This window comes from Myxine glutinosa, chromosome 1, assembly GCF_964187855.1.
Source record: "Myxine glutinosa chromosome 1, kmMyxGlut1.1, whole genome shotgun sequence".
Taxonomy (NCBI): Eukaryota; Metazoa; Chordata; class Myxini; order Myxiniformes; family Myxinidae; genus Myxine; species Myxine glutinosa.
In genome coordinates, this window is record NC_136261.1 from 424,284,201 (window position 1) to 424,496,250 (window position 212,050).

Here is a 212,050-nt window from a genome sequence, read left to right on the forward strand (position 1 = left end):
TATTACTCCCCCGACAGACCCAGTAGCAATCACTTCAGACTCGATGATAATGTCCTGTAAGCCAGCATAAGAATATCGCTTTCCAATACTCATTTGGCACAACGTCATCTTCAATGACTAATTAGGCACAACACTGGCAGCAGCATCCATGTTGATGTCTGCTGCTGGTGGTGGCCAGATCAGCTGAGGATTGGCACAAGTTCCATAGGATATTTTGAGCCTTTGAATAAATGGCCTGGTCCATGACTACAACAATCTTACTGAGTCCCAACCCATCTGCGATGGCAAGGCTGCGGCATAGGATCATGTACCCTGTGTTTAACTGAGTCGGACTGGCATCTATGACAGGTAAGTAGCTAATATTTGTTTGTGTTGGAATAGCTCCTCTTTTAAACAATGTGTTGAAACCAGTCCATCCAGGTAAGACACTTTCATTCGGGTTTGCCGTCTTTGTGAGAAAGTATGCGCTGTCGATTTTCCATGCAGTTTATTGGACATGGATATGGTTCTCCAAGTCCAGTTGGACATTCTCTGCATATTTCCGGGGCGCTTTCCTTTGCCCTCCACGATATAATTCCATGTTGGTTGATGGTGGATGCAGGTATCGTTTCGTCATTCTCTGCGCAGATATTGCTTCATAAAGTGAGTCATCAGTGGATACCTGCCATTGAATTATTATACCATTGGTATTGTGGGTGGTTCCTCTGCCAGATATTTATTCACCGTAGTCATTGTTATCCCGTGCAATCATTGTATGGATATTTGGCTGGATATTTGGAGGTATGAAATGCTCTCCTCGCTGAATCTGAAGTTGGGAGAGAGCTGTATTGTGTTCAAGGACCTGGGAAATGGAAGTACAATGTCCCAGGCCATTCAACAGTCCGATAAGCTGAGCAGATCAAGTTATGTGTCCAACCGCTATAGCCAACGCAGAGTGCTTCGGCATGAGCCTCCTTCCATTGAATGCAATGTTCATTATATCCTGGCAAGTTGAAATAATCTTCTTGCTTCTATCTTCACCAACGTTTACACGTGCAATTTATTGAGGAAGTTCACCGGACGCTCCTGTTGACCATGCCATGAAGTTCAATGACTCATTAGGCACAACAATAGCAGCAGCATCCATGTTGATGTCTGCTGCTGTTGGTGGCCAGATGAGCTGAGGATTGGCACAAGTTGCAATGATAATCCTCTTCAGTGATTGTGAAACATGGTAAATAACTCTATATTTATGCCCTGCATTCATATGAAATGTGGTTTCATCTTGGTTTGTGTCCGAGTCATCTGTCTTATCTGTGCTCACATCAGAGGAGAGTGGGAGAGCAACCTCCTCTAACACCTTGCCTGTGGACAAATCTTCCACAATCACGAAATCACTCTTGTTGTTGGGAGATTACCTCAAAAACTTCAGAAATGGGTATGTCTTCTGAAGTCTCTTCTTTAGATAAAAGGATTTGTTTCCAATATCTACCCCCTCTACTTCACATACCCATTTCTTAAATGAAGATGGTAATTTCTTCAAGTGCAGCACTTCACGTTTCTTTGTTATTCTTTCTTCTATGACTGATACACAGAAGTATTTGTATTCTGCCTCATCGAGGTTTTTTTCAAGACCCTCTTCATTCTCTTTCCTATTCAGAAATCTTGTGCAGCTCTGGTAACAAGTTAAATGGTACCTAACTTCTAACGCTACAAGATCCTGTCCAAGTATATGCAATAAAATGCTCTCATCTTTGCGCAATTCTTCAGCATTCCCCAGCTTACCCACTGTTAGTTTCACACCGGCTAAGTTTTTCTTTCTTTCCTTTTTTGCTGAAGTGTTCGATGATGTACCTTTCTTTGCTGCAACTGATGCATTGGACTGGCAAAAGGTGAGAAGCCCTAGATGGTACAGCATGTCAGTCAGGTCCTTTCTGTCGGAGAAGTTGAAACTTGGGTGCTACTTCCTCACTCTGCTTAGCTTTTTGCTTCTGGGTTTCACTGGTTGTAGCAGCTGCATTTGAAAAATAATTAAAGCAACAAAGTGAAAATGGAGGAAATAGCATTGAGATCTAATCAATGAATAGATTTATGTTACAATATTTTAATTTCATAGATTCTATATGTATATTATAGAGGCCAAAACAGTGTTATTAATTTTGTGTTTCATTACGCATGATGATACAAATGAAAAGCTTAACCAAGACGTACAACATGTAAGTATCTCCACATCGACAAGTTAGTGCAATGGTCATACGTACGTCTGTTTATCAACACACAAGTGCTAAAACGTGGTGAAGTTTTCATCCGATGGGCAGTGAGTGGGCCTGTGCAATTTGTAGTGTGCAGGACTGTAGACGAATTGGTTCCAATCTTGGTCATGTCAGTGAAACGCATAAAACATGCACAGTGATGTCCAACGGAGTTAGGAACAACATCAAGAAGATCTGGTGCCAAAACAAGCTCCAAATGTAATCGTTTGATTTTGTTTTGGTGGCAATTGTACTTTCTCTAGTTCCCAAGCTTTTCCACTCATGAACAGTTACACGAAAGTTTTGCAAACTTATGTCCGAAATAGAAATTAGATTTATCTGCACATTGGTCCACAACGTGCAGGCAGCACGCCATGTTGCGATGTCCCAACAACGTGTTCATGCACACACTGTACGATGACTGTGATTGGTTAATTTTGTGGAGCCTGTTACAACCGTCATAATTGGTCGAGTAAGTCTTAGAATGACGTCATTATTTCAGAAGAATTGCCTGCTGCAAGGGTAATTGTATCGTCCTTATTACCTCCACAGTACATTGAAAAAATGTGCTGGTTTTTAAAATGGAACATTCATAAATGTTCTTAGAAATCTTCCAGCTGATTAAAATATTTTAAGTAAAGTAATTCTCTGACGCAGACCGTGGAAAATAAGAATTTGAGGACTCGGCCCATGGCCTAAAATGTTATATTTGTGACGAGGATTTTATTTCGAAACAGAGCTTGACCTTCCATGGTGCAACCCACGCTGGAGCAATCACATAAAAGGTGCAACACTGGGTTGTTTGTGCCACCCTTGTAAGCGATCCTCGGCAGTCGGCAAGGTATTCAGTGAACCAGGAAGGAGAAAGCTATCGTGAAAGCGTACATCCCTTTGGGCATCTACCTTGAAAGCACAACTCCTCAGAGTACCATCAGTAACCCCTGACAACCAGCCGGCATCCCAAACCCCTTGATGAAAGCCATACAGCTTGCTGTCACCAAAATGTCCACAGCAATGACTGCAAACTGGAGTCAGAGGCAACAAGAATCTCAAAAATTGTAACCCCATCTGCATCCTCAAACTAAGTTTAAATAAAATGACAGCTTTAAAAAAAATGTAAAACTTGTTAATTTGGTTCTTCATATTCTCATAATATAGAATTGTTGAAAAATTGATGTGAAAAACTTAAATGGAAAATTGTTGTGAAAAAATTGATGTGAAAAACTTAAATTGAAAATTGTACTTGTGAAGGGTTTCACAATAAAGAGAGGTCCTCAAAGCACAAATACAGTGTCTGTGTGATTGTGAATATGTAATTGCACATTATCATAATTTATTAGTCATTTGAGAGTTTGGAGTTGTCCACATCCCGAAAAGTAATCTTGATTAAACTGAGAGTTGTTCACCAAACCACATGAAAGCCTTGCAGAGCACTTACCATCATGACATGACTGCACTTCATCCCATCGATGATTGCTGCTAAGCAGCGCAGTTACACAGGTCTCAATGTGAAAGCCACACAGCTGGTTGCTCCCACATTTTTCTCAACATCAATGGTAATGCAATGTTAATGGAGGGAATAGCTTTTAACACAGATGTGAAGAGTTGAAACGAACCCCTCCCCCCCCCCCCCCAACACAAAAAAGGTTGAGATTCAAGTCGATGTGGCCAGGATATAACGAACAGTCTAATATATACATATATATATATATATATATATATATATATATATATATATATATATATATATAAATAAATATATATACAGTGATCCCTCGTTTATCGCGGGGGTTACGTTCCAGAACCCCCCGCGATAGACGAAAATCCGCGAAGTAGCGACCATATTTTTATTTTATTATTTATATATATTTTAAAGCTTTATGACCCTCCCCACACTCTTATTAACCTTTCCCATACTCTTATAAACACTTCCTATACTCTTAAACACTTTTTACACTCTTAAACATACGTCATTTTAACAACATATAAAATTCTAATGGGTACTCACCATTGAAGATACTGTAGCTACCCATGGGTTCCCCAAGCAAGACCAGCATCAGAATCTCCTTGCTCCAGCCGGTGACGTCACCGGCGGGGATCCCCTGCGCGAGAGTGGCTGGTCACGTGACCACTAAAGCGTGCCGCGCTTTGCGGGTATAATCAGCTACACCTGTTGATCACGTGACCACCGAAGCACGCCACGCTTGAGAGGCGTGGCTTTCGGTTTCTGGTTGTGCTTTATAATGCAGCCCGATAAACGGGCTTTTCAGTGTTCCCGAGTTGGTTTTGAGAATAAATATCTTCTCGGACGAGTTTGTGTCTTGCCCGTCATTTCGTCCGTATCAAGCAAGAGCCCCGGCTCTTCAATACTACAACTTGCGTGATGAAGATGATGATGAATTAGCTGTGCAGTACTGATGACGATGAAGGTGATGACGATGATGAATGTACTGCACAGCCAGAAAGAGCATTACAATTACCCATTACGTGGGTAACTAGCGCAAGTGGAAGCTGCCGCATCTGCGTTTTCCATACGCACGACTCTTTGTCTACCCTTCTACTGTACACTATGTACAGTATTTTATTTCTTGTAATATGTTTTAAATACTGTATTTTTCTTATTTCTTTACGTTTTTTAATTTTGTAGGCTAGAAAATGCTTATTTTACCACAAAAATATTTAAAATAATAGTATATAAAAATACATTTATACCGCAAAATCCCGCGATATAGCGAAAAATCGGCGATATAATTTTACATATACTAGCGAGAAAAACCCGCGATGTACCGAAGCCGCGAAAAGTGAACCGCGATATAGCGAGGGATGACTGTATATATATATATATATATATATATATATATTTTATATATATATATATATATACATACATATATATATATATAAATATATATATATATATATATATATATATATATATATATATATACACACAGACTTGGCATTTAATATGGAATATTTTTTTGTGGGGGTGAACTTACTTTTCAAGTTGACTTAGAACCAAAAGTTCATTGGAATTATGTTGAAATTATTCCAGATTTTGTTATTGTGACCTTTAAAAGAAACAAAAACCACATTTGACATTTCGAAACAAATAAATTGATCCTTGAAAGTGATGTAAACTGATATCGAACTCAATTCACGGACAGTACTGTGTTAAACTTCTGTAGGTTTTCCAGAAGTATCTCTTTATTTTGCACATTAGCCAAAATTTTTTTTAACAAAAACAAAAGTTAAATTACGACTGGGATTACGGACAGTAAAATTACAGTTCAGTACTTCGTGTAACCCCCACGAGCATTCAGGAGAGCACGTACAAATTGAGGCATGCTGTTCACGAGATTTGCCAAGGTTTGGACAGTAATCGCTTGCCATGCAGTTGCAATAGCCTGCTGCAATTCACGCACAGATGTGCGCTGCTTGTCCAAGTTGTCGATTTGATGCGTTAATTCTGCACACAAGTTCTCTATCGGATTCATATCCGGGGACATGGCAGGCCACTCCATATGCTCTCCACCACGGTCAGCAAGAAAGTGTTGGATCATGCGAGCACGATGAGGCCGTGCATTGTCATCTTGGAAGACAAGGTTTGCTCGAAAGGCTGCATGAGCAAATGGAAGCAATGTTTCTTCCAGAATGGCCCTGTACTTGAACTGGTTCAGGTTTCCATTCAGAACAACCAGGTCAGTTTTGCCACCTGCATGAAAAGCAGCCCAAACTGTCACCCCACTACCTCCAGCTTGGACTCTTGGCACTATACAATCTTTGTTGTAGGCTTCATGCACTTGTCTGCGCACTCGGACGTGGCCATCTTGACGATAGACCAGAAATCTAGACTCGTCACTGAAGATCACGTGATTCCAGTGTCCTGGCTGCCATTGACGGTGCTCTCTGGCCCACTGCAATCGGCGCTGGAGGTGTTGTCTGGTCAGGCGTGGCTTTCTCAGGGGACGCCTGGCACGATAGCCTGCTTGAACCAGTCGTTGGTTGACTAGCCTTCTGGATACAGGCACATTTGTCAGTTGCTGCCACTCAGCCCTAAGCCGATTAGTTGACTTGGTACGGCCATTGCGGACTAACCAGTGCAGCTGGCGATCATCCCTCCTTGTGGTTTTGCGGGGACGTCCTGGCCTCGGTATTGGAGTAGGGACACCCCTCTGAGCATTTCGTTTCAGGATCTTTGACATCTGACCTTGAGTGGTGCCATACTGCCGAGCAATAGCACGCTGTTTCTTGCCAGAATTCCATAAAGCCACCACTCCATGACAAACAGCATTGTCAAGTTGACGGACCATCTCCAGAGGAAGCGGCAATAACTTTTGGAGACGTGCAGCAGTTGTTTTCCACTAATACAGAACGCAACAACCCTTGTATACCTGACTGTGAAGCCAATCATCAAATGCACCTGTCCATACATTTTGCCATGCCACCTGTGATATAATCCTGTTGTTGACTTCTTGCTGCGACAGACAATCAGTGACATTGTTCTTTTAACAAATAAATCACCAAAGTGTAAAAGAAACTCACCAGATTGATATACTGAGTTAAGAAAGTAGACCCAAGTCAAGAAAAAAAAAAATATTCCATATTAAATGCCAAGTCTGTATACATATATATATATATACATATATATATATATATATATATATATACATATATATATATATATATATATATATATATATATATATACATATATATATATATATATATGTATATATATATATATGTATATATATATATATATATATATATATATATATATATATATATATATATATATATATATATATATATATATATATATATATATACATATATATATATATATACATATATATATATATATATATGTATATATATATATATATATATATATATATATATATATGTATATATATATATATATATATATATATATATATATATATATATATATATATATATATATATATATTCCAAAAACAGATCCTTGAAATTACAGACCAATGAGCCTCTCCCAATCATCAGCAAGGTCATGGAATCCATCATCACTTCTGACATTAAATCCTTCTTCTTCTTCATTGGCTTAATCTTAGATCATCAATGTGGATTCAGACCAGGCCACTCTACTCTGGACATGCTGCTTCGGCTGTCTCAACAATGGACGGATGTCGTCAACGTCAGACCAGAAATCAGAGCTGCCTCCCTTGACATCTCTCATGCCTTCGATAAGGTCGGGCACCCCACTCTGCTCACCAATCTCTCCTCTTGTGGAATCCATGGAAATCTCCATGCATGGCTCATGGATTTTCTCCTGTCGTCGTCAGAGTGTGGTTCTAAATGGAATTCTCTCCTCTTCCTGATCAGGCTGGAGTTCTTCAAGGCAGTGTTCTTGGCCCTGTGCTTTTTCTAATCTTCAGCAGTGATCTTTCTGACTCTGTAAAATCTTTACCTTTTTGCTGATGATTCCACCCTCTGACGTTCCATCTCTCATCCCTTAGATCGACAGTTCTGGCCAAAAAGTAGCCTCTTGCCTCTTTGCAGACTTGGATAAAATTACAAGCTGGTCAAACACATGGAACATGTCTTTCAATCCTGAGAAATCTCACACTGTCACCTTGTCTCTCACATCCACTTTCTCAACAATCCTCTAGAAGAAGTTCTGTCACTCAAGCTTTTGGTTCTCATTATCTGCCATGATCTTTCCTGGGAAAGCCCCAGGTCTAAACTGGCCTCCAAAGCCAGTCGCCAACTGGGCATCCTCCATCCTATGAAGTCCTTCCTTGGCACTGCTGAGCTGCTCACCACCTACAAAGCTTTCATCCGCATTTTGATGGAGTATTGCTCTCCTCTCTGGGCTGGTGCACCTGCTTCATACCCAGTGTGGCTTCATGTTGTGGAAACCAAGGCTTTTAGGATTGTTGGTACAATCGAATCAGCTAAATAGGTTAACGAATAATGTTCTAATTCGATACAACAACACAACAAGCATTTTAAGACCATTTTCCCTGCAAGAGCGGGGGTTAGCCTTGCGGTCCCCATGACAAACTTCTCCATTTTGCCCTATTTTCTGCATCTCCCCTTGTTAACCCCCTTGCCCGCATTTCTTCTTGCACCATCTTTCGCCAAGTCTTTCTCTGTCTTCCCCGTCCTCCACTTCCTTCTACATTCATTTCCATCACTCTTCTCAACCAGTCACTTTCATCCTTCCTCAACACATTACCAAACCATCTCAACCTGTTTCTCTTCACAGCATCCATCACAGGCTCTATTCCCATCATCTTTCGCAATTCATCATTTGTCTTCCCCCCTCTCAACGATACTCCACACATCCACCGAACCATTCGCATTTCCACCCTTTCCAGCCTTCGTTGCTGCTCTACGTTCAATGGTCTAATTCGCTAATGTCTAACAAATTAAAACAAAAATAATTTTTAAATTATAGAATTTTTCAGAAAATCAATTATGTTTTAGATTTTTCACTGGGTAATGAATTGTTTTCAGAAAATATCAGTCGACTTATCTCACCCATGAGCTTCAACTTGAAACTTTTACTGCCAGAGTATAATAAGAATTTGCTGAATATGGCATCTGCAAATTCTATTGTCCGTTTTATTTTTCTACTAGAATTTTACAGTTGCTTGCAGGTGTTTAACAGTTCTGATGCAACCAAATCATGCAAATATGTACATGTGCGAGTAAAAATAAAAATAACCAGATGTGATATTATTTGGATAGCCCCCACAACATGGTTTTGAAGGTGTCGAGGGAGGATGAAGTGCAGGGGTCCTCCTGCAGGTGGTTCAAATGCCTGCAGATGTGGGAGAGGAAGGATGAGGCAGATACCTGAATCATAAAGTGGAAGGATGTTCATAAGGATATCATAGAGTGGATAAGGATACATAAGAATATCATATATCATAGAAGATATATCATATCATATCATATCATATAAGGATATCATAGATATCATAGAAGGATATCATAAAGTGGAATCCATGTCCTCTGATGTGTGAGGATGCTCCACTGCTCCAGTGAGGTGTGCACTTCCCCTGATGTCCACAAAGTGGTAGCGAATGCGGTACATGAAGGCAAGATGGCTTTGGGGTCGTCTACTCTCCAAGGTGGGCCATTGTAGTTCTTCAAGCATGGCGGTGACACTGCTGGTGCAATCATAATTACCGGTGGCATACCGAACACCTCAGCACTGAACCATCTCAAGCTTGTTGATTTTCCAAGATTGTGAGGAACTCATGCTGTTACAGCATATTCCATGATTGGTCAGACGGAAGTTGTCAATGTAGTGAATTCTACAGTTGCATCGGCAGAAGTTTTGATTCAGGGAGACATTGGTGGTTTGATTTTTTTTTGGGGGGGATACAAAATCGAGGCTCGTGTAAGAGGTAGCATTAATCACAAAAAGACAAACTGACACATAAAACATAAGATAAAGGGAGCGGGAGACTATGGGGAGAGAGGGGGTAGGACACAAGTACAACAGTTGAGAACAGGTACATCGGGAGATCTGTGGATGGGGGAAGGTGATAACTTTGGGGGAGGACGCACGGGAAAGGGGGGAGGGGGCATCTTTCTTTCTTTCTTCTTTTTTTTCTTCTTTTTTTTTCCAATCTTTCTTGACAGTTGCATCCACATGGATGTCGAAATTTCGCTTTGAACCTAGATTTGTTCACAGATCTGAAGAGGGAAGTCAGTGGTCTTATTCCTCAAAGAACACCGGCTCCAAGGTTCATTGAATCGTTTTATTAAAAATATCCACCGAATAATAATTATTTGGCTTATAATTCTCCCAAGGAACACTTTAAGAATCTTAACAAAACTGACTATTTAGACAAACTGGAGAGTGACCAGATATTACAAATTTGACAGGGAAAATCTTTATTTCTTCAAAATCATTTGTCACGCACACATCTGAAATTTGGCGACATTGTTCGAAATAAGAAAAAACAAAAAACGATGTCTTAGATTTTTATTTGAAGTCGAGAGATATGACTTGTCGAATATATAACTCTCCCTCTCAAATAATTAGAACATTGACTTAGGAGCATTGAAGTGGTGCCCGGAACCATCTTGCACTCTCCTTGTCAGGATTGCTGGTCTTACTTTCTGTCTCACTCAAACTATATCTACCGGGCTAGCATTAATCTCTCTTTCTTACAAACGAACACCATACACTTTTCATCATACACTTTTCGACTCTTTTATTTAAGGCCTGGCATTGATGAGGGCTATACAGTCCATGCATGCAGCCTCCAACATAAGAAATAAATAAATAATAAAAACCTTTCAAACTGACACTGAAAAAGCTCTGAAATTGGTTTTAAAAAAACATCGTGAGCTATTTTAGTTCATGTCATTATCCAACGATACAGTGAAAAATAGACAAAAACTTGTATTTTTTTCATACTGTCAGTCAAAATCTGACGAACACGATGTTCTCTAAAATACAATGTTGTGTCTATTTTCAAAGAGTTGGAGTTTCCCAATAAGTCCATCATAAAATAGGCAGCCCTGTTCCCTGGAGTTGACGGCACTCACGAAATGACCCGGGCAATGAAAAGAAGCTCCTGCCAGGCGATACTGCACTGATCCAATCGTTACCTTTGTACTATATGTTCGAATAGCTGAACAGGGTTTTCCAATTCTAACCAAGTCGGTAATTACTCCCGCCAGGGAGTAATGCATTCGCTCGTGTCCGTGTGTGTGTGTGTGTGTGTGTGTTCGTGTGTTTGTGAACAAGATATCTGGAAAAGTTCTGAACGGATTTGGATGAAAGTTGGTGGGATGATTGCACTTGGGATAAGGAAGAATTGGTTAGTTTTTGGTGAAGCTCAGGAAATTATTCCGGATGCAGGAAGTTTTTTGGGGAATTATATTTTCTGTTTTCCTTTAAAAAACATTTTCTCTGCAATAATTGGACCGATTGAGAGCAATTTTTTTACCAAAGGAGGGACTCGGTCTGCAGAATATTTTAATGGTAATTATGACGTCACAGGTCACGTAGTTCGGCCGCCATATTGTTTTGAGTGAAAACACTAAAAGCCTATTTTCTCCAAAATGCCTGAACAGATCGAGGCCAAACTTTGCAGGCAGAATCGCATACCCATGGCGAACAAAAAAGTCAACGAGCATGACGTCATGCATCATATGGTTTCAGAGTTATTACGTTTTTAAGCACAAACATTTAAAACCTAGCTCCTCCCTCATTTGTGATCCAATCGAGGGGAAACTTCACAAATCTGTTCAGCATATCAGTCTAATAAAATGCCTCTTTGGAATTTGCGATAGGTCATGTGGTATGGCAGATATCGTTAATTAAACACAAATAATAAAAACATATATATCTCTTGAACCACTTCATTGATCGACGTGAAACTTCATACTGTAGTAGAAGTCACGCAGAATAACAAGTGTGCAAAATTTGAAGATGATTGGATGTACGGTCTGGAAGCTGGAAGTTGTTATTGCATGAAGAAGAAGTCTTCGACCGTGGACGATTAATTATTTAAGACATGTACAGACTGGCAGGCATCGTTTGACACAATGTCCCGGGTTAATTTGAACCTCCAATAAAATTATAATTCCAGATTTGTCAATGACTGAGGTATATTAACAAACAAATAAAACAGATTTGGCAAAATTCGAACTTTTTTAAAAAAAAAATCGCAAATTCACCCAGGGTTGTGAGAGGCTGAAGAAGAAGAAACCTCGCATGGGCTTCCCAGACCAAAAAATAATTCTGGCTCTGCGATTTTCAGGTTTATTTATCTATATATCTACATATCTGGGCAATGTCTGTTGTCACTGAACGACTCCCTGAAACTTTTATTTGTGAAGTGTTTAATAATGTGTTGGGGGTCTTGAATCACGTGGTGGTGAGGTATTTTGATCATGTGGTGGTGAGGTGTAAAATGACGTGGTGGTGAGGTGTTTTTAAATCACGAGGCTGTGAGGTGTTTTTAATTTCGTGTTTCGTGGCTGTGAGGTGTTTTTAATTTCGCGTTTTGTGGCTGTGAGGTGTTTTTAATTTTGTGTTTCGTGGCTGTGAAGTGTTTTTAATTTCGTGTTTTGTGGCTGTGAGGTGTTTTTAATTTTGTGTTTCGTGGCTGTGAAGTGTTTTTAATTTCGTGTTTTGTGGCTGTGAAGTGTTTTTAATTTCGTGTTTTGTGGCTGTGAGGTGTTTTTAATTTCGCGTTTTGTGGCTGTGAGGTGTTTTTAATTTTGTGTTTCGTGGCTGTGAAGTGTTTTTAATTTCGCGTTTTGTGGCTGTGAGGTGTTTTTAATTTTGTGTTTCGTGGCTGTGAAGTGTTTTTAATTTTGTGTTTCGTGGCTGAGGTGTTTTTAATTTCGTGTTTTGTGGCTGTGAAGTGTTTTTAATTACGTGGCTGAGGTGTTTTTAATTTAGTGTTTCGTGGCTGTGAGGTGTTTTTAATTTCGCGTTTTGTGGCTGTGAGGTGTTTTTAATTTTGTGTTTCGTGGCTGAGGTGTTTTTAATTTTGTGTTTTGCAGCTGTGAGGTGTTTTTAATTTTGTGTTTCGTGGCTGTGAAGTGTTTTTAATTTTGTGTTTCGTGGCTGAGGTGTTTTTAATTTCGTGTTTTGTGGCTGTGAAGTGTTTTTAATTACGTGGCTGAGGTGTTTTTAATTTAGTGTTTCGTGGCTGTGAGGTGTTTTTAATTTCGCGTTTTGTGGCTGTGAGGTGTTTTTAATTTTGTGTTTCGTGGCTGAGGTGTTTTTAATTTTGTGTTTTGCAGCTGTGAGGTGTTTTTAATTTCGCGTTTTGTGGCTGTGAGGTGTTTTTAATTTTGTGTTTCGTGGCTGAGGTGTTTTTAATTTAGTGTTTCGTGGCTGTGAGGTGTTTTTAATTTCGCGTTTTGTGGCTGTGAGGTGTTTTTAATTTCGCGTTTTGTGGCTGTGAGGTGTTTTTAATTTCGTGTTTCGTGGCTGTGAGGTGTTTTTAATTTCGCGTTTTGTGGCTGTGAGGTGTTTTTAATTTTGTGTTTCGTGGCTGAGGTGTTTTTAATTTCGTGTTTTGCAGCTGTGAGGTGTTTTTAATTTCGTGTTTCTTGGCTGTGAAGTGTTTTTAATTACGTGGCTGAGGTGTTTTTAATTTAGTGTTTCGTGGCTGTGAGGTGTTTTTAATTTCGTGGCTGAGGTGTTTATAATTTCGTGTTTTGTGGATGTGAGGTGTTTTTAATTTCGTGTTTTGTGGCTGTGAGGTGTTTTTAATTTCGTGGCTGAGGTGTTTATAATTTCGTGTTTTGTGGATGTGAGGTGTTTTTAATTTCGTGTTTTGTGGATGTGAGGTGTTTTTAATTTCGTGTTTTGTGGATGTGAGGTGTTTTTAATTACGTGTTTTGTGGCTGTGAAGTTTTTTTTAATTTAGTGTTTCGTGGCTGAGGTGTTTTTTTTTTTTTTTTTTTTTTTTTTTTTTGTATACTGAATCGAGGCTCGTGAAAGAGCTAACATTTACTTCACAAACAAATCAACCAGACAAACAAAATACACAAAAAGAGGGAGCGGAAGACAAGATGGGGAGAGAAGGAGAAGCACACAAACACAACATCCGATAGCAGGGAGATGTGTGGAAGGGAGAGGGCCCGGGGGGAGGAGGCATGGGGAGGGGGGTGTGGGAGGGGGGGAGGGAGAAGTATAAAACACAAGGACACCAAGGACTTCCAGGACAGAAGTTGGCATTTCAAAAAAGTGGAATTGGGGTGAAATTAGCAGGGGTAGAAAAGATCAAGGTTTTGGATGGGGGAAGATAAGAGATGGTGGTGAACAGCTGTTTAAAAGACTTGGAGGGTGGAGTGGGATTGAAGAGAGTGAGGGAGTTTGTTCCAGAGGTGGGAGAAAAGAGGAATGAAGGAGAGAAGGTGAGCAGAGAGTCTTGATTTTGCCAGTTTAACCATAAGAGGGTTGCAGGCAGATCTTGTGCGACCTGTAGGAATATTTGCGGGACAGAGCCCAGAGAGAGCTGGGGGGGCAAGGCCAGAGAGGAGTCGGTAGAAGACAGAAAGACCACCAACCTGCCTGCAGTGAGTGAGTGAAAGGCCCTTGGAGTTAGCTTCACCGCGGGAGATTCCAATGATTCTGAATGCTTTGGTTTCAACAGCGTGAAGACGAGCTAGGTGTGAGGCAGGAGCACCAGCCCAGAGGGGAGAGCAGTATTCCATTGAGCTGTGGATGAAAGCCTTGTATGTTGTGAGGAGCTCAGGTGTGCCAAGGAAGGACTTCGCACGACGGAGGATGCCCAGTCGGCGACTGGCTTTGGAGGCCAGATTTGAAATGTGGTTTTCCCAGGAAAGATCATGGCAGATAGTGAGACCCAAAAGCTTGAGTGACAGAACTTCTTGGAGAGGATTATTCAGAAAGTGGATGGGAGGGTTGTCCAGTCGGTCTTTACGGAGAGACATCGTAAGAGTGTGAGATTTGTCAGGATTGAAAGACATGTTCCACTTGTTTGACCAGTCTGTGATTTTGTCCAGGTCTTCAGAGAGCGAGGAGGCTGCAGACTGCCGATCTGAGGGAAGAGGAATGGAGCAGCAGAGAGTGGAGTCATCAGCAAAGAGATAGAGAGGATTTTCCAGAGAGTCGGAGAGATCATTGGTAAAGACCAGAAAAAGCACAGGGCCCAGCCCACTGCCTTGGGGAACTCCAGCCTGAACAGGAAGAGGAGATGGGAGAAACCCATTCAGGGCCAAACGTTGACTACGACTAGTGAGGACGTCCGCCAGCCATGCGTGGAGATTTCCATGGAATTTTTTTTTTTTTTTGGATACAAGATCGAGGCTCGTGAAAGAGCGAACATTAATCACACAGAAAGACAAACAGACACATAAAACAAATAACATCGGGAGCAGAAGACAAGATGGGGAGAGAGGGGGAAGGACACAAACACAACATTTGAGAGCAGGGACCGAGAGACATGGGGACATCGAGAGATCTGTGGGAGGGAGAGGGCTTTGGGGGGGAGGCATGGGAAGGGGGGGGGTGGGAGAGGTATAAAACATATGGACGCTGCCAGGACTTCCAGGAAAGAAGTTGGAATTTCAAACAAGGTGGATCTGTGATGACTGAGTGTGGGTAGAAAAGATCAAGGTTTTGGATGGGGGAAGATGAGAGATGGTGGTGAACAGCTGTTTTAAAGACCTGGAGGGAGGAGTGGGATTGAAGGGAGTGTGGGAGTTTGTTCCAGAGGCGGGAGAAAAGAGGAATGAACGAGTGAAGGTGAGCAGAGAGCTGAGATTTCGGCAGTTTAACCATCAGAGGGTTGCTGGCAGATCTTGTGCGACCTGTAGGAATATTTGGGGGACAGAGCACAGAGAGAGCTGGGGGAGCAAGGCCGGAGAGGAGTCGGTAGAAGACAGAAAGACCACCTACCTGCCTGCGGTGAGTGAGTGAAAGGCCCTCAGAGATAGCTTCATCGCGGGAGATTCCAATGATTCTGAAAGCTTTGGATTCAACAGCGTGAAGCCGAGCCAGGTGTGAGGCAGGAGCACCAGCCCATAGGGGAGAACAGTTTTCCATTGAGCTGCAGATGAAAGCCTTGTATGTGGTGAGGAGCTCAGGTGTGCCTAGGAAGGACTTCGCACAACAGAGGATGCCCAGTCGGCGACTGGCTTTGGAGGCCAGCTTGGAAATGTGGTTTTCCCAAGAAAGATCATGGCAGATAGTGAGACCCAAAAGCTTGAGCGACAGAACTTCTTGGAGAGGATTGTTGAGAAAGTAGATGGGAGGGTTGTCCAGTCGATCTTTTCGGAGAGACATAGTAAGAGTGTGAGATTTGTCAGGATTGAAAGACATGGTCCACTTGTTTGACCAGTCTGTGATTTTGTCCAGGTCTTCAGAGAGCGAGGAGGCTGCAGACTGCCGATCTGAGGGAAGAGGAATGGAGCAGCAGAGAGTGGAGTCATCAGCAAAGAGATAGAGAGGATTTTCCAGAGAGTCGGAGAGATCATTGGTAAAGACCAGAAAAAGCACAGGGCCCAGCCCACTGCCTTGGGGAACTCCAGCCTGAACAGGAAGGGGAGATGAGAGAAATCCATTTAGGGCCACATGTTGACTACGACCAGAGAGGAATTCCGCAAGCCATGCATGGAGATTTCCATGGATACCATAGGAGGAGAGTTTGGTGAGCAGAGCTGGGTGCCAGACCATATCGAAGGCACGTGATATGTCAAGGGAGACAGCTCTGATTTCCTGTTTGGCATTGAGGACCTCCATCCATTGTTGAGACAGCAGAAGCAGCATGTCCAGAGTAGAGTGACCTGGTCTGAAACCAAATTGATGATCAGAGATCAAGCCATTGGAGAAGCGGAAAGATTTCATATCCGAAGCAATGATGGATTCCATGACTTTGCTGATAATTGGGAGCAGGCTGATTGGTCTGTAGTTGCAAGGATCTGTTTTTGCACCTTTTTGTGTAAAGCGGTAATGTTTGCTGATTTCCAGGATGCTGGCAGACGACCTTGAGCAAAAGATAGGGTGAAAAGAACAGATAGAGGGTGAGATAGAGCGGCAGAGCAGGATTTTAGGACCCGTGGGCTGATGCCACCTGGTCCAGTTGCAGAATCAGAGTCGAGGATTGACAACAATCTCACCAGTCGAGGTGAGATTTGGAGGAAGGAGACAGGTTTGAGAGTTCATTCTTGAGTGAGGAGAGATAGTGCTTCCTGGCACTCCTGAGGGTAGACACACACTTGTTCTGAGCTTGGTGGAAGGAACTGAGATTGCCTTCAGTTGGATTAGCCTTCCAAGAGGCAAAGGCAAGTTGTTTCAGGGCAACTGCCTCACCACAAGATTCAGTGTACCATGGATGGGAAGAAGGGTAAGACAACTGAAGGCGAGATGGGATAAATCTGTGCATGAGAGAGATCAGTTTGCTTTGGAAGAATTCCCAGGAAGAATTGATGTCAGAGGCAGTGGAGATGGGAGACCAATCCAGACGATTGATGGCTGCTTGAAGACCGTCCCAGTCGGCCTGAGTGAAATGCCAGACTCGTCGACGCTGAGGAGGCTCTCTGAGAATGGCCAGAGAGATGTCCACTTTGACAAGCGCATGATCAGAAGAACCGATTGGAGCAGAAGAAGAGCAGCAGACATTAGCAGGGAAGTTTGTCATAACCAAGTCTAGAAGAGAAGATACTCCACTGGCTGAGATCCGGGTCGGGAAATTGACAGATTGTGTCAATCCCAGTGAGTCACAGAAGTCCTTTGCTGAGGTGCCATGACTGGTGAGAGAGGAACCCACACCCAACCAGGTGGCATGATGACAGTTGAAGTCACCACATATGAGGAAGAGAGAGTTGGGATGAGTGGATAGAAGTTGGTCCATGTTGTCAGACAGTGAAATATAAATGGAGTCATCGCTGTTTGGGGGACGGTACCGAACACATATGAACAAAAGGTGGGAGCGGAGAGGAAGCCATAGCCAGAGGTACTCCTGGGGGTGAGGAGGAGAGGGGGCAGCGCAAGGAGAGTGAGGAAGAGTGTTTTTGTTAAAGATAGCCACCCCACCAACAGGACGAGGCTCAGGTCTATCATACCGGAGGAGGGAGTAACCAGGAAGAGATATTAAGGAATCAGAGACATCTTGAAGGAGGAAAGTCTCTGTTAAGCAGATCAAGTCTGGATTGTCAGAAGCAACCTGTATGGAGAGATCAGTCAGGTTTGAGCGAAGGCCCCGGATGTTTGAGGTCCATACCGTTAATGAAGAGAGAGGGGGAGCATCGGGTACAGGACAGGGGAGGGGAGGAGTAGGGTAAGATGAAGGATGAGAGGGGGAGGTAGGGAGAGCAGTTGATAGTGTGTCAGAGATTGCAGAAGAGTTCCAAGAAAGGGAAGGATGAGGAGGATGAAAGGTTTGATGGTGAAGGGATGAGGCACAGTGAGGGGTTGTTTGAGGGGGGGCAGAGGAAAGTAGAAGGTTGGGGGGGGGTGGAGGTATGAGATAGAAGGGAGACGAAGTGGGGAGGAGGCAGCTTTGAGGAGGAGGAGGGAGGGGGGGAGAAATGGAGAGGAATGGTATGGGGGGAGATTTTGAATGGTATGGGGGGGATTTGAATGGGAGGGGTTGGGGGGGAGTTTTGAAGGGGAGGAGTGAGGGGGGAGTTTAGGAGGGGAGGGGCAAGGGGGGAGTTTAGGAGGGAAGGGCAAGGGGGGAATTTAGAAGTGGAGGGGCAAGGGGGGAGTTTAGGAGTGTAGGGGAAAGGGGGGGATTTGGAGGGGAGGGGCAAGGGGGGAGTTTAGGAGGGGAGGGGCAAGGGGGGAGTTCAGGAGTGGAGGGGCAAGGGGGGATTTGGAGGGGAGGGGCAAGGGGGGAGTTTAGGAGGGGAAGGTCAAGGGGGGAGTTCAGGAGTGGAGGGGCAAGGGGGGAGTTTAAGAGTGGAGGGGCAAGGGGGGAGTTTAGGAGTGTAGGCGCAAGGGGGGGGGATTTGGATGGGAGGGGCAAGAGGGGAGTTTAGAAAGTGGATGATTCATGAAAGACGAACATTGATAACAAATTGGGTTTGTTGTGATTTTCAAGTTAGCAATCCGATTCAGAACGATTGAGGAGGGATGGAATTAATGTGAATTTAGACCATGTAGTGAGGGAGACGTATAAGAGACTGAATTTCTTTTTTTTGAAGTGGAATGAGTTGGAGAGGAAATTGAGAAAAGCCTTTTAAATAGGAAGAAAAACAGCGTGTTGTAATATACCACTGAATAAAACACTGAAGGGGAAAGGTTAAATATATTTAAATAATATTTAAACAGAACCGTGAACAATCTTATATGCACAAAATACCAATGGGGGGAGAGCCGAGAGGGACCACCATGAGTCACATGAACAGGGCAAACGGTGGATGGCAAGGAGATAATGGGGGTGGGGCGAACAGCACACCTGGACAGAAAATACAGGATGAGACAACAGTACACGTGGAGAAAGGAAAATAAATGTTTTTGGTTTTTTTGGGGGGGGGGAGAGGGGGGAGGGGGGGTGGGGATTTAGAACGTTAGACAGAGTATTATGTTCGGGGTAGAAGGGAAAAAAACTAAGAGCCAAGCAAAACACGCTTAAGTTAACAAACACCGACGGGGTTACAACTACAAGGCCGCACACGAGGAGCAGAACACGATTAATTAATTACGAGTTACAGGAAATTCAAACCAAAAATAACTATAATCAAACAATAACGCATGGACGATAAAATAACGAGTTGAAATTTGACAATCTATCTGGGGAAATGGGGGAGAAACACGTGGTCAAAGAATGAACGAACGAATAAGAATGAATAAACGAATGAGAACAGAGAAGGAAATGTTTTTTTTTTTTTTTTTTTTTGAGTTGAGATTTACATAAGGAAGTAGGCGATGGGGTGAAAAGACTGGGAAAACAGAGAGCGAAAGTTATTGGATCACAAAACGACGGACCGCTGAGAGAAAAACAAAGCCTCAAGGTTGTACAGTGTACACTGTACAAGGCCTCAAGACACGACATGAATTAACACGATTTTCAATACAGGTATGAAAGATTTGCACCGAAAGTCTTCGTCGGGACACCATATACGTACAATACACCATAAAATAAATACAGTTATAACGAAAATACAAATGGGAACAATTACTTAACTTCGATTTTGATGGAGAGCATGGAGAGCTGCGAATAAACGAACCCTCGCCAGCAAGACCGGAAACGGAAGCCAAAAGGATAGCAAAAGAGGAGAGTTTGGTGAGCAGAGCAGGGTGCCAGACCGTATCGAAGGCACGTGATATGTCAAGGGAGACTGCTCTAATTTCCTGGTTCGAATTGAGGACCTCCATCCATTGTTGAGAAAGCAGAAGCAGCATGTCCAGAGTGGAGTGTCCAGGTCTGAAACCAAATTGATGATCAGAGATCAAGCCATTGGAGAAGAGGAAAGATTTCATATCTGAAGCAATGATGGATTCCATGACTTTGCTGATAATTGGGAGAAGGCTGATTGGTCTGTATTTGCTGGGATCTGTTTTTGCACCTTTTTTGTGCAAAGCGGTGATGTTGGCAGATTTCCAAGCAGATGGAAGATGACCTTGAGCAAAAGAGAGGGTGAAGAGAACAGAGAGAGGGAGTGAAAGAGCGGAAGAACATGATTTTAGGACCCGTGGGCTGATGCCGTCAGGTCCAGTTGCAGAATCAGAGTCGAGGGTTGAGAGAAACTTTTCCACCTTGTCAGGAGGAAAGGACACAGAGTCCAGGAGCAGCTGGGTACGACTGGGTACGGTGGGTACAGATAGGGATGGGTTTGGGACACAAGATTTAGAGGCAAACACAGAGTTGAGGCATTCAGCTTTTCCATGTGCGGAGTCAGCCGTGTGGCCATTTGAGGTGAGGGAGGGGATGGAGGGGGAACAAACACCAGAAACATATTTGACCAGACGCCACCAGGATTTGGAAGAGGGAGACTGTGGTGGCTGAGGTGGTGAGGACAGTGGTGGGAGATAGTGGTGGAGGAGAGAGGGAGAGGACAGTGGTGGCTGAGGATTTCGTGGCTGAGGTGTTTTTAATTTTGTGTTTTGTGGCTGTGAGGTGTTTTTAATTTTGTGTTTCGTGGCTGTGAAGTTTTTTTTAATTTCGTGTTTTGTGGCTGTGAGGTGTTTTTAATTTCGTGTTTCGTGGCTGTGAGGTTTTTTTAATTTCGTGTTTTGTGGCTGTGAGGTGTTTTTAATTTCGTGTTTCGTGGCTGTGAGGTTTTGTGGCTGTGAAGTTTTTTTAATTTCGTGTTTCGTGGCTGTGAGGTGTTTTTAATTTCGTGTTTTGTGCCTGTGAGGTGTTTTTAATTTCATGTTTTGTGGCTGTGAAGTTTTTTTTAATTTTGTGTTTGTGGCTGTGAGGTGTTTTTAATTTCGTGTTTCGTGGCTGTGAAGTTTTTTTAATTTCGTGTTTTGTGGCTGTGATGTGTTATTAATTTCGTGTTTCGTGGCTGTGAAGTTTTTTTAATTTCGTGTTTTGTGGCTGTGATGTGTTATTAATTTCGTGTTTCTTGGCTGTGAGGTGTTTTTAATTTAGTGTTTCGTGGCTGTGAAGTGTTTTTAATTTAGTGTTTCGTGGCTGTGATGTGTTATTAATTTCGTGTTTCGTGGCTGTGAGGTGTTTTTAATTTAGTGTTTCGTGGCTGTGAAGTGTTTTTAATTTCGTGTTTCGTGGCTGTGAGGTGTTTTTAATTTCGTGTTTCGTGGCTGTGAGGTGTTTTTAATTTCGTGTTTTGTGGCTGTGAGGTGTTTTTAATTTCGTGTTTCGTGGCTGTGAAGTGTTTTTAATTTCGTGTTTTGTGGCTGTGAGGTGTTTTTAATTTCGTGTTTTGTGGCTGTGAAGTGTTTTTAATTTCGTGTTTCGTGGCTGTGAAGTTTTTTTAATTTCGTGTTTTGTGGCTGTGATGTGTTATTAATTTCGTGTTTCTTGGCTGTGAGGTGTTTTTAATTTAGTGTTTCGTGGCTGTAAGGTGTTTTCAATTTCCTGTTTCGTGGCTGTGAAGTTTTTTTTAATTTCGTGTTTTGTGGCTGTGAAGTGTTTCTAATTTTCGTGTTTCGTGGCTGTGAAGTGTTTTTAATTTCGTGTTTTGTGGCTGTGAAGTGTTTTTAATCTTCTATATATTCTAAATATATATATATGTGCAGTGTCTGTCTTGTGTTGTCTTGTCTTGTGTTGTCACTGAACTACTCCCTCAAACTTTTGTGAAATCGTACTATTCCAACTTGACCCACGGCGGGAGTATGCGCTCTACTGAGTGGCATTCTAGCTGGAGCTACAACAACTGGAGGATTCTCGTGGAAAGATCTGTTGAACTTCCGGATCCCAGAACAGTTACAATACACTCCGGAAACAAAAAATACATCATTGCATGATCGACCTCTGATATGTGAAAGCGTCATAATTACATAAGCACAAAATATGAAAATTACGAAGACTATTATATAGAAAGGAAATACATGTGCTCAGGTGGATTCATTTTTTGTTGTCAATCACAAATTTAAAGATTTAAATGATTTCCAAAACATAAGATTGTGCCTTAATTGTTCGTTATCAGAAGAACTTACCGAGACGTGACGTTTCCATCTTCATCATTCTCATTTACTTCTTCCAGAAAGTCGTTGGATGGGTTGGCATCTGATGAAAACTTTGCTCCACATCAGCATTGGGGACATGTTCTCCACCCATTCAGCAGCTCTTGCAGATCTATTTTCGCTGATGCGCCCTTCTCTGGAATGGTGAAAATCACATGAAACTTCATGAAGGTCGTAAATGTGGTGGCAAACTCGAGACACTTCGTTGGAACAGATGTATGACATTTGTGCATTATGTGATGCCAGCAGATCTACCCATGCTACACACGGTAAAAATCCGTGCATTACGAAACGACGTGCATCACTGGTGTTGTAATACACTACACCACCAGGAGTGGCGCTCCACCATACACATTCACATAAATAACTCCACCTCCCCAGACACTACCAGCAAAGAAAACAACACCTTTATGCACTAATTGGAGTGATGCTGATCCGATGTAGCAAGTCTGGATGTAATGGGCCCAGAACTGAAGGTGGACTTGCGAGACAAACACACACCATCTGTGATTTACAGTAAGGATGACTCCATTTTCTAATGCTGCTTGCAGACACAACCATTGGTTATTTTCATTATTCATTCCCAGAAGTTTGTCATAGCAACTTACAGCTGATGGCACTGAACAAAAGTGTCGCCAACCAAGCCACTCAGTAGCTGTTACTTCTCCCTATATTGGGTCAAAATATGCAAAAGTCCTTCCGAAAGTGCGAGTCTTCTGCATTTGAGCTTCATCCATGTGGGCTTTGGACAGTCCTCTCTGTCACAGGTGCTACTCAGCATTGAAAGCAACTGATCACTGATGACCGATGCAAAGAGGTTCTATTCTGAGTTCCACACATTCACTACGGATGCGAGACTTGGACCCTTACCAAGGGCCAGGGATTGATCCTTAACTACTTCGGAACCAAATCTCTTCGGAGAATCCTTGGCTATCGCTGGTGAGACTTTGTGTCCAATGAGTAGTTGCTGAGAGAGACTCAGATGAAATTTGTTTACTCCATGGTCCGTGAGTGTCAACTGCGGCTGTATGGACATGTGGCTCGTTTTCCGGATGCTGATCCAGCTCACCAGATACCCTCAGGCTTCATGAGTGAAGGGGGCCAACGGGCTGACAGCATGCCTCGTTGTTTCAGCAGGTTGATCGGCATCTCAAGGAGATAGGGATGGACCAGTTGTCGGCCTGGGGTGTGGCCAGACGGAGGCCCCTAGAGTACAATCAGAGAGTGGATGCGGCGAAGCGCTGCTCCGATGCATGCTCCCATACCTAACCGGCCTGTGGGGTGGGGTCCAGCCCGATCGGAAATGTTCGGGTCCTGTCGGCGGTTACGTCGATTAATTATTGTTGTTGTTTTTGGAGGGAGTTGCATGGCGGTCCTTGTCGATGTAAAAAAACATCGGGGAAAAATCACTGGAGAAAAACCTCGCTCCTAACTCCTGGGATGGGTAGAAAATGTCAGAAATCACACAAAAAATCTACCTTGACGACAAGCCTTAAATGTACCTTGATAAAAAAAAATCGACATTGATCAACAAACCTTAACCAAAATTCAATAACGTTTATACAGCCCCCTTATAAAAACTGCGTTTCCCGGTGGATGCCACAATACCCAATGTTACCTGCGGAGCCATCCCAATTTACCTAATCCAAATTCCCATGGGCATTGTCCTTCTGGTAGAGTTTTGTGACATGGATCAGGGGACATTCACCCAAACACTCACACATAAACCCCAATAATCAAAAGCATTAATTCCAACCTTGCAAATCCATGGCTTAAATGTTATTACACATGTGTGAGCCTCAATTAGGCAGCGGGGAGGTACCAAACAACCAAGATGGTGGGGACGCTTCAGGCTGTGGTGCCCGCAGTCCAAAAACAAGTCACCCGACTCAAGACTTTTTCATCCAGCCCCCTTCCCCCCCCCCCTTCAACTATTCGGTCCCTGACAAACAAACGGCACCCTCTCTGTCGAGGAGGGTATCCGCACCATCTCGGCTATCTTAGCCTCTCCTGGGTCGCCAAGGGTCTCCCTGCCATTGGTCGCCAAAACAGACCCCCTCCATTGGGTCCCCATTTCCAGACACCACTGGCTGCCAGCGACAAATGACCTCGGGGTGGGGGGGGGGGGCACAGTCACTGCTCCTCCAGAGCTTGATTTATTCCTGCTGACACACACACACACCTTCCCCACCCACAAAATCCAACACGTCATTCCCTCCCCCGCTGCCATTCAATTCTCAAACACTGTTAGTGCAAAAATGGTGGTTGTGTCCTAACTACCATGGCCTGCATACATCTTGTAATCCACATACACTCTCCAAACACAACTCAACCCTTGACACATAACAAACATCAACTCAACAAGACAATTCTGGTTTCCAAACCGATCCATTTACCAACGATTGGGTCACTCTCGCCCGCTCCCATTCTAATTACCCATGTCCCAATTTCTGAGAAAGAACCGAACACTTGGGACAGTAAACATCAAGGACAGTAAACCTTACCTTAAGTGCAGGTCATCGCAGGTTGGTCGGGTCCAAGAGTATCATCCACCACTCCTAATTTCCCTTTTTCCCATTGGGCCATTGGGCCAATCAAGTATCCCCAAATTTCTCTCTTTGTCTGGCTGTACTTGCAAGCATGTGGATCCGTCTTCTCCGGTGACCTCTACTACACTACTAGACTTGGCTACGACAGCTCGGACCCTTACCGTGCGAGGGCTATCAGATAAGTTGAACAGCCGAACCGCCAACATAGGCCCACAAGTGTCAACGGGGATGCGATCCACCATTAATCATTTGGCCCCCTGTGAGGACAACATCTCCACTGGTGTCTCCACTGTGAGGACAACGTCCAACCTGGCCAATGTGGTGAGCATCTGTTGCCAACTACGCCATTACTGCGGCATCGGACTTGGGAAGCACGATCACAGTGTGTGGCACCTCCAGCCAAGCCCCCTGCACCTCCTCATCATCCCACATTCTGACCAATTGCAGCCTCTCAGTACCCAACCACATGTGACTTTGCCCGAGGTCTAGTTGACAGTCGTGTTCCACCAGGAAACTCAATCCCAGAAGACATTGGTCGCACACTTCGGCCACCCAAACCACCACATTGACCTCCAGACTGCCCAACTTCATTGCCACAACCCCGCAACCCAATAATGGAGCCGTCGCCCCTTAGCCAGTTGGAGACTGGGTCCTGCTACCCGATATATTTTGTCCCAGCCTCCAACACTTTGGTCTAACACACCTGGATCAATAATGGTGCCCCTGTGCAGTGTCCAACATGGCCTCACAAAGATAAGAGATGGTGGTGCTCAGCTGTTTTAAAAACCTGGGGGGGGGGGGGGAGAGGGGTTGAAGAGAGTGTGGGAGGTTGTGGGATATTTTGGGGACAGAGCACAGATAGAACAGGGGTGCGAGGCCAGAGAAGAGTCAATAGAAGACAAAAAGACCACCAACCTGTCTGGGATGAGAGAGAGAGAGAAAGGCCCTCAGAATCAGCTTCATCGTGGGTGATGATTCTGAATGATTCTGAATGCTTTGGTTTCAACCGCGTGAAGCCGAGCAAGGTTTGAAGACCCAAAAGTAACTGGAGCGTGCCCAGACCCAAAACACCCCAAAGACCCAAAAAAACCCAAAGACCCAGAAAACCCCAAAGACCCAAAACACCCCAAAGACCCAAAAAACACCCCAAAGACCCAAAACACCCCAAAGACCCAAAACACCCCAAAGACCCAAAACACCCCAAATATCCAAAACACCCTGAAGACCCCAAAGACCCTTAAATACCCAGAAGAACCAAAATACCCCAAAGACTCTTAAAGACTCAGAGTAAACAAAAGCCCCTGAAGACACTGAAGACCCCCCAAAAAAACAAAGACCCAAAAACAACCCAAATACCCAAAATACCCTTAAAGGCCCAGAGGATCCAAAAGACCCTGAAGACCCAAAACACCATGAAGACCCAAAAGACACTGAAATGGTCAAAGATGCCTATCCCTCTGAAACAATGCGTGATGAGGGGCGCGGAGTGTGCCGAGTCATGCTAGTCTTGCTAATAGGCAACAATATACAGTTGTAAAAATCTCTAATTCTTCATTGAGACCTATCAACGACGGAGTTCTTCAATGATATATACTTGGGACTCTTCTTTACCTTCGCCACGAAAGGTGGATAGATGTTATGTTTTCACCCATGTCTGTCTGTCTGTTTGTCTGTCTGTTTGTCTGTCTGTTTGTCTGTCTGTTTGTCTGTCCGTTTGTCTGTCTGTTTTTCTGTCCGTTTGTGAACAATATATCTCAAAAAGTTGTGGACGGATTCGGAAAAATTTTGGCAGAGATGTAGTGTATGTGAGAAAGACGAAATGATTTCATGTTGGTGAAGATCAGGATTCGGATCCGTCTACTCTATTTTTTTAAGTGAATCTTCACCATTGCGAGATAAGGCCAAAAGCGATACATAGCAGGATATCTCAAAAAGTTGTGGACGAATTTGGACAAGACTTGGTGGACTGGTTGGGTGTCTGACAAGGACGATTCGATTTGATTTCGGTGAAGATCTGAATATGAATTCGGATATGAGAATTTTTTATTTTTAAGTGAATCTTCACCATTGGGAGAGAGGGCCCAAAATGATACATTGTGGGATATCTCAAAAGGTTATGGATGGATTTGGACGAAACTTGTTGGACATGTTGTGTGTGTGTGTGACAATGAAGAATCGATTCAATTTTGATGAAGATCCAGATCCGGATCCGGCTCATATAAATTTTTAAGTGATTCTTCACCATTGGGAGATTGGGACAATAACGATACAAAGCAGGATATCTCAAAAAGTTGTGGATGGAAGATTTTGATGAAATGTGATTCCATATTGTGATTTTCTGGTCTACTCTGGGATACAAAACGTAAACTGTTCACCTGGCGAAGGAATGCTCTCCACTGAGTGCCGTTCTAGTTTCTTATTATATTGTTGCGGATATGGGATTTGGATCCATCCATATCCGCTTGTAAATATTCCCCTATTTCCCCAATACTTCCCAACTATCCCCAATCCCCCATTCCCTAGTCCCATTTTCTGTAAACAACACTCTGTAGGCCCGACCTTCCCCTATTTCCCCCATTAAATGTCGCATCCAGGTCCACCGCATCTCACGTAGACAACTATAGGACATCTTGCTAGTTATTCTTAGTCTATGTCAGTTAAGGACTCGTTTCCATTAATTCTGACTCTTCGTTGCACCAGAATGTGATTGTATGGCACCGTTAGAAAGTTTAGGACCTCCCAATACCTCCCCGCAGCTCTTCCTCATGGTACAACAACAACAACAACAACAACAACAGCGGCGGCGGCGCGGGGAGTGTGCGTCCTCACTCCAGCTTGGTTAGCCGCCATTGAACATGTGCTCCGACGGGGTTACCACGCAGGGGCTCGCTGCCAGCTCCTCATCAAGGGCGGCGCCCGGTAACCCCCCGCACCCAATAGAAGCGGCGGACCGATTCCATCTGGGGCGGAGCCAACGAGCCGAGGGCGTGTCACTCCCCGCTGAACATGCGCAGGAAGAGGGAGGTGGCGTCAGATGCGCCTCAGCTTGGAGAGAGAAGGACGCCACCTCCGAGCGCTGAAATACCTCCCCGCATCTCTGGACCGGACCGTGTTGATTCTGCCCCTGAGCCAAGGTGCACCTTGTGCTATCGACTGCCTGTCCTTCCCTGCCCTCCATCCCCGTGTAAGTCAGTCTTGTTCCGTTTGTCTGTGGTCTGTCGGGGATAAGATAAGACTGTGTCTAAGTGCCCATCTTTTCTGTGCTTTACCTCTTACCGTGTAATCTACCCTTTTCTGCATCACCAATTATATCCTCCTCCGGAGGTCTTGAGAACTGTACCCCCTTGTGTCGTTTCATTAATCCCAGCCATTGTGTCCTTTCCATCATTGATTTAGCGTAGCGCGATTCGGCCAACGTTCGAGTGGAATCGGGCGGGATAGGGTTCTAAACGGGGAGTAACTGTTCGGACGCGGTAATACCAAACCGCTCGGTAAACTAACATCTAAAACCGCGTCTGTAACAATTGGTGTCGAGGAGTGAGATCGGACCCGAAGCGCGCTTCACGCGCTCGAAATTGTTAACGGCGAAATTTGATTTTGTTTTACAAAAATAAAAACCCGAATTTTGAAAGTCGCGCTATGGCGGATCAAGGCGGCTGGGTTCCGGTAGAGGAGAGTGAGGCAGGGTCGATCCAGGACCAAATTGAGGGACATGAGGAGAGCGAAGCAGTGAGGGTGGCAGGGTCGCAAAATCGCGTCCTCGCGCACGAGGTTACGGGCGCGCAAAATGGCGCCTCGCACATGGCCACGGCGACCGCGCCCGCGACCGTAGTAGCGCCGCTGGTAGATTTGGACCTTTTTTTAATACAAATGAAGGCCCTTATGGCCCAGAATAGCGAGAAAATGAGGGAGGACATGGGGGCCAATAGCCAATGGTTAGAACAAAGGATGGGGTCCAATAGCGAGAAATTGAGGGAGGACATGGGGTCCAATAGCGAGAAATTGAGGGAGGACATGGGGTCCAATAGCGAGAAATTGAGGGAGGACATGGGGGCCCAGATCGGAGGGTTAGGGAGTAGAATAGAGGGATTAGACAATAGATTAGGGGAAATACAGGAGGGGTTAATGGGGGTAGAAAACAGAATGGCCGCTCAAGAGAATCAAATGGAAGGGATGCAAAAGGGGTTAGAGGGGTTAGAAAACAGTATGGAAGGCAAATTGAGGGACATGAGGGACCAAGCGGAAAGGGAAGTTTAAAAAATGGGGCAGCAGATAGAGGGGGTCAGAATGGGGGTAGAAACTAACTTGGATGCTCACAGGGAGGAAATGGAGCAGATGAGGGTGGCATCTGGGCAGGAGATGCAAGTGATGGGAGAGGAGATCAGAAGAGGTGTGAGTGAGGAGGTCGGAGGAGTGCGTGAGGAGGTGAGGCACTGTAAGGAGCACATGGAGAAGGAGGTGAGAAAGGGGACTGTAAAGTTACAAGGGGGCATAGAGGACCTGACGCAGGAGGTGGAACAGCTGACGGTGGGACAGACTGAGTTAGTGGAGCAGGTACAAAGGAACACTGCGGTACTAGGAGGGTTAAAAGCGACACAGAAAGAACTAAAAGACGACTTGATAGCGACGAAGAGGGAATGTCAGATGGTACGTGAGGGACTGACAACGAGGTTGGACGAGGTGACAGAGGTAATGGAGACGAAGGACCGGCAGGTGAGGACGCACATAGAAGCGGTCAAGGTAGCTTTGGAGGACGAGCTTGAGGAGACGTACCGGGAAATAAAAGAGGTGAAGCAGAAATTAGAAGAAGTGGAAGAAGGGGTGAGCGAAATTAAGAAGCGACGGAGAGGGGATAAGAAAGAGATAAAGGAGGAAGTAAAAGAATTGGTCCAAAGTCTGTGTTCGGATCGTGATGATGTGCTCATTAACCGGATGAGGGATTCACAGGTGATGGAGGAGAAGCGAAGAGGAAGAGGACCCGGTGTAAGTGGTGACCAATATGGTCGTGCGTATGATGCGCCAGGTGATTTAATGAGCTTGGGGGTCGAGATGGACCCGGGTGTTCGTGAGAGGCCGTTGGTGAAGTGTGCGACAGGACTGGTGTGCGAAAAAGGAGGTGTGCGAGAAAGTCCGACTCTGGGGTGTGTGAGGAAAAAGTGCATGCCAAGGAGTGAGGGTGCTGTCGAGAGTGAGTCGGTCGTAGCGCGTGTGCGAGGGAGCACATGGAAGCGCGTAGTGAGGAGTGTTACGGAGGGTGTAAAGGGAGAATGCACGCCTGTGGTGAGTGTTACAGAGGATGTAACGGGAGAGGGTGTGCGAGAAAGATGTGTGACGGACAGGTGCATGGGGAAAGAGTGCGCTGTCAAGAGTGAAGGAGAATGCACGCCTGTGGTGAGTGTTACAGAGGGTGTAACGGGAGAGTGTGCGCAAGAGTGTGCGCGAGAAAGGTGTGTAACGGACAGGTGCATGAGGAAAGAGTGCGCTGTCGGGAGTAAGGGTGAGTGCATTGTCAAGAGTGGTGGTGAGAGTAGTGAGAGTGACAAGGGGCATGAGTTGGTTGTGACAGGTGAGCGAGGATGTACACCTGGAATGGAAGGATGCACACCTGGAATGGTAGAGCGTGAGTGGGAATGCACGCTGGAATTGGTAGTGAGGCACGTGGTTGGGTGTGCGAGTGAGAGCACACCTGTGATTGTCACAGAGGAGGTGACCGAGGAGGGGGCGCAAAGAGGTGTGTTGGTGAGGTGTGCGAGCGACGAATGTGTGCCAAGGTGTTCGCTGGTCAGGTGTGTGACCAAGTCAGTGAGTGGAATGAGTGTACCTGGGTGTGTAAGGAAAGGTACGAGGAGCATGGGAATGGCTGGAGGTATGAGCAAGAAAGGGGTAGCGTATGCATGTAAGCATCCAGGTGAAGCATCGACGGTAACCGGGTTAGAGGTTAGAACGACTTATAGCCGAATCGGGCCCTCAGTGCGCGTCGGGCAGCTTCGCGTGCCGCGAGGACCAGCGGGGATCCGAACCATGGCGGTTTCGAAAGAACCGCCATACGCGATCCACGCCGGGCCGCGCTTTGAACGGCCGCGTCCGTGCTCCACTAGGCGGAGCTGGCAGCCCGACAGGAAGGGTCGTCATGGCGACCACTTTCTATTGAGACGTGCCGGCAGGTCGAGATGGGGACATGGGATGGCTCCGTGCCGAGATGGTGCGTGGGATCTCGGCCCGGGTAAGCCCCCGTCCCTGCACCGAGTGCCGGACGCATCCAGCCGCCGGCACCAAAGAACCCGCATTCATTGCTCGGCTTTACGAAGCCGGGCTTTGGACAGGAATTGGCGCACCGAGAGGCATTAGTGAGTAGACTGTGTGATGAGGTTAGTGTTTTGGACCCAAAATTAGAAAAAAAAACAAAATTTGATGATTGGCAAAGGATTGGCAGTAATGATTGGCAGATGATGAGTAGTGATTGGCAAATTTTTGATTTGTTGAAATTTGATGTGCAAAATTGGTAGTGGGAGATGCCCGATGTGGTGGGATGGCAACTCTGTCATCCCTCACAAAGTGGGGCAAATGCGCTATAGATTATGGGGTGTATGGCAGTGAAAACTAGCCCAGGTGGGTTAGGATATATTGTGTGAAGGGATCTAGCGAAGATGACATTAGGTGACGTTAAGTTTAGTTAGGGACGGATACCTGTAGTGGGGACGCAGGTAGATTAGTGTGGATTATAATGACGAGGGAGCGCAATAGTTTAAAGGGGCGACTGGGAAGCGCAAGTTTCAGAGGGGAGTAGTTATATGAGATGATGCCGTGTGGTTGAGAATTGAACAGGTGTGATTGCACAGGTGTGCAACTGAACAGGTGTGTGGAGCAGTGTGGAGCAGTGAGTGTTGTGGATCAGCGTGAATGCGCTTGGGGGAGGGAAGGGTGCAGGCAGCACCAAGTATGAGAGCACAGGTGTGCAAGTACAGGTGTGTGGAATACATGGAGTATTGGAATGAGTGGTGTGGAGAGAGTTGGAGTAAGTGGTACGGAGTGTTGTGCATGGTGCGAAGGTGTGGATGGGGGAAGAGTGGACCCCTTTCACGAGTACCCGGGGCGGGTAGTGTAAGTGTTAGGTAGAGGGTATAGGTAAATTGTGGTTGGATATTGGCATTTGTGGTGCGGTTGCAGAATGGTATTGTGGATGGGTGCATTAGTGTTGTGCAAATGGCTGGGCGTGTAGCCTGTTAGTGTGTGTAGTTGGTTGGGCGCTCCACCACTGTGAGGATGTCGGCCAGGTGAGGCCGCAGGTGGGCTCTGGGGGCCGTTAGTGTCAGTGGGTGCCTGAGGATCCCGGGTGTGGATCGGGCAGCCCGTGCCAGAGAGGGCACTGAGGGGGTGAGAGGGCGAGAGGGCCTTCCCCAGTTAGTTAGGTTAGGGTGAGGAGCAGGTAATCTCGGGTGGCAACTACAGTGGTGGAGGTGTGCAGGTGGGTAGACCTGCTGGGAGAGCTACACGTCACAGCCCAGAAATTGTGCGAAGGCACCGGGAGATGAATCGGGGGAGTGAGACCCCAAATTGAGAAGCGCCACAGTTTGGTCAATGGGAATTGGTTTTTAGAACCCATAGAGTAAGTTGGCCAATGGATTGGCAGGGAAAGACCCCGGGTAATGTAAAGTTGTTAAAGTCATTTAGGAAATAGTTAGGATTGATGAACCTGTCGCACCATACGCAGCCACTTACCTGAGGTGATGATGATGACTCCACACCTGTGTTTCTTTGTTTTGTGTTGCAGGAAATGAGAATTGCTGTTGGATTTGTGAGACGCATCACGACGTGGATAAGACATTGGGGTGATTCCATCTCTCCCTCCTTAGGAGGGACTGATGATGAATTGGTGATGGCAAATTTTGATGTTGAGTTGGAGATGGCAAATTTTGATGAGAGTTGGAAATGGCAAATTTGATTGGTTAGGAGGGAGAGAAGACGAATTTGGTTTATGGGAGGAACTGGGAAGACAGTAGGGACGGTTGTTTGATGTGTAAAGTAGATGTTTATGGGTAGTGTTGTGTTTTGTGGATACAGTAAGGGGTAAGGGAGGGGCAATGTAGGTTACCTGGTGGGGGGGGGGGCGTACGGTAGGAACGTACCTGTCTCACCTGGTTCCCATGTGCCCCTAGTGTGCATTACCTAATATTGCGTGCACTTTTGCGCCCTTACCACCTTACTCACTTGTCTTTTCTTTTGTCTCCCACCTCCGAGGATCTGGCTTTGGGGCAGAGAGAGAGGAGAGAGAGGTGCTGGCTCCGCAGTTGTGGGCCTGCACTTTCGCTGCTTGCTGCCTGGATCGATACACCATATGGACCGCAATTTTTGTGGCCGCCCACAATGGACCGCAGTTCTTTTGCGGGCAAGCACCACCCGTTGATGGACCTCTGGGTCAACGTGGCACCTATGCCATACAGGTGAACCACTTATAGTTGGCCCCCCTGACGGCCACAATTCAGAAATGGACGCGGTTGGCGCCTTTCTTTATTTTTAAAGAAGCAAGAAGGCCAAGTACACCACATGAAGGCAAGACCAGCGGCAGAACATCGGCCGGCTGCGACACCACCGGTGACTATGAACACTTTATTGGTGCACCGGATGGTGCTGACTGTGTTATGGGGTGGTGCTTTTGGTGCTTGGATGGGGTGCTCTGCACATTATTAAAGGCCGTAGGGCCACAGGGCACTCGTGGGTTGGTGTATCGATGCTGGCATGCGTGCTTTCTCTATGCATAACATCTGCATGTGCTCCTCAAAGAACAGATCCTGGATCGTAGTGTAAATATCAGTCTTGTGTAAATAATGCTCCCCACCGGCTGTATGTTTAGTTTGAGGATTCTTTCCGCGATTCGGTTATCCTGTGGGTGTGTTTCTGTGAGGAGAAGGGTGCAACGTTGCAGGGGGACATATTTACTCATTTGTGAACATCTGTAAAACTGTCGCACTCAGGGTTGAGTTAATAGTAGAGGGAACTACATCTGAGTGCCACACTAACGTAGGTAAAAATTTATCGGGTCGGGAAGCCCCGAGGTAGAGAAGGGTGCAATGTTGCGGATATGGGATTTGGATCCATCCATATCCGCTTGTAAATATTCCCCTATTTCCCCAATACTCCCCAACTATCCCCAATCCCCCATTCCCTAGTCCCATTTTCTGTAAACAACACTCTGTAGGCCCGACCTTCCCCTATTTCCCCCATTAAATGTCGCATCCAGGTCCACCGCATCTCACGTAGACAACTATAGGACATCTTGCTAGTTATTCTTAGTCTATGTCAGTTAAGGACTCGTTTCCATTAATTCTGACTCTTCGTTGCACCAGAATGTGATTGTATGGCACCGTTAGAAAGTTTAGGACCTCCCAATACCTCCCCGCAGCTCTTCCTCATGGTACAACAACAACAACAACAACAACAGCGGCGGCGGCGCGGGGAGTGTGCGTCCTCACTCCGGCTTGGTTAGCCGCCATTGAACATGTGCTCCGATGGGGTTACCACGCAGGGGCTCGCTGTCAGCTCCTCGTCAAGGGCGGAGCCTGGTAACCCCCCGCACCCAATAGAAGCGGCGGACCGATTCCATCTGGGGCGGAGACAACGAGCCGAGGGCGTGTCACTCCCCGCTGAACATGCGCAGGAAGAGGGAGGTGGCGTCAGATGCGCCTCAGCTTGGAGAGAGAAGGACACCACCTCCGAGCGCTGAAATATGTCCCCGCATCTCTGGACCGGACCGTGTTGATTCTGCCCCTGAGCCAAGGTGCACCTTGAGCTATCGACTGCCTGTCCTTCCCTGCCCTCCATCCCCGTGTAAGTCAGTCTTGTCCCGTTTGTCTGTGGTCTGTCGGGGATAAGATAAGACTGTGTCTAAGTGCCCATCTTTTCTGTGCTTTACCTCTTACCGTGTAATCTACCCTTTTCTGCATCACCAATTATATCCTCCTCCGGAGGTCTTGAGAACTGTACCCCCTTGTGTCGTTTCATTAATCCCAGCCGTTGTGTCCTTTCCATCATTAATAATAATAATAATAATTCATTTATTTTGTATAGCGCTTTTCCAGAAGCCCAAAGGCGCTTTGACAGAGTGGCAAACATAATGCATAACAATACATGAAAACAACAATTGCAAAAAAGACAAGAATCAATAGGGAAATATTTAAAGCAAAAGGAGGGAGAAGGAGAAGAGATAGTCAGGGGTTAAATGCTGTGGGTTGAATGTTGAATGCAGTGTTGAACAGGTGGGTCTTTAGTGATGTTTTGAATGTGGTGAGTGAGGAGGAGTCTCTGATGGTGTGAGGTAGTGAGTTCCAGAGGGTGGGCGCAGCGATGGAGAAGGCCCTGTCCCCCCAGGATCTGAATTTGGTCCGGATGGAGGGGGTCAGGAGGTTTGTACCAGCAGAGCGGAGGTTGCGGGTGGGAGTGTGTCTGGAGAGGAGGTCAGCCAGGTAGGATGGGGCCAGGTTATGGAGGGCTTTGTATGTCAAGAGGAGGATTTTGTACTGGATTCTCTGGGGGATGGGGAGCCAGTGAAGCTTGTAAAGGACGGGGGTGATGTGGTCACGGGTCCGGGAATGGGTGAGTAGACGGGCAGCGGAGTTCTGAATGTATTGGAGTTTATTGGTGATTTTTGAGGGTGAACCATAGAGGAGGCTATTGCAGTAGTCCAGACGGGAGGTGATGAAGGCGTGGATGAGGGTTTCTGCAGCCGTGGAGGAGAGGGATGAGCGGAGACGGGCAATGTTTTTCAGGTGAAAGCAGGCTGACTTTGTGATCTGTTTAGTGTATTTGTCGAAGGAAAGGGTTTGGTCAAAGATGACGCCAAGATTCCGGATGTGAGGGGAGGTGGATACTGGGATACCGTCGATGTTGAGGGCAAAGTTATGGGTGGATTTTGTGAGCGTTTTTGGGCCAATGATGATTATTTCAGATTTATCACAGTTAAGCTTGAGGAAGTTGATTTGAAGCCAGGATTTTATTTCAGTGATGCAGTTTGTCAGGATAGAGTGGGTGTCGGTGGAGACGAACTTGGTAGAGATGAAAAGCTGGATGTCATCGGCGAAGCAGTGGAATTGGAGACCATGACGGCGGATTAAGTGACCGAGCGGGGACAGGTAAAGGATGAAGAGGAGGGGGCCAAGAACTGAACCTTGGGGGACACCTTGGGGGAGGGGAGCAGTGGGGGATTTGCAGTTATTGATGGAGATGAACTGGCATCTGTCATAGAGGTATGATTTAATCCAAGAGAGGGCAGTGCCGGTAACGTTAAAGGTGGATTCAAGTCGGGTGAGGAGGATAGTGTGATCGATGGTGTCAAAGGCAGCGCTGAGGTCGAGGAGGACGAGAATGTTGAGGTTGCCAGCGTCAGAGGAGAGGAGAAGGTCGTTGGTGATTTTGAGGAGAGCAGTTTCAGTACTGTGGTTGGACCGGAATCCGGATTGGATTGTTTCATACAGGTTATTGGCAGAGAGATGATGTTTGAGTTGAGTGGCTACAGCGCGTTCCAAAACTTTTGACAGAAAGGGTAGGTTGGAGATGGGTCTGAAGTTGTTTGGGGTGTCAGGGTTTAGACCAGGTTTTTTTAGAATGGGGGTAACAGCAGCAATTTTGAGGGAAGGTGGGACGATGCCTGTAGACAGGGAGGAGTTTATTGTTGCAATGATAAGTGGAGAGAGAGCAGGGAGGGAAACTTTGACAAAGCTGGAGGGGATGGGGTCAAGAGTGCAGGTGGCAGTTTTCATTCCTATGAGGAGTTCAGAGAGGTCAGTAGGGGAGATTGGGGAGAACCGAGACAGGGGATGGCAGGACAAGGGGGGGCAGGTGGTTGGAGGGGGAGCGGGTGCGGCGGTGGTCAAGCTGTTGTAGATGTTGTCAATTTTGCGTTGGAAGAAAGAGAGGAAGGAGATGCAGTTGTCTACTCTGAATGACTGGGTGGTGGTGTTCAGGGGGCGGAGGAGTTTGTTTATTGTCGAGAAGAGTGCTTTTGGGTTTCCGGAGCCAGAGTGGATAATTTGAGAGTAGTAGGCAGAGCGGGCGCGGGAGAGGGCATCTTTGTAGTGTTGTAGGTGGTCCTTGTAGGCTTGGGAGTGAACTGTGAGACCCGTTTTATTGCGGAGTCTTTCAAGTTGGCGAGCACGAGTTTTCATCAGGTGGAGTTCAGGGGTAAACCAGGGAGCAGAATGGGTGAAAGAAACTGTTTTGGTTTTTACAGGTGCAAGCTGGTCAAGGCAGGAGGAGAGAGTGTGGTTGTAGTAGTCAGTGAGGTCAGAAGGGGTGTGGAGGTCAATGAAGGGAGAAGTGGACATTTTTTCAGAGAGGGTGGATGAGAATGAGGTAGGTGAAAGAGCGTTTAGCTTACGGAAGTTGATTGTGCGATAATGCCTTGGTGTTGGGGCGGGGATGTTGATGGTCAGAGTGATGGCTAAGTGGTCAGAGAGGGTGAGGTCAGAGCCATAGAGATGGTGCAAATTTAATCCAGTGGAGAAGACAAGGTCCAAAATGTGACCACGGATATGGGTAGGAAAGTCGACATGTTGAGTGAGGTTAAAGCAGGTGAGTAAATCAGTGAAGTCAGTGGTTATTGTGGAGTCAGTGGAGTCCATGTGGATATTGAAATCACCAAGGAGGAGGATTGAGGGGGAGAGGGAACATAGCTGGGTCAGAAAGTAGGAGAAGTCAGACAGGAATGATGGGTGTGGTTTGGGAGGGCGGTAGACGACAGCCATGACTGACTGCGTGCGACCAGAGAGTTTTAAAGCCAGGTGTTCATTGATTTAGCGTAGCGCGATTCGGCCAACGTTCGAGTGGAATCGGGCGGGATAGGGTTCTAATCGGGGAGTAACTGTTCGGACGCGGTAATACCAAACCGCTCGGTAAACTAACATCTAAAACCGCGTCTGTAACAATATGTTAATGCCCTACATCCTTGTTTTTATTCATTATGTTTTTTTCTTTTTTGCTGATGATACAACGATCATCTATTGCAATCCTTCTCATGACTCTTTGATCGACATTCTCAATAATGAACTCATTAAGGTTTCTTTCTGGTTTAAATCAAACAAACTCTCTATAAATCCCAATAAATCCAAGTGTATGTTTTTAGGAAATCCACCAAACCCCTGTCTGATACTATTTCCTCTTTCTATATGGACAATGAACCCATTACTTTTGTTCATTCGTCGAAATTTCTCAGTGTTATCTTGGATGACAAACTTTGCTGGTCGAATCATATTTTATCGATTGCTAAGATTATTTATCGAAACACGAACTTTCTGTGCAAAGTTCGTACCTTCCTTCCTCCTTATATTTTATTGTCCGTCTATAACACCTGAATCCTCCCTTACCTGAACTATTGTAACATTGTCTGGGCACGCTCCAGTTACAATCAGCTGCACTCACTATCAGTTATTCAAAATCGCGCAATATCGATCTGCACCTTCTCTCACCCACGTGTCCAAACTGCACCTCTTTTTGCCAAACTCAACACATTCACACTTTGTCACATTCATAAATTACATACAGGGATAAATATGTACAAACAAATTAACAAACTTCTTCCACAAGTTTTTTCATCTTACTTTACAGTTGTCCATGATATCCACTCTCATTTCACGAGAGATCACAACATAACTTATTCCCACCTTTTACCCGCACATCTTACTCCATGAATTATCTACGTTATTTTGTGCCACGTGTTTGGAATATGATTGATGGAGCAGTGAAGGCCCCAGTCGTCTGTGGGTCGGTGTAACTCTTCCAATGAACAAAGTTTGATCCTGTATTATTATTTGTTTCCTTTCCACTCGTTCATTTCTTATTCACTTTTGCAAGTCTCGCCTTATTGTTATTTCATTCTTTTTATTTGTTTATTCTTGTTATTGTTAATCATTGTATTTTTCACGATTCTCCCTTCATTTTTCCCATTCGGTATCTTCATCTAATTTATCGTTTATCATTTATATTGTTAGTCCATCGTCATATCGACACAAGCCTTGGTTTCTGAATGAGCCTCCATATTTGCTTCCCTTATACATTATGTTGATGATATCCCAACTGAGTTTTTTAAATTCCGAAGTATTGCTTCTGAGAACGAGCTTCAAAATGTGTTTCAGGTTCAACCCTGGACGGCTGGGTTCGAATCCCGACCCAGGTATAAACTGCCATGCAGGTGTTCGCAGACAGGTGAATCATTAATGTTTTCATCTTCGTTCCACATATTGTCGTAAAGCCGGACGTCCTCTGTGCTAGCATTAATTGGTGAACGTTAAATATCCCACGGTTTCCTTCACGAAGAGCAGGTAACCCACCTGGAGTGTCATTGATAGATCTCGCCTTGACGGCACCACCTGTTTGTTCACGGTTTTGTCTCCCGATAGGTACCAGGTAAGTATGATTTGTTCATCACAGGACATGATGCGACACCTTCTCAGGATTCCGTCCACGCGTGATGACGCGACCTTTAACTTTGTGACGTCACCAAGCTTGTTGTTGAATCGTTATTTTATCTCTCGATTGTTACGTCATCACAATAATCTTTTGTATGCGATTCGTTCGCACAGGTGACATGAAAATACCACCAGGTGTACATCCTGACGTGTACAGAGAATTCTCCTCCAGTAAGTTTGTTGTCAATCGGACAGTTTTGTTTTATTTACTATTTTAATTTATTTCAGCGAACAGTTTCCTATCTTGTCGAACAGTTTGTTATCTTGTCGAACAGTTTGTTATCTTCTCGAACAGTTTGTTATCTTCTCGAACAGTAAGGTATCATTCTAATATAAGTTTAATGAATCACTGGTATGAATGTCTAATGTTTGTCCATTTCATATATTTTCAGGTAACCTGTTGAGGAGGTGACATGTTGGATGATGTACGAACGAGGAAACGTTACATCACATGTCAAAGTGACCCCTGAGACGTTACAAAAAGTTACCCTTAAAGGGATCCCAGCACTCTACTGTGCAGTGGAGAACAGAACTGATGATGTTGCATTTAGTGTGAGGGAAGAATTGAATGAAGAAGAAGAGCAATCTCTTGAGAAGCTACCTGTATGTCATGTCACATGTGGAAATTGTGAAAGAGTGAAATCATCACGTGTCCAACACATGTGACAAAAATGCAGCAACGAACTCTGGGATCATCAGGTGTAGATCCACCTTGGGTCATCCGTTACTAAATCCATAGACCATAGATATCAGTGCTTCGTTTGTGTGAAGGAATGAGATCGCACAGGTGTACATCAACTACTACCTGTGAGTACAAAGGATCGACACAATGTCATATGGGAGCAAGAAAAGGTACTCAGTGATGATGATATGGTACACCGTGTCCAGGTATATGGTGACAATTGTGCTGACGTGATTGATAATGAGTTCAGGTTCCAAAGTCCTGTTTGTGTACAAATATGACAGTCTCACCTGCAGATGAAACACACCTGTGATCCAGTACATGATGATGCTCTGCAATGGTTCACCTCTTACAAAGATGGTAACTTATCTGAAGATCCGAACAGTATCATCTTTCTGAGTTCACTTCACCACAAATACAGGTGCTGGTTGTCCGTACCTGGTATAGTGAATACCACTTTATACAGGTGCTCCATTCTCAAAAAGGAATGAAGAATACAATGCAGACCGTGGATCAAAGATCATGATAGTCCCACAAAAAGGTAAATCTTCTATAATTTGTTAATCAGGTATGTCAACAGGTTATCTTCTATCAAAGGTTACCTGCCTGAAGAAACGTGCAGAGGAGAGTGGTGACGAATCCACAAGCACAGTTGCTGATCCTGAAAAGAACGTTATCTTCCACCATTCTGCAAAATCATTCCGGAATGATGTGAAGGACACCTCTGAGAAACTGAGAAGAAGAAGAATCGAGAAAGTGATCCATCGCTGTTTGTTCATCGCTGTGATTCTGCACCTGAATGTGTACCTGTGTCCCTCTACAATCACGTGACCTGGATGGTGACTGATGCAACTCCAGAGATGAATGTCAGACTTAAAATTGGAACCGAATGAGAGAAATCGGGAAAAGGTGCTGAATATGGATCAAGGTATTTGTGCACATGTAGCAGGTATCCCCACTGGCATTTTACATCTTGAAACAAACCAGGAGTAAAGAAGAAGTTAAAATATTGAACTGTTTTATCAACATCGTCAGGTATCAACGAGCCAGAGATGTATCGCTTCCATGTCCCAGACAAGTGAAGAGGACCAGGAACAAGGTGAGCTCTTGATTCCCACAAACCTTAGAGGTGGAAAATTCACTCAAAGTGCCATTGATAACCTGGACTTCCATGAACACACACTGGAAGGTCCAACAACGCGTGGCACTGCCCACAACATCTACAACATTCAGGTAACGATGATGTGGTGTTGAAGCTGTTACATCAAGACCATGAACCAAAACACCTGGTGAGCTCCATGGGCAGCAATTCAGCACTTCCAGACTAAGGTGAGTGGTCTAACCTTGAGCGATCGACAGCAAAGTCGTTACTTGTGCGGCCGGAAACTTGTACAAGAACCAAGAGATACCAATGTGTCTTGTGTCCATCAAAATGGTCCTCGTTCGAAAAAGGTGTGTGGAAGCTGAAAGAGCTGGCAGGTGGGAACAGCATCTTGAGGTATAAACATGCTGCCATACCTGATATCTACTGGACACAGTAAACACGTGGCAGGTATCCCACAATACCTGATGGGGATGAAGAAGCATCCACCACCAGATATAGGTGCAGAATTCCAACAGGGACATTTCACTGTGAGTGAAACCAGCGGTAAGTTCAATGGTGTTTGGACTGACGAGGCTTCAGAACAGAACCAGGTATGGTGTTTAATCATGGATTCTTCTTCTTCTTTTGAATGCGGCACAAGGTGTCGGGCAGCGTCATTGACTGAGTGCAGGGGCCTCTGCAGGTTACGGTGGATTTGTTCTGTAATTTGTTAAGGATGCCGGCGATAGCTCACCTGCTCTTCACGAAGGATACCTTCGGATCTTTAACGTTCAACAACTATTGTCGGGAGACGGGATTCCCGTTTGACGTTCATCCGAGAGACGGTACTCGCATTGATGGATCATCCCACCTGTGAAACACCGGGATGAGCCCCTACCGCACATTGATGGATCCTCCTACCTGTGAAACACCGGGATGAGCCCCATACCACGCATTGATGGATCATCTTACCTTTCAAACACCATGATGAGCCCATACCACGCATTGAAGGATCATCCTACCTGTGAAACACCGTGATGAGCCCCCTACCACGCATTGATGGATCATCCTACCTGTGAAACACCATGATGAGCCCCATATCGCGCATTGATGGATCATCCTACCTGTGAAACACCATGATGAGCCCCTATCGCGCATTGATGGATCATCCTACCTGTGAAACACCGGGATGAGCCCCCTAGGGGATCAATGGATCATCCTACCTGAGAAACACCATGATGAGCCCCATATCGCGCATTGATGGATCATCCCACCCGTGAAACACCAAGATGAGACCCATACTGCGCATTGATGGATCATCCCACCAGTGAAACACCGTGGTGAGCCCCCTACTGCGCATTGATGGATCATCCTACCTGTGAAACACCGTAATGAACCCCCGACCGTGCATTGATGGATCATCCCACCTGTGAAACACCGGGATGAGCCCCATACCCCGCATTGATGGATCATCCTACCTGTGAAACACCATGATGAGCCCCATACCGCACATTGATGGATCATCCTAAATGTGAAACACCAGAATGATACCCATATCGCGCATTGATGGATCATCCTACCTGTGAAACACCATGATGGGCCCCATATCGCGCATTGATGGATCATCCTCCCTGTGAAACACCATGATGAGCCCCTATCGCGCATTGATGAATCATCCTACCTGTGAAACACCAGGATGAGCCCCCTAGGGGATCAATGGATCATACTCCCTGTGAAACACCATGATGAGCCCCATATCGCACATTGATGGATCATCCCCCCCATGAAACACCAAGATGAGCCCCATACTGCGCATTGATGGATCATCCCACCAGTGAAACACTGTGGTGAGCCCCCTACCGCGCATTGATGGATCATCCTACCTGTGAAACACCGTAATGAACCCCCTACCGTGCATCGATGGATCATCCCACCTGTGAAACACCGGGATGAGCCCCATACCACGCATTGATGGATCATCCCACCTGTGAAACACCAGGATGAGCCCCATATCGCGCATTGATGGATCATCCTACCTGTGAAACACCATGATGAGCCCCATATCACACATTGATGGATCATCCTACCTGTGAAACACCGTGATGAGCCCCATACCGCTCATTGATGGATCATCCTACCTGTGAAACAACATTATGAGTCCCCTATCACCCATTGATGGATCATCCTACCTGTGAAACACCAGGATGAGACCCCTACCGCTCAATGACGGATCATCCTACCTGGGAAACATTGATGGACTATCCTACCTGTGAAACACCGTGATGAGTCCCCTATCACGCATTGATGGATCATCCTATCTGTGAAACACCATGATGAGTCTCCTCACGCACATTGATGGATCATCCTACCTGTGAAACACCGGGATGAGCCCCCATCCACACATTGATGGATCATCCTCCCTGTGAAAAATACATCGCATTGATGGATCATGTTACTTGCTCCTCCCCAAACCCCGGCCACGGTGTACCTCCGAGCCCCAAGAGCAGTCACGGCAGAAAGATGTGTTATTCTGTATGTCAAAGATCAATGGTGAAACCACACCAATTGTTACCAACAAACAAGTATTGTATTAAGGTCACACAAGAATAACAGTACAATAACAATAGTAATCAATTGTACAACCAATATATCATGCCTATGATGGTACCATCAGTTTCGTATATTGTAACTCTGTGCTCCAAGTGAGCAGAAAAAGATCATTCCCAATGTCTCTATCCCGATCAAGCCAAAGTCGATCCATGCTCCCGTGATCGTGAGAATGATGTCTTATCGAGACCAGAATCCCGTTGGGTTGACAGTCACGTTGCCAAAGATGGGCGAAGGTACCCTCAAGAGGCGACTGGGAAATCACACCTTCTGGTGTGGACGTTCAACGACTCCCAATCGGTGAACCGCAGATTTCCCACTCAAAAGCCATGTTTCACACACACACCAAGTTAACGTCTGGATGCGGTGAAAATGGTTGAAGCGAGGTGAAAAACCTGGAGCGATGCAAAAATCGGGCATGAGTCAAAATGGCCAACGGCCCGCTCTCGAGACGTAATGGCACTCCAACGATTCTCTTCGGAATCGACCGCAAAACCTGTCACGCAGGTTTATCTGTCACAGCGATAACAACTCTGTCGCAGGAATCCCTTTCCCAGGAAACCCAAAGTACACTCGTGACCCCCATTCGTCAGCGTTTGCTCAAGACCTCCAAGCAGCTCGGCTCCTTCTTGTCCGACTCACTCGCTCCGCCTCATTTATTCCTCTTCCGCATCTTATTCCGGTTCGGGTTTCTTTTAAAACATTAACTTTTTTTACCTTTTGAAAATAATTATCTCTATTTCACTGAAACGATAACAATAATAGTACATGGAACCAAAAATGTTTACAGTGGATGAAAACCACAACAACGGAAGTGACGAATCCGTAACAATCACCTTACCTGTGAAACACCGTGATGAGCCCCCTACCGCACATTGATGGATCATCCTACATAGGAAACACCCTTATTTTCAATTCCACTGCATTGCTCCCTATTGTGACATCACGAAGCACGTTTCGTACATGTTTTATAACAGGTTTTTCACTCACGATACAAACGTAACACCTGCGAAGATTCGTCATACAGTTTGTACTGTCAACATTCAATGGCGTCGATGTGTAAAATAAAAAAGAGAAGTGAATTGGTGAATGTTTAACATGAAGGTGTTTTTACCTGTTCTTTGTTTAAATATCCGGGGATAGCGAGATCTAAGTCACCACTTCCAAAAATTGTACGGTCGAGATTCCACCAATTGTGCAAATTCGAGAGTGAACCTCAACCTGCCCCTCCCGAGTGCAATGTCGCCCTGAGGGCAGCCCCTGTATGACCACGGTATACCTCCCGCTAGGTGAATATTAATTGTTAATCACAGCACATGATGCGACGCCTTCTCTGGAATTTGCATTCACCTGATGACGCTAAATTAACTTAGTGACGTCACTATACTGGTTATTAAATGATTTTATCTCTGTGTTTTGATTGGATGGAAGAGATTTCCACAAAGATTGAGATTAAAACCTCCGTGGGAAACAATGAGAACCTGAAGTTTCGGGTGTGAACCCTTCATCGGATCAAAAGAGATATTAACACCGGAAAGGTCACCTGGCCATGTTTCCAACGGTATGATTCGCGATACCTGATGAACGTTCTGTTAATTCTATCCATGGATCCACATTCTACCTGTGATCCGATCCAAACCCACTCTCACCTTCACGACTTAACGCCCGTGCTCCATTCCAGGTAAACACAAAGGGTTTCATCTACCTGGAGGGACTTTCTTCACTCAAACATTCCATTCAATCACACCTTTGAAGAAGAAGAATCCGTATTGTCTCGTGAGGAGTGAAGAGTTCGGGTTAAAGTTAATTTCGCATTAAATCAGACAAACAATGAGCTTATTAAATTATATAAACTTTATTATAATATAAACATTAATCAGTAATCACTTCGTCATGAACAGGTAAATCACATCGTCATGAACAGGTGAATCACATCGTCATGAACAGGTAAATGACTTTATTGATTTGAACTCAAAATAACCGGATCAGTTCGTGATGAAAGTTTATTTCACTAAATGCACAAAATGAACGGAACCATCAACATAAACCCCAATAGCGGGTTTAACGGGGTCCGTGAAGTTCCCCCTGAACACGTGCAGGACCCGCGAGTCCCCGAAACACGTCAACTCTCCCGCCTCGCAATCCAAGAAGAACCCAAACCGTTCATGATCCCCCGGGACGGACAGGGAGGTTCGTTGTTTGTTGTGAAATGCGGAGAATTTGTTATTACATTTAGATAAACACCAAGACTCGGGATTCATTCCCAACCCGCTCTTTCCCCCTTTTCTCCCCATGGAGTTTAAACAGATTCCGATTCCCCACCAACAACTCGACCCCACATCGACCTCCCAGTAATGACGACCTGAGGAGAAACAATCACGGGAAACAACTTGATCCAAACAATCAAACCGATCAGGATGTTCCGGGTAATGATTCCTGGTCCCGGTTCCAGTCACCGTCCTGAGATCCCGGGAGATCTTGATCCGTCGATGTGCAGAGTTTGGGTCCAGACTCAGGCTCCGTCCATCTGCGGACACGACACGGGGTCATGGACATTGTTAGACAAACGGACAAAAACACAAACCATTAATCTCTATCACAAAAAAACTTTTATTACAACAATTGTTTTATTTATTTATGCATATTGCCGATGTTACCCTCTCCCCCCCCCCCCGCCCCCCATCCCCCCGCGTAATGCTGTGGGAACATTGCCGATGTTACCCTCTCCCCCATCCGCCCATGCCCCCACGTGATGCTGTGGGAACATTGCCGATGTTACCCTCTCCCCCCTCCCCCATGCCCCCACGTGATGCTGTGGGAACATTGCCGATGTTACCCTCTCCCCCCTCCGCCCATGCCCCCACGTGATGCTGTGGGAACATTGCCGATGTTACCCTCTCCCCCCTCCCCCCATGCCCCCACGTGATGCTGTGGGAACATTGCCGATGTTACCCTCTCCCCCCTCCGCCCATGCCCCCACGTGATGCTGTGGGAACATTGCCGATGTTACCCTCTCCCCCCTCCCCCCATGCCCCCACGTGATGCTGTGGGAACATTGCCGATGTTACCCTCTCCCCCATCCCGCCATGCCCCCACGTGATGCTGTTGGCACATTGCCGATGTTACCCTCTCCTCCCCTCCCCCCACGTGATGCTGTTGGCACATTGCCGATGTTACCCTCTCACCCCCTCCCCCACGCCCCCACGTCATGCCGTGCGCACATTACCGATGTTACCCTCTCCCCTTCATAAAGGTGTGTTTTCACCCTGAGTCTGGAGTTTGTAACTTAAAAGATGTCGCCGTGGATAAGGAACAATGGCGGACAGACAATGATGTTTATATATACTAGGGCATGCCCGTACTATATCTATATCTAAAATTATATCCCCCCCTCTATTTACATGAAATGGTTTGGTTCATGAAATGTTTTGGTTCATTCGCAACGCCAAAGCGAACGGCGAACGCTTTACATGAAATGGTTTGGTTCATTAAATGTTTTGGTCCATTCGCAACGCCAAAGCGAACGGCGAACGGCTTGCGAGTACAGTGACAATCCCCCCGGGGTTTTAATTAGTTTTAAAACATCGTTTAACGCCAACATAGCGCCAACATAGTTTGCCGACGGGAAATAAATGAATACGCTCTCAAATGTGCCATCCGAGGCAGAGTGTGTTCGCCACGTTCGGCACACGCGATAGCTCGCTGCTCTCTGATTGGTTGAATCGTTTTTTGGACATAGCTCGGTAAGTAATTGTCCGATTAATATGAAACCTTGAAAAGGCACATCCTTGGGTCCCCAGCAATATACCTGGCAAGTTTAAAGTATATCGGACCCGTGGTTGTCGAGAAACAGCGGTCACAGACAAACAAACGTACAAACAAACAAACGTACAAACAAACAAACGTACAAACAAACAAACACACAGAGATTACTGGAATTATAGATAGATATATCGATGTGTCTATTGATGTGGAAGTGACGCGTCGTATAATGAAAGCAGATCGGACAAAAGGGGGAAAACAAAATAGGACAACAAAGGCGAGGCACGGGGGGTAGGGGGGGGGGGCTGCTTCGTTCATTGATGTACATACTTTTGATCTCACCTGGAACAAAGTTCAGGTGAGCTTATGCGATGGCGCGTCGTCCGCCCGTAAACACTTGCAACTTATTTTGCGAAACCGCTGATGAGATTTTGACCAAGTTTGGCACAAATTGTATTTGTTGTGTTCTGTCTAAAGTTTGTTCGGGGCAATAAAAAAAAGTCGGGGCCTCAGGGGGTCAAAGTGGATCCACGTTTGACCCCAAAATAGGTATTTGCTTTTTCCCTGAAACGACAAACACTATTTCGATGAAACTTCCCCACAACCTTCACCACCCGTGATGTACAAATGTTTGTTCAAGGAATTACAAAAGAAGGTAAACTGGGTGGGGGGGAGTGGACACCAAACTAGGTTTGTTTTAGTTCGTTTGATTCTACCTGCTGCCCTGTCTTCGAGCAACCATTGTAATTGGTTTAAAATACCTTTAGTCAATGCAGTATACTGGTTATTCTACCAGGTGAGCGCCAGAGGTGTTGCCCATATTTTTACTCTTTAAATGAAGGAACTAAATAAAATACTCAATCTGAGGGAGCAGGGGTGTTCTATCCATTACCAAGCTGCTTGGAGACCGCTCGCGAAGCAGCTCAAGCACTCAAGCAAGCTTTATTGTACAGAAACCGACCTGTTCTGACACAGGGCATACTTGAGTTGAGTTGACAAAATAGGGGGAATTAAGACCCCAAGCTAAGTGATCTGAACGCAGGCTGACCAAAGATAAGCCTGTTAGTGTAAATTATCTTAAACACACACACACAAACACCCAGTTGTCATTCATGTAATCCCTTGGAGGTGAAGTATGTATGCAAAGTTTGGGTGTGCTACGTTTTATAGTTTTGGAGTTATGGAGGAGACGGACGGACGGATGGGCGCACGCACACGCGCGCACACACACACACACACACACACACACACACACACACACACACACACACACACACACACACACACACACACACACACACACACACACACACACACACACACACACACACACCTTTTTATTATTATAGATATGTGATTCCACAATGTTTGTCGATGTAAGATGTTTACGTGAGAGATTGGGAAATATCTTACAAATTCCTTCAGGTTTGTAAATTTTATCTGGGATGAACGAGCAATTTATACCGGATTATGTTACAGAACGAACCAGGATTTGTCAAGAAATATCTTGTTCTGATTACATCGTTGGTGAGAGGGGGAGGGAGAGAGAAAGAGGGGAATGGGGTGGTGGGGAAGAGAGAGAAGGGGGATGGGGTAGTGGGGAAGAGAGAGAGAGGGGGATGGGGTAGTGGGGAAGAGAGAGATGGGGGGATGGGGTTGTGGGAAAGAGAGAGAGGAGGATGGGGTAGTGGGGAAGAGAGAGAGAGGGGGATGGGGTAGTGGGGAAGAGAGAGATGGGGGGATGTGGTTGTGGGAAAGAGAGAGAGGAGGATGGGGTAGTGGGGAAGAGAGAGAGGGGGGATGGGGTAGTGGGGAAGAGAAAGGTGTAGAGAGGGGCAGAGAGAGAGGGGATGGGGTAGTGTAGAAGAGAGAGAGGGATGGGGTTGTGGGGAAGAGAGAGGGGATGGGGCTGTGGGGAAGAGAGAGGGGATGGGGCTGTGGGGAAGAGAGAGGGGATGGGGTTGTGGGAAAGAGAGAGAGGGGATGGGGTAGTGGGAAAGAGAGAGAGGTGGATGGGGTAGTGGGAAAGAGAGAGAGGAGGATGGGGTAGTGGGGGAGAGAGAGAGGGGGGTGGGGTACTGGGGAAGAGAGAGAGGAGGATGGGGTAGTGGGGGAGAGCGAGAAGGGGGTGGGGTAGTGGGGGAGAGAGAGAGGGGGATGGGGTCGTGGGGAAGAGAGAGGGGGGATGGGGTAGTGGGGACGAGAGAGAGGGGGATGGGGGTAGTGGGAAAGAGAGAGGTGTAGAGAGGGGCAGAGAGAGAGGGGATGGGGTAGTGGGGAAGAGAGAGGGGATGGGCTGTGGGGAAGAGAGAGGGGATGGGGTTGTGGGAAAGAGAGAGAGGGGATGGGGTAGTGGGAAAGAGAGAGAGGAGGATGGGGTAGTGGGGGAGAGAGAGAGGGGGGTGGGGTAGTGGGGGAGAGAGAGAGGGGGGTGGGGTAGTGGGGAAGAGAGAGAGGAGGATGGGGTAGTGGGGGAGAGAGAGAGGAGGGTGGGGTAGTTGGGGAGAGAGAGAGGGGGGTGGAGTAGTGGGGAAGAGAGAGAGGGGATGGGGTAGTGGGGGAGAGAGAGAGGGGGATGGGGTAGTGGGGAAGAGAGAGAGAGGGGATGGGGTTGTGGGGAAGAGAGAGGGGGATGGAGTAGTGCGGGAGAAAGAGGTGGAGAGAGAGCGAGGGGAAGAGAGAGGGAGGGGCATGAGAGAGGAGGGAGGACAGGATGGGGATTAAGAAAGGCCTTTTATCAGCAAACACAAGTTTGGACTATCCCCTCCTCCTGGTTGGACATCGTTCAATTAAACAAACTTTGGATCTTGTGACATTTGACAAGAGGGAAAATCGAGTTGGAAAATAACTAAGTGGAATAGATTGAAGGAAAATATAAATAGGGAAATAAAACCGAAGAAAAAGGAAAGAATGAAAAGAAGAAAATATGGAATTTTAAATTATCTGTAAATGGAAGGAAGAAGAAGAACCCCCTCCCCATTTCCCTTCACTTGCAAAGTCTTCTCAAGTTGTTCTGATCCAGCTCAACCTTCTCCGGATGCTCCACCGGTGCTTCCTCAACCTTCTCCGGATGCTCCACCGGTCCTTCTGTGGAAATGATTGAAGATTTAAAAAAATTACATGATGTGAAATTCACTTGTTTTTATGTTTATGAAGATTTTTTTTCATCTTTTAACCAACAATCTAAATATAACAAACATGGGGGAAGAGACATGGAACCTCCATTTTGTATTAAATAAAATATAATATTCATTGATTCATGAAGGAAATTTCACAACATTGTTCCTACATTTCCCTCTAATGGAGGAAAATCGAGTGATCGCTAATTCGTTTTCTCCACAAGATGGAATGAATCTTTCCTTCTTCACTGGAATTGAACATCACATCATTCCAGGAACATGTGAATTCTTCAAGGAACATGTGAATTATTCAAGGTGCATGTAATTGATTCAAGGTACATGTGAATAATTCAAGATACATGTGAATGATTCAAGGAACATGTGAATTATTCAAGGAACATGTGAATTATTCAATGTGCATGTAATTGATTCAAGGTACATGTGAATGATTCAAGGTACATGTGAATGATTTAAGTTACATGTGAATGATTCAAAATGCATGTGAATGATTTTAGGAACATGTGAATGATTTAAGTTGATGTGAGATCGTTCTTGGTAAAATTAATCTGTTGATCGCTCCGTGATAAAATTATAGATTTAAAAATTCCCTTTACCAACTTAGAATTTTTATCTCACCTGGACTTTAGTACGGTGAGCTTACGCGATCGGGGATTGTCCATAAGTGAGTGAGGGAGGGAGTGAGTGAGGGATTGGGTGAGGGATTGGGTGCGGGATTGGGTGAGAGATTGGGTCTGTAAACACTTCAGTCATTATCGCTTGAACCAAACACATGATTTTGATGAAATTTGAACATAAGCTTCATATCTGATGCCGAATGAAGGTGAATTCATCACATCAAAATCTGCGCTCAATAAGGGGAACTACGGGGGTTTTCTGACCCCACAAAATAGGTATTTGATCTCTTCTCTGAAACTATACACACAATTTAGAATTTTTTTTTTTTTTTTTTTTTTTTTTTTTTTGTATACAAGATCGAGGCTCGTGAAAGAGTTAACATTAATCACAATCACTTGATCACACCTTCATCACCCATGATGTACCAAAGTTTGTTCACAGTATTTAAAATATCAGAGTCTGAGAGGGTCCGTGGGAGGTTGAGCGACTGTTGCTCCTGATCCAGGTGAGCTTCAGGACCAGCGGGCCTATTTTTTTTTTTTACGTTTCCCTGGATTCACCCAATGGTTGATCGATCCAAAATGGAAATGACAGAATTATTTTGTCCAGCCTTTCATAATGTTCATTGATCAGTTGTTTTTATCATAACAATGAATAAATTATTTGAAGATGAAAGTGAGAACAACTCATTCACCTGACATGTTCCACGTGACGCATCACTGTGTAATCAGTGTGGATGTTTTATGTACAACAACAACAGGCATTTTAAGGCCATTTTCCCTGCTAGAGTGGGGGTTAGCCTTGCGGCCCCCATGACAATCTTCTCCATTTTGCCCTATTTTCTGCATCTCTCCTTGTTAACCCCCTTGCCCGCATTTCTTCTTCCACCATCTTCAGCCAAGTCTTTCTCGGTCTTCCCCATCCTCTATTTCCTTCTACATTCATTTCCATCACTCTTCTCAACCAGTCACTTTCATCCTTCCTCAACACATGACCAAACCATCTCAACCTGTTTCTCTTCACAGCATCCATCACATGTGTTTCATGTACAACACCTGGAAATATTAACCAAAAGTTTCTGCTTCGTTTGTGATGTTCCGTGAACACTTCACTGCACAGAATTCATTTTGACAACTTTTACACAAAGATTCTCCACTTTTACAAACCTTCACAATTACAGTTCATGAGGAGAATAAAACAATGAATGAATGATCAGTAACATCGACTTGGATGTTAAGTTTTGCAGAAACACCAAGTTCATGTCCTGATTCTTCACAATCTCAACTAATGACCTCATTCACCTGTAAAATGTTTGTTTTCTGCACAAAATAAGATTTCTCTCCCTCACTGGCCGATCCTCCGACAATCCCGGATCACAACTTTGTGGATTTCATGTTATGAATTTTATAATTCATGAAAAAGGATTTAAATTCTGTTAGTCTTGTATTTCTGGTCCATAATGTTTCTTTATCATAACAAAATTAACTAGAACGGCACCTGGTAGAGCACATACCTCCACCAGGCCGAACAGTTTATGTTTTGTATCCACTGAAAGACCGGATCTGGATCCAGACCTGAACCAAAGTCGAATCGGCTTGTTATTGTCACCCAACCAACTCATTCACCAAGTTTTGCCAGAACTCATTCACAACTTTTTTAAATATCGTGTGACGCAGTGTATCGTTTTTGGCCCCAACTCTCAATGATGTGGAATCCGTTAAAAATTCTCTGTTCCAGATCTGGATTCGGATCTTCACGAAATCGTATGAATTCGGCCTCGTCACACACCCAACCTATCTACAAAATTCCGTCCGAATCCATCCACAACTTTTTGAGATATCCTGCTCACAGACAAACAAACAAGACAGACAGACACATAGACAAGGGTGAAAATATAACCTCCATCCACCTTCCGAGGCAGAGGGAATACGTGGAATGTAAGAAAGTTATTTCCTGGAAATTTTATATTTCCGGAGTAGAACATATTGTTCGGGTTTTGAGAACCCTGCACTTCGTAAATTGTCGTAAATGTACCCTTTGTAAATAATTCTTTTTGTAAATACCTCCATTCATTGTAAAGGTCAAAGATCGTCCCCTAGTTAGTGCACATTGCAACACGTAGCGAATCATCGGCCCTTTTCATAGTTATTTCGTTATTATGTGCTCCAGGTAAGGCTGTGTTTCCAATAGTTCACTATACGTTGCATCAATCAAATAAGATAGGCCCCATTCGGTCCATTTGCTCTCCCTCTTAGTGTAGGCTGGTATGTCATTTCGTGTTTTTTTTTTTGTTAAAAGCAAAATTCCACTTGATTCCATGTCTTTGGGGTGTCACATGTTCGAGAAAATAGGTTGTTAATTTTTTTAAACGGATGAAGGGTGTCAAATCCAAGATGGCCGCCAAAATATATAAATTCCATTAAAACTGGTATTCTGAACACAGTATGAGGTCCAAATTAATGATAATACCCATAATTTCAATACCAAGGAGTTCAAAATCAAAATCAAAATCCAAGATGGCCGCCACTTCTTAAATAACCACAGTGCAAAAACGTAATGTTCTTGATAACACAAATTGTGAATGATGAAATAGGTCCATTTTGGTGGTAATGCCCACATAAGTAATGCTAGGCCATTGGGGAAACATGTTACTGATTCGTTGAAATCGGTGGATGCCAGCCATAGTGAGAAATAGTGAGAAAATCCAATATGGCTACCACTGTTTTACACAAAGGTCGACATTGCTATAACAATGATAGCATAATGTAATTTCCTGTTTGACCATATTTAAATATTCCTGTCTCACAATCATCCGTTTTACCTGACAAGTCCTTGTGTTCATCTCCCACAATGTTCTGAGCTGATTGTTCATTGTTGCTACAGCCGTAGTTCAAACAGCTACAGACCTCTGTGCATGGGAGTTTATTGCTGCGGCAACTACAGTAGTTTCCTTTGCATCCTGATTTGCAGCCACATTTTACCAGCTTAGTCACAGTGGTTATTTATTGGCCTTGTGGTTATTTATTTGCCTCTGTGCAAAAATGGCCTCTAAAGGTGGTTATTTATTTTTATATAGTCACGGCCTCTGGTGCTGGAGGGTTCAAACACATCACCGGAAGAAATCTATTTTCCTCTGACTTCCATCCGTAGTCAGTGGGAGAAGGAAGAGACGGTTGACTTTCGCATGCCTGCATCCATATCATTGCAATATAATTTGCTCGCAGAATGTGTGGTGTCAATGATCCAGAGGTTGGAGGCAGACTCTCTCCCTCGGCCTGTCGATTTGAGTACAAGAACCATCGTAGTGCATTTACTTTGGTGTGTGTTTTGGATCTGTACAACAAGCAAACGAACCTTTCCAGTTGGTCAATTGCGTTTGGAGAGGGTGTAGCAGCAGATTTGCCAAGTGAAGCAAGTGAATCCAGTATCATGTCATCGCAGGACATGAACACCTTCATACACCAGTCCTTTGCCCTGCCGGCGAACCTGCCACACATATCTGATCCTGTGAAAGAATGAAACCCGAGAATAGCTGAGGCGCGGTTAACTCCTAACTTTTCAAAGATAGGTTTGACTGCAATTTTCCTATTCAGTTTTCCTTTTCCGGTAAGGAAATATGTCTCAGCAGGTAGCTGTGGATACATGTGGATCATCAGCAAGAAGACATCGGTATCTGGAGAGTCTGTGACATCGGTATCTGTGACAAGTTCTACATCGTCGTTAACTGTTAGGGCATGGAGCAAGAGTAACGTATCCGCTTCTTCATGACCGTGTTTTACCAATTCATCAGGCACACTTACATTGCCTTTTGTCTCAGTGCCGAAGGTTACCATGAACTTCTTCAATTTGTTGGCAGAGCTGTTGCTGTGATCCAGAGTCTTTGCAGCTAAATATTCTACAAGTTCTGCCTTGGTTTTGACACTTGAAAGGAAGTCCTTCAAGGAAATATTCTGGATCAGTGTACTATCTTGGATGTGATAGTAGGTCGAGTTTCCCTTTGTTCTCTTTTTTCTCATTTGCTCTTTCAGAGAACTTTCGACGTATCTGTCAAATACCAGTCTTACTTCGTCGTAGTTAGCTGCAATCCTGATAAGCTTTTCAAGAAATGACATGGCAAAATCACTGCATGTTTTCATTTTGTCTGTCTTGGAGATGGAGTTAACGAGGGCCATGCCATCTATGACTACAACTTTAAATTTCTCAGACATGTCGGACATGTCAGTTGAAACTTCTTGCTCAGGCTGCGCTTCTTGTACTTCAGGCGCCTCGGCTTGGGGTGGTACTTCAGTTTGGGAGTTTTCACTCAATACTTGGTCGCCAGAAACACTCGGTATGGCATTAGCTGGATCGCTTGTGGCTTCTGTTGGGCTAGGTTGCTCCTTGGTAACTAGCGCTTCAAGATGATGAAGGACCTTAGCCTTGTCATATGCTAGGAGAAGTGACCCATCCGAAGCGAAAAGGGCACGTGGAACAATTCCAAATTCATACTTCCCAATACAGTCCTTTAGATCAAGGTCTGGACGGCTTCTTGATTCTACTATAAACCTCTGTCGGAGTCCTCGTTCTTCTTTGACTTTAATGAGTTTGTCACCTGCTTTCACTTTCTTCACTGTGTTGGCACTTTTGAAAGTGCCTATGTTCTTTCTCTTCATTGGATCCCACACTGAAAGTTTTCCTTCTGTAAGGCGTTCTTTGACAAATGTCTGGAACAACTGTTGTCTGATGGCATCGCGGTCTACTATGTCCTTTGTTACCTTTTCATCAATTACTTTCTTGGTAAGAAGGTTACACAGGTCACTCTCATCGGTTACGAATGGGTCTCCATGAACAACAAATACCTCTGTCAATCTAGCGGAATTTCTCATTACTCGGGTGGACTTTCCCCCTGTGATCTCGTGGTGTTGATCTCTGGTATCAGCACCTTCCATGCCATATTCTCTTTGAAACTCCTCTACTAGATTAGACAAGTCAGGTGCAATCAGGAAGAAACGGTCCAGAGCTCTCTCAATTTGGGTTATTCCAGTAATGCCTCCAATGACCTTGAGTTTGCGGTTCTCCTGCTCAATTCCGTGATCTGGACTTATTGAAGTGAATGCAGCAATCCCCTTCGTCACACAGAAATTTCCATTCAGGAGTTCTGCCCAGACATCTGGAAAAAACTTGTTCTGTTTGCTGCATTGTTGACAGGTACAAAAGGAGCAAACGTGCGTTGTTCAGGTGGTCGTGAGCAAAGAAGTACTTGATAAGAGCTTCAGTGCTTTCCATATGCAGCAGCAGGCCCCGTTGTCTGGTAGCTCTAATATACTGAAGGATAGTTTCAAACTGCCTCAAGTAGTTATGGATGTAGTGTTGAATTGGTGCTGGATTGCTTTCAAACTGTCCCAACTTTGTGAGGATATCTCTAGATTCGAACATGGTCATGGTTTCTCTGACGGCATCTCTGAGGTTTTGACGGTTGCCTGTGTTCATACTGATATCTTTCTGATATGCTTTTTCCAAATCAATGGACGCTTCACTTAGGAACACTTTATCTTCTGGTGCTTTTGTTAGGAACCTGTCAAAGTAGAGATGGCATAGAGCAAGCAATGTTACAGTATGTGCTTCTAGGGACCTGTAGAGATGTTTTCCATTTAGGATTTGCGTTACGGTTGTTGGAGAATATAGTCCAGCTTCGACCCAAGCCTGGTCAATGCCGCTTCCTTCTGCCATATTGAAATTGAATTTGAATTTTACTGCCATATTGAAATTAATTGTTTTTGAACTCCTTGGTATTGAAATTATGGGTATTATCATTAATTTGGACCTCATACTGTGTTCAGAATACCAGTTTTAATGGAATTTATATATTTTGGCGGCCATCTTGGATTTGACACCCTTAATCCGTTTAAAAAAATTAACAACCTATTTTTTCGAACATGTGACACCCCAAAGACAAGGAATCAAGTGGAATTTTGCTTTTAACAAAAAAAAAAAACACAACAGCCATTTTTAAGACATAGCAGCCTACACTATTTGTGTAGAATTAATAAATACCTGTTCCTCATTAATCGTTTGGTTTCATTCTCGTCCGATCGTCTTTGTCTTTTCCCAATTGAGTACCTGTGGCGCGATTTTGGCCAAACCGCTTTTAATCGGGTTTAGTATTTGGTTAGCGGCCCGCGTCGCAGCTTGCTTCGCTCGGCGCAATCCATCCATTACGCTGCGGCCCGGGCAGGAGTATTTCCTCGCTTACCGGAAGGCGTGGGTACTTAGGTCATAGGAAGAATTGGCCTACTACCCTATTCAGCGCTGACCGGGAGTGGCGAGATACCCCCAGGACCGGTCGGACGGCCAGCTTAATAGGACAAGGGGATTAACCCCCCCCCCTTGCTAACGGGAGTGCCGTCCCCCGGATCCATAACAATTGGTGTCAGGGAGTGGGATTTGAGGCCGGAACCAAATTTTTAAGAACATCGAAAAAAAATTTGGTCTAAATTACGAGCGGCCGAAATTTTTGTTAACACCACCAAATTTAAATCGTGCCATGGATGGTCAAGGTGGTAGGATACCGGTAGGGGAGGTAGAAGAGGGTTTAGAGGCAGCACAGGACCCCAGGGAGGAATTGGGAGAGAGAGAGGAGGAAAGCAATGAAAATGTGGTGGAGGGGGTTTCAGGCCCACGAGATGGCGGCGCCTCACACAAGGATGCAAGAGCACAAAATGGCGCCTCACACATGGTTGTGACGCCCGAGCCTGCGATACCAGGGGACTTGCAATCATGTATGGCCGAAATTTTGGCATGGATGGTATGGAGGGATCAAAAACTTAATACAATGAGGGACGAAAGGAGGGCTCAGAGAGAAGAATTGGGAAATCTAATTGAAGGGTGTTGTAAGAGAATGGGTGACCAAATCGGGGAGGTAAATGAGGGGTTGGCGAGGGACAAGGCCACATATGAGGTAAGGGAAGCCGAGAGGGAGGGTAACTGCAGGTTGAGCGAAGAGGTCGCGGGGGTACGCGACAGGGTAACGCAGGTTGAGAAGCGCGGGTTGAGCGAGGTGGAGTAGAGCGTGGCCAAAATAACGGGTATAGAGATCGCGACCCGGGGTATGGGGCAGCCGGCGACCGCTGAAGTAGAGAAAATTTTTATTAGAGCCAGCGGCCGTCGAGGAAAAAGAAAAAGAAATAATTCAAAAAGCGGATTTCAATAGTGGAAATTGGATTTGAGCAGACAGCAGATGTAGAAAAGCACTCACAGCAGAGAGAAAAAATGGATTGTGCACAAAGTCTAAGCTCACACCTTGATGCCGTGCTTAACCCCAATAAAGATTTGCAGGTGTTGGAGCAGGGAGGAAGAAGAACCCCAAGGTGAGATGGGCTGTGTATGGTGCAAAAAGGTTTTTCGGAAAAGTGTTTGGCACGAGAGGGTTTGTCGCGTGATTGGGGTCGACATGGCACCCGGGCATTTGTGGGAGGTCCGTGGTGCATGGTGTGAGAAAGAATGGCGCGCGTGTAAGAAAAAGTGTGCGTAGGAGAGTGAGTGTGTGACAGAGTATGGGAGTGATACCGGGTGCGAGAGAGAATGCACGTCAGAGGGTATGTGTGAAACAGAGAGTACGGAGTAGGGTGGAGTAAAAATATCATTTAAAATTTTTTTATAAGCTAGTATATGGGAAATGTGCCAAATGACCATAGAAACAATCCTGCAAAATTATAATTATTTCTGACCACTCCTTCATCGCCTTCAATCTGATTGAAATTTTGCCATATTATCGCATTTCGACATATATCGCATTTCGTGATACATGCTTTGATCCACCATTGACCACGAGGTGACTTGGAGAAGAAAGGGGGCACCAGAACAGGGTGTGGCCCACCCCCGCAACATCAAAGGCATGGCCACAAAGCCCTCAGCCAGCCAACCAGGGCTGAGGAGCGTCACCGACGGGGGTGGTTTGGTGAGCTGCGTAGTGATACGCACCCCGTTTATATTAGCACTGGCTGGGACTATTTATGCCAGATGAGACGATTTGCTGCACTTGGGCGATTGCTGCACTCCTGCCACCCCTCTTCAATTCATGTGAGTGAGTTCGTGTTGTTTGTGCTGTCTGTCTGTCTGTCTGGGCAACCCTAAGTTAAGCCTGTAATAAGTTGTTTTTGTTTGTTTTTAGAACGATGGCGGTCACAAGAGATCAGGTTACATACATGCGTGATATTTGGAGCTCCATGAGACATCCAAACTAACGTTCTCCCAACGTACGCTGATGTCATGAAAGGATACCTTCAATCTCGGCAACAGCTTAGGACGGAGAATGGCAAATACCGTTCATTTGGTGACATATCTCACAAACTGTGCTATGAAATTCAAGAGGTATGGGAAACGGCCTCTCTTCCAACGGTATCGCATGCGCAAGTGATTGAAAAACTCAGATCTTTCCATGACAAGTACAATTCAATCCTAAAAGTCTACAAGGGAAGAAAGGATCAACCCACCTACAAACAACGACTCACAGACTTTCTCGACAAATCTAACAATCTGTTTGATCTTAGCAAATGTAAATGTTCTGACATGGTGTCTAACTGTAACTGCTTGAAAGAACATAAAGTGCCGCAAAAAGAGCGAGAGTTCCTTCAAGACCAGAGAGGACCGAGGAACATGGTAATTGGCGGAATAGATCAAGAAGAGACATCAAGATTGAAGAGGAAAGCGGAAAGAGAAGAGACCAATCTCAAACGAATGAAAACTCACTACAAAGATGCCAAAAGTCAGATTGCTTCTACGTATGACGAAAGCGAAGAAGACTACACGGATAGCGTGACTGACGATGAGTATATTTCTGAATCAGTTAATCTCCAGAGCACACCAAAACCGGTTCGACAACAGCAACAAATGATGATCTCACTACCTTCGCTCGCTAAAGCCTGCGACCGAACTGGCGTCTCTGACAGATCAGCTGTTATATTAGCTACATCAGTTCTACACGATCTCGGCGTAGTTTCACCAAAAGACCGTTCTAAAATAATTGATCGCAGCAAGATCCGCAGAGAACGTAGCAAAACTCGAGAAGAACTTCAAAGTGATGTCTGCACCGTCATAGAGGGACTATACTTTGATGGCAGGAAGGATAACTCCATGACTCAGGTTCACGGCACTGACAACAAGAATCACCGAACAACAGTCAAAGAAGAACACGTCAGCATCATCGCAGAACCCGGTTCATCATACTTCAGTCACACAACTCCATCATCAGGATCCAGCAAAAGCATTGCAGAGTCTTTAGTCGCTAGTCTGAAGGAACAGAATGTGAAGACAGAGGACATCAATGTAGTCGGGTGTGACGGCACTAACGTGAATACGGGACATACAGGAGGTGTTATACGACAACTGGAAGAAACCTTCAATCGTCCACTGCAGTGGCTGGTATGTCTTCTTCATGCCAATGAACTTCCGCTGCGGCATCTGTTCGAGGAACTCGATGGCACAACTACAGGCCCGCGTGGATTCTCAGGACCCATCGGAAAACGTCTATCAACGTGTAACGAACAGCCTGTAACATCGTTTACGCCAGTGAAACTGAGTCAGGCATTGCCGAATGTGGACCCGAGAGACTGGAGTACAGACCAGCAATATCTCTTGGAAATGTGCAATGGCATTAGCGAAGGTGAATGCAGCGTCGATCTGGCCCTACGAAACCCTGGATGCCTGAATCACTCTCGGTGGCTTACAACAGCTAATAGAATACTCCGACTGTACGTCAGCATCAAGACACCACCCGAGAAGTTGAAAACCATGGTGACATATATCATTCGAGTGTATGCTCCAATGTGGTTTTCCATCAAAGTCCACTCGTCATGCAAAGATGGAGCCAGGCACATCCACCAGATGATCGTCAAGTCACGATACCTTAGCGCTAAACACAAGAAGATCGTTGACCCTGTTATGCACCGCAACGCGTACTTTGCACATCCGGAAAATATACTCCTGGCCATGATAACTGACCATCGACCTCAAATACGAGAATGGGGCTTGCGGCGAGTGATGAAAGCCAGAGCAACAGACAGACAGCCAGCCTACTGGACAGATACGACGGTTCAAGGTCCCCGCTAAACTCAACTTTGACGCAGTGGAGTACTTCGACCTAATTGACTGGGGAGCGTGCGCCATCTCAGAGCCTCCCGTGATCCGAGGCATGTCAGACCCTGGGCTGAAGGAACTTATCACGATGGATGTCACCCCAACTGTCCTCTTCCCTAAATTCCCTTGCCACACACAGGCTGCGGAAAGGACTGTGAAACTCGTGACCGAGGCCGCTCAAGCTGTGTGTGGCAAAAAAAGCGAGACGGCTTCATCCGTGCCCGTGTCACCTCGCGACAGATGATGCCATCGTTTGAATCGAAGCGCGAGTTCACACACTTCACATTGTAACTGTGTGACTGTAACATTCTGAGACAAACTATAATAGACCTATGATTTGAATGCATCTATGAGCTGTTTTACTATGTTGCATAGTATCGTAAAATAAAAAGTTACTGAGGGAGATCAAAATATTGTTCAATTTTAATACAATTTTAACACAGTGCTCTATAGATGTAATGGCACCTTTTGGCATATATAGCGAGTTAAAATTCAAAAAGAAATGTTTTTGGGCTATTTTCACTCCACCCTAGTACGGAGTGTGACACGGAGAGTGAGTTGGTGGTGGCGCGGGTGCGGGAGAGCACATCGGAGCACATGATGGGGAGTGTTGCAGAGGATGTAACCGGAGAGTGTGTGCAAGAGTTGGCACAAGAGTGTGCGGTGATGATTGGGTGTGCAGAAGAGTGCACACCCGTGGTGAGTGTTACGGAGGACGTAACAGGGGAAGAAAGGTGTGGAACGAAGTGTTCGAATGACGTGTGCGCAAGAAGGTGCGTGAGAGGAGTGGTGTGTAACAGGTTGTGCGAATGGTGGAATGGGTGCGCAAGAATGTGCGTGCAAATGTGTGGTGAGCGTTTAGAGTAGACCGGAGTATGGAGCGAAAGAGAACGCACGAGCGAGTACAGTGGTAGAATGTGTGGGATGTATGAGCAACGAACGGAACGAGTGGTGTGAGCATGTCCAGGGAGCATCGACGTTAAACGGGATAGCGATTAGACCGACATTTAACCGACGCGAGCTTCTCTTCGGAGCGTCGTGTACGATCCGCGCCGGGCCTCGCCCTGCACGGTCGCGTTAGCAGAGCGCGCGGCCCGGTGCGAGGGAAGGTAGGAAGGGTCGGGACGGCGCCCCCTTGTGGTTGCGGCGTTCCAGCCGGCGAGATTGAGCCATCGGGCCGGAGACCGAAAACCTCCGCGCTGAGATGGTGCGTGGAATCTCGGCCTGAGTATGCCTCCTCCCTCAGAATCGGATGCCGGACGGACCCAACCATCAGTAGACCAAACCACCCGAATTCATTGCTCGGCTTTGCAAAGCCGAGCTGTGTAAATGTAACGACGCACCGAGAGGCTCAAGTGAGTGGACATGTGATGGTGATAGCAGCAGTTAAATTTGATTGGCAAATTTGATGGGTAAAAATGATTGGCAGTAATGATTGTCAAATTTGATTGGCAAACATTTGGATGGGCAAAAATTGATAGTGAGAGATGCCCGATGTAGAGGGATGGTAAATCCACCACCCCTCACATCCACCCGGGCACATGAGCTATATATTATGGGGTTTGCCAGTGTAAGCTCGCCGATGGCGGGTTAGGATAAATGGATTAGGGATCTAGAAAGATGACCATAGGTAACTGTAGAATCAAGTAGTGACATTGTACAAGTAGTGGGGACGTAGAATAGATTAGGTGGATTATAACGACATGGTATGTGCAATCGTGTAAGGGATGACTGGAGATGCACTAAGTTCGAAGGGCACCAGGTAGTTAGATGATGCCGTGTGTGTGAGAATCTTGGTGTTGAGCAAATAGTCCTTGTGCCCACCGTCGAATTTTGACTAGCAAAAAAGAGGGCAAGTCGCCACTATATTTTTCAGTTAGAATTATATATTGCCTGTATGAAAAAATGTGATGGACATTTGAATTCGGTAGCTAGACCCATTTTGGTGGCCATTTTCCAAAATGGCCACCAATTTCATATTTCATCAATTTTCATATTTCATATCTCATAAATTTGGCCGTAACTTTTAATTGGCTGGTCTGAGGCACATGCTCCACGACATAAGATATGTTCAGTATGTCATTTGGCACATTTTAAAGTAAGCTAAAAGGAAATTGGTTAACTAGCTGTCGAGATAATTGAGAAAATATGTCACAAATGTGCAATTTCAATGCAAAAATGCCCAACAAAACCTGATATCATTGCAATATATATTACATTTTTTCATATACAAGCAACATGTAAGACTAGCTGAAAAATATAGTGGCGACGTGCAAATATCAACAGCAAACTCTTCATAAGGCGTGGAAACAAATCATCAGTCAGGCTTGTCGACATCACCAAACTGGCTGCAGCACTGGGATGAGATGTTTGTACTGCCTTATTGGGACTTCATCCATGGACTGGATGTGATACTGTGAGCTCACTTGCTGGGCAAGGAAAGTTGAAAGCGTTGAAAATTCTCCTACGCGATGAGAAGTTCAGAGAAGCCTTTGCGTCACTTGTCAAGAACTGGGACATCTCAAACGAGTTATTCAATGTCATTCAAGATTTCGCATGCCAACTTTACTGCCGCAACACTAAAATAAGGGAAGTAAACGAGCTACGATACCAAATGTTCCGTAGCAGAAGCGGGGAAATCGAGTCCGGACAGCTTCCCCCATGTGAGAACACACTTCGACAACACACACTTCGAGCAAACTACCAGGCTGCTATCTGGAGACGTAGTTTGATTAACTCCCCAGACATTCCCAATCCTATCGCAGGTCATGGATGGACATCAAGTGGAAACGGCATTCCAGTTATAAAGTGGATGACATGTTCCCCAGCTCCAGAGGTCGTGATAAGTCTCCTGTCTTGCAAGTGTGCTCGATCTTGCCGGCCATCTGACTGCACATGTATTAATCAATGCACTCAAATGTACAGAAGCCTGCAAGCTGTTGACATGCTCCAACATGATGAATGACGAAGAAGAATTTCTACAGGTTGAAAACGTTTCGTCGGATAACGATGATGAATAAACACATTGTTTACATATAAAGTCTGCAAGAACATCAGAGGCCTACACATATTCATCAATCAAAGGCGTGCCTTCTAGATGGATCTACGTGGGAGATGCAGGTGGACTTGCACCAGAAGCTAGCCTTTCCAGATATTGTGCATACAACCCTTCGGCCAGATGTTGTTATCAGGTCAACTCAGCAAAAGATCATCATCATGATAGTTAGCAGTGCCATGGGAAGAAGGCTGCGAGGAGGCCTATGAGAGGAACAGTGCCAAGTACGCCGAGCTGATGGAGATGTGTCAACAGAGGAGCTGGAAGATATGACTATTCCCTGTGGAGGTGGACTGTCACAGATTCCCTGCGCAGTCATTTTAGAGGATGTGCCAAATGCTAGGTATTCGAGGAAGGCAGAGGAGGACAGTTATATGCAGACTAGGAGAGCAAGCAGGAAGGGCAAGCAGGGAGGGCGTCATGCTGGTTATGGTATCGTCGCGAAGATCCCCATTGGAAGCCGCATAAAGACAAATGGGTCGAAACGTCCAGTGACAGTTGGCAACCATCTGATGATGTCAGCGGTGAAACAACAAGGGTAGTACGATGAGCAACCGGGGGCATACAACTCCCAGAAGTCAGACGATACAAGCCTGACCAGAGTACGAACAGACACCATCATCGGTAAGTGGATTATTATATCATGTATATGAAATGACTGCAATCAAACGTATATCATTCTTCACCTGAAGTAACATAAAATGGCACTACGTTAAAATTTCTGTTTGCAAATGTCCCTATATATAACACACAACCTATATATTTTATTCTTCATTCCGTTTTTACGGATTTGAAGAATGTTTTTTGGGTGTAAATTACCCTCAAAATGCACTGGCACAGGGAAACTCTCCACAAGCGCACAGCCTATTAATTAAATAATTAATGACAGCCAGCAATGAAAAATATTCAACCTTCCCCAAGCTGGGCAAGTTGAGCATTTTTGCGTGAAAATTACACATTCTTTACATATTTTCCCAATTATCTCGACAGGTAGTGAACAAATTTCCTTTTAGTCTACTTTGAAATATGCCAAATGACATACTGAACATATCTTATGTAGGGTGCATGTGCCTCAGACCAGCCGATTAAAAGTTACGGCCAAATTTATGATATGAAAATTGATGAAATATGAAAATGGCGGCCATTTTGGAAAATGGCCGCCAAAATGGGTTTAGCTACCGAATTCAAATGTCCATCACATTTTTTCATACAGGCAATATGTAAGGCTAACTGAAAAATATAGTGGCGATTTGCCCTCTTTTTTGGTAGTCAAATTTTATCTGGCTCATGAACTAAAATGAGGAATTGCTCGTGAGAGATGAGTAGTGTAATAATGTTGGTTCTGGGACACCCCAAATCCCCATTCACTTACATGTTAATTTTTCCCCTCCCTCATTGCCCCTAAACACCTCTATTTCTCTCACCCTGTTCTTTACGAACATTCGAACCTTTTGACATGTTATCCTTATTCATTAGACCACTTAAACAATGGTCCTTCTGTGTGAACCTGTGATTCTTCTGACCTTATGGACCTTTTAACCTTTCACTCTTAATATCATCTGGTGAATCATCTTTGACCCACTCAAACAACGACCCTACAAATATTTGTTTATGTGTGGGAAATAATTTAATTTTTTTCATTAACTTTTTAAAACTTAAAACATTATCATTACCTTTTTTAATATTCCCATACTCATACCTTTTTCATTAATCCCCCACTTTTGAGAAATGACGTTGTTTCAATGACTTGAATAACTTCCCAGAAAGTTTTCATTGTTCATGTTTCCTGTTTTTGAAACACACCCTGGATTTCCTCGAAATGACGACTCTTTCCGAAAATACATTTTGTTTTATTATAAAAAGCCGTGTTCAATTCAATTTTGATCATTGGGAATCGACATGTCTTACTACTACAGCTTTTACTCTGTTGAAGATGATACCAACTCACCAGGGTAAGTTTCATTTAAAATTAAATTTGTATGTTGTATTTGTATTTGTATTTGTATTAATTAAAATTTGTATGTGTTTAATTGTACATCTTGTGATTTAATACCTCTTTCTCTTTACAGCAATGTGAATATCCTGGCAGAATCCAACTCCTCCCTCCTCCCTCCATCTCAAGAGTTTCACAACGAACTGAATACGGGTTGGAATGAAGGCATACAAAACCACCATCAAACCCTGGTAATTCATTATTCTCGCTCTGATTGTCAATGAATAAATGTCCGTTCCCGTTTGATAATAACAAATTAATTGATAATAATGTGGTGCATGTTTTTCTTTCTTTTTTCAAACAGAATACAACACCTGTTGAGATCGATGATCACGATTTTGAGTGGGACGGTTTTGATCTCCAAAGGAGTGGTTATTTCCTGCCAACCTGTGATATTCTTAATTTTTAACTCGACTGCATTGACAGAAGGCTTGATCTTTTAGAGGTATGTGTGTGTATGTGTTTGTGTACGTGTGTATATGTGTGTGTGTGTAAGTGTGTATGTAAGTGTGTATGTGTGTATGTGTGTATGTAAGTGTGTATGTGTGTATGTGTGTATGTAAGTGTGTGTGTATGTATGTGTGTTTGTAAGTGTGTGTATGTGTTTATGTATGTATGTGTGTATGATTATATTTTCTCTACCCTCTTGTTTTCAACAGAAAGAGAAAGAAAGTCTGGAGACAACTGATGAAATGATTGAAACTGCCTTCAACTTATGTTGGGAAGATATTGATGATTTGTTTTGGGAAGAAGAAGAAAAATGTTTTAATAATATAAAGAATCTAATGCTTCCAATATTATTTATATATAATTGCTTTGTATACAATTATTTAATAATTAATTACGAAACGAGAATAAAGGAAAAGGGAGGGGGGATGTGCGTTCCCCACCCTTGATTCCCCCCATCCCACCCCTCCCCTCCCCTTGTGTGTGTGGGGAAGGTGGGGGTGGGATGAGGAGGGATCAAGGGTGGGGAATGCACTGGGGGTGGGGGATGATGGGTGTGGTCTGTGTGGGTGGGGTCTGTGTGGGCGGGGTCTGTGTGGGCGTGGTCTGTGTGGGTGTGGCTTATGATTTTTATTTATTTAATTTTTTTTTATTACTACTAATTAAATTAGCTAATCTGGGTGGGGTGAATATAAATGTTGTTTAATGAATTATTAGCTTTGTTTTTTGTAATTCTTGTGAATAAAATGTCCCTAATATTTCTTCCCCATTCATATCATTTAATTTGTCAGTCCAAGGGACTGAATCCATTACATCAACAATTTTAAATAATTCATTAGTCCATTTTTGTGTATAACCTTTTTCAAAATGGCTTTTCCATTTGTATATTCTTACAATATCACCAACTTTGAACTTGGGCTTTCTAAAATTAATCTGCTTTTCATATTCTAATTTTGTGAATGTTTCTGATGGTTTTGATTTTGTTGATGAATGAACTGTATTATTGTAATTATCAACAATATTCTGGATTAAATACACCCATTGTTGAGAACCGAGTTGTGTGAATTTTTTATATAATTTTTCTTTTAAAGTACGATTAAAACGCTCAATAACAACTGCCTTTCCTTCATTAAAGGTGCTGTATAATTTAATATCCTCCCCCTTAAGAAATTTCATAAATATTTTGTTATAGAACTCTGTTCGCTCATCACTCCATAACTTCTTTGGTTTTCTATGACTTTTATTAAATATTTGTTGGAAGGCTAACATTAAAGTATCACCCTTTTTATTTTTTAAGGGAATAACCCAAGCAAATCCACTCCTCAAATCAATAACGGTTAAAGCACACCTGTATCCCTTATCATTATTTAGTTCGATTAAATCAACAGACCATATGTGGTCAGTGTCTTTGGAATAAACCTTCCTTCTTTTAAACTTGGTGATTATAGGTTTGTGTAATTCATCAGCCAAAAGCTCCTCAGTCTTGATGACATCATTAGAGCCTAATAGTTTTTTGAGGAATAACCAAGACCAAGTTTCAATTTAGCATTTATCAAATTTCTCACAATAAACCTATCAACTTTCTCTCTCAACGTTGGATTTTGTATCAAAGACAAATTATACAACATTTCGCTGTCGGCTTTATGTTTTTCAGTCAACGTAGTGGTTTCCCCATAAGCAATATCATGCTTCATACACACTTCGTCAACCCTATTTGTAGGTTTAGACCAAGGTTTAGGATTGTCAGCCTCATCTAATCTTTTATCCAGGTTTGTTCCTGGACCACAGAAAGAATACCCTGGAAGGTGTAATTCCCCTGGAATTCCAGTTGTTGTAAATTTACTTCCTGACAGAAACTTTTGTATGTCTCCTCCTCTTTTAGGAGAGATGAATTGGCACTTTTTAGAGCCACACACTTGACATATTCCTTTTTGATAAACTCTATTATTTTTAGCTTTAACATAAGAGATATTTTTAGATTTAGTTTTCTTTTTACATTTGAGACAATAACTCATATTTATTTATCAGAAAAATTCCGACAGAGTATCAAAACCTTTTTGGTTTTTAACATATACATTTCAATCTTTATTTTTAAAACATAAAGAATCCTAAGGAATGCCTTCACTCTCTCCTCCATTTATTTACAAATAAAACTAACGAAAGTCAATTACACTGACATCATCAACCACATAATCTTTTCCTTCTTCTTCTTCTTTATCCCCACTTTCTCGTTTAAATCTCCTCCCTGAAACTGAAGACATTGACGTCGTTATTCTTGAAAATAATATTTTCATTAGACTTCTCATTTCTTTATTTTCCTCCTCAGTGCGTTGAGTTTGATTTATTTGCTGTAATACCTTCAATCTTTTATTAATCTCATTGATTTCCATCTTTTTATATTTTTCCTCCCTCTCTCTTTGCTCCCTCTCCTCCTTCTCTCTTTTCTCCCTTTCCTCCCTCTCCTTTTTCTCCCTTTCCTCCTTCTCCTTTTTCTCCCTTTCCTCCTTTTTCTTTTTCTCCCTTTCCTCCTCCTTTTTCGCCCTTTCCTCCTCCTCCTTTTTCTCCCTTTCCTCCTTCTCCTTTTTCTCTCTTTCCTCCTTCTCTTCTTCAACTCCTTCCTCATCCCTTGCTGCCCTTGAGTTTGAACCCCAAATAATATTATACATATCCTCATCTGGATTTTGAGATATTCTTGTATCTATAATTATTTTTCTCATAATTTTATACCAATAAGAATTGTTGACGATTTCTAAAAGAGTTTTATATTTCATAACTTTGAGAAGTTCATTTTTATTTAATACTTTAAACAAGTCTCTATTTGTGGGTTTAACAATATCAGTATAAGGCCAGTTTTTTATGACAAAATTCCCATGTATGTATATGCTCCAAATCATAAGGTATGTAATACCGAGCACCCTTTTCTTGTAGGTATCCTTGAAAACAAAAATTATCATTCTCTTGTAGTCTTCTTCCTGCCATTTATGTATCAGAAATATATGTGAGATTAATATTATGACAGGTAATCCCACCCCATCTTCCCACTACCAAATCGGTTTGTATTCCTCGGCTTTCTATCCTTATGTCATTACCTTCCTTCTTTGTCATGCTAACCATCCCTATACTATCATATATTTTTCTTTTCTTAAAACCATGTATTTGTTGTTTATTAATTGTACTTTCACATAAATCCTTATCCTCGCCAAGCGGATAATATTCTTCTTTACGAGACTGATTCAAATCATGTAGGTCTTCAATGTTTATTGAAAAAGACCAATTATACCCTAAATCAGGCATATCATACCCCCATTGATTAATTCTCATATTAACTATATGTCCTTCTTTATAAAATTCAATTGTAAGCAGGTAGTTAAATTCAATGAGGAAAGGTGTATGGTCAGTATAACCAGGTGTTGTCGTTGTAAATTTTACTTGTTTATCAAAACGTGCTGTTTTCTTTAAAAATATATATTGTGATAAATCACTAAATCTAATTAAGTCATTTGCATCTGTAGGGTTTGGATAATTGATTAATTTATAAGTATTCTTCATATTAATATTTTTACTTACACTATATTTTTGTCATTCAGCCTGTGCCTTTGTATAATAATTTGATAAATCAATATCCTGAGAGGATTTTCCAAAGATAGAACCATCTTTTCCAACATAAGTCATTTATATTAGATTTAAAATGATATCATAAAAATTTTCATTATTGTCGATTTGAAATAATACATATAAACATAATTGACCACAACATTTAGAATTAATTTCTTGAACTTGAAATGTTTGATAAACACCATTCTGTAAGAATTGTATTACTTCAACAGGTGGTGGCATACCATAACTATCAAAATAATATTTATCCTGACTATTATGAATACAAACCCAATGAGAACCATTCTGTGTGTCTAAATTCATAATAATATTCTTTGTATTCTTATTGATATGTATTAATTCATCTCTCATACAAATAACCACGTTATCAATTTTTAGTGTTTTACAATACTTAGCTAGTTCTATATTTGACGTTGTTTTCTTTCCAAATTGTTTAAACCATTTATCCATTTATTTATGAGAAAGATACAATCCATTACCCCGTTTAGTTAGTTTAACACCCGCTTGAGCGATAGAGGAAAGCCTATCTCCAACCAACAATCTAGCATTATCAGGTAGACTTTCAAGTTTTTGAGCAAAATCTACAATTACACCACTTCCACAAATTTGTTTCTCCAACTCCTTGTTATGTCTTTCCAATTCTTTTTGAGCTTTTAGTTGTGCCTTCCTTTCGTGAGCAGTTTTTACCGCTGCTGAAATACCACCAGTTAATGCTCCCGCCACACTTAAACCAGCAAATAAAGGAATTAGAAACGGGAGAAATCCTCCTCTTGACTCGTCTATTGAATATTTCTTTAACATAGGTTTCGTCATTTTAATTTTAAGTGAGCCACTATCATTTAGTGTTTTTACTTGTGTGTGTGTGAGTAAAATATCAATTCTTACAGCTCCTTTTCTTTGAATTGTATTAACATTAATAATACAAGGCTTTTGATTTTGAATACAAGATGTTAATTTATTAAGATTGATTTGATTAACATATACCCCAACCATTTATTTATGAGAAAAAAACCTATGTGATATTAATCATAACACCATTATCTGTATTAATCTGTAATTCTGTTTCCTCCAAAAGCAAACAATATGCATTAACCTCTTCACTCTCCCCTCTTTCAATGTATAGAGAAGTATCCACTCGATTAGACTTTATAGTTTCCTTTTGAGAACTCAGGTCAATTGCGTAGATTGTATAAAGTTTTTGAAACGCAACCATATCCAAAATAGGATCATTATTACCATTACTTTCACACTCCTTTTGGTAGGACTTGTAGGCTTCCGCATAATCATTTTTTTCCCAATCAATTTCCAATCTATCTCGCGGATAAAATGTGCCATCAAGAGAAACCCGAAGTTGTTTCACCTTAGCATTATCACTCAGCGCATTATTCTTATCAGTGCCTTCATCTCCATCTGGTTTCTTAAAAATGAGCCATAGGTATCGTGGCTTTCCTTGAAGAACACCTAAATTCCAAGTGTAGGTAGTGTGTTCCAGTTTAACGTGTTGACATCTTCTTTTAAGGTATGATACATTTAGTGGTTTCTTTGAGTTAAGTCTTCTATTTAACATCTCTTCCGTTTTAAGATTAGGAGTATATTCACTAATATACCAACACAAATCATGAATAACAAATTTATTATTATCACCAAAAGCATTTTGAGCCCCAAAAAGCAATCTATTTACATTATCATTCCTTTGTAGTTGAAATCTAATTTTAAGCCCATACAAAACTTTATCATTATCACAAAATCCAAATATACCTTTAAGAGGTACTGCTACGGTAAAACTATTCTCTGCTTTTGTTTCATCATTATACATTGACTTCCTTTGACTATAACCGGGGTCAGCATTTGTTCCCGTTGACATATCAGGAATAAAACCTTCAACAGCTCCCTTACCCATTCTATCACGAAACGAATATAGTGTAAATTTCATCATTTCAGATGTAGCACAGACATAATCCACCGCTTCAACCTCTTGTGTTCCAATATACAGGCGGACACTGTCAAACATTTTCCAGAAGAAATCATTTACGAGTGTAGCATTAGTATTATTTGCAGCCTTAGTGAATTTAAATTTACACAGCAAGAAACTATCAGCTATATTCAAGTAAGTTTGTTGATTATTTATTTCAAAACTTTTTGTTCCGTTTGAATTCCAGTCTGTTCCTGTTATAGCATTTACCTTGAAATAATCTTCCTTTTTAGTGGAGTTTGAAATGATAATCGTATCATCCAAATCATAGATACTATCAATCACTTCCATACTTGTATTTATATAGCATTAAAATTGTTGAAACCCTGACCCAAGTATTTTAATGATTTTTTGTCGTTCTTGTGAAGATAGTTGAGTTTTACCTTTTTTAATTTCTTTGATTGCTTGTAATTTATGAGACTCCTTTTGAGCATCTTTTATACTCTTTATAGCACCCGCAACTGAACCCACGGCAGAAGCAGTTGAACCAATTAGGTCTTTATGTTTAAGGATGGTTGAACCAATACCCATTAGAGTATCAATTATCCCATCTCCTTTATTTCGAAATTGATGACCTGCACCTCGCTGTCTCTTAGGTTTATAGTATCCTCTCCCAAGAAACATACCTTCACCCTTATAGTATGGTGAAAGGTACATGCCCTCCCCTGTAATTATTTTATATTTTCCCAACTCGTGTTTTCTCACAATAACCATTATTTATTTATTGAAAACCTTCACGTAGGTGAATTCTGATGGATATAATTTCATCATTAAAGGATATCATATGATTATCTTGGTCGGTTGTCCTAAAATTTACTCTGTATATGGTTTTTCCTGACACAGGTAAATAGACAAGATTTTTTGGTTCCATATTAAATTTATAACCAATCGGGGTTGAGTATGCACTGAATGAAAATATTGTATTTGTTCTTATTCCATCGTTATAAGCACCATCAATCAAATCACAATGAATTAATACTGAATTTATACCGGAGGATATTTGGATAACATTATCACTGTAAAACGTCCCGTTAGTTTCAATCTTTTTTGAAGAGAAACCCAATAGCTCTCTGAACGAATTTTCAATCGTGAAATCAACTTTATAATTATTTTTAAGCTTAATCGTTGATTTTGAAGTGTGTTTTTGAATATCTATTACCATATTTTTTGGTTCATCACCTTTTTCTTTCATAAGGCGAGAGACTTATGAAGATATTTGAGAAATCTCGTAAGCTCCGGGTGAAACGGTTATAGTTTTATATCCACTTCCTGGATTATAACTAAACTTGTTATTTTTCTCTGTGATATTAAAAAGGGTATTGTAAGTTTCCATCGACAACAAAGAAGCCTCATATTCTTTTGTGGGGTCAAGTTGTAGTGGGGAAGGGAATGAAGCTGTGTAATCGCTCGTTGTGAAATTAAAACCAAGAATTGTGCTTCTCATCTTATTTAATATCTAATAAAATATCTTTGTATTGACATTTATTAATTATTTTCATATTCATCAACTGATCTAAAATGGCTGAGGATTAATTAAAACAATTGATGTTTCCAGCCTTCTTACTACCTAAAAACAATAATAGCCTATTAACTAATTGTGATGGGTCATTTGGAAGAAAACTAACACCTGAACCAAGCTTACTTAAAGCATCAATAATATGTTTCTCATTCTCATTCTTCTTACTTTTACCAGCAACAGAAACTCCATAATCAAGTGCATTTAGCAACTCAATATATACCCTATCTTCCTCTCTTTCCATATCAAGTGGTTCCTCAAAATATTTTGAACCGCTGAATCCGGGGTTTGTTAGAAGAAACATTAATCTTGGAGTTAATTTAACATTTGGTTGAGTAGAACTCAAGAACATCAATTCATCATTAAATATCAATACCTTTTCTTCCACAAGATGAAACACTGCTGGTTCTTCTGTTGGAATGAGACCTGCTCTGGTTTTTGATTCTGCCAAATATTCATTGTTTTGAACAGCTTCCACTACATAATTAGGGGGTTGATTTACCTCCTCAAGTTTCTGAAATAATTCTTCATCATTATATTCTAATTTTCCAAGTTCTTGTTTTGTTATCTGACTAAAATCTTTGAGCATTTGAAGTTTTTTCGGAGTAAATTCTACCGTGGGAACTGTAGGGTGTTGAGTTTTAAAAAGCGGTTTAAAAAATTTCTCTTGTTTTCTTTCAAAGGCTTCTTCACCAGTTAGTTTCTGTCTCCGTTTCGTCTTTATCTCTTCCTGTTGTTTTACAACTTTTGAAACCAACTCTTGATGTTCTTTAAACTTTCTTGCTCTTTCTTCGGTATTCATTTTCTGTATTTATTTATTGAAAAATATCATTTTATGAATTGTAAAGGTCAATGGGAAAATTTTCCTTTTCTTCATCATTATAGTAAATGTGTTGAAATAAATCCTTTTCTTTAAATATTTCATCAAATTCTTTATTGGTATTAATACGAGTTGTTATTTCTTCTTCACTAATACTTGTATCTCTGCTTTTCATACGTTTGCGTTGAGTCTCCTCATCGATATCAAAACCGAATGATAAAATCTTAACTCCATCACCACACAAATGTTTAATAATTTGTCTCATTCCTTCAGGATTAGTTTCTAAAATCCCAAGACCATTAGGTTTCACTTTATTTAACTCACTCTTACAATGTGAATATTTTGTAGAACCAAGAGAGACCTCCTCAAATATTTGACCTTCGTTCCTCAATCGCATATGTTCCTCCATTGAAATGTAGAAATAATCTTTCCCTTCTACTTCTCCTGGTCGCTTTGCTCTGGTTGTAGTACTCACAAAACGAATCATAGGGTGTTTTTAAAAAAAAACTTACAATCTTTTCATTTTTACTATTCAAGAGTTTAGATTTATGAAAGTTCTTTCCTGAAGCAGATTTACCCACAAGATTAATAATAATAGTTATCATTTATATTAATTATGTTTAAAATAAAAATACATCCTTTAATATCTCATCTTGTTTCACAACAATATATTAATATTTTCCAATCGTGCGTTTCATATAATTTTCAAATTCTTTTTTATTACCTTAGGGTGGAGATCTTAGTAAAATGAATGATGTTAATATTTCTGGTGAAATGTCAATTCGTTCTATGATAGTTAGAGATTATTTAAAGTTAACTTTTGATATTAAAAATGTAGAGATTGAATCTGTTAATGAAAGAAAGTATATAGATATTGATGGGAATATTTTTCCTGCTAATTAAATATGAGTCATTACAGCAGTGAAGATTTTACTATTTTATTGAACTCGGACGATAGTGATGATAGTATTTCATTGAACTCGGACGATGGTGATGATAGTATTTCATTGAACTCAGATGATAGTTATGATGCTAACAGTTTGTGCTCAAATGATAGTTATGAGAGTAGCTTTATTGATGACTCTGAGTGTGATTCTGAGTATTCATGTGATAGTTATGACTCAGATGATTCTGAGTGAAAAAGTGTTTTAGTTTAAGTATAGTTTCATATATAAAAAGCCTGTAAAAAGGCACTTTCTTCTATAAGTGTTTTACTTTAAGCACAGTTTCATCTTTAAAAAAGCCTCTAAAAAGGTGTTTTACTTAAAGTATAATTTTGCTATATAAATATGATCAAAGCAACGTATTGCGACGTTTGTGAACAAGAATATAAACAATACAAAAGACACCTTAAAACTAACAAACACACATTTAATCTACTTCACCTACTATCTTCACCTACTTCACCGACAATCAAAGATTCATGAAATCTTTCCTCTTCTCCAATGGCTTGATCTCTGATCATCAATTTGGATTCAGACCAGGTCACTCTACTCTGGACATGCTGCTTCTCCTGTCTCAACAATGGATGGAGGTCCTCAATGCCAAACAGGAAATCAGAGCTGTCTCCCTTGACATATCACGTGCCTTCGATACGGTCTGGCACCCAGCTCTGCTCACCAACCTCTACTCCTATGGTATCCATGGAAATCTCCATGCATGGCTTGCGGATTTCCTCTCTGGTCGTAGTAAACGTGTGGCCCTGAATGGATTTCTCTCATCTCCCCTTCCTGTTCAGGCGGGAGTTCCCCAAGGCAGTGTGCTGGGCCCTGTGCTTTTTCTGCTCTTCATCAATGATCTCTCCGACTCTCTGGAAAATCCTCTCTATCTCTTTGCTGATGACTCCACTCTCTGCCGCTCCATTCCTCTTCCCTCAGATCGGCAGTCTGCAGCCTCCTCACTCTCTGAAGACCTGGACAAAATCACAGACTGGTCAAACAAGTGGAACATGTCTTTCAATCCTGACAAATCTCACACTCTTACTATGTCTCTCCGAAAAGATCGACTGGACAAACCTCCCATCTACTTTCTCAACAATCCTCTCCAAGAAGTTCTGTCGCTCAAGCTTTTGGGTCTCACTATCTGCCATGATCTTTCTTGGGAAAACCACATTTCCAAGCTGGCCTGCAAAGCCAGTCGCCGACTGGGCATCCTCCGTCGTGCGAAGTCCTTCCTAGGCACACCTGAGCTCCTCACCACAAGCAAGGCTTTCATTCGCAGCTCAATGGAATACTGTTCTCCCCTATGGGCTGGTGCTCCTGCCTCACACCTAGCTCGGCTTCACGCTGTTGAAACCAAAGCTTTCAGAATCATTGGAATCTCCCGCGATGAAGCTATCTCTGAGGGCCTTTCACTCACTCACCGCAGGCAGGTAGGTGGTCTTTCTGTCTTCTACCGACTCCTCTCCGGCCTTGCTCCCCCAGCTCTCTCTGTGCTCTGTCCCCCAAATATTCCTACAGGTCGCACAAGATCTGCCAGCAAGCCTCTGATGGTTAAACTGCCGAAATCTTGGCTCTCTGCTCACCTTCACTCCTTCATTCCTCTTTTCTCCCGCCTCTGGAACAAACTCCCACACTCCCTTCAATCCCACTCCTCCCTCCAGGTCTTTAAAACAGCTGTTCACCACCATCTCTTATCTTCCCCCATCCAAAACCTTGATCTTTTCTACCCCCACTAATTCACCCCAGATCCACCTTGTTTGTAATTCCAACTTCTTTCCTGGTAGTCCTGGCAGTGTCCATATGTTTTATGCCTCTCCCACACCCTTTCCCATGCCTCCCCCCAAAGCCCTCTCCCTCCCACAGATCTCTCCATGTCTCCATGTCTCTCGGTTCCTGCTCTCAAATGTTGTGTTTGTGTCCTTCCCCCTCTCTCCCCATCTTGTCTACCGCTCCCGATGTTATTTGTTTTATGTGTCGGTTTGTCGGTTATGTGTCGGTTTGTCGGTTTGTCTTTCTGTGTGATAAATGTTCGCTCTTTCACGAGCCTCGATCTTGTACACAAAAAAAATAAAAATAAAAATCTCCTATTCAGAAGGAAACAAAACACTGTTCTGCCTGTAATAAAAATATCCTCAAGAAAGGCTTCAAAATACATATTAAAACAAATCAATATTTATCAAATTTTATCACAACTAAAAACTCTGATGGTGAATTCAAAGGACATATTAAAATAAGAGTCTTTAACTTCAAACCTCCTGAACCAGAGTCTATAGATGATGCTGTAGAAATAGTTAAACCTGCTGTTCAAGCGTTGATTGAAAAAACACTAAAAGAAATGAAACCACTTAAATTTTATATGGGAGTAAAATTACAAATGACAAAGGACGAAGGAGTTATACCATATATGAGAACTGAGCCACACTTTATATCTTCATATCAAGATTTTAAAACATCAGGAGTCTATGATGAACTTATTAAACAAGAGCAAGATGTGGATAATTCAATCGTAGGAAGTGGATTCAATATAGGAAAAATTATTTACATAGACATTCATATTCTTAAATCAGATCCTCTAAAAGCTTCTTCTTACATTGATTTACCCAGTGTTATCAAAAATAGAAAAGCAGTTATCAATATCAAAAATAAAGACAATAAATGTTTTCTCTGGTCTATTCTAGCACACTTACATCCTCCACATTTTCATGATGAAAGAGTATCTCATTATAAAAAAATATGAGAATACATTAAATACGAAAGATCTAAAGTTTACAATAACTTTAAATGATATTCCTAAATTTGAAAAGTTCAATAATTTATCAGTTAATGTTTATGGTCTAACAGAAACAAACAACATTCAGGTTTTAAAGCTTTCTGACAATTGTAAACAAACTCATATTAATCTTCTCTATTTTAATTCAGACGAAAATTCACATTATACATACATCAAAGATATTACAAAATTAATAAAACCACAAGTATGTAAAAGAACAAATAAAATATATATTTGTATGTGTTGTCTTAACTTCTTCCATACACAAGAAAGATTAGATAAACATTCAAATTATTGTGGTGAACATAAATCAACGGTATTCAACGTGCCTAAAAAAGGCTCAAAGATCACATTCAAAGATGAAAAGAAAACAATAGAACATCCATTTGTTATATATGCTGATTTTGAAAGTATTTTAGAAAAAATTGATACTGCTTCTCCAGATCCAAAAGAATCATACACAAATAAATATCAAAAACATACTCCTTGTGGTTTTTGTTATTATATCAAATCATCCGTTGGTGGTGAATATAACAAGTTAGAGGTGCATAGAGGCTCAAATACCCCAGAGGAGTTTGTGAAACGACTAGAAAAAGACTGTGTCCGATTAACCAAGATAATGAGAGAAACCAATAAACCAATGTCCTTAACAAGTAAAGAAAAAAGAGAATTTAGACAGCCAAAGGTTGACTGTCATATTTGTGAGAAGAAAATTGGTAAAGGTCTAAAGGTTAGAGACCATTGTCATCCCACTGGTAAATATAGAGGTCCGGCTCATCAAAGTTGTAATATTAATTATCAACTCCCCTCTTTCATTCCTGTCTTTCTTCATAACAACGCTCATTATGATACACATCTATTTATCAAGGAACTCTCAAAGACTTCTGGAAGTATCTCAGCAATTCCAAACATGGATCAGAAATACATTTCATTCACAAAAACAATTCACACATCTCCTATTACTCATATCAGATTTCTTGATACATTTAAATTCATGGCAAGTCCATTGGCTAACTTGGTTCAAAATCTAAAAGAGTTTCCATGTCTTTCAGAGTATTTTTTAGATAAAGATTTTCTAACACAAAAGGGAATTTACCCCTATGACTATATGGACTCATTTGAGAGATTCAATGAAACACAACTTCCTTCAAAAGAAAATTTCTATAACAAATTAAACAACAGTAATATATCTGATAAAGATTATGTACACGCACAAAATGTTTGGGAAAAATATAACATCAACAATCTTGGCGAGTATCATGATTTGTATCTCAAAACTGATGTGCTTTTATTGGCCGATGTATTTGAAGCCTTTAGATCTGTTTGTCGCACTGGATATGGATTGGATCCTGCTCACTACTACACAGCACCTGGATTGGCCTGGAGTGCGATGTTGAAAATGACAAAACAAGTTTGGATTTGATAACCGATGTTGATATGCTTTTGATGATTGAAAAGGCAAAAAGAGGTGGAATTTCACAAGTCTGCTCGAGTAGATACGCAAAAGCAAATAACAAATATCTTCCAAATTATGATCCAACGAAAGAGAGTTCTTACTTGATGTACTATGACGCGAACAACCTGTATGGCTGGGCAATATCTCAGGCTCTTCCTTATGGAAAACTTAGATGGGTAAAGGAAAAAGACTACAAAAACGTTTTACAAGATGTATGTATCTCTACACAAAAATAATTGGATGAAGAAAAAGTTGGTTATTATTTTGAAGCTGATTTGAAATATCCAGAGGAACTCCATAACCTACACAAGGATCTCCCATTTGCTTGTGAGAAAGAAAGTCCAAAGAAAGAATGGTTGGGTGATTATCAACAATCGATCGATCGTTTGATATAGGTGAATCAACAGAAAAATTACTTACTACATTATATAACAAGAAAAATTATGTTCTACACCAAAGAAATTTGCGACAATATTTATCAAAAGGTCTAAGAGTAGAGAAGATCCATAGGGTTCTAAAGTTCAATCAAAGTCATTGGTTAAAGGGGTACATTGATTTTAATACACAAAGAAGAACAGAGTCAAAAACAGATTTTGAGAAAGACTTTTATAAATTGATGAATAATGCGGTCTTTGGTAAGGCTATGGAGAATGTAAGGAAAAGACAAAATATCAGACTATCAACATCTTGGGAACAAGCATCAAAATTAATTAATAGACCGAGTTTTAATAATAATAATAATAATTCATTTATTTTGTATAGCGCTTTTCCAGAAGCCCAAAGGCGCTTTGACAGAGTGGCAAACATAATGCATAACAAAACATGAAAACAACAATTGCAAAAAGACAAGAATCAATAGGGAAATATTTAAAGCAAAAGGAGGGAGAAGGAGAAGAGATAGTCAGGGGTTAGATGCTGTGGGTTGAATGTTGAATGCAGTGTTGAACAGGTGGGTCTTTAGTGATGTTTTGAATGTGGTGAGTGAGGAGGAGTCTCTGATGGTGTGAGGTAGTGAGTTCCAGAGGGTGGGCGCAGCGATGGAGAAGGCCCTGTCCCCCCAGGATCTGAATTTGGTCCGGATGGAGGGGGTCAGGAGGTTTGTACCAGCAGAGCGGAGGTTGCGGGTGGGAGTGTGTCTGGAGAGGAGGTCAGCCAGGTAGTATGGGGCCAGGTTATGGAGGGCTTTGTATGTCAAGAGGAGGATTTTGTACTGGATTCTCTGGGGGATGGGGAGCCAGTGAAGCTTGTAAAGGACGGGGGTGATGTGGTCACGGGTCCGTGAATGGGTGAGTAGACGGGCAGCGGAGTTCTGAATGTATTGGAGTTTATTGGTGATTTTTGAGGGTGAACCATAGAGGAGGCTATTGCAGTAGTCCAGACGGGAGGTGATGAAGGCGTGGATGAGGGTTTCTGCAGCCGTGGAGGAGAGGGATGAGCGGAGACGGGCAATGTTTTTCAGGTGAAAGAAGGCTGACTTTGTGATCTGTTTAGTGTATTTGTCGAAGGAAAGGGTTTGGTCAAAGATGACGCCAAGATTCCGGATGTGAGGGGAGGTGGATACTGGGATACCGTCGATGTTGAGGGCAAAGTTATGGGTGGATTTTGTGAGCGTTTTTGGGCCAATGATGATTATTTCAGATTTATCACAGTTAAGCTTGAGGAAGTTGATTTGAAGCCAGGATTTTATTTCAGTGATGCAGTTTGTCAGGATAGAGTGGGTTAGGTGGAGACGAACTTGGTGGAGATGAAAAGCTGGATGTCATCGGCGAAGCAGTGGAATTGGAGACCATGACGGCGGATTAAGTGACCGAGCGGGGACAGGTAAAGGATGAAGAGGAGGGGGCCAAGAACTGAACCTTGGGGGACACCTTGGGGGAGGGGAGCAGTGGGGGATTTGCAGTTATTGATGGAGATGAACTGGCATCTGTCATAGAGGTATGATTTAATCCAAGAGAGGGCAGTGCCGGTAACGTTAAAGGTGGATTCAAGTCGGGTGAGGAGGATAGTGTGATCGATGGTGTCAAAGGCAGCGCTGAGGTCGAGGAGGACGAGAATGTTGAGGTTGCCAGCGTCAGAGGAGAGGAGAAGGTCGTTGGTGATTTTGAGGAGAGCAGTTTCAGTACTGTGGTTGGAGCGGAATCCGGATTGGAATGTTTCATACAGGTTATTGGCAGAGAGATGATGTTTGAGTTGAGTGGCTACAGCGCATTCCAAAACTTTTGACAGAAAGGGTAGGTTGGAGATGGGTCTGAAGTTGTTTAGGGTGTCAGGGTTTAGACCAGGTTTTTTTAGAATGGGGGTAACAGCAGCAATTTTGAGGGAAGGTGGGACGATGCCTGTAGACAGGGAGGAGTTTATTGTTGCAATGATAAGTGGAGAGAGAGCAGGGAGGGAGGCTTTGACAAAGCTGGAGGGGATTGGGTCAAGAGTGCAGGTGGCAGTTTTCATTCCTATGAGGAGTTCAGAGAGGTCAGTAGGGGAGATTGGGGAGAACCGAGACAGGGGATGGCAGGACAAGGGGGGGCAGGTGGTTGGAGGGGGAGCGGGTGCGGCGGTGGTCAAGCTGTTGTAGATGTTGTCAATTTTGCGTTGGAAGAAAGAGAGGAAGGAGATGCAGTTGTCTACTGTGAATGACTGGGTGGTGGTGTTCAGGGGGCGGAGGAGTTTGTTTATTGTCGAGAAGAGTGCTTTTGGGTTTCCGGAGCCAGAGTGGATACTTTGAGAGTAGTAGGCAGAGCGGGCGCGGGAGAGGGCATCTTTGTAGTGTTGTAGGTGGTCCTTGTAGGCTTGGGAGTGAACTGTGAGACCCGTTTTATTGCGGAGTCTTTCAAGTTGGCGAGCACGAGTTTTCATCAGGTGGAGTTCAGGGGTAAACCAGGGAGCAGAATGGGTGAAAGAAACTGTTTTGGTTTTTACAGGCGCAAGCTGGTCAAGGCAGGAGGAGAGAGTGTGGTTGTAGTAGTCAGTGAGGTCAGAAGGGGTGTGGAGGTCAATGAAGGGAGAAGTGGACATTTTTTCAGAGAGGGTGGATGAGAATGAGGTAGGTGAAAGAGCGTTTAGCTTACGGAAGTTGATTGTGCGATAATGCCTTGGTGTTGGGGTGGGGATGTTGATGGTCAGAGTGATGGCTAAGTGGTCAGAGAGGGTGAGGTCAGAGCCATAGAGATGGTGCAAATTTAATCCAGTGGAGCAGACAAGGTCCAAAATGTGACCACGGATATGGGTAGGAAAGTCGACATGTTGAGTGAGGTTAAAGCAGGTGAGTAAATCAGTGAAGTCAGTGGTTATTGTGGAGTCAGTGGAGTCCATGTGGATATTGAAATCACCAAGGAGGAGGATTGAGGGGGAGAGGGAACATAGCTGGGTCAGAAAGTAGGAGAAGTCAGACAGGAATGATGGTTGTGGTTTGGGAGGGTGGTAGACGACAGCCATGACTGACTGCGTGCGACCAGAGAGTTTTAAAGCCAGGTGTTCAAATGATGGAGCAGATGAGATGGAGATGAGGTTGGTCTTGATGTCTTGACGGTGGATAACGGCAATTCCACCACCTCGGCCCTCCGAGCGTGGTTTATTGACGTAGGAATATCCATTGGGTGTGGTGAGGTTAAGTGTGTAGTAGTCCAGAGGTTGTTGCCAGGTTTCGGTGAGACAGAGAAAGTCCAGTTTGTTATCCAGGATGTATTCGTTCAGGATGAGGCATTTGTTGTTGAGGGACCGGGTGTTGAACAGGGTGAGCTTGATGTTGTTTTGAACAGCAGGGATGAATTCAGGTGATTTAGCCAGGGTTCGTAGGCAGGAGGTGCGATCGTGTGCGTTGCTGTGACCAGGTGCGCTGGGATGAAGAGTGAGAGTGCGCTGAGCCGACCAGAGGACGGGGATGGAGTGACCTGATTGCAAATAAACAAACTTATGACCGGAGCCACGGTGAATGTACCTGGGTCGTCGGAGGAGTCCATTTGATTTGATGGCAGAGATGCATGATGGGGTGGAGCGGGTATTGAGCAGAAGAAGCCTTGCGGCGGAGTACCTCAGAGCCATGCCAGGCAGGAGCGAAGGGACGAGTACGAGGCCAAGGTCGAGGAGGCAAAGCGGCAAACGCAGCGGCAAACGACTGCAGCCGCTAATCAAGACCACAGCGGCAAACAGCCACCGCCGCAAACAACGGGAGCGGGCCTGAGGAAACAGTGGAGGAGCCGGGCAGGCGAAGCCAGGAGCAGAGCCGGGACCGAGCAGAGGGCAGACCCAACGGTCAAAAATCCACCACGACCACCAGAAAAGCAAACTATGTACAATGGCCCAGTCGGAGAAGCGGCGAACAAGTAACGCCAGCGTCCTCTCCAGACCGGACCGGAAGCGGAGTTTTACTCGAGCTGAGGTCTTTACTGAGAACTTTTGTGCGATCCATTTGATTAAAGAGAGTATTGAAATGGACAAACCTATTTATATTGGAACATCAATTCTTGATTTATCAAAGTCATTTATGTATGATTACTTTTATAATAACTTGAGGAAGAAATATCAAAATGATGTTAATCTATTTTATATGGATACAGATGGTTTTATTTTGAAAATTAATACCAACGATGTTTATTCAGACATGAAAAGAGACATTAATATCTATGACACGAGTAATTACAGTCCAGAGAGTGAGTTGTTCTCTTCTAAAAATAAAAAGGTGATTGGAAAGTTCAAGGATGAATTAGGAGGAAATGTTATGAGTGAATTTGTGGGAATGAGGTCAAAGGCTTATGCTTATAAATACATTGTGAATAACGTTGAAAAGACTGATAAGAAGTTAAAAGGTGTAAAGAAAAATGTTATTAAAGAAACAATAAACTTTAAGGATTATTATAACTGTTTAACAACAAAGAAAGAAGAGTTTAGAAAGATTAATGGAATAAGAAGTTATAAACATCAATTATATTCAGAAGAGATAAATAAGAAAGCATTAGGAACTTTTGATGATGAGGTTTATTTTAGAAAATGGAATTGATAGTCTCCCTTATGGTTATATAAGTATATAAGTGATAAGATATATATAAGTGATAAGATATACATAAGTGATGAGATATATATAATTGATAAGATATATAAGTGATAAAATATATAAGTGATAAGTTAAAAAGAGGGATTTGGGGATTTTAACGGGCTACAGCCACCTTTTTTACTATTATATAAATGATAGAACCAAGTATCAACCAGACTAAAGAGTGGAGGTGTAATCAACCTTGGTATATAAATGGAAAACATAATGAATGTGAAAAATATCAAATAGGTATAATTGAAAAGGCAACTGGTAAAAAAGTTCACAAAACAAATAAGATAATTAATTTAAATACCGGTGAGTTGGGTAAAAAAGATTAAAATATTTTTGAGTGGACAGAAAACTTTGATGGTTGTCAGGAAAATATATACTTTAATTTTAAAATGGTATGTGGGAGAGGAGGTGCTCAGACAAGAACATTGAGGGAGGTTTATCATTTTATTTTAGCTCAGTTAAAATATCTTGATAAAGAACCAAAATCAAACATTTTTTTTTTTAATGTATTAGACGGTGAGGAGAGTTGTAGGAGAATTAAATTATTTCCCACACATAAACAAATATTTGTAGGGTCGTTGTTTGAGTGGGTCAAAGATGATTCACCAGATGATATTAAGAGTAAAAGGTTAAAAGGTCCATAAGGTCAGAAGAATCACAGGTTCACACAGAAGGACCATTGGTTAAGTGGTCTAATGAATAAGGATAACATGTCAAAAGGTTAGAAGGTTCGTAAAGAACAGGGTGAGAGAAATAGAGGTGTTTAGGGGCAATGAGGGAGGGGAAAAATTAACATGTAAGTGAATGGGGATTTGGGGTGTCCCAGAACCAACATTATTACACTACTGAGATGTGTGTGGGTGAAGGAGGTGATGGAGCAGCGTATGGTGAAAAGTGCGATTGTGAGTTGTATTGAGCGAATGGTCCTGGAGGAAGGAGGGTGCAGGGAGCACCAGGTGTGCAAGTGAACAAGTGTACCAGTGAACAGGTGTATGGAGAATGGTTGAATGGAATAACTGGTCTGGAGTAAATAGAGTATGGAATGGATGGTGTGGAGTGAGCATGGTGGAAAACGTGGAATGGAGTGGTTGGTGCGAAGGGAGTGGATGGGAAAGATGGACCCCTGTCATGAATACCCAGGGAGGGTAGTTTAAGAGTAAGTAGAGGGTGTAGGTAAATTGTGGTGGATATTGGCATCTGTGGTGCGTGTGGTAGAATGGTGTTTGGATGGGTGCATTAGTGACGTGAAAATGGCTGGGCGTGTGGCCTGTTAGTGTGTATGGTTAAATGGGCACTCTGCCACTGTGAGGATGTCGGCCAGGTGAGGCCACAGGTGGGCTCTGGGAGCTGGTAGAGTTGTGAATGGGGCCCGAGGATCCGGTGGATGGACCCGGGTAGCCCAGTGCCAGAGAGGGCACCGAGGGGGTAAGTGCCAGGGAGGGCCTTCCCCAGGCAGATAGGTTCGGGTAAGGAGCAGGTAATCTCGGAGGCAACTGCAGTGGCGGAGGTGTGCAGGTGAGTAGACATGCTAGGGGAGTCACATGACTCAGCCCCGAAATTGTGCAAAGGCACAGGGAGTTGAATCGGGGGAGTGAGACCCCAAATTGACGAGCACTGCAGTTTGGTCAATGGGAGTTCGGTTTTCAGAACGACATAGTGTAAGACGGCCAATGGTTTTGCAGGGAAAGACCCCGGGTAGTGTAAAGAATGTTAAAGTCATTGAGAAGGTAGATAGAATTGAAATCTCCTCACACCATCTGCAGCCACTCACCTGGGGGTGATGACAGGACTCCACACCACACCATGTTTTGGTTTATTTTTGTGCAAATGTTTTGGAGTGTAAGACGCATCACGACGTGGGTGTGACATTGTGTTGTTGTTCCATCTCTTCCTCCTTAAGAGGGATTGATGATGAATTGGGTGATGGCAAATTTGGTTAAAAATTGGGATTGGTACGAATTTGGATTAGGGGAGATATGGGGAAGACGAGACGATAGTGACAAATTTGTAATTGTAAATTGTTGTGTAAATATGGGGTAGGGGCAAGGGTAGATTAGGTGATGGGGGGGGGGGGGGTGACGTATGACAGGGATGAGCTTTCTCCACTCGCTCTCCATGCGCACCGCACCTCTGCATTACATTGTGTTGATGTGTACCCTTGCGCCCTTACCCATCGCTGACTCTGCTTTGTCTTCCTCCCCACCCATGGACCGTGCTCTCTGGGCACTGAGGGGAAGCGTGCGGGGGCCGCATCTGTGTGCCCGGCCGCCGCTGCACAGCTGCCTGGATTAGAACACCGCCTTATGGACCGCATGACTTGCGGCCTAGCACCACCTTATGGACCACACGTTTGTGGCTCAGCACAACACCCTTATGGACCCCACGTGTTTGGGCCTGGCCCCTCTGCTGGGACCGGCCATGATGGTCAGGGAAGAGTTTTCTTGCGGACCACGGTGAGGTGGCCCCTTTTGCCCTACAGTTGGACCACCCATAGTTGGCCCCTGTGGGCCATAAATAAAATGGACGCGTTTTGTGCCTTTTTATTATTGTGCAAATAGGCAGCAAGCAACAAGAAGGACAACATCTGGAAGAAACATCGGACCAGCAGAGGAGGAGCAGAAAGAAGAACCGGACAACCGTTTGTTTGCTTGTTATTAATTGAAATATGTGTGCAATGTGCACTGGATGGTGCTTGCTTTGGTGCTTTTTGGTTTTTTTGGTGCTTGCATGCTCGGGGATGCATTCCAATATCAATTCTGCATCGCCGGGCAAGTGAAGGTGGTGTATCGGTGCAATGCATGCTTTTCCTCCCTCCCACAGGGTTCTTTTTGTTTCCCAAAAATGACAGGTCCTGTGTTTGCCATGTAAATACAAATTAATGCTGTGTAAATAATGCTCCCCACCGTCAATGTTTCGTTTGCGAATAATTCCGCAATTCGGTTATTCTGTGGGTGTGAATCTGTTAGGCAGGATGCAATGCAGCAGGGGGACATACTTAATTGTGTTTAAAATTGTCGCACTCAGGGTAAGGTTAATAGTAGAGGGGTATTACACCTGAGTGTCACATTAAGTTAAAGTTTTTTCGGCCCGGGACGTGCCTGGAGGAATGAGGGTGCTGTGTTAGGGTTTTGAAAACCCTGCACTTTGTAAATTGTCGTAAATGTACCCTTTGTAAATAATTCTTTTTGTAAATACCTCCATTCATTGTAAAGGTCAAAGGTCGTCCCCTAGTTAGTCCACGTTGCAACACATAGTGAATCATAGGCCCTTTTCATAGTTATTTCGTTATTATGTGTTCCAGGTAAGGCTGTGTTTCCAATAGTTGACTCTACGTTGCATCAATCAAATAAGATAGGCCCCATTCGGTCCATTTTCTCTCCCTCTCCCAATTGTGGTACGTGCCCCTGCCCGCCGCAGTCGCCTCAGCGCTTGCCCCAGACGCCATTGCCCATGCGCTCCATCTCGGAGAAGAAGGGGGGAGGTGTCGCCAGATCACAGGCGTGGCACCTCATCGTCATCAAAAGTGGAGCCAGAGAGCCCTTACCAACCAACCAGCGCCGAGGTGAGCGACCCGGTAGGCGTGACCTCGTAGCCCGTGGCTTGATTTTGGGGAGGGCAATAAAAGGAGGAGTGAGGGACTGCTTACGCAGATGAGTGAGGGAGCACGAACCGAGAAGTTGGGTGGAGTTGGAGGAGAGTCGGTGAGAGGGCAGAGAGAGAGACAAAGCTGCGGGAAGCTCCGACACGCTGCTTCAAACAGCCCCTGCCGCATGAAGCTCTGACACGCTGCTTCGAGCAGCCCTGCCGTGTGAAACCGAGTGTGTGGAGTAGCCGGCTGCTCGCTTCCAGCCCTGCCGTTCTGCACGGACCCTTCTCATCCTTCCAGCCATTCTTGCCTGCAATCCCCATTCGTGTACGTGAGTTTGTGCTGTCTGTATTGTCCTGGGTATAAGTAAGACTGTTTAAGGATTTGCGCTGTGACTTCTTCTTCGTCCTTTATATCGCTTTCTTTCCTTCTTCTTTGGTTTTGGTTTTGTGTAGAATTAATAAATACCTGTTCCTCCTTTTTCTTTTGGTTTCATTCTCGTCCGATCGTCTTTGTCTTTTCCCAATTGAGTACCTGTGGCGCGATTTTGACCAAACCGCTTTTAATCGGGTTTAGTCTTTGGCTAACGTCCCGTATCGCAGCTCGCTTCGCTCGGCGCAATCCATCCATTATGCTGCGGCTCGGGCGGGAGTATTTCCTCGCTTACCGGAAGGCACTGGTACTTAGGTCATAGGAATAATTGGCCTACTACCCTATTCAGCGCTGACTGGGAGTGGCAAGATACCCCCAGGACCGGTCGGACAGCCAGCTTAACAGGACAAAGGGGTTAAACCCCCCCCCCTTGCTAAAGGGAGTGCCGTCCCCCAGATCCGTAACAATAGTTTAGTTCCTCATTCACTTCGTCACCGATTTTTCCAATCACAATACTTTGATTTCCTGAATCCATGCTGGAATTCCAACCTATAGGAAAGGAATAAAATTAAAACGAGATTTTTGGTGGAACAAAGAGCAAAAGCAAATCAAAATTGCCTCCAAATCAAGCTCCAGAGGGTGTATCCTCCATCGCTCAAAATCATTACTTGAAAAACCTGAGACTTCATACTCCATGCAGTGTTCAAGTTTTTACTTCATTTATAATATAGACTAGTGGGGTCACCCGTGGGAATCCCACGGGCATGGACGTGTGTGACATTTCGACATATTGAGTTAGATGCTGCACCTGCACATTCGTTTCACAAAATGGTTACTGGCAATTTAGTCCATGGGCCAGGCCAGATATCGGTACCACCTGGGGTGACCAAACCTAAGTGGTACTAAAATGTTTATTGGGTCAATATAAGTACATCAAGATGTGATAGCCTTTCCACACTAGCAGCTTTGTCAGTTTTTTGTAAAAAATGGAAATGGAGTTTGAAATGAAATGGAGTTTGTTTTTGTTCACACGTGAAATGGAGTTTGTTTTTTCACACGTGAAATGAACACGTGAACCTTTACTTCCGGATAATAATGTTGGATGAAATAAGAACGAAGAAATATATGTCGGCATCATTGTTGACGTTTTTGTGACGACTGTCATCAAACGGAAAAGTAATATATCTTAAAGGAAAAGAAAAAGCGAATTTTTAATATATGTCGACATTTTCCCAGACTGTTATTTTAGGCGGTGTATTTTCGTGTATCATCATGGCGCGATTTAAAAATATATAACTCTGCATTTTCCCGTGTGTGCGTGAATGTTCTCAATTATTTCTGACACCGAGTCGAAAACCATCGATAAAAATTAAATCAGATGGTGAATTCGATATAAAATCGTGAGGGTCTCAATGAATGGGCTTTATTTTACAGGCCTTTGAGAATTCATTTCGTTCTATAAACGGAAACTTTCATCGGATTTTCTTCCAGTTTTTTTTTTAAACTGAGTCGAAAACTATGTTAGCGACTGTTAAAAATGAAATGATATATCGAATTTGAGTTGAAATAAACCTGTGTGAGAGAGAACGACAGCACGGGCCTAACTAAACAGGCCTCAAAGCTATTCGTGTTAATAAAATGGTGGATATTTGTTTACATGAAGCCTCTCCAAGAATGGGTGGAGCTATGGGTGGAGCTATGGGTGGAGCAATAGGTGGAGCTACTCTGCAAACGGAGTAAGCCACACCCCCGGACAGACGGATCACCTACGCCTATTATAATATAGATGATGATTCTGAAGTTCATTTTAAAAATCTGGAAGTTTAGCATGACTACACTATACTAACACGACTACACTGTACTAACACTACTACACTGCACTAACATGACTACACTGTAATAACACAACTACACTGTACTAACAAGACTACACTGTACTAGAACGACTACACCATACTAACATGACTACACCATACTAACACGACTGCACTGTACTAGCACCACTACACTGCAGTAGCATGACTACACTGTACTAACACGACTACACTGTGCCAACACGACTACACTGTGCCAACACGACTACACTGGGCCAAGACAACGGCACTGTACTAGCACGGCGACACTGTACCAGCAAGACTACACTGTACCAACACGACTACACTGTACTAACACGACTACACTGTACTAACACGACTACACTGTACTAACACAACTACACTGTACTAACACGACAATGAGTCACAGTTGAGGAGATGGAGGCTTTATTGATCACCGTAGACCACAGCGTCAATCGGCATCTTACAGAAGCATATCGGTGGCTTCTTCTTCACCCTCTCACGTGGCACTCCCTCTCATCATCATCATCATAATCATCATCATCAGCGATATTGATCTTTGCATGGCTGATGACCCCATGATGATCATGTCCATAGATGGGTTTCACAAACTACACTTATGCAGTACTGCGCCTACACTATTTATTTATTTGGCATGGGGGGCGGTGTACTTTGAATGTATCTGTTCTTGTTTAACTATTTGGTTAAAATATAAAAACATCTTCATAAACATAAAACAAGAAAATTTCACATCTTGTAGTTTTTGTTCTTCTCTAGTAATTTCCACAGAGGGGCCGGTGGAGTATCCGGAGAAGGTGGAGCTGGATCAGAACAACTTGATAAATCTTTGGAAGTGAAGGGAAATGGAAACAGGGTTCTTCTTCTTCGCTCCTTTTTGCAGATTATTTGAAATTCCATATTTCCTCCTTTTCATTCTTTTCTTTTTCTTCCATTTTATTTCCCTCTTTATGGAACGGCTTTGGGGTCACGACCAAAATAAATCTCTTGCTCGATGTCGACATATATCATGGTTCTTGGAGGTATTATGAAGGTGATTTGTGTTATAATGTTCAGGTTTATAATTAATTCAATTTGAATAAAGCGTTAAAGGTGTATAAATAAATTGATTCAGAGTTTTACCGCCGTTTTACCCAGTGTCTAATACATCACCCCATCTAACACGTTACATTAGTTCTTCATGCCTGTTGTTTGTGTGATTTGTAACCCATTTCCTCCATTATTGACCCCTCTCCTCTCTTAGATCTCCGACGATCTCTAATATATCGAGAATGAATCCCCTCTTACAGTAAAACTCCTTCAAATCAAACTCCCAAAATCTCTACTTAATATAAATATCCAGTCATTTATCTGATTTGCGGAACTCCTTTCCGGGGATGATTCAATCTAACTTTCCTTCCAGGGACTTCACGTTCCTGTTCCACCAACACATCATGTCGTCTCCCATCACTACCTGTAAATATTTCTGCGCTTGTGAACCCTACCTCTCCCAAGCCCTGTGGTTTCAGATATTTCCTCCCCCCCCCCCCCCCCCCATCTTTAGTTTTCTCCTGTTTGTTGGATACCTTGCTTGTTGCATCTACCTGTTGTGTACACCTGTTTCCCCACTGAAACCATGTTTGCTTTTTACCCTCTGTAACCTCACTCATCGTGATCCATGATGTGGTACACAATAAAAACGTTATCATTTGTTCCTTTTCTCGAATTTTTACCTCCGCCACCAAAGGTGGATATAGGTTATGTTTTTACCCCTGTCTGCCTGTTTGTCTGTCTGTTTGTTTGTGAACAAAATATCTCAATAAAGTTGTGGACGGATTCGGACGAAATTTGGCAGAGATGTACCGTATTTGACAATGACCAAATGGTTATATTTTGGTGAAGATGCGGATTCGGATCCAGCTCGTAGAATTTTTAAAGTGATTCTTCACCATTGGGAAATAGAACCAAAAATGATACACAGCAGGATATCTCAAAAAGTTGTGGACGGATTTGGAGGAATCTTGGTGGACCGGTTGGGTGTCTGACAAGGACAAACATATTCGATTTTGGTGAAGATCTGAATATGAATTCGGATATGAGAATTATTAATTTTTTCAGTGATTCTTCACCATTGAGTGATGGGGCTAAATTCAGCATAAAGCAGGATATCTCTAAACGTTATGGACGGATTTAGACGAAACTTGTTGGACAGGTTGTGTGTGTGAGAAGGAAGAATCGATTCAATTTTGGTGAAGATCCGGATCCAGCTCGTAGAATTTTTAAAGTGATGCTTCACCATTGGGAGATACGATATATAGCAGGATATCTCAAAAGTTGTGGATCGATGATTTTGATTAAATGTGATTCTGTATTGTCATTTTCTGGTATACTCTGGGATACAAAATGTAAACTGTTCACGTGGCAGAGGAATTGCTCTCCAATGAGTGCCGTTCTCTATCTTCCCGTTTCTCTTCCATATTTGTGCCACGTTTTGTGTTCCCTTTATATTTTTTGGATGAAATGTCCAGTTTGTGTCACTCACTCTGTATCTTCTCCAGGAAGTTCTTATTGAGCGTGACGAGCTTGTCCAAATTCTTCTCCTCCTTCGAGAAGTCCAGAACTGGGAGCGGTGTCCTCTTCACGGAGTTAAAGTCTGACATGGTCTCGAGCCTTGGAATAAAAAGGAAAAACATCAGTTTTAGAAATTCTTGGAGGAGAGAATATTGTTAAAATAATACATTTTTACATAACTAAACAAGTTATCTGTAAAAGAGTTGTAAATAAAAAAAAAAATAGAAAATAGATCGTGTGAGTTTTTCGATTAATTTGTATTTTTATTCGGAAGTCTTGATTCTAGAGGAGCCTAATTGAGAATAAAGTAAACGGGTAGAAAAAAAACGATGAACAGGTTGGAAAGAATGTCGGTGAGGGTTGTAGAGAATGAGGTGTGCGTTGGGGAAAGAATAAATCAATGATGAATGACATGATTGAAAGATGAGATGAAGAGCACGAGGCAAGAAGCAGACTTGGTGAGTCAGTTGGTCCTGGACTCGGCTTCCTGACAGGAGATGGACAGAACAAAGGACAAGTTCCGAAGTGATGGGATAGAAAACCATCTGTCTGCAGAGACAAGACCTTGGTGAGAATTATCCAACAAGGTGTTTGCAGCGGGACATGGGACAACACCATTCTCAGAAGTAATGTTTCTTACCATCTGTTGGTGTTCCCATCTGAGGTCCTCGGACAAGATGCAGAGAATCCAGGTTCAAATGTTATAAACCATGTCTTTGTCCATTGTCCATCGATCTCCATGTAATTCATGTATCCAGGTTCAAATGTTATAAACCATGTCTTTGTCCATTGTCCATCAATCCCCTTGTAATTCATGTATCCAGGTTCAAATGTTGTAAACCATGTCCAATGTCCATCAATCTCTTTGTAATTCATGTTGATGTACACTATCTACTGAAGCACTTGTCTTGTTCTCTTAGACTGTGTATTGCATTCCATGCATGGATAACACTTGCATACCTATGATTCCATATGTAAGAAATTGTTTATTTTCTCTGACTTTGCAACGTTTGTTGGTTGAGATATTCATTGTGAAAGTTGATGAGTGGAAAGATAACAAGCATTCTTGGTGAAAAATGCCAGGGGTATAGAAAAGGCCCCTCTATATCATATGTGCCATGTGGCAAACTATAGAAAAGAAGGGACATTCAAAAAAATCTCGTGTGCATGTTGGAGTACCCTTGTGTTCTTAGGAGGAACCACGTAATGCTAGAGAAAAGTTCATATAAAGGGGCGACCTACATCTGACAAATAAAATACATTCACTTCTTCATGCAGCTGTTTCAAACAAATTGGCACCCATTAATATTTCAAAATACATATTGTATTTTAATATTCATCTTAATGCCAGGGGGGTTGACTCAGCCTGTCATCCTTCCAAGGTCGACAAATTGAGAACCAGTTCACTGGTAATTCCCTGCTTGTCGTAAAAGGCAACAAAAAGGGTTGGCGGCAGGAAGGGCATCCGGCCGTACAACATTGCTTCAAAAAGGGGACCAAAAAACAACAACAACCACGGTTCCCGAAAAAGGCCAACCCCCGCTTTGCGGGGTAAAATGGCCTCTAAAGGTGGTTATTTTTTTATATATTATATTCATCTTACATTGAATTTCCCTGAGCAACGCCGGGTACTTCAGCGTGTGTTTTATATTTTGAACACTGTAGGAAACAAATCCCCTTGTTGGCACTTCCAAAAACCTCCAGTTTAGCAGTATTTGGAGCAACGCAAATTTCCACTATATTGACCAATCAAATTTGCCGCTCACGCTTTCAACCTTGGAAAATATCGAGATTCAGACCAAGAAATATAGATCGTGCTTGGAAACGCAAACCAAGAGTTGAAAAGACTCTTCCATGTCCTTTTCTCAAGACAGTGTGGGGTAAGGTGTTTCATGAATTATCTTTAGAAATGGTTTGGAAGGGAATGAGGAATAATTAGAAAGAGCAGTTGAAGAAGAAGGTGAGCAGAAATAATAGAGGGACATGGAGAGACTAAGGTGAGCAGAGATAATGGAGAGAAGAAGGTGAGCAGAGATCATGGACAGACATTGAGAGAAGAAGGTGAGCAGAGATCATGGAGAGAAGAAGGGGAACAGAGATCATGGACAGAGATTGAGAGAAGAAGGTGAGCAGAGATCATGGAGGGACATGGAGGGAAGAAGGTGAGCAGAGATTACAGGTGGCCATGGAGAGAACAAAGTGAGCAGAGATCACCGATGGACATGGAGAGAAGAAGGTGAGCAGAGATCACGGATGGACATGGAGGGAAGAAGGTGAGCAGAGATCACGGATGGACATGGAGAGAAGAAGCAATAAGACCAGGTGGAACACGAGCAAATTAGCAGAACAGAATATTCAAGACTTCGAGTTCATCAATGAACACAATAGATCTCAACAATTTAGAAATCAGTAGTTTTAAGGTGATGAGGATGGGAAAGAATAAAGAAAAGGACAGAAAGGAATGAACGAAACAATATAAGCTCAAATGAGGATCAATGAGGATTTAAGGGGCTTATTAAAGTTTATGTCCAATTAATAACACAAATTAACTTCATAATGACCTCCTCCCTTAGACAGCCAAAAACTTTTCATTTATAGATCCGAAATGGGAAAGAAAATCAAGGGAGGAAAAGAATCAAGTTCCCGAGGAAAACAGTAATGTTATGTCTGGTGGGGTAGTGATATGTAGAGCCAGATATATCTGTGTAGGTAGGTGTCCGACTGTCGCGATAGGGAATCTACCTGTAATAAGTTCTGTGTGTTTAGGCGTTTTGTCGGTTAAGAGTATATCTGTGGACATACCTGGATGTTTGTGTGTTAAATAGAGTTAGGGATAAAAAGATAACGCCCCTGTGTGTCTCAACTGGTCAGCCAACCCTTTGTCCCGTATGGCACTGCACACCACTGAGAAACTTAGTTCGGATCTTTAGCGCAACACTAAGTAACACCCTTCCCTGACATGACTGTGAAAGAGAACCGGCAAAAGGAAACCAGGCCGGGGCACCGCCGATAATGGCCGCCGCCACCTACACCTCCGGCGGGCCTATCCACCTCGAATAGCACGTGCTATGACCACGGAGTAGGGAGCGAGGTTGGGAGGCGCGGTGGGTGTGGGCCTGAGCGAAGCTGGGAGGTTCGGTGAAAGGGACTGATTGGTTGGCAGCGCACCAAGGCTGACGTCACTGGCCAGGAGATATTAGCGAGCGTCGAACGCCATTTTGGCAGTTGCTTCTGGCAGTGAGTTTTGAGAGCAGTTGGTTGGAAAGAGAGAGAAGCGAGTTGGAAGGACGGAGAGAGACTTGGCAGTGAGTGAGAGAGTTGCCCGAGTTGAGGAGCGCGGAAGTTTTCCCAGCCAGAGCAGTTGGCAAGCAGTTCGGACAGAGATCCCGGCCCTGGCAGTTGCGAGCAGTTGACCAGCTCGGTTCGCAGTTCACGGTTTGAGTTGGCAGTCTCAGTAAGATCCGACTTGGCTTGTCGACCGTGCGCGAGGGTCAGCCTCGTGGTACTCGGTGCTTGGTGCTCGGTGCTTTGGAGCTTGGAGCGAGGCGTGCCACTGGACGAAAGGAGCCGTGTGTGGGCAACGGAGATTGAAGACGACAGACAGATAAGACCGAGTTGCGTGTTCACAATTGCATGACGAGACATTTCTTTTGGTATTCCTTTCCCTCGTCTGTGTTTGAGATCTGTCGTGTGGGGACGTCCCGATTGGGATATTCATTACCGGCGCGTGCTTTTCCTGTCCTTGCCTTTTACTTTAATAAACCCTAAATTATTTTCTATTCCCCGTTACACCTGTGCCCGCTTGAGTTAATCCCCTTACAGGACCGGAGCTACGTCGGTGCGCTGAAGGTAAGCTTTTGCCGCAGCCTTCCATTTAGCTTCTTCCTCCCGCGTTTGATAGTGAAATCCGTGTTTGGTCGTCGCCTCCAATTAAAGCCGTTCCGGTCTTCTGCGGCTTCTGTTGTTAACCGGGAGTCGCACGACAACGTAACCTGAATAAGTGACATCTTGTTCACTCTGTGTGTCCATCTCTCACACTCATTCTTTTCCTCGCCCTTATTCTTTACCAAATCCTCATTCTTTACCAAATCCTCATTCCTTACCAAATCCTCATTCTTTCCCTAACCCTCAGCCTTCCCTACCCCTCATTCTTTCCCTTACCCTCATTCTTACCCTAACCCTCATTTTCTCCATAACCCTCATTTTTTCCATAACCCTCATTCTTTTCCTAACCCTCATTCTTTTCCTAACCCTCATTTTTTCCCTCATCCCTCAATTCTTTCCCCAACCCTCATTTCTCAAAGTCTCCCTTTATTTTTTCTTATTTTATTATTTATTTAATATATTTAAATGTTTAAAACACGATTTGGTCAAAAACATCAGGATGTGCTGATAACGTGTCAGATACCAATGCAGTTTTACCTTTTTAGCAGGTCCTTGGAACCCTGAAAAGGAAGAAAACAAAGAATGAGATCCAGATATTTGAATGAATGAATGTTTGTTTTTATGTATTAAATACGAGAGAGTTCACAGAACACGATACCCCACACAGTGTTCAATTACGTTCTTCAATTTTAATAAAATGATGATTTTAAAGATCGTCATTAAAAAATATCCAGGTGTTTAGTGTTCCTGTGGCAATATTGAACATCACCATATACACTGAAATATGACGGCATTGAGTCACAGTTTAAGAGATGGAGGCTTCGCGTGCATGGGGTAGTAAACCAAAGATGTTTTCAATTTGAAAAGGAAAATATAAATTTGATTTTAATTTTGAAACAGTACTTCACTTCCCTTTGGTGAAAACACCCGATCAGGTAAATCTGTAACCCAAACAGTATTCACATGAACAACATTGAATTGTTCAGGAATAAAGAATGTGAAGTAGTTGTTTGACCATAATTCATACTAATGTTCTCCAGGTGGATACGCACAGGCAACTTTGACTACCTGGATAAACATGGCACTGGATAAACCAAAATATTCGCGATGATCCAGCACATGATGAAAGCCATGATGGCATGGTACCTGGAGGTCCACATGAGCATCCCTTGGATAAAATCATTGGATGAAATGATTGAAACCCTCCACAGTGACCAGGTAGTCGTGCTGTATCACTGCTTTGGAGACCATGACATGAACTCACTCTCATCCCAGACCTTCATTGTGATAAAACCTAAATCTCACTTCATGATGACGTCAACACACCTGGAAATGCATTCACTCACCTTTCTAGTCAATATATTTAATCATTTTTGAACCATTGTATTGTATACTGCACCTTTACCATCGACCGTGACAAGGCCTCAACTAAAAGCTTGTACTTGAATAGTGACAGACTCCCCCTAAACAATATATTTTAAACATTACAACTTTTGCAATATGTTTACGATAAACCACACCTGTAGAAAAGAAATGGCCTCCAGATCCTGGAGTGCTGTGTCCATTGTGGATTTTCGTTGACGTAGATCCTCCATCTGCTGCTCCAGTTTCTCCCTCTGCTTCCCAAGAAGAGAAAGCTTCTCCATTTTCCTCTTGTTGATTTCACTCTTCATCAGATCCACAGATTCATTCACAAATTGGCACACCAACCTCCGCTTCTCCTCCAAACTGTCCTCAGCATCTCTGCTGCAGTTCTGGGAGGAATCATTGTTTGAATTATTCCAAAATCAAGAAGAGACTTTGAGAAAATGTAGAATCCAACAAAAGGTACAATGGATTATGGCTGATAGGATCAGATCACTGGTACCAGGAGTAAATTTTGAAGGTAAAATGAAGTGGGCACTTTCATCTACAAAGCAAAGGATTTTAGCTTTTATTTGAGTAAATACCCGCTCTTTCTGGGACTAAAATATGGTCAGAGAGGTAATAATGGAGTTGAGAGAACAGGAAGAAGGATGTTGAGCCACAGCCTGACAGTGACAGGAGTACTTGGCTGAATTCAACGCTTGTTTTTATCTATATATACGGACTTCCGTTGAACTTGGGGCCGACTCAGAAGAAGACCTTTGTTGGTCGAAAGTTTGTCGAATTAAAGATCGAAGCCCTGAAGCTACATCCGCGTCTTATTCAATCTCCCGATTATTTATCCAATGCAAATGAGACGCCCTGCTCGTACTGTGGAGTTTCTACTATTTCTCATATATATATATATGGGTAAGGGTAGGGTAGGTGACAGGGGGGTGACGTACGGTAGGGACGAGCTTTCTCACTTCGCCCTCCGTACGCATTTCGCCTTGCATTGCCTTATTGACGTGCACCCTTGTGACCTTACCCCTCGCTCATTTGTCTTTCTTTTGTCTCCCACATGACCTGTGCGCCATTGGGTGCCGAGGGGAGCGTGCGTGAGGTGGCCATTGTGCGCCCGAGATTCCCAGAACCAGCATGCATTGCGTTGATGTACCACTGTATGGACCGCTGTTCTGCGGCCAAGTACCACTTGATGGACCCCAGGTTCTGGGGCAGGGCACCTCTGTTGGAGACCGGCCATAGGGGCCAGGGAATCTTGCTTGCGGACCTCGGTAAGGTGGCACCTATGCCAAACAGGTGGACCACCCTTAGTTGGCCCCTGAGGCCCTAAATAAAAATGGACACAAGTTGTGCTTTTTATTATTTCCAACTAGGCCGCATGAAGCCAGAAGACGTCGGGAAGAACATCGGCCCAGCAGAGAAAGGGAAGACCACCACCAGTTGTTTTGTTGTGTTTATTATGAACCATGGTGACTGCGCACCGGATGGTGCTTTTGGGTGCTTTGTGGTGCTTTGTGGTGTTTGGTGCTTTTGGGTGCTTTGGTGGTATTGGTACTGGTGCATCGATGCAATGCGTGCTGTCTCCTCCCTCCCAACAGGAATTTCTTTCTCTTGTTCCCTAAAAAGAAAAAGAAAAAAAAAAGAAAAAAAAACACAGGTCCTGGGTTGCGTTGTAAATAAGAAATCACGTCATTGTAAATAATGCTCCCCACCGTAAATGTATAGTTTGAGAATAATTCCGTAATTCGGTTAGCTGTGGGCTTGAGTCTGTTAGACAGGATGCAATGCAATAGGGGGACATACTTATTTGTGTTTTAAGATTGTCACACTCAGGGTCAGGTTAATTGTAGAGGGAATTACACCTACGTGTCACACTAAGTTAAAGTTTAATAGGCCCGAGGACGGGCCTGAAGAAAGGAGGGTGCCGTGTAACGAATGTGGAAACGTTACAATGTGAACGTTACAAAAGTACGGTAACACCCTGTTAATGTAAATAATGGTCGCAGTCGGCGTCCTAGTTAATTGCATGAAACTTACATGCAGGTCACGATATATCTTTTAAATAGTGTATTTCCTTATTCCATGTAGGCTAAATATGTGTTTTCCCACTAGATTGACTTTGCATTGTATCAAACAAAATAAGCGTAGGCCCTTCCAATTTCCCCAAAACCTCCCTTCCAATTGCCTTCCGCATTTTGGCTGGTTTTCTTCAAACCACCATTGGCCACGAGGTAGGTTTGGGGAAGAAAGGCGTGTCTCCACCTCGTCATAAGAAGGAAGGAGTGAACCAGCCCTAACAGCCAATCAACACCGCGGTGAGTGACCCGGTAGGCGTGCCCTCGGAGTCGGCGGCTTGATTTCGCTCGAGGTGATAAAAGCGACTGTAAGGGACTGCTTTATGAGATGACCCTGGGAGAGGAGCAAAGAGGCTGCACCAAAAGGAGCGGTGAGATGCGAAACACTCCAAGCCAAAGAGGAGAGGTACTCGTCAAGGAAACCAGCTTTGGAGAGACGCGCTGAAAGGAGGGAGACGGCCCCACCCCAAGAAAAGGAGCAGGTGTGCCGAACCAGCACGTGACGTCTACCGCAGTGGAGACACGACGGAGGGTTTCCCGCCAAAACCGCGAGGAATTGCGAACTGCGGCCTCCCGACCTTGCCTCCCTCTCAAGCAATCCATCTCAAGCCTTACCTGCCTGCATATATCCCCTGTGTAAGTGTGAACGTCCTGTCCTACTCATTGTCTTGGGGTTAAGTAAGAATGAATAGTGTAAGTTAACGATTCGCTGTGTTATTGCTTCTTCCATCCATTGCTTGTGTGTGTATAATAAAATCTGTTCTTCCTCCGTATTCTTCTTCTTCTTCTTTTTCATTCTCTTTCGGTCGCTTTAGAGATTTCCCGATTGAATATCTGTGGGGCGATCTGGTCAACGTCGGGTGGAATCAGGTTTTAATCGGGGAGTAACTGTTCGGACGCGGTTAAATACACCACCGCTCGGTCAATATAACATCTAAAAGCCGCGTCTGTAACAATTGGTAGTCAGGAGTGGGGATTTGGAACCCTGGACCAAATTTTGGACACCAAATTGTACAAATCGTCTGTAACATTTGGTGTCGAGGAGTTGGATTCGGACCTGGGACTAAATTTGTTAGGCCCAAATTTTGGAACACCAATTGTACCATTAGGGTAACAATTGGTGTTGGGAAGTAGAATTCGATCCGGAGCACGTTTCACGCGCTCGAAATTATAACGGCGACATTTGATTTTGTTTTACGAAAATATAAAACCCGAATTTTGAGATCGCGCCATGGACAATCAAGGCGATCGGATGTCGGTGGGAGAGATAGACAGGGTGGAATCGACCCAGGACCTCGGGGAAATGTATGTGGAGGAAAGGAAGAAGGAGAAAAATAGCAATGTGGTTGCGGAGGTTTCAGACGCACAAAATGGCGCTCTCGCGCACGTGGTTGAGGGGGCCACGGTCGCGGAACCAATGAGCACGGCCCAAATACAAGCCTTCATGGCCCAATTCATGGTGCAAATGCAGAAAAAAAACGACAGTATGGAACAAATGGAAAACAGAAGGAGGGCCGATAGTGAACAAATGGAAAACAGAAGGAGGGCTGATAGTGAAAAAATGGAAAACAGAATTATGGGGCAAATGGGGATAATGGGAAACCAAATGGGGGTAATGAGGGACGAAGCGAGGGGTACCGGTGAGGAGTTAGACAAGAAATTTGGGAAGTTCGACAATAATTTTGAGGAGTTAGACAAGAAATTTGGGAAGTTAGACAATAATTTTGAGGAGTTAGACAAGAAATTTGGGAAGTTAGACAATAATTTTGAGGGGTTAGACAACGGGATAAAAGAGGTAAAGAATGGGTTAACGGGGGTGGAAAACAGAATGGCTGCCCAGGAGAATCAGTTAGAGGGGGTGAAAAATGGGTTAATGGGGTTAGAAAATAGGATGGAGGACAAATTGCGGGAAATAGGGGAACAATCTGCCAGGGAAATCAAACAAATGGGAGAGCAGATAGAGGAGGTAAAAATCGTGGTTGGAAACCAAACTGGATGTTCAGAGGGATGAATTGGGACAGATGAGGGTGGCATCTACAAAAGAGATGGAGGAAATACAATGAGGGGTAAGTGAGGAGATTTCGGGGCTACGCGAGGAGGTAAAGCGAGGTGAGAAGCGTATGGAGAAAGAGGTGAGAAATAATACGGCTAAGTTACAAGGGGGAATAGAAGATCTGACGGAGGAGGTGGAACAGCTGACAGAGGGACAATCTAAGTTAGTGGAGCAGGTTCAAAGGAACACTGCAGTACTCGGAGGGTTAAAGGCGACACAAAAATAAATTAAAAACGAATTAATAGCGACACAGAGGCAATGTCAGATGGTACGGAAGGAACTGACAATGAGGGTGGACGATGTGACAGAGATAATGGAGACAAAGGACCGGCAGGTGAGGATGCACATAGAGACGGTCACGGTAGCCTTAGAGGACGAACTTGAGGAGACGCACCGAGAAATAAAAGAGGTTAAACAAAAATTAGAGGAAGTGGAAGAAGAGGTGAGTGAAATTAAGAAGGGACGAACCGAAACTAAAAGAGAAATCCAGGAGGAGGTGATGGAATATGTGCAAGGTCGGTGCTCAACTCATAATGTGATGCTCACTAACCAAATAAAGAGTTTGCAGGTGGCAAAGGAGGTGTGGAGACGAAGTACGGAGGTGAGTGGCAATGTATATGATGTGTGGAAAGCTTCAGTCGGCTTGGGGATTGGTTTGGATCCGGGTGTTCGTGAAAGGCCGTTGGTGAAGTGTGTGACAGGTCAGGTGTGCGAAAAAAGAGGTGTGCGAGAATGTCCGACCATGGGGTGTGTGAGGAAAAAGTGCACGCCGAGGAGTGAGTGTGCCGTCAAGAGTGAGTTGGTCGAAGCGCGTGTGCGAGGGGGTACATGGAAGCGCGGTGTGGTGAGTGTTACGGAGGAAGTAACGAGAGAGTGTACACCTGTGGTGAGTGTTACGGAGGAAGTAACGAGAGAGTGTACACCTGTGGTGAGTGTTACAGAGGATGTAACGAGAGAGTGTACACCTGTGGTGAGTGTTACAGAGGATGTAACGAGGAAGTGTACGCCTGTGGTGAGTGTTACAGAGGATGTAACGGGAGGGTGTGCGCGAGAAAGGTGTGTAACGGACAGGTGCATGAGGAGAGAGTGTGCTGTCGAGAGTAAGGGTGAGTGCGCGGTCAAGAATGGAGGTGAGAGTAGTGAGAGTGAAACGGAGCGTGAGTTGGTTATGACAGGTGAGCGAGGATGTACACCTGGAATGGAAGGATGCACCCCTGGAATGGTAGAGCGTGTGTGGGAAGGCACATTTGAGTTGGTGGTGAGGCACGTGGTTGGGTGTGCGAATGAGAGCACACCTGTGATTGTCACAGAGGAAGTGACCGAGGAGGGGGCGCGAAGAGGTGTGTTGGTGAGGTGTGCGAACGACGAATGTGTGCCAAGGTGTTCGGTGGTCAGGTGTGTGACCAAGTCGGCAAGCGGAATGAGTGTACCGAAGGGTGTAAGGAAAGGTACGAGGAGAATGGGAACAGCTGCATGTATGAGCAAGAAAGGGGTAGCGTATGCATGTAAGCGTCCAGGTGAAGCGTCGACGGTAACCGGTTTAGCGGTTAGGGCGACTTATAGCCGAATCGGGCCCTCGGTGCGCGTCGGGCAGCATCGCGTGCCGCGAGGACCAGCGGGGATCCGAACCACGGCGGTTTCGAAAGAACCGCCGTACGCGATCCGCACTGTGCCTCGCTTGGAACGGCCGCGTCCGGGCTCCACTAGGCGGAGCGGGCAGCTGGATAGGAAGGGTCGTTATGGCGACCACGTTTTGTTGAGAGGTGCCGGCAGGTCGAGATCGGGACATTGGATGGCTCCACGCCGAGGTGGTGCGTGGGATCTCGGCCCGGGTAAGCCCCCGCCCCTGCCCCGAATGCGGGACGCATCCAGCCGCCGGCACAAAAGAATCCGCGTTCATTGCTCGGCTGTACGAAGCCGGGCTGTAGACGTGAATTGGCGCACCGAGAGGATGTAATAAGTGGACGGGTGATGGTGATAGTGATAGTGAATTGATACGAAATTTCGAAAAGTGAGTAGAATTGGCAGTAAATGGAAAATTTTTGAATTGGTTGGAATCTGGACGAACAAAATTGATAGTGAGAGACCCCCGATGTGGTGGGATGGCAAATCCACCATCCCTCACAGGTGGGGGCAAATGCGCAATAGCTTATGGGGTGTATGGCAGTGAAAACTAGCCTGGGTGGGTTAGGTTATATGATAGGGATCTAGCGAAGATGATATTAGGTAACGTTAAGTTTAGTTAGTGACTGATACCTGCAGTGGGGACGCAGGTAGATTAGTGTGGATTATAATGACGTGGGAGCGCAATAGTTTAAAGGGACGACTGGGAAGCGCAAGTTTCAGAGGGGAGTAGTTAGCTGAGATGATGCCGTGTGTGTGAGGATTGAACAGGTGAGAATGGAACAGGTGTGATTGCACAGGTGTGCAACTGAACAGGTGTGTGGAGCAGTGTTGGAATGGTAGTAGTGGTGATGTGTATTGTGATGACCAAATGGTCGAGGAAGAAAGGACGGTGCAGGTGGCACCAGGTGTGATTGCACAGGTGTGCAACAACAGGTGAATGGAGAATGGTTGTGTGAAATAAATGGTTGTATGGAATAAATGGTATGGAGTATTGGAATGGATGGTCGTGGAGTGAGTATGGTGGAAACTGTGGAGTGGAGTGGATGGTGCGAAGGTGTGAATGGGGGAAGAGTGGACCCCCATCACGGATACCCGGGGCGGGTAGTGTAAGTGTTAGGTAGAGGGTACAGGTAAATTGTGGTTGGATATTGGCATCTGTGGTGCGGGTGGCAGAATGGTATGTGGATGGGTGCGTTAGTGTTGTGGAAATGGCTGGGCGTGTAGCCTGTTAGTGTGTGTAGTTGGTTTGGGCACTCCACCACTGTGAGGATGTCGGCCAGGTGAGGCCGCAGGTGGGCTCTGGGAGCCGGTAGTAGTTGTTGTGGATGGGGCCCGAGGATCCGGAGGACGGACCCGGGTAGCCCAGTGCCAGAGGGCACCATGGGGTGACAGAGCCAGTAGAGGGGCTGTCCCCAGTTAGTTAGGTTAGGGTGAGGAGCTAGGTAAGCTCGGGTGGCAACTACAGTGGTGGAGGTGTGCAGGTGGGTAGACCTGCTAGGAGAGCTACACGTCGCAGCCCAGAAATTGTGCGAGGGCACCGGGAGATGAATCGGGGGAGTGAGACCCCAAATTGAAAAGCACCACAGTTTGGTCAAAGGGAATTGGTTTTTAGAACCCATAGTGTAAGTTGGCCAATGGATTGGCAGGGAGAGACCCCGGGTAGTGTAAAGTGTGTTAATGTCATTTAGAAAGTAGTTAGGATGAAGGATCTCCTCGCACCATCTGCATCCACTCACCTGAGGTGACAGGTACTCCACACCATGCCATGTTTTGATTATTTTTTTATGATGCAAATGTTTGGATTGTGAGACGCATCATGACGTGGGTGTGACATTGTGCTTTGATGTTCCATCTCTTCCTCCTTATGAGGATTGATGATGAATTGGGTGATGGCAAATTTTGGTTAGAGGGATTGTGAAGACGAATTTGGTGTAGGAGAAAAATGGGGAAGACGTGACAGTAGTGACGAATTTGTAATGTGTAGATTTTGTAAGTATGGGGTAAGGGCAAGGGTAGTGTAGGTGACAGGGGGGTGACGTACGGTAGGGATGAGCTTTCTCACTTCGCCCTCCGTACGCATTTCGCCTTGCATTGCCTTATTGACGTGTACCCTTGTGACCTTACCCCTCGCTCATTTCTCTTGTCCCCCTTTTGTCTCCCACATGACCTGTGCGCCAATGGGCGCCGAGGGGAGCGTGCGTGAGTCGGCCATTGTGCGCCCGGAACTCTCAGAACCAGCTGTCTGCATCGATGCACAACATTATGGACCACATGTCTGTGGCCGAGCACCACTTATGGACCCCATGGGTTGGGGCATGGCCCCTCTGCTGGAACCGGCTATGAGGGCCCGAAATCTTGCTGGCGGACCTTGGCCACAGGGCACCGATGCCACACAGGTGAAGCACACGTAGTCGGCCCTGTGGGCCATAAATAAAAGAAAATAAAAAGGACACATTGGGCACACTTTATTGCAAATAGGCCGCCAGTAAGAAAATGAAAGAATGACAACATCTGGAAGAACAAATAATAATAACCAGCAGAGGGAGCCGAAGAGCAAGAGATCACCTGCAGGGTTAGGGGTTGTTGATTTATTTTTTATTCTTGAACAATGGTGACTGCACCGATTGGTGCTTGGGTGTGTATTGGTGCGTTTTTAGGTGTTTTAATGGTGCATTGATGCAGAGCAGACTGTCTCCCCCCCCCCCCCCAGAAAGAACAATCACAGGTCCTGGGTTAGTCTTGTAAATAAAAGCAGAGTCATTGTAAATAATGCTCCCCACCGTCAGTGTATAGTTTGAAGACAATTCCGCAATTCGGTTAACTGTGGGCATAAGTCTGTTAGGCAGGGTGCAATGGAGCAGCGGGACACATTTATTTATGTTTTAAAACTGTCGCACTCAGGGTCAGGTTAAAAGTAGAGGGAACTACACCTACGTGTCACACTAAATAAAAGTTATAGGCCCGGGCCGTGCCTAAGAGGAGGAGGGTGCAGTGTTGCGGATATGAGGACAGTATATTTTTTTGATTGTGTGCTTTATTATTATTATTATTGTTTATTCTGCGCCCCCTGCCTCCGGAGCTGTGTAAAGGTGAAAGGGCATCCCATAATTAGTCCACAAGCATACACGTCAGCCAATAGTAGAATACCCCTGTTCGATAGTTATATCTTATTCTGTGTTTTAGAGTAAGGCTGTGTCTCCCATTAATTGAAGTACTCCATTGCACCAGTGAAAGAGAATAGATCCCCTTTCATTCCCATCCCCAAAATCTCCATTTCCTTTCACATCCCCTTTCGTCATTGCCAAGCCTCGATTGCCAATTACCTCCCCTCCAAAACCACCATTGAACATGTGCTCGGGTCGGGGAAGAGGGGCGTGCCCGCCCGTCGTCATCAAGGGGGGAGCCAGAGGGTCGCGTGACCAACCAGGGCCGAGGTGAGCACACCGATGGGCGTGTCCTGAAGGCCGGCGGCTTGATCGCCAGAGGCGCTATAAAGGCGCGCGCGCAGGTGGTCAGTGGTGGCGTTGGTTCCGTTGAAAAGTCGGTGGTGAGGAGTCGGTGGTGGGAAGTCGGTGGTGAGGAGTGAGTGGACCAAGAAAGAGAAAGAGTGGTTGGACCAAGAAAGAGAAAGAGTGGTTGGACCAAGAGAGAAAGAGTGGTTGGACAGGGAGACGTGCAAGAGTGTTGTTGAGTTGAGGGTTTGGACCAGACGAGTCAGACGAGTCCTGGCAAAGCAAGCGGCGGCCACAGCAGCAACAACACCCAACAGCCACTTGGGGCCTGGACGGCAGTTTTGAGCAGGGCCGCAAAGGAATGGCAGCTGCTAAACGCGCCGATCATGCGGCAGGACCCCCTTGGACCTTCCTCTCCCTCCAGCCATCCACCTCCTGCCTTTCCACCCTTCTTGTGTACGCGAGTTTGTTCTGTGTGTCTTGTCCCTGGGTATTTAATTAAGTCTGTATAAGCTAGTATTTGCACTGTGTCACCTGTGTCTTATGTGTAGTAAATAAACGTGACTGGTTTCTTTTTGCTTGTGTGTATAATAAATCCAATTACTCTTCTGTCCGTCTTCTCGTCTTATTCCTTTTCCTCTTTGCATTTCGTCGTTTTAGTCTTTTCCAGATTGGGCAGCTGCGGTGCGATACGGCCAAAGTTCTGGGTGAATCGGGTGAGTCGGGGAACAACTGTTCGGTCGCGGAGCCTTCGCTCGGCAAACAACATCCTAAACCGCGATCAGTAACAATATATATATATATATATATATATATATATATATATATATATATATATATATATATATTGTTGTGGATACGAGGATTGTGTTTTTTTTTTATTGTGTTGTATTGTATCGTAAATTGTTGTAAATATCACCCTCTGTAAAATGTAATGATTCCTTGTAAATACCTCAGTAGTGTAAAGGTCAAAGGGCGTCCCATAATTAGTCCATAAAGCATACACGTCAGCCAATCATAGATTTCCCCCTGGTTGATAGTAATATCTTTATTATGTGTTTTAGGGTAAGGCCTTGTCTCCCATTTAGATGACACTCCATTGCACCAAGTAAAATAGATAGATTCCCTTCATTCTTCATTCTCATTCCCAAAAGCCTCCATTTCTCCTTTCGTCATTGCCAGGCCTCGATTGCCAATTACATCCCCTCCAATAACCACCATTAAACATGTGCTCAGCTCGGAGAAGAAGGGCGTGCCCGCCCGTCGTCATCAAGGGTGGAGTCAGAGGGCCTGTGTCCACCAATCAGGGCCGAAGCGAGCCCACCAAGGGGCGTGTCCTGAAGGCCGGCGGCTTAATCGCCGGAGGCGCTATAAAAAGCACACGCGCAGCAAGAAGCAAAAGGGAGTTGGTTGGTTGTGGTTGAAGAGAGTCGGTGGTGAGGAGTGGTTGAAGGACATTGTCGAGTTGGGTCGTGAGTTGGGTTGTCGATGGTGAGGAGTTGTTGGAGAGTGAGATCGTCCAGGGAAGCAAAAGCCTGCTATTCGTCGCCTTGCTCGCCAAAGTTGTACCAAGGAGGAGTTAAGCAAGAAGCCTGGAGAAAGCACCGACGTCCACGCTACAACAACAGCAGCTTCAAATACAGCAGCGTGGGGCCTGGACGGCAGTTGGGAGCAGGGCCGCGAAGGAACGGCGGCTGCCCAACACGCCGATCGTGCTGCCAGACCCGTGGACCTTCCTCCCCCTCCAGCCCTCCACCTCCTACCATTCCTATCATCATTCCCCGTGTGAGTTTGTTCTGTTTGTTCTGTCCTGGGTTTAATTAAGACAGTAGGTAAGCTAGCGATTCACTGTGTCTCTAAAATCTTCTGTATATTATTTTCTTATCTTTCCTTCTTCCTTGGTTATTTTGAGCATGTAAATAGTAGGAATAAATTTAGTAGCATTTCAAACCTTTCTGTCTTCTGCTTCTTCTTCTTCTTCTTCACATCCGTAGTCTTTGTCTTTTCCCGATTGAATATCTGTGGCGCGATCCGGCCAACGTTCGGGAATCGGTTTAGTCGGGGTAACTGTACGGCCGCGGTGCCATCCGCTCGGCCAAGCAACATCTTGTCCGCGGTCCGTAACAATTGGTGTCAGGAGTGGGATCGGACCCGAAGTGCGTTTATCGTGCTCAAAATTACAAGCTGCTGAAATTTGTTTTAAAGAAAAACCCGAATTTTGAAATCGCGCCATGGCTAGTCAAGGCGATCGGATGCAGGTGGGTGAGCTAGAAGAGGGTTTAGGGGTAACTCAGGACCACAGGGAGGAAATGGAGGGGAGCAATGAGGAGGTGGTTGAGGAGGTTTCAGGCGCGCAAAATGGCGCCCTCGTGCACGAGGTTTCAGGCGCGCAAAAAGGCGCCTCACACGAGCGCGCGGTAGCCGAACCCGCTGTATCAGCGGGCTTTAACGTGCAGCCGTTTGACATGCAGCAGTTTATGGCACGGTTCAGCGAATACATGGCAGAGTCAAAGTGCGACAATGACAAAAGAGGCAGGGAAATGGAAAAAATGGAAAGCAGAATGATGGGGGTAATGAGGGACAAAGTGAGGAGTACCGGGGAGGGATTAGACAAGAAATTTGGGAAGTTAGACAATAAATTTGAGGGGTTAGACAACGGGATAAAAGAGGTAAAGAAGGGGTTACTGGGGTTAGAAAATAGGATGGAACAAAAATTGCGGGAAGTAGGGCAGCAATCCGCACGGGAAATCAAACGGATGGGGAACCAGACAGAGGAGGTGAAAATCGGGTTAGAAAGGAAATTGGATGCTCAGAGGGATGAATTAGGACAGATGAGAGTGGCATCTACAAAAGAGATGGAGGAGATGAAAGAGGAGATACGACGAGGTGTAAGTGAGGAGGTCTCGGGGGTACGCGAGGAGGTAAAGCGAGGTGAAAAGCGTATGGAGAAAGAGGTGAGAAATGGAACGGCTAGGTTACAAGGTGGCAGAGAGGACCTGACGGAGGAGGTGGAACAGCTGACTGTGGGACAGACGGAGTTAGCGGAGCAGGTACAAAAGAACACTGCAGTACTAGGAGGGTTAAAAGCGACACAAAACGACATAAAAAATGACTTAATAGCGACACAGAGGCAATGTCAGATGGTACGTGAGGGACTGACAATGAGGTTGGACGAGGTGACAGAGTTAATGGAGACGAAGGACCGGCAGGTGAGGACGCACATAGAAACGGTCAAGATAGCCTTAGAGGACGAAATTGAGGAGATGCACCGGGAAATAAAAGAGGTGAAGCAAAAGTTATAGGAGGTGGAAGAGGGGGTGAGTGAAATTAAGAAGAGACGGACAGAAACTAAGAGAGAAATAAAGGAGGAGGTAATGGAATTGGTACAAGGTCTGTGCTCAAATCATGATGATGTGCTTGCTAACCAAATAAATAGTTTGCAGGTGGCGAAGGAGGTGCGGAGACGAGGTGCCAAGGTGAGTGGCGATATATTCGGAAATGCATATGATGTGAGGGGAGCTTCAGTCGGCTTGGGGGTTGATTTGGATCCGGGTGTTCGTGAGAGGCCGTTGGTGAAGTGTGCGACTGGTACGGTGTGCGAAAGAGGAGGTGTGCGAGAATGTCCGACCCTGGGGTGTGTGAGGAAAAAGTGCGCGCCGAGGAGTGAGTGTGCTGTCGAGAGCGAGTTGGTCGTAGCGCGTGTGCGAGGGGGCACATGGAAGCGTGGGATGAGGAGTGTTACAGAGGATGTAACGAGAGAGTGTACACCTGTGGAGAGTGTTACGGAGGAAGTAACGGGAGAGTGTGCGCAAGAGGATGCGCGAGAAAGGTGTGTAACGGACGGGTGCATGGCGAAAGAGTGCGCTGTCAAGAGTAAGGGAGAATGCACGTCTGTGGTGAGTGTTACAGAGGGTGTAACGGGAGAGTGTGGGCAAGAGTGTGCGCGAGAAAGGTGTGTAACGGAGGAGAGTATGGGTACAGAGTGCGCTGTCAAAAGTAACGGTGAGTGCATGACAAAGTGTGGAGGTGAGAGTAGTAAGAGTGACACGGAGCGTGAGTTGGTTGTGGCAGGTGAGAGAGGATGTACACCTGGAATGGAAGGATGTACACCTGGAATGGAAGGAAGCACACCTGGGATGGCAGAACGCGTATGGGAATGCACGCTGGAGTTGGTAGTGAGGCACGTGGTTGGGTGTGCAAGTGAGAGCACACCTGTGGTTGTCACAGAGGAGGTGACCGAGGAGGGGGCGCAAAGAGGTGTGTTGGTGAGGTGTGTGAATGACGAGTGTGTGCCAAGGTGTTCAGTGGTCAGGTGTGTGACCAAGTCTGTGAGCGGAATGAGTGTACCTGGGTGTGTAAGAGAAGGTGCAATGACGAGGAGCATGGGAACAGCTGGATGTATGAGCAAGGAACGGGCTGCGGGGTGTAAGCATGCAGGTGAGGCATCGACGGTAACCTGGTTAGCGGTTAGAGCGACATATAGCCGAATCAGGCCCTCGGTGCGTGTCGGGCAGCTTCGCGTGCCGTGAGGACCAGCGGGGATCCGAACCACGGCAGTTTCGAAGGAACCGCCGTACGCGATCCACGCTGGGCCTCGCTTTGAACGGCCGCATCCGTGCTCCACTAGGCGGAGCGGGCAGCCCGATAGGAAGGGTCGTCATGGTGACCCCTTTTTGTTGAGGCGTTCTGGCAGGTCGAGATCGGGCCATTGGACGGCTCTGTGCTGAGATGGTGCGTGGGATCTCGGCCCGGGTAAACCTCCTTCCCTGCACCGAATGCCGGACGGACCCATCCGCTGGCAACGAACCACCGGAATTCATTGCTCGGCTTTGCGAAGCCGAGTTTTAATGATGTGACGATGCACCGAGGCTCAGATAAAGTGGACTGTGATGATGATGATACTGATAGTGTTTTTGATCCGAAATTTAGAAAAGTGAATAGAATTGGCAGTAAATGGCAAATTCTTGATTGGCTGGAATTTGGTGAGCAAAATTTATAGTGAGAGACACCCGATGTGATGGGATGGCATCTCTGCCATCCCTCATAGCGGGGGCAAAGGAGCACTAGTTTTATGGGGTTTATGGCAGTGAAAACTAGCCCGGGAGGGTTTGGATAATGTGTAGGGATCTAGAGAGATGACCTTAGGTAACGTTAAGATTAGGTAGTGACAATGATACCTGTAGTGGGGACGCAGGTAGATTATTGTGGATGAGAATGACGTGGTATGTGCTTAGTTTAAAGGGAAGACGGGGAGCACTAAGTTAGCAGGGCAACAGGTAGATTAGATGATGCCGTGCGAGTGTTGGAGGCGTATGCAGAAGTGTATTGTGAAAAGTGTGTGAGGAACAGGTGTGATTGCACAGGCGTGCAACTGGACAGGTGGATGGAGCAGTGTATGAGAGTGATAGTGATGAATTGTGCTGACCAAATGGTCCAGGAAGGAAGGAGGGTGCAGGTGGCACCAGGTATGATTGCACAGGTGTGCAACTACAGGTGAATGGAGAACAGGTGTATGGAATAAATGGTATGGAGTATATGGAGTATTGGAATGGATGGTCGTGGAGTGAGTATGATGGAAACTATAGAGTGGAGTGGATGGTGCGAAGGTGTGAATGGGGGAAGGATGGACCCCCATCACGAATACCCGGGGAGGGTAGTGTAAGTGTTAGGTAGAGGGTATAGGTAAATTGTGGTTGGATATTGGCATCTGTGGTGCGGGTGAGAGAATGTTATTTGGATGGGTTAATTAGTGTTGTGGAAATGGCTGGGCGTGTGGCCTGTTAGTGTGTGTAGTTGGTTTGGGCACTCCACCACTGTGAGGATGTCAGCCAGGTGAGGCCGCAGGTGGGCTCTGGGAGCCGGTAGAGTTGTTGTGGATGGGGCCCGAGGATCCGGAGGACGGACCCGGGTAGCCCAGTGCCAGAGGGCACCAAGGGGTGACAGAGTCAGGAGGGGCCTTCCCCAGTTAGATAGGTTAGGGTGAGGAGCTAGGTAAGCTCGGGTGGCAACTACAGTGGTGGAGGTGTGCAGGTGGGTAGAACTGCTGGGAGAGCTACACGACCCAGGCCTGAAATTGTGCAAGGGCACAGGGAGTTGAATCGGGGGAGTGAGACCCCAAATTGAGAAGCACCACAGTTTGGTCAATGGGAATTGGTTTTTAGAACCCATAGTGTAAGTTGGCCAATGGAATGGCAGGGAAAGACCCCGGGTAGTGTAAAGAGTGTTAAAGTCATTTAGAAGGTAGTTAGGATTGAAAATCTCCTTGCACCATCTACATCCGCTCACCTGAGATGACGTAGCTCCACACCATGCCATGTTTTATTATTTTTATGATGCAAATGTTTGGAATGTGAGACGCATCATGACGTGGGTGTGACATTGTGCTGAGGTTCCATCTCTTCCGCCTTATGAGGAGTGATGATGAATTGGGTGATGGCAAATTTTGGATAGAGGGATTGTGGAGACAAATTTGGTATAGGGGAAATATGGGGAAGACATGACATTAGCGACGAATTTGTAAATGTGTAGATTTTGTACATATGGGGTAAGGGCAAGGGTAGTGTAGGTGACAGGGGGGGGTGACGTATGGTAGGGACGAGCTTTCTCACTTCGCTCTCCGTACGCACTTCGCCTTGCATTGCCTTATTGATGTGTACACTTGTGACCTTACCCCTCGCTCATCTCTCTTCCCCCCTTTGTCTCCCACATGAGGACCTGTGCACCACTGGGCGCCGAGGGGAGCGTGCGTGACTCCGCCATTGTGCGCCCGGAACTCCCAGAACCAGCTGTCTGCATCGATGCACCACATTATGGACCACACATCTGTGGCTGAGCACCACTTATGGACCCCATGGGTTGGGGCAAGGCCCCTCTGCTAGAACCGGCCATGAAGGCCCGAAATCTTGCTGGCGGACCTTGATCACAGGGCACCGATGCCACACAGGTGAATCACACTAGTCGGCCCTGTGGGCCATAAATAAAATAAATAAAAATGGACACGTTGGGTGCATTTTAATAGTGCAAATAGGCCGCCAGCAAAGGAAGATGACAACACCAGGAAAATAATAATAGCCAGCAGAGGGAGCCGAAGAGCAAGAGACCACCTGCAGGGTTAGGGGTTGTTTGGTTATTTTTATTCATTGAACAATGATGACTGTGCACCGATTGGTGCTTGAGGGTGTGTTTGTGCGTTTTGGGTGCTTTCATGGTGCATCGATGCAGGGCAGACTGTCTCCCCCCCCCAGAAAGAACAATCACAGGTCCTGGGTTAGTATAACAAATAAAAGCAGAGTCGTTGTAAATAATGCTCCCCACCGTAAGTGTATAGTTTGAAGACCATTCCGCAATTCGGTTAGCTGTGGGCGTGAGTCTGTTAGGTAGGGTGCAATGGAGCAGCGGGACATATTTATTTATGTTTTAAAACTGTCGCACTCAGGGTCAGGTTAAAAGTAGAGGGAACTACACCTACGTGTCACACTAAGTTAAAGTTATAGACCCGGGACGTGCCTAAGAGGAGGAGGGTGCAGTGTTGCGGATACGAGGATTGTGTTTTTTTTAAATTGTGTTGTATTGTATAGTAAATTGTTGTAAATATCACCCTCTGTAAAATGTAATGATTCCTTGTAAATACCTCCGTAATGTAAAGGTCAAAGGGCGTCCCATAATTAGTCCATAAAGCATACACGTCAGCCAATCATAGATTTCCCCCTGGTTGATAGTTGTATCTTTATTATGTGTTTTAGGGTAAGGCCTTGTCTCCCATTAAGATGACACTCCATTGCACCAAGTAAAATAGATAGATTCCCTTCATTCTTCATCCCATTCCCAAAAACCTCCATTTCCCCTTTCGTCATTGCCAGGCCTCGATTGCCAATTACATCCCCTCCAATAACCACCATTAAACATGTGCTCAGCTCGGGGAAGAAGGGCATGCCCGCCCGTCATCATCAAGGGCGGAGTCAGAGGGCCTGTGCCCACCAATCAGGGCCGAAGCGAGCCCACCAAGGGGCGTGTCCTGAAGGCCGGCGGCTTAATCGCCGGAGGCGCTATAAAAAGCACATGCGCAGCAAGAAGCAAAAGGGAGTTGGTTGGTTGTGGTTGAAGAGAGTCGGTGGTGAGGAGTGGTTGAAGGACGTTGTCGAGTTGGGTAGTGAGTTGGGTTGTCGATGGTGAGGAGTTGTTGGAGAGTGAGATCGTCCAGGGAAGCAAAAGCCTGCTATTCGTCGCCTTGCTCGCCAAAGTTGGACCAAAGCGGAGTTAAGCAAGAAGCCTGGAGAAAGCACACGACGTCCACGCTACAACAACAGCAGCTTCAAATACAGCAGTGTGGGGCCTGGACGGCAGTTTGGAGCAGGGCCGCGAAGGAATGGCGGCTGCCCAACACGCCGATCGTGCTGCCAGACCCATGGACCTTCCTCCCCCTCCAGCCCTCCACCTCCTACCATTCCTATCATCATTCCCCGCGTGAGTTTGTTCTGTTTGTTCTGTCCTGGGTTTAATTAAGACAGTAGGTAAGCTAGCGATTCACTGTGTCTCTAAAATCTTCTGTATATTATTTTCTTATCTTTCCTCCTTCCTTGGTTATTTTGAGCATGTAAATAGTAGGAATAAATTTAGTAGCATTTCAAACCTTTCTGTCTTCTTCTTCTTCTTCTTCTTCTTCACATCCGTCGTCTTTGTCTTTTCCCGATTGAATATCTGTGGCGCGATCCGGCCAACATTCGGGAATCGGGTTAGTCGGGGTAACTGTACGGCCGCGGTGCCATCCGCTCGGCCAAGCAACATCTTGTCCGCGGTCCGTAACAATATATATATATATATATATATATATATATATATCAGATTATAATGTAAGTTCTCCAGCGTAATGAGCGCACGCTGTGATGTAGGTGACGGTGTGACGTCACAGCGTGTGCTCATTAGGCTGGATAACTTAAATTATAATCTGATTGGTTACTCCCTGCGCATTCAGGTGACTCCATGTAATGAGTGGATAACAGAAGAGATAATGTACCGTGTAGCAGGCGGTGCTTATCACTCCCATTAAGGTACAGCACAGATGGATGGGATAGCTTAATGGTGGTTCACCCATTCACTCATGGTATGAAGTCACATAATGACTGATTATTTATTGATTTATACACATATATATATAGTGTTGCGGATATGAGGATTGTATTTTTTTGATTGTGTGTATTGTATAGTAAATGGTTGTGAATTATTGTTTGGTCTGAGCCCTCCTTGCTCCAGTGTGTATAAAGGTCAAAGGGCGTCCCGGTAGTTAATTCCATAAAGCATACATTTAAGGACACTATAATATCCCTGTTCAGTCGTTTATTTCCTTATTATGTGTTTTAGGGTAAGGCCTTGTCTCCCATTAATTTAAATACTCCATTGCACCAAGTGAAATAAGAATAGATCCCCTTTCGTCATTGCCACGCCTCAATGGCCAATTACATCCCTTCCAAGTCTCCATTACCAACTGCACTGGGCGGTTTGCCAGTTTGTTACAGCTGTGGGTTGTTTTCGCCTCAAAGCCACCATTGAACATGTGCTCGGATCGGGGAAGAAGGGCGTACCCACCCGTCGTCATCAAGAGTGGAGCCAGAGGGTCGCGCGACCAACCAGGGCCGAGGTGAGCACACCGATGGGCGTGTCCTGAAGGCCGGCGGCTTGATCGCAGGAGGCGCTATTAAGACACACTCGCAAGAAGCAAGAGAGTTGGTTGGTTGTGGTTGAAGAGAGTCGGTGGTAGTTGGTTGGTTGTGAGTTGAGTCATCAGGGGTTGCAACGGGGTGGTTGGTGGTGAGGAGTGATTGGACCAAGAGAGAGAGTAAGAGTGGTTGGACCAAGAAAGAGAGAGGAGAGAACCCGTCACGCCAGACCCCCCACCAGCGCGTTGGCTCCACCAAGCAGCTCCGACCCGTGATCCCGCGCACACGATAGGATCGGTGGCATCAGCGGCCGTCAAGGTCCAGCCCGACGTCCCGTGCGGGATTAAGCTCCAGCCAGCTCCGTGCCTTCCTCCCCTTCCAGCCACACACCTCCTTCACCAATCCACTCTGCAATTCCCCGTGTGAGTCCGTGTTTGGTTTGATCTGTCCTGGGTATTTAATTAAGTCTGTTTAAATAAGCTAGCGGATTTGCACTGTGTCTCTAAAATCTTCTGTATATTATTTTCTTATCTTTCCTTCTTCCTTGGTTATTTTGAGCCTGTACATAGTAGGAATAAATTTAGTAGTATTTTCAAACCTTTCTGGCTTCCGCTTCTTCTTCTTCTTCACATCCGTCGTCTTTGTCTTTTCCCGATTGAATATCTGTGGCGCGATCCGGCCAATGTTCGGGAATCGGGTGAATCGGGAAAACTGTTCGGCCGCGGTGCCTTCGCTCGGCAAACATAACATCCTTATCCGCGGACCGTAACAATTGGTGTCAGGAGTGTCGGATTCGAACCCGGGACTAAATTCATTTAGCCCAAATTTTGGGACACAATTGTACAATTGGCAGTAACAATTGGTGTCAGGAGTGTCGGATTCGGACCTGAAGCGCTTAGCGCGCTCAAAATTACAAGCTGCTGAAATTTGTTTTAAAGAAAAAAAAACCCGAATTTTGAAATCGCGCCATGGCTGGTCAAGGCGACGGGATGTCGGTGGGAGAGATAGACAGGGTAGAGGCGACCCAGGACCTCGGGGAAATGTATGTGGAAGAAAGGGAGGAGGAGAGCAATGAGGTGGTTGAGGAGGTGTCAGGCGCGCAAAATGGCGCTCTCAAGCACGAGGTTGCGGGCGTGCAAAATGGCGCCTCGCACATGGCTCCAGTGACCGTAGCAGCGCCGCCGGTGGATTCGAATCTTTTGTTGTTGCAAATAGGGGCCCTTATGGACAAAATGAAGGACGAGATGAGGGCTAATAGTGAGCGATTGGGGGGCCAAATGAGGGATGAAGCGAGGGGTACCAGTGCCCAAATTGGGAAGATAGACAGCAAATTTGAAGGGTTAGACAAGAAATGTGAGGGGTTAGACAAGAAATTTGAGGGGTTAGACAAGAAATTTGAGGGGTTAGACAATGGGATAGAAGGGGTGAAACATGGGTTAACGGGGGTGGAAAATAGAATGGCTGCCCAGGAGAATCAGATAGAGGGGGTGAAAAATGGGTTAGAGGGGTTAGAAAACAAGATGGAAAACAAATTGCGGGAAATAGGGGAGCAATCCGCCCGAGAAATTAAACAAATGGGAGAGCAGATAGAGGAGGTGAAAATCGGGGTAGAAGCCAAATTGGATGCTCAGAGGGATTAATTAGGACAGATGAGAGTGGCATCTACAAAAGAGATGGAGGAGATGAAAGAGGAGATACGACGAGGTGTAAGTGAGGAGGTCTCGGGGGTACGCGAGGAGGTAAAGCGAAGTGAAAAGCATATGGAGAAGGAGGTGAGGAATAATACGGCTAGGTTACAAGGGGGAATAGAGGGTCTGACGAGGGGAGTAGAACAGCTGACAGTGGGACAAAAGGAACTCGTAGACCAAGTGGAAAAGAACACTGCAATAATAGGGGGGTTAAAAGCGACACAAAAAGAAATAAGAAATGAATTAATAGCGACACAGAAGGAATGTCAGATGGTACATGAGGGGTTGACGAAGAAGTTGGAAGAGGTGACAGAAGTAATGGAGACGAAGGACCGAGAGGTGAGGACGCACATAGAAACGGTTAAAGTGGCGTTAGAGGAAGAAATAGAGGGGGCGCACCGGGAGCTGAAGGAGGTAAAGGAAAAATTAGAGGAGGTGGAAGAGGGGATGAGTGAAATTAAGAAGAGACGGAGGGAAACTAAGCGGGAGATAAAGGAGGAAGTGATGGAATATGTACAGGGTCGGTGCTCAAATCGTGATGATGTGCTCGCTAACCAGATAAGGAGTTTGCAGGTGGCGAAGGAGGTGCGGAGACGAGGTGCCAAGGTGAGTGGCGATATATTCGGAAATGCATATGATGTGAGGGGAGCTTCAGTCGGTTTGGGGGTTGCTTTGGACCCGGGTGTTTGTGAGAGGCCATTGGTGAAGTGTGCGACAGGTCCGGTGTGCGAAGGAGGAGGTGTGCGAGAATGTCCGACTGGGGTGTGTGAGAAAAAAGTGTGCGCCGAGGAGTGAGTGTGCTGTCGAGAGTGAGTTGGTCGTAGCGCGTGTGCGGGGTGGCACATGGAAGCGCGGGATGGTGAGTGTTACGAAGGGTGTAACGGAAAAGTGTGCGCAGGAGGATGTGCGAGAAAGGTGTGTAACGGACGGGTGCATGAGGAAAGAGTGCGCTGTCAAGAGTAAGGGTGAATGCATGCCTGTGGGGAGTGTTACAGAGGGCGTAACGGGAGAGTGTGCGCGAGAAAGGTGTGTAACGGATGGGTGCATGAGGAAAGGGTGCACTGCCGAGAGTAAGGGAGAATGCACACCTGTGGTGAGTGTTACGGAGGAAGTAACGGGAGAGTGTGTGCAGGAGGAAGCGCGAGAAAGGTGTGTAACGGACAGGTGCATGAGGAAAGAGTGCGCTGCCAAAAGTAAGAAAGAATGCACACCTGTGGTGAGTGTTACGGAGGGTGTGAAGGGAGAGTGTGCACGAGAAAGGTGTGTAACAGAGGAGTGTATGGGTACAGGGTGCACTGTCAAAAGTAAGGGTGAGTGCGCGACCGAGTGTGGAGGTGAGAGTAGTGAGAGTGACACGGAGCGTGAGTTGGTGGTGACAGGTGACAGAGGATGTACACCTGGAATGGAAGGATGCACACCTGGAATGAAAGAGAGTGTATGGGAATGCACGCTGGAGGTGGGGGTGAAGCACGTGATTGGGTGTGCGAGGGAGAACACACACATAATTGTCACAGAGGAGGTGACCGAGAAGGGGGTGCGAAGAGGTGTGTTGTTAAGGTGTGCGAACGACGAGTGTGTGCAAAGGTGTGCGGTGATCAGGTGTGTGACCAAGTCTGTGAGCAGAATGAGTGTACCTGCGTGTGTCAGGGAAGGTGCAATGACCAAGAGCATGGGGACGGCTGGATGTGTGAGCAAGGAACGGGCTGCGGGGTGTACTGTAAGCATGCAGATGAGGCATCGACGGTAACCGGGTTAGCGGTTAGAGCGACGTATCACCGAATCAGGCCCTCGGTGCGCGTTGGGCAGCTTCGCGTGCCACGAGGACCAGCGGGGATCCGAACCACGGCGGTTTCGAAGGAACCGCCATACGCGATCCACGCTGGTCCTCGCTTTGAACGGCCGCGTCCGTGCTCCACTAGGCGGAGCGGGCAGCCCGATAGGAAGGGTCGTCATGGCGACCCCTTTTTGTTGAGGCGTTCCGGCATGTCGAGATCAGGCCATTGGACGGCTCTGTGCCGAGATGGTGCGTGGGATCTCGGCCCGGGTAAACCTCTTTCCCTTCACCGAATGCCGGAGGGACCCATCCGCTGGCAACGAACCACCCGCATTCATTGCTCGGCTTTAGGAAGCCGGGCTTTGGACAGGAATTGGCGCACCGAGAGGCTCAAGTGAGTGGACGGAGATGATGATGATGATAGTGTGATTTGATCCAAAATTTAGAATAGTGAGTAGAATTGGCAGATGATTGGAAAATTTTGGATTTGTGGAATTTGGACGAGCAAAATTTATAGTAAGGGATGCCCCATGTGATGGGATGGCTAATCCACCATCCCTCACAGAGGGGGGAAAAGGAGCACTAGGTTTATGGGGTTTATGGCAGTGAAAACTAGCCCGGGTGGGTTAGGATATAATGTGTAGGGATCTAGCGAAGATGACAATAGGTAACGTTAAGATTAGTTAGTGACAATGATACCTGTAGTGGGGACGCAGGTAGATTAGAGTGGATGATAATGACGAGGGAGCGCAGTAGTTTCAAGGGACGACTGGAAGCGCGAGATTTAGCAGGGCACCAGGTAGATTAGATGATGCCGTATGAGTGTTGGAGGTGTATAGAAGTGTATTGTGAAAAGTGTGTGAGGAACAGGTGTGATTGCACAGGTGTGCAACTGGACAGGTGGATGGAGCAGTGTATGAGGGAGTGATGGTGATGTGTTGACCAAATGGTCCAGGAAGGAAGGAGGGTGCAGGTGCAACCAGGTGTGATTGCACAGGTGTGCAACAACAGGTGAATGGAGAACAGGTGTATGGAATAAATGGACTGGAATATATGGAGTAATGGAATGGATGGTCATGGAGTGAGTATGGTGGAAACTATGGAGTGGAGTGGATGGTGCGAAGGTGTGAATGGGGGAAGGATTGACCCCCATCACGAATACCCAGGGAGGGTAGTGTAAGTGTTAGGTAGAGGGTGCAGGTAAATTGTGGTTGGATATTGGCATCTGTGGTGCAGGTGAGAGAATGGTATTTGGATGGGTGCATTCGTGTTGTGGAAATGGCTGTGCGTGTAGCCTGTTAGTGTGTGTAGTTGGTTTGGGCACTCCACCACTGTGAGGATGTCAGCCAGGTGAGGCTGCAGGTGGGCTCTGGGAGCCGGTAGATTTGTTGTGGATGGGGCCCGAGGATCCGGAGGACAGACCCGGGTAGCCCAGTGCCAGAGGGCACCGAGTGGGGTGACAGGGCCAGGAGGGGCCTTCCCCAGTTAGATAGGTTAGGTAAGGAGCAGGTAAGCTCGGAGGCAACTGCAGTGGTGGAGGTGTGCAGGTGGGTAGACCTGCTGGGAGAGCTACACGCCCCAGCCCAGAAATTGTGCAAGGGCACCGGGAGATGAATCGGGGGAGTGAGACCCCAAATTGAGAAGCACCACAGTTTGGTCAATGGGAATTGGTTTTTAGAACCCATAGTGTAAGTTGGCCAATGGATTGGCAGGGAAAGACCCTGGGTAGTGGAAAGAGTATTAAAGTCATTTAGAAGGTAGTTAGGATGGAGATCTCCTTGCACCATCTACATCCACTCACCTGAGGTGACAGGTACCTCCACACCATGCCATGGTTGTTTTTATTATTTTTATTGATGCAAATGTTTGGAATGTGAGACGCATCATGACGTGGGTGTGACATTGTGTTTGATGTTCCATCTCTTCCTCCTTATGAGGAGTGATGACGAATTGGGGGATGGCAAATTTTGAAGGAAAGGGATTGGAGACAAATTTGGTATAGGGGAAATATGGGGAAGACGTGACATTAGCGACAAATTTGTAAATTTGTAGATTTTGTAAATATGGGGTAGGGGCAATCGCTCGCTTTGCTGCTCAATACCGAATCTGTTAATTAAAGCCGCACGGAGAGCTGACAGGGTGAGAGCACCCGGTGGTAAAGCTGTCAGCACCTCCGCCGCCACACCGTGCAGCGCCCCTACAAGGTGTACTCCACCTTCGTCCGGACTCCAACCATTGCCTCGGCACACGTACTCAAACTGCGCCAGGTATGCCCTCAGATCACTCTTGCCGTCATACGGCACGAGTGGTACCTTGTGGGTGCCTGAAAGCCGGACCCCGTGCATCACTCCTGGCGGGGTCAATGCGGGACCAAACCGTTCGGGCTCCCACAGTGCGCTATTCCCGGGGGGCTCCCGCGCGTCCCCCGTCCCTCCAAACACTACCCCTCTTGGTGTCGATGCCTGGGTTGCCCTTCCGCAACCCGCTACCCACTCCATACCCGCACACCCTTGCTCAACAGCACCCCCTCACTCCCCATAGCCAGACCTCCTTGCACACCTCCTCTTTCCACACACTCCGGACCAGTCATACACATCACCATTGGTCCCTCACGAACACCCGGGTCTACACCACCCCCCAAGCCGACTAAATCTCCCCTCACACCATATACATTTCTGCGTATATCGTCACTCACCTCGGTACCTCGTCGTCGCACCTCCTCTGCCACCTGCAACCTCTTTATTTGGTTAGTGAGCACATCATCATGATTTGAACACAGACCTTGCACATACTCCATCACTTCCTCCCTTATCTCCTTTTTAGTTTCCCTCCGTCTCTTCTTAATTTCACTCACCCCTTCTTCCACCTCCTCTAATTTTTCCTTTACCTCCTTCATCTCCCGGTGCGCCCCCTCTATCTCTTCCTCCAACGCCACTTTAACCGTTTCTATGTGCGTCCTCACCTCTCGGTCCTTCGTCTCCATTACTTCTGTCACCTCTTCCAACCTCTTCGTCAACCCCTCATGTCCCATCTGACATTCCTTCTGTGTCGCTATTAATTCATTTTTAATGTCTTTTTGTGTCACTTTTAACCCCCCGATTATTGTAGTGTTCTTTTCCACTTGGTCCACGAGTTCCTTTTGTCCCACTGTCAGCTGTTCTACTCTCCTCGTCAGACCCTCTATTCCCCCCTGTAACATAGCTGTATTATTCCTCACCTCTTTCTCCATACGCTTCTCACCTCGCTTTACCTCCTCGCGTACCCCCGAGACCTCCTTGCTTACACCTCGTCGTATTTCCTCCCCATCTCCTCCATCTCTTTTGTAGATGCCGCCCTCATCTGTCCCAATTAATCCCTCTGAGCATCCAATTTACCCTCCAACCCGATTTTCACCTCCTCTATCTGGTTCCCCATCCGTTTGATTTCCTGGGCGGATTGCTCCCCCACTTCCCGCAATTTACCTTCCATCCTATCTTCTAGCCCCCTTAACCCATTTTTCACCCCCTCTATCTGATTCTCCTGGGCAGCCATTCTATTTTCCACCCCTGTTAACCCATTCTTCACCTCTTTTATCTCGTTGTCTAACCCTTCAAATTTATTGTCCAACCTCTTTAAATTATTGCCTAACCCCTTTAAATTATTGTCTAAACATTCAGCGGTACCCCTTGCTTCATCCCTCATTGCCCCCATCATTATGTTTTCCATTTTTTCACTATCAGCCCTCGCTTCGTCCCTCATTGCCCCAATTTGGTCTCCCAGCCCCCTGTTCTCTTCCATGAGGGCCCGCATTTGCAGCATGAATAGGCCCCAGTCCATCGGCGGCGCTGCTACGGTCGCGGCCGCGGCGACATTTGGCGCCGCAGTAACCACATGCGCGAGAGCGCCATTTTGCGTGCCTGAAACCTCCTCTACCACATTGCCATTTTTCTCCTCCTTCCTTTCCTCCACATACATTTCCCCGAGGTCCTGGCTCGATTCTACCCCGTCTATTTCTCCCACCGGCATCCCGTCGCCTTGATTGTCCATGGCACGACTCAATTTGGGATTTAAAAAAAAAAAAAATTTCGGCCGCTCCAAATTTTGACCAAGTTTTTTCTTTTAGACGTTTTAAAAATTTGGTTCGGGCCTCGAATCTCACTCCCAGACACCAATTGTTACGGACACGGCTAGGATGTTGATTGGCCGAGCGGATGGCCACCGCGCCCGAACAGTTACCCCGACTAACCCGATTCCTGAACGTTGGCCAAAATCGCGCCACAGATATTCAATATGGAAAAGACAAAAGCGAAGAATGTGAAGAAGGAGCAAGACAAAGGGTAAGGAATACAAATATAATTTATTACTATGTACAGGATTGAAAGAAACCAAGGAAGAAGGAAAGATAAGAAAATAATTTACAGAAGAACTCAGAGACACAGTGCAACACTAGCTTACCTACTGTCTTAATTAAACCCAGGACAGAACAAACAAAAGACAGACTCACGCGGGGAATGATGATAGGAATGGCAGGAGGTGGATGGCTGGAGGGGGAGGAAGGTTCAGCTGGACCCGCAGCACGGTCGGGTCGGGGATTAGCAGCCGCCGCCCTTTCTCGATCGGCGCGTTTAGCAGCCGCCGTTCCTTCGCGGCCCTGTTCGAAAACTGCCGTCGAGGCCCCGAAGCTGCTGGGGCTGAAGCTGCTGTGGCTGCTGCTGTGGCTGAAGCTGCTCTTCCAGGGATCCCTTACTCAACTCTGGTCTCAACTCAACTCTCTTCAACTCAACTCTCTTGCTTAGTCCAACCACCTTCTTTCTCTCTTCAAAAGCACGTCTCTCTCTTGGTCTAACCACCTTCTTTCTCTCTTGCTTGGTCCAACCACCTTCTTTCTCTCTTGCTTGGTCCTCAGTCCAACAACTCACTCAGTTCTTGCGCCCGCTTTTATAGCGCCTCAGGCGATCAAGCCGCCGGCCTTCAGGACACGCCCATTGGTCAGCTCGCCTCGGCCCTGATTGGTCGGCATGGCCCTCTGGCTCCGCCCTTGAAGATGGGCGGGCACGCCCTTCTTCCCCGAGCTGAGCACATGCTTAATGGCGGTTTTGGGGCAAAATCAACAACCCACAGCTGTAGCAAACCTGACAAACTGCCCAGTGCAGTTGGTAATTGAGGCTTGGAGGGGATGTAGTTGGCAATTGAAGCTTGGCAATGACGCAGTTGGAAATGGAGGTTTTGGGAATGGGAATGAAAGGGGATCTATCTTATTTCACTTGGTGCAATGGAGTGTTGTAGCGGTTCCCGCTGGATGTACACAATCGCCTTGCACCTGCCAGGACGTGGCCAGGGCGCAATCACCATGTCGGGCTCGTCCGGACGGGCCCAGACGTGCCTCTCCCGGGCATGCCTGGACTCGCTGTTCCCGGGCACTCCCGAACCTCCCGGGCACGCCCAGTCTCGTCTTTCCCAGGCATGCCCGCTCTCGCCTTTCCAGGGCTTGCCCAGATTGCCCGGGCATGCCCGCTCTCGCCTTTCCAGGGCTCGCCCAGAGCACCCGGCACGCCCAGCCTCGACTTGCCAGGCCGCGTCCAGGACGCCCGGGCATGTCCAGACTCGCCTTTCCAGGACTCGCCCTTGACACCCGGGCATGCCCGGTCTCGCTTTTCCCAGGCAAACGCTCCGGCATAAATGTGTATATATATTGCTGCCCGATAAACGGGCTTTTCAGAGTACCCGAGTTTGATACGTATAATAAAGCAACTCGGACGAATTTCCGTCTTTGGTCGCGTCAATTCTTTCGACTCGCGTTGGAGCACAGCTCCTTCACTGGTGACCTACCGACATGGACACGGCAGTGACTCTTAAACTGCCTACCTTCTGGGAGGCTCACGCGGCTGTTTGGTTCGCCCAGGCTGACTCCCAGTTCGCCCTGCAAGGCATCACCGCGGACGACACCCGCTTCCACCATGTTGTGGCAGCGCTCGGTTCCGCCACCGCGGCCCGCGCCCTGAGCCTCCTCGAGCACCCGCCGGCTGCTGACAAATATGATGCGCTGAAGATGCTCCTCCTCGATGCTTTCGCCCTCTCACCGGCGGCACGTGCACGGCGCCTGCTCGACCTGCCCGAGCTCGGCGACACGCGCCCGTCCGAGCAGATGGACTATATGCTCTCGTTGCTCGGCAAGCACTCTCTGGATTTTCTGTTCCGCGAGCTGTTCCTTCGCCAGCTGCCTCACCCGGTACGCCTCGCCCTGGCTGGCACGTCGATCACAGATCCCCGCGCCCTCGCCAGGGAAGCCAACAAGATCTCCTCGGCGGGCCAGCACATCGGAGCGGCTACCTGGAGCCCGCCGCCATCCGAGGCGACGCCCACGACGCCAGAGCGCCCTGCGCGGTTGGAGGCCGAACTGCCGGTGCAACTGGCGGCCGCCATGCTGCGCCGACCGCTTCCGACACGATGGCCGGGGCCTCCACCTGACCAGGCGTGGTGTTATTACCACGCCAGGTTCGGACACAAGGCTCGGACATGCCGACCCCCTTGCACTTTTGGCAAGTCAGGAAACGGCCGGGCCGGCGTTCATTCCCAGCCATGAGCGCCGGCCACTCGGGCAACTTGCTTTTTATTTGAGACAAAGCGTCCGGGCGGCGTTTCCTTTGTGACACCGGCGCCCAACTGAGCGTCATACCCGCCTCCGAACAGGACAGGCGGAATGCCGTTTGCGGCCCCTCTTTGGTCGCTGCTAATGGCTCGGCCATATGCACTTTCGGCCCGCGCGACATCACCCTCTGCTTCGGCAGCCAGCGCTTTCAGTGGACCTTTGTGACCGCCAGCGTCCCCATGGCTTTGCTGGGCGCCGACTTCCTCTGCGCGCACGGGCTGCTGGTCGACGTCAAATGACGTCGCCTTGTCAATGCCGAGACCTTCAGCTCCCTGGCATGTACGATGAGCAGCTCCACGCCGACCGAACTGGCATGCGCCCTCCCGACGGCGAACGAGTTCGCTCGCCTGCTCGCGGAATTCCCGGCCCTCATGCGGCCGACGTTTTCGGCCGTCGCAGTGCGGCATGGGATTGAGCACCACATACCCACTACGGGCCCGCCAGTCTACGCCAGGGCCCGCCGCCTCGACCCGGCCAAGCGCGCTGTGGCAAAGGCCGAGTTCGACGTGTTGGAGCGCCTCAGCATCGTGCGGTGCTCCGATAGTGCGTGGGCCTCACCACTGCACATCGTGCCAAAGCCGGGGGGCGGATGGCACCCGTGTGGTGACTAGCGCCGCCTCAACGACGCTACCACCCCCGACAGGTACCCGATCCCGCACATCCAGGACTTTTCCGCCCGTTTGGCGGGACGGGTCATATTTTCAAAAATTGACCTGATACGGGGATACCACCAGGTACCTGTCCGGGCGGCCGACGTCCCGAAGACAGCCGTCATCATGCCGTTCGGCCTGTTCGAATTTTTGAGGATGCCGTTTGGCCGTTTGGCCCAGGCGTTCCAACGCTTGATGGACGGTGTGCTGCGCAACCTGCCATTTCTTTTTGTCTATCTGGACGACATCCTCGTCACCAGCACGTCCTGCGCCGAGCACCTCCTCCCCCTCCGAACACTGTTCGGTCGCCTCAGCGAGCACGGCTTAATTGTCAACCCGGCCAAATGCCACTTCGGCACGACGACCGTTGACTTTTTGGGCCACTGCATCACCAAGACCGGGGCCATGCCGCTGCCGACCAAGGTTGAGGCCATCACCACGTTCCCGCATCCCCGCTCCATCAAGGCCCTACAAGAGTTCCTCGGCATGGTGAATTTTTATCACCGATTCATGCCCCGCACTGCTCAGCTCATGTGGCCCCTTTACGAGGCCCTCCGGGGCAAGCCGGCCAAGCATGACATCATTTGGTCCGCGGCCATGGACGCGGCCTTCACGAGCGCAAAGCGGGCCCTCGCCGACGCAACGCTGCTGGCTCACCCGTTGCTCAACGCTCCAATCGCCCTCACCACGGATGCCTCCGACTACACGTTGGGCACCGTACATGAGCAATGGGTGAACGGGGTTTGGCAGCCACTTGCTTTTTTCAGCCGGCACACCGGGGGCCACTCTGGCCGCCGCACAACGGCCCCTTCCGGGTCATGCGACGGGGCGACAAGTCATTCGCCGTCGACTTTGGCGGCCGGTCGGACAGGATTTCTGTGGACCGCCTCAAACTGGTGCACGTGGACGTCGACCGACCACCACGGTTGGCCCTTCCTCCGCGGCGAGGCCGCCCCCCATCCACAGTTCCCCCCGCTCGACCACCCACCACCACATCGGACCCCCCCCCCCCCCAACGACCCTCCAGGGGTCGCTTCGGCCGGGTCATCCGGACCCCCCTTAAATTGACCCTGCTGGTGCAGGTAGATTCTGGAGGGGCGTGTGTAGCGGTTCCCGCTGGATGTACACAATCGCCTTGCACCTGCCAGGACGCGAGTAGTGTATATATGTTGCTTCTGGGACACTCTCATTTTCCCATTGACTTACATGTTAATTTTTCCCCTCCCTCATTGCCCCTAAACACCTCTATTTCTCTCACCCTGTTCTTTACGAACCTTCTAACCTTTTGACATGTTATCCTTATTCATTAGACCACTTAAACAATGGCCCTTCTGTGTGAACCTGTGATCCTTCTGACCTTATGGACCTTTTAACCGTTTACTCTTAATATCATCTGGTGAATCATCTTTGACCCACTCAAACAACGACCCTACAAATATTTGTTTATGTGTGGGAAATAATTTAATTCTCCTACAACTCTCCTCACCATCTAATATATTAACAAAAAAGATGTTTGAGTTTGGTTCTTTCTCAAGATATTTTAACTGAGCTAAGATAAAATGGTAAACCTCCCTCAATGTTCTTGTTTGAGCGCCTCCAGTGCCACATACCATTTTTAAATTAAAGTATATATTTTCCTGACAACCATCAAAGTTTTCCGTCCACTCAAAAATATTTCCATCTTTTTTACCCAATTCACCGGTATTTAATTTAATTCGCTTATTTGTTTTGTAAATTGTTTTACCAGTTGTCTTTTCAATTATACCTATTTGATATTTTTCACATTCGTTATGTTTACCATTTTTATACCAAGGTTGATTACACCTCCACTCTTTAGTCTGGTTGGTACTTGGTTCTATCATTTATATAATAGTAAAAAAGGCGGCGGTAGCCCGTTAAAATCCCCAACCCCCCCCCCCCCTTTTTAACTTATCACTTATATATATCTTATCACTTATATATATCTTATCACTTATGTATATCTTATCACTTATATACATCTTATCACTTATATATATCTTATCACTTATGTATATCTTATCACTTATATATATCTTATCACTTATATATATCTTATCACTTATATACTTATATAACCATAAGGGAGACTATCAATTCCATTTTTTAAAATAAACCTCTTATCATCAAAAGCCCCCAATGCTTTCTTATTTATCTCTTCTGAATATAATTGATGTTTATAACTTCTTATTCCATTAATCTTTCGAAACTCTTCTTTCTTTGTTGTTAAACAGTTATAATAATCATTAAAGTTTATTATTTCTTTAATGACATTTTTCTTTATGCCTTTTAACTTCTTATCAGTTTTTTCAACGTTATTCACAATGTATTTATAAGCATAAGCCTTAGACCTCAATCCCACAAATTCACTCATTACATTTCCTCCTAATTCATCCTTAAACTTTCCAATCACCTTTTTATTTTTAGAAGAGAACAACTCACTCTCTGGACTGTAATTACTAGTGTCATATATATTAATGTCCTTTTTCATGTCTGAATAAACATCATCAGTATTAATTTGCAAAATAAAACTATCTGTATCCATATAAAGTAGATTAACATCATTTTGATATTTCTTCCTCAAGTTATTATAAAAGTAATCATACATTAATGACTTTGATAAATCAAGAATTGATGTTCCAATATAAATAGGTTTGTTCATTTCAATACTCTCTTTAATCAAATGGATCGCACAAAAGTTCTCAGTAAAGACCTCAGCTCTAGTAAAACTCGGTCTATTAATTAATTTTGATGCTTGTTTCCAAGATGTTGATAGTCTGATATTTTGTCTTTTTCTCACATTTTCCATGGTCTTACCAAAGACCGCATTATTCATCAATTTATAAAAGTCTTTCTCAAAATCTGTTTTTGACTCTGTTCTTCTTTGTGTATTAAAATCAATGTACCCCTTCAACCAATGACTTTGATGGAACTTTAGAACCCTATGGATCTTCTCTACTCTTAGACCTTTTGATAAATATTGTCGCAAATTTCTTTGGTGTAGAACATAATTTTTCTTGTTATATAATGTAGTAAGTAATTTTTCTGTTGATTCACCTATATTAAATGATTGTTGATAATCACTTAACCACTCCTTCTTTGGACTTTCCTTTTCACAAGCAAATGGGAGATCTTTGTGTAGGTTATGAAGTTCCTCTGGATATTTCAAATCGACCTCAAAATAATAACCAACCTTTGAATCATCCAATTCTTTTTGTGTAGAGATACATACATCTTGTAAAACGTTTTTGTAGTCTTTTTCCTTTACCCATCTAAGTTTTCCATAAGGAAGAGCCTGAGACATTGCCCAACCATACAGGTTGTTCGCATCATAATACATCAAGTAGGAGCTCTCTACCGATGGATCATAATTTGGAATGTACTTATTTGCTTTCGCATATCTCTTTGAACAGACTTGTGAAATTCCTCCTCTCTTTGCCTTTTCAATCATCAAAAGCATATCAACATCGGTTATCAAATCCAAAGCTTGTTTTGTCATTTTTAACATCGCGCTCCAAGGCAATCCAGGAGCAGTGTAATAGTGAGCAGGATCCAATCCATATCCAGAATGACAGATTATTCTGAAAGCCTCAAACACATCAGCCAACAAAAGCACATCAGTTTTGAGGTACAAATTGTGATACTCACCAAGATTCTTAATGTTATATTTTTTCCAAACATTTTGTGCGTGTATATAATCTTTATCAGATATATGACTATTATTTAATTTGTTATAGAAATTTTCTTTTAAAGGAAGTTGTGTTTCATTGAATCTCTCAAATGAGTCCATATAGTCATAGGGGTAAATTCCCTTTTGTGTTAGAAAATCTTTATCTAAAAAATACTCTGAAAGACATGGAAACTCTTTTAGATTTTGAACCAAGTTAGCCAATGGACTTGCCATGAATTTAAATGTATCAAGAAATCTGATATGAGTAATAGGAGATGTGTGAATTGTTTTTGTGAATGAAATGTATTTCTGATCCGTGTTTGGAATTGCTGAGATACTTCCAGAAGTCTTTGAGAGTTCCTTGATAAATAGATGTGTATCATAATGAGCGTTGTTATGAAGAAAGACAGGAATGAAAGAGGGGAGTTGATAATTAATATTACAACTTTGATGAGCCGGACCTCTATATTTACCAGTGAGATGACAATGGTCTCTAACCTTTAGACCTTTACCAATTTTCTCCTCACAAATATGACAGACATTGTTTGTTATAAATTCTCTTTTTTCTTTACTTGTTAAGGACATTGGTTTATTGGTTTCTCTCATTATCTTGGTTAATCGAACACAGTCTTTTTCTAGTCGTTTCACAAACTCCTCTGGGGTATTTGAGCCTCTATACATCTCTAACTTGTTATATTTATCACCAACGGATGATTTGATATAATAACAAAAACCACAAGGAGTATGTTTTTGATATTTATTTGTGTATGATTCTTTTGGATCTGGAGAAGCAGTATCAATTTTTTCTAAAATACTTTCAAAATCAGCATATATAACAAATGGATGTTTTATTGTTTTCTTTTCATCTTTGAATGTGATCTTTGAGCCTTTTTTAGGCATGTTGATTACCGTTGATTTATGTTCACCACAATAATTTGAATGTTTATCTAATCTTTCTTGTGTATGGAAGAAGTTAAGACAACGCATACAAATATATATTTTATTTGTTCTTTTACATACTTGTGGTTTTATTAATTTTGTAATATCTTTGATGTATGTATAATGTGAATTTTCCTCTGAATTAAAATATAGAAGATTAATATGAGTTTGTTTACAATTGTCAGAAAGCTTTAATACCTGAATGTTGTTTGTTTCTGTTAGACCATAAACATTAACTGATAAATTATTCATCTTTTCAAATTTAGGAATATCATTTAAAGTCATCGGAAACTTTAGATCTTTCGTATTTAATGTATTCTCATATTTTTTATAATGAGATACTCTTTCATCATGAAAATGTGGAGGATGTAAGTGTGCTAGAATAGACCAGAGAAAACATTTATTGTCTTTATTTTTGATATTGATAACTGCTTTTCTATTTTTGATAACACTGGGTAAATCAATGTAAGAAGAAGCTTTTAGAGGATCTGATTTAAGAATATGAATGTCTATGTAAATAATTTTTCCTATATTGAATCCACTTCCTACGATTGAATTATCCACATCTTGCTCTTGTTTAATAAGTTCATCATAGACTCCTGATGTTTTAAAATCTTGATATGAAGATATAAAGTGTGGCTCAGTTCTCATGTATGGTGTATCTATAACTCCTTCGTCCTTTGTCATTTCTAATTTTACTCCCATATAAAATTTAAGTGGTTTCATTTCTTTTAGTGTTTTTTCAATCAACGTTTGAACAGCAGGTTTAACTATTTCTACAGCATCAACTATAGACTCTGGTTCAGGAGGTTTGAAGTTAAAGACTCTTATTTTAATATGTCCTTTGAATGCACCATCAGAGTTTTTAATAGTAAACAATTTTGACAAGTGTTTGTTAGTTTTAAGATGGGCTTTAAACCCCTTCTTGAGGATGGTTGTTTTACAGACCTTACAATGTTTTGTTTTAGGTGGAAGAGGGGAAAGTTTGTTAAGAATGTTGTATGTATGTTTTGCAGTGAGAATATGTTGTTTATAATATTTTACTTCCTTCTCGCAAATATCACAATGAACCATATTTATAGCGTGAGAAAACGTGTTTTATATATATCACTGTGCTTAAACTAAAACACTTTTGAGCTTTACAGCTCCGTTTTATATATATCGCTGTGCTTAAACTAAAACACTTTTTCACTCAGAATCATCTAAGTCATAACTATCACATGAATACTCAGAATCATACTCAGAGTCATCAATAAAGCTACTCTCATAACTATCATTTGAGCACAAACTATTAGTATCATAACTATCATCTGTGTTCAATGAAATACTATCATCACTTTCGTCCGAGTTCAATGAAATAGTAAAATCTTCACTGCTGTATTGACTCATATTTAATTAGCAGAAAAAACCTTTCCATCTATACCAATATACTTTCTTTCATTAACGGATTCAATCTCTACATTTTTAATATCAAAAGTTATCTTTAAATAATCTCTAACTATCATAGAACGAAATGACATTTCACCAGAAATATTAACATCATTCATTTTACTTAGATCTACACCCTTTGGATTATTAAAGTAAATACAAATTTCTCCACGAGTATTGTTGATGGTCTTATCATTCTTTTTCAAAGTATCGTGGTCAATCACTTTTTCAAGCTTTGAATAAATTGCCAGGAGTAGAGGAGAAACTTTTGTTAGATTTACTTTAATGGATGTCTTTCCAGGTATAGTTAGAGCTCTTCCTTTAAATGAAATAGAGGGGCTCATGTTATTTTCCATAACTGGTTTTACCCAAAAATTTCCATATTTATCTTTGTTCAATTTAACATCTTTGACATATTTTTCTATATCTTCCACCGAAGTAGAGATTGATTGAAATTTGTCTTTTGTGCTTTGAAACATTGTATTTATTAATGAATAAACGTGCGTTTAGTTTAAGTAAAATTTACGATATAAATATGATAAGTTCTGAAGGATATTTAGAATTTCCAGACTCTCCATATGATAAATTAGAGAATTGTCCGGCTTGTGATAGAATAGGGCTTAATAATGAGGGTTCATATAAACAATGTTTATTCTGTGATTATATTCTAATTAATGATAATAAGAAATATAAAAAAACATATAACTCTTTTCAATTAGAACCAAAAATGAATTACTTTACAAGATTAATAAGAGAGATGAATGTTAAGCATTATGGTGATAATACACCATTTCTTACAAGGAAAGAGACTCTTTGTATTGAGGAAATGTATAAGGGTTTAATGATATTTATTATTCAAAATAATTTTAATGGAAATGTTAATACAAGATACTATATAAATAAAATAATGAATTATTTTGAAATTAAACCCGAACTCAGGATAAAATATAGAGTTTCTAAAATAGCTCAAAAAAAGTTAGATGACTTGTTTTCCAAATATATAAATGAATGATTTTTTACCCGTTTGGGAAAATAAGATAAAGTTTAATAACCATAAAAACATTCCAAATTCATTGAGATGTCTAATAGTTGGTTCAAGCGGATGTGGGAAAACCTGTTTACTTTTAAAGATGCTCCTTGGTCCTAATTTTTTAGATTATGATAATTTAATAATTTTTACAAAGTCAAGTTTTCAACCCGAGTATCAACTACTCTCACAGGGTTTTAATGCGGGTCTTAAAAAGGAAGACATTATCGGTTTATTTAAACTTCAAAACGAACTAAATGATTATAATATTGAAGATATAATACAATTATTTTGTGATACACAGAAATCAAAATCGAAACCCATAACTTGTATTCTCAGTGATAATATGGATGATATACCTTCACCTCAAGATTTAGATAAATCAAAAAAGAACCTCGTCATCTTTGATGACTGTGTTAATGAGAGAAACCAAACAGTAATGGATAGCTACTATACAAGAGGGAGACATTCTTCTTGTAATTGTATTTATCTTAGTCAGTCATATTTTCAACTCCCTCGACGCTCAATAAGAAACAATGCTAATTATTTTATTTTATTTAAGTTAAATGCAATAGATGTAAATAATTTTTGGAGAGTTAATTGCTCTACGTTATGTAGTAAAAAAGAATTTGAAAATTATATGAAACACACGATTGGAAAATATAAATATATTGTCGTGAAACAAGATGAGATATTAAAGGATGTATTTTTATTTTAAACATAATTACATATATAAATGACAACAATTATTATTAACCTTGTGGGTAAATCTGCTTCTGGAAAGAACTTTCATAAATCTAAACTCTTGAATAGTAAAAATGAAAAGATTGTAAGTTTTTTATAAAACACCCTATGATTCGTTTTGTGAGTACTACAACCAGAGCAAAGCGACCAGGAGAAGTAGAAGGGAAAGATTATTACTACATTTCAATGGAGCAACATATGCGATTGAGGAACGAAGGTCAAATATTTGAGGAGGTCTCTCTTGGTTCTACAAAATATTCACATTGTAAGAGTGAGTTAAATAAAGTAAAATCTAATGGTCTTGGGATTTTAGAAACTAATCCTGAAGGAATGAGACAAATTATTAAACAATTGTGTGGTGATGGAGTTAAGATTTTATCATTCGGTTTTGATATCGATGAGGAGACTCAACGCAAACGTATAAAAAGCAGAGATACAAGTATTAGTGAAGAAGAAATAACAACTCGTATTAATACCAATAAAGAATTTGATGAAATATTTAAAGAAAAAGATTTATTTCAACACATTTACTATAATGATGAAGAAAAGGAAAATTTTCCCATTGACCTTTACAATTCATTAAATGATATTTTTCAATACTAAATGAATACCGAAGAAAGAGAAAGAAAGTTTAAGGAACATCAACAATTAGTTTCAAAAGTTGTTAAACAACAGGAAGAGATAAAGAAGAAACGGAGACAGAAACTAACTGGTGAAGAAGCCTTTGAAAGAAAACAAGAGAAATTCTTTAAACCACTTTTGAAAACTCAACACTCACCTACAGTTCCCACGGTAGAATTTACTCCGAAAAAACTTCAAATGCTCAAAGATTTTAGTCAGATAACAAAACAAGAACTTGGTGAATTAGAATATGATGACGAGGGATTATTTCGGAAACTTGAGGAGGTAAATCAACCCCCTAATTATGTTGTGGAAGCTCTTCAAAACAATGAATATTCGGCGGGTTCAAAAACCAGAGCAGGTCTCATTCCAACAGAAGAACCAGCAGTGTTTCATCTTGTGGAAGAAAAGGTATTGATATTTAATGATGAATTGATGTTCTTGAGTTCTACTCAACCAAATGTTAAATTAACTCCAAGATTAATGTTTCTTCTAACAAACCCCGGATTCAGCGGTTCAAAATATTTTGAGGAACCACTTGATATGGAAAGAGAGGAAGATAGGGTATATATTGAGTTGTTAAATGCACTTGATTATGGAGTTTCTGTTGCTGGTAAAAGTAAGAAGAATGAGAAGGAGAAACATATTATTGATGCTTTAAGTAAACTTGGTTCAGGTGTTAGTTTTCTTCCAAATGACCCATCACAATTAGTTAATAGGCTATTATTGTTGTTAGGTAGTAAGAAGGCTGGAAACAACAATTGTTTTAATGAATCCTCAGCCATTTTAGATCAGTTGATGAATATGAAAATAATTAATAAATGTCAATACAAAGATATTTTATTAGATATTAAATAAGATGAGAAGCACAATTCTTAGTTTTAATTTCACAACGAGCGATTACACAGCTTCATTCCCTTACCCACTACAACTTAACCCCCTTACCTCATATGAAGCATCTTTATTGTCAATGGAAACTTATAATACCTTGTTTAATATCACAGAGAAAAACAGCAAGTCTAGTTATAATCCAGGAAGTGGATATAAAACTTTAACTGTTTCACCTGGAGCTTACGAGATTTCTCAAATATCTTCAGAAGTCTCTCGCCTTATGAAAGAAAAAGGTGATGAACCAAAAAATATTGTAATAGATATTCAAAAACACACTTCAAAATCAACTATTAAACTTAAAAATAATTATAAAGTTGATTTCACGATTGAAAATTCGTTTAGAGAGCTATTGGGTTTCTCTTCAAAAAAGATTGAAAATAACGGGACGTTTTACAGTGATAATGTTATCCAAATATCCTCCGGTATAAATTCAGTATTAATTCATTGTGATTTGATTGATGGTGCTTATAACGATGGAATAAGAACAAATACAATATTTTCATTCAGTGCATACTCAACCCCGATTGGTTATAAATTTAATATGGAACCAAAAAATCTTGTCTATTTACCTGTGTCAGGAAAAACCATATACAGAGTAAATTTTAGGATAACCGACCAAGATAATCATATGATATCCTTTAATGATGAAATTATATCCATCAGAATTCACCTACGTGAAGTTTTTCAATAAATAAATAATGGTTATTGTGAGAAAACATGAGTTGGGAAAATATAAAATAATTACAGGGGAGGGCATGTACCTTTCACCATACTATACAAGGTATGTGGGTAAAGGATACTATAAACCTAAGAGACAACGAGGTGTAGGTCATCAATTTCGAAATAAAGGAGATGGGATAATTGATACTCTAATGGGTATTGGTTCAACCATCCTTAAACATAAAGACCTAATTGGTTCAACTGCTTCTGCCGTGGGCTCCGTTGCGGGTGCTATAAAGAGTATAAAAGATGCTCAAAAGGAGTCTCATAAATTACAAGCAATCAAAGAAATAAAAAAAGGTAAAACTCAACTATCTTCACAAGAACGACAAAAAATCATTAAAATACTTGGGTCAGGGTTTCAACGATTTTAATACTATATAAATACAAGTATGGAAGTGATTGATAGTATCTATGATTTGGATGATACAATTATCATTTCAAACTCCACAAAAAAGGAAGACTATTTTAAGGTAAATGCTATAACTGGAACAGACTGGAATTCAAACGGAACAAAAAGTTTTGAAATAAATAATCAACAAACTTACTTGAATCTAGCTGATAGTTTCTTGCTGTGTAAATTTAAATTCACTAAGGCTGCGAATAATACTAATGCTACACTCGTAAATGATTTCTTCTGGAAAATGTTTGACAGTGTCCGCCTGTATATTGGAACACAAGAGGTTGAAGCGGTTGATTATGTCTCTGCTACATCTGAAATGATGAAATTTACACTATATTCGTTTAGTGATAGAATGGGTAAGGGAGCTGTTGAAGGTTTTATTCCTGATATGTCAACGGGTACAAACGCAGACCCTGGTTATAGTCAAAGGAAGTCAATGTATAATGATGACGCAAAAGCTGAGAATAGTTTTATCGTAGCAGTACCTCTGAAAGGTATATTTGGATTTTGTGATTATGATAAAGTTTTGTATGGGCTTAAAATTAGATTTCAACTACAAAGGAATGATAATGTAAATAGATTGCTTTTTGGGGATGAAAATGCTTTTGGAGAAAATAATAAATTTGTTATTAATGATTTGTGTTGGTATATCAGTGAATATACTCCTAATCTTAAAACGGAAGAGATGTTAAATAGAAGACTTAACTCAAAGAAACCGCTAAATGTATCATCTATCTATAATTCCAGTAATCTCTGTCTGTACGTTTGTACGTTTGTCTGTCTGTGACCGCTGTTTCTCGACAACCACGGGTCCGATATACTTTTAACTTGCCAGGTATATTGCTGGGGACCCGAGGATGTGCCTTTTCAAGGTTTCATATTAATCGGACAATTACTTACCGAGCTATGTCCAAAAAACGATTCAACCAATCAGAGAGCAGCGAACGATCGCGTGTGCCGAACGTGGCGGGCACACTCTGCCTCGGATGGCACATTTGAGAGCGTATTCATTTATTTCACGTTTGCAAACTATGTTGGCGTTAAACTATGTTTTACAACTAATAAAAACGAATTTGCGATTCATTCGCTTTCCTGCGCGTTTGTGCACGCGATGGCGATTTCTTTACCAAACTCCGGAAGCCGTTCGCTTTGGACCAAACCATTGCATGTAAATAGAGGGGGGGGATTGTCACCACTCGCAAGCCGTTCGCTTTGGACCAAACCATTTCATGTAAATAGAGGGGGGGGGGGGGGGGGTATAATTTTAGATATAGATATAGTACGGGCATGCCCTAGTACCTTAAAAGAAGATGTCAACACGTTAAACTGGAACACACTACCTACACTTGGAATTTAGGTGTTCTTCAAGGAAAGCCACGATACCTCTGGCTCATTTTTAAAAAACCAGATGGAGAGGACGGTACTAATAAGAATAATGCCCTGAGTGATAATGCAAAGGTGAAACAACTTCGGGTTTCTCTTGATGGCACATTTTATCCGCGAGATAGATTGGAAATTGATTGGGAAAAAAATGATTATGCGGAAGCCTACAAGTCCTACCAAAAGGTGTGTGAAAGTAATGGTAATAATGATCCTATTTTGGATATGGTTGCGTTTCAAAAACTTTATACAATCTACGCAATTGACCTGAGTTCTCAAAAGGAAACTATAAAGTCTAATCGAGTGGATACTTCTCTATACATTGAAAGAGGGGAGAGTGAAGAGGTTAATGCATATTGTTTGCTTTTGGAGGAAACAGAATGACAGATTAATACAGATAATGGTGTTATGATTAATATCACATAGGTTTTTTCTCATAAATAAATGGTTGGGGTATATGTTAATCAAATCAATCTTAATAAATTAACATCTTGTATTCAAAATCAAAAGCCTTGTATTATTAATGTTAATACAATTCAAAGAAAAGGAGCTGTAAGAATTGATGTTTTACTCACACACACACAAGTAAAAACACTAAATGATGTTGGATCACTTAAAATTAAAATGACGAAACCTATGTTAAAGAAATATTCAATAGACGAGTCAAGAGGAGGATTTCTCCCGTTTCTAATTCCTTTATTTGCTGGTTTAAGTGCGGCGGGAGCATTGACTGGTGGTATTTCAGCAGCGGTAAAAACTGCTAACGAAAGGAAGGCACAACTAAAAGCTCAAAAAGAATTGGAAAGACATAACAAGGAGTTGGAGAAACAAATTAGTGGAAGTGGTGTAATTGTAGATTTTGCTCAAAAACTTGAAAGTCTACCTGATAAAGCTAGATTGTTGGTTGGAGATATGCTTTCCTCTATCGCTCAAGCGGGTGTTAAACTAACTAAACGGGGTAATGGATTGTATCTTTCTCATAAATAAATGGATAAATGGTTTAAACAATTTGGAAAGAATACAACGTCAAATATAGAACTAGCTAAGTATTGTAAAACACTAAAAATTGATAATGTGGTTATTTGTATGAGAGATGAATTAATACATATAAATAAGAATACAAAGAATATTATTATGAATTTAGACACACAGAATGGTTCTCATTGGGTTTGTATTCATAATAGTCAGGATAAATATTATTTTGATAGTTATGGTATGCCACCACCTGTTGAAGTAATACAATTCTTACAGAATGGTGTTTATCAAACATTCCAAGTTCAAGAAATTAATTCTAAATGTTGTGGCCAATTATGTTTATATGTATTATTTCAACTCAACAATAATGAAAATTTTTATGATATCATTTTTTATCTAATATAAATGACCTATGTTGGAAAAGATGGTTCTATCTTTGGAAAATCCTCTCAGGATATTGATTTATCAAATTATTATACAAAGGCACAGGCTGAACGACAAAAATATAGTGTAAGTAAAAATATTAATATGAAGAATACTTATAAATTAATCAATTATCCAAACCCTACAGATGCGAATGACTTGATTAGATTCAGTGATTTATCACAATATATATCTTTAAAGAAAACAGCACGTTTTGTGAAACAAGTAAAATTTACAACCACAACACCTGGTTATACTGCCCATACACCTTTCCTCATTGAATTTAACTACCTGCTTACAATTAAATTTTATAAAGAAGGACATTTAGTTAATATGCGAATTAATAAATGGGGGTATGATATGCCTGATTAAGGGTATAATTGGTCTTTTTCAATAAACATAGAAGACCTACATGATTTAAATCAGTCTCGTAAAGAAGAATATTATCCACTTGGTGAAGATAAGGATTTATGTGGAAGTACAATTAGTAAACAACAAATACGTGATTTTAAGAAAATAAAAATATATGATAGTATAGCGATGGTTCGCATGACAAAGAAGGAAGGTAATGAGATAAGGATAGAAAGCCGAGGAATACAAACCGATTTGGTAGTGGGAAGATGGGGTGGTATTACCTGTCATAATATTAATCTCACATATATTTCTGATACATAAATGGCAGGAAGAAGACTACAAGAAAATTATAATTTTTGTATTCAAGGATACCTACAAGAAAAGGGTGCTCAGTATTACATACTTTATGATTTGGAGCATATACATGGAAATTTTGTCATTAAAAACTGGCCTTATACTGATATTGCTAAACCCACAAATAGAGACTTGTTTAAAATATTAAATAAAAATGAACTTCTCAAAGTTATGAAATATAAAACTCTTTTAGAAATCGTTAACAAATCTTATTGGTATCCTATTATGAGAAAAATAATTATAGATACAAGAATATCTCAAAATCCAGATGAGTATATGTATAATATTATTTGGGGTTCAAACTCAAGGGTAGCAAGGGATGAGGAAGGAGTTGAAGAAGAGAAGGAGGAAAAGGAGAAAAAGGAGAAGGAGGAAAGGGAGAAAAAGGAGAAGGAGGAGAGGGAGAAAAAGGAGGAGGAGAGGGAGAAAAAGGAGGAGGAGAGGGAGAAAAAGGAGAAGGAGGAGAGGGAGGAAAGGGAGCAAAGAGAGAGGGAGGAAAAATATAAAAAGATGGAAATCAGTGAGATTATTAAAAGATTTAAGGTATTACAGCAAATAAATCAAACTCAACGCACTGAGGAGGAAAATAAAGAAATTCAAATTCTCAGGAAAATATTATTTGAAAGAATGGAAACAACCTTTACTACAATTTCAGGGAGGAGGTTTAAACGAGAAAGTGGTGATGAAGAAGAAGAAGGAAAAGGTTATATAGTTGATGATGTTGGTGTAATTGACTTTAGTTAGTTTTATTTGTAAATAAATGGAGGAGAGAGTGAAGGCATTCCTTAGGATTCTTTATGTTTTAAAAATAAAGATTGAAATGTATATGTTAAAAACCAAAAACGTTTTGATACTCTGTCGGAATTTTTCTGATAAATAAATATGAGTTATTGTCTCAAATGTAAAAAGAAAACTAAATCTAAAAATATCTCTTATGTTAAAGCTAAAAATAATAGAGTTTATCAAAAAGGAATATGTCAAGTGTGTGGCTCTAAAAAGTGCCAATTCATCTCACCTAAAAGAGGAGGAGATATACAAAAGTTTCTGTCAGGAAGTAAATTTACAACAACTGGAATTCCAGGAGAATTACACCTTCCAGGGTATTCTTTCTGTGGTCCAGGAACAAACTTAGATAAAAGATTAGATGAGGTTGACAATCCTAAACCTTGGTCCAGACCAAAAAATAGGGTTGATGAAGTGTGTATGAAGCATGATATTGCTTATGGGGATACCACCACATTGGATGAAAAACATGAAGCAGACAGAGAAATGTTGTATAATTTGTCTTTGATACGAAATCCGACATTGAGAGAGAAAGTTGATAGGTTTATTGTGAAAAAAATGATAAGTGTTAAATTGAAACTTGGTCTTGGTTATTTCCCAAAAAACTATTAAACTCCAATGATGTTATCAAGACTGAGGAGCTTTTGGCTAATGAATTACATAAACCTATAATCACAAAGTTTAAAAGAAGGAAAGTTTATTCTAAATACACTGACCACATATGGTCCGCTGATTTAATCGAACTAAATAATGATAAGGGATACAGGTATGCTTTAACCGTTATTGATTTGAGGAGTAGATTTGCCTGGGTTGTCCCTTTAAAAAATAAAAGGGGTGATACTTTAATGTTAGCCTTTAAGCTAATATTTGATAGGGATAAAAGAAAACCAAAGAAACTGTGGACCGATGAGGGAACAGAGTTCTACAACAAAATATTCATGAAATTTCTTAAGGGGAAGGGTATTAAATTATACAGCACCTTTAATGAAGGAAAGGCAGTTGTTATTGAGCGTTTTAATCGTACTTTGAAAGAGAAATTATATAAAAAATTCACACAACTCGGTTCTCAAAAATGGGTGTATTTAATTCAGGATATTGTAGATAATTACAATAATACAGTTCATTCATCAACAAAATCAAAACCATCAGAAACATTTACAAAATTAGAATATGAAAAGGAGATTAATTTGAGAAAGCCCAAGTTCAAAGTTGGTGATATGGTAAGGATATACAAATGGAAAAGCCATTTTGAGAAAGGTTATACACAAAAATGGACTCGTGAATTATTTAAAATCATTGATGTAATGGATACAGTCCCTTGGACCTACAAATTATATGATTTAAATGGAGAAGAAATCTTGGGTTCATTTTACTCGCAAGAATTACAAAAAACACAAGTAAGCAGCTAATACCCTTGAAAATAATAAATAAATAAATAAAATGTAATGGGGATACGTTTTTATATCTGTGAACCCCAAACACAGAATCCCACAACTTTTTAGTTGGGGCTTAACTTTTGTGTGTGTATAATGGGGATACGTTTTTAAATCTGTGAACCCCAAACACAGAATCCCACAACTTTTTAGTTGGGGCTTAACTTTTGTGTGTGTATAATGGGGATACGTTTTTAAATCTGTGAACCCCAAACACAGAATCCCACAACTTTTTAGTTGGGGCTTAACTTTTGTGTGTGTATAATGGGGATACGTTTTTAAATCTGTGAACCCCAAACACAGAATCCCTCAACTTTCCAGTTGGGGCTTAACTTTTGTGTGTGTATAATGGGGATACGTTTTTAAATCTGTGAACCCCAAACACAGAATCCCTCAACTTTCCAGTTGGGGCTTAACTTTTGTGTGTGTATAATGGGGATACGTTTTTAAATCTGTGAACCCCAAACACAGAATCCCACAACTTTTTAGTTGGGGCTTAACTTTTGTGTGTGTGTGTATGTGTGAGTGAGTCATAATAATATACAAACCCTAACCCAACCCCAACCCTAACCCAACCCCATCCCTAACCCAAACCCATCCCTAACCCAACCCCATCCCTAACCCAACCTATCCCTAACCCAACCCCATCCCTAACCCAACCCCATCCCTAACCCAACCCCATCCCTAACCCAACCCCAACCCCAACCCTAACCCTCACATTCAAAATCCCAACCCTAACCCAACCCCATCCCTAACCCAACCCCATCCCTAACCCAACCCATCCCTAACCCTCACATTCAAAATCCCAACCCTAACCCAATCCCATCCCTAACCCAACCCCAACCCTAACCCTCACATTCAAAATCCCAACCCTAACCCAACCCCATCCCTAACCCAACCCCATCCCTAACCCTCACATTCAAAATCCCACCCAAACCCTAACATAATCTTTCTTTTCTTCTTTTTTTAAATACGTATTTCTTTTTTTTCCTCTTCCTCCAATTCTGTCTTTCAAGGCTTTCAAGTTTGAAGAAGTAGAAATGGGAAGAAAGAATTTTCCAGCATTTTCTTCCTCGAACTTTCTTGATATTGCTTAAATCAAGCGTCATTAAATAGTGAACATTGTTCATTGCTTTAGAATCCAAAGAGTCTCCAAGAGGAACCCCACAGGTAGAGTCTCAAAAATAAAACCAACTTTCCAAGTTCCCAAGGTATAACCACATTCCTGTTGAGCCTCCAAGATAGGTATCACATTCCGAGTCATCAAAACAAAACCCCCATTCCGAGTCTCCAAAAATATAACCATCTTTCCAAGTCCCCAAGGTAGAACCACAATTTTCAGAAATATTGGGGGTTTCCGTGATAAATCTCACATAGTATAACTGCGGACCATCAGGGAAAACTTCCCTTTCCCAATTTTTTAGGGTTTCTATGATGTGTCTCACATAGTATAACTGCGGACCATCAGGGAGAACTCTCCTTGCCCAATTTTTTAGGGTTTCTATGATGTGTCTCACATAGTATAACTGCGGACCATCAGGGAGAACTCTCCTTGCCCAAATTTTTAGGGTTTCTATGATGTGTCTCACATAGTATAACTGCGGACCATCAGGGAGAACTCTCCTTGCCCAATTTTTTAGGGTTTCTATGATGTGTCTCACATAGTATAACTGCGGACCATCAGGGAGAATTCCCATTTCACAATTTTTTAGGGTTTCTATGATGTGTCTCACATAGTATAACTGCGGACCATCAGGGAGAACTCCCCTTTCCCAATTTTCAGAAATTTGTGGGTCTCCAATGTATGACTTGTATTCTGGCTCATCAAGGTAGAACTTGTTCAGTGGGTTTTGTTTTGATAACTCACAACAAGTATCATCATGGTAAAACTCTTTTTCAGGATTTTGTGGATCTCCAAGGTATAACTCTTTGGCTGGGTCATCAAGGTAGAACTCGTTCTGGGGGTCTTGGTTGTTCAAAATGTCTTCAAACAAAAAAATAACTTCATCCCAAGTTGTGTTAAAAGCAGAATTTTCATTTTGTATCTCAGATACAATTTCCTGTGAAAGAAAATAACAATGTATTAATTTAATACAATATTTTTTATTTGTATAAATCAAGCTCTATGAATATTAAAATTAACTTTGTTAACTCTTACACGAGTCTCATCTAAAAAAAAAAAAAAAAAAAAAAAATTAAATAAATAATTAATTAAATAAATAAATAAATAAATAAACAAACTTACCTCCATTGATAAGAGGTTCGAGTCCAGTTCATCAATCTGAAGGTTGAGTTCTACACAGGTAGTAGGACTCCAAGGAATAGCAAAGTTATCCCATTCCATTTCGGCATAGTAGTCCATTCTCAAGTGAAGCAGAAAGCGTGTTTGAAAAAGCCTGTGTGGTCGGTGCCTTTTATAAGGACTGGGTGTGTCTTCCTGTGGAAATTCCCTGGGCGTGTCTTAACTGGAAATGATGTGATGGAAATTCCCTGAAAATGATGTAATGTATTACCTGGAAATGATACAATGCTGAAGAGTTTATAAAGTGGGTGGGACCTAGCAAAAGTGGGAGGAGCTTAGCAAAAGTGGGCGGGGCTTAGTAAAAAGTGGGCGTGGCTTAACAAAAAGTGGGTGGGCTTAGTAAAAAGTGGGCGTGGTTTACCAAAAAATGGGCGGAGCTTACCAAAAAGTGGGCGGCACTGGAGGCGCTCAAACAAGAACATTGAGGGAGGTTTACCATTTTATCTTAGCTCAGTTAAAATATCTTGAGAAAGAACCAAACTCAAACATCTTTTTTGTTAATATATTAGACGGTGAGGAGAGTTGTAGGAGAATTAAATTATTTCCCACACATAAACAAATATTTGTAGGGTCGTTGTTTGAGTGGGTCAAAGATGATTCACCAGATGATATTAAGAGTAAAAGGTTAAAAGGTCCATAAGGTCAGAAGCATCACAGGTTCACACAGAAGGACCATTGTTTAAGTGGTTTAATGAATAAGGATAACATGTCAAAAGGTTAGAAGGTTCGAAAAGAACAGGGTGAGAGAAATAGAGGTGTTTAGGGGCAATGAGGGAGGGGAAAAATTAACATGTAAGTCAATGGGAAAATGAGAGTGTCCCAGAAGCAACATATATACACTACTGACGCGGCCAGGGCGCAATCGCCATGCCGGGCTCGTCCGGACGGGCCCAGACACGCCTCTCCCGGGCATGCCCGGACTCGCTGTTCCCGGGCACGCCCGAACCTCCCGGGCACGCCCGGTCTCGTCTTTCCCGGGCATGCCCGCTCTCACCTTTCCAGGGCTCGCCCAGAACGCCCGGGTATGCCCGCTCTCGCCTTTCCAGGGCTCGCCCAGAGCGTCCGGGCATGCCCGCTCTCACCTTTCCAGGGCTCGCCCAGAGTGCCCGGGCATGCCCAGCCTTGACTTGCCAGGGCGCGTCCAGGACGCCCGGGCATGTCCAGACTCGCCTTTCTAGGACTCGCCCTTGACACCCGGGCATGCCTGGTCTCGCTTTTCCCGGGCAAACGCTCCGGCATAAATGTGTATATATATTGCTGCCCGATAAACGGGCTTTTCAGAATACCCGAGTTTGATACGTATAATAAAGCAACTCGGACGAATTTCCGTCTTTGGTCGCGTCAATTCTTTCGACTCGCGTTGGAGCACAGCTCCTTCAGTGTCATCTTAATTGAAGACAAGGCCTTACCCTAATACACATAATACGGAAATAAACAACTGACCAGGGATATTATGGGGTCCTTCATGTATGCTTTATGGAACTAACTACGGGAACGCCCTTTGACCTTTATACAACACTGGAGCAAGGAGGGCGATACTTTACAACAATTTACACTACAATCAACAACAACAAAAAAACCATTCTCATATCCACAATATATATATATATATATATATATATATATATATATATATACATATATATATATATATATACATATATATATATATATATATATATATATATATACATACATATATATATATATATATATATATATATACATATATATATATATATATATATATATATATATATATATATATATATATATATATATATATATATATATATATATATATATATATATATATATATATATATACATATATATATATATATACATATATATATATATATATATATATATATATATATATATATATATATATATGTTCAAAACACACCTGGTCACAAGTGTGCCGCACTGACCGGGTCCTCAGTCGAGGTCCTCAGCATGATCCCGTTTCGGCCCTTCAACCTCGATACGGTCAGCTCAGGTGGGCCAGCAGGGGCACATACACATCCAAATGGAGCAACTACACCTGGATGCGTACATACCCCCACCCCCAGCCAGTGCGAACGCAGACTGCAGACTACAACAACAACAACAACAACAACAACAACAACAACAACACCTCCGCATCCAGAATCCACAGCACCAAACAAACATGGTGGAACACTCAAGCACCCACCTTTATACCCTTCACCACTCACCAACAAAACACACCAGATCATTCATACACACACATACACACATCAACCAACCAACCACCTACCCTTACAACATACACCACTCAACATACAAAAACACACTCATGCAAAAACACAGACCCTCACCCACTCACTCATATACACAAAATAAGAAATAATAATAGTAACAAAAAAAACCAAAAAAAACACACACAACCAACCTACACCGTTTGATGTGCCTCCATAAACTTCCTCCATATCCAAAATGAGCCTTTCAAGGCAACCTGGGCCACCTTATCACACATCCTCCTTTCTGTCCCACACACTCCCAGCCAAGCAAGAAATGCAGAAAAGGAATTGCCAATATACCCTCTACACCCCACCTCAGATAGCTGACACAAAACTCGCCCACCCTTCTCCCGGCACTCTGCCTCCAGCTCACTGTACTTTCCTCTCTTCCTCTCGTGCACCTCCTCCATGTTCTCTTCCCAAGGTACCGACAATTCCCCTAAGATGACCTGTCTTGTTGCACCTGACCAAATTATAATGTCAGGCCGCAACCTTGACTGACTTGGTACGTAGAAACACATCTCCTCTGGGAATACCAATTGTGGCTTTAGGTCTGCCACCACCTGCCAATCACAAGCATCTGACAGCCCTCTTGCTTTCCACCTCCTCCTCTTTCCACCTCTTACCACTTGGCCCTCTTTGACAAACCACACCTCTCCCCCATCAGTCTCCTTCTCCACTTTTCTTTCTCTCGACCTCAGCACCTCTTGTTGCACACCCTCTGCACCACCACCGCCAGCACCTGATCATGTCGCCACCTGCATTGTCCTGCTGCCAATGCTACTGAACATGCACTCAGTGCATGCTGCACTGTTCCCACACCTCCACACAAATAACATCTCTCCTCCTGCAACAACTCCCACAATCTCAAGTGTACTGGTGACGGAGGCAAATCATACATTGTCCGCAACAGGAATTCAACAATATTGGCTGCATCCTCCAAATCTCTTGCCACTTCAATATCCTCACCCGCACACCTTCCCACTTAGTCCAAGCACCTTGCTGAGCCTGACCGACTGCTTTCACATATCTCCCCTCCTCTTCCCTTCTTCTCACCTCCCTCTCAACCATCTTCCTCCTCTCTTTCACACATGCCTTTCCCCATCGCTCATGCTCCATCCACCCCAAGCCACAAGCCATGCTTCCCATGCTGTACGATCCCCATGACCTCCTCCTGTTGCAACCGCTCCTCCATCTCGTCCACCTCTGCTCTTGCATTCCACTTCCGACTTCCCTTCTTCTCTGGGAGAGCATTCTTTACCACTGCATCACTTGAATCCCGCAACATCATGAACTCCTGCACCCTCACCACCTTAAACTCCTCGGTTAATGATGTCAAGGGAAACTGGAGTTTTCCACCCTGACCATAAAAGGCAATGTTCGTCAAACAGCATGGCACTCCCAACCACCTCCTCACAAACCCACTCACCACAACCTCCATCCTCTCTACATGCCCAATTGCAATATCATCCATCATCAATGGCCACAATACTTGTGGCATCAACCCAAACTTCAAACACCATACCTTCAACTTACCTGGCAAACCACATCCATCAATCCTCTTCAAACCTCTAAAAAGCTTGTTTCTGACCTCTTGATTGGACATTGTTCCAACAACTTCGCCGGAGTGCATCAACTTCGCCTTGGAGGGTTATAGAGACATTGAGAAGGGCTCGGTTCCATTTCCTGGGAGTGCCGTGAGTTTGGGGTTAAGTTACCATCTTAAGATATTGCTTGTATTGTATTGTATTTATGGTATTGTATTGTATTATTCCCGTGTGATTTTTAATACATTCTTTTTCTTGATACCCATTGGTGTGGTTCCGATCTTGATTATGACACGGAGTAATATATTTCTTTTCTGCCGTGGCTCATCCCGGGGTTCGGGGGTATACCGAGACCAGGGGGTCGGGGAGGTGCACATAACAGAAATTTGGGGCTCGTCCAATTGACTCGTGGGCTCGAAATTGGGTCTGCGTCCAGGAACTAAAAAATTTAGTCCGGGAAAGAATTCCCTAACATTCCCAGAATTCCCAAATTTGGAACTTGTTCCAGCATTCCCAAATTTTTCCAAAAACAAAAAAAAAATTTTTTTATATTTTCTTGTGTGAAGGTTAACAGGTGTTAACAATAGTCACCATGGAGTTTGACACAGAGAAGTTTGCAGTGACCCCTAGTGAAGCACAGTTCAGAGCGTTAGTAAAATCGGACCTCTTTAAATTGGCCAAACATTTTAGCTTGGAGCTCCGAACTAATATGAGGATGGCAGAGATGCAGACAGTGGTAATACAATCTATGGTGGGATTAGGAACATGGGAAGAGGTAGCCTGGGTTTGGTTAGCTGAGGAACCAGAAGATGTGGAGCGCCGGAAACTGGAGTTGCAATTACTGAGCCAGGAAAGGGAAAAAGCAGAGGAAAGGAAAGCAGAAAAGGAAAGAGCAGAACAGGAAAAAGAACTACAGGAAAGGTTAGAAGAGAAACAAGCAGAAGAAAGGAGAGTGGAAAGAGAACTCCAGGAAAAAAGAGCAGCAAAGGAACGAGAACTCCAGGAAAGGTTAGAAGAGAAAAAAGCAGAGGAAAGGAGGGCTGCAAGGGAACTCGAAGCAGAGGAGAGAAAAGCCGACAGGGAGTTAAAGGACCGTGAAATGGCGCTTCAGCAGGAATTTAGACTCAAGTAGCTGGATGTAATGAAAGAATGGGGAGAGGTACCATCCATGCCGACTGGTTCGAACCTGGTCAGAACACCTGGGATGTAGGCAGACATGTGAGGCTGGTTCCACCCTTCAATGAAAAGGAGGTAGCCAATTTTTTTTTCACACTTTGAGAAGGTGGCTCAACTGCTAAACTGGCCTGAGGAGTCCTGGACCATATTAGTGCAAAGTGTTCTGGTGGGTAAAGCTCAAGATATTTATTCGGCTTTACCGATTGACCAATGTGCAGATTACGAGGTATTGAAGAAACACATTTTCAAAGCCTATGAATTGGTCCCGGAAGCTTACCGGCAAAAATTCCGGAATGCCAGGAAGAGGGAGAGCGAGACCCATGTGGAGTTTGCCAGAATGAAATAACCGTGTTTGATAGGTGGTGTGATTCAAAAGGGGTTGGGAAAGACTTTGAACTATTGCGACAATTGATCCTGGTGGAGGAATTCCAGCAGTGTGTCCACGAGGACATTAAAGTACATCTGGAGGAAAGGAAAGTACCAAAGTTATATGAGGCGGCACCCATGGAAGATGACTATGCCTTAACCCACAGGATGGGGTTCCACAAGCCTAACTTCTCGCCTAGACCTAGCCAGGGGGCAACTAAACGACAACTAGACGGCAACCTAGACGGTAACTGGTGATAGTGTTTGTTTACAGGGGAATGGTGGCTGTGTTAGTGTGTTAGTGCTCCACTTCATGTCATCCATTTGGAGTCCGATTTGGTGTCAGGACCGGTCACCGTCGGTTTACAAGCCACGCTTCCTGTAGACTGTAGAGGGAGTATCTGTTGTTTTCGGGAATGATTTGGCCGGTGGTCAAGTTTATGGTAACCCGATGGTTGTTAAAAAGCCCAGTAGGGAAAATAACACCACACCAGTTAGGGATGGCGACAAATTTAGCAAGTTATTTGTAGGTGGACTGAACTTCAAAACAAAGGAAGATGTTCTGGAGTCTGCCTTCAGCAAATATGGACCGCTTTTGGAAGTGCTGCTGATAAAAGACAGGGAGACACAAAAGTCAAGAGGGTTTGGCTTTGTCACATTTGAAAACTCAAAGGACGCCAGAGAGGCAGAAAAGGATCTGAATAGCAAGGAGTTGGAGGGTCGGACCATAACAGTAGGGAAGGCATTTCATAGGTGTCGTGGGATCTACAGAAGAGGCCCACGGAGTCGTAGTTTTGGTGGTGGCCACAATCAATATTATTATGGAGGCTCCCAGAGTAACGGCAGCCCCCAAAGGAAGGATTATCCGAGCAGTGGCCGAGAAGGAGACCGCTATTCATGTGACTACCATGACAAGTGGTCCAACCGCGATTGTTAGGAAAGTTAGAAAGAGTTGAAGCACTGAATGCTGCGGAGCAGCCGAGCCAAGATTCCTACACGGATTAAACATGAACGCCACGTTCCTAAAGGCGTCCATGTAGTGAACTTTCCTGCATGGACTAACCGTCAACTCCACGTTCCTAAAGGCGTCCATGTAGTGAATAATTCCAGGCCTCACCACCCAACCACCATGGAACCTGGCTTTCAGCTCGGCTTCCCGGGGAAAAGTGCTGTAGATTTGCTTGACTTTGGGTTTTTGAGTACTACCCCTTAACCTTCATTCAAAAGAAACAAAAAGTAAAATCAGAGGGTGATGAGATGGAGTTTGGCTTTGCAGGAGTCCAACGGGGAAATTGAACATGTAAAGGGCAGGGACAATGTCGTGGCTGACGCTTTGTCCAGAGTCAATTAATGTTGGAAATCTCTGTGGGTTGTTCGAAGTTTGTTGCTTTATTTTTGGGAGATATTAATTGCTGATCACGGGAATTGGTGATTTGTGGTTGTGAGTTTAATTTTGTTTGTTTGAAGAGTTTGCCGGCAAAGAAAGTTTTCGCTGTGTTCAAACTTTCTTTCTTGAGGGAGGGAAGTGTTATGGATTCGGCACTTATTATTATTATTGTGGGTTCTAAGTATTATGGGTATTGTTGTTTAAGGGAAATGGTTATTGTGGTTAAAAGGTTAAAAGCGCTCATGGTAAAAATGAGACAGGAAATCGGATCGTGACCCAGAAGAAAAAGGCGTGGAAGTAGAAGGCAGAGGGCAGTGAAAGACTTGCCTTGAAGCTCTGTACGGAGCGTGGTTGTGCGAACGTTGCGAGTGGACTTTGAGTCCTTCAAAGAAAGTTCGAGTGATAGGTGATATCGCCAGAGTATTGTGGAGCCTGCGTAGACGGGTATCGGCATTGAGATTCCGGAGAATCCTTGCCTAGAAGCTCTGGCTCGAGTGAGGGCCGTCCACCATTTCGCCCTGTGCGCTACCTTCATTGGAAAAGGTTTTGGTCGTGTCGGCTGGGCTTATCCTCCGGTGGTTTGCCGGAGACAGCTGTGCAATAAAGCGGCGTCTGAAGATTGCCCTGCGGTTCGCTGATTGAATGGTGCAGGTGCACATCTGGATCACGTCTTTGGGAGTTGCCTTTCTACCGCGAGTTTGCTGGGTGTTGGACCACATGACTTCTGTGTCGCTTCGACCGTCTACACCTCGGTTGCTCTTGATTGGACATTGTTCCAACGATTGCCGGAGCGCATCAACTTCGCCTTGGAGGGTTATAGAAACATTGAGGAGGGCTCGGTTCCGTTTCCTGGGAGTGCCGTGAGTTTGGGGTTAAGTTACCATCTTAAGATATTGCTTGTATTGTATTGTATTTATGGTATTGTATTGTATTATTCTCGTGTGATTTTTAATACATTATTTTTGTTGATACCCATTGGTGTGGTTTCGATCTTGATTTTGACACGGAGTAATATATTTCTTTTCTGTCGTGGCTCTTCCCGGGGTTCGGGGGTATACCAAGACCATGGGGTTGGGGAGGAGCACGTAACACATCATACATCCCTTCACAAAACAACGATGACTTATTCGAATAGAAATAAAGGAGTGAGTGAGCACATCCCTCGAGTGCATTCCTTTTATGGGGAACCAGGTGGGGGACATGACCCTTTCCAAGTTTCCAAGAACACCCATTCCTTGATGATTCCCACCTCTGTTTTCTCTTCCTCTTTCTGAACCTGCCGTAGTTTGGATGCAACGCTCCGCATTGACTTTGACACGTGAGGATACTTTGCAGCCAAAACATCCTGCACAGAATAAAGAAACAACAGAATGAAGAATCGTGAACCTGTGGTGGATTAAAAAGGAACATCCTGCACAAAATTATATAAATACTAGCAGAGGTAACCGCACCTTGTGTGGAAGGAATTTAGAAGATACAAGATGATTTGTAATACGGGCTAACACCAGGTGGTGCTATACGATACACATTTACAAAGCGAATTGGGGTCTTCGCCCCACCCTGAAACCCCCTAACCTGTAGATTGAAAATGTTTTCTTGCATTTCCATTTACCAAGAGGATTGGATTGGTATACGATATGATGGGGTTATAATTATATATATGGAGTATACATTTGTGAGAAGAAGCACAGTCAATGTGATGGGAGTTTTATTAAAATTTATAAATATTCTCTTCTCTTTAACTCCAGAGCTGTACGAGAAAAAGTCCCAGGACGACATTAACCACTAAAACTGTCTCAGCTGTCTTGAAGGTCGATGTTTGGTGAAGCACTGAAGCAGTCATGATTACATCACTACATTTAAATAATTATATAATTATATCAGGGGTAGCTGCACTGACATTACACGACGTCATCGTGACATGTTGGTGTAAAGGTAAAGATCGATATATTTTGTAATTTAAATTGCTGGAAAATGTTTGAAAACCTAAAATGTCCAACTACAAATATCGAACCATTTGGAAAGTTTTCTCTGGGATTGAACTGTTTTCAGGATGTGGTTTTAATGGGATTTTTATATTGTACGCTGATTTGATATAAAAATACGAATTTAATCCAAGGGATATTTCATTATGGGAAGAAGATGAAGATCCCCTCAATTGAGGTCTGGATGATAGATGGATCACCTGTTACCTGGGTTTGAATACCTTAGTGGTTTGTCCAAGATGTGATACACAGGGTCTTTTAATAGAGGGGAAAGACCATGAAAGGCATAGTGTATGAGGTTATTCAAAATTAATTCTCTTCTTCTTCTTTCATATGGAGCACATTTCTGCAGGTTATACCATTTGATGGGGGTGCAGGTGTGTCACTGATTCAGTGCCCTCTAAGTCAGAGCGTTAATTTGTGATCTGTTCAGGGAGCTGGCGATCAGGAAAAGTTGATTTGTACTGATTTGAAATATTTCAAAGATAGTTAGTTCAGTCAGTTTTATAGATGGGATGCAGGAAACGACTTACCGACATCTCTCTGCTTTATTTAAACACTCCTTTTTACGTGAAAATTCTGTGATGACGAATCTTTATTTAACCTTCATTCCTGTTTAAGTCAGAGGATTGTAAGTAGATCAGGCCGTAAACATTCTTCCTTATTACAAAACAAACTTCTTTTGGTGAACTCTGAACCCTCGTCACATCAACAAATCAACAATTTCACCTTTTATCAGATGGTCACCTGAAAAAAACTTATTCATTTCCCCTCACGTCTTGTACAGGTGAATGATCAACAACAGCACATGAAAAATAATTTTGATGATAAAATCATTCCCAGAAATCTCACGTTTATGAGGAATATTCCGCTACGATGACGTAACAAGCTGCACAGAAATGGATAATTGTCAATCGGAAAGTTTAAAATATTCAGACCTCTACACGAGCCTTCGTCATATAAAACTAGCCCCGTGGGGGACTGACGGTTATATATCCCCATGCCCCACTCCACATATGGAAGTTGAAAAAGGCGACATTAAAACAACAAAGAGCAATCAGAGATCGCAGACCCTCGCCAAGATGTGTTTGCGAGGTGTATTTTGTGGGGTGTTTTTGTACATTCTTTCATTATTTTGTACACCACACTTTCATGAGACACGCGTGACACATGACATCCTCTTCATAAAACTGAATTCAGTATTGTATTTTAAATATATATATTTTAATGAGGCTGTCCTCGGGGTCATTAGAGTTCCCAGGGTCTTTCGCATCCACGGAGTCTTTTGGGTCATCAGGGTCCAATGGCTCTTTTTGGTCTTTTGGGTCATTGGGGTCTTTTGGATCTTCGGAGTCTTCAGGGTATTTTTGGGTCTTTTTCGTTCCTCGGGGTCTTTTTGGTCCTTGGGGTCCTCTGGTTCTTCATGGTATTTGAGGAGCTTCAAGGAATGTTGGGGTATTGTTGGTCTTGATGGTCTTCAAGGTTCTTCAAAGGTCCAATGGGTCTCAGCAGTCCAAAGTGTCGAAAGGTACATTCCGATATTACATAATTAATACACAGGATGCCACTGACTTCAAGCAGTACGTAATTAATAAATATATTAAAAGCTCACATAGCTGGAAAAGATAACAAAGTGGTGCTTCTTCTTCTTCAAACAATAACTTCTGGCTGCCAGACCGAAAGACCAATCATATTGAAATTTTAAACATGTGTTCTGCTTTGCGACTACGTCATTATTTTGAAGTTTCACATCAATCAATGAAGCGGTTTAAGAGGTAGAACTTTTAAGAGATTTTTGTTCAATCAAATATGGCCACCAAACCATGTGACGTATGAATTCTTCAAGGGCAGCAGGGTATACGCAAGGCATGGGGAACATATTGTTGTGGATATGAGGATTGTGTTTTTTTTATTGTGTTTTTATTGTATAGTAAATTGTTGTTAAAATATCGCCCTCCTTGCTCCAGTGTTGTATAAAGGTCAAAGGGCATTCCCGTAGTTAGTTCCATAAAGCATACATGAAGGACACCATAATATCCCTGTTCAGTAGTTTATTTCCTTATTATGTGTATTAGGGTAAGGACTTGTCTTCCATTAAGATGACACTCCATTGCACCAACTGAAATAAGATAGATCCCCTTTCATTCCTATTCCCAAAACCTCCATTTCCAACTGCGTCATTGCCAAGCCTCAATTGCCAAATACATCCCCTCCAAACCTCAATTACCAACTGCACTGGGCAGTTTGTCAGGTTTGCTACAGCTGTGGGTTGTTGGTTTCGCCCCAAAACCGCCATTAAGCATGTGCTCAGCTCGGGGAAGAAGGGCGTGCCCGCCCATCGTCATCAAGGGCAGAGCCAGAGGGCCGTGCCGGCCAATCAGGGCCGAGGCGAGCTGACCGATGGGCGTGTCCTGGACACTAGCGGCTTGATCGCCTGAGGCGCTATAAAAGCGCGCGCGCAAGAGCCGAGTGGTGGTTGGGCAGAGAGACGTGCAAGAGGAGGGACGTGCAAAGAGAGAAAGAAGTGGTTGAACCAAGCAAGAGAAAGAAGGTGGTTGGACTAAGCAAGAGAGTTGAGTTGAAGAGAGTTGAGTTGACACCAGAGTTGAGTAAGGGATCCCTGAAAGAGCAGCTTCAGCCACAGCAGCAGCCACAGCAGCTTCGGGGCCTTGACGGCAGTTTTCGAACGGGGCCGCGAAGGAACAGCGGCTGCTAAACGCGCTGATCGAGAAAGGCCGGCGGCTGCTAATCCCCGACCCGACCGTGCTGCGGGTCCAGCTGAACCTTCCTCCCCCTCCAGCCATCCACCTCCTGCCATTCCTATCATCATTCCCCGCATGGGTCTGTCTTTTCTTTGTTCTGTCCTGGGTTTAATTAAGACTGTAGGTAAGCTAGCGTTGCACTGCGTCTCTGAGTTCTTCTGTAAATTATTTTATTATCTTTCCTTCTTCCTTGGTTTCTTTCAATCCTGTACATAGTAATAAATTATATTTGTATTCCTTACCCTTTGTCTTTCTTCTTCTTCACATCCTTCACTTTAGTCTTTTCCCCATTGAATATCGGTGGCGCGATTCGGCCAACGTTCAGGAATCGGGTTAGTCGGGGTAACTGTTAGGGCCGTGGTGCCATCCGCTCGGCCAAACAACATCTTGTCCGCGGTCCGTAACAATTGGTGTCGGGAGCGGGATCGGACCCGAAGCGCGCTTATCGCGCTCAAAATTACGAGCTGCTGAAATTTGTTTTAAAGAAAAACCTGAATTTTGAAATCGCGCCATGGAGAGTCAAGGCGATCGGATGCCAGTGGGAGAAATAGACGGAGTAGGATCGACCCAGGACCTCGGGGAAATGTATGTGGAGGAAAGGGAGGAGAAGAACAATGGCAATGTGGTTGAGGGGGTTTCAGGCGCGCAAAATGGCGCTCTCGCGCACGTGGTTTCAGGCGCGCAAAAGGGCGCCTCGCACGAGCGTGCGGTAGCCGAACCCGCTGTATCAGCGGGCGTTAACATGCAGCCGTTTGACATGCAGCAGTTCATGGCACGGTTTAGCGAATACATGGCAGAGTCAAAGTGCGACAACGAAAAAAGCAGGGAAATGAAAAAAATGGGTGAGCAAATGAGGGACGAAGTGAGGGCTGATAGTGAGTGAATGAGGGATGAAGCGAGGGCTGATATTGAGCGATTGAGGGGCCAAATGGGAGCAATGAGGGACGAAGCGAGGGGTACCAGTGCCCAAATTGGGAAGATAGACAGCAAATTTGAGGGGTTAGACAATAATTTTAAGGGATTAGACAAAAAATTTGAGGGGTTAGACAACGGGATAAAAGAGGTAAAGAATGGGTTAACGGGGTTAGAAAACACAATGGATGGCAAATTGAGGGAAATAGGGGAGCAATCCACCCGGGAAATCAAACAAATGGGGAACTAGATAGAGGAGGTGAAAATCGGGCTAGAAGGTAAATTGGATGCTCAGAGGGATGAATTAGAACAAATGAGGGCGGCATCTACTAAAGAGATGGAGGGGATGAAGGAGGAGATACGACGAGGTGTAAGCGAGGAGGTCTCGGGGGTACGCGAGGAGGTAAAGCGAGGTGAGAAGCATATGGAGAAAGAGGTTAGGAATAATACGGCTAGGTTACAGGGGGGAATAGAGGGTCTGACGAGGGGAGTAGAACAGCTGACAGTGGGACAAAAGGAACTCGTGGACCAAGTGGAAAGAACACTGCAATAATCAGGGGGTTAAAAGCGACACAAAAAGACATTAAAAATGAATTAATAGCGACACAGAAGGAATGTCAGATGGTACATGAGGGGTTGACAAAGAGGTTGGAAGAGGTGACAGAAGTAATGGAGATGAAGGACCGAGAGGTGAGGACGCACATATAAATGGTTAAAGTGGCGTTGGAGGAAGAGATAGGGGGGGCGCACCGGGAGATGAAGGAGGTAAAGGAAAAATTAGAGGAGGTGGAAGAAGGGGTGAGTGAAATTAAGAAGAGACGGAAGGAAACTAAAAAGGAGATAAGGGAGGAAGTGATGGAGTATGTGCAAGGTCTGTGTTCAAATCATGATGATGTGCTCACTAACCAAATAAAGAGTTTGCAGGTGGCAGAGGAGGTGCGACGACAAGGTACCGAGGTGAGTGACAATATACGCGGAAATGTATATGGTGTAAGGGGAGATTTAGTCGGCTTGGGCGTGGTGTAGACCCGGGTGTTCGTGAGGGACCAATGGTGAGGTGTATGACTGGTCCGGAGTGTGTGGAAAGAGGAGGTGTGCAAGGAGGTCTGGCTATGGGGAGTGAGGGGGGTGCTGGTGAGCAAGGGTGTGCGGGTATGGAGTGGGTAGCGGGTTGCGGAAGGGCGACCCAGGCATCGACACCAAGAGGGGTAGTGTTTGGAGGGACGGGGGATGCGCGGGAGCCCCCCGGGAATAGCGCACTGTGGGAGCCCGAACGGTTTGGTCCCGCGTTGATCCCGCCAGGAGTGACGCGCGGGGTCCGGCCTTCGGGCGCCCACAAGGTACCACTCGCGCCGTATGACGGCAAGAGTGATCTGAGGGCGTACCTGGCGCAGTTTGAGTATGTGTGCCGAGGCAATGGTTGGAGTCCGGATGAAGGTGGAGTACACCTGGTAGGGGCGCTGCGCAGTGCGGCGGCGGAGGTGCTGACAGCTTTACCACCGGGTGCTCTCACCCTGTCAGCTCTCCGTGCGGCTTTAATCAACAGATTCGGTATTGAGCAGCAAAGCGAGCTTGTTAAAGCTCAACTTGCGCAGCGAAAACGCAAGCCGCAGGAGACCATCGGGGAACTTGCTCACGATATTCGCCGCGCAGTAGGGATTGCACACACGGACATGGCAGCGAGTTCCCAGGAAAGCCTGGCGCTGGATCACTTTATCCAGGCCCTCCCGGATCTGGAGCTCCGACAACAGCTCGCCATGTGGCGCCCGCAGACCATGAGTCAGGCGGCCGACGCTGCGGCCCGTTGGGAAGCAGCGAGGCCCCTGGCCCGGGGAGGCGAGCGCCACGCAGTGGCGGTGCGTCAGGTAGGGCCTGTGATGGGGGTCGCCCCCCCCCCAGGGTGCCGGCCCCCGACGGGGGCCCTGACCTGGAGAGCATGGTTCGGAGGCTGGTGGATCGGCGTCTAGCGGGACCTGGACCATGGCAGGCGGCTCCAGTGGTGGCACCCGGTAGTCCCCAACAGAGTACCCCAATTCGGACATACAGGGGGGAAAATTTGGAATACCGGAGGCAAGCACCTTACCAGGTGAGGTGCTATAATTGTGCTCGGATGGGTCACCGTGCATGGGAGTGTCGAGCTCCACGCCGGGACATTCCCTGTCAGCCGATGCCCTCAACTCCACCCAGTATCGATCGGCCGAGCCGACCTCAGACACCCCCTCGCCAGGGCCCGAGAAACCAGAACATGCCGGGCATGCAAGGCGGTGTTCGGCAGTAGGGGATGGAGAGAAGCCCTCGTTGACGCGACAGGTCATTCATTGTGGCCAAATTGGAACAGGTAGTTTACAATTCGGTGCAAAATTGCCGGCGTGGGGGTAGACGCCGTTGTGGACATGGGAGCCAGTGCCACGATCATCAGCCCCGTGATCCTTAATTCGAGCGCAGACGGCTGGGGTAAAATCCAGCGTCTGGAAAATCATAGTTTGCAGTTGGCTAACGGGGTAACGGCCCCGATCATAGGGCATGGTTTTGTAACCCTTAAGTTGGGGTCGGTAAAAAGAGAGATGGAGGTTTGGGTGGCGGAGGTGTGCGACCCATGCTTAATAGGGTTGGATTTGTTGACTGCCAGCGGTTGTAAAATCGACTTGAGCCGGGGGATCCTGCAATGGGGAGTGGAAGAGTTGCCATTGGAGGGGGTGAGCACGGCCGAGAGGGTGGAGCTGGAGGCTCCTGAGGCCGTGACCATCCCTCCGGGGGCCGAGGCCATAGTGCCGGCCTGATGGTCAGCTCGCCCGACATGGCAGGAGTCCTGCGGCCTGGTCGAACCGGTGGCAGCACGATCCATACCTGGTTTAATCGTGGGCCACACCCTTGTAAAAACGGACGGGCCGGTGGTGGCCGTCCGAGTAAATTAATATTAGCACAGAACCACGCACTATAGTGAGGGGCACGAAGGTAGCTGGCTGCACCCCAGTTAGAGAAGTCGCGTCAGTGAGGGGCGAGAACGTCCAGCCAAGCCGGCCACAGGGGGAGCCTTCAATAAGTCCAAGGAATTGGCCCGATACCATTTGTGAGATGGTAAATCGAAGTAGCATAGAGTTGGGAGGTACCCAGAGGGAGGCCTTACACAAACTGGTTGGGTCCCATTTGGACCTCTTCTCCTTGTCCACCGAGGATATTGGACGTACGGGCCTGGTGAAACATCAGATCCACACCGGTGAGGCCCGGCCTATTCGTCAGGCCGCCCGACGGCTCCCTTGGAGCAAGAGGGCGGAAGCTGACAAGCAGGTTGAAAAAATGCTCGACGCAGGCGTGATCGAGTCCTTGGGAAGTCCTTGGATGTCACCTGTTGTGCTGGTCAAAAAGAAGGATGGGACCACGCAGTTCTGCGTGGACTATCGCCAGCTAAACAATGTGACACTCAAGGGCTCATATCCCCTGCCAAGGATTGATGACACCCTCCATGCCGTTGCGGGCTCAAATTGGTTCACAACTTTGGACCTCAAGAGTGGGTATTGGCAGGTGGAGATGGATCGGACAGGGAAGGAGAAAACGGCATTTTCCACAGGTAAGGGGCTGTATCAGTTCACTGTGATGCCGTTTGGTTTGTGTAACGCCCCCGCCACCTTTGAGAGATTAATGGAGCATGTGCTAGGCGGCATGCCATGGCAATCATGCCTGGTATACCTGGATGACGTCCTGGTACATGCCAAGACCTTCCCCCATGCATTAGCTAATTTGGACCAGGTGTTCGGGTGCCTCAGACAGGCAGGGTTGAAGCTGAACCCGAGTAAGTGCACCTTGTTTGCAAGAGAGGTGGCCTATCTAGGTCACGTGATCGGCCACGAGAGGGTAAAAACGGACCCAGACAAAATTAAAGCGGTAGAGGAGTGGCCCGCACCACGTACCATCAAGGAGGTGCGGGGATTTTTGGGACTCTGCTCCTACTACCGGCGCTTTGTGGCGAAATTTGCGGAGTTGGCCCGTCCCCTCCACCGGCTTACGGAGAAGGGGACGCGATTTAATTGGACAAGCGAGTGCCACGAGGCCTTCCTAAAATTGAAGGGGTGTTTAACATCTGCACCCCTTCTAGCTTACCCCACTAGCGACGGGACATTTACCTTGGACACGGATGCGAGCCAGGAAGGATTGGGCGCAGTTTTGTCTCAGACACAGGAGGGCGTGGAGAGAGTGATTGGTTATTATAGTCGGGCCTTAAGTAGGCCCGAGCGAAATTATTGTGTTACTCGCAAAGAGTTATTGGCTATGCTGGCTGCCATGAACCATTTCCACCCGTACCTGTATGGGCGGAAATTTTCGGTTCGAACTGACCATTCCTCCTTGCAATGGCTCCTTCGGTTCAAGGAACCGGAGGGCCAAATTGCAAGGTGGTTGGAAAAGTTGCAGCAGTACGATTTTGATGTGACCCATAGGGCCGGGAAGGCCCATGGTAATGCAGACGCACTCTCTCGGAGTCCTTGTCTGGGGGAAACTGCAAATTTTGTGCGAGACACGAGGAGAGGGAGCAATTGGGCGATTCTGCCCCGATTCTCGTCGTCCGGGCAACCCGGGTGAGAGGGCCAATTTTGCCACTAACCGCGGACGAGGAATTTGGAGATTTGGCTTGGAGCACGGCCCAGCAGGAGGATCCTGTTCTGGGGCCGGTGTTCCAATGGGTCAAATTGGGGCAAAGACCAAAGGGAGAAGAGGTCACCCCCCTCGGGGCGCAAACCAAGGCGTATTGGGCTCAGTGGCAGACCCTGGAATTGAAAGGCAACATCTTGTATCGCAAGTGGGTGGAGGTTCCCTCTGATAGAACTTCCTGGCTGGTGATAGTCCCTGACAAATTTAAGAACGTCATATTGCAACAGGTGCATGGTACCCGCTCCGGCGGCCATTTGGGCAGGACAAAGACAACATCTCGAGTCCGTCGGAGGTTCTATTGGGTGAATATGGGGCGCGACATACAGGACTGGTGTCGGAGATGTGACGCCTGTTCTGCCAAAAAGGGACCAGCACGGAGGATGAGGGCCCCCCCTTCAATTACACCAGATGGGGGCCCCCCTTGAGCGGCTGGCTATGGATATTCTAGGACCGCTGCCCCGCACCCGCCAAGGTAATAAGTATATCCTCGTTGTAATGGACTATTTCACCAAGTGGCCGGAGGCCTACGCCCTCCCCAACCAAGAAGCCGGGGTTGTAGCGCAGGCCTTCGTGGTTAGGATTTGTATGTCGGCACGGGATTCCACAGGAGCTGCACACCGATCAGGGTCGAAATTTTGAAAGTCAATTGCTAAAAGATGTGTGCAGACTCCTGTCAATTCGAAAAACCAGGACCACGCCCTTGCGGCCACAATCTGACGGGATGGTGGAGAGGTTCAATCAAACATTGAATCAACAACTGGCATTGTTCACCACCACCCGTCAGGATGACTGGGACGAACATCTCCCGTACTTATTAATGGCCTACCGAACCAGCCAGCACGGGGCCACCGCATGCAGTCCAGCATTGCTTATGTATGGGCGGAAGGTACGGGCTCCCGCCGACTTGCTATGCGGTCCCGTGCCAGACACCACGGATACACCACCGAGGGAGGGTTACGCACGTCACCTGGAGGAAGGCATGGAGTGGGTCCATGCCTTCGCCCGCCGCCAGCTCCATCTGACGGGGGCCAAGATGAAGCGCAGGTACGACGACCAGAGCCAGGGGAGTCAGTACGCTCCGGGGATGAAGATTTGGTTCTTTAATCCCCAGAGGCGGAAGGGTAGGTGCCCAAAACTCACCTCCCCCTGGCAAGCCCCAGGAGTCGTCCTGTCGCAAATCTGTGACGTGGTCATTAAGATCAAAATGGGGCCACGTGCCCCCCCTTGGATCGTCCATGCCGACCGGATAAGACCTTATGCCGGCGAGCAGGCGCCCTCATGGATCGCCTCGGCTCTAGATGCCGAGGCAGGACCCAGTACCTCTTGCGACGGGGGCTCGTAGCGTCAGAGGACTGGGGGGGTGGTAGTGGAAGATACCCGATGTGGTGGGATGGCAACTCTGCCATCTCTCACAGAGGGGGCAAAGGAGCACTAGGTTATGGGGTTTATGGCAGTGAAAACTAGCCCGGGAGGGTTAGGATATAATGATAGGGATCTAGAGAAGATTACCTTAGGTAACGTTAAGGTTAGGTAGTGACAATGATACCTGTAGTGGGGACGCAGGTAGATTAGTTTGGATGATAATGACGTGGTATGTGCTTAGTTTAAAGGGAAGACGGGGAGCCCTAAGTTAGCAGGGCAACAGGTAGTGCAGATGATGCCAAGTGAGTGAGTATTGATATCGGTGAAATGAGGAATTGCTAGGCAATGCTCGGGAGAGATGTGTGTGTGAGCGTGGGAAAATCTGGGTGCCTGAGGCCATGGTTTTGAGGATCGAAAGTGTATTGAGCGTGAACAGGTGTGATTGCACAGGTGTGCAACTGTAAACGTGTATGGAGCAGGGTATGAGTAAATGATTGTGAGTGTGAGTTGTATTGAGATTGCACAGGTGTGCAACTGGACAGGTGGATGGAGCAGTGTATGAGGGAGTGATGGTGATGTGTATTGTGTTGACCAAATGGTCCAGGAAGGAAGGAGGGTGCAGGTGGCACCAGGTATGATTGCACAGGTGTGCAACTACAGGTGAATGGAGAATTGTTGTGTGGAATATATGGATTATGGAATATGTGGAGTATGGGAATGGATGGTCATGGAGTGAGTATGATGGAAACTGTGGAGTGGAGTGGATGGTGCGAAGGTGTGAATGGGGGAAGGATGGACCCCCATCACGAATACCCAGGGAGGGTAGTGTAAGTGTTAGGTAGAGGGTACAGGTAAATTGTGGTTGGATATTGGCATCTGTGGTGCATGGTGGAAGAAAGGTATTTGGATGGGTGCATTAGTGTTGTGGAAATGGCTGGGCATGTAGCCTGTTAGTGTGTGTAGTTGTTTGGGCACTCCACCACTGTGAGGATGTCGGCCAGGTGAGGCCGCAGGTGGGCTCTGGGAGCCGGTAGAATTGTTGTGGATGGGGCCCGAGGATCCGGAGGACGGACCCGGGTAGCCCAGTGCCAGAGGAAACACCAAGGCGTGACAGAGCCTGGAGGGGCCTTCCCCATTTAGTTAGATTAGGGTGAGGAGCTAGGTAAGCTCGGGTGGCAACTACAGTGGTGGAGGGGTGCAGGTGGGTAGACCTGCTGGGAGGGCTACACGTCTCAGCCCAGAAATTGTGCAAGGGCACCGGGAGATGAATCGGGGGAGTGAGACCCCAAATTGAGAAGCACCACAGTTTGGGCAATGGGAATTGGTTTTTAGAACCCATAGTGTAAGTTGGCCAATGGATTGGCAGGGAAAGACCCCGGGTAGTGTAAAATGTGTTAAAGTCAATTAGAAGGTAGTTAGGATTAACATCTCCTCGCACCATCTACATCCACTCACCTGGGATGACGTACCTCCACACCATGCCAGGTTGTTTTTATTATTTTTGATGCAAATGTTTGGAATGTGAGACGCATCATGACGTGGGTGTGACATTGTGTTTGTTGTTCCATCTCTTCCTCCTTATGAGGATTGATGATGAATTCGGTGATGGCAAATTTTGGTTAGAGGGATTGTGGGAACGAATTTGGTGAAGGGGAAATATGGGGAAGACGTGACAGTAGTGACGGATTTGTAAATGTGTAGATTGTTGTAAATATGGGGTAAGGGCAAAGGTAGAGTAGGTGACAGGGGGGGTGACGTACGGCAGGGACGAGCTTTCTCACTTTGCTCTCCGTACGCACTTCGCCTTGCATTGCCTTATTGATGTGTACCCTTGTGACCTCACCCCTCGCTCATCTGTCTTTTCCCCCTTTTGTCTCCCACATGAGGACCGGTGCGCCACTGGGCGCTGAGGAGAGCGTGCGTGAGTCGGCCATTGTGCGCCCGAACCTCTCGCAACCACAGCTGTCTGCATCGATGCACCACCTTATGGACCACATGTCTGTGGCTGAGCACCACTGATGGACCCCATGGGTTGGGGCATGGCCCCTCTGCTGGAACCGGCCATGAAGGCCCGAAATGTTGCTGGCGGACCTTGGCCACAGGGCACCGATGCCCCACAGGTGAACCATACATAGTCGGCCCCCTGTGGGCCATAAATAAAAGAAATTGACACGTTGGGTGCATTTTATTATTGCAAATAGGCCGCCAGCAAAGAAGATGACAACAACTGGAAGATAGTAATGGCCAGCAGAGGGAGCCAAAGAGAAAGAGACCACCAGCAGGGTTAGGGATTGTTGGTTTATTTTTATTGATGAACAGTGATGACTGTGCACCGATTGGCGCTTGAGGGTGTGTTGGTGCGTTTTGGGTGCTTTCATGGTGCGTCGATGCAGAGCAGACCGTCTTCCCCTCCCCAGAAAGAACAATCACAGGTCCTGGGTTACGTTTTGTAAATAAAGTAGCGTCAATTGTAAATAATGCTCCCCACTGTCAATGTATAGTTTGAAGACCATTCCGCAATTCGGTTAGCTGTGGGCGTGTGTCTGTTAGGCAGGGTGCAATGGAGCAGCGGGACATATTTATTTATGTTTTAAAACTGTCGCACTCAGGGTCAGGTTAAAAGTAGAGGGAACTACACCTACGTGCCACACTAAAAGTTAAGGTAAGAGGCACGGGACGTGCCTAAGAGGAGGAGGGTGCAGGGTTGTGGATATGAGGATTGTGTTTTTTTTATTGTGTTTTTATTGTATAGTAAATTGTTGTTAAAATATCGCCCTCCTTGCTCCAGTGTTGTATAAAGGTCAAAGGGCATTCCTGTAGTTAGTTCCATGAAGCATACATGAAGGACACCATAATATCCCTGTTCAGTAGTTTATTTCCTTATTATGTGTATTAGGGTAAGGCCTTGTCTTCCATTAAGATGACACTCCATTGCACCAAGTGAAATAAGATAGATCCCCTTTCATTCCTATTCCCAAAACCTCCATTTCCAACTGCGTCATTGCCAAGCCTCAATTGCCAACTACATCCCCTCCAAGCCTCAATTACCAACTGCACTGGGCAGTTTGTCAGGTTTGCTACAGCTGTGGGTTGTTGGTTTCGCTCCAAAACCACCATTAAGCATGTGCTCAGCTCGGGGAAGAAGGGCGTGCCCGCCCATCATCATCAAGGGCGGAGCCAGAGGGCCGCGCCGGTCAATCAGGGCTGAGGCGAGCTGACCGATGGGCGTGTCCTGGACACTAGCGGCTTGATCGCCTGAGGCGCTATAAAAGCGCGCGCGCAAGAGCCGAGTGGTGGTTGGACAGAGAGACGTGCAAGAGGAGGGACGTGCAAAGAGAGAAAGAAGTGGTTGAACCAAGCAAGAGAAAGAAGGTGGTTGGACTAAGCAAGAGAGTTGAGTTGAAGAGAGTTGAGTTGAGACCAGAGTTGAGTAAGGGATCCCTGAAAGAGCAGCTTCAGCCACAGCAGCAGCCACAGCAGCTTCGGGGCCTTGACGGCAGTTTTCGAACGGGGCCATGAAGGAACCGCGGCTGCTAAACGCGCCGATCGAGAAAGAGTGGCGGCTGCTAATCCCCGACCCGACCGTGCTGCGGGTCCAGCTGAACCTTCCTCCCCCTCCAGCCACCCACCTCCTGCCATTCCTATCATCATTCCCCGCGTGAGTCTGTCTTTTGTTTGTTCTGTCCTGGGTTTAATTAAGACTGTAGGTAAGGTAGCGTTGCACTGTGTCTCTGAGTTCTTCTGTAAATTATTTTATTATCTTTCCTTCTTCCTTGGTTTCTTTCAATCCTGTACATAGTAATAAATTATATTTGTATTCCTTACCCTTTGTCTTTCTTCTTCTTCACATCCTTCGCTTTAGTCTTTTCCCCATTGAATATCGGTGGCGCGATTCGGCCAACGTTCAGGAATCGGCTTAGTCGGGGTAACTGTTTGGGCCGCGGTGCCATCCGCTCGGCCAAACAACATCTTGCCCGCGGTCCGTAACAATATGTTTGAAGTTTCCGTTCGATCTGTTCAGCCGTTCTGGAGGAGTGGCTTTTTACAGTTTTATTCTTCAAAAAATCATAGCCGCCAAACCATGTGACCAATGACGTCATGGTCACATAACCTTTTGTTTGTCATGGGTATACTATCATGCATGTCATGTTTTGCCTCAATCTGTTTGCCTGTTTCAGCGAAAAAGGGATTGTAGTGGTTTATAAGGCTTTGTGTTCAAACAAATATGGCAGCCAAACCATGTGACCGATGATGTAATAAAAAAATTCTCCACCAATTTATCCCTAGATGATGCTCAATAAATTTCATCTTGATCGGATAAAGTTTTGTACTTGTCGAATTATGACATCATAATCGAGGCACGTATGACATCATCATCAACATATTTTATTCCCCATGGAGAGTTCTTTAAAATGACAAATGTCTCAATTTTTTCTACGCAGCGCTTTCGGAGATGTAGATGTGCAATGTTTTTCGGTTTTTCCAAGATGGTGCCCGTACCACTTGACCTTCACCCATACCCAGACATTTCTTCCATCTTCACTCCCGGAGAAGACATCATAATTATCATTGAAAAATTCTACAGGAGGATGCGCACCTACAGTGAAAATTTCCTGTCAATCGGAGCAACGGTTGCAGAAAAAAAACATTTATTCTGTGCAGACAAACAAACAAACAGCCAGGCTCAAATGCAATACCCTCTCCCCTGGCGATGGCAATTGTATAGAAGAGAGAAATCTGATCAGCAACAAGACGTCCATAACCTCGTGTTCAACTGAGGCAAAAACCCCTCTTTTCAGCCTCTTGTAGGGGGTGGATTTGGATGAGGAACACAACCCCATGAGACATTACTGGCCTGATGAATCATTCCAAATTTGATTCCATAATTGGTCAGGTAGTTTGTGAGAATAAGATGTTTTTTTTCAAATGTTAACGGATGGACGGACCCGCGGTCGAATTATGGACGGACGGACCCACGGACGGACCCACGGTCCAGGACGGACCCGCGGTTGAATTATATATACACAAAGAATTAAGTTAAGCACCCCCCCGTTTTTTTACAACCTCGCACATTACAAGTTTGTTGTCGTCAAAACAGTGTAATATACCCATGATATTGCTATATTTTCTGGAGAAGTGATATTATGGTCACATAAAAACATAACAATCATGCCGTTTTCAATATTTTATTCTGAATAATTTAAGGTGAAATTTTTTGGGAATTTTAGGCATATTTTCACCTCAATTTAAGTATGGAGCTATAGGTCCATCACGGACAGTGTGGATGACGTTTATGTTTTCTAACGTACAGTCATTGTTCTGAGAAGACCTCTAGCGATCTTTGCGTCAATAACGTGTGTAGGACCCACGTGATCGGATCACTGACTCAACCAATCACTTTTTTTCATTTTGATCACTCAATTTCATCAATGGATAATTGCTAATGTCATACCAATCATTATTTGATCTCACATACCTTAGAATATATGCCAATGTATACATATACACAAAGAATATATATCAGGGGGTGCTTACCTTAATTCGTTGTGTAGGGGTGCTTAACTTAATTCTTTGTGTATATATGGACGGATGGCCAGACATTGGGACCTATTATATGAGCTTATTTCAGAGAAATAACCAAAAATAATATGGATATAATACTAACAATAACCATTTTCACCGATTTACTCACCCTCAGTTCAGCATGAGCAATCTCCACACCAACAATTTTGTGGTCCTGATGTTCTCCACCTGTGCACGTGATGCACATTAAGCTCTCATCATCCTTACAATAGAGTAGGATTGGTTTTCCGTGCTCAATGCATCTTAGTTCCTCAATCTTCACTCCTGGATCCACCAGTTTGTGCCCTTTCTGTTGATGAAGCTTCAGGTGTTTCTCACAGCAGAGGATCTCACAAGGTACACACCTCTTGGCTGCCTCTCCATTACAAAGCTCACAGTAACTCTCACTGCCCCCTGATTTCATTCCTTCCTTAACATTCACATCACCATGTTCTGCATCTTGACCCTCAACCTCCAATCCAACCTTTCCTTCTTTCAACTTCATATTTTCTACCAAGTTGGCAACGATCACATTCTTCTTGAGCTTTGGTTTTTGTGGAAAAACCTCACGGCAATTTGGACAAACACAACCTGTGTCTTCTTCCCTGTTTTCCCAGGATTTCTCTATACACACACGACAAAATGAGTGGCCGCATGGCAAAGCAGTTGGCTCCTTGTAGAGTTCAGAGCACACTGGGCATGTGAGTTCATTCAAAATAACGCCAATATCAGAAGAAGAAGAAGAAGAAGAAGTAGCCATTTCCTTGGGGTGAGAGAAGAGCGTGAAACAGGGTTGAATTGAAACCTGCAAATGGAGATTGATAATTAGAAAATCGTAAAGTAAATAAAGAGCAAGTATACAGTTACTTGAAAAAGTAAGTACACCGTAAGTACAGTAAGTAAAAGTAAGAAAAAGTTTTGACTTTTTCAACATATTTCAACATACAGCTATTTGATCTTCATTTCAACAATATTGATAGATAAAGGTGATATAATATAACAAATATCAGAAACATTTACATTTTGTAGTCTTTTGTATAATTTAAATAAACATAAATGCAAATTTCACATGTGGAAAAAGTAAGCACACCCTTGGCTCCAATAGGTGGTATTGCCCCCTATGGCAGAAACAACCTCAAGTAGGCGTTTCTTATAACTGCCTACCAGTCTCTGACATCGACTGGGAGAAATTTTTGCCCACTCCTCCATGCCGAATTCTTTCAGCTGTGCGATGTTTGAGGGGTTTCTTGCATGCACAGCTCGTTTCAAATCCCCCCACAACATCTCAATGGGATTTAGATCCGGGCTTTGACTTGGCCATTCCAGAACCCTCCATTTCTTTCTTTTCAGCCATTCCTTGGTGGATTGCCTGGTATGCTTAGGGTCATTGTCATGTTGCAAGGTCCACCTTCGGTTGAACTTCAACTTTCCGACAGATGGCCTCACATTATCCTCAAGCACCCTCTGGTACAATGAAGAATTCATAGTGGATTTATATGATGGTGAGCTGCCCAGGCCCTGATGCAGCAAAGCTGCCCCGAACCATAATATTTCCACCACCATGCTTTACAGTTGGTATCAGGTTCTTGTGGTCAAATGCTGTCTTTGGTTTTCACCAAACATGTCTTCTGGTACTGTGGCCAAATAGCTCGACCTTTGACTCATCTGTCCAGAGCACATTGTTCCAGAAGTGCTGGTCTTTGCCGAGGTGTTCATTGGCAAACTTTAGTCTTGCCCCGATGTTCTTTCTGGACAGCAAAGGTTTCCTCCTGGCACACCTCCCATGTAGATCAAATTTGTGCAGCCTCTTTGTAATGGTAGACTCGTGCACTTTGACATCAACAGTGGCAAGAGCTACCTGTAGGTCCCGTGATGACATTCTGGGGTTCTTCGAGACTTCTTTCAGCATCTTGCGGTCTGCTCTCGGGCTGAACTTGCTGGGGCGGCCTGGCCTGAACAAGTTGGCAGTTGTTTGGAATCTTCTCCACTTGTAGATGATCTTCCGGACAGTCGAATGATCGATTTCAAATTGTTTGGAGATCTTTTTAAATCCCTTCCCAGACTCGTAGGCATCTATAACCTTATTTCTGAAGGCCTCAGAGAGCTCTTTTGATCTTGGCATGGTAACGCCGCACACTTCAACAACAAAGAGCAAACCAAACTAAATGTCTGAGGTTTAAATAAGACAGGTTCCTCCAAGATCCTCTCTAATGATGTTCTAATCATTTGCACCTGAGCTGGTGCACCTGATTCTAATTTTAGGCATTTGAAGTAATGATAAATGTAGGGGTGTACTTACTTTTTCCACATGCAAAATTTGCATTGATGTTTATTTAAATTATACAATGGACTACAAAATGTAAATGTTTCATGATATTTGTTATATTATATCACCTTTTTCTATCAATATTTTTGAAATGAAGATCAAATAGCTGTATGGTGAAATATGTTGAAAATGTCAAAACCTCACATGGAATGTACTTACTTTTTCACGCGACTGTATTCATATATATTGTTGCAGCCACAAATTCCGGGGCTTGCCAAAAGGGGAAGCCTCAGTCCCCCCACCCCCCGGCCTACTTGGCCTGAGTCAATCGGGCATGGATAACTCCATGACATGAGCAGTGCCAATCAATCGACCAGGTTCCCTGGGGTCCTCAGTCCAATTAATGTTTACATTTGGGTCACGTCATCTTCCAACCGGGTCTCGCACCCTCGATATGCACTGCTCTTATCTTTTAAATCTTCATGAGATGCAGCTTTGCAAAAACTGCCAGTGCACATCGGACATGGACTGGAGCCAATTAATTCGTTGTGGAAGAAAACCTCCCAGACGAACACCACAGGCAGACTGTGCTAGACCAACAGAAGAAAGGACAGGCACAGACAGATCGGGAGCACAATCAACAATGAAGCGCTTAATTTATAAGGATGAGGGGACAAGGGGGGAGGATATCACCAACAAAAGCCATTCAATGGTCCAAGCAGAATCAAAATGGACAAGGGATCAATAATGCATAAGGGATTAACTAGATTACTAGAAAGACACTCTTTCACATCACGCCGTCAACCGATATGCCTCCGCCAAAAATATTACACCATTATACATACATGTACAAAGTTTGATTTAAATCCCTTCAGCTATTCTCAAGTTATCACATTTTTACCTGACATGACATCAGACCTTTGACCTCTTGATGCTATAATCCAATCAGTTCATCTTTGCATCATTATGCATACCTGTACCAAGTTTGACATGGATCCCTTAAGCTGTTCTAAAGTTATCGCGGTAATGAAATAATTGTAACTTAACATGACCTCTGATCTTTGACCTCTTGACCCCAAAATCAAACCAGTTTATCTTTGCATCGTACTATAATTATACAAAATTTGTTGAAAATCCCATGAGTGGTTGAGAAGTTAGCCTGGTAGTATAATTTTTTACGTCAAGGGACATCTGACATTTGACCTTTGAACTCTTGACCCCAAAATATAATCAGTTGATCTTTACATCATGATACATACCTGTACCAAGTTTTAATTAGATCCTTTCAGCAGTTCTCAAGTGATAAATCTATTAGACTTTGACATTTGACCTCTTGACCCCAAAAATCAAATAAGTTAATCTTTGCATCATAACACATACTTGTACCAACTTTGGTCAGAATCCCATCACTGGTTTACAAGTTATCGCGGCAACATAATTTTTTACCTAACATGACCTCTTGCCTTTGACCTCGTTGCGCCAAAATCTAATCAGTTCATCGATACCTTATACATACCTGCACCAAGTTTGACTAAGATCCCTTCAACCGTTCTCAAATTATCGCGGTAATGAAAACCTATCACGGACAGATGGACGGACAGCTGGACGGACAGCCAGACGGTCAACCTGAAAACATAATGCCAGACGGACAAGACTTCGTCGACGGAGGCATAAAAATGGACAAAGCACAGGGACAAAGAGCAGAGTTGTCCTGATCTACATCGTTTATACTCCTTACCTATATTCACCACACAAGGGCACAAATCAGACTCATCACGAGGAAGGGGAGAAAAAGAAAACGAAGATAGATCAGTCGCTCAGGTGAGGGGTAAAGAGGACTACTTCATTGGGATGGCTGCTGAGGAGGTGCAGGTCTGGTGCAAGAAAGAAAATGGAAAGAGGTGCATATCTGGAGGGTCGTATGTTGTAATATGGTTGTTGCATGCTGTAATATGGTTGTTGTATGTTGTAATATGGTTGTTGCATGTTGTAATATGGTTGTTGCATGTTGTAATATGGTTGTTGCATGTTGTAATATGGTCCTTGTATGTTGTAATATGATTATGTATGTTGTAATATGGTTGTTGTATGATGTAATATGGTTGCTCTATGTTGTAATATGGTTGATGTATGTTGTAATATGGTTGCTGTATGTTGTAATATGGTTGCTGCATGTTGTAATATGGCTGCTGCATGTTGTAATATGGCTGCTGCATGTTGTAATATGGTTGTTGCATGTTGTAATATGGCTGTTGCATGTTGTAATATGGTTGCTGCGTGTTGTAATATGGTTGCTGCATGTTGTAATATGGTTGCTGCATGTTGTAATATGGTTGCTGCATGTTGTTATATGGTTGCTGCATGTTGTAATATGGTTGCTGCATGTTGTAATATGGTTGCTGCATGTTGTAATATGGCTGCTGCATGTTGTAATATGGCTGCTGCATGTTGTAATATGGTTGCTGCATGTTGTAATATGGTTGTTGTGTGTTGTAATTTAGTTGTTGTGTGTTGTAATATGGTTGCTGCATGTTGTAATGTGTTTTTTATGTTGTAATATGTTTGCTATATGTTGTAATATAGTTGTTGTATGTTGCAATATAGTTGTTGTGTGTTGTAATATGGTTGCTGCATGTTGTAATGTGTTTTTTTATGTTGTAATATGTTTGCTGTATGTTGTAATATAGTTGTTGTATGTTGTAATATAGTTGTTGTATGTTGTAATATAGTTGTTGTATGTTGTAATATAGTTGCTGTATGTTGTAATATGGCTGTTGTATGCCATAATAATGTTGCTGCATGTTGTAATATGGCTGTTGTATGTTGTAATATGGTTGCTGTAATTTGTTTGTGCCCGAGTCGTGCTGTTAAATAACATCAGGTGGGTTGATTCAGCCTGTCATCCTTCTGATGTCGGCAAAATAAGAACCACGGTAGTATAAACAGGGGGCACTGCATCAGCGGCACGGCCGGCACATCTTAACATCAGCGGCACATCTAAACATACACCAACCATACACTCCCAGCAATGATGCAAACATCCGCCATTGGCTGCTAATGGAATATAACAATGTGTGTGTCGTTGGCTGCTGCCTCCACAGTTTAAACATGGTTGGGTTTCAAGAGGTGCAATGGAGACCTGGCAGTGTCCACCTCCGTGTGCAGGTGCAAGTTTGTATGTGTGTCTGGATGAGTTAAATGGCTTTACCCTCCTGTTGGTGGGGGTTAGGGGGTTGGTATGCCCAAGATCACCTTACCCTCCTGTTGGTGGGGGTTAGGGGGTTGGTATGCCCAAGATCACCTTACCCTCCTGTTGGTGGGGGTTAGGGGGTTCGTATTCCCAAGATCACCTTACCCTCCTGTTGGTGGTGGTTAGGGGGTTGGTATGCCCAAGATCACCTTACCCTCCTGTTGGTGGGGGTTAGGGGGTTCGTATTCCCAAGATCACCTTACCCTTCTGTTCGGGGAGGCATGTTGAAGCTGCAATGTTCTCATTCCAATATGGAATGTTTTGACAAGTTTCTCCTCTCACCACTAATCCTCCCCAGGTAAAGTCTCATTTATTGAACTGCATTATTTGTTGTAAATCATTCATTGGATATAATCGATAACTTTGTATCTATTGAAATCCTGTGTGTTGTGCTGAATGGGTGAATCCATCATTTGACGGGATTTTCCTTGAGTATTCACATAAAAAACAATCCCCGAGTATAGTATTAACATTCGGAATAATCATTCAGGGTATTAAATGAAATGACAAACTGGATAAGAAGATCATCAGAAGGTGCACTCGATCATCACAAACAGGTAACACAACAGAGTGCCAGGTGTCTCATGACAATGTACTAGTGTCGACAAACACATAAACAGAGATTATAATGAGATTTCATGAGTGAAACATCTGATCCATCACTCAATGGGAGTTCGAGTAAAACGAAGTTGTAAAGGTACACCTGGTATCATACCATCACCTGGCATCATCACTATAAAGGTACACCTGGTTCCGGTCTCTGAGCTGTGGATGTGCAATTTTCACCTCTGCCAACTTCCTCAAGGATGTCTTTCCCGGTCGTTTTTGTTGTTTATTTTGGTGTATAACCAGCATAACTAGTATAACTTGTTCCACTCCTCCCTCCAGGTCTGCAAAACAGGTGTTCACCACCATCTCTTATCATCCAAAATATCCCCATCCAAAACCTTGATCTTTTCTACCCCCGTTAACCTACCCCTTCCCACCTCCATCAAATTCCCTGTTTTCTTTCCTGAAATCCCTGTGGCGTCCATCTTGTTTATCCCATGTACCCCGGCCCAGCGCTCTCTTCCACAGATCTACCGATATCCCTGTTTTCCACTGTTGTTGTGCTTCCCTCTCACCCCCTCCCACTCCCTTTTTTATATGTTCCATATGTTAGCTCTTACATGAGCCTCGACCTGGTATATAAAAAAAATCGTCCATATCCCACACCCGCCGTCTCCACCATGTTTCGTCCGTGTCCGTCCACAACTCTTTCAGACATCTTGTTCACAAATAGATGAAGAGATATGAAAACAAAACCTCCATCGACCTTCGGTGGTGAAACTAATGAACCTGGAACTCTGTGGTTCGTCTGAGGCCCTAAAACTGACGTCATCCTGCCGAACCACACGGATCTTCCCGATCGCACTCTCCACACACTCCTTCATTCCCAGAGTGAAACAAACACGATCATTGTACAACATTTCTCATTAATAACTTGATAACTCCTTAACCCGGGTACGAGTACGGACACGTTACCTCTCCTGGTGATGAAGCTTGAGAGACGCACAAACCACAAACACTTCCGCTGACTGAGCTCATAGGGGAGGAGCCTCGTTCAATGACGTAAGAACAACGTGGTGACGCATTCTCGTAGAACGAGGGCGTGGTCACCCACGCATTCGAGTTTCACAGCAGGTCACGTGATTGTATTAATAACAACAACTAGATTTTCAACTTGTTTTTCACCTTAAGTTAATTTTCTTGTGAAACAATAACCGGTTTAAACCCTTTCATGTGATGATAACGTTTATTTTAAACCCGTTATCTCTGGTTATCCCGTTTAATAAACAAACTCGCTCTCATTCATCTCGTTATCATTTATCAAAACAAACATCATTCCCGAATCCCGATCCACGGATTTCTCCGATCGATGTTCGAGTTCAGAAAGTTCAATAATTGGAGCCTGAACTGAACTCATTCGGGAGAACGATCTTCAAAATGTGTTTCAGGTTCAACCCTGGACGGCTGGTTTCGAATCCCGACCCAGGTATAAACTGCCGTCCAGGTGTTTCGCAGGCAGGTGATTCATCAAGGTGTTCATCTTCGTCCCTCGGACGGACGTAAAGCCGGATGTCCTCTGTGCTAGCATTAGTTGGTGAACGTTAAAGATCCCAGGGTGTCCTTCACGAAGGGTAGGCAAGCTATCGCCGGCATCCTGCACAAATTACACATTCTTGCTGAAACACACGAGCAGTGGCGTAGTGATGGGAAGGAGGAGGAGGAGGAGGAGGAGGAGGACAGGAGGGGATGAGGAGAAGAGGAGGAGGAGGGAGGAGGACAGGAGGGGATGAGGAGAAGAGGAGGAGGAGAGGAGGAGGAGAGGAGGAGGAGAGGAGGGGGAAGAGGAGGCGAGGAGTGGGGAAGAGGGGGGGAAGAGGAGGGGAGGGGGGGAAGAGGAGGGGAGGGGGGGAAGAGGAGGGGAGGGGGGGAAGAGGAGGGGAGGGGAGGGGGGGGAAGAGGAGGGGAGGGGAGGGGGGGAAGAGGAGGGGAGGGGGAGGGGGGGAAGAGGAGGGGAGGGGAGGGGGGGAAGAGGAGGGGAGGGGGGGAAGAGGAGGGGAGGGGGGGAAGAGGAGGGGAGGGGGGGAAGAGGAGGGGAGGGGGGGAAGAGGAGGGGAGGGGGGGAAGAGGAGGGGAGGGGGGGAAGAGGAGGGGAGGGGGGGAAGAGGAGGGGAGGGTGGAGGGGGAAGAGGAGGGGAGGGGGGAAGAGGAGGGGAGGGTGGAGGGGGAAGAGGAGGGGAGGGTGGAGGGGAAGAGGAGGGGAGGGTGGAGGGGGAAGAGGAGGAGAGGGTGGAGGGGGAAGAGGAGGGGAGGGTGGAGGGGAAGAGGAGGGGAGGGTGGAGGGGGAAGAGGAGGGGAGGGTGGAGGGGGAAGAGGAGGGGAGGGTGGAGGGGGAAGAGGAGGGGAGGGTGGAGGGGGAAGAGGAGGGGAGGGTGGAGGGGGAAGAGGAGGGGAGGGTGGAGGGGGAAGAGGAGGGGAGGGTGGAGGGGAAGAGGAGGGGAGGGTGGAGGGGGAAGAGGAGGGGAGGGTGGAGGGGGAAGAGGAGGGGAGGGTGGAGGGGGAAGAGGAGGGGAGGGTGGAGGGGGAAGAGGAGGGGAGGGTGGAGGGGGAAGAGGAGGGGAGGGTGGAGGGGGAAGAGGAGGGTGGAGGGGGAAGAGGAGGGGAGGGTGGAGGGGGAAGAGGAGGGGAGGGTGGAGGGGGAAGAGGAGGGGAGGGGGAAGAGGAGGGGAGGGGGAAGAGGAGGGGAGGGGGAAGAGGAGGGGAGGGGGAAGAGGAGGGGAGGGGGAAGAGGAGGGGAGGGGGAAGAGGAGGGGAGGGGGAAGAGGAGGGGAGGGTGGAGGGGGAAGAGGAGGGGAGGGGGAAGAGGAGGGGAGGGGGAGAGGAGGGGAGGGTGGAGGGGGAAGAGGAGGGGAGGGTGGAGGGGAAGAGGAGGGGAGGGTGGAGGGGGGAAGAGGAGGGGAGGGTGGAGGGGGAAGAGGAGGGGAGGGTGGAGGGGGAAGAGGAGGAGGGATGGAGGGGGAGGAGGAGAGGGGAGGAGGAGAGGGGAGGGGGAGAGGGAGGAGGAGAGGGGAGGGGGAGAGGGAGAGGGGAGGAGGGGAGGGGGAGGGGAGAGGGGTGGGGGAGGAGGAGAGGGGAGGGGGGAGGGGGAGGAGGAGAGGGGAGGGGGAGGGGAGGAGGAGGGAGGGGAGGGGAGGAGGAGAGGGGAGGGGGAGGAGGAGAGGGGAGGGGGAGGAGGAGTTGGGAGGGGGAGGAGGAGAGGGGAGGAGGAGGAGGGGGGAGGGGGGGAGGAGGAGAGGGGGAGGGAGAGGAGGAGAGGGGGAGGGGGGAGGCGGAGAGGGGGAGGAGGGGAGGGGGAGGAGGAGAGGGGGAGGGGGAGGGGGAGGAGGAGAGGGGGAGGAGGTGAGGGGGAGGAGGAGAGGGGGAGGAGGAGAGGGGGAGGGAGGAGAGGGGGAGGAGGAGAGGAGAGGGGGGAGGAGGAGAGGAGAGGGGGAGGAGGCGAGGGGAGAGGGAGGAGGAAATATAGCGCCAAATTACTCTTCAAAAAACCGTTTTAATGCTCCATTTGTTTGTATTGTCTATAAATTATAACACAACGAACTCATGAGATCAGGAAAAGCAACTTTCAGAACCACGTTTAAAATTTAAACTCCGTGCTTCGTGTAAATGTGTCATGTTGATGTTTACAAACTCCTTTACATCCGGATCCACTTTTTGTCTAATTACTATTTCTATCACCTTACCCAGATGTCTGTGAAGTTAACACCGTTTACCGTTCACCCTTTACCCTTTACCCGATTCAAAGTTAGGGTTGTACCATTACAAAAATGGGGGGTGTTGTGGATTTCTTTGTCGGTAAAATGCGTAATTACGCGAATGGCAAACACCCTGAAATGACAAACCAACTGTGTCGTGGGTGTTGCACGAAACTCATTTTCTAGGCCTCTCTTGAAAACTGGCTTCTGGACTAATAACACGAATGTAAGTACATGTGGGGAGTGACACATTTATTTTATATTGTTGCGGATATGGGATTTGCATCCATCCATATCCGCTTGTAAATATTCCCCTATTTCCTCAATACTTCCCAACTATCCCCAATCCCCCATTCCCTAGTCCAATTTTCTGTAAACAACACTCTGTAGACCCGACCTCCCCCCTATTTCCCCCATTAAATGTCGTGCCCAGGTTCACCGCATCTCATGTAAGACAACTATAGGACATCTTGCTAGTTATTCTTAGTCTATGTCAGTTAAGGACTCGTTTCCATTAATTCTGACCCTTCGTTGCACCAGAATGTGATTGTATGACACCGTTAGGAAGTTTAGGACCTCCCAATACCTCCCCGCAGCTCTTCCTCATGGTTCAGCAACAACAACAACAACAACAACAACAGCAACGGCGGCGGCGTGCACAGGGAGTGTGCGTCCTCACTCCGGCTTGGTTGGTAGGGGGTGTTGGGAGAGCATGAGGCCTTCCCAACGAGCCGCCATCGAACATGTGCTCGACGGGGTTACCAAATAGGGGCTCCCTGTCAGCTCCTCGTCGAGGGCGGAGCCCGGTAACCCCCGCACCCAATGGAAGCGGCGGACCGGTCCCATCTGGGGCGGAGCCAACCAGCCGAGGGCGTGTCACTCCCCGCTGAGCATGCGCAGGAAGAGGGAGGTGACGTCAGATGCGCGCTGAGCTTGGAGCAAGCAAGACGTACCCTCCGAGCGCTGTGAGGCCTCCCCGCATCTCTGGACTGGACCGTGCTTTATCCTGTCCCCGAGCCAAGGTGCACCTTGTGCTATCGACTACCTGTCCCTTCCTGCCATCAATCCCTGTGTAAGTCAGCCTTGTTCCGTTTGTCTGTGGTCTGTCTGGGATAAGATAAGACTGTAATTTAAGTGCCTATCTCTTCTGTGTCTTTACCTCACTACCGTGTAATCTACCCCCTCTTCTCCACCACTGTAATTATACCCTCCTCCGGAGGTCTTGAGAACTGTACCCCTTGCGTCGTTTCATCTATCCCTGTCGTTGTGTCCTTTCCATCATTGATTTAGCATAGCGCGATTTGGTCAATGTCTGGGTGGAATCGGGGTCTAGTCGGGGAATAACTGTTCGGTCGCGGTCATACCAACCGCTCGGTCAAAAATAACATCTAAACCGCGTCCGTAACAATATCAATAAATTATAAAAAACGGGGAATATCAATTAATTATTTTAATTATAAAAGGGGGAAATATCAATTAATTATTTCATAATTTGTACCTCAAATTGGGTGCTACGTCACATAATGATTTTACATTGATCATATCACAGGGATTCACTGGATTATTAGATTCAATGAAAACTGTGTTATAATGCAAATATACAATGCAAGTATACTTGATGCATGGGTACACGTCACGGGATATTGTTACGGGTGTTCACTCGTTGCATAACACATACACCGTAACATACACATACACCGTAACATACACATACACCGCCTAGTGGGTGATAATTCTCTTGGTAAGTGTGACGTAACACGCGCGTCATAATTCTGCTTCCGGGTCCAAACACAAAACCACTGGAGCCAAACACCAGCTGTACTCAGTGAGAAAAGTGCTTGGTCATGCCGCAGTGTTGCGTTCCTGAGTGTGTAAATCGATCAGAAACCAACCAAGAACTGTCTTTCCACCGATTTCCTGCTGATGAAAAACAGGCTGAAGTGGCTTAAGCTGATAAGGTAAATTAGTTTGTATAATATGGCATAAGCCACCACACAGTGTCAGTGCACTGCTGTGTTGTGTACAGATTGTAATACCCAGCAGATACCCGACCACTCGCTCCCCCTCCACCCCATACATATATTCCCTTCAATATCCCTCACTACCCTCCTACACCTCTACCCCCCTAAATAATAGGTCATATCAAACCCTCCTCTTCACACACATACAGATGCTTCCCTCTATTCCCACTCCCACACTTATTACCCTCCTTCTACACATACACAATTAATCCCTCTCAGATAGTTCACAGTATCCCTCCCCCTTCCCACAAATCACCCCTCCCCCCTCTTCACAACACACACAAATATTTCCCTGTACATATTCCCCCACCACACACCCCCTCCATACACACCCTCTTCTTACTCACAAAACAATCATTCAGTCTTTACTACTAGACGAACATAAACTTTGTTTTTTTCAGACGCAAAGATTTCATCCCCACTTGCAACTCTCGAGTGTGCAGCTGGCACTTCTCCAATGGAAAAGATGGGGGACCATCACGGTTTTCATGGAACTCGGACAAGACCTTCAACTTTCCTAATCCTGAACCAAAAAGTCATGTGCGACGTCGGAAACGCAAACAGCTGTTGGAGAACTCTGTGGATGAGAATGAAGACTGTGCAGTCCAAGGTCTCTTGGTTCTTGCAGATGCTGCTGCGAGCACAGTGAACAGTACAAGTTCTGTAACTGCTGGTGAGACTATTTTACAAATAGAAAAGGACATGCTGATCAAGGAAAATGAAACCCTGAAAAAAGCACTTGAGAGACAGAAACAAACATTTTCCTTCAAACAAATAAAATGATGCTGATAAAGTTCAGTACTATACAGGTTTGCCAGATGTCGCACCTGTGAGATCCCTGGAGCAGTTACTGGGGAGATTTGAACTGACCTACCGCAGCACCTGGACTGTACTGATGTTGGCACTTGTTGACCAATTGCTGTTGACCCTAATGAAGCTGAGACTCAACTTGGGCAATTTAGATCTGGCAACCAGATTTAACTGTAGTACTGCCACTGTGACCAACATCTTCACTACAGTTGTGGGCGCGCTCTATGACATTCTGTATGTTGGGATGATGGAGAACAACATTCCGTCCATAGCCAAGAACCAGAAGTGTCTTCCATCTTGTTTTCTTCCGTTTCCGAACTGTAGAATTGTCTTCGATTGTACCGAAGTAGCAGCGTCGAACACAAAAAACTGGACACCCAGTGTCATCTGTACAGTCAGTACAAGGGCAGAACAACACTCAAGTTGTAGCGGCTGCCGCTGAGTTTTCACAATCGCCTTGCACCTATCAAGGACGCGGAGCGATCACCATGCCGGGCTCGTCCAGGACGCCCAGGCCCGCGCTCAACTTGCCAGGCCTCAGTCGGGACGCCCGGGCATGCCCGGGCATGCCCGGGCAGGCTCGCCCTCAACTTGCCAGGCCGCAGCCAGGACGCTGGGCCACGTCCCCTGGCGCCGGGCCTGGGCAAACCCCCTGGCGGAATAGATATATATTGCTGACTGATAAACGGTTTTTCAGAGTGCCTGAGTGTTTGATTTCATTAAAGCAACTCAGATGAATTCTAGCTTTTTGTCGCGTCCATTCTTCCGATCGACGTGGGAGCCCCGGCTCCTTCATTGGTGACCTATCGACATGGACACGGCAGTCGCCCTTAAACTGCCTACCTTCTGGGAGGCTCACGCGGCGGTTTGGTTCGCACAGGCGGAGTCCCTGTTCGCCCTGCGAGGCATCACGGCCGACGACACCCGCTTCCACCATGTGGTAGCTGCGCTCGGGTCGGTTACCGCGGCCCGCGCCCTGAGCCTCCTCGAAAGCCCGCCAGCCGCTGACAAATACGGCGCGATTAAGAAGCTGCTCCTCGATGCTTTCGCCCTCCCATCGGCGGAACGCGCACGGCGCCTGCTCGATCTGCCTGAGCTCGGCGACACGCGCCCTTCCGAGCGCATGGACTACATGCTTTCACTGCTCGGCGAGCACTCTCCGGCATTCCTGTTCCGGGAGCTGTTCTTCCGTCAGCTGCCTAACCCGGTACGCCTCGCCCTGGCAAGCACGACGATCACAGATCCCCGGGCCCTTGCCAGAGAAGCCGACAAGATCTCCGCCGCAGGACAGCGCATCGTAGCGGCGACATGGGACCCACCGCCGTCCGACGCAACACCCAGGGCGCCCGAGCACCCGGCACGGTCGACGGCCGAACTGCCGACGCCATTGGCGGCCGCTCTACCGAGCCGACCACCTCCGGCACGTCGACCGAGGCCTCCACCTGACCAAGCATGGTGTTACTATCATGCCAGGTTCGGACAGAAGGCCCGGACATGCCGACCCCCGTGCACCTTCGGCAGGCCGGGAAACGGCCGGGCCGGCGTTCATTACCAGCCATGAGCGCCGGCCACACGGGCAACTTACTGTTCATCACGGATAAAGCGTCCGGACGGCGCTTCCTGTGCGACACCGGCGCCCAACTGAGCGTCATACCCGCCTCTGACCAGGACAGGCAATCCGCGGTTTGCGGCCCCTCCTTAGTTGCGGCCAACGGATCGACTATCCGCACCTTCGGCCCGCGCAACGTCACCCTCTGCTTCGGCGGCCAACGCTTTGCTTGGACGTTTGTAACCGCCAACGTGCCCGTGGCTCTGCTAGGCGCCGACTTCCTCTGCGCACACGGACTGCTGGTGGACGTCCAACGGCGTCGTTTAATCAACGCTGAAACCTTCAGCTCCCTGGTATGCACATTGAGCAGCTCCGCGCCGACCGAGCTGGCATGCGCCGTCCCGGCGGCGAACGAGTTTGCTCGCCTGCTCACGGAGTTCCCGGCCCTCACGCGGCCGACGTTTTCGGCCGTCGCAGTATGGCATGGGATCGAGCACCACATACCAACCACGGGCCCGCCGGTCTACGCCAGGGCCCGCCGCCTCGACCCAGCCAAGCTCGCCGTAGCGAAGGCCGAATTCGACGCGTTGGAGCACCTCGGCATCGTGCGGCGCTCCGATAGCGCGTGGGCCTCGCCACTGCACATCGTGCCAAAGCCGGGGGGTGGATGGCGCCCGTGTGGCGACTACCGCCGTCTCAATGACGCTACCACCCCCGACAGGTACCCGATCCCGCATATCCAAGACTTCTCCGCCCGTCTGGCGGGACGGGTCATTTTTTCGAAAATTGACCCCATACGGGGATATCCCCAGGTACCTGTCAGGGCGGCCGACGTCCCTAAAACGGCAGTCATCACGCCGTTCGGCTTATTCGAATTCTTGCGGATGCCGTTTGGTCTCAAGAACGCGGCTCAGGCGTTCCAGCGCTTGATGGACGGCGTGCTGCGTGACCTGCCGTTCCTTTTCGTTTACCTGGACGACATCCTCGTCGCCAGCACGTCCCGGGCCGAGCACCTCCTCCACATCCGGACACTGTTCGAGCGCCTCAGCGAGCACGGCCTCATCGTCAACCCGGCCAAATGCCACTTCGGCACGACGGCCGTTGATTTTTTGGGCCATCACATCACCAAGAACGGGGCCGTGCCGCTGCCAACCAAGGTCGAGGCCATCACCACGTTCCCGCGTCCCCGCACCATAAAGGCCCTGCAGGAATTCCTGGGAATGGTGAATTTTTATCACCGCTTCGTGCCCCGCGCTGCTCAGCTCATGCGGCCCCTCTACGAAGCCCTCCGGGGCATGCCGGCCAAGCACGACATCGCCTGGTCCACAGCAATGGATGCGGCCTTCCAAGGCTCAAAGCGGGCCCTCGCCGACGCAACACTGCTCACTCACTCGGTGCTCAACGCTCCCATCGCCCTCACCACGGATGCCTCCGACTACGCGGTGGGCGCCGTACATGAGCAATGGGTGAACGGGGTTTGGCAGCCACTCGCTTTTTTCAGCCGGCAGCTCCGGCCGAACGAGCTCAAATACAGCACGTTTGACCGGGAGCTCCTCAGTCTACACCTGGCCGTCCGCCATTTCCGCCACCTCCTGGAGGGCCGACCTTTCACGGCGTTCGTCGACCACAAGCCGTTGGTTTACGCCATGGCCAAGGTCACGGAGCCATGGTCGGCCCGCCAACAGCGCCACCTCTCCGCCGTGTCGGAGTTTACCACGGACATCCGGCACGTCGCCGGCAAAAACAACGCCGTGGCCGACTGTCTTTCCCGGGCCAGCGCGAACGCGGTCCACCTGGGCGTGGATTTTGCGCTTATGGCGGCGGACCAAACCACCGACACCACGGTGCAAGCCCTCCGGGCAGCGGACACGGGCCTCCGCCTGGCCGACATCCCCTGCGCGGACACTGTCCTGCTCTGCGACGTCTCCCAAGGCCAGCCTCGCCCCATCGTGCCCGTCGCCTGGCAACGCCGCATCTTCGCCTCCCTCCACGGCCTTTCCCACCCGGGCCGGAAAGCTTCCCAGAAGCTGGTGTCGGCGCGTTTCGTCTGGCACGGCCTTCGTCGGGACGTCCGCGATTGGACCAGCGCCTGCACGGCCTGCCAACGGGCCAAGGTCCACCGACACACCCAGGCCCCGCTGGCACCTTTCACCGTGCCCGAACGACGTTTCGACCACGTCAACGTGGATCTGGTGGGCCCCCTCCCCCCGTCACGGGGGTTCACACACCTGCTCACCATGGTGGACAGGACCACCAGGTGGCCGGAGGCCGTTCCCCTCGTCTCCACCACCACCGCCGACGTGGCGCAGGCTTTCATCGCCACCTGGGTCGCCCGCTTCGGCGCACCGGCGGACATCTCGTCAGACCGCGGTCCACAGTTCACCTCCGAGCTGTGGGGCGCGGTCGCCCGCAACCTGGGGATCAAGCTCCACCGTACTACGGCCTACCACCCCCAAGCAAACGGGTTGTGCCAGCGATTCCACCGCTCCATGAAGGCCGCGCTCATGGCCGGCCTTCAAGACGTCGGGTGGGCCGACCGGCTGCCGTGGGTCCTTTTGGGCCTTCGCACGGCCCCCAAGGAGGACCTCCAGGCATCCACCGCCGAGCTTGTCTATGGCCAGGTGCTACGCGTCCCGGGCGAATTTGTGCCCGACGCTACCAGTCCCTGGTCCGCAGCTCACCAGCGCTCGGACCTCCAGGAGGCCGCCCGACGGTTTGCCCCCATGCCAACATCCCACCACGGTGACCCCCAGTCCTACGTCCCCCCAGCACTCCGCACAGCGGAGTATGTTTTTGTGCGTCACGACGCACATCGGTGGCCACTCCAGCCGCCGTACGACGGGCCCTTCCGGGTGCTGCGACGGGACGACAAGTCGTTCGTCATCGACATCGGCGGCAGGTCGGACCGGATTGCTGTGGACCGCCTCAAGCCGGCGCACGTGGACGTCGACCACCCACCACGGGTGGCCCTTCCGCCGCGGCGAGGCCGTCCCCCGTCCACGGTGCCCCCCACTCGACCGCCCACCACCTCACCGGACCCCCTCCCACGACCCGCCAGGGGTCGCTTCGGCCGGGTCATCAGGACCCCCCTCAAATTGACCCTGCCGGTGCAAGTCGATTCTGGGGGGACGTGTGTAGCGCCTGCCGCTGAGTTTTCACAATCGCCTTGCACCTATCAAGGACGCGGAGCGATCACCATGCCGGGCTCGTCCAGGACGCCCAGGCCCGCGCTCAACTTGCCAGGCCTCAGTCGGGACGCCCGGGCATGCCCGGGCATGCCCGGGCAGGCTCGCCCTCAACTTGCCAGGCCGCAGCCAGGACGCTGGGCCACGCCCCCTGGCGCCGGGCCTGGGCAAACCCCCTGGCGGAATAGATATATATTGCTGACTGATAAACGGTTTTTCAGAGTGCCTGAGTGTTTGATTTCATTAAAGCAACTCAGATGAATTCTAGCTTTTTGGCGCGTCCATTCTTCCGATCGACGTGGGAGCCCCGGCTCCTTCAAAGTCACTAATTGGTGTTGCTCCGAATGGCGTGATGACTTTCGCCAGTGACCTCTATGGTGGGAGTGCTTCAGACAAAGCAATAACTTCAGACTGTGGAATCCTCAAGCAACTGCATCCAGGTGATATAATTCTCGCCGATAAAGGGTTCACCATCCGAGACATTCTTCCACAAGGAGTTTCCTTGAACATTCCAGCATTTCTCATTAACGGCCAATTCACCCAAGAAGAGATCGTTAATAACAGACAAATTTCTATTGCTGGAATTCATGTTGAAAGGTCAATTCAAAGACTCAAACTATTCACAATTTTAGATCGTATACCATACCAGTTTAAGAAAATGTCAACAAGATCCTGAAAGTTTGTGTATGTTTGAGAAATCTGCAAACTCCAATTCTACGCGAAATTCAAGATAAAATTTGATTGTTACATAACGATATTTATTGTTGTTTAATACTTTTGCAAAACATATAAATATCTTCAATATCATATTCATGTCGTGAACAATAGTGAAATTAAGAGAGAAAAAAAAGTTTACTAATTTTGGGGGGCGATCACATGTTCTTGAGAAAGTAAATTGGTGTTTCCAACAATCCCTTATAGATCAACCAGATATATAGTTTTATGCAACATCTTTACGACAAAATATATGGTCGTTCATGCTTTGAAAGCTCAAACACATATTCTATGGTGTGTATGTACAGTTTAATCAAACAAAATAAAATTTGATCCAAAAATTTGTAGATTTTGTTTGGTTCAAAAATTTTAAACAAAATTGTTGTTTTTGGAAATTACTCGAAAATTTTTAGGGGTAAAAAATGGCTGCTGCCAGCCATATTGTAAATGTCGTGTAGCTCTGTCACAGTGTGTGTGGACATAACTTGTAGTGAGTGGAACAGTTATCAAGCAAATTTAATTGGATTAGAGCCCACAGGCCTCACCCTATGTTTGGGATCTGGGGCCCCCAGAAACTAAATATTTCTAAATCCTTTGTGATGCATTCTGATATGTACAGTATGCAGAACACATTATTTCAGCTTCAAATTACTAGTATGTGCTTTTTTTTTACTGTTATTTATAAAGTTGTTCATACTGTTGTTAATTCAAAACACAAAATGGACTGGAGCACTGGTCCACCTTTTGTATTCAGTCAGGTGGATCTGAGCAAAAACAAGTGGATATTGTCCAGTGATCCAGTGCTTTTCACACACACTGCTGACAGCTGTCACAGCAACATTCTACATTGGCGGATGGACCTCGACTAAACCATACTATTCCAGGCGTTATAATTAAATATGGCAACAGTAGCATGTAAATTTACTACAAAATGAGAGTTGGCAAAAAAACTGTCTTGTAGAATGTCTCTAACTTGGCGATGTTTGGCGCCCAAGCTGGATCTCTTATGACTGGAATAATGGCATGCTCAGTTTGTGTCCAGACCACCAAGTCACATCTACTTGCACCGATCAAGTGGAGATTCCCCTGGATTTGGTCGAAGTATGTGCGGGAGCACTTCAGTTTGAAGAGACCGGTGACCTCGTCCACTGTCAGGAAGAAGTGTTTATTTTCTGCAACTTCAGCAATGCTTGTGTTCGTAGCCACCCATGGACACTTGACCTCCTGTTTGGACATTCACTGCACTGACACTGTTGGAATTATACGAGTTTAATCCCTTTTTCACGCGTTCGGGGTCAGAAGAAAAGAAGTTGGTCAGAGTGAACAGTGTCACAGGCTCCATTTTCGTGTTTGGCCCCGGAAACAGAATTATGACGTGGCGCGTTACGTCACGGCTTACCAATAGGATAGAGGTGCAACGTTTTTCGGTTTTTCCAAGATGGCGCCTGTAACGCGACCTATGACGTCATGATTATCATGAAAATATTCGAAAGGGGGAGGCGCTCCTCTGGTGAAAATTTCGTGTCCATCAGACCAGCAGTTGCTGATTTTTAAAAATAATGATGGATGGATAAGTGTTGTATTTGGCGAATTATGACGTCATAAAGAGGGCACTGATGACATCATCATTAACATATCTTATTCCCCATGGGGAGTAGTTATCCTGCACTCGCGAAGTGAAAAGCGGGGTTAAGCATTCAGTTCAGTACGTGTGCCGTACGTACGTGTGCTGTGTGCAGTGTGCCTTGTGCTGTACGTGTGCAGTGTGCCTTGTGCTGTACATGTGCCGTATGCTGTACGTGTGCCTTGTGCTGTACGTGTGCCATGTGCCTTGTGCAGTACGTGTGCCTTGTGCCATACGTGTGCAGTGTGCCTTGTGCTGTACGTGTGCAGTGTGCCTTGTGCTGTATGTGTGCCATGTGCCTTGTGCTGTACGTGTGCCGTGTGCCTTGTGCTGTACGTGTGCCGTGTGCCTTGTGCTGTACATGTGCCGTGTGCCTTGTGCCGTACGTGTGCCTTACATGTGTGGTGTTAGTCCATGGGCCAGGCCAGATATCGGTACCACCTGGGGTGACCAAACCTAAGTGGTACTAAAATGTTTATTGGGTCAATATAAGTACATTAAGATGTGATAGCCTTTCCACACTGGCAGCTTTGTCAGTTTTTTGTAAAAACCTCAAATTCACCCAATAGCGGCTTTGCGTAATTCATTTAAATATTGCGGTATGCAAAGATCACATCTAATTTCAATCAATACAGAACTAAAACCATGTGAGAAATGCTACTATATTATAATTATTAAACATCAGAGCAAAATAATGCATTTCCTATTTGTCTGTACTTTCTTATTGGATAATTGTGTACTCAAGTTCAGCTTTTTTTCTTGGAAGAGTTAATTGCGGATAGATGTAAGCTTTTTTTCAGCTCCTTTGATGGAACTGGTGAGATATCTGGCTATGTAAGTTATCTTTTACAGTTCCAATTACGGTTAATTAAGTTTGATTAGTTAAGATCAGTTAGGTATAATAATAATAATAATAATAATAATAATAATAATAATAATTCATTTATTTTGTATAGCGCTTTTCAAGAAGCCCAAAGGTGCTTTGACAGAGTGCAAAACATAATGTTTAACAATACATGAAAACAACAATTGCAAAAAGACAAGAATCAATAGGGAAATATTTAAAGCAAAAGGAGGGAGAAGGAGAAGAAATAGTCAGGGGTTAAATGCTGTGGGTTGAATGTTGAATGCAGTGTTGAACAGGTGGGTCTTTAGTGATGTTTTGAATGTAGTGAGTGAGGAGGAGTCTCTGATGGTGTGAGGTAGTGAGTTCCAGAGGGTGGGAGCAGCGATGGAGAAGGCCCTGTCCCCCCAGGATCTGAATTTGGTCCGGATGGGGGGGGGGGGTCAGGAGGTTGGTACCAGCAGAGTGGAGGTTGCGGGTGGGAGTGTGTCTGGAGAGGAGGTCAGCCAGGTAGGATGGGGCCAGGTTATGGAGGGCTTTGTTTGTCAAGAGGAGGATTTTGTACTGGATTCTCTGGGGGATGGGGAGCCAGTGAAGCTTGTAAAGGATGGGGGTGATGTGGTCTTGGGTCCGGGAATGGGTGAGTAGACGGGCAGCGGAGTTCTGAATGTATTGGAGTTTATTGGTGATTTTTGAGGGTGAACCATAGAGGAGGCTATTGCAGTAGTCCAGACAGGAGGTGATTAAGGCGTGGATGAGGGTTTCTGCAGCCATGGAGGAGAGGGATGTGCGGAGACGGGCAATGTTTTTCAGGTGAAAGAAGGCTAACTTTGTGATCTGTTTAGTGTATTTGTCGAAGGAGAGGGTTTGGTCAAAGATGACGCCAAGATTCCGGATGTGAGGGGAGGTGGATCTTGGGATACCGTCAATGTTGAGGGCAAAGTTATGGGTGGATTTTGTGAGCGTTTTTGAGCCAATGATGATTATTTCAGATTTATCACAGTGAAGCTTGAGGAAGTTGATTTGAAGCCAGGATTTTATTTCAGTGATGCAGTTTGTCAGGATAGAGTGGGTGGCGGTGGAGACTGACTTGGTGGAGATGAAAAGCTGGATATCATCGGCGAAGCAGTGGAATTGGAGACCATGACAGCGGATTAAGTGACCGAGGGGGGACAGGTAAAGGATGAAGAGGAGGGGGCCAAGAACTGAACCTTGGGGGACACCTTGGGGGAGGGGAGCAGTGGGGGATTTGCAGTTATTGATTGAGATGAACTGGCGTCTGTCAGAGAGGTATGATTTAATCCAAGAGAGGGCAGTGCCGGTAACGTTAAAGGTGGATTCAAGTCGGGTGAGGAGGATGGTGTGATCGATGGTGTCAAAGGCAGCGCTGAGGTCGAGGAGGACGATAATGTTGAGGTTGCCAGCATCAGAGGAGAGGAGAAGTTCATTGGTGATTTTGAGCAGAGCAGTTTCAGTACTGTGGTTGGAGCGGAATCCGGATTGGAATGTTTCATACAGGTTATTGGCAGAGAGGTGATGTTTGAGTTGAGTGGCTACAGCGCGTTCCAAAACTTTTGACAGAAAGGGTAGGTTGGAGATGGGTCTGAAGTTGTTTCGGGTGTCAGGGTTTAGACCAGGTTTTTTTAGAATGGGGGTTGTAGTGAAATCGTATTCGTACTGAACCCGGAGTGATGCTCGCTGCTCGTTGACACCGCTAGGGGCATGACTATAAGACCCGCTGCTGCGAACGGTGCTCCGAGACTTCTCCTGTGACACGTTACATCTGGTAGACTCGCTAACGGTACGCCTGCATAGAATATCCAGCTTGCTTGCATTGAATGATATGAATGGACCCATGTGATGTCACATCGTATACTTATTGTATTTTCTACTTTACAGGATTATGTTATGATCTAAATGCAATTAAACCAACCCGTTGGACTAAAGTTGTGTGGACCTGATTGGTTTTCCACAACACTTAATTGCATTTAAGATCTACCGACATGGCTGGCAACAAGACGCTGATGGTGTCCGTATTCTGTGCCGACCCGCAAGCCCCGGATGGTGGCTTGCAGCTGAAGCACTGGCTCAGAACATTGGAGAATCTTTTTGATGAGCCTGAGACCGCGCCGACGGCTGCCGCGAAGCTAGCAACTCTACATTCAAAAATCGACTACCGGGTGTACAACTCTATCGCTCAATGCGCGACGTATGACCTCTCCATCGCGGAGCTCAAACGGCTGTACATAAAGGAAAAAAGCCCGGTGTATGCACGATATTTGCTGCAAACGCGACGTCAGCAACCCAACGAGGCGATGGACCACTACGCCCAGGAGCTCCGGCAGCTCTTGCTGGACAGCGTCAGGGAGCCACGGACTCCCGCGCAGGCTCAGGATGATCGTCTTTCAGATGCCTTCATTGCAGGGGTCTCCTCCCAGGAACTAAGGCTCAAACTCTTAGAGAAGACCGACCTGACCTTCGCTACGGCACTCGAGCAAGGGACAGTATACACTGAAGCGCGGATGCAATCGAACACCTATGATCGCACGCGCCTCTTGGCGGGCACCACACTACATGCCCGGCCAGAGAGTGCTACCGCCGAGGATGCGGATCTGCTCGCTGAACTCTGGGATGCTCCGGAGGAAGACCCAGCCCTGACGGCTGCCGTTACGACCAGACCCAAGGCCTTACGCGGGGCCGCATGCTTTTTCTGTGGGGGGCCACGTCATGCCCGGGTCGTGTGTCCGGCACGAGACGCTATATGCCATTTGTGCTCGCAAAAGGGACATTACGCGAAAGTGTGCAGGAAAACGGCACGCGGCTCGCGGCTCATTGACTCGCGCGGTCGCGGTCGCGTGGGCGCGGCGACCTTGAATGGGCTCATTGCGGAGCCCGCGAGCCGAGCCCGACACCCGGCGCCTTACCCGACTTCGAAGGGGAGGGCCCCTCTCTGCGGTCCCCTGGGCGCTCAGACGTCCTTGGCGGGCGTCACTGGACAGCCACCACCGTCTCATCCTCCATCGGGCACAAAGTACGTGTCCTTGACCAAACTCCGGGCCACGCAAGGGGCTTTGAAGCCTCGCCAAGCCCCAGCGGAATGTTCTCCTCGAGTCGTCCACGAGCTAACGGCGGCCCACGCCCCGACAAAGGCGATTTCTAATACTACGGAGGCCTTTTGCTGCCAAAAGTGTCAAAAGGCGATTTCGAATACTACGGAGGCCTTTTTCTGCCTCTGCTGCCAAAAGTGTCAAAAGGCGATTTCGAATACTACGGAGGCCTTTTTCTGCCAAAAGTGTCAAAAGGCGATTTCAAATACTACGGAGGCCTTTTCCCGTCAGAATTGTCAGATTTTGAATCGCGAAACACTGGAATGCTTGGGAAAGCCCTCTGATGGCGTTAATGGATTCCCCATGGTCAACGCAGACTCCGGCCACGACCGCAAAACTGCTGCTGGCGTAGGATCCACCCGCGAGGCTGGTCAGACCCATTCGGGGGGCTCAGTCCCGCTCCCAGCAGCCTCGTCTGGCCTGGCTCAAGCCCTTATTCCCCTCATGGTCGAAGGCCATTGTGTTCGGGCCTTGGTGGATACAGGATCTACGGATAGTTTTATCGACCAGCAACTTGTGCTCAGGCATGGGTGGCGGATCTGGAGGTCTATGAGACGGATCTTCATGGCTTCCCAGGGGCTTCGACTCAGCACGAAGGGGGAATGCCGATTGAAACTCGTGCTAAAGGGACGGGTTTTCCCTGATGTACACCTTATGGTTTTACCCGCATTATGTGCTGATATTCTGTTAGGACACGATTTTCTTAAGCTGCATGGACGTCTGGTAATGGAGTTTGGTGGGCCTGACACGCTTGTTGTGGGGGCGGACGACGCGCTTGCGGTGTGCGCACTAGCGCAAATGGACGTCCAGCCGCTCTCGCTGTGCCCCAATCTAACCTCCGACTGCACCCCTGTCGCGGTGAAATCACGGCGCTACTCTGGCGCAGACATGCAATTCATTGCGGACGAAACGGCTCAGCTCTTGAAAGACGGCATCATAGAACCGAGTAGGTCGCCGTGGCGCGCCCAGGTCTTGGTGGTGCGCAGCGAGGCCCATCGCAGACGCATGGTAATCGACTATTCCCAAACGATAAACCGCTTTACACAGCTGGATGCCTACCCCCTTCCGGGGATGGACGCGCTAGTGCAACAGGTGTCCCAGTATTCGGTCTATAGCACTCTCGATCTCCGTAGTGCATACCACCAGATCCCTATCTCTAGGGCGGATCGTATCTATACCGCATTTGAGTCGGGGCAGCGGTTGTACCAATTTACGCGATTGCCTTTTGGGGTAACGAACGGGGTCTCTTGTTTCCAGAGGGCCATGGATGACCTCGTTGCGCGGGAGCACTTAACCGATGTATTCGTCTACCTCGATAATCTTACGGTTTGTGGATATGACCAAGGGTACCATGATGCTAATCTGAAGCGCTTCCTTGAGGTCGCGCAGCGGTATCACTTAACTATGAACGAGGATAAGTGCCAATACTCCCTACGCACGATAGATCTTCTGGGGTACACCGTGACCCATGGCTCTGTCGCTCCGGATAAGGAGCGTCTGCGACCTTTGCTCGACATGGCCCCTCCCTGTGATCGGGCGTCCCTGAAGCGCGACCTTGGGCTGTTCGCCCATTACTCCAAATGGGTGCAAAGTTTCTCCGCGAAACTTCGCCCCCTCGTGGCCTGCAACACCATCCCCCTGAGTCCGGCCGCATTGGCGGCCTTTGAAGGCCTTAAGGCCGACATCGCCCGAGCCGCCGTGGCGACAATCGACGAGAGCGGCTTGTTCGTCCTCGAAAGTGACGCCTCGGATCAGGCCATCGCGGCGACCCTCTCCCAAGGGGGGCGTCCCGTGGCTTTCTTTTCACGGACTCTTACCACCGCTGAGTGGAGACACTCGTCCGTTGAAAAGGAAGCATATGCGATCGTCGAGTCTATTCGGCGATGGTGCCCATACTTACTTGGGCGGAGCTTCCAAATCATCACGGACCAGCAAAGCGTTGCGTTCATGTACGACACCTTACACGCCCAGCGCATTAAGAACGAGAAAATCACTCGCTGGCGTATCGAACTCGCCGACTTCTGTTACACCATCAAATATCGCCCGGGGAAGGATAACCAGGCCGCCGATGCCTTATCACGACCGGCTACATGTGCCGGTATCACCTCTTTGGAGGGCCTACGAGTGCTGCATGCCACTGCGGGCCATCCCGGCGTAACGCGTTTCGCTCATTTTGTGCGGTGTGGGAATCTCCCATACTCGATTGACGATATCCGCCGTATCTGTCGCGACTGCGCTATCTGCGCGGAAATCAAACCGCGTTTCTATAACCCTCCCATGGGGACTCTGGTGAAGGCTACACGCCCGTGGGAACGCTTGGCGATGGATTTCAAGGGCCCATTGCCGGTGTGGAGCGGGTCTCGCTATCTGCTCACAATCGTCGATGAGTACTCGCGATTCCCCTTTGCTTATACGTGTGCGGACATGACTGCTGCCACGGTGATGCGATTCTCACAGAACTTGTTCTCAATGTTTGGTTACCCGGCCTATGTCCATACCGACCGGGGTGCGGTCTTCTTGTCTCAGGAGGTGCGCGGCTATCTGCTCCAAAATAACATTGCTTCTAGTTACACCACGCCGTACAGACCCCAGGCTAATGGGCAGATCGAACGCTTCAACGGGATTATCTGGAGGGCCATCATGCTCAACCTCCGGACCCTCAGCCGGGGCCTCGATAAATGGGCTTGGCTGCTACCTGCGGCGTTGAACTCGATCAGGGCTCTCCTGGGTACGGCAACCAACCAAACTCCCCACGAGCAACTTTTCCACCACCCCAGGAGCTCGGGGTGTATACGGTCTTTGCCCAGTTGGCTCGCTGGGCCCGGGCCAGCCTACCTTAAATGGGCGGTTCGCGCGAGCAAGTACGACCCCCTAGTGGACAAAGTGCAGATTCTCCAGGCTAATCCTGAGCATGCTCGTGTGATGATGACTGATGGCCATGAGGCTACTGTCTCCGTCCGTCACCTTGCCCCTTGCAGGGTCGCCAACCTAAGTAGGGAATCGGACGAACCGATCGAACCCATCTATGAGACTATGGCCTCACCCGACGCTCCCATCGCCGAAAGTCTACCGACCTTCCCCTTGCCGAGACTACCTGGGCCCGACGACTTGGAGTTACCCCCTTCGTCACCCGACCCTGTTGGTGCCTCCGACGCCGGGGACACAGGGATACGTGATGCCGTACCCGGGGAATTTTGGACGCGTGCTGGCAGAGAAATTTGCCGCCCGGCCCGATACGGTTGGGTCGACTGATGTTCCACCCTGTTCGTGCTGACGCTCACTCGCTTCTAGCTGCACTGCCGTATAATTCTGACGGGGGGGAGAATGTAGTGAAATCGTATTCGTACTGAACCCGGGGTGATGCTCACTGCTCGTTGACACCACTAGGGGCGTGACTATAAGACCCGCTGCTGCGAACGGTGCTCCGAGACTTCTCCTGTGACACGTTACATCTGGTAGACTCGCTAACAGTACGCCTGCATAGAATATCCAGCTTGCTTGCATTGAATGATATGAATGGACCCATGTGATGTCACATCGTATACTTATTGTATTTTCTACTTTACAGGATGATGTTATGATCTAAATGCAATTAAACCAACCCGTTGGACTAAAGTTGTGTGGACCTGATTGGTTTTCCACAACAGGGGTAACAGCAGCAATTTTGAGGGAAGGTGGGACGATGCCTGTAGACAGGGAGGAGTTTATTGTTGCAATGATAAGTGGAGAGAGAGCAGGGAGGGAGGCCTTGACAAAGCTAGAGGGGATGGGGCCAAGAGTGCAGGTGGCAGTTTTCATTCCTATGAGGAGTTCAGAGAGGTCCGTAGGGGAGATTGGGGAGAACCGAGACAGGGGATGTCAGGACAAGGGGGGGGGTAGGTGGTTGGAGGGGGAGCGGGTGCGGCGGTGGTCAAGCTGTTGTAGATGTTGTCAATTTTGCGTTGGAAGAAAGAGAGGAAGGAGATGCAGTTGTCTACTGTGAATGACTGGGTGGTGGTGTTCAGGGGGCGGAGGAGTTTGTTTATTGTCGAGAAGAGTGCTTTTGGGTTTCCGGAGCCAGAGTGGATAATTTGAGAGTAGTAGGCGGAGCGGGCGTGGGAGAGGGCATCTTTGTAGTGTTGTAGGTGGTCCTTGTAGGCTTGGGAGTGAACTGTGAGACCTGTTTTATTGCGGAGTCTTTCAAGTTGGCGAGCACGAGTTTTCATCAGGCGGAGTTCAGGGGTAAACCAGGGAGCAGAATGGGTGAAAGAAACTGTTTTGGATTTTACAGGCGCAAGCTGGTCAAGGCAGGAGGAGAGAGTGTGGTTGTAGTAGTCAGTGAGGTCGGAAGGGGTGTGGAGGTCAACGAAGGGAGAAGTGGACATTATTTCAGAGAGGGTGGATGAGAATGAGGTAGGTGAAAGAGCATTTAGCTTACGGAAGTTGATAATGCGATAATGTCTTGGTGTTGGGGAGGGGATGTTGATGGTCATCGTGGTAGCTAAGTGGTCAGAGAGGGTGAGGTCAGAGCCAGAGAGATGGTGCAAAATTAATCCAGTGGAGCAGACAAGGTCCAAAATGTGACCACGGATATGGGTAGGAAAGTTGACATGTTGAGTGAGGTTAAAGCAGGTGAGTAAATCAGTGAAGTCAGTGGTTATTGTGGAGTCAGTGGAGTCCATGTGGATATTGAAATCACCAAGGAGGAGGATTGAGGGGGAGAGGGAACATAGCTGGGTCAGAAAGTAGGAGAAGTCGGACAGGAATGATGGGTGTGGTTTTGGAGGGCGGTAGACGACAGCCATGACTGACTGCGTGCGACCAGAGAGTTTAAAAGCCAGGTGTTCAAATGATGAGGTGATGGGGATGAGGCTGGTCCTGATGTCTTGACGGTGGATAATGGCAATTCCACCACCTCGGCCCTCCGAGCGTGGTTTATTGACATAGGAATATCCATTGGGTGTGGTGAGGTTGAGTGTGTAGTAGTCCAGAGGTTGTTGCCAGGTTTCGGTGAGACAGAGAAAGTCCAGTTTGTTATCTAGGATGTATTCGTTCAGGATGAGGTATTTGTTGTTGAGGGACCGGGCATTGAACAGAGTGAGCTTGATGTTGTTTTGAACAGAAGGACAAATACCACAATTGCAGTATCATCGCAAATGCCGTAGCATTTTCACCATGAAGAAGTCTCTTGACTCTCTCCTTTCCAAAGACCCCAAAGATGAACCTGGAGAGGTCAGTTCAAGAAGATCAGCTAGGGATGCGCCAGGTACATCAAGATTGTATGATAAAATCTGCATTTTCTGCAACAAGTCGAGCAGATACCTAAAAGGACACAATACAAGGGAACCCCTCATCCAGTGTGTTGAGTTACATGCAGATGCCAGGGTTCGCAATGCAGCAACCAAAAAACTGGATCCAAGAATCCTTGCCTTATGCCTAAGTCACACGTAGGCGGATTTGTCGGCAACTACTGGCGACTGGAAAAATCGCCACCACCCGCCAACAATCGTAATGAAACCGTAATGGACGGTCACCTGTAGTCGTGGTTATCCTCCCCAGGTCGGCTGCAGTCGGCAAGAGCCGCAAAGGGGCCAAATATTTTTTTAAACAATGCCAAAATGTAATGTTTAAAAACGGCGCGCTCAGTCACACTCGAAAAAAATCCGCCATGCTGTCGTGATGGAACCGCCATGCTGTCATCGGTATCCGTAATAAGACCGTAAAGCGGCCGCAACCCAGTCGCTCATAGTCTTCTGCAATCGGCCCACCAGCTAGCACGGCAGAGATGTGAATGCCATACGGCCTTCCTGCGGCATCTTCCCGACTACGGGCCGACACTGTTGCAGCTGCATATCGACTACAGAAGAACTGCCACGTCTCCCCTGTGGCTATGGGAGACTGACGACGACAGCAGTAGGACTAGTGGCGGCCGAGTTACGGCCACTGGCGACAGAGATACGACTGCCTGGCGACTGCATTACGACATACCACGATTCCATGGCAAGACAGGATGGTGTGAGGGTCTCCGTGGAGTGAGGTCCTGTGGTGCCGACAAGGATATGGCTTTATTGTTTGGACTTGGGACTTTTGGGAACTTTATTTTTGGGACTTTGGTCCTTTGGAAACTTTATTTATGGGACTCGGGACCAGTGGAAATAATTTGTTGGACTTTATTTCCATTCTCTCTCCCTGCAGAAAAGTTTGATTATTACATTACAATGATACATCTTTGTTAACTTTCTTATTGTACATCAAACATATTTATGCTTCATGTCATACATCATTGAAATGAATAAAGTGAAATGTAAAATAGAGAAATAAAGATTTAAAAAGTTGTGTGAATCGTCTCCAATCGCCGGTGGTCTTATTGCAGTCTTGCGGACGTCGGAGTAAACCGCCACCCGGCCCCAATGCAGTCGCCGCGATCCGCCATCGGTCGTAATCTAGCCGCCAGACTGTCGCCACGCTGCCGCCGTGCATCCGCAATGCAGTCATCGTCGATCTTCAACAGTCGCCATCCCACTCGGGGCATCGTCGCAATGCAGTCGCAATGTGGCCGCCTGCAGCCGCCATACTGACGCCTGACCATATTTGACCGCCCGAAATCGCCAGTAGTTGCCGAAAAATCTTGATCGCCGGCAGTCGCCAGTAGTTGCCAAAATATCCGCCTATGTGTGACTTAGGCATTACTGAGCAGAGACCTTCTTGCTGCAGAGGGACATTACCACAAGTCATGCTACAAACTGTACACAAAAGACGAGTCTTCTGCCAGCTCTGGTGCAGGTGAGGAGAATGAACAAAGAGAGGATGCAGAGTATGAGGAAGCAGTGAGACAAGCCTACGAGGAACTCTTCTTGTATATCAGGAATGAATTCTTTCCCAATCCTGAAATACTGCCTATGACAGACCTCACAGGTAGGCTAGAGAGATCCATGAACGCACATGGCATCACCCAAATGAAACCCTCACCGAAGAAACATGTTCGTCGTAAGCTGGAAAGTGAGCTGGGAGGATCACTCCACTTTGTCTCTGATGAGAAAGGAAAGATTCTCCTCTATCCAGACAGCCTTTCCATGGATGATCTTGCCAAACAAGCCCCAAACATGAAGAAGGATCTGCAAGAAGCAAGGACTGCCAGCTCTGTACATGTCTTAACCAAAGCAGCAATGCAGCTGAGGAACCAGATCAAGAAGCAAGACCTCAGTCAAGCATGGCCACCCAATACAGAGCAGAGTGTCATTCCTGAATTGGTCAAGGAATTCCTGTATACCCTGCTGACTGGATAGTGTGACTGTGCAAATCTCTCCAAGAGAAAGAAACTGAAAACGTTCTCTGACATCAGAAAGAAGCCATGCAACCAAGGTCGTGCCAAAGATGTGGTCCTACAGGCTGACAGGAAACTGTTTGGCCAGATGATCCTTGTTGCGGAAAACAGAAAGCTACACATGAGCGATGTCTTGGCACATCCCCTGGGGCCTTTGCCATGGGCTCTCGCCAACGGTGATGGCTCTCTCCGTAAGACCAACAAAGCAGCCCTAGCGAGAGAGTTGGAGAAGAACGTTTCTCCAGCAGAATTCCTCCCAGAGCCATCAGCAACTGTCATTGATGGGATGAGCCTGGTCCAGAAACTGAAAGGGAATGACAAGACCTTCTCACAGCTGGCAGAATCAACCTTGTCAAGTGTTCTCCATGAAGGTGCCAAGAGCCATCGCATCAATGTCGTCTTTGACGTTTACAAAGAGACGTCCATTAAAGACGCAGAAAGAGCCAACAGGTGTGCAGACACTGGAATCCAATTCCGGAACATTGCACCTGGGCACAACATCCAGCAATGGAGGAAACTGCTCAGCAGTCCTTCGAACAAAACAAGCCTGATCAAGTTTCTGGTAGAGGAATGGAAGGGGCCAAGACATAGAGAGAAACTGGAGGACAAGGTACTCTATGTTACCTGTGAGCAGCTTTGCTTCAAGATCACCAAAGAACAATGGGAAGAGGCCACAGAGCTAAAATCCTCACAGGAAGAAGCTGATACTCGCCTACTACTCCATGCTCTTCATGCAGCAGAATCTGGCTACAAGTCTGTTGTCATCACTGCTGAGGATACAGACGTCTTGGTTATCTGCCTGGGGGTCAGCAGCAACATCCCATGACCCATGTACCAGAAATGTGGAACAAAGAACCGGACAAGGTTCCTGGACATCACCACGCTAAGCCATGCACTGGGAGGTACTGTCTGTGATGCCTTGATTGGTATGCATGCCTTCACAGGCTGTGATACAGTCAGTGCATTCGCTGGCCATGGGAAGATGACGACCTTGAAGCAGGTGAAGTCTGACAAGACCTACCAGGAAGCTTTCATGGAACTTGGACATTCATGGGAAGTATCTGCAGAACTGTTCCAGAAGCTACAGGAGATCACCTGCCATATGTACATGCCTTCTAGCTGCACATCTGAAGTCAACAAGCTTCTATACCAACTGTTCTGTGCCAGACATGGAGAAGTTGAGTCAAGTCAACTCCCTCCTTGTGAGGACTGTCTATTCATGCATGCTCGCCATGTAAACTATCAAGCTGCCATCTGGAGGAGATGTCTGCAGAGCCAGCCCTATGTTCCAAGCCCAAAGGACTGTGGTTTGACAACTGATGAGGATGGGAAGCTGGCTGTTGAGTGGATGCACGGCTCGCCTGCACCAGATGCTGTGCTGCAGCTGCTCTCCTGCAAATGTGTGCGGTCATGCAAACTACCAGCATGTAACTGCCTCAGCAATGGCCTGAAGTGCACAGACATGTGCAAACTACAAACGTGCAGCAACCAAGCCAGTGTGAAGAGCCAGAAGTGGAATTAACTGACGCTGATATGGATGATGGTGATGATGAATAACTTGGTGGTGTAGCGGCTACCGCTGGGTTTACACCATCGCCTTGCACCTACCAAGGACGCGGAGCGATCACCATGCCGGGCTCGTCCAGGACGCCCGGGCAGGCCCGCTCTCAACTTGCCAGGCCTCGGCCGGGACGCCCGGGCATGCCCGCTCTCGACTTGCCAGACCACGTCCGGAATGCCCGGCCACGCCCCCTCTCGCCTTTCCCGGGCAAACGCTCTGGGATAATGTGTGTATATATATTGCTGCCCGATAAACGGGCTTTTCAGAGTACCCGAGTTGTTTTGTGACAATAAAGAAACTCGGACGAATTCCAGCTTTTTGTCGCGTCCATTCTTCCGATTACGTGGGAGCACAGCTCCTACATTGGTGACCTACCGACATGGACACGGCAGTTGCCCTCAAACTGCCTACCCTCTGGGAGGCTCATGCGGCAGTTTGGTTCGCCCAGGCGGACTCCCTGTTCGCCCTGCGAGGCATCACGACCGACGACACCCGCTTCCACCATGTGGTAGCAGCGCTCGGTTCAGCCACCGCAGCCCGTGCCCTGAGCCTCCTCGAGAGCTCGCCAGCCATTGACAAATACGGCGTGATTAAAAAGCTCCTCCTCGACGCTTTCGACCTCTCATCGGCGGAACACGCACGGCGCCTGCTCGACCTGCCCGAGCTCGGTGACACGCGCCTGTCCGAGCGAATGGACTACATGCTTTCGCTGCTCGGCGAGCACTCTCCGGCATTCCTGTTCCGGGAGCTGTTCCTCCGTCAGCTGCCTAGCCCGGTATGCCTCGCCCTGGCGAGCACGACCATCACGGATCCCTGCGCCCTCGCCAGGAAAGCCGACAAGATCTCCGCGGCAGGCCAACGCATTGCAGCAGCAACCTGGGACCCACCGCCGTCCGGCGCAACGCCCATGGCGCCCGAGCACCCGGCACGGTCGATGACCGAACTGCCGACGCAATTGGTGGCCGCTACGCCGAGCCGACCACCTCCAGCACGACGACCGGGGCCTCCACCTGACCAAACATGGTGTTACTATCATGCCAGGTTCGGACAGAAGGCCCGGACATGCTGACCCCCGTGCACCTTCGGCAGGCCAGGAAATGGCCGGGCCGGCGTTCATTACCAGCCATGAGCGCCGGCCACACGGGCAACTTACTTTTCATCATGGACAAAGCGTCCGGACGGCGCTTCCTGTGCGACACCGGTGCCCAACTGAGCGTCATACCCACCTCTGATCAGGACAGGCAGTCCGCGGTTTGCGGCCCCTCCTTGGTTGCGGCCAACGGATCGGCCATTTGCACCTTCGGCCCGCGCAATGTCACCCTCTGCTTCGGCGGCCAACGCTTTACTTGGACGTTTGTAACCGCAAGCGTGCCCATTGCTCTGCTAGGCGCCGACATCCTGTGCGCACACGGAATGCTGGTGGACGTCCAACGGCGTCGCCTCATCAACGCCGAGACCTTCAGCTCCCTGGTATGCACATTGAGCAGCTCCGCTCCAACCGAGCTGGCATGCGCCCTCCCGGCGGCGAACGAGTTTGCTCGCCTGCTCACGGACTTCCCGGCCCTCACGCGGCCGATGTTTTCGGCCATCGCAGTATGACATGGGATCGAGCACCAGATACCAACCACGGGCCCGCCAGTCTACACCAGAGCCCGCTGCCTCGACCCAGCCAAGCTCGCCATGGCCAAAGCCGAGTTCGACGCTTTGGAACACCTCGGCATCGTGCGGCGCTCCGATAGTGCGTGGGCTTCGCCACTACACATCGTCCCAAAACCAGGGGGCGGCTGGCGCCAATGTGACGACTACCACCGCCTTAACGACGCTACCACCCCCGACAGGTATCCGATCCCGCACATCCAAGATTTCTCCGCCCGTCTGGCAGGACGGGTCATTTTTTCAAAAATCGATCTAATACGGGGATATCACCAGGTACCTGTCAGGGCGGCCGACGTCCCTAAAACGGCCGTCATCACGCCGTTCGGCTTGTTCGAATTCCTGCGGATGCCATTTGGCCTCAAGAACGTGGCTCAGGCGTTCCAGCGCTTGATGGACGGCGTCCTGCGTGACCTGCCATTCCTCTTCGTTTACCTGGACGACATCCTCGTCGCCAGCACGTCCCGGGCCGAGCACCTCCTCCACCTCCGAACACTGTACGGGCGCCTCAGCGAGCACGGCCTCATCGTCAACCCGGCCAAATGCCACTTCGGCATGATGGCCGTTGATTTTTTGGGCCACCACATCACCAAGAACGGGGCCGTGCCGCTGCCAACCAAGGTCGAGGCCATCACCACGTTTCCGCGTCCCCGCTCCATAAAGGCCCTGCAGGAATTCCTGGGAATGGTGAATTTCTATCACCGCTTCGTGCCCCGCACTGCTCAACTCATGCGGCCCCTCTACGAAGCCCTCCGGGGCAAGCCGGCCAAGCACGACGTCGTCTGGTCCGCAGCAATGGACGTGGCCTAAAACAGCTCAAAGCGGGCCCTCGCCGACGCAACACTGCTCGCTCACCTGGTGCTCAACGCTCCAATCGCCCTCACCACGGATGCCTCTGACTACACGTTGGGCACCGTACATGAGCAATGGGTGAACGGGGTTTGGCAGCCACTCGCTTTTTTCAGCCGGCAGCTCCGGCCGAACGAGCTCAAATATAGCACGTTTGACCGTGAGCTCCTCGGTCTACACCTGGCAGTTCGCCATTTCCGCCACCTCCTGGACCCTTCACGGCGTTCGTCAACAACAAGCCGTTGGTTTAAGCAATGGCCAAGGTCACGGAGCCGTGGTCGGCCCGCCAACAGCGTCACCTCTCCGCCGTGTCGGAGTTTACCACGGACATCCGGCACGTCGCCGGCAAAGACAACGCCGTGGCCGACTGTCTTTCTCGGGCCAGCGCGAACGCGGTCCACCTCGGCGTGGACTTCGCGCTTATGGCGGCGGACCAAACCACCGACACCATGGTGCAAGCCCTCCGGGCGGCGGACACGGGCCTCCGCCTGGCCAACATCCCCTTCGCGGACACTGTCCTGCTCTGCGACGTCTCCCAAGGCCAGCCTCGCTCCATCGTGCCCGTTACCTGGCAACGCCGCATCTTCGCCTCCCTCCACGGCCTTTCCCACCCGGGCCAGAAAGCTTCCCAGAAGCTGGTGTCGGCGCGATTCGTCTGGCACGGCCTTCGACGGGACGTCCGCGATTGGACCAGCACCTGCACAGCCTGCCAACAGGCCAAGGTCCACCGACACACCCAGGCCCCGCTGGCACCTTTCACCATGCCCGAATGACGTTTCGACCACATCAACGTGGAACTGGTGGGCCCCCTCCCCCCCATCACGGGGGTTCACACACCTGCTCACCATGGTGGACAGGACCACCAGGTGGCCGGAGGCCGTTCCCCTCATCTCCACCACCACCGCCGACGTGGCGCAGGCTTTCATCACCACCTGGGTCGCCTGCTTCGGCGCACCAGCGGACATCTCGTCAGACCGCGGACCGCAGTTCTCCTCCGAGCTGTGGGGCGCAGTCGCCCACAACCTGGGGGTCAAGCTCCACCGTACTACGGCCTACCAACCCCAAGCCAATGTGTTGTGCGAGCGATTCCACTGCTCCATGAAGGCCGCGCTCATGGCCGGCCTTCAGGACGGCGGTTGGGCCAACCGGCTGCCGTGGGTCCTTTTGGGCCTCTGCACGGCCCCCAAGGAGGACCTCCGGGCATCCACCACTGAGCTTGTCTACGACCAGGCGCTACGCGTCCCGGGCGAATTCGTGCCCGATGCTAACAGTCCCTGGTCCGCAGCTCACCAGCGCTCGGACCTCCAGGAGGCCGCCCGACGGTTTGCCCCCGTGCCAACGTCCCACCACGGTGACCCCCAGTCCTACGTCCCCCCAGCGCTTCGCACAGCGGAGTACGTTTTTGTGCATCATGACGCACATCGGGGGCCACTCTGGCCGCCGTACGACGGACCCTTCCGGGTCCTGTGATGGGACGACAAGTCGTTTGTCATCGACATTGCGGTGGACCGCCTCAAGCCGGCGCACGTGGACATTGACCAACCGCCACGGTTGGCCCTTCCGCCACGGCGAGGCCGTCCCCCATCCACGGTGCCCCCCACTCGACCGCCCACCACCACACCAGACCCCCGCCCCCCCCCCACGACCAACCAGGGGTCGCTTCGGCCAGGTCATCAGGACCCCCCTTAAATTGACCATGCCAGTGCAAGTTGATTCTGGGGGGACGTGTGTAGCGGTTACCGCTGGGTTTACACAATCGCCTTGCACCTACCAAGGACGCGGAGCGATCACCATGCCGGGCTCGTCCAGGACGCCCGGGCAGGCCCACTCTCAACTTGCCAGGCCTCGGCCGGGATGCACGGGCATGCCCGGGCACGCTCGGCCATGCCCGCTCTCGACTTGCCAGGCCGCATCCGGAACGCCCGGGCATGCCCGGGCATGCCCGCCCTCGACTTGCCAGGCCGCGGCCAGGATGCCCGGCCACGCCCCCTCTCGCCTTTCCCGGGGAAACGCTCCGGGATAATGTGTGTATATATATTGCTGCCCGATAAACGGGCTTTTCAGAGTACCCGAGTTGTTTTGTGACAATAAAGAAACTCGGACGAATTCCAGCTTTTTGTCGCGTCCATTCTTCCGATTACGTGGGAACACAGCTCCTACAGTGGCAGAATTATGCACAAACAGAAACGTGAAACTGTACTTCATTTAATAATGTTAAGAGCCAAAGAAAAAGTGTCATAGATGCATGTTGATTCTACTGAATCAAATACCTTGCTTAAAACAGGAAACCTAGAGTCTGATTTGTCACAGGGTGTGACTTGACAAAAACATAAATATTTTGTTCAACTTGCATAAATATTTTGTTAAGTTGTTCGAATTTTTTTGAAAACAACCCACTTCATCTACAAAATCTGCCTTTATGTACGGGAATGACTGCCTACATTCGTAATACTGGTACGAAAGGATCCCTATGTGGTATTTTATGCTCGTCTGTGACAACTGATTCTTAACAGAAAGATTGTGGTGTGAGAATAAAGGATAGTGGCAAAGTGTGTGTTCGCGCCTTTCATCCATGGGGCATGTCCATTACAAGAAGTGATAAACTCTAAAAGCTGTGAGTCTGCAAGGGCTATCATATCAAAATGCAAACTACAGACATATAGCAAGTCAAAAACACCAAAGAGAATTAGTCACCCCGGGTGGTACCGATACTGGAAATTTGGGATCCTGGCCCATGGACTATGTGCCTTGTGCTGTATATGTGCCGTGTGTCTTGTGCTGTGCGTGTGCCATGTGCATTGTGCAGTACGTGTGCCTTGTGCCGTACGTGTGGTGTGCCTTGTGCTGTACATGCGCCGTGTGACTTGTGCCATACGTGTGACTTGTGCCATACGTGTGTCATGTGCCTTGTGCCGTACGTGTGCCATGTGCCTTGTGCAGTACGTGTGCCTCGTGCAGTACGTGTGCCGTGTGCCTTGTGCCATATGTGTGCTGAGTGCAGTACGTGTGCCGTGTGTCTTGTGCCGTACGTGTGTCGTGTGCCATACGTGTGCCATGTGTCTTGTGCCGTACGTGTGCCGTGTGCCATGTGCAGTACGTGTGACGTGTGCCTTGTGCTGTATGTGTGCCTTGTGCTGTGTGCCTTGTGCCATACGTGTGCCGTGTGACTTGTGCCGCACGTGCCTTGTGCCATGTGCCTTGTGCCGTACGCGTGCCGTGTGCCTTGTGCCTTGTGCAATACGTGTGCCATGTGCCTTGTGCAGTGCGTGTGCCTTGTGCCATACGTGTGCTTTGTGCAGTACATGTGCCGTGTGCCTTGTGCTGTCTGTGTGCCGTGTGCCTTGCACTGCACGTGTGCCATGTGCCTTGTGCCGTACATGTGCCTTGTGCTGTACGTGTGCCTTGTGCAGTACGTGTGCCATGTGCCTTGTGCTGTACATGTGCCTTGTGCAGTACATGTGCCGTGTGCAGTATGTGTGCCGTGTGCCTTGTGCTGTACGTGTGCCTTGTGCCGTACGTGTGCCATGTGCCTTGTGCTGTACATGTGCCTTGTGCTGTACGTGTGCCTTGTGCAGTACGTGTGCCGTGTGCCTTGTGCTGTACGTGTGCCTTGTGCCGTACATGTGCCATGTGCCGTGTGCCTTGTGCAGTACGTGTGCCGTGTGCCTTGTACTGTACATGTGTCGTGTGCCGTACGCGTGCCGTGTGCCTTCTGCCGTGTGCCTTGTGCTGTACGTGTGCCTTGTGCCATATGTGTGCCTTGTGCCGTATGTGTGCCTTGTGCGGTACGTGTGCCGTGTGCCTTGTGCAGTAGGCCTACGTGTGCCTTGTGCCGTACATGTGCCGTGTGCTTTGTGCCGTGTGTAGGACGTGTGCGGTATGCTTTGTGCCGTGTGTAGGATGTGTGCCGTGTGCTTTGTGCCGTGTGTAGGACGTGTGCCGTACTTTGGCCTTGTGCCTTGTATCGTCAGTGTGCCTTGTGCTGTACGTGTGCCGTGTGCCGTACGTGTGCCGTGTCTGAGTTTTTAAAACTAATTTTCTCAGCAACTGTTGGTCTGATGCACACGAAATTGACTGATTGTCAACTTAAAAATTGTCTGATGGACAACTCAATAACTGACTGACTCATGTACATGCACACTCAATAACTGACTCACTCACGTACATACACACTCACTAACTGACTCACTCACGTACATGCACACTCACTAACCGACTCACTCACGTACATTCACACTCACTAACCTACTCACTCACGTACATGCACACTCAATAACTGACTCACTCATGTACATGCACACTCACTAACTGACTCACTCACGTACATGCACACTCACTAACTGACTCACTCACGTACATACACACTCACTAACTGATTCACTCACGTACATACACACTCACTAACTGATTCACTCACGTACATACACACTCACTAACTGACTCTCTCACAAACATAGACACTCACTAACTGACTCTCTCACAAACATACACACTCACTAACGGACTCTCTCACAAACATACACACTCACTAACTGACTCACTGACTGATTCAGTCACGTACGTAAGCACTCACTGACTGACTCGCTCAAATCAATGACTGACCGACTGACTCACTCATTCACTCACACTCCCTGAGTGCAATAGCAGATTAACGCACGTCCACAAGGCCCCCAAATGCCATGACGTCATGCAACCCGAGATAACGAGAGATCACCTGTGGTCGTTCATAATCTTTCGAGATATTAGACTGAGAGTGGGTCTCACTTTGCTGACAAAACAATCACCTTGTGAGTGGTGATAAACACAGCACGAAGGGAGTGCTCCATCTCGAGGTAAGAAAGCACTGTCACGTGATGAATCGAAGAAAAAACGTTTTCCTGGTGTTTACCTGGACAAGACGATTACAAAATTATGGGATGTGGTTAGTATTCGTAGAAAAAGTAGGTTTAGTAAAATAATAACTACGTTTAATGTAAACAAATGAAACAACAATCACAATAAAAAATGTACAATTTCTAATGTTAATACATGTATCGATATTGTTTATCAAATCCACACTATAATATATTACACGATCAAAAAACACCCCTCATTAGTAAATGGACCAACCCGTGATCATGGCGGAACGTTGAGGTTTTTAAAATCAGAACACCTGTCCCAAGGTGAAACAAAACTAATCCAGCGATGTTTTAACACGAAACTAGAACGGCATTCAGTGGAGAGTTTACCTGCACAAGGTGAACAGTTTATGTTTTGGTAGGTCGGACACTGAAAGGTCTAACCTGGATTCGACTTGAACCAAAATCTAATCGCTTGTTCTTGTCGCTTAGCAACTCGTACACCAAGTTTTGTCATAATTCGTCCATGACCTTTTTAGATATCTTGTTGTAATATATCGTTTTGGCCCGATCTCTCATTGGTGAAGAATCGTTTACAAAATTAAAAAATTCTCGCACCCGGCTTCGGATTCAGATCTTCACCAAACTCTAATCCGTTCTTACTTGTCCACCAAATTTCGTACGAATCTGTCCACAATTTTTGAGATATTCTGTTCACAGCAAAACAGACAGACAAACAGGGGTGAAAACATAACCTGCATCTACCTTCGGTTGCCGAGGTAACAAAAGGTGAAAAGGGTTGAACATCACCCGAAATTAACTTTGTTCATTACACAAGCGGCAGAATCACAAAAGGGTCTTCAGTCTGTCGAGCTTGTGTGTTCAGTTACCAATCAGCTAGTTATCGCTTGCCAATTGTTGACCTTTGGCTTATCCTGACCTTTTGACCTCAAAATGAATAGGTTTGTTTTTCCTTATGGCCAACTCTATGATTTGGTGAGGTTTCGTAAACATCGGGGGTTTGTGCCCAGGGCCTCAAAAAAATGTTAATCCGCCTTTGTCTGACTGACCCACTCACTGACTGACTGACTGACTGACTGACTCACTCACTAAATGACTAACTGACACACTCACCGACTCACACTCACTCACCAACTCACACTCACTCACTCACCGACTCACTGAAGGACTCACTGACACACACTCAGTCACTGACTAACTCACTGACTCACTCAATGACTGACTGACTGACTCACTCCCTCACTGACTGACTCACTCACTCTGACTGGCAGGCTCACTGACTGACTGATTCACACTCACTCACTCACTGACTCATTGACTCCTCACTGACTGACTTACTCACATACATACTCATTGACTGACTCACTCACTGACTCACTCTCTGACTGTCTCACTTTCACCAACTCACTCACTGACTCACACCGACTCACTCACTGACTCCCACTGACTCCCACTGACTCCCACTGACTCACTCACCCACTGACACACTCACACACTGACACACTCACATACATCCACACTCACTCACGGACACTGCTCGATCGATACATTT

General features: G+C 45.8%; 1 protein-coding gene across 6 annotated transcripts; it reads right to left on the reverse strand.

Annotated features, from left to right (window-relative positions):
- Positions 1-45,543: 45,543 nt before the first annotated feature.
- LOC144888260 (E3 ubiquitin/ISG15 ligase TRIM25-like) lies at positions 45,544-177,726 on the reverse strand. 6 transcript variants are annotated; one of them, XM_078770605.1, is made up of 9 exons: positions 177,646-177,726; positions 174,388-174,497; positions 170,736-171,410; positions 154,628-154,723; positions 98,727-98,960; positions 97,744-97,766; positions 93,293-93,420; positions 50,464-50,556; positions 45,544-46,234 (listed from the first exon to the last, which is right to left on the reverse strand). In XM_078770605.1, the coding sequence occupies exons 3-9, from the start codon at positions 171,363-171,365 to the stop codon at positions 45,711-45,713; spliced, it is 1,728 nt and encodes a 575-aa protein (XP_078626731.1). In that variant the 5' UTR covers positions 171,366-171,410; positions 174,388-174,497; positions 177,646-177,726; the 3' UTR covers positions 45,544-45,710. The 6 variants fall into 6 exon arrangements, with proteins under 6 accessions (XP_078626731.1, XP_078626728.1, XP_078626733.1 ...); XM_078770602.1 differs by lacking the exon at positions 174,388-174,497 and adding an exon at positions 176,908-177,011 and having other exon boundaries at positions 177,646-177,697; XM_078770607.1 differs by lacking the exon at positions 174,388-174,497 and adding an exon at positions 176,908-177,011 and having other exon boundaries at positions 50,460-50,556; positions 177,646-177,697.
- Positions 177,727-212,050: the final 34,324 nt, after the last annotated feature.

Excerpts from the sequence above, each read along its gene's own strand:
- LOC144888260 (XM_078770602.1), bottom strand. The coding sequence starts at position 176,976 with ATGCTGGTTATACACCAAAATAAACAACAAAAACGACCGGGAAAGACA. Across the intron at positions 98,961-154,627 it reads AAGAGGAAGAGAAAACAGAG|AACTGCAGCAGAGATGCTGA; the intron begins GTGGGAATCATC and ends GATTCCTCCCAG. Across the intron at positions 93,421-97,743 it reads TCCAAGGACCTGCTAAAAAG|GCTCGAGACCATGTCAGACT; the intron begins GTAAAACTGCAT and ends TTTTATTCCAAG.